General features: G+C 47.2%; 14 protein-coding genes and 1 long non-coding RNA gene across 24 annotated transcripts; 4 read left to right on the top strand and 11 right to left on the bottom strand.

Annotated features, from left to right (window-relative positions):
* Positions 1-23642: 23642 nt before the first annotated feature.
* Positions 23643-31972, bottom strand: JHBP-1 (take-out-like carrier protein). The gene is made up of 6 exons (XM_033477141.2): positions 31795-31972; positions 29706-29804; positions 27088-27238; positions 25995-26128; positions 25762-25911; positions 23643-24464 (listed from the first exon to the last, which is right to left on the bottom strand). Exons 1-6 carry the CDS (start codon positions 31862-31864, stop codon positions 24310-24312), a joined length of 759 nt encoding a protein of 252 aa, XP_033333032.2. The 5' UTR covers positions 31865-31972; the 3' UTR covers positions 23643-24309.
* Positions 31973-37757: 5785 nt separating this feature from the next.
* On the bottom strand, positions 37758-39785 carry LOC117224320 (uncharacterized). The gene is made up of 3 exons (XM_033477140.2): positions 39625-39785; positions 39217-39359; positions 37758-39152 (listed from the first exon to the last, which is right to left on the bottom strand). The coding sequence occupies exons 2-3, from the start codon at positions 39339-39341 to the stop codon at positions 37865-37867; spliced, it is 1413 nt and encodes a 470-aa protein (XP_033333031.1). The 5' UTR covers positions 39342-39359; positions 39625-39785; the 3' UTR covers positions 37758-37864.
* Positions 39786-39957: 172 nt separating this feature from the next.
* LOC117224319 (uncharacterized) lies at positions 39958-44870 on the top strand. The gene is made up of 4 exons (XM_033477138.2): positions 39958-40619; positions 40810-41070; positions 41144-41653; positions 41729-44870. The coding sequence occupies exons 1-4, from the start codon at positions 40443-40445 to the stop codon at positions 42281-42283; spliced, it is 1503 nt and encodes a 500-aa protein (XP_033333029.1). The 5' UTR covers positions 39958-40442; the 3' UTR covers positions 42284-44870.
* A 1053-nt stretch (positions 44871-45923) lies between these two features.
* On the bottom strand, positions 45924-48744 carry LOC117224317 (uncharacterized). Of its 2 annotated transcripts, none has more exons than XM_033477135.2 (2): positions 48223-48744; positions 45924-46577 (listed from the first exon to the last, which is right to left on the bottom strand). In XM_033477135.2, the coding sequence occupies exons 1-2, from the start codon at positions 48337-48339 to the stop codon at positions 46002-46004; spliced, it is 693 nt and encodes a 230-aa protein (XP_033333026.2). In that variant the 5' UTR covers positions 48340-48744; the 3' UTR covers positions 45924-46001. The 2 variants fall into 2 exon arrangements, with proteins under 2 accessions (XP_033333026.2, XP_033333027.2); XM_033477136.2 differs by having other exon boundaries at positions 45924-46574.
* Positions 48745-48838: 94 nt separating this feature from the next.
* On the bottom strand, positions 48839-51516 carry ImpE3 (Ecdysone-inducible gene E3). Its single transcript, XM_076526007.1, has 4 exons — positions 51088-51516; positions 50748-50828; positions 49513-50222; positions 48839-49355 (listed from the first exon to the last, which is right to left on the bottom strand). Exons 1-4 carry the CDS (start codon positions 51130-51132, stop codon positions 48974-48976), a joined length of 1218 nt encoding a protein of 405 aa, XP_076382122.1. The 5' UTR covers positions 51133-51516; the 3' UTR covers positions 48839-48973.
* A 1424-nt stretch (positions 51517-52940) lies between these two features.
* Positions 52941-55334, top strand: LOC117224318 (uncharacterized). The gene is made up of 3 exons (XM_033477137.2): positions 52941-54029; positions 54111-54260; positions 54756-55334. Exons 1-3 carry the CDS (start codon positions 53994-53996, stop codon positions 55125-55127), a joined length of 558 nt encoding a protein of 185 aa, XP_033333028.1. The 5' UTR covers positions 52941-53993; the 3' UTR covers positions 55128-55334.
* Positions 55335-60578: 5244 nt separating this feature from the next.
* Positions 60579-135952, top strand: LOC117224316 (uncharacterized). 4 transcript variants are annotated; one of them, XM_033477131.2, is made up of 11 exons: positions 60579-60979; positions 80239-80752; positions 91673-91739; positions 120486-121381; positions 121698-122062; positions 122700-123176; positions 124015-124378; positions 125538-125734; positions 128441-128836; positions 130223-130422; positions 130885-135952. In XM_033477131.2, the coding sequence occupies exons 2-11, from the start codon at positions 80722-80724 to the stop codon at positions 131153-131155; spliced, it is 3264 nt and encodes a 1087-aa protein (XP_033333022.2). In that variant the 5' UTR covers positions 60579-60979; positions 80239-80721; the 3' UTR covers positions 131156-135952. The 4 variants fall into 4 exon arrangements, with proteins under 4 accessions (XP_033333022.2, XP_033333023.2, XP_033333025.2 ...); XM_033477132.2 differs by having other exon boundaries at positions 60579-60993; XM_033477134.2 differs by having other exon boundaries at positions 130881-131093.
* Naglu (N-acetyl-alpha-glucosaminidase) lies at positions 134391-144930 on the bottom strand. The gene is made up of 14 exons (XM_033476892.2): positions 144621-144930; positions 143009-143172; positions 141032-141210; positions 140738-140956; positions 139323-139550; positions 139188-139251; positions 138967-139112; positions 138808-138892; positions 138340-138489; positions 137860-138002; positions 137631-137790; positions 137379-137569; positions 136635-137020; positions 134391-136060 (listed from the first exon to the last, which is right to left on the bottom strand). The coding sequence occupies exons 1-14, from the start codon at positions 144700-144702 to the stop codon at positions 135948-135950; spliced, it is 2310 nt and encodes a 769-aa protein (XP_033332783.2). The 5' UTR covers positions 144703-144930; the 3' UTR covers positions 134391-135947.
* Positions 144931-144974: 44 nt separating this feature from the next.
* On the bottom strand, positions 144975-147773 carry LOC117224159 (chronophin). The gene is made up of 6 exons (XM_033476893.2): positions 147573-147773; positions 147332-147492; positions 146778-146915; positions 145981-146191; positions 145754-145898; positions 144975-145244 (listed from the first exon to the last, which is right to left on the bottom strand). The coding sequence occupies exons 1-6, from the start codon at positions 147697-147699 to the stop codon at positions 145049-145051; spliced, it is 978 nt and encodes a 325-aa protein (XP_033332784.2). The 5' UTR covers positions 147700-147773; the 3' UTR covers positions 144975-145048.
* A 1628-nt stretch (positions 147774-149401) lies between these two features.
* On the bottom strand, positions 149402-155167 carry LOC117224281 (mitochondrial amidoxime-reducing component 1). Its single transcript, XM_033477078.2, has 7 exons — positions 153915-155167; positions 151985-152343; positions 151220-151471; positions 150898-151015; positions 150603-150808; positions 149890-149961; positions 149402-149817 (listed from the first exon to the last, which is right to left on the bottom strand). The coding sequence occupies exons 1-7, from the start codon at positions 153927-153929 to the stop codon at positions 149649-149651; spliced, it is 1191 nt and encodes a 396-aa protein (XP_033332969.1). The 5' UTR covers positions 153930-155167; the 3' UTR covers positions 149402-149648.
* Positions 155168-155308: 141 nt separating this feature from the next.
* Positions 155309-159421, bottom strand: LOC117224153 (uncharacterized). Of its 2 annotated transcripts, none has more exons than XM_033476869.2 (6): positions 159186-159419; positions 158921-159075; positions 157862-157999; positions 157205-157421; positions 156989-157130; positions 155309-155660 (listed from the first exon to the last, which is right to left on the bottom strand). In XM_033476869.2, the coding sequence occupies exons 1-6, from the start codon at positions 159307-159309 to the stop codon at positions 155468-155470; spliced, it is 969 nt and encodes a 322-aa protein (XP_033332760.2). In that variant the 5' UTR covers positions 159310-159419; the 3' UTR covers positions 155309-155467. The 2 variants fall into 2 exon arrangements, with proteins under 2 accessions (XP_033332760.2, XP_033332761.2); XM_033476870.2 differs by having other exon boundaries at positions 155460-155660; positions 156970-157130; positions 159186-159421.
* Positions 159422-159992: 571 nt separating this feature from the next.
* LOC117224154 (protein kinase C-binding protein NELL1) lies at positions 159993-250558 on the bottom strand. 5 transcript variants are annotated; one of them, XM_076526124.1, is made up of 14 exons: positions 247859-250554; positions 195327-195545; positions 187309-187459; positions 184742-185024; positions 184512-184667; positions 183407-183629; positions 183140-183331; positions 181661-181780; positions 180938-181198; positions 179856-180233; positions 179520-179779; positions 178883-179125; positions 175532-175581; positions 159993-169967 (listed from the first exon to the last, which is right to left on the bottom strand). In XM_076526124.1, exons 1-14 carry the CDS (start codon positions 248232-248234, stop codon positions 169124-169126), a joined length of 3756 nt encoding a protein of 1251 aa, XP_076382239.1. In that variant the 5' UTR covers positions 248235-250554; the 3' UTR covers positions 159993-169123. The 5 variants fall into 5 exon arrangements, with proteins under 5 accessions (XP_076382239.1, XP_076382241.1, XP_076382244.1 ...); XM_076526126.1 differs by having other exon boundaries at positions 175561-175581; positions 247859-250553; XM_076526129.1 differs by lacking the exon at positions 247859-250554 and adding an exon at positions 202751-202924.
* A 764-nt stretch (positions 250559-251322) lies between these two features.
* Positions 251323-255036, bottom strand: LOC117224315 (uncharacterized). The gene is made up of 2 exons (XR_013034725.1): positions 254810-255036; positions 251323-253992 (listed from the first exon to the last, which is right to left on the bottom strand). It is a non-coding gene; the product is annotated as an uncharacterized LOC117224315 (long non-coding RNA).
* A 3947-nt stretch (positions 255037-258983) lies between these two features.
* Positions 258984-261645, bottom strand: LOC117224206 (uncharacterized). The gene is made up of 6 exons (XM_033476973.2): positions 261390-261645; positions 261160-261325; positions 260862-261079; positions 260620-260787; positions 260373-260551; positions 258984-260303 (listed from the first exon to the last, which is right to left on the bottom strand). Exons 1-6 carry the CDS (start codon positions 261497-261499, stop codon positions 260164-260166), a joined length of 981 nt encoding a protein of 326 aa, XP_033332864.1. The 5' UTR covers positions 261500-261645; the 3' UTR covers positions 258984-260163.
* A 348-nt stretch (positions 261646-261993) lies between these two features.
* On the top strand, positions 261994-263585 carry LOC117224205 (WD repeat-containing protein 18). Its single transcript, XM_033476972.2, has one exon. It carries the CDS (start codon positions 262221-262223, stop codon positions 263538-263540), a length of 1320 nt encoding a protein of 439 aa, XP_033332863.2. The 5' UTR covers positions 261994-262220; the 3' UTR covers positions 263541-263585.
* The last annotated feature ends 7884 nt before the right edge of the window (positions 263586-271469 follow it).

The raw sequence follows: 271469 nt of genomic DNA, 5'->3' as shown, positions 1-271469 counted from the left end.
CGACACCCAAACAGACCATTTTGCATCGTCTTCCCGAATCTCCGCCAACCCTTATAATCGACGTGGCAACAAATCACATAGGCGCAGGAAATTCTTGAATTTCTCAGTCCCCCAAAAATATTCCATTTCCGAGAGAAATTACTGTACACCTCTCTCTAACGTATACACCGACGTCCATTCCGAAAGAATATCAGTGCACCGAGTCCCGCGAAATTTTCCGTCGACGGAGCATAAGAGGCGCGTAAAGTTCCTCGGCTCGATTACGACCCTTCGACTTCGCATCCTCGCAGCCGGCATCCTCCAGAGCTTAACCGGCAACGCGTAGCCGCGAGAAGGCGGGCACGATATATATTAGCCAGTTAAGGGTTAAGATGTTCGTTTCCCGTATAATATCGGCGCGGCCTCCGGCGTCTGGGCCTTCGGTCCCCGGGGCGCTGTTCTCGTGGGCGGCGCGCAGGTGCCTCCGGTTCCTCTTACAACTCGTCCGGAGTGCGTAACAACTGCCTACGCCCTCGCCGCGGCTGGCCGCGCAGTTTACCGGCCCGTACTCGGCACCTTCGGGAACAGGCCCCGAACGGGGCCGGGCTTTATGATCGAACGTCGTTCCGTTGCCTCGAGTTTTATGCGCCTTTGTTCCGCCGTGCGGACCCGTTCGCCGGGGCCGTCCTGGTAGCCGAGGATGGTAACCGGACCCCCTCGTTTCGGATCGGAAAGCTCCGTAGAAACCGATGGGACCGTAGAAAGAAAGAGCGAAAAGAGGGTCCGGTCCGGTGCTCGAGGAATCGCGAGCGAGCGATTCCGGAGCGACGACGCGCGTAGTTGGCCTGTCGTCCCTAAATCATCGTCGCCCGGAATCCCGGGTTAATTACGTCTCTCGCGGCGCGAACGGGCATCTCGCCGGCGTCCGAGTCGGGCCCGCCGAGAAATCGCTTCCCGCGGGCCCCATTCCGCTCGGCCGGGGCCCGGTGAACAATGTCGATACGCCGCGAACAGATACGGCGGCTCGTAGACCCAACGCTGCGACACATTGAGCGATTTTCTGGCGGCGTTTCTCGCACCTGGCCGCGGTTTCCATCGCGGAGATTGCGATATTGGCTTGCCAGGGAAGTAAGTTACACGCGTTTAAGCCTTTTGTGATGTTTCGTAGAGTTTATACGACGATTCCAGTTGATCGTGGCTTCGATTTTGTCGTCGTTGACTTCGGAACGTCGACCGGAACGTTGGTCATTTGTAAGTGAAAGATCTTCAGATTCGTTTATACTAAAATTATGGTATTTCCAGGAAATGAGAGGTTCCCGAGGTGATTCGAAGCAACTTTTTCCTTTACAAAATTGTTCTCCGAGGCATCGTTAAGGAATTATTAACGAAAAACGCTGACCAATGAGGTCAGCGAGGCGGGGCGAGCTCGCTTGGCGCTAGACGACCGAGCCAATAAGCGGAACTGGGCTTGGCTTGGCCGCCTAACGCCAGTCGAGTGCTCGCACCTCATTGGTCAGTGTTTTTCGTTAATAACTCGTTAACGATGCATCGGGGAACATTTTTGTAAAGAAGAAAGTTGCTTCGAATCACCTCAGGAATCTCTAATTTCCTGGGAGTACTATAATTTTGGGACATTCTCTATAGTAACCTGAACCTGTCAGCTACTAAAGCCGATGACAAAAAAAATGATAACAAAAGACCTCGATAATGCAAACTGTCTGTCGGTGCAATCCGAAATTACTTTCTTGCCAAAGCCAATAAAATCTTTACTAAAAAAAACAAATTACAACCTCAACAAAAGAACGACGATGCAACCATAACGCTCTCTCTATCGACGCAAACCGAAATTACTTTCTTGCCAAAGCCGAATGCTCGCCTCGAGACCGTCGGCCAGATGTGGTACGCGGGCCCGGACAGATATTGAAATGCATGGGATATGCAAATAATCGTTGGGAACACTGGTTGATGACTGGACGGGGACACTCGGGCTCGGCTAGAGACAGGCGATATCGCGTGGAACGCGCGATCGTTCGCGGGAGATTGTTCAGAGAATGTAAGAGAGAAAGAAAGATTGAGAGAGAGAGAGAGAGAGAGAAAGATAAAAAGAGAGAGGGAGACAAGGAGAAAGAGAGCGCTTCTCCCACGACACGGCGGAAAACACGGTGCCGTTTTATATCATAATATGTTATCGGTGTTTACTGCGGCTCGCGCGCCGAGACAGCCAGTAAACTGTCCCGATTGCGGTACACCGATCTTTCTCGTCGCGATTTTTCCCCCGGGGAATTCGTTTAGAATCGGCGGGCCCCGCTTCCGGGTGACGTGGGTCGCTAGAAAGCCCCCCTCTGTCCCCTCGATCAAAGATCGCCGGAAAGTTGCGGCGAGATTTCGGCGAGATTTCGTCGCGATTTTTCGCTTAGAAATTCGCTTAGAATCGGCGGGCCCCGCTTCCAGGTGACGTGGGTTGCTAGAAAGCCTCCCCCCCTGTCCCCTCGATCAAAGATCGCCGGAAAGTCGCAGCGAGATTTCGGTGAGATTTCGGCGAGATTTCGGCGAGATTTCGTCGCGATTTTTCGCTTAGAAATTCGCTTAGAATCGGCGGTCCCCGCTACCCAGGTGACGGGGGTCACTATAAAGCCCCCCTCTCCCTGACCCCTCGATCAAAGATCGCCGGAAAGTCGCAGCGAGATTTCGGCGAGATTTCGGCGAGATTTCGGCGAGATTTCGTCGCGATTTTCCCCCCGAGAAATTCGCTTAGAATCGACGGGCCCCGCTTCCGGGTGACGTGGGTCACTAGAAAACTCCCCCCTCTGCCCCCTCGATCAAAGATCGCCGGAAAGTCGCGCGAGATTCCATCTCGAGATTTCGGCGAGATTTCGTCGCGAATGAAAAGCGACTAAAAAACAGAGCCTTCGGTTTCCGCGAAATTGGGCCCGTTTCGTGGTTCCTCGCATAGTCCTCCTGCTAAGAAAGAGCGTCAGGGCCGCTTGGCTGACAGCTCGTAAAGGATGAGGCTCTCGGAGTAGGTTACGTGCTTGCCATATCAGTCGGAGGAACAGGTGACCTTGGGGGTCCTTGCTCGACCGAAGGCCCACGAAATCGCAGAAGACAGCCGGCGATCGTGTTGCCCGGCGAGCCGTTTCTCTCGCGTTCGAACATTTACGATTCGAGCAGCGACGTTCTCAAACGGCCAGAAGAGACGCGGCGAAAAAGGCGGTGGAGAGGGGGCAGGGGGGGCGACCGTCATGCGGGATCCGCGCGGCGTGTAGAAAGCGCGGGACCGGCGGAAAATTAGCGGAGACGACAGCGCGATGGATCGAGCTGTAATTAATTTAACCGGTGGAAAGCGGAGATGTTCCTGGGAGCGCGCGCGCTTTAGCGGGGACCCGGGGGTCACGACCTTCCAATTAAAATGTTGACCCGAGCCTATCCGCGCGCGGGGCCCCACGGTGGCGGTGTCGTTGAGCGCCGGCCGTCGTCGTCGGGGCGGCTGGCGCGTTTCGTGGAAAAAAAAGAAACGCGCCCGGGCTGCCTGGCGTCGCGACGCTAATGAGAAGTTAATGGCGCGGTTCGCGACTCTGTCTGGACCGGGCTGAACGCACGAGTGGCGTTAGTTCTTCAGACTTCGGCGACGGGATGCTGGATGGCGGAGGGGCACTCGCGACGAATCCTGTCCGCGAAAGTGCTCGTCGCGCGAGACGCTTTCTCACACTTTTCTTTTTTTGTGTTTTACTGAACGTTATGTTTTTCATATATACGTATGTAGGATACGATAATCTTAACCCTTTGCAGTCGAGTGGCACCACTAAAATTCCCTACGTCACGTTTCAACCCTTAACGGTCCAATGCCGCCATACACGCGGCAGAGATCAATAAAACAGGTAAAATCTGGCAGGAAACATTGGAAGAATAGGCACGATTGTTTCGATGAAAATATATCAACGAAGTTTTATTTTCAAGAAATGAATATCTCTTCTCTATATTCGATAGAAAAATTTTCAGTAAAAAATTTCTCCTCGTCTGCAAAAACAGCCTGGACTTGGCAGTGGGTAAACTGGAAATAAATAGTTTTGGTCCTCTAAGGGTTAAGATAATTTTTATGTTAACAGAGTCTAGATTTAATGAATTGTTAAGAGTGTAACTGTTGCGCGAGTCCCAACAGTCAATTTTATATGCGTAAAATGCGTTTAATCGTATGAAATGATATAAAATCATCGCATGGCCAGTCGAGTCCCGACGAAAAGTCGACCGCCGATCGAGGCAATCGAAATCGAAAATGCTCGTCTCGGAACTGGAACCCGCCGCGATCGGCTCGCGCGAGCAAATAAATTACAATCGAATGGAGGTCAGAGTCGCGATGGTGATTAATCGTGATCTCCCTTGCGAGCGAGTCGCTTTCAATATCCTAAATTATTGCGCGAGCGCGAGCGTGCGTTCCGAGGGGAAAGAAAAAAAAATGTCGGGATTTTAATTGCAAATGACAAGATACGCGACTCGTCGTCGCGCGCGGCAGAGAAAAAGAAACGCGCGTCGCTCGGCGCGAGGACGATGATTAATAACGATCGCATGATTACAAACGTCGACACATGTTTGTAATGAGCCATTATGCGCGTTTATCGATGACTCGGAGAATCGCTGGATGGAAGCTTTACGCGTCACGCGCGCCTAAGGCTGCACCAGGGCGTGTAAAAAAAAGCATCGAAGTTACACGGCTCGCGATCGTGCTCGAGATTTACGCGCGCGATCGCTCGAATTCGGCGGCCTCGAAAATCGCGCTTCGCGCCGCGGCGAATTCGATTTCGCGCGATCCACGTTCGATCGGCGTCGAATTTCGGTCGCCGATTTCGGCGAGCCGCGATTAAAGGCGCGAAGGAAATCTCGAAAGAACTGATTCGAGGATTCGAGGATTTCGATCTCGAACGGATCTCGCACGCCGCGCGGCAGAGAGGAAAAGGAATCGGCCGAACGAGGAAACGAAAATCGCAAAGCGCCGGGGGAGAACACGTTTTCGTAGCCCGACCTACGGCAAATCGATGTCAACGAACCCGGTGTTAATCGACTTTGCATGATAATAAGCCGCGGAACCGTGCCACGCTTGCCTCCACGAGAAAGTTCGATTCGTGTGCAAGAAAGTCGATTACCCGAAGAACCAAGAAGACTCTGCCTCGAAGACCTACGACCGACCGTAGTCCCTTCTAAGCCGGACTGGACACGACTTTTCCACGAGCCTAAGCATCTTTCTACCACTCATAATACCGAGCGCGCGCTAATTATTCGAAGGTAATCAACCGGGTTCCGCGATGTAGTCCGTGTTTTCTGTCGTCCGCGGTTTTTAATGAACGTGGTCGGACCAGGATTGGTTATTTCACGTGTCGATGCTATAATTTAATCATTGTAACGTTGATGTATATGCTATATTAACTATAAATTATAGTTATTAATTATAAGTTATAATTAAGACAGTTAATATATAATATAATAGTTATATCATATTATATTATAATATAATAGTTATATTATATTATATTATATAATAGTTATACTATTACATTATAATATAATAGTTATACTATTACATTGTAATATAATAGTTATACTATTACATTGTAATATAATAGTTATACTATTACATTGTAATATAATAGTTATACTATTACATTGTAATATAATAGTTATATTATATTATATTATAGTTATACTATTACATTATAATATAATAGTTATACTATTACATTGTAATATAATAGTTATATTATATTATATTATATTATAGTTATTCTATTATATTATAATATAATAGTTATATTATATTATATTAAATAATATTTATATTATAACTATATTAATATAGTCACAATATATAATATAATAGTTATAATTAAATAATTGCAACATTGCTATAAAACCTGAACTTTCTTTTAAAAATAATAAAATTCAAGCATGTTCCCCTTCGGATGGACGAAGAATCTCGACAGAGATGTTTTCAATCAAGAAAGAATGCAGAAGAGAAAACAGAAACGAAGAGAAATTGCGGAGAGAGAGGGCAGTGGAACCAGTTACTGTGTGTAGGCCCTCCGCTTTCGCTATCTTCGACCGCTTCTCAACCCTTGTCCCAACCTCCTCGAAGCTTCCATCGCATAAAAATCGTCGAGATCGGCTTAATCATCCTCGCGAATGTCTCGAAAACGGTCGAACTCCATTCCGCTGCGGTCCACATTCTCTCGATTTCCTCTGGAAAATTGAAAAGTTCGGTCGCTCGTTTCGTTTATTCATCGACGAACACGCGCTCGGACGCAGTGCGCGGTTGGCTTCTAACGACTGCTAAAACCAGAGTAAACAAGCAACGACACCGGTTCTGATCTCTTTCCGGACAGGCGACTCCGACAGGAGCGGAGACCTGCCGGCAAAACGCTAAGTCTTGTAATTTAATTGTCGGGCCTCGCATAAAATCGGAAACCAAACAAAGTTTCCGTTCGCGCCGCGCGCGGAATAACCGTCGGAAAACTCATGGCTGAGACACACCGAGAGGTTTGTCACGGTGTTCACGCGGGGCTGGCTGCTTGGAAATTCATCCGAGAGAGATAGCCCGGTGGTTCGCGATTCGATCTGCGTCCCGACGGCCGCCGCGAACGGCGACTGTAAAATCGAGAACGTCTGCGGATCCAGGATTCCATAAACTCGTCGGATTGAGTGCTCTCAGGGTCTCCCGTTGTCGGCGTAAAGTCCGGCCACGTAGGACTCAATGACTCGTGACTACCGTGGCGGGTAAGTTACGAGGTAATCGCGATTGGAAGAGGCGAGGGACGAGGCGAGGGGCGAGCTCGGCGCGGCCGAGTGTCGTTCGCGAGCGAAATTCGTCCGGCGGACGCGCGCGATCTCCGCGGGATTTCTTTCATATTTGCCCGCCGGTTGCCTGGAAATGATTGATACACCGTCGGCGGAGGCAGCGAGAGCTCGATTTCCAATCGTTGGCGTCGCTCGGGCAATTAGAATTGACGGACGGAACAATGGGCGAGCGGCGCGGGCCCGGGGGGGACCGGCGCGCCGCGGCGGGCCGGCCCACGCGGCCGGGGATTTCGAATTTTTAGGCCGAAACGATGCCTAAGTGTATCGTAATCTAGTTACCCGGGTATGCCACCGAGCCCGAGCCCGGTTTTATGCGCTGATAACAGGTTCCCCGACGATCGTAGGAAGCTGATTCCGATTGATCTCGCGCGGTTTTTAGCCGCGACCCGGAACACTGGCCGACGAGGATTAAAGGGAACGTACAGTGGCACGCAAAAGTGTTCGCGCATTGCTTCTTGTAAGAGGTAACAATCTTTTCCCAAAAATGGACAAAATTTAACTTACCGAACCGATATGCTTTCTTTTGTAATTTTGCTAATGCTTGGGACGACGTGAACAAAGAAAAGACTCTCGGTTTTCAACTTTGTTTATCGGGACCTGTAATAAAAATGTAATGCAATGGAATATAGTATGTAATGTAATGCAATATAATGCAATGTAATATGTAATGCAATGCAATCTAATGCAATGTAATGCAATGTAATATGCAATGTAAAGCAATGCAATATGCAATGTAAAGTAATCTAATATGTAATGCAATGCAATGTATTATGAAATATAATGCAATGTAATATGTATTGTAATGCAATCTAATGCAATGTAATGCAATGTAATATGTAATGCAATTCAATGTAATATGTAATGTAATGCAATGTAAATGTAATGCAATGTAAATGTAAATGTAATATAAATGTAATGTAAATGTAATATAAATGTAATATAAATGTAATATAAATGTAATATAAATGTAATGTAAATGTAATATAAATGTAATATAAATGTAATATAAATGTAATATAAATGTAATATAAATGTAATATAAATGTAATATAAATGTAATATAAATGTAATATAAATGTAATATAAATGTAATATAAATGTAATGTAAATGTAATGCAATGTAAATATACAACATAAAATCGTAACAAACATAAAAATATAACAAATACAACAAATCGTATCTCCTCCTCCCAAATTGTCCATTCTTGTGCGCGATCTGAGCGCGAATTACGGAGAAATGACCGCACTGCCTTTAAAAAACTGTTACGAACACTTCAGCATGCCACTGCAGGTACAAACGGTAGCGAAACGCGTGGCATCGAATACGCCCTGGGAACTCGAAATTACGAATCGGAGGCTGCGAGACGCTTGAAGTCGAACCGAGACAAGGGACTTCCTCGGCTGAGCGAAAACTGCGTGACGGGTTCCCGTGGGAACGAGACGGCTCGCAGCTGTCGCGATCGCGTCGGTCCGATCGCGAGGCCGAGGATAGGATCCGCGTATATCTTCCATCAGGATTTCGGACAGGTCGGACCAATTAGTCGGCCGGCGAACGGTTCCTGCCAGTTGGCCGCCGCTTCTGCGGCGAACCGACGCGGCGCGCGGCTGAGTCATTTGTCCGGGGCGAGACTGGTTGCACGCGACGGATTTGCGTGCGCGACACCGAAGCGGTCTTCGGCGCGGGAACACCTCCGCTTGGCTCGTTCTCCGGCCGCGTATTTATTATCCGCGCGATCCGCGGAATAAATATCGTCGGGCGTGCGCGTGATATCTCGGGGCGCGTCGCTCGCCACCGCATACATCATCGACGTCAATCAACGCGTCGGCCGTCGCGCGTACCGCGCGTAGCACGGCAGCCGCGATCGAACGCATGCCAACTAATCGGCCGGTATCGGCGGCGGTTAATTAACAAACACGATACGGAGCGGACGTGCCGTGGAAATTAATTTTTCGAGACGGCGCGGTGTCGCGGTCGACGGATCTTCTCGGTAAGATACCGGGTTCTGATGTTTTCTTTTCCTTTTTTTTTTCTTTTGTTCTTTTTTGCAATCGGAAATTGCGCCGCGGAATTGGACCGTGGATCGTGCGCGTTTCTGGTTGACGCGGCGATTAGTATACCCGCAGTCACGATCGAAGGTGTGTAGGTATAACGCGCGTCTCGTCGAAATGAAGACGACGCTGGAAATGATGTCCCTTTCGCGCTCTTTGTTTGTTGTTCTTGAGAATAAATTGGTATCCGGTGGTATTTTAGTATTTATAGCTCTTTTATGGAAATTTTACTTGTAATTGGAAATTTTAGTTGTAATTGGAAATGTTGCTTGTAATTGGAAATGTAACTTGCAACTGGAAATTTTACTTGCAACTGGAAATGTTACTTGAAATTAGAAGTGTTACTTGTAACTGGAAATGTTACTTGCAACTGGAAATTTTACTTGAAACTGGAAATGTAACTTGCAACTGGAAATGTACTTGCAACTGGAAATGTAACTTGCAACTGGAAATTTTACTTGAAACTGGAAATGTAATTTGCAACTGGAAATGTACTTGCAACTGGAAATGTAACTTGCAACTGGAAATTTTACTTGAAACTGGAAATGTTACTTGTAACTGGAAGTTCTACTTCTAACTGGAAATATTACTTGTAACTGGAAATGTTACTTGAAACTGGAAGTGTACTTGAAACTGGAAATGTTACTTACAACTGGAAATTTTACTTGTAACTGGAAATTTTACTTGTAACTGGAAACGTTACTTGCAACTGGAAATGTACTTGCAACTGGAAATGTTACTTGTAACTGGAAAGGTTACTTGCAACTGGAAATTTTACTTGAAACTGGAAATGTAACTTGCAACTGGAAATGTACTTCCAACTGGAAATATTACTTGTAACTGGAAATATTACTTGCAGCTGGAATTTCCAAAGATCAAAATAATTATAAACGATGACATAAATCCAGTAGAATTTGACATTCGGTACAAAAGATAAAAAAAGATCATAGCAAATAATAAACCACCTATTCAATCGACTCCTAGCAAATAAATCATGCGTTACAGAAATATTTCATAGAACCGACTCTCTTCCGCTTTTTTTTTCACGGAAACCGACCACCGCTTTGTCGTCGTTCAGCTGTTTCCGTCCCGAGGGACATTCTCGATCGGAGAGCACGAGGCGATTTAAATCGAGCTTAATCGCGAGCACGACGCGGCGCGGCGTAACGATGACACGGAGGCTCGAAGGTGTCTTGGTCGTATTGGCGCCGGTAAGCTCGTATATGGCAGTCGAAGGTCCGCGTGTCTCAGCGAGGCGGCTTCGCGCGCGATGACGGGCGCGAGAACGCGAGAAACGCGCCGTGTTCTCCGTGCCGCTGTGCCGCGTTCTGCCGCGACGATATCGGGAACGGTGGAACGGAAAAAAATGAGAGGAAGAAGAAAGAAGGAAGGGACACGCGGAAGTGTGTAACCTTGGGCTCGCCATTTCGGGAGGCAGGCCTCGTGTCGCGCCGTATTAAGCCTCCGACGGCTCACCTGACGCCGCGATCTCGCCTAGAATTAGTTCTCGCGAGGGTCAGCCGTGCCTTCTTTTCTCCTTTGGAAAGAGACGGAGAGAACCGAAGAAGCCTCCTCGACCGACGTCCAGAAACGCGCGGCGTCCAGCTTACGAACGATAGAGCGGATTACGATCGTTGTTCGATCCACGTGTGTTCTCATGAACGCGCGATATTTAGACCGCGACAGGGTGCCGTGGACCGCGTCGTGTCGTCCAGCCGATTTCCAGGATCTCGTCTACCTGGCATACCTCAAATATATGATGTAATATGTAATGTAATGCAATTTAATATGTGATGCAATGCAATGTAATGCAATGCAATCTAATGCAATGTAATATGCAATGCAATGTAATGCAATGTAATATGCAATGTAATATGTAATGTAATGCAATGCAATGTAGTGCAATGTAATATGTAATGTAATGCAATGCAATGTAATATGTAATATAATACAACGCAATATGTAATGTAATGCAATGTAAATGTAATGTAAATGTAAATGTAGTGTGAATGTAATGTGAATGTAATGTGAATGTAATGTAAATGTAAATGTAATGTGAATGTAATGTGAATGTAATGTAATATAATGTAAATGTTGCATTACATTTACATTGCAATGTAAATGTAATATAATGTAATGTAATGTAAAGTAAGATAATGTAACGTAATGTAACACAATATGATGTAATAAAGTAAAAATATCATATAATATAAACAATCTAATCTAATGATATCATATAAATATAATAATACAAATAAATCTTTACATAGTGGCTTAAATGCAAGGGCCCACTAAACGATTTCTCGATCGTTCGCGCCTGAAAACAAGCGATTCCTGTCTCCCATCGAGTTTCCTATTCCCCGAAACCCAGCTTTTCCCCATATTCACCGTGAATTCCACGGCGGTCCCGAACGAAACAATCCGCGAGCGTCGACCGCCGCGATTCCATGCCGACTTTCATCCGGCGAAAGGAGACGGGAAGACGTCGCGCGTCGACGCGAAATACCAGGGGATGTTATCCAAGAGGAAGTTCTCGTGCTCTTACTCGATTGTAAACCGATGAAAGGAATGATATTTCGTTTGGTTTTTTCGATACCGCGGAGGAGACCGTCGACCGTGGACATTACGTGCGCGATGACATTCTGGCCCCGTCCGATAATCGATTCGTTCGACCGGCAAATCGAAGCCGCGCTTTCATCGTTGGCGGCGTCGGCGACGGCGACGGCTTCGCCGGCATTTGCGTGCCGAGGCGAAAGAACTCTCTTCGATGCACTTCCGGCACGCTGCGACGCGGCCGACCACCGGCGGGTATGCGAAGTCGCACTTTGCACTCCTTTTCGTCGTTCTCCTTTTGGCGCGCCGCGTTGCATACGCCGCAGGTCGAAAGTTCGTGCGACCGTGCTCGATTATTTTCAACCCGGAACGGCCGAGCCCGTAGAATACGGCGAGGCGAGGCGAGGCGAGGCAAGGCGAGGCGGGTCGAGGCGACGCGCCACGTCTCGTCAGCCGCGATACCATCTTCCGCTCATCTCCGCGGCCCTAGACACGGCGAAGACGCTCTCGGACTGTCCCGTGACCCCATGGGAACCTACGTGGCCCGGTCGAATGGGAATCCGTTCGATCGCCTCGCAATTCCATGGCGCTATGGGGCTTAAAGCGCCCAGAACCGGTAACAGATATTTTCTAAGCTGGGACTTACCTGAGTCTCACCCTATAACAACAAATCGAATTGAATTATTACTATTTTTATGTTTTTATATCACGCGATTCCTCTGTTAATACAAACATACCGAGTTTGTTTAATTTAAAACGCAATAAAATTACTTGTAATATTGATCTATTTTATAAAGCATCCATTTTTATCATACCAATCCTTATAATTTCCAAAACTCCCATCATTCGAGTAAAAACGTTCCTGAAGTCATTTGAAGTAACTTTTTCCTTTACAAAAATTTTGTCCAAGGCTTCGTTTACGAGTTATCAACGAAACACACTGACCAATGAGAGACCGTGTACGGCTGACGCCCCGCCCGAGCGGCCACTGCCGCTGCGTCACGTGACGCGACATTGACCGCGAGGGCGGAGCGCCGGTCGTGGGAGTCTCTCGTTGGTCACTGTTTCTCGCTAATAACTCGTAAACGAAGCCTCGTAGAAAATTTTCGCAAAGGAAAAAGTTGCTCCAAATGACCTCAGGAACCCCGTGAGATCATTTCCCGCTCGTATATTAATTTCGGGACGCTCTGTACGCAGACACCTGTACAAAATGGAAGAAAATCAACGAAGAGCAAGAACACGCATCGCAACAACATTTCACCAACGTCCTCGCACACGTAATTCTACCTCGCACAGCCGATGCACACGCCACGAGAGCATAGTAATAACTCCAACGGACGCGTAGAACGACGTCGGGGCCCTATGTGCCACCTTGTTGCGGTCGTTCAATTAAAATCTACGCGCAGCGGCGAAAGTTAACGACGTAATAATAATTTCCCGCGGCTCGTCGCGGAACGTGATACTTTTCCAGCCGGTGTCCCTACGATCATCGTCGCGGTGTTAATCGTACGCGCATCGTTTCCCACGTTTCCCGCGTGCCCGCCGTTCCGCGGGCCCCCTTAACCGTGCAGCAATGAAGTCACCGCGGGGAGAACCGATGAAAAAGAAGCGACGACGACGACGACGAAGTAGACGACGGAGACGACGGCGGCCGGAGCCGGCCTAATTAACATACTGCCGATTTAATATCTTCTTTCAACCGTGGTCCAGGTGTCACGAGGCTGCGGGGACCGGTCCGTGTCTCCGCTTGTCGCCGCGCCGGCAACAAATCAACGACAAAGTAAAAACGTCAATGGTCGCCGGCCAACAGACCGTGTGATCCTGTTTGCAAACAAGTTTTTCCACGTCGCCGGGCCGTTTGCCACGGGGCTGGCTCCCGGGGCCCTGCGGACCGTCGGGCCCCACCGCCCCCTCCCCGGCCCAACGTTCCCGTTGCCCACTGCTGCGCCTCGTCGAAGTCCGAAATTTTCGGCCGCGCGATCGCTACCAAAAAGAGCGCGCGCAAGTCTCCCCCTGTCGGCTTCGCGCGCGCGCGAAATAAAGCAAAACCGAGAGCGAGGCGGTTTCGCAAGTCGGACACGCGAGAGCTCTCCGGATATTTCGGAAGTGACCTTCGACGCCCGCGGAGCGCCGCCGGCTCGCAAACAAGCGGCGAACGAGGCTCGTCGGCTCGTTGCGACCGGTTGACCCGCGAGAATACGCCTTAAGCCATATACGGGCCGGCCACGGTGGCGCTAATAGGAAGTGTATCCTTGCCAGGTGATCCGTTCTCGGCCTCCGGAGCTGATCCAGCTGAAAAAAATCCTGCCTTCTAGGGTAGTCCTAAGGACCCGCGCTGCCCCTCCCCCTCCCCCTCACTGCCCCGCTCGCTCCGGTTCGCGGCACCGAAGAGAGACCGGGTTCACCGTGTCCTCCAGCCAGGTCGAAAGAATCGCGAGCGATTCTTAAAATTAGTCACGCGGACAACGCGGCGCGAAGGACGGCTTCGATGACTTGCGCCGGCTGTTTACGCTAACATAACTCTGCCGCCGCGGCCGCTGTCCGACCACGCCGGTGCGAGACCATGCTCTTTCTAACCCTTATCGCTGCGACGCTCGCCAAGGACGATGGCGAACATGTTTGCTGCGTCCTGCTGCATTACTCTTTCATTCTAATTTGATTTCTTCTTCTTCTTCTTCTTCTTCTTATTATTATTATTATTATATATTATATATCATAATATTATAATAATATATATAATATATTATTATATTATTATATTATAATATTATATTATAACTATATATTACTGTTGTGGTATTAGGTATTTATATTGTTATATAATATTATATATAATATATAATTATATTATAATACTATAATAATAATATATATAATATATGACTATATCATAACATTATATTATAATTATATATTACTATTATAATATTATAATAATAATATATATAATATATAACTATATCATAATATTATATTATAACTATATATTACTGTTGTGATATTATGTATTTATATTGTGATATAATATTATATATAATATATAATTATATTATAATACTATAATAATAATATATATAATATATGACTATATCATAACATTATATTATAATTGTATATTACTATTATAATATTATAATAATAATATATATAATATATAACTATATCATAATATTATATTATAACTATATATTACTGTTGTGATATTATGTATTTATATTGTGATATAATATTATATATAATATATAATTATATTATAATATTATAATAATAATATATATAATACATGACTATATCATAATATTATATTATAATTATATATTACTATTGCAATATTATGTATTTATAATATCGTATATATTACTACAATATTATATCATAATATTATAATATATATTATAATTATTACTGTTATTATTACTATTATCGTTGCAGCATCGCTCGAAAACATAGAATATCAAAAAAAAAACGTTCATCGTCGCTTCTCTATTAGCAAGAAGAACGCGTCGTTCCGTAAATCAGAAAATTCTCGTCGTCATCCCCGCGGATCGCCGACAGAGTTTCCTCGCAGCAAGGTCGCCGGAAGGTCACCGCGGACGCCACAGTTAAAGTTAAACAAGGTAACACTGTCGCGTTAATACTAAACAAGCGCGTCGAGGATCCCGCGCCGCGCGTCGCGGAAAAACAAATTACTCATTATCGCTCGCTGTCGCTCGTTATCTGGACAGCGGTCGCGGACGAAAAAAAAAAAAGAATAAGAAAAAAAGATACTTGTCCGCGATCGATCGGCTCATGCAATTCGATGAGAGATTTCTTTATTCCGCGACGCAACGCGGCTGTAACAGCGAACCAGTCCGGTCGGGATCGTTGGGTGATCACGGCTGGCTTGTCCTTACATAGGTGTCCCGAGCACTGTCCGCCGCTACCGCCTCGGTAGCTGCCACTTTGTTAGGTGTTCGCACCCACAGATCTTCTAGTTACACTATTTATATCGTTCCCGGGACGTTTTTTCACTCGCTCGGCCGTATTAGGCGACGCGGCCGCCTGCGGCGCGTTTTGCGGCGCGCTCTAATGCATCTGCGAAATCGTCGCCGTGGATCCATCGGATCCATCGCGATCTGGATCCAAGGGGGGCCCTAATTTTTTCCTGCATTCTCTTTCTAATAATTGATTAAAGAATGACCAGCGTTTGAACGAACCCGATGCTTCTCTTGTTTAAATGAAGGCTTCACGCTGAGTTCTTGTATTTCTAAGTCCGTGGTTGGCACCCTCTCGAGGGGGATGGCACCCTTGAAGCTTCCATCGTCGGCCTCTCCCGGACGCAGGGTATTTAGAAATAATCTCAGGAAAATGACTGGAAATAATAATAATATAATAATATAATAGTATAATAATATAATAATATAATAATATAATAGTATAATAGTATAATAGTATAATAATATAATAGTATAATAGTATAATATAATAATATAATAATATAATAGAATGATATTATAATAGTATAATAGTATAACAATATAACAATATAATAATAGTATAATAATATAATAATATAATAGTATAATAGTACAATAATATAATAATATGATAATATAATAGTATAATAGTATAAGAATATAATAATATAATAGTATAGTAATATACTATTATATTATTATTATACTAAGTATAATAATATAATAATTTAATAATATAATAATAATATAATAAAAATAATTAAATTTATAAAAACTATTACAATACTATAATATTATGAATCGCTCTCGAATAATCGTATCTCCTCTTCCCAAATCGTCCATATTTTTATCGTTGTCCATTACTAGGGCGTTTCCTAGATGTTGAGGGTTGCTTCCCCGTTTTCTTTTTTAATCGTTCACGTGCGAATATAGACCACGTAGCATAATTCACGATTATATTATAAACAATAAAAAAGACACTGATTTCTGATTTTATTCCATTGCTCGCATCATTATCCGACGTCTCGCCTAATTCGACGCGATGCTCCCAAGGGTCGCGTTTGTAATGGCACTCGACCCGGCCCGGGACGGGGACAGGGTGCAAGAGGGCGCAAGGCCAGGGTGCAGGGATTTTCAAGCAAGCGCCAATTATCGCTCCTTCGTCCTGACGAACTTCTTCTCTCTTCGTCGCCCCTCCTTCGACTCTCCCCCCGCGCGCGTCCCTCTGTTCCTTTTTCCGCGGCGGGGTTCGTTCGGCCGTTGCTCCTTTTTATTTCGATTTAACGGGACGAGGCTGCGCGAGCGTCCGCCGTCGAGCTACCTTCGGCTCCTTAGCCTCGTGTATCCATTAATCCGGAGCGGAATGCGAAAAGTCACGGTCCGGGAAAAGGGGGGTGACGCGGCACACGGCGCGGTCTCTCTTAAAATACACCCGAGGGGTAATTGAAGGGCACCGATATCGCAAGAAACGCCGACTGCTCTCGGTGACTGCTTCCCCGCGGCCCCTCTCGGCCCGCCCGTCCCCCCTCGGGCCCCTCAACGTCCCCTGGTACCCACCCTACCCCTCGGCACCCACCCTACCCCTCGGTACCCTCCCTGCTCCTCCCAGAGCAGAAGTCTGCTCTCTTAACCCGCGAGGATCGCGATCGTTAGCCAGCCGGAAAAACCGAACCGCGCGGACCCTCCGCCGCGATTTCTCCGGCTGATCTGTTCCGCCGATACCGCGGCGCGCCGAGGAATGAATGGCGATCCGGGGCGATCGAGGTTTTTGCGCGGGCCGCGCGTGGCTTCGAATGATCTCTTGATTCGAGCGCGACAACGGCCTCCTCCTCTCCGCTCGCGTCCGTGTTCTCGGATACGCGGGGCCACTTTTTGCCGCTTGTAAAGGATACCAGCGGAACCGTGTAACCATGCCCGCGGTAATGAGCGTCTTACCAGAGTGATCCGCGCCGCGCCGCGGCTTCCGCGAACGCTTTCCGCCGGCGAGGTCGCCTCGATCTTCGATACTGTTGCTCGTTGCGGATTCCTAGCTTCCGTCGAAAGCTGGATTCCGTCGACGGGACGCGAGGAGAGGATCGATTTAGGCTGTCGGAGGTACTGCAGTAAATGTCTCCCATACTGACGCCGAAATTGTGCACAAGAATGGACGATTCGGGAAGAGGAGATACGATTGTTCGATAAAGCCTCGCGGCTCGTTTTTACAGTTGTTGACAATCGGTAACTAATAATCGTATCTTCTATTCCCAAATTGTCCATTTTTTGTGCACAATTTCGGCGTCAGTATGGGAGACATTACTGTATTTCGGACCAGGCTCGTCGCAACGGCCGTCTAGGGTACAGTGGTTTATTGGCGATCGAACGATTTTGGACACGGTTTGCTGAGAAAGGGAGAAAGAGAAAGAGAAAAAGAGAGATGGGAAACGAGAAAGAGGAAAGAGTAAAGAAAAAAGAGAAAAAGAAAAGAGAAGAGAAGAAGAGCAAAGTGAAAGAGGAAAGAGAAAGAGAAAGGAGAAAGGGAAGAGAGAAAGGGGAAAGAGAAAGGGAAAATATAAAGAGAGAAGAGAAGGAAAAATGAGAAAGAGAAAAGAGAAAGAGAATGCGAGAGCAAAGGAGAGAAAGGGAAAGGGAGAGAGAAACAGAGAGGAGACAGAAAGAGTGATGATGAGAGAAAGACAAAAAAAAGAGGAAGGGCGAGAGAGAACGTGACAGGGAGAAGGAGTGCGAAAGAGAGAAAAAAAGAGCGAAAGAGAGAGACTGAGAGAGAAAAAAGAGAGAAAGAGAAAGAGGGAGGAAAAGAGAGACTGAGAGAGAAAAAGAGTGAAAAACAAAGAAAAATAGAGAAAGAGAAAGAAAGAGGAAGAGCGCGAAGGAGAGAGGAAGAGCGCAAAAGAGAGAGGAAAAGTGAGCAGAATAGAAAAGTAGAGAGAGCAAGAGAAAAAGAGAAAGAGAGCAAAAGAGAAAGTGAGAGAAAAAGAGAGACAGAAAGAGAGAAAAAGAGAGAGAAAGAAAAAGGAAGAGCGCGAAGGAGAGAGAAAGAGTAAGCAAGAGAGAACAGTAGAGAGAGCAAGAGAAAGAGAGGAAAAGAGAGCAAAAAAGAGAGTGAGAGCGCGCGAAGGAGTGCGAAAGAGAGCGAAAAAGCGCGAAGGAGATCGAAAGAGATAGCGAAGATGAAAAAGAAAGGACAGCGAAAGATAGCGAAAGAGATCGAAAGAGAACCGCTCGCATCATGACAACGATCGAAACGATCCACGGACCCGCGCCGATATTACGAACAGTTTCGCGGCATCAAGGCCGCCTCCTTACCCGAGATCTTGTCTCTCGCGATGACTCACGCCTAGGCTCCTGCCTCCTGCCTCCGCAGGTTCGCTCTCTGCCTTCCTTCCTTCGTTTCCTCGACGGGTTCTCCTCTCCTCGAGAGGAGGCCGAGAGGCGAGCCGACGACGGATAAATAGAGGCCGATGCCGGAGCAACCGGGAGACAGGAAAAAGTGAGAGCGGTTCCCTCGGCGAAGCTTACACGTTTAACATAGTTTATAGACACGTCGTGCCTCGCCGTTCCTCCGAACCGGCGCGCCGATCCCGAGGAGAGGAGAGGAGAGCCCCCCGATCGATTATGAAACCGAGAGAGACCCTCTCGACCCGTGACAGAAGAAAGCACCACCACCGCTGGATCGATGAAAATCGCCCCGGGCGACGGAAGTCGGGTTCAAGAAGGATCGAGAGTTCTCGCGGCGAAATTCTGGGTCGGCTGGCCCGATGACGACGCCGATCATCAGGGACAAGCGATCCTGTTGTTTCCTGATTCGAATAGCGCCGAGACTTCGCGGCGCGACTTCGCCGAACCAGGAAGTTAACGTTTGCCCGATCGGCGGACGCGTCGCGATCCGAATTCGGTGACGGAGCCTCGAACATTGAGACTCGAGGAGTTCTGCTCGAAGAGTTGAGTTTTGCTTGAAGAGTTCTGCTCGAAGAGGAGTTCTGCTTGAAGAGTTCTGCTCGAAGAGGAGTTCTGCTCGAACAGGAGATCTGCTTGAAAAGTTCTGCTCGAAGAGTTCTGCTCGAAGAGTTCTGCTCGAGGAGTTCTGCTCGAAGAATTCTGCTCGAGGATTTCTGCTCGCAGAGGAGTTCTGCACTAAGAGTTCTGCTCGAAAAGTTCTGCTCAAAGGGGAATTCTGCTTGAAGAGTTCTGCTCGAAGAGTTCTGCTCGAAAAGTTCTGCTCGAAGAGTTCTGCTCGAGGATTTCTGCTCGCAGAGGAGTTCTGCTCCAAGAGTTCTGCTCGAGGAGTTCTGCTCGAAAAGTTCTGCTCGAAGAGTTCTGCTCGAAGGGAGTACAGCTCGAACAGGAGTTCTGCTTAAAAAGTTCTGCTCGAACAAGAGTTCTGCTTGAAAAGTTCTGCTCGAAGAGAAGTTCTGCTCCAGACCTATCCCAACGCGACGCGTCCATGCCGCTCGGACCCTCCGTTGCTCGCGGCTGTTGCGTCAGGCTTAACGAATGTCCCCGTCCCCGTAGACCGTGCACCGTGTAGACAACGCGTTTCCGCGGCGAGCGTCCGCGGGGGAGGTGATGGACCGGCGGACGCGCTTCTCCGCGGGTGTTGGCGCGGTTGGGGGCTCGCCGCGGTTCGCGGAAGGTCGCCTAAATGATTGCCCCCGGGCTCCGGTTCCCGTCGAAACGCAGGTGTTTTCCGACATGGACCCGTCGCGGGTTCGCTGCCCACAGACCCGTATCCGGCTGTCCGCGTGCACGGCCGAGCAGATTTGTCTTTCGCAAGGCCGTCTCTAGCGAGCAGTCGGACGCGGCTCCGCGCCCGCGCGACGATAGAAAGCGACAGCTCTCGGAACGCGTGCGCGCGTGCACCTTCCAGAGAGACACGACGCGTTCCCCGGGTATCCGACGACCGGGGACAACGGTTCGCTAAGCCACGACTGACGGAAGTCCCTGAGAAATGGATCGCTCCGTGCCTCGCGAGCGTTTCTAACAGCCTTCGGAACGCTCCTGGCTCGCGGAAACGCCGGAGACTGCGGATCTGACGCAGACGATTTATTTTTTTGTATTTTATATATAGCTTGTAATATTTTATAATAATTTTGTGATGTAATGTGTTCAGATTGTTTTATATTTGTCTTTTGTAGTTGTCGATCGTTCGATAGATAAGAATAAAATATTATAACACATAAATATTATATATAATATATATTATTTTATGTTATATTTATATTATATCTATAAAATATATTATATATAATATGTAATATACACTATTTTATGTTAAATGATATTATATCTATAATATTATATATATTAATTTATGTTATATTATATTATATCTCTATAAAATATGTTACATATAATATGTAATATATACTATTTTATATGTTAAATGATATTATATCTATAAAATATATTATATATAATATACAATAAATATATGAATACATATAAAATATATTATATACAATATATAATAAATAAGTATATAAACTGTATTATATATAACATATAATAAATTTATATATAAATATAATATACAAAATATATTATTACATAAATACAATGAAGAATAGAATATCATTATTAAGCATTAATAGAATTAATACTACATAAATTCATAAAATTCACAAAATCTTTCCATTTTCAATCATCTTCTACAATATTCCATCTCTTTCGATCGTCGTGGCAACGAACAACACAGTCGCAGGAGACCATTTCAAGAGAAACAATTCCCAGCAACCCGAAATTCGGCATTTCCAAGAGAAATAACTATACCTAGCTCGAATACTCTTCTCTCCGCAGCGGTCTTCGCGGCGGATTCCGTAGTCCGCGTGCCTCGGATTCTCGGCGTTCCCCTCTTTCCGAGGAATCGGGCCGCTTCTCACGGTAAACGGGACAGAAAAGTTCGCGTCCGACGGCGACGCGCACGAATGCGGGATCGATGACATAATCGGTCCCGGCGAGCCTCCACCGTGGTCGCACCCCGACGAGGATCGTCGAGGTTAAACGGCGATTCGTATGCGGGATCACGTCGCCGCGACGACGTTTCGTCCGGCGCGGCGTGCACGCGCGTTCCCCGCGCGTCCCGTCGCCGCTCCGGGCCCCACCTGTCCCGCGGTCCCGGCGCGGCCGGACGCCGCAGCCGCGGCGAAATTTCGCGGGCGAAGGCTGTCCGCGTACTTTCTCACCTTTTTGCCGCAATCCACGCGCGCCCTCCCCCCCTGTTCCCCGTCCGGCGAGAAATTCGGGACCGCGCGCGTACTCCTTTCTCGCAGATTTGCGTGGCCACCAGCCTGTTTCCGAAACCGCTCGCGCGACGAGACCGGTGTCGATTGCGGAACTCGCGACGTTTCTAGGAAAGTTCGAGCGGACGGGAAACCGGCGCGACTTCGCGGCGGTAGCTTCGGGGGCCCGATGAAGAGATACGTTTCACCGACGACACCGTTCGCCTCGTTGGAACGTTGCGGCCCGGCAAAAAGCAATGTAGGTCCAGGCTGGCCGCTGCAAATTGAGCAATTCCGATGCCGAATCGCTAACGAGCCTATCCGAGGCCCGCTCCGTTTCCCTCCGCCGCCCCCTTTTTTCGCCGGCGACCGCTTTTTCGTCCCCCGGCCCCGACCCGCCGTCGGCCGCGGCGTCGCGTTTTTCGGCACGGAACGCGCCGCGGGTGGCTGCCGCCCGATAAAATGCGCCCCGCCGCACCGCCACCCATAAATCCTCATCGGGGGAAAATTGAAAACTGCTGGATACCTCGTTGCACCCTCCCACCCTCCCTCCCCCTATCCGCACCTTCTCCTTCCTTCCTCGAGAAGGAGCGTTTTCCGGGCTGGCCGACGTCGTTGCCGCGCCGCTGAAACAGAAAGCGGTCGTAGCTTCGAGTATAAATTGAATCCGTAATTTCGGGCCGGGACGATCCCGTTGGATCACGTCGGGATATTATGTCGCACCCTTCGGAACGTTCGGAAAGTTCTGGCGACGTTTTCTAAGCGAACTCCCTTCGGGAGCAAACGCGCCGGGCGATACGGCTTGATTAACCGGTTCGGACCAATTACTGTGAGCTGGCGACCGATTACTGTGAGGTGACGAAATATTATTGTGGAGTAGCGATCGATTACTGGGCGGTGGCAATTGATTATTGCAGGGTGGAGACCGATTACTGTGGGGTGAGGACCGATTATTGTGGGATGAGGACCGATTACTGTGAGCTGGCGAAAGATTATTGTGGGATGGCGACCGATTACTGTGAGGTGACGACCGATTACTGTGCAGTGGCGACCGATTACTGTGAGGTGACGAAAGATTATTGTGGAATAGCGATCGATTACTGTGTGGTAGCAATTGATTATTGCAGGATGGAGACCGATTACTGTGGGATGGAGACCGATTACTGTGGAATCGAGACCGATTACTGTGGGCTGGCGAAAGATTATTGTGGGATGGCGACCGATTACTGTGAAGTGACGACCGATTATTGTGAGCTGGCGACCGATTATTGTGGGATAGCGACCGATTACTGTGAGCTGGCGACCGACTACTGTGAGCTAACGACTGATTATTGTGGGATGGCGACCGATTACTGTGAGGTGACGAAAGATTATTGTGGAGTAACGATCGATTACTGTGGGATGGAGACCGATTACTGTGGAATGAGCTGACGACTGATTATTGTGGGATGGCGACCGATTACTGTAGGATGACGACCGATTACTGTGGGATGGCGACCGATTACGGTGCGGTGGCAACCGATTACTGCGAGCTGACGAAAGATTATTGAGGGATAAGACCGATTACTGTGCGGTGACGAAAGATTATTGTGGAGTAGCGGTCGATTACTGGACACCGATTACTGTGGGCTGGCGACCGATTACTGTGCTCCGACGTCCAATTACTGTGCGGTGGCGACCGATTGCAGTGCCTTCGGTTCGTTGTCGGGCATAATTAACTTAATATTTATCAAACAAGACATATCCGCTCGTTCAATACTTATTTAATTCGTTTGACTTTCGAATAAAAATATTTCATATGTCACACGCGATATGTATTATTCCTTTATTCTCTTTGTAACTAGTTAACAATGCCCGGCCACGATTCTCGCCACCTGAAACTTAGACTCTACCGATATAACTTGCCGTTGGCTGGTGCCCTAGTTGCTGTTCCGTACGCGGGGAAGCCAGAGATTAGTTGTTCGGAACATCTCGCAAACTCGATTCCGCTGATCTTTATCGGAATTGCTCGGAGTGTCTGGGCGCACCGTTTCGAACCATCGTGTGATCGGTTTTAGAAACTTGCTTTGTATTTCGCCTGAATTTTTACAGACTCATATCTTGGCACGCTGTGTCGCAATGCGAGGCGAACTATTACGAAAGAGCGTTGTACATTAAATTACAAAACAGTAAAGCAGGAGTGTCAAACTCGCGGCCCGAGATGATGAACGTTTTTTATGTCAAGTATCAGGACGTAAACAATAATTTAATTTGATATATGTTTATTACAATGTACTAGTCGAAATAAAAATATCTGTTTCTATGAACATTGATCTTTTTTTGCGGCCCGAGATGAACATTTTTGATGTCAAGTATCAGGACGTAAACAATAATTTAACTTTATACATGTTTATTACAATGTACTAGTCGAAATAAAAATATTTGTTTCTATGAACATTGATCTTTCTTTTGCGGCCCACCTAAAGTTAAGCATTGTTTATTTATTATTATGGCGCAAGTTAGCTTTTGAGTTTGACACCCCTGCAGTAAAGTGTCAAAGAGAAAGAGAGAGAGAGAGAGAGAGGGAGAGAATAGGATAATTCGCTCGGCAACTTTTCGCGTAATACTTCGACGGAAATGTACGTACAATTTTTTGGCACGCGGGAAACGGTTGCTCGCATTTTCTAAATCGGGGGGCGGGGGTAGTGTACTATCGGGGAGGGTGGAGCCGGGTTTTACGTTCCGGGGAAGATTTTGTTGAACGGAATGCGACTGAAGAAATTGTTGGCCACTTTCGTGAAAACAAGACCGAACGTCTCCTCGTAGGGCGACTGGAGTTCTTTGAACAGCAAGTCCGAGTTCTCGTTGATGAATCGGTTCATCTGTTCGCCTGCGGACAAAGAAACAAACGTTAAAACCAAGTGGGAAGTGTTATACCGTGAACGAACGTGTTTGCGGGGAAAAAAATGGTATATTTGGACAGTCCGTCGCTCCGTAACGCTGCTCCGGCGACGATAATTCGCTTTCGTTCTTTATTTCATATCAATGCGGGAAGAAATCGTGGTGGCGCCATCCGTGGCGAAAGCTCCAAGCTACTAGCCAAATGGTTTCGCGTTTTGAGTGCTAGATAGCGCATTGGAATCGTACAGTGGCGCCATGCGTGGCAAAACCTCCAAGCTAGTAGCCAAATGTTTCGCATTTGTGATATTAAATGACAGATTACAAAAGTAGTGTGGCGCCATCCGTGGCAAAACCTCCAAGCTAGTAGTCAAATGGTTTCGCATTTGTAATATTAGATGACAGATTACAAAAGTAATGTGGCTCCATCCGTGGCAAAACCTCCAAGCTAGTAGCCAAATGGTTTCGCACTTTTAACGCTATGTGGCGCCATCCGTGGCAAAACCTCCAAGCTACTAGCCGAATGGTTTCGCACTTTTAACGCTAGATGGCGCCATCCGTGGCGAAACCACCAAACTAGTAGCCAAATGGTTTCGCACTTTTAACGCTAGATGGCGAATCAGATTAATAAAGTGGCACCTTCCGCAGTAAAAAAACGAAGCTACTAGCCAAATAATCTTACGTTTCAAATACTAAATGGCGACGAAATAAAAATCAGATTCATAGTATGACGTCATCTGCAAAGGAACCCCTAAACTAACAACAAAATTGTTTCGAGTTGCCAGATGGCTTTGAGAACAATGCTCTCGCACCATCTAGCGGTAAAAAATTCCAATTAATCGGCTAATAGCTTGAGCGTATCCCCACGGATGGTGCTGTACCGAGCCCGACAATGTCACGCGAAATTAATTCTATCAATTTAATCAGTAAAAATACTGTATAATGAATAAAAAAAAACCACTGTATATTCCCTGGAAAATATGTGACCGTCGCTAATGAAATTCTAATACGATCTTTTTGTTCCGGTGTTTATGCGTAGCGCAATGCCGCCGAGTGATTTGAATGCGCGGCCGCGGGCTCCCCTTCGACGGCTATAAATAACTGCACGAATTCGAGGTAAACGAATGATCGGAGCACCGAACGGTGATTCGACCATCGTTCCAAGTTCAAGAGCAACGGACAATAACCTCTGCCCGATGTTTTACAAAAATCTCGGTTATCCGAGCGAACCCAACTGTAATTAACTTTCTAGTCAATTATGGTAGTCGTGCGATAGGATCGTCACGTACCCAGGATAGAGTCACCGTTGAAAAGGTTGCCGAACTGCAACGTTACCCGTCCAGGTGTGAATTTCACGTTGTACTTCGTGATCCTGAGGTACGGCACACCGTTCTTCTCGTATTTCTCGCAGTAAATGTCGTTCTGCGTTTTCAGGTCATCTAAAAAAAAAAAAAAATAGCAGCATTGCAACGAAACCGATAAGAGTCCGCCACCCTCGATCGCCCGGGAAAGAAATACTTACACATGGTGATATTGGATTTTCCGGATCCCTTGACCGGCAACAATAATATCTTCCCGTCGAGCTTGTAGTCGGCCACAAAGTCCACCTGAGGATTGTACGACTCGGACGTCAGCAGGCACTTGTCCCAGTCAATGCTGGAAATGGGAGAGATCATATATATTATATTATAATATTATTATATTATATTATATTATATTATATATTATATATAATATTAATGTAACATATAATATATCATATATTATATTAATTTATAACGTATATCATATGTTATATTAATATAGAATATATAACATATATGTTATATTAATATAGAACATATAATATCTGTTATATTAATATAGAACATACTATATATATTATAAGCACATAAAATATATAACATACTATATATATTATAAACATATGAAATATATAACACCAAAAAAGTAAATAAAATTTTTCTAGACCAACTCAGAAAGAGCATAACAATATGAAGTGTTGTATATTAATATAACATATATAATGTTACATATATTATATGTTAAATGATTTATGCATAGAAGAATGAACCAACTGGCATTCACAATACTCTCGTTTTACCAGTTTTCTAAACGCAAACAAATCTAAGGTCGCGACAATTATTTCGCGAAATGTCACAGAGCAATTTCCAGCGGCACCTCGCGCGAGTGTAAAAGGGCTCAAACGTTTCCGTTCGCATCGACGCATGCGACGCTTTTTATCATTTGTTTTGCGTCACCGGGGCCCCGCGATGCATATAATCGCCGCGCGGAAGATTTACGGCGACGACGGCGTCGACGACGACGCATCCCGGCGAATCCCGAGCGTCTTTCGCAAATCGTAAGCGATTGTGCAACCGCGAGGCGCGACTGCATCGCGAATGCCGATGCTCCGCGACTTTTCCGTTCGCTCCGCCGCCACTACACGAGCCATTAATTACTGGACCAACGCGCGAACTTGTCCGTAAAGCGAAGCACGTCTCGCATAATGAATCGTAACTCAAATTACGCCGCCTCGCCTCGCCTCGCCGTGCCTCGCAGCGCGAAAAATATTCGCGACGGAGACAAATCGGTATTTCCCGCGGCGTACTCACTGGTAATTCTTCACGACGAGCTGCTTCGTGAGGCCGTACAGCTTGATGTTTTTGTACTCCTGCCTCAACGAGACCGAGCCCTGCGACTCGCCGATCTTCACGCTGTCCACCGCCAACGGCTCGATCGGCAGGATCTTGAAGGCCTTCATACCTGAAGCAGAGAGAGAAGCATTTTTATCAGTCATATTTAGTCGGTGTTTAACTTGTGACGAGGGTGAAGCCTGCGCCCCGGGTCGCCGGGAGCATTTTCGCGGCACGCGAAACATTGGAACGTCGAGGAAACGCGTGTCGGCTTTCCGCGGCGCCTCGGCAAGCGAAGGGAGGCTAAACGCGACCGCGTCGAGTCAAGGAGAACCTCTGCAAGAATTGCCGCGACCGATTATGTCGGAGAAACCGAGCCGCCGTTCCGAGGAATCCGCCGTTGCTCCGACGAAATCGGCGGAGAAGCCGAAAGTTCTTCGCGAGAAATTCAGACGAGGCGTTTCGAAGGAAAATCGGAAGATTTCCGGGCAATTTGTTCATCTTCTTCTTATTATTATTACTATTATTATTATTAATATTACTGTTATTACTATTACTATTATTACTATTATTATTATTAATATTACTGTTATTACTATTACTATTATTACTATTATTATTATTAATATTACTATTATTACTATTATTATTATTAATATTACTGTTATTACTATTACTATTATTACTATTATTATTATTATTAATATTACTATTATTACTATTATTATTATTAATATTACTATTATTACTATTATTATTATTACTACGATTGTTACTGTATCGCTTATTATTATTAACGTTAATTTCCAAGAAACTTTACTTATTTATTTATTTATTTTTAACCCCCGCCACTCGCGTATATATACGGGGTGTCCCGAAAATGGGAGCGAGGAATTCCCCAGGTCATTTGGAGTAACTTTTTCCTCAGCGAAAATGCAATCCGCGGCTTGGTTTACGAGTTATCAACAAAAAACGCTGACCAATAAGAGGCGAGCGCGACTGGCGCGAGGCGGGAGCTTGCGAAGCCTAGTTCCGCTCATTGGCTCGACCTTCTCGCGTTAGCTGCGCTCGCCTCTCATTCGTCACCGTTTTTCGCTAATAACTCGTAAACAAAGCATCGGAGAAAATTTTTATGAAGGAAAAAGTTGCTTCAAATGGCCTCAGGAATCCCTTGAGCCCACTCAGATCATTTTACATCGTCGACACGCTCGGAAATCGTTATTGAAAAATAAAAGGAGTTTAAAGCGAGGCGAGTCTTGCTAAAATCTCCGATCGGAACAGGAAACGAAACTCTTCCGTTTTATCGCGGCGATGGAACATTGTTTCCCGAGCGATTTAGGAAATGATTCGCTGATCTCTCCGAGTTCGTCCGTCGACGCGGTTCTCTCCTAGCGCGGAAAAAAGTGGAAATGACGGTGAAATCGCGCCGCCGCGTTTCCCCGGCAATTAGTTCGATTGTTCGGATAATTTGCAGAGAACTGCGGTCGAGCGAAATCTCGACGGTGAAACAAAATGTCGGCGGCGCCGCGTACCCTCTGTTTAACAAAGAAGTTTCTCTTTACTTTCCCCTAGGATATCGGCGAGAGACCGACGTTACAGACTAATCAAGATTCGACAAAGAATCTTGGAAGCAAATCGAAGCAAACGGAGAACATCGGCGAGCGTTTCGGCAACGCGCGCGAACGGGCGCGGCGGAAAGGCGCGACGACGAGTCGTAGGAGAAGAAATTCTCGTTTCTCAATGAAAAGCGCGTTGCGATCGCGAGAGGGACGGGGATCGGTTAGGTGAACGGTTGCGCAACGCGTTAACGAGCCAAATAATGTGGTCTCGTTAGCTTTGTAATCGCGTGATTCCGATCACAATTCGCGCGAACGCTGGCTAAGTCGTACAGTGGCTCGCAAAAGTGACCGTACACCTTTTCAAAAAGAAGTGACTTTCTTAAAAAATATACTAATTAAATTATTTTTAGATGAGAGTGAGAACTAGTCTACTAGACGATGACTAAAATGCTTTCTTTTTTCAAATTTTTCTACTACTTGGAATGACAAGAAAGAAAACTTTCATTTCTTAACTTTTTCATCCGAGTTTGTTGTTTGGAAAATAGAAAATTTAAAAATTGCTTCTCATAGATCTCGGTGACTTAAATTATTATAACAAGTAATATAATATAATATAATATAATATAATATAATATAATATAATATAATATAATATAATATAATATAATATAATATAATATAATATAATATAATATAATATAATATAATATAATATAATATATTATATATTATAATATAATATAATATAATATAATATAATATATTATATATTATAATATAATATAATATAATATAATATAATATAATATATTTTGTCACGACTTTTAGCAAAAGAATTATGTTTCCTCTTTATATTTATTTTGTATAGTTTTATAGTTTATAGTTTATAATTTTTATATAGCCGTTGGCAAAGACCATAAAAACGAACCCCAAGAATCGGGGAGAAATTAGCGTAGCTAATGAAGGCCGAATCAAATTAAAATAATTAAATTAAATTAATTATAAGGCCCAAAGCAGAAAAATCGGCGGGGCTCTTACCATTGGCCAGAGAGACGATTGCGTCCCTCGCCGAATTCGCGATGCACTGGTAGTACTCGGGGTCCGGCAGCGCTCTGTTGCACACCTTGAAGCTGTCCGCTGAAAAAGGCGAAACGAAAAGGTTAGGAAAAGGAGACGAATAAAAGGGAAAAAGTCGCGCGGCGCGCGGTTACGCAATCCGGCCGCGTTGCAGCATTTTGCAGCCGCGGATCCTGCGAGAACCGCGGCCGCGTGCAAGCCGCGACACCGAGCCCGAAGACTAGGACAATATTGACTTTCTCTTTCGCGTGAGCGCGCGCGCGCGCGCCGTCTAATAATTATAGTTTCCGATGGATCGGGAGCGCGACGCGATTCTCATCCGCGGACGGTTTATCCCCGTTGACATTGACCTTAATGGTCCCGTAAATCGATCGGGCCCTACCCGGGGCCCGGGCCTCGCGCAGACCCGGCCCAAAAAAGGATTCGAGGGGTCGCGATGGCGCATGCCTGGGCCCGCCGGACCGGTCGCCTTTCACGCCCGTCTCATTGAAGCCGAAAAGCGTGCGGATAATGGGCCCAACTTGAAAAAAAAGAACGCGCGATCGCTCATGGGTAACGAGTTTTCCGCTTTCCTGTCGTGTCGGGCCCCGTGATCGACGCCACCCCAGGAATTCTGTTCGACGATGGGACGAAACGGTCTGTCTTCCCCCCGTCGGCCTCGCCGAGTCAGATTCCGAACCGCGCGGAAATGTCAAGGGTCGTTTTCCTAATTGCGGAGGATCGCTGAATCAGTGAATTTCAAGCTGACGCGCGGACAACTTTGACGATAGTGGCGAGCCCTGAACGCGACTAATATGGATTGTTTTGTAAGAATGGCGAGACTGAATTTATTTAAACTTTCTATGATTTATATTATAATTGATAAATATTTTTATGTATAAATATTATATTTTAATATACAGTATAATATTAGTATGTTAATATTATAATAATAATAATATATATTATAATAATATTTAATAATATATTAAAATATAATATAGTATTTATATATTACTGTTTATGTATGGTAAAATGTAACATAATATTTATATATTAATATTATAATGTATGTTAAGATATAATATAATATTTTAATATATTATATTATATATTGTATACATATAAATATTTAAATAGCATAATATCAATCACGAAGTTTAAATAAATCCAATCTTGGCACTGTTATAAAACAATCTGTATTATTAGTCGCTATATTATATTTTAATATATACAATATTAATAAAAAAATATTGTATTATATTTTAGCATATATAATATTAATATATAAATATTGTATTACATATTAATATATACAACACTTTTATAACATCAGGAACGGTGTAAGAAAAAATCAGGAGCCAGTCATTTCGACTGGTTCGGTAGTTCCAGCGTCAACCCCTCTTCCGTATTTCGACAAGTGCGACACGTCGCGAAAATTTTTACCAATAATTTATCGAGTACAGGCGTTACTCTGTCCTTTAAAATTGGAATAAAATTCGAATCACCTGTCATCAATATTTAAGCATTCGAGTACATTTGGGCACGCGACAGGCATCAACTTTCTCACCCCTCTAAGATATTATTGCAATCGAAAAATTCCTCTCGAGGAATATTCTGCTTTTAAAGAAGTGTCAAAAGAACGCGGTACAGTAAATACTTCTCGATTGTCCCTCAGCTTGTAAACGAAAATGGACAATTTGAGAAGAGGTGACACGATTATTGGAGCATCGCGGCAACTATAAAAATGAGCCGCGAGGCTCGACTAATCGTGCCTCCTCTAACAAAAAATAATAATAAATAAGACTAGTAATAATGAGAATAATAAATAATGATAATAATACACGAGTCTAATAATAATAATAATAAATAAGAAATAATAATAAGAAGAAGAAATAAATCCAATAAGAAGAAGAATAAGATAAATTGTCCATTTCCGTGCACAATCCGAGCGCGAATTCGGTAGAATTTACAATATTCGGTGCGACCGATTGCATTTCAAAGTATCGCCGGATTTCAGAAAAATCGGTAAAAGTAAAGTGAACGGAACGAAAGAAAGCAGAGTACTCACGCAATTCGGGGACGGCTGCGCCGGAAATGGCGACGGCGAATGCCACCGTTAGAACTGCGACGGTCTTCATCGTGGCAAGGATGAATAGAATCGGAGCAGGGATCGCTGGTAGCCGGACAGAGGAGCACGGCCGATGAAGAAATAACTTGGGACAGCTGAATGTGAACTGGAAGAAACGGTCATTGATGCAGTCTATTTAAGCGGCGCGACCGCCCCACCATCCGCCGTGTGGGTCTCTTGTGAGTAAACACGCGTGTCCCTTCACACACAGCATTACGCGGGGGAACGACAAAAATCATAAAACAATATGCTAAGCGAGGGCAGCCAGAGCCGCCGCGTGTGAATCACTCGTCTCTCCCGGTTTACCGCTCGAACGGACCGCGGTGGGAAACTCTTCCTTTTCTCGGCTCCGTTCACGGCCGACTGCGAAAAAGTTCACCGTACCCCTTTTGTTCCAACTCGAATTCCTCGATAAAGCATCGACGATCGATGGTCCCCGCGTTCGGCTTCTTTTTCCCGCTCCCGGGGCACTCCGCGGACAACAACAGGCATTATCGTTTATTTTCGTCGGGCACGTTCGTTTCGCGGCGCTCCGTTTGCTCTTTTATTCGCCGCCTTTTATTTGCCGCTTTCGCCACGAAAGTTGTATCAGCTTGGCGTCTACGAAATGCCCGATTTTTAAGCGAATATAGAATTGCGTATCTTTTTTACAAAGCTGTTTGTTTAATCAGAATAGGCTCCATTCGCTTAGATATAGTTTTTCCAACGAGATCCGAATAAGCTGCAGAACTTCATACTTTAATTCATTTAATTTCGCAATCGTTTTGAAATGCAACTCTATCAATGGACAGTGCGACTATAAACGAGCTTACGCCAAAAACAAACAATAAATCCGACATTTCATATGCGCCAATCTAATAAAAGTATTTTGCACGACGCCGACGTGGCGACGTTCCCTCCGCGCGCCCCCTTTTTCTCAGTTTTTCTCCCCTTTCCTCGGTTTTTCGTCGAGCCAAGCTCCGGCGAACGAGCGTTCGCCGCTTCCTCGCCGATTCCCCGCCGCCGAGACGAGCTCGTTGCAATTATTCCGTAGAAAATCGACCGTAGAACGCGATGAAAGCGACTCGTAAAAGAAGTTCGCTGCCGCTGTCCCGCGAGGAAATTTCCAAACGCCGGCAGAGAAAAGATCGACGAACCTCGGCGGAGGACCAAGGCCGGCGACCTCGAGATAAATCGTTTTCGGTAACGAGATTCCGCGCCGGTTCCGACCTTTCGTCAGCGAAAGATCTCGCTCGATCCGCGGATAGATCGTCGATCTTCCGCGATCTGCTCTTCAATGTCGCCTCGAACGATCCTCGACGAGAGATTCGCGTCGAAACGTGGTCCGTTTTATGAATGCCAGGGACGGATCCAGTCGACGGATGTTTCCACTGTTTTTTGAAACAGGTTCGGACCCGCTGACGGCCACAAAATGTTCCGCTTTTTTATGCGATGCTTCTTCGTTCGGGATTGAAGATTCTCCAGGCGCAGTCGGTTCTCTCCAATTGTCCCCCGGCTTGTACAAAAAACGGACAATTTGGGAAGAGGGGATACGATTATTCAACTCCTGCGGCTCGTTTTTTTTATAGCTGCTCATGATCGGCGATTCTAGGAACAAGCTCCGAAGATGCGGACTCTCGGACTGCGCGAAAGATTTTCCGCCGGGGCGATCGCTGTCGTGCCAGCAACCTGAAAAATGGGTTTTGAGAAGTCAAAGTAGCAGTTTATTCAAGTAAAATTGAAGCAGTTTATTAAATATATATCTTTATTATTATTTATATCTTTTATATTTATATATTTAGATATATTTATATTTTAGTGTTTTATACTGATTTTATAATATAATATATTTATATTTTTGTTTATATTTATCTTTTATAGTTTTTACAATTGTTTACAATCGATAAATATAAATATAAAATATATAAATATAAAATAGGCCGCAAAGCTCAAATACATTTTGAGATACTTTACTGTGTAAAGCAGAAAGTGCTTAATATTTTGTGATAATATAATAATAATAATATTGTGATAATAGTAATATAATAATAAAATGACTGGTTCCTAATATTTTTCTTTTACAGTTCCTAATGTTATGAACATATTTCTAGCAGAAATGTTTAGGCACACTTACAGAAGCATACTTGAAGAAATGTACCTAAAAATTTCTCCTAGAAATCTGTTCACAACGCTTACTAACAGTAAAAGGAAAACATCGGAAACCACTCATTGTATTATTACATTATCGCAATACTATTGTTATTGCTGCTGTTTACGAGAGGCTAAGCGCCTTTTTGCCTCTCTTTTTTTTTGCGCTTACGTTGCAAAGGAAAAAGACGGCTGCACGTAGTACGAGGACGCTTTATGCGAGGTACGAACGCGTTTGCTACTTTTTCCGTCGTGTTCAATTTTTGACGGTCAGGGACAACGCTAACTGCGTCGACGCGACGCGTTCAGGAACGACCGAGGTTGGCTCGGGGCGTGAATTTTTCTCTAAAGAATTCTTTAATAATTAACGGCAGCGTTTGCTCACAATTTACAACTTTTTTATCTAGCTTCGGGACACTATTTGCACTAACGAGAATTCTGACGTCACCGCGGTGATTGGAATACTAATGAACGGCCATTAGGCACTCTTACCTAATTCTCCGAATTTGTAAATAAAACATGAAGCGCTGGTTTTTCCATCAAAATTTCATTCGCCGCTCTCGCGACGGGGCACATGCGAGGCGATGCGCACGTGGTGATACGCTTTTCCAGGTACTCGAAATATTTTTTAAACGTTGAAGAGTGTACAGGGTGTCCCTGAAAATGAACAAAAAAGATATGAGGAAAATACAGAACTGTTTTCGTCGAGACCTGGTTTTCGAGAAAATCGAGTTTGAAAACTCGCTGTTTTCAAGCTCTTTTTTCTTGGAAACTGGAAAAAAAAGTCACTGCATGTTTTATTCATGTTCTCTTACGAGGGATCACCCGATTCCCGCTTCTATATACCTTTCAGGGTCACCCGGTATGGTCTTTAACTCGCGCGAATTCTCTTTTGTAATTCCATCGGCTCGAGACGCCTCCTCCAACTTGTAATTTTAGTTTATGATATAGGGAGAAGTTATACAAGGCCGTATTATGATACATTCGCGATACATTCCGCTCGATCGCCGAGTTTTCGGCCAAAAATCCGTGCGCTACCGCGGTGGAAAATCCAAGAATTGTTTTTGCACAAATCTGGGCCGCTTCAGACGAATATTTCCATACCTTATGACGCTCGAATACTATTCTTTATTGGCCGTTCGCCAACGTCACGGTATAATCGAAAAAAAAAACGGCGCGTGACCTTGATCTTAGAGCGACTTTGACGCGACGTCCGGGTTTTTGCATCAGAAATGCAGACATTCGGGCGAATTCTGTGCCGGACAGCTTCTTTCGTTGTACGAAACGCAGGAAACGCTTGAGACCGATTGACATAAGCGGTCGGAATCGAAGCCTCGCAACCGAATACAGTAAATTCTCCCTAATTGACACTCGGATTGTGCATACAAATGGACAATTTTGGAAGAGGAGGTACGATTTGTTATATTTTTTATAATTTTATATTGTACAATGTGAATTTATATTTATATTATATTTTACATTTGTTATGTATATAAAATTATACTATAATATGCTATATGATATACTGTTTTCATAGCTATAAAAATAATTTAACTATAATAGTGTAATAATAGTGCATCATATAATAATATATAATATAATATAATATAATGTAATATAATATATAATATATAATAATAATAGTACGAGTTTGAATAATAGTATCTCCTCTTCCCAAATTGTCCATTGTTGTCTGAGCCTCAATTAAGGAGAATTTACTGCATTATATGTTGCAAACTTGCATACAAAAAATTGTTCCAACACATGCACCGCGGGTCTTTAGAATGAGAAATTCCACGTACCCTTTTTTTACATAATAACATTAATAAATTTGTTACATAATCGAAACGTGTCACCGGTCATCGACACGAAGGACCATTGAATCGCAGGAGGTCAATGTAGGTCAACGCTTTCCTCTCTCTCTCTCTCTCTTGGAAGGCGAGAAGCGAATCGCGAAAATGGTAACTGGGAAATTACCTGGGACGATTACGGTTTCTCTAGATCCAGTTCGAGCAACGACCGTCTCCGTTTTCCAAAATGGAGATGTCGCATTATCTCCGAAGAGGATCGCGCGTGCTGGTTTCAGATGAGCAAGCGATTCGTGGTCTTGGCACGAGATAGAGCGAAACGCGATCCATCACAGAAGCTTCTCTTAATTGTTAACATTTCCTGCTGGAAGTCGAAAAACAGGTTTATTTATCGCGAGCAATGTAACGCGTTGAAATGTAAAGTGCTTCCCGCGTACGTGTTGACAAGGGCACCTATCAACCTCCAAGATCTTAACAGCGTCCGAGTAAAAGTGACAAAATTCAGGTTGAACGTCGCCGACGACCAGTCCTCAGCCTTGGTCCTACGGTCTTCTTGGTCCGTTGCCCTCCTGGGTCCCTTCTCTTCGCCTTTGCCCGCGGTACCCTTCCGCGGTAACAATTCGTCACCGAGATCCTCCACGCACAATTAACAGGCACGATCCGGAAGCCTTCGTTTAACAAAATAACAGACAATCATGTATTCTCGGGTAATTATTCGCAACGACTCGCCGATCTTTCGGCCTATCGACTCGCTCGTCAATGAAAGATTAACACTCGATTGATTGAACACTCGATGTCGGCGAAATCGCCTGACACGTTAATGGTTTTCTTAAATGAAAAATACTGCTATCGAGCATTGAATCTGACAAGAATGATTCACAGGGAAGTAAACACTTGCACGCTTAATTTATGCAACGGCGCATGTTCGCGGACATCGTTGGGTCCGACTATTTCTTGTCGGCATAAAATTAAACCGGAAGCTGCAGGCGATCCTCGTCACTCGCTCGGCTCCGTGGTTTTCCCAGGTTCCAAAGTATGTATTTCTCCATTGTCGAAGCAACTCCTATCGCCGCGGTTTCTCAATTCATTCTCCACCGCCGTGGCAACGACAGTTTCATCGACGCCACGATCGATTTTTAACGAGCCAATGCCGACGAGGTTCGATGATCCGTCGGCGATCGCTTAATTGTCCGTGATGCCATCGCCGCTCATTGAAATGACCGCCGTGTCGTTGCGCAAGAACCGACCGGCGATCAACGTTTCAACAATGTCTCTCTGTTTACGCCTGTTGAAACGCTTCGCGGTCTTGTCGTGCCTCGCGGCCCGAGAAAATCGCCGAAAGAAATGACGCACGGAACTCGCAGCGACAGCCGTGTATTTAATTAACGCTTCTCGATGCACGGTGATATGCAAATTGCAGTCTTCTGCCTCTTTTATTTATAGATCCGAGCTTGATTTCGTTGGAGATCGCGGGACCATCAGGGCCGCGGCGAACGGTCCCGTAATCGTCGATGACATCGATTGGACTAGGCAGACAGACATTCGAATCATTGCCGGCATTTTTTTACGGTGCGAGGGGTTTAACCCTTTCACGGGCACAGTATGAATTTTCAAGAATATTTCGATTCGGTAGGAGCTTTCATCGGTGGGAATGCTTGAGCCCGGTTGGTCCATATGTGGGGCGCTAAAAGTGGGTGGGGAGCATAGTTCTCAGTGCCTATGAAAGGGTTGAATACGTTTTAGTCGATCAAGAGAAACCAGTTACCCTGCGTCGATTCAGAGAGGAGCACGGAAGGACAGCCGTTTTATGCAACATAGACCCGTTTTCCTTGGTTCCATGTCGAGTAGCCTATTCAAACAAAAACTAAACCATTAAATTCGCAATCGAGACACTTAAGATCCTTGGCAGCGAGCATGCCGATCTTTGTTCGCCGTTTTTTAAGTCGCGTAGAAAATCGAACACACCTGTTCATTGATTCGTCTATACACGATTTTATTTCAATCATTATCCAGGATTTAAAGTGCTATAAATGTGTGTGTGTGAAGTCCGTAATTATTTGATTAATCATGCTTCATCAAGGCAGTCGTTTTTGGTACTTCAAAGCCAGGCTGTTCAACGGCGGTCTCATCCTCGTGACGCCAAGGTCGATGGCGTGGCCAGTCAAAGGACAAGACTGGCAGCGCTTCTTCTTGTTGCCGTTGGTCTTGTCCTGGCGGACGATGTAGCGTGGAAAATAATGGATTCGTTTCCTCTGTAGCGTCGCGCAGGCCGGCATTGTCACGACTAGGTCCTTCTTGTGGATAGTCTTGCATGGTTCGGGAAACAGCCGATCGTTCAGCAGGTACTGTTCCAAGGAGCCCGAGGATTTTGACGAATGCAGCGTGTGGCTGGAGCCGTGTGTGTCGAAGTAGTTCTGTTCGCGGAATTTCCTCAGCTCCCTTAGTTCGTTGTCCGAGATGTTCTTTTCATTGCTTCCAACCTGATCCAAATTGCTGACGCATACGGTGTGCTGATAATCTTCGGAGTCAATATCGTTTTTGCTCCTAATACTCTTGTCTCGCTGATGCGCTTGGCAGTTGTGGCAACAGTGACACACCTTGCCAAGCGACTGGGCCAACGATTTGCACCTCGCTGAATCTTTTGGACTAGATTTCGTTTTACTCGAGTCAGGTACAGGCTTCTTAGAAGTTAACGTCTTTTTGGTTATATGTTCCCTCGACTGCTTCGGGGTCTTTTGTTCTTCGCCGCTGGTGTCTATCGACCTTGCCAAGGTTGTCTCAATTTGTGATTTCTTAGCTTCAGGCTGGTCTCTGCGGTGACAGGACGACCTGGTACACGTCCCAGGACCGTCTCCCGATTGTAGCAGGCAGACCTTGCTCTGCACATTGCGCAGAAACTGCGACTTAGGAGCATAGTCTATCCTCTGCACCCTTCTCAAGGTCTCGCAACTGATCGGAGGACTCGCGAGCGATCTTCTCGGGCTGTCTCTGACAATTGCTGGCTTGAATTCTATATGGCTTTTACAATATTTGCAGCCTGGGTCTGGTTTCCGCTGAGTCCTCGTGGACCTCGGCTGGATCTTCTTCACCTCATGATTGCAGTAACATTCTCTCACAGGCTTTCTGTGCACATTTTTCAGGCAATGTTGCGACTCGGAATGTTTCTTCGATGATATCACTACTCTTCTAGTTACTGCTAAATTAGGCATCGATGCAGATGATTGATCAGAGCTGTCTGTGCTATAGTCTAGACACAAAGCTCCACCAACGCCGCTTGAATCATTTCTCAGTTGCCACGATTTGATATTTTGTTTGACACACGAGGACCTTCTGTTGCCTGTGCAATGATCTTCTCTTGATGCTCTATAAATGAAGAAGATACGGTGCTACAAGTGCTTAGTATTCACCGAGTACTCATAGTACTCACAATGCCTGTGAGTACAATTTTTTATATTCTTCTTTAACCCTCTTTGAGTCCTGTTCTACCCGAGCCAGCAGAAGTCTGCTTCTTTTACGCAATTGATCTATGCATTCGTTGAAGCTTTGCTCCATACGACCATGTACATTCACCTATTGATAAAAAGATCTTTCAGCAAGGAGACTTAAAGGTTGAATTTAATCTGAGATAGATGATTCAGTTTGGATCAGGAAATGAGATCTGTATCAACCTTGGATTGCCTCCGGGAGTACCTGTTTAATTAATCATACAACCAGACGCTGATTAATTAATCAGGTCATTTGTAGTATCAATCTGGACTATGGATAATGGGTGCAGAATAATAGGTGTTGGATTCAGAACTAGGAAACTATGAAATAAATCAATAAAGTTGAATACCCTTGTTAACAATGCTCGATGTCATTCACTGACAATTCTTCGAATATTATTAACCATTCTTTAATTGCTCCCAAACATCGGACTTTCTTCAAACGGCTCCAAAAATCTCCCAGCGGAATGTTTATTTTTCTACCAGCGTCTACAGTCTACATAGAGATGCTTCCTCAGTGCTTACAGTGACACCCCTTGTAGTTCCATTCTTTACCACTACAAATTAACGACAATCGATAAGATAGGACACAGCAACAAAAATACATAGACCGCCTAATCTATGTCCAAATTTAATCTATGCTGCAACGAGCGCCCGCTACAATTCATAAACAGAAAGACGTTAATCAGGCTGGCCACCATGATGGAACGACCTTTTTCTCTCTCGAGTGTTTTTTCAAATTAATTAAAAGAAAATCGTTGTCTTTTCAATAACGAGATCGAAATAACGAACACCGTTCTACAAAGGAAGCATATAGAAGTAGTTTAAGAGAATTTTGAAAGGGTTATTCACCAGCATTTCGTGGAAGGTAAATGCAATACATCTAAGATGGTGTTTTAGCGCGGTCATGTTGGAGTAATACGTAGGACGCGGCGTTCGTTACGATGTTCTATCGGCGGAGAAGTGTTTTTTAATTTGATTAACGGTCTCGTGGGTTTCGTGCCTATACTTCGTTGGAAAAGCAACTTGCAGTTTCGAGCGTCGAGAAAATTATGAATCGGAACACGTGATTGTGGAAGGTCGGTCTGCACCACTCGGTGGACGATTGCAAGAGGTTATAAACGCTCGCATGTTTTAATCCCGGAGACGCTCACCATTCCGCGGCGAAATGGATTTCTCCGGGAACAACGTCCTCCAGGGAATTCTCCCCCAATTTGCAGAATTAACGTCTGGCTCGAATCCGGATTCCGCTCCGAAATTCACCGGCGGCGATAACATTCACGACGAGCAAATCACTATTTACACCACCACTGCCGGACAGAGTCATCAAAAGCAGAATTTATTGGTGAGGGTTGCCCGAAATTACTCTGATTTCTTGTCTCTTTTATCAAACCCCCAAAGCTTTATTTGTTTCTTATAAAATTGAGGATTAACAATTTTAGAGGTTCCCAGCCTGACACTCTGATTGTTAATTTTAGAAATTTTTTTTAAAGGAGCCTAGTTATAGGTTTCTATGTTATGTCTTTAAATTTTAGGTAAACTCGACGAACAAGTACAGTGGACCAATAATAGCATGGCCGGACCCTAATAGTCTGATGCAGTTCTGCGAAAAGCAAGGCATTCAGACGATCAATATTCCTAATTATAATCAAAACAATTCGATTATAGGAGTTCAGTCCAATAGTCTGCCTGTGAGAATCATACCTAACTTGTATTTACCTTCTACCTCTCAGCCAGAGAATATTAAAACGGAACTACAGACGAGGATTGAAACAGAGATCAAGAACTCTACCATGGTACTATATTATTTGCCAGATATGTATGGTACATTTGCAACTTTGTATTAAACAAGCGATGTGATGATTTCAGCAAGAATCTCAAGTTCAACTTCAGCAACAAAACACCATGGCCGAGTATTTTCAGAAGTTACAGGCTACCACTCTTCCACTCACGTTGCAACAGTTAATTAAATTGCAAACGGAGCAGACTAAAAAAGAAAAGCTTGAGGAGGAAAAAACGGAGCACACGCAGAATAATATTTTGAATATTCCCAGCGTTCCAGTTTTCAGGAACAATCAGCTGCAGAATGGTAATAACTTTATGAGCTCTGATCAGATCATATCAATCAGTCCGAACGATCTGAACGTGCACGTGGATAACCATCAGGAGAATGAGAACACCGTGCAGTGCCTAAAAGTGGAGCAACAGGTTCAGACGGATTCTCCTAAGACCGAGAAGAAGATGAAGTTCAGAGCCAAAACCGGAGAGATCAAGATCAGCGTCGGGCTTGATGGATCGACCTTTTATTGTTGTCCCGAGTGCAACCTTGCATTTCAGGACAAGGCGGAAATAGAACAACATATCCAGGCTCATATACAAGTGTGTGCCATATTTTTCTTTCTTCGACTTTCTTGAAATAACTACAGTTTTTTGATACAAGCTATTCGTTTACAGGAACGCAAGTATCAATGCAAAGAGTGCGGCGCAATGTTGAAGAGAAAAGAGCACCTCGACCAACACATGCGCGGCCACTCGGACGAAAGGCCATTTAAATGTCCTGTTTGCCAAAAAGCGTTCAAAAGGAACGAACACCTGACGCGACATTACGTTATCCACTCGGGCGATAAGAATTTCACCTGCTCGGTGTGCCAGAAGGCGTTCTCGCGGAAGGATCACCTGAACAAACATACTCAAACGCATTTAGGGATGAGAAAAAATCGAACGAAGAAGGATTCCTTCTTCGTGGAACAGAAGGAGGCTTTCGAGAAATCGAACGATGCCAGCATGATGCCTAAGCAGGAGGTGACCTTGGTTCTAAAGGATGGACTCATGAAGCAGGAGCCAAACTTCCTGCAGTACATTCAGAACTTGCAGAAGGATCAACATCTGATACACACGTTCTCCTCGTTTAAAGAACAGGCGATGAAAGAGGCGAATGGCCTGCAGCAACAGGCGGTCAATATGAATGATATCCTGCCTCAGAACACAAGGTACTTAATGCCATCCTAGTCGTAAGTCGAACCGATTTAAGTCCAAAGCAATAAAGGCTGTTTACGAAGTGTGTCGAGAAATTAGCACAAATAGAAAATTCGTTAGACACATTAGGAATTGAAGAATACCCTAGGACTCGGAAAAGAAACATTTTTTTTTAGGGACTGCAGCACCGAGACTGGTGCGGTTAAAAGAATTCACATTGGCGTAGGTTGACGGAAAATTTGTAAATAGAAATGGCGTTTGGTCCATTTTTACCCCCGCGGGGAGAAACTATTGCCATGATATTTTACAATTCTTCGGACAATTAGTATTCCGTGAACAGTACCTAAAAATTTGTATTCTTAGACGGATGCACGCTGAAGTAACAGCTATAAACTGTGTAGCTAAGTTCCATTACTTGCATGAGATTCACACTCGACCGCTTAATACTTTACTTACCGGCAGTTATCGAATAAGTTCTGAACGATTCTTTTATAAACCGTTCGAGAACCATCAAAATTTAATTCGTAAAACAACGAATTATCCGAGAAGAATCTCGACGGGATTCCGGTAGTTAAAGTGTTAAGTCGGACCCGGTACTTGCGCGAAAGGGGAATGAGATCATCTTGTATAAATGCACATCCTCCGTTTTATTTAAACTAGCGTTAAAGAAAATAGTTTCTTTGCTGATTCTAGTCTACGGTCGCAACAACTATGATCAAACATAGGGGTCTCCAGCCGGATTCGCGAATCCGTCGTGGACCGCGTTCACTTCGAACGAAAAAACACTTAAAGCCAATCTGCCATTAGGATAACAACATTCTCGAACCGAGTACCAATAGCAAATAATAGCATACTGCCGATTATCGTCGTTATACAGTTTGTAGAGAGTAATTATGTATATAAATAAGATACAAATTTTACCTGAAAGAGACTCGGTAGGTACGTTGTTTGAACTTGATCTCTGATTCGTCCGTGTTCATCAATTAGCAAGAGAAGCGTTAGCGCGTGTTTTTAGCGAAAGCGTTCGCCCTCGCTCGTCGTATTTTTAAATTATTAATATAGCGTTCTCTCCTTGTTCGTTTTCAGTATTTCCACTCCCTCGTACACTTCCTCTTTCTTTTTTTCTCTTCCATTATTTTTTGTTTCATTCCTTCGCCGTTCCCCTTTTAAGGCAAAAGCAATAGGAGTCTTTCCAATTGCCAAAGCGAGTTTCTCGATCATTGTTCTCACCAGCAATTTTCATCCACTCGTAATCTTATCATTTGTAACCAAAGTTTGACGAAACGTGATTGCTCGCGGTGCTCGAGGTTTAACCAAAGAATATTTGACAAGCTTCTTCGTTTCGAATATGTTTGGTTAAATAATCCTTTTATAATATATTTCCCTTTTTTATATAGTTAGGTCTCCCTTCGCCAAGAGTTCCCATTACTTTTGCAATCCCTCTTCTTTCGTGTCCTAGCTTCTCTAGATTTATGCATGAAGCAGTTCGACTTATCGTTGGCCTTTGCGAATCAGTCTCAAACATTCTATGAATATTATTTATATATATATATATATATATATATATATATATATATATATATATTCATATATGTACAATATAATATTATGATATAACATGTGATATAATATACAATGTAATGTACATCATGATATTATATGTATATATTATTTATAGATAGATAGATATGTACACTTCCCTCGAAAAGTACACCTACAGAAAATTAAACTTGGTTCCATGCATTTTGTACTATGTTCCACGTATTAAGAGAACATATTAGGAATCGATGCGTAACGTAGCGAGCGAAGGGCGTATGAAACGTGTCCTGGATTTAATTTTAAGGGACAGGATGCGATAAGCAAAGTAAGCTAATTGCCATAATATCCTAATACTTTTAGCGGGGTGTGTATCTGGAACGATGAAATTTGCTCAAAATTCATTTTAGTAGTGAAATCGGTGATCCTTTTCGTTGATGGAAACGCGAAGCGGCGTTCGGATCACGAGAGAGGACCGACAGAGCCGTAGAATAAAGTGGCTTCGCCGTTAGCTTTACTGAAGAATCTTTAAAAAAGAAAAAACGCTGTAGACTCTAACACTATTAGGTGAACTTTAGAACAAATGGCGCTAAAACGAGACACGAGGGCCACGTTTTAATAGAACCAAAGACTTTGAATTTACGAGGCATAGCAGTATTTTATCTCTTCCTAAAACTTCTTTCGATTTCTCGGTTCCCGTAACCCAGGCCACAACGAATCTCGTTTCTTCCCTCTTCTTTCCCTCCTCTTCTCTTCTCTTCTCTCTCTTTCTCTCCGTCACCTGGGTTAAGGGAACGGCATTTACCTTCTCGATAATGTTAATGAATTACAGTTGTAAGATTTCGATGCTCACCGCGGTGGCCATCACATGTAATGCGATACAATGATAAAAGTATTTTAACAATGAACTTGCATTTACAATAAGGTGTTACTCGACGACGGAACGATTGTTATTGTATGATAAACAATGATTGCCAAAAAAGAAAATGAAAAATAAGAGAAAAAACGTGATGATGATTAAAGAAAATGGTAACACATGTATTTTTCAGACCAAGATATTTTTGAATAAAATAAGTGTAAAGAATCGGTGTGCTTCTCTCTACTTCGACGACCAATTTAGACTGCGGATTTTATGCGTTTCTCGAGAAGAGCACGATCGCAATCTCGCACGGAACAGGAATTTGATTCGGCGTTGTTCCCTCCCTTCTTTCGCAATCGACGCAGAAAATCGTTTCCTTGCGTAAAGATCCGCAGTCTGGCGAAACACTCGATCCCCCCTGATCCTTAGGAAGATAAGATTCGCTCTGAAATCCTAGATATATCCTGGCAAAGAAACACGGTCTTCGAAATATACCCAAAGGGTTGTCAAGTCAACGTGACTTGTTCGCAATTTCTTATAATCGTTGCTCATTTTCAGTACATTTTGTTTCCTAATATTTTGTGCGACTTTTTCTAAAATATGCAAATAATTTTGTGGAATAGTTCTCTTTTTTTCTTTGTCGTTTTGATGTAAAAGTTTATGCGGTATACCTCTGTATACCGAGATGAGTCATTTCAATCCCCGCGGAGCCTAGGCGAACTTGTGATTTTACAAGTTTCTCATATTACTTTTTGTACTTTTGTACAGTTTGAATACATTTCTAGAACTCCAAATATATTTTCGTACATCTATATTGTACAAAATCACCATAAGAGACGCGTTATATTTGCTTAGATTTTTCATTCTTCTTTTACTTTCTTTACATCTGTCTCGCGTGTTCATAAAAGCACGGATGTGCTCTTACCACGTACAAAAGTAAGCACTGTATAATAATAAAAATATATAAATAAAAAAAGCGCTGTTATCGAGACACAAGTCTGTTAAAGACTGCGTTTATAGTCGTCGTCGGCAAAGGTTCGGTTTAAGAGATGATAAAGCATATTTGCTCAGATTTTTCATTCTTCTTTTGCTTTATATCTGTCTCGCGTGTTCATAAAGCCACGGATGTGCTCTTACCACGTACAAAAGTAAGCACTGTATGACAATAATAAAAACAAATATAAATAAAAGCGCTGTTATCGAGACGCAAGTCTGTTAAAGACTGCGTTTATAGTCGTCGTCGGCAAAGGTTCGGTTCAAAAGTCGATAAAGCATCGGTCAAGGTGTACATTGTATATTTCCCGTAGAAAATCCGCGACTGTTCCGGCCGTCCTCCCACTCGTTGGCAAATTACAATCAATTATTCGGTGTCGTGGCGTTGCTATAAATAGCTCGGGCGAGCTTCGAATAGACTCCATAAGTAATACCCAGGAGCGATCCGAGCCAATCGACGAGGTGTCTGCTAATCGTGGCGGGGAATTGTAGACCGGGTCTCGGGGTGATGAATTCCACCTCGGTCTTCTTGTCCCCTTCCTCATCGTCCAATTCGAGCGGTCCCAGAGGTTCCAGCTGGTCCAGGGGTTGAATATCGTTCGCCCAATCGTCCATCAAACGGAAAACGTGCTCGGTCTGCCGATGCTTCTCGGGCATTTCGGGCTTCTTCGTTCGCTCCTCCTCGGACATCCGGTTCGACCAGATCGCTTTCAACGCGTCCACGTCAGGGTCTTGCCCGTTCTTCGCTAAGATCCTCTCCACGTTACCGGTGTCCTCCGGCTTTCGGAACACGAAGTCGTACGTGGCCCGCAATTTTCCCAAAAACCGATCCAACGGCTTCGTCTCGTTGCCGGATGGTTGACGCTGATCCGCCGGCTCCTGGACCGGAAACAGCTTTGTTATCTGCGGCTTCGATCGCACGGTGTCCACGGAGAGCTGCTGAAACACGCGGATTTCCGTTCGTTATAGAAATTGGCGTCGTCGGGCTTCGTTCGTGGATAATGCGAGAGCCGAAGGGCGGCCGCTCGACGTCAGAAATTAGGTCGCGTGGCTCGTCGAGCCAACCCTTTGCCTCCGGGGAACCGACTTCAACGTTTGATAGATTAATTACGGTCCCCGAGAGCCCGGTTCATCACCGGCTGTTTTGCGTACGCGTGTATGTTCGGAGGGAGTAGGGTTAGCGGAGCCGGTTACTGTGCCTTCGGTTCGTTTTCCGGCGTGATTAATCTCATATTTATCGAAAGAGACGTATTGCATTTTCTTCGTTGAAAGATGAAACAGATTTATAACATGTTTCTGTTAGAAAATAAACAATGTTAATACGTTTCGATTGAAAAATACATTCAGGGTGCTCTTGTTGAAAAGATAAATAAATGTAGTATGTTTTTATTCGAAAAGTATTCTTGCCTGCTAAAATGTTATTCTTTTGGTTTGTTTATCTGGAAGTGAAATAAATCTCGCGATAACTGCCTCGACTTTGCTGCGACAATTTTGTATGCGGCTGTGTGAGAGAGAACGACAAAACGACGACACTTCGACAGTGAGTTAGCCGATTTCAATAGTTTCGAGATGCAGTGTCTGGAGGCTCGTCATCCGATGTCTTCTGATGTTCTCCCCGGAGAGCTCCGTTCCGGGTAAGTGTCCCAGATACATTCTCTATTAATCGGCGACCATTTGACACCGCGTCGATCGGGCTATGCATTAAATTCAACCAAATTATATCGCGATCAGGGAAGTCTAACGGCGCTGCGGCGATGCCACAAACGACGATATAATTAATTAAACGGCCGCGAGAGACGCTTCGAAATCCCTCGCTTGCCTATCCTAATACAGGTAACCCTATTACGACACGGTAAATAGGTTCCTAGAAAATGCCGTGTTGTGTGGAACCGTGTCACAGGAGAGCCAGCTTTTAATTTACTAGATTACAGATTTACAGCTAGATAATTTACCATGTTCAGATTAAATATGTGACAAACATGTGACACCAAATGTGTTGTGTAAAAACGACGACTGAATTTGTATGTGTTCTCACATCGTTAAAGAAATTGTGTGTACAGTCTATAAGATTAAATAACTCTTGTAAAATTCGACCGTACGACTTGCACATTTTTTTCCGGCGTTAGAAAGACTAGCTTACAATAAATAAAAAAGTTCTTCAAAAGTAGCAATTGTTTGTCGTGACCAAAAAAAAAGAAAAATAGAAAAATGATGTATTTTAGCTTTTTAATTCGAGCTTGCAACAAACATTTATTCATTTACTTAGCATAAACAGGTGAATCGAACGAACAAATAAACACATAAACATTGCGATGTGTAGATCTCCCTAATCTTTACGCACGAAAGATGCCGAAAATCGTGTCTCTGTTTCATATTAATCGCAATTTCCGCAAAAATTGTTGCCCGATCTTTCTAAAACCACCCCCCAAAAACATCCAAGCCGTCCGGTCCACTTTCGAAAGAGTTGTTTCGCTTTAAATATTGTACCCAGATTTTCCTATTAATCTGTACATCGTTGGACGCGCGTATCGCGTGTTTCGATCGGAATCGGAGAAAGAAATAATTAACGGTCGCCGGCACTTACGCATAGAAGCCATATCGCCAGAAAACGGGCGTCCATGTGAGACAGATCGGCGTCGCTTATTCCTTTCGATCGCGGCAGAAACGAACGACTGAAGGACCGATTGATTTCAAAATCCATTTATACCATGGCCGTTCAGCGGCGTAAAACCGCGACGCGGTCCGTCCGACTGTCCGCGCATCCCCATTGTTTTTGGTCTACGGGCTACGCCTTTGGCCCCCACACCGTATCGGCGAACCATTGACACAGAATTGCTCAACGATATCGCTATTCCGGGCACGTAGCGTTGCTCCGTGGCCAGCAGTGTCCACCGGTGACGTCCCAGCAATAAACAATATCGCCTCCGGTTCGGTCGACGGGTCAAGGCGGATCGCTGAAATTCGCGGAATTTCGGTGAACGCGCGCGCGCGCGCGAGCGGAAACCCTTTGCGACCGATATATTCGGAGTCTGCTCGCAATATCCGTCTCGTTCGACCGTAATCGATGGTCGGCACACGATCCGAACGATCCCGTATTCGACGTTCGAACGCGCGCGCGCCTCTCGTGAATCAGCCTCTCTCTCCCATTGTATTCGTAATCGATGCTCGAGGCTCGAGTTGCGGTTAAATGAATCAACCGGTTGATCGCAGGAATCATTTTATTAGGCGGTAATCGTACATGCACGGCGTCCGTCGCACGCATTGGCGTGGGTCGGCACTCGGTTCGGCAGCCACTCCGTCGACGTTTCTCCCGGGGTCGGGAGACCGTCGATCGGTTAGGGGGAGTATCTGAGGGGTAACAGAGGCCTGAGCTCCCTGCTGAGGGTGCTAGACGGGTCGTCCAAGTCCCTGATGGCCTGCCTGGTCCTCGTTCTCGCGTCATCTCGCGTGAGCTCGTTCCGCTCCAAGACCTTGTCCAAGATCTTCTTCAATTGCGGCGCCACGCCGCCCTCCGCGAACGTCTCCAGGGTGTTCAGCACCTCGTCCGAGTAGCCGGTGTACTTGCCGAACCCTTGTTTCCTCGCGTCCTTGCTCAACGAGTCGTAGAGGTTCGCCAGCTGCTGAAGAGTCGCGCTCGGCGGCACTTTCGCGCGCCTTAAGTAGCTGGTTAGGCTCGGCCTTGGCACTTGCGTCACCCTCTCGCCCAGCCGCGTGAACCTACAAAAGAATCTCGTCTTTACGAACGAACCTTGCCGCCTGCCCGATCGATCCTGCTCGCGTATCCTTCTCGGAAACGAGCATTCTTTCGGCCCGCGTCGCGGTTTCGACGGCCGTTTTCCAGCGGAAGACCAGTTTTCGTTCGCCCCCCTCTCACCTGTTCTCGTCATCCTCGTCCTCCAAGATCTCCAGCTTCTCCGCGGAGGCAGGCAGGAAGCCCTTCGACTCCCCGATCGGCAGATCCAGCAGGCCCGAAGCCGTGGGCTTCACGATCTCGTACACTTCTTGCACCACGCTGTCGATCGTTGGCACTTTCTTCGTCTGCTCGATGGACCCCGGCTTCGAGGACGTTCCAGAGACGTCGATCGACCCTTTGCCAGCTTCCGGAACGATCGGGGACGAGCCGGGCGCCTCCTGGTCCACCTCGGGAATTTCCTCGTTCGTTTCCTGCACGGCGTGTTCCGTTTCCGGCGACTCGTAATTCGTTTCTGGCGTCGCGTAATTCAGCTCGGGCGTCTCCGCGTTCATCTCCGACGGCTCCTGATAGATCGAGCTAGCCTCTGTCGGCACTCGATAGCTCGGGCCAGCCTCTGATAGCTTCTGGTGACCCGAATTAGTCGTATTTTCCTTGGTTTGCAACAGCTTCGTCGTAGTCTCCACGCGATTCGAAGTCGCCGACGCTTCTTTCGATCCTCCATCTTTCTCCTTGCCCTCTTCGGCTTGTCCGGTGGTCGTTTTCATGGTCGTCGAAGACGATGATTGCGTCTGCGTGTCCGATTCAAGGCAGATCGGCGTGGTACTGCTTACGACTTCTCGTCTCTCGTCCGATTGGGCGAGCTTCAGCTGCTCCACCGCGTGGAATATCACCTGCATCGCGTGGTTTTTTTGAATCGTTAATCCTAGCTGAGACGATGGATTCCTTGGGTCATTTGAAGTAACTTTTTCCTTAGCGAAAATCTTCTACGAGACTTCGTTTACGAGTTATCAACGAAAAACGGTGGTCAATGAGAGCACGGCCGACGCCCCGCCCTCGCGACCACTGCCTCCGCGTCAGACCAATCGGAGAGCGAGTGCGGCCGGCGCTCCGCCCACGCGGTCAATGCAGTGCAGCGCCGGCTGCACTAGTTCTCCGATTGGTCAGCGTTTTTCGTCGATAACTCGTAAACCATGCCGCGGAGAAAATTTGTGTAAAGGAAAAAGTTGCTTCAAATCGCGTCGGGAACCCCTCATTTCCATACCATAATTTTCGGACACCCTGTAGAGTGACTTTAAACACGAAAAAGAAGCGGGATTCGCGACGAAATCGTTCTCGCGCATGAACCGCGATAAGTCTCCGCGATGCGTGCGGTGGCCGGTGCGTGATTAAGGCTCGTTTAATTAAGCGTGGCTTACCTGCATGGCAGCGGGCAGATAGGAATCCGAGTACACGGGCTTCGAAAAAGCTGGCGGACTCCTGACTGTGCCGGCGATAGCCTGCAGGAACATCGTGCGTTAAACGTGGAACACAATTTATTCGATGCTGTCGGATCGCTGACGCGATTCTACAAAAATTCTGCACTTTCACCTTTCGGCTCGAAAACGACGTTTTTATTCGAATGAATAGTCAGCGATATTCGGCGATATTCGGCGCCGATTACGAGGAATTCGACTCTCCAGCGAATCGAACGCGGAATCCGGCGATAAATAAGGACTCGGCGATCTGATTGACGAAGAATAACGAGCCGTGGCTCACCTGATGGGCCAGTAGAACCACGAAGAGCCGGCCGACGACGTTCATGTCGACGTTCGCGGCGACGTTCCTCGACCCCGATGTTCCTCGGACACTCGAAACCGCCGAAGAAGCCTCGTTGCTCTCGAAATCGGCTAGACCACCTTCCACGCGAGTCTTCTCCGTCTCCTCTAAGCTCGAAAATTTTCTGGTAGAAAATCGAGGCTCGGTTCGCACTGATCACGAGTCGTTTCGATCCTCGGCTGTGCGGCTAGAGCGGTCCGTTCGAACTCCGATCGGCAACTGGCCGGCGAGGCCGGTCGAAAACACGCGAGAAACCCTGGGATTCCTCGGGTTTTCCTTGACCGGATCGAGATATCCGCGACCGAGCGTTCGCACGGGACTGGACGGAAGGTAGGGTCGTAACGGTTCCAGAGTCGTCGCCGGCCGCCGCAGCACCTATATTCTGCCTACGCGATCGCGCGCGGAGCACGCGGCGGAAGACGCAGCAGATCGTGACACTTATTGTTCTGCCGAGCCGCGATCGGTATGCCGGCCGTGTCCCTGAACCCGGACGGAGCATCGTTTCCCGGTGAGCGCGAGGTTTCGCGGATGTGCGACGCCATTCGCGGCGCCTCCGATCGTCCGAATCGAAGACGAACGATCGCGGAACGATCCGTAATTATCTCGCAGCTACGTGATCCACGGGCCGGACACGTGCCCGCGCTTCTCGAGCATGATTGGAGAGAACGCACTACGTTTGGCGCACGGTTAAATTTACATGAGCCGGCCGGATCGTGACGCGACAGTGGACGAGGACGACTGCGGCGGAGAGAAAGAAGATGGCCAGACACAGTGGCCCGCAAAAATATTTGTTCATCTTTTTAAAATATAATTGAGCTGACAACTCGAATAATGCTTAAAATTATTTTCAATCTGAACTAAATGACTCGGAAATGATTTGGTTCGGTTTGAGAATAGTTATCGCGTGTTGAAAGGTGTGCGAACACTTTTGTGGGCCACTGTACATCGATGGAGTACAGTTAAATTCTCCCTAATTGACCTGGAAACAAACATGGACGATTTGGGATGATACGATTATTCGATTTATATATATTTTTTATAAATTTAATTATTTTTATTGTATTATTGTATAATAATAATACTGTTCATAATATTGTTATACTGTTTATTATATTACATTTATATTATTCAATTATTTTATATTATTTAAAAACGTGACATGTCTCCTAACAATAATCGCATCTCCTCTCCCCAAAGGGGTGAGATGGGTGCGCAAGGGGTGAAATGCCGAACTTGTTGCTCGACGACACCGCGTCCATCTGGTTCGCGCCTTCGTGCCGATGATCGAAACGGTTCCCGGAATGAAAAATTGGTCCCTCGCCGTTGAAATTTTCACGCCTCGGATCGACGAACGGCGCCAAACCGTGCGCCATTGTATCGTTCGTATCGCACGTTCGTCCGCGTAAACGACAACGAGGATCGTTCGCTGAAGTGTAACACGATTTCATCGGCGCGCCTCGAATATCACGTCTCCAATATCTCGAACGTATTAGAAGTATGTAGACGCGCGCGCGCGCACGCGGAATACGAATTGCAGTTTTTACGAGAGACGAAGGATCAAAGGTCGCGCGCGGAGGATACGGTTTCGATGTTCTCTCGGTGGTAGAGAGGGAGATTCGTCGAAAGCGAAACGGCTCGAACGGAAAAGGGAAAAATAAGATGGCGCCGGTGGCACGTGATCGGGGACTTTCGTTTTCGAAAGACCTGCGACCTTGCCCAAGGCCACCGGTAACGATTCCACGGAGAGAGGAAAAGGAAGGCGGGACTGCATCCTCAAGGCGGTTCAGTTATGGAACCCGATCGAACACAATGAAGGGGAAAAAGGCGGACCGGTTCTCCCCAGATCGTTTCGTTCCTCTTGTGATACGGTTTATGGCACTCTCTCGTTCGTTCTGTGTTCTTTTTTCTTCTTCTCTTATTCACGGACGAAGCGAATCAATTGCTTGGTCCAGTTCCGTTCGAAGTTGACGCGTTTGGCTCGACGGAAGAGCGCCAACGATACGTTTTTGCCGATCGGCGAAAAGCGGTCGGCTTATATTGTTACGTAATCATCTAATGAAAATAATTAAATTTATACAAAATGTTATAGTACTATGATACTGTAAATCTCGTATAATCGTGTCTTCTGTTCGAAATAATTGTCCGTTTTCGATTACGAACCGAGGGACAATTGGGGAGAATTTATTGCACTGCGTTTCTCATATTCGCCAAGACATTTCACGTTGCCACTCGGCTAAACCAATTAATAAACTGCAAAACAATTGGGCAAATGTGTTCTACGATAGTGAACAATCGGTTTTATTTTTAAACCGCGTCTGATAAAACTTGAATTCTGAAGATAAGAAAGAATTTTTGAAGATAACGAGTTTGACTCGTTGACTGATTAACAACCCCTTAATTGTGAATGTTATTCCGTTCACTCAAATTGGAATAAAACTCTGTCCCCGTGTCACGAATATTTAAGTATTGAAATAAATCTAGCTACAAACTTTCTACGATCTTCGAAGAAACGATCGCGATCGAAACAGTTCCAATCATCGTGACACATCAAGGAAATGGTGCGTCGAGTCTCTTTAACGGGTTAAAAGTGAAACGAGAATAGTTGCGCGACCGTATCCAAGGCTCTCGTTGTTGTCCGCGCGGATGCCTGTACAATTTGGCAATTTCGTCGGTATCTACGGAGACATGTGGGTGCCCCCATACGATAAACAGCAGACCAGGAAGCGCTATATATCGCGCACGACTCGCGCGACTGCACTCACGTCCCGCGGAAATTCCGTGGAGCTTCGGTGAACGCGTTTCTCTCAGAACCCGCCGAGTGTTTTCAAGAGGACAAGCTCGTCGCGATGCCGTTCACGTTGTTTTCCTTGCTCGTCCTGATGGTAACGTTTCGCCGTGCAACCGCCGACCCCGATCCGAGAACCGGTGCGCCAAGATCGTGAATCTTTTGCTCGAATTTCCAGGCTGCCGGGGTGTCATCGAAACCTGTGGATCCGCCCATCGACGGCCACGCCGACGTGATCGACGACGGGACCTACCCGATTGGAAAAAATGAGGATCGGGACGCTTTGTCCGCCACCACCACCGTCACCACCGATTCCATCGCCGAGAACGTGAGTGTTGAATTTTTATTGCTGGGAATTAGGGACACCGGTTTAATCGCACGCGCGACTAATGTACCGGGTGCGACAAGGATTATTCGACCGCAAGATTCTACGAGCGAAAATGCCCGAGGATGCTTTGTTAAACAATTATAAGAAATAATGGGAAACGACGAACTCTGGCTGGGAATTGGAAACGGTCGAAGCGTCGATGGTTTTTGAAAATACGGCTTTGGCGTCTATGAGAAATTGAACGAGTTAGAAAATCTAGCTTGAATAAATATAAAAATATAAATATAATCGTATTTTCTCTTCATAAATTGTCTATTTGTGCTTACAAGTTGAAGGAAAATTACGGAGAATTTATTATATTCGTTTGATCGCTGTCTTCAACAGGCCGAAGAGACCGAAAGAATTCCTCGTAGCGATAGAATGGCCCAAATTATGATCCTCTAAGCTTCTCGAAAGTTTTCAAATGTCGTTTCTCGATTTTGGCGGGATTTGCAGGCAAACGGATCGAGCACGTCGAAGCCGAGCCTGCTCACCTGGTTCCTGGCTCCGCTCTCCCAGAACTTGCAGTTCTCGCCGCAGTCGTTCCTGCGAGACCGCGTGGTCCAGTTGAAGGAGACTCTGGAGAACCTGAGGGGACCGCAAGTGGAGCGTGGGCCCGATCGTGGGAAGCAGCTCGGGACTGGAAGCGGTTTGCTGCAGGTTGCGGGCGCGAACGACGGATTTTACACGAACCGACTGGAACCTGTCGGCTTTTTCGGAGGCAACGGCTGGCTGGCGAACAAGGGTGGCATCGTGGGTGGTCCGGGTGCCATTCTTTCGACCGGCAGCATCCTCACGGACTATCCTTCGCCCTACAGGAGGAAGTAGAAACACGGAGTTCGGTGTGCGAAGCGAGCGTCGTCGGCGAAGAGATACACCGATGACTCTCAGAAATGTTCGGAAGTCGGAACTGAAACCGGCAGATCCGAGAATACTAAGTCGCGATTCTTCGGACCTCGCGGCTCGTTTTTATACAAACTCAGGCCAGTCGGCGAAAAAGGCGGCGGCGATGCTGCAATAAAAACGATGACTTAATTTTTTTGTTTCTGATTTTTTTTCCACGATTCGAAGGCAATTCGGAGGCCACGTGACACTATTATGCCGCATATACGGTTCGGTTATGTCATTTTTACTGCGTGGAATGATATCGTGTCGTAGGTCATTGTATTCGCGTCGTATTCTGTTTCTTACAAACGGCTTTGAACATTTTTATTTTACATAAAGATCCGCGGTTTGTTAATAACTTTAGTCCACTTAAAGTCCACTTAAACGGATCACCCTATACATCTATCTCGCTTCTGCTCCTTGCATCTATTTTCTTGCTTCGTCGAGCCGTGTTCGTGCGAGTTCCTGATAGAACGAAATGTCTTGTACGCGAGAATTTACATGTCGCTCCAGAATCGATGTAAATTTAACCGTGCACTCCGTACCGACTCTGTAGGAGCGTCGCCAGGAAATTCGTGGTTATGTCAAGGTTATTTCTTGATAGGAAAAGATGTCCTGTACGCGAGAATTTACGTGTCGCTCCAGAATCGATGTAAATTTAACCGTGCACCACCGTACAGGCTCTGTAAAAGCGTCGGCAAGAAATTCGTGGTTATGTCAAGATTACTTCCTGATAGGAAAAGATGTCTTGTACACGAGAATTTACATGTCGCTCCAGAATCGATGTAAATTTAACCGTGCACTCCGTACAGGCTCTGTAAGAGCGTCGCCAGGAAATTCGTGGTTTTGACAAGGTTATTTCCTGATAGAAGAAGATCGACTCCATCAACTCTTAGCATTGACGTAGCAACAAATTACGTAGGCGTAGAACTAGCACAGAGAAATTCGCAGCAACCCGAAATTTGGCATTTCCGGGAGAAATTACTATACATGTATCGAGAAGAATTTCGTTCATCCGCGGCGAAACGGCGAAGGGAGCGGTGCAAATGGATCCGCCCGGGCGAATGGGGAGCGTGTAACGTCGATATTAGATTCCCTCTCCTTTTTTTCCTCTCGTCCTCTCGTTTCGTTCTTATTGGACCGCGCAGAAAATGTCGACGGCCGCGCTTAAACGCGTAAACCGCCGCGACACTGTGCTATCGCTGGACGAATTTCGGCGGCTAGCAGCTCCGGGAATCCTTTGTCCCATTCGCGAGCCAATGAAACGCTCGTTTCACCGGTCGCGTTTCGGTTTAACAGAATTCGACGGTCGCGTAAGTGTCCGCGAGCTCGGCGCTGGAAATTCCTCGCCGCTCTCCATTGTTTTCGACGCTGGCCTTTTTTTCACGATCAAAAACGTTTTCGCGCGAGATGGCCTCCCCCGCGCGATCTTCCCGCTGCTCGCTCGCGCAGTGATAGCACCTTATCGGAGAATTAATGTAAAAAAAGCGCAATTCTTTGTTTTCGAGAAATCTTCGATTTTCCGATATTTGTTTGGTTTTCCATTTTTGATAGCCACAGCAGGCAACCGAAAAATCTGAAAAAAATCTACAACGTGCGGCTTGATGCCAGAAATAAACCACATTTTTTTCAAAACTTGAACAAGCCACCGAGGGGGAGGAAATTGGCGGAGAAGCGCGCAATCTAATTTACCCTCCAACTACCCTCGCGGACAGGGTTTTTTCTGTCGCATCGTACCCACCGTAGAATAAAACCCGATGCCGAAGAGATAGATGGATAGATAGGAGATATGAGAAGCGAACGACCCCGTCCGTTGAAAGTAACAGCCGCGGGCGTGGACGGGAGATCGATATCTATCTATCGTTTTAAATGGAATCGTTGGGGAGGAATTGTTCGGAGGAAGCGATTCGCGCGGAGGAAAGGAGCAATTCTCGTGGCGGAAAATTTTCGGTTATTTTCGTCGAATATACTCAGCCTCGACGTAGAAGTTTCAACGAGTCCCCTCGGTTCTAAAACGCACGGCGCAATGTGCACGCACCTCTCTCGGCTCGGCCGCGATTTTCACCGACACGAGGCTCCGTGGGCCGCGATGCACCGCGGGGATCAATTTCGGGCAAGTTCTCATTAAACCGTGTAAGTTTCTCGCGAGCTTCCCGGAACAACGGGTAAATTCAAAATTAAAACAAAGCCGCGGTGCGCGCCGCGCGCGAATTAATTTCTATCGTATTTCGCGGACCGCTGTTTTTTAAACATTTCCGCGCGCGCGTTGCGAGCGTGCCCCGCGGTATAATTATCGCGAGCGTGATAATGGGCGAGCGAGGGAAAATACGGGCTTAACGAACCCCGGGAACTTCTTCCCCGTGCTTCGATTAATACTTCGATAATGAACCTAGCGAACGATTCTTTACTCGTCCGGCGAATATAATAATTCTGCACAGCCCGGTGCACGTTTTACGCGCGATTCCGTCCACGTACTTCCTCTGACAGTTTTTAAACTCGCCGCGGGAAGGAACGTTTTATCGGTTACGTCTTCCGTTGCGTTTTGCCGTGCCACGTGCCTTGGGAACGCTGTCCCAATTCTATGCGCTCGAAATTCGATGCGACGACCGCAGCAATGTGCTCGGAAAAACTAACAATAATATATATAATAATGTATATAATAATATGAAATATTATATTATATTATATTATATTATATTATATTATATTATATCATAATATAATATTAATATTATATACAATATATATAATAATAATATTATATACAATATATATAATAATAATATAAAAATGGTAAACGGCATTTATTTGCACTGACCGTCGAACATCCGATATTTTTTAGTCGCAGGCTTCGCAACGGGCGACGCCGTGATTATGCGAAGTTTACCTTGCGCCGCGCCGCGACAAACAGCGGCGACTTAATGACGTACGCTTGAATCGATAGGACAGATCACGTTTGTTTTCCAACGGTTCCAAGCGCACCGACGCCGAAACGACGTAATTTCCTAGGAAACGATAATAAATGGGAAATTGTTCTAGGACGATTGTGTTCGACCGTGCCGCGATAAAATTGCTCGGCGAGCTAGCACGAGCGACCCGATAGCTGATTCGAAAGCGGCGGTCCTTTCAATTAGACCGAGCACGCAAAAATGGAAACGTCGAGTGGTCTTAATTCATCGGCCCCGCTCGTTGCACAATGCGCTCCATTCGTAATGGCCTCGGAAGTTCCGCCGAGTCAGGACTCTGTCCCGCTGCTTAGCATCGCGAGTGCGTCGACGGATTAGCCGTGTTACGTACAGAAACGAAGACGATCCCGTCTGTCATTATCGCGTGGAATTAGCAGGGAATTAGACAGGGAATTAGTCGACTATTTTTAGAATATTGTACTAAATTTGCTTCTTGTTGTTTCACGTAGAATCACTCTCTGTTCGCTTGTACCACGAATTCCGGCCCACTACGTTTATACAGGGTGTCCCAAAATTATTGTACGGGCGGGAGAAGAGAGGTTCCTTAGGTGATTTGGAGAAACTTTCTCCTTAGCGAAAATGCGATCCGCGGCTTCGTTTACGAGTTATTAACGAAAAACAGTGACCAACGAGAGATCGCGTACGGCTGTCGCCCCGCCCTCGCGACCACTGCCGCTGCGTCAGACGGCCGGCGCGACGTGGCATTGGCCGCAGGGCGGAGCGCTGGTTATACTCGCTCACCGATTGGTCAGCGTTTTTCGTTGATAACTCGTAAACGAAGCCGCGGATTGCATTTTCGCAAAGGAAAAAGTTTCTCCAAATCACCTCAGGAACCCTTTCATTAATTCTGTATGCAGCATTTTGCTCGAAAACGTAAAGATTCTCCGCAATGATTTTTCACATCGTCCAAAGAGCCGACGTTCCTGTCGTTGAGGAAATTTTGCGAAGACGCGGATAAGTGGAAATCAGAGGGTGCAATGTCTGTCGAATATGACAGGGTGGGTTAGAACATCCCGGCCAAACGCGAACAGCTTTTGTCGCGTGGCCAAAGAGACACGAGGCCCTGGCATTGCCGTGATGGAAGACGATATCCACCCGATTCGCTAATACCGAACGTTTCTCTCGAATCGCGGTTTTCAATTTATCCGGTTGCGAGCAGCATTTATCCGAATTTATCGTCTGATTGTGTGATAGAAGCTCGTAATGCAGGATTCCTTTCCAATCTCACCGGACAAAGAACGTAACTTTCTTCGGATGAAGACTGGCTTTTGGGCTGGGTAATGGTTGTTCATTTCGCTCGCACCGGGATCTTCTTCGCTCGACATTATTGTAAATTCTCCATTTTTCGATAGACATGGCTATCTGCGACAAAAAGGGTAAATTTTTGTTCTGTAAAGCTGCGCGTAACGCATTCGTTGTAACGTTTTATGCGGACGCAAGGTTTACGTGGATTAATGGGTGTTATATTAATATAAATAATAAATTAATTATGAGGATCGGGGCCACAGAATATTCTAAACATCGTGAAATTTGAGAATATGTTTTTCTTTTCACTAAAATTACAATTTAATGCCGCTACTTTTTACGCGCGACGAGTATACTCGTCGTGATAGAAGATACTGTCGCTTCTCCGTGACGAGTATACTCGTCAAACACAGCTAACCGGTTAACACTCGGTGAGAACGAGACAGGTTTACGGAAATTTTCGCCTATTTTTATCCGGGGGAAAATCGAGCCCCGTACGTCAGTACATCTTTAAAGAGAAAAGCCTCCCTGCTTAGGGGCTGCAAGACACCTTATCCCTTGAAGCAGCGGTGTTAACAAATTCTGAGGTGTCGCCTTCTACAGGCGATTCCGCAACATCTGGCCCTAAGCTTTCTATTGACATTCTATTACAACGTTCTATTATATTTATATATAATATATGTTATATTATATTATATTAATTCAACCCTAACCTTTTCATTGACATTCTATTACAACGTGCTATTAAATTTATATATAATGTATGTTATATTATATTATATTGTAATATATTATAATATATATAATATATTATATTATATTACAATATATTCTAATATATATTATATATTACATTATATATATTATATTTGTCTATAATTTTCTTATTATTTTCTTCTCGCTTTTCTCCACCCTTTGTACAACAATAAACACTGTCATATCCTCGAAAGAAACGATGAACGACAAGCAACGTCGAAGCAACGCGGCTTCTTTAAAAGCGAATCGTAGGTCAAAGGGTTAAAGCAGCATTCGCGGGATTCCGGAATGCCGGGGGATTTTCGGGATGACGCGTGCCCTGCATTATGGATCCCCCTGTAGATCGCAGCCCTATATCATGTCGGGGGTGGGAGAGCGTGCTGGTGGGGGTTGGAATAAAACGATTCAGCGTTCGGGGAGCGGAGACTCAGTCGATCGAGTGACGCGGCCGCGGATGGTCGCGGTCGTTGGTCCTTCCTCCAGGAACACGCGACGAACGTGATCGCGACGATAATAAACGAACGTGCGAGAACTGCGAAATTGAAAAAAAAAAACAGACAGAGAAAAGGAGAAACGGAGAAACATCGCGGACATATTCGGCCCGGCGAGGTTCAGCTTCGGCGAAGTTGGACGCAGTTTTTTCGGCCGCGTTCCATTTTCCGTTTGTGACTGGCGAAACTGGGTTGATCGACCGGCCCGCTGCGACGAACCCTTTCCCTTTCGACTGGTAAAGGGTCTGGACTCGATCCCGACTTCGCGGGAACTTGCGGGATGATCGAGACTCGGGGGTGAAGCAGCGACGCCTCCGGCCGCCCTCGTCTTCCACCGGTAGGCCGAGCCCTGTATGTTATTGTTTTTGTGGGCCACGTGCGTTCCCTGCAGCCATCCCTTAATTTATATTTCGCACAGAATTAGACGGTTGTTGTTAAAATCTCACGAGCCATCTCCGCTGTTTTGTCTCGTCTCGCGTCTTTGAAACAACGCTGGGAAAACAATAGATCGTCTTTGCTCGACAGTCAATTTCCATTTTTTAGAACCCTCTAAAATTAGGGAGAATCCACTCGTGTAACGAATAACCCCTATTTTAGATCCCTCGCAAAACTGACGTGTTAATTATCGTCGAAACGGAATTCCTCGCGAAGAGATCGCGCATTTTCGTCGCGAAGAGATCTCGCGTTCTCGTCGGAGACAGCTCCATAAACCCTTTAAAGGGACACTTCCCTCGCCGCGTAAACATAAGCGTCGATTATTTCGAGGCAACGTAACGTCTTCGCAGACAGAATTCACGCGAATTTCGTCGCGCGAGCCGAAAGTTTCGTCGAAATGTTTCGCAAGCAATTTCGTATTGCTTTTGTTTCGAGCTGCTCGAAAAAGGAAACACTTTTTCCAGTGAGACTCTGCGAAATTTTTATCTTGTTTGCAAAACGTGATTCGACGTTTTGGCTCGACGGTGGAACAGCGTTTGCGAAATAATGAATCACCGTTTTACTCGAGATGGGCGGGTACCCGAGCCTCGGGTTGAGCGCGACTCGGGCCGGGTCGGGACCCGAAAGCTTGCGATCCTCGGGTACCCGACGTCGAGGGCTGGCCAGGTAGGGCTTAGGTCGAGAACCCTAAAATATACAGGGTGTCCCGTAATTATCGTGTTTCCGAGGAAGGGAAGATTCATGGGGTGATTTGAAGCTGTCTATAGGGTGTTCCAAAATTATCGTGTTGCTTTCGGGAAATGGGGTGTTGCCGAGGTCATTTGAAGTAGTGTATGGGGTGTCAAGGTTATGTCAAGGTTGTTCGTTTACGAGCTTTTAACGAAAAACAGCGAACGATGAAAAAGTACCCGGGTATCGCGAACTTTCGACCCGAACCTGAAATGTCGGGTGTCCGCCCATCGTTGCTGTTTGCAAAAATAACGACGCACTAGTTAAAATTCCGTGTAGCGTTCCGGAAGATATTACAATAACACTCCATCGCCGAGGAGGCGCGTGGAATGCTGAACAAAGCTGAACAAATATAATATAAATATAATACAAATTAATATATATAATATTTGTATATATATTTTATAAATTATACTTCAATTTGACATATATTATATTTGTATATATATTTTATATATTATACTTCAATTTGACATATATTATATTTGGATATATATCATATATATTATAACAAATGCTGAGTGCTAATCAAAGCTGAACAAATATAATATAAATTATAATATATATATATATTATATTTGTATATAATATATATAATATATGTATTTATATTTTATATATTATATATTTCAATTTGACATATATTATAATTGTATATATATCAAAAATATTATAACAAATGCTGAATGCTGAACAAAGTTAAACAAATATAATATAAATTAATATATATTATATTTGTATATAATATGTATAATATTTGTATATATATTATATATATTATATCAAATTAAAATATGATACAAATAGAATATTCCATGAAAAGTTGATCAGCATGGAGAAGCCCGTCGTTCCCCGATAAAAGAGTTGGCGGAACGAAATACAATGCGACCCGACAGCGGTGTAAATTTTTACGGGCCGCCGTCGACGCTCGTCCGTGAGTCATATCACTCCATCGACACCCCGTTTCTTCATCCCGGCCTGGATCAGACGCATTTGTCGCCGGGGATGCGTTTATTGCTCGCGCATCGTCACTTTCGCGGGCTCCATGGAATTTCATGGCGAACCGACGACGCGTCGCGCCGCGCCGCGGTCGAACGGCGTCTAGAAAATGCCGCGGCGCGCCGTAAAAACGCGTCCCAGGGATGATAACATTATTTCGTAGCGCGATCCGATCGCCCCATTCTTCTTCGTTGCGTTCCGACGCTTTTTCACGGATGTGCGGATTTTTCTGGGACGCCCAACCCTTCTCGGATCGCGGCGTAAATCGAAGCTTTTCCCTCGTTGGACGTTGCATTTCGGACAGCTATGAGTTATCGCGTCGACATTTCTGGATCCCGAAGTTTCAACGCCCGCGAAATTGATGTTATAAAATGCGAATTTTCGAACGAAAATTACGGAAGTTGTGTTTGTTGCGCGAAACCGGAATTGTGACGACAAGTTTCGGTCTTTTGTCGCACGTTGATTGATTTACTTAAAAAATGAGACGAAAAGTATAATTGTTCTGTAAGCGAAGAGTTGTTATGTAGTTTAATTTATTAGTGTTTAATACGTACAGTTGGTAGGATTTACGCGTTTATTTCTAAACATTAAAATCGCAAATTATTTATATTTTGATAATCACGTTCCTCTTCTATCGAAATGGCGAGCTTCTAATTTTTTCAAAATCAAATTATGGTTATTAACATTGCTTGAGAGAAATGGCAAGTGCATTTACGAAGATGTACAATGCGTGTTTCATTTTGTTAGCTGCCGATGAGGCAAGTTATCAAGTCATAATGATTTTTGTCCCATCTTTAGAAAGACTCAACCGCAGCGCGTCGCGTCGTTCTGTCGCGAGAAGATAAGCGGAGAAATTTAAATTGGAGAATAATCTGGAAGTTTATGGGCGCGTTGTTAAAAATCCTCGTAAACGCCGCGACTCTGTTAACAGTCGGAAGATAAAAGTTAGCCCGAAGATGTGCTCCGTGGCGTCGTAACGAACGCCTAACGATAAGACTTCTACTAAAAAGTTTATCATTATTGCGATGCCCCGAGGGGGCCGGCGAGGCACAAGCTCGAAATACAGGCTGTCCCAAAATTATTGTACAAGCGAGAAATAAGAGGTTCCTGAGATCATTCGAAGTAACTTTTTCCTTAGCAAAAATGCAGTCCGCGGCTTCGTTTGCGAGTTATTGACGAAAAACAGTGACCAATGAGAGATCGCGTACGGCTGATGCCCCGCCCTCGCGGTCAGTGCCATTGCGTCAGATGGCCGGCGCGACGCAGCATTGGCCAGCGTTTTTCGTTGATAACTCGTAAACGACGCCTCGGAGAAAATTTTTGTAAAGGAAAAATTTACTTGAAATCATCTCAGGAACCTCTCATTTCCCGGAATTATCATAATTTTGGAACAGCCTGTAGAATCCGTTGGTTAACGAACGTCGTTGCGGCGAACGAATATCGCGTTTTTGTCGTTTCGCCGAATGAAATTCAAAATTCTTTGAAGCCGCGTAAATTGAAGGAGACTGAAGGAGAGAGCCTGGCGCTGCGAACTTTAATATTGCGTTAGAAGTTCCATCGGGGGAACAAAGTGGAACCGTAATCCATTCAGAAACGCAATTTCGCGATAACTCCCCGGTCTTTCTTCTGTTTTCTCTCTCTCTCTCTCTCTCCCTCTCTCTCTCTCTCGAAACGGAAGGAAGAATTCTTCCGGCACATTGAAGTCAGAACTTCGAAACGTCGTGCTCGAAACCCGCGGAACCGTCCCTGGCCGCGGAATCGTAACGAACGCGCGAGCTCGGCAACTTTTGCGGATTAAATTTTATAATTCCGATGCAAATGTAATTTCCGGCGGGAAAAGTTTCGACACCGAAACTCCGGATGGGAATCGAATATTTAAATCTTGTACGTCCGAACGTCGCCGATCGCTCGTTCGAAAATCACGACGTCGCGACGGCCGGGGGCTCTGCGCTGATCGAGCACTTCGAGTACCAGTCGCTTCGAACTTCGAATTGGCTTCTAAAAAAATTCCAGATTTATTTATGCATCCAGATTCCATTTATTCGCAGTCTTGTTTGGACGGCGGAAGCCGAAAGGTCATTCTCGCGAGACGACTTCTCAGAGATCCGTCGGTAGGCTCGGGTTTAACGGGTTCAACCGTGTCTTCGAGCAGGCAAATCTCCCGGGCAAACTGTTCCAGAGCCCGCGGTATGTTTGAAGGCTTCGCTCTCTGCTAAACAGAATCTTTATACGTACAGGAGGGGCGGCGTGGGTGGCCACTCGACGCGGGGGTGAGTATTTGCACGGTCGCGCGACGTCTGAATGCCGTGTCGAGACATTCGTCGATGGTTGAACAGAGAGCGTCATCGGGAACGAGTGACCCGTTTGTTAATTCGTCGAGAGCGGCTTTTACTTTTTTTTTCTTTCGCAAACGGATCCGGCGACGATCCGTTCTTCCCGCGGCCGCGACCTTTCCTGAGCGGCTAATAATTCTCTTTCGGAAATATCCCCGTTTTTCAATCAACCCCGCCGTTACACCCGCGGCCTCCGCGCTCACCGAAGCGAAAAGAGTCTCATTAACGCGAGCTAATTGCCCGCGCCTCGCTCGTTTCTGCCGTCGGCGAGCGGGGAATACGAGAACGGTCTTCTAAAGACGCGAAAGCGTCGCGAAAATTCAACAACAGTGCGCGGCTATTATTTAAAAATCTGCCGATTCGGGGCTCGCTACGGTTTTCTTTCTTGTGTGAGCGCTTCTTTTCAAGATGGCGACCGGCCATTCTTGGTTTTCGCGAACACTTTGAGTACTACGGATACTGATAGTGTTAGAAGACAAAGGATACAGAACGATTAAATTTTTATATTGTAAAATACAATTGTGAAATGACAGGAACGAATGATTTAAATATTAATATCTGTGACGAAAATTTGGGGGCGCCACGTTCAACCAGATCTCTGGAGAGTGCAGGTCCAGAATATAGGATAACCGGTGTGGATTGAATATTCTTAATGTAAGATGAGAATTTGTATTGTGTCATTTATTCTATTTTATTCTATTCTATTTTATTTTATTCTATTTTATTTTATTTTATTTTATTTTATTTTATTCCATTTTATTCTATTCTATTCTATTTTATTTTATGCTACTCTATTTTATTTTATTCTATTTTATTTTATTTTATTTCACATTATTTTGTTTTATTTTATTCTATTCAATGTCCCTTTCTTTTCTCTCCGTATAAATAAAATAAATGAATCAAATATTCCGTCCTCCCGAAGTCAATTTTCTGACAATTCAAGAAAGCCTCGCTCAACAAAAATTTCTCGAAAATAATCGGGCGATGTCAGCCGCGACAACGAAGTAGAAAGTTTTCGTAACGTTGCAAGAACACCGCGATTACGTCTCTAAGCGTTTCAACCAACAGTTTCAAGCAGCGTGGTCATTCGAAAGTTCCCCGAGTGGTGTGTTCATCGTTCGTAAGATCGGATGGCGTGCTCGAAAACAAAAAAAAAGAAAGAAATCCTTTGTCGACCAAACTTTTGAAGTGTAGCAGCAGCTTACTCGATTCGGTCACGCGACGCCGCCGTCGGCCGCACAGAAAAATAGTAGCTCGGTGGCCGAAGGCGAAGCTTAATTCACTGTAAATTGATAAAGTTAGCATTTACGGAGTTATCCGGTTTCCGGCAACAGCCGGCCGATAGCCACGCTTTCGAACACTACTCGAAAATATGCCGGTAACCGAGATACACGTTGCGAGCTCGCGCGCGCGCGCGCACCCCTAATCTATCCCGTTTCCGGTAAAAACGATAACCTTTGCGAAACCGCGGCAGAAGACTTTTCTCACGGACTGGACAACGGTTCTTTTTCCACCGAGAATATTTCCAGTTCGAATATTCCAGTTGCGTTTATAATACATTGCGTTTATACATATAATATATCTATAATATAGATAAAATAATAAAAAAATAAATAGAATAATAGATGGAATAGATAATATAATAATATAATATAATATATAATATATAATAATAAATAGATAGAGAGAGAGAATAATATAGACAGAATAATGAAAACAAAATGCAGTGTTTTAATTGTTTCTGAACAAATCTTTGAGGAATACAATTTTTGTTTTCAATTCGATTCAATTCAATCGAACATGCTCTTCATTTTCACGTTGCTTTCATGGTGTTAATCGACTACTAGCGAATAAATTATGCATCATGGGAATATTTGTTACCACCGACTTTTCTCTTTTCCATTTTACAACAAAACTATTTCGCCGACGATTTCGGTGAAACCATTTCGATTAGATTAAAATAAAATTCGCCTATTTTAGAACAACTCCGGAACACCTTGCCGCAAGAAACTGCACGCAGCGCGATCGATAAAAAGCACGCGAAGCGGTTAAAATTTGGGCGCGTCTGTCCGACGACCAAGTCCGAATATTCGCATTTTAACGTCGACGTTTGTTATTCAAGAGCCGGCGGACAGACGCCAAGTTGAAATCGCGATCTCGTTAAGTTCGACCGCTGCAACACTAACGACCGGGTTCGATGCTTTTCCGGGGCGAAAATTCCGTCGGCTCGGCTCCGAAAGTCTCGATCCCGACGGCCTGATCATAACTACTTGGGTCCCGGCTCCTAGATTCGACCGTTCGTATCTCGATATTGAAATTCTCTGCCTTAAAATTCGCGCGAAACGATCCGATCCAAACCTTTGAAACGCGAGTCAGCCAGGAACCGCGGAATCTGCGCTGAAATTTTCAAGTTCCCGTCGAAACATTGAAATCGGCGGCGTACAGGGGCCGCTGAAAAATCGCGTGTTCGTGACCGGCGATTCCCGGCCGGGTCTATTCAATTATAAAAGAAGGTCCTTAAATACTTGACCTTCGGGCCTGCATATCCGGTGGGCTTATCGAGTCGCGGCCGACCTTGCACGGACGAAACTACTTGCTTGAAGGATCCTCGAGCACTCGACCCACGCTCTCCTCCACGGTTCCACACCGTCTGCTATTTTGTGTTTTCTTTTCTTCCTTTCTTTTCATTTCCTTTCTTTTCCCTTTTCAACGCCGTCTTCCTTTCTGCTCCCGCGCACGGACAGTCACCTTTCGCTCGACGATGCTCGACGGTCGCGTGCTCGATACACGCTTGCGTCACCGTGCCGGCCTCTCATCTTCCGTTTTGACATTTGCCACGGCAAATAAAGAGCCCGTGTTCTGACGTAATTCATTGATAATTGAACGCCGTTCGATCGGCCGCCCCCCGCGGCGAGCCGCGTCGCGTCGCCTCGCCTCGCGTCGCGCCGTTTCGATTGCCTCTTTCGTTATTTGTTATTTTGTGTCTCGCTGCGTCGATGCCAACACGCCGTCGCCTCGACGATTCCCTTTGTCCGATGTGCGACGCGTCTGCGAACGATGATCGCCGGTTCTAGCGACGAATCGCGCCGCGAACGAGCCGAACGCGACCGCTGGACGCGAGGCAAACTCTCTCTCACTCTCTCTCTCTCTAGAATCACTGAAATTATGTGAACGTTCTCATACTGATTTTGAAAAGAGACCACCATCGCGAATGATAGTGGTCGCGGAGAAATCCGGAGATCCATGATCGCGGAGAATCAGGCTTAATTTGACGTTAATTTGACGTCTCGCGGCGCTCTCCGGCGACAAAGGCCGCCAGTTTTCCTCTAATTCACGGCGCGGCCGTTCCGCCGCGAACTGAACGTTTATTTGGGATTAACGTTAATTGAAAAAATCCAGACGTCGCTGATAGCGGCGCTCGCGCACACCGCCGGTTGTTAATGTAATTGAACCGGCCCGGGGAGTCGTCCGCGCTCTCGTCCGGCTCGCCGGGAAGAAATATCCGAAGAATTCGGAGGAACGGAACTAACGCGTATTCCGATAATGAAACCGCCTTAATTGCTAAATTAACAATGCAGTAAATTCATGGCGGTCGGCTGTTACGGCGCGCGGCGCACCGAGAGAAATCACGTTGATCTTTCGTTTCTACCGCGTTTCGCGCGGCAACGATATGAAACAGATTGGCGGCTGGCCTTTTTCATCGAACGAAACAATTCGTTTAATTTACAGTCGCTTTTTTTCTTCCGTTTTTATACACTCGTTCTGTTCTTTTTCTGTTTTTTTTCCGCCGTTTCTTTCCCTGTTGTGTGCGAACAGGCCGAACGATTCTATTTCTACGGATTAGAAAAGTTATATTCATCCAAGATTCCGCTAAAATATAATAATATAAATAATAAATATAAAATGATGTATGTATGTATGTCGTCTGTGTATACGTCTGTATATATATATTCGTTCGTTCAAATTTCCCCGACACGCAGCGATCATTCGAAGCTCACCGCGAGCGATCGCGAGCCGTTGAGCAGCTTCCAGGCATTTCCCGAAAGGTCGGCCCGGGAAGCCAAGGAATCGGGATGCAGGGAGGTCGATAAAAGTGCACAGATGTTGTCCCGTTCGGTTGTGAAAAAGGCGGGGACGAGCAGCGTTGTCCGACGTAAGTGCATTATCGCGGCATCGCGCGCACCGCCGGGTGCAACGTGGGTGAAAAGGTTCAAGGATATGTCGCGCGACGAGGAACCGCGGCAAAATTCCGACCACGTTGCCGAGCTGTCTGCGTCGATTCGCCGGCTGTCGCGTCTGTCGTCGGACACTCCGGCTATTACGAGCTGATGCAAATCACGCAAGCCGAGAGTGAGAGATATATCCTTGCGACGAGAAACGGCGGCTGTAACTCCGTAGCGCCCCACGCACCCTGTTCGACCGTGTCCACGCGAGATAAGGATCGCGAGCCACGCTCCTTTCCTTTCGCCGTGCATCCTGGACCAGGGGGGGACCTCGAGGATTCTCAGAGGCGCATTGTAACTTCTTCGGCAGTTAAGTAACTTCTTCAGGACCGCACGTTTGCGGCCGAGAAATGGCGACACCGAGGGAGCATTCCGCCATCAAGATGTCTCGCTCTTTAGTTTCCCTTAATCTAGATATCTTGTTTCGTTTCTCCCGGATTCTTTGGGACAGACATGGGTCCTCCCCCCTCCCTCCTGGCGGATTTGTGTTTAGATTAACCGATCGTCCGATCGTCCGATCGATACGCTCTGTCGAACAAATGCCATTGCTCGTTTGAACCTTACGAGGGCAACTGGGTACAGTAATGTCTCTCTAATTGACGCTAAGATTGTCCACGAAAATTGACAGTTTGAGAAGAGGAGATACGATTATTCGAGCCTTGCGGCTCGTTTTTTACAGTCACCGACATTCGGCAAGTATAAAAACGAGGTACAAGCCTCGAATAATCGCATCTCCTCTTCCAGAATTGTCCATTTCTGTGGACAATGCGAGCGTCAATTAGAGAGACATTACTGTACATGGGTAATCGCTTCTACGTTAGCTTGTAAGTAGAGCGCGGATTTTTATGCAAAATAAGGTGTTCTTACGTCGACTGTAAGGAACAGAGGTTGGATAAATTTTAAATAAATAGTCGTATCGTTCAACGATGTCGATACTTCGAAGACAATGCGAAAGGATTTTTCGAGTAAAGTCTTTTAGAGCTTGTGATTCGCGTACTTATTTTTACTGCAAATGCATAAAATCCGCGGTCTATTTATAAGATTAGATTGTTTATTTTTACTAGAACGATGTTGCAAATTGTCGAAAAAATAGGAACTCTCAAGGGGAAGTTTAGCCCGATCAGGGACTAACTCAAGACTAAAAATGATTAATATCATATAATTTAATGGTATAAAGTTTCTTGTTCTAAATAATAACAATTGAAATATTTAATACAATTACTACAAATATTTCAATTAATATTTCATTTGTTGGAGTTATCATATTCAAGATTCATTAAATGTTTTAGCATCTGATAGAATTTGAATGGTTGGACTCTTAAACTGAGTAGTATGGGATGACACGATTTTTTTTATCTATTATGATAATAACAGAATTTCTTGAAATTTTTTCTGCTGCACTTTGCCCTCTGCAAGATATTCGTTAATTTCTATCGCAAACAATTTCTTGCCGGATTAGTGCGAATGCCACTAAAAATCGGCGCGACAGTCGAAATAGCAATTCGAACATTTCGAGCCGAAGTTTAATTAGAGCGGTCGGCCGATTGCTGTATCGGATTTCGTCAATTGCTCGCGGTTTGTTTCGACTCGTTGCGAAGCTATTAATAGACAGCCGGCTCGCCGTTGGAATTATGCATTATATTACATTCTCCTTGGTTCCCACGTACCGTCGCAATTTAATAACACATTCCAGCGCAATTATGTAAAGATTGCTGGTAGCCAGCGCCGTTACTCGAATAAATCGAGGTTAGGCGACGACGAGGCACGCCGAGCGTTCGTTCGGACGCTTCCTGGTGAAACAATAGTATTCGAATTATCAGTGAAATCAGTAATTACGAACGGTCATTTCTGCTAGAAATGTTCGGAGGTCGGAAATTGAAACCGACAAATCCGAGAATACTGAGTCGCGATTCTTCAAGCCGGGCGGCTCGTTTTTGGAGAAACTGCTTTTTTGTACAAGGAACAGCATTCTTTCACAATGAGAGGTAATATTTGCATTAATAATTACTGTTTACGGTGTGTAGAAAGAATAATGCGGAATGAAACGAAGAAAATTTACAATGAACAAATTTGCAGACCCTTAGCATCGACGTGGCGATAAATTACACAGGCGTAGGGGTAGCACAGGGAAATTCGCGGCAACCCGAAATATGGCAATTCCGGGAGAAGTTACTGTAATTGAGAGAAAAAGAGCAATCCGAAATATGGCATTTCCGGAGAAGTTATTGTGATTGAGAGAAAAAGAGAGATATATTTATCTCTCTCTTTTTCTCTCAATTGCAATAACTTCTCTCGGAAATACCATATTTCGGGTTGCTGCGAATTTCCCTGTGCTAGTCCTATATAAATATGGCAAACCCGAAATATGGCATTTCCGGGAGAAGTTACTGTAATTGAGAGAAAAAGAGAGATATATTTTTCTCTCTCTCTCTCTCTCTCTTTTTCTCTCTATTGCAGTAACTTCTCCCGGAAATGCCATATTTCGGGTTGCTGCGAATTTCGCTGTGCTAGTCCTATATAAATATATACTCTCTCTCTCTCCCCCTCTCTCTCTCTTTTTCTCTCTCTCTCTCTCTCAACAAAACCAAAGCGTGTCAAGTAAAGAATTTTCGCAGCCGGGAAAATCGCGCACAGTTCATCCAACGAATAAGATGTCTTAAGAAAATCGATAGGCTCGGCTCGTCAAGGACGGCGCGCGTACTTTCATCTTCCATCCCCCTGCCGCCGCTCTCGATGTTTGCTTCTACTCGGAACAATTCCCTCCAATTAATTATACAGAACCAACAATCCCGGCGCCGAACGTCGAAAACGTTCATGTTCCAGCTGGCGCAATAACGTCGAAATGTTTTCTCAGGGAGGATCGCGTCTGAATATGCATACCGGAACTGTCGGACTTATAAGCGTTCAAGCGGGATCCTTAAAATTAGAGCAGCGAAACTGGAACGCGTCGGAATTGAAATATCTCAACGGGATCGGTGGAATTGTAACAGGTCGGTTGACGCAAGTCGGGTGCGGTTTTCATTTCGATTCTCCCTAACTTTCCTTCAGCTTGTAAACAAAAATGGACGATTTTTGGGAGTTCTATCGTTATTGGGATTCATCGAGCCTCGCACCTCGTTTTTATGATCGTTGGGTAATAATTGTTGGTTGATAATCGTATCACCTCTTCCCAAATTGTTCACATTTTTATTCACAAGCTGGAAGAGAATTGGGGAAAATTTACTGTAACTGTCTGTCGCGTGCGATTGTTTACTTATACGTTGCGCGTTGTTTTCTGAAAATATTTCGAATAAATTGTAGCCCCCTGATTTTATTATAAACGCAATTATTAGGCAATTATTATTCGAATCGGAATATTGGCATTAAAAAATTCCGATCGACGCGTTAGCGCATTTAAACTTTTGGTACGACGCGTTGGATTTCGAATGAATCGATTCGGACGAACGAGAAAATCTGTCTTGGAACAAACGCCGAAGAGCGGGAACTTCGCGCTCCAGTTTCGCGCGCGAGCTCGCAGGATATTGTTTCCCGGGAAAGGGTTCGCCGGCGGAGAAGAATCGCGTTGGCGCAACGCGCGTGGCGAACGCCGCTCGAGATTTTCATGAATTTTAATGACGCCGGATGTGCAAATCGGAGAGAGCAGTCACGGCTACGCGTGTATGTACCCCGTTGCAGAAATGAAATTAGATTAGAAGTCGGGTGTCTCCGTTGGCCGGGGAACCGCGGCGCGGCGGCGCGTTTCTCTATCGCCGCCCTCGCTTCGCCCGCGATGAGAAACCGGCGGGCATTCCTCGCTTTTCAAAGCGAGACTTTCCCTGCGGCGGCGCCTTCCCCGTTTTCCCTTCGCGTTCCCTTCCGCGCTGTTTACACAGGACCAGCTTGAAATTAAAATGCGGTCTTGCTCGTACCGGCCCGGACGAGATAATTGAAACGAACACGCGGCCGTGGTTCTCCCAGTCCAGCGCCTGGGCTTTCAGTTCTTCTGCAAATTCTTTTATTCCCGTTTCGTATTGCGGCGATACGGTTGCGGCTGCTGCAAGTCGAATTGTTGAGAAAGGGAGAAAGAAAGATATTTATGTGTATAAATATTTCTCTAGGTAAATATTATGAATATAAATAGTTTAAATATTTATCTCTATTTATTTCTCTCTTTCTCTACCTCCGTCTCTCTCTCTCGCTCTCTCTAATATTATAAATATAAATATTTATACTATAATTTACTTATTTCTCTCTTTACTATATACTATTTATATATATGTATAAATATTTCCCTAGTGATAAATATTTATACTATTTATATTTATAATATTAGAGAGAGAGAGAGAGAGAGAGAGAGAGAGAGAAAGAGAGAGGGAGACAGAGAGAGAGAAAGAGAGAAATAAGTAAATTTAGAGAGTGAGAGAGAAATAAATAGGGAGAGAAAGAGAAATAGAGTGAAAGAAAGGGATAAATAAATAGGGAGGGAGAGATAAATAGACAGATAAAGAGCAGGGAGGGGGAGAGAATTACACGATCACGATATTTTGCAGAACGTTCGGCCGTCGCGATTTTCAGCAACGATGTAAACGAAGCTTATATAATAACATTTGCGATGCGGTCGAAGCTCGTCCGACAACCCGATATTCGCTGAACAAGGTTGATAAACGCCAATGAAATATTATTAGAATGACAAATCAGCGAACTCGGCTGCGAACTGCAAACATTGGTAATAAACTCGATTGCCATGAGCCGCTCGCTCATAAACGTACAGCGAAACGTCCGAAAGATCTTAATTCACCGGAGGTTTTTCGCTCCGACCGATTCGATTATGCGAACCGGTTCGAATACTCGAATCGCGTCCGAGCGATTCGACTATGCGAGTTCGAATAGTCCGTGAATACAATCGAAGTCCACCGGGCCAATTGCAACTGGCAAATGTTTAATATGTAACATATAAATCGTATATAAAATCGTATAATGCGATTGATACTGTAACCAAAATAATTAAATAATATAAATGTGATATAATAAATAATATAATAATATTAATATTAATAATAATATTATTATTATATAATATAATAAAAATAATTGAATTTATAAAAATATTATAGTACAATAATACCATAAATCTCGGATAATCGTATCTCCTCTCCGAAAATTCTCCAATTTTGTGCATTCTCAGGGCGAATTAGGGTGAAATTACTATACCTCCGTCTACACGATACTTTTCTATGCTAAGTTTGCACTCTCGTGCGTCACCAGAACTCCACGAGCTTCGGTTCTTTAAAGTAATTATTTAGATTATACATACTTGAAATATTATGACTATACATACTTTATTATACTGATAAGCCTTCGACCGACCGAGCCTTCGATTTTCCATGTGCAGCCAGTTAGAACAGAATTTAATTCTAACTTCCACAGCGATATACAATATTCAGGCTTCACTAAGAAAGTCTGATTTTTACGTATTTAATAGCATTAAGCTTAATAGGATGTGTCTTTCGACACGCTTGTAACGCGATTTAACTTTCTCGATAATTTTTATATTCGTCGAACGCGAAAGATTTCTCGAATTTATATTTCACGCCTTCTATGGACTGTTACATGTATGAAATGTAAATAAAAAAGACATAGTTGGGACGTATAAAATAGTTTGCGATATTTAAAGAATCTAAAGAAGTTAATTGAACATTATTCTTCAACGAATACAACAAATATATTGTCCATAGTTAAATTATAATTATGGATATATAACATATTATTGTCCATAGTTAAATGTGACTATACATCGAATATTAGTAGCGAAAATATCGTGAAAATATCGTCGCGATATCTCGAACGATACAAAAGTAATAACAACTCGCCACTGAATTTCTCGATCCGGATCAGCGTGCGGCGCCATGATATGGAATAGGCCGGCTCGTGGGCACGTGGACTCGCCGCTGAAAATGATAACGCTCCGGGAACGTTAGCCGGTGACCTCGACCTCTTCGTTGCCATTCCTTGCGTTTGACAGTATTGTACGCAATTAAAGATACGAGGGGATGGAAGAGCGCGCGCGCGACGACAAGGACGCCGCGAGTGGAGCCGTTGCGAGCGAGAGAGAAAGAGAGAGATAGAGAGGGGAGGATGGGGGTTGGATCGCATGAAAAGGGATGAAAGAGATGTTTGGAAACGGAGCATGGAGACAAAAGCCGAAGAACTCGTCGGTCATACGATAAAGGACACGAGACACAGGGAAACGCCGGGATATAAAAAGGGTTAGGGGCGGGAAGGGAGAGGGTGGTGTTACATCGGCGGGCAGCTTTTGTTTTCCGGCCTCGCGATTGGCCTGTCGGCTCCGCGCCAGGATCTATCGCGTTTTTTTTTCTGCCAGCGAAATAATTCTTCTCGAGCAACGAATCCGCCATCGAGCACCGAGAATTTTTCGTTTCGAGGTGTGGTCGCGCAGGATCAAAGGAAAAACTGGATTGTAAAAGCCGAATTCACGCCAGTTCGTAACATACGAAGCTTTTATTTCGGAAGCTGACGCACTGTGGTCTGCGTTACCTAAGAAAGAGTGCAATGAATTCTCAATAATTGACGCTCGGCTTGGAAACGAAAGTGGACAATCTGGGAAGAGCTGATTTAGCGACAACTAGGGAGAATTTACTGTGGCTGGAATTTGGTAAATAGAACGGAAAGGAAGCACTCGTTTACTTGCTAATATTCGTTCGAAAATTTTGCACTTGAATATACGAGAGCTTTTTTGGTATCTTTGGCGTTACAAGTAATAGGAAAATTTATGAAAAAATTGTTTTAATTATTGTACAATAGAACAGTCGTTTAGTCCAGTTCGGAAAAAGTAATCGCGTTTTAAAAGATGTTCAAGTAGTTTCTGCCCGTTAATAAATAAACAAATAAATTAATTAATTAATAAATACATAAATAGATGAATAAATAAATGTTTAAATAAATAAATAAATAAATAAGTAGATAAATGAATAAATAAATGAATGGATGAATGAATGAATAAATTAATAAATAAATAGATGAATGAATAAATAAATCAGTGACAGTTGTAAAGAGTATAGAACCAGAAAGATGAGCAACGATCGCTTCGTCCATTTAATCGATTTTCCCGGATCACGATTCGCTTTCGTATTAAAAGGCGGTCTCCGAAATGTTCCGAACAGGAAAAATCACAGTTCGCCGAGGCGACCCCGTTGTGTCCCGGATCTAATTTCTCAGAGAGGAACACTTTTAGGGACACTCAACCGAGTTCCCTCGAATGGACATAACGCGTCGGCAGCGGTCGCTCCGCTCCGCGCGCCGTGTCAAGTGTACTGCGACGTTCGACGTGCTCCCCGAGCTTTTTGCGGTTTACCTTAAGCTCGGCGAATATACGAGACCGCTGCCAGGAATACGAAATGCGAGACCGCGTCGCGATACCGTCATCCGGGTGCGTGGTCTGCGCGAAAATGCGGAGGCGTGGCTGAATTGTCATCTCGTGGGACGCTTCCCGCCCCCGCCGCGGAAACGCCTTGAAGGGCACGGTAAATTCTCCACGATTGTCCGTCGGCTTCTAAACGTAAATAGAAAATTTCGGAGGAGGTGACGAGATTTTTCTGTTATTTACGCGACGTTGCATTTACCAAAATGTTTAAATATCGACGAGAACAAATCAGAATTTCATTCAGGTTACTTTATTTAGGGTATTACTAAACGTCTCCGCCACTTGTCAGACTCGTTAAAGTATGACAAGGGGTTAATTAGTTTGCGTTAGTTAGTTGTTGCATCGTTGTCGCTTTATTTATAATTACTTACTCGATCAGTTTGCATCAGTTCAGCATCGGATCATCGTGAAATAACCTTAAGGAAATAACCTTATAACAGCTAGAAATTCTCATTGTAAAAAGATGAACAAATTCGGCATAAATATGCGATAGCAAACAGAAAATAAATTTTACCTCCGTTGGGTGCTCTCTGCTCCGTGGTGCGGCGATAGGAGAGCGTGCTCCGCGACGGATAAACGCGTCCTCGGTCCTCGCCGATAGTTTCTGCCGGACTCGACGGTGCTCCAGGAGCTAATCCTGACAGATACCCTTATCCCACGTAAAACGCAGCGCGCGTAGAATGGGAACAGCCGCGAATCGTCACGGATATGGATCGCGAGATTGCCTTCCACGGAAATCCTTTCTTCCCTTTCGCCGTTCGCATCGGATTAAGCGATCCGGTTCGATCAGCGGTATAAGTCGCAGCTACTCCGCCGCCAAACGTCGATTTTCCCTCGATGCGACAAGATGGTGGCCCATTTTGCCACGATTCCGAGGCAATTCGGAGGCCACGCGACGCGATTCGAAAGCAATTCGAAAGCAATTCGGAGGAAATTCAAAGGCAATTCGAAAGCAATTCGAAGGCCACGTGACACAATCTGAATGCAATTCGGAGGAAATTCGAAGGCAATTCGAGCGCAATTCGAAGGCAATTCAAAGGCAATTCGAAGGCCACAAGCCACGATTCGAAGGCAATTCGGAGACCACAAGCCACGATTCGAAGGGAATTCGGAGGCCACGTTACGCGATTTGATGGTCACAGTACAGTAATTTCTCCCTTGTCTTTGAAAAGGGTTTAATTATCCGATTTAAAAGTTTCGTTTTGCTGTTTCGTACAAGGAAGAGCATTCTGTCGCAACAAGAAGTAATATTTGCATTAATAATTACTGTGTACAGTGTGTACGAAGAAGAATGCGGCACGAAACGAAGAGAATTTAGACAAATTTTTACATTTATAGACCTCTGCTTTTCGCGCGATAGTTTCTGTGCGGTAAAAGTGAAAGAGAAAGAGAGAAAGAAAGAGAGAGAGAGAGAGAGAGAGAGAGCACCCGTAAAACTATTTTCGAGTCCCGCCGGGAAACGAACCGCGCTCAAAGGATTCCGAGGGCGTTTTGAAGCATGTATTTGCAAATTTTATGCTCCGCGCGTCACGTTCGCGATGCTGTTTCCGAGGGCCGGATACAAAATCGTGTAATGCCTCCTCCGACGGTATTGCCTGTTCCGCTCGTGGAATATTCATCCCCTCGGAGCTTCCGGGAATTCCGAATTTCGCGTGGCGGCGGCGTCTCTAATGGAAACTGAAACACGCTGAACCGTCCATACGGCAGATCGGCGCGAGCAAACGTTAAGAGGGCCAACGAACGCCTGATTTCGTTGATAATATATATTGACGTAACCTTGACACAAGCTTGACATAACCGTACGATCACCGTTATCGCGATCGAGCAGCGAAATCGTTGATTAAAACGTGCTGCAAGACGTTCGAACGGAAAACTTCGCGCGCTTCCGGGCGCAGGATGTTCGCAGCCCCGAGAGATTCCCATGCGAGTTTCAAACAACGAGACGGTATTTTCTTTGGTCGCTACAGGTCCCGATGTTGTCGTGCACGGTAATGAAACAGATATCCCGGCTACACCGGATTTACTTTGCCAGCTGAACCCGGAAGCTTCTTCGGTTTCACCGGAGCGCACGGTGTCCACTCGCGGAAATGCAGCTCGAACGCTGTGAAACGTCGCGATAAATGCTCGCCGTTCCATCGGACAGAGACGGATTCTTTATTTTCCTACCGTGTATTTTCGACGGATTTCGTGCACGCGATTTATTTTACAATCGGTCGCGGAAAATCAGCTGCTGCCGTCATTCGAATTCCGTTGACGAATTGCGAATTCGAAGTTGAATTCTATTTGATCGAATTGCGAATTCGCTGTTGAGTTCTGTTTGATTGAATTGTGAATTCGTTGTTAAGTTTCGTTTGATCGAATTCGGAATTCGTTGTTGAGTTCTATTTGATCGAATTGCGAGTTCGTTGTTGAATTCTATTTGATCGAATTGCGAGTTCGTTGTTGAATTCTATTTTGTCGAATTACGAATTCGTTGTTGAATTCTAGTTTATCGAATTGCGAATTCGTTGTTGAGTTCTATTTGATCGAATTGCGAATTCGTTGTCCAATTCTATTCGATCGAATTGCGAATTTGTTATTGAATTCCGGCCAAAATACAAATGTTTTAAATATAGGTAAATAACCGGTACGATAGTCTTACTGTTACATTAGCATTAAAATCGTTGAAAATTACGAATTGTAGCCAACAACAGTAAAAGCACCCTCGAAAGACGAAATCGCCGAATCGCAGTTGTTCCTCGACTCGCAGCACGCATTTCCTCTCGTTCGCGTAAATCCTCTGTCAGCGGTCCCTTATTAATAGCTACGTAGATCGATTCTCGTCGATCGACCCTGTATTTATCGCAGTCGAACGAATGCTCGCAGACAGCCATACGGAAATCTGTTCCGCGTCGAGTATCCGGTGACGCAAAACCCGATCAGATCTCCCTTGCATCGTTACCCCGATGCGAACCGAACGCACGAAATTCCGGGGTAGATCGGAGTTCCGCGATTCCGCGACCGTTCCATTGAATTATGCTCACCGGATATCCGTGATTCATCAATTCGCGTTAGACCGGGACGTTAATTCGACGAGCTCGGTGCGCGAACTCCCGGGGATCCCTCGCCTCGTTCGCTCGCCGCTCCGCGGATTTAGGGCCTTCGAAGTTAGCCTTGCGCGGCTTTTGTTCACCGGAGGAGAGATCTTACTACCCCGGATCCTCTTGTTTGTTGTTCTCGAAGACTTCGCGAGGACTTCGCCGGTTTATTCCGGAACGTTCGAGCGCCGCGGATGTTCGAGCGAGCACGTAGAGAAACGCCGCGAAGGAAAGAACCTTCCGAGCGATTCGGATTGACTTTGTTCGAACTTGTTCGTTAGAACGTCTAACTTTGGATCCGTAGAAACGTTCTTAATAGTTGCCAGGAAGAACGTCGCGGGATTCGAGGCGTGCACACTGACGTTAGACTCTCGTTTCAGTGGAAAACCCGTGGAACCCGGAAAGGAGGGAATCTCACCGGAAGAAAGAGAGAGAGAGAGAGAGAGAGAGAGAGAGCGAGAGAGAGCCAATTTCCGATAGGATGACCGCGCGGTGCTCAAAGGCGCCGCGTCCCGAGCCGATCGAGGGGGATCGTGATTTATTGGCTGCCGGGTCTCGGCTGGCCGGCCGATAATTCGATTCGCGGGACGACGTTAATCATGGCCTGGAGCGGACGTCCGCGAGCCGCGCGTCTAACGAGCGCGATCACCGCCGGTCAACAGCAGCAGCAGGCTATCCAGCGAAAGGAGACCGCGTAGATGTCGAAAACGAGCCCGACAGTGATCCGCCGGCAACGAGGCGCGACGCTCGCGATGATCGAGCCTCGATCCTGACTGAACGAACGAAGTGCCTGCGATCGGCGACCGGCGAACGGCCGACGCGTGCTCGAACAACGAGGGACCACCCGAAACACGTACATCGAAATGAAGCTGGGCGATAACATGACTATGGAAGGTAAGATCTTGTCGTCGAGTATCAGCGAAAGAACAGATTTTTGATTTTTATGATATTTATTTGACGGATTTGTTTATGTGACATTTATGTTATAGATTTCTTTTAGGTAATATTTATATAATAGATTTGTTTATATAATATTTACATAACAGATTTATTTATTTATATTATTTGCGGGAAAATTCTTTAAGAGAATGTTAAATATCAGTACTGTAAGAGTCGAGATACAGTAAATTCTTCCTAATTTTTCTCTAGATTGCAAATGAAAATGGATAATGTGTAATTAAAAAAGCATAAATCTCTCGTTTTTTAACGTTCTTATCTGAGCCATTCGTTAAATTTTCCTTATAGACTCATATAAAAAAAGTTAAACATCGAGAGTTTTTAATACTTCCATTTAATTCCAAGTAACAGCAAAATCAACGAAAAAGAAAGCTTTTTAATCATCGTCTAGTAAACTAGTTCCTGTATTATCCAAAAAAAAAGAAAAATTCGAGTCATTTAGTTTAGTCTTGAAAAAAGCTATTGCGTTTCAAAAGGCGTACGAACACTTTTTGCCACTGTACGTCCCATCTTGAGAAACGCCGGATTAATTAAGCATTATCCCATCGTACAATGCTTTTGGAAAGCGATCCAATCGACGGATCCAATTGACACGAAATATTAGAAGTTCGAGAAGATCTCTAGGATCCGTGTTCGCGTTGCGTCTCGCCGCAAACACGGCGAACAGTTAATCGCTTCCACCTTGAAGCCGCGTAATCCGTCTAACCCGGCTGCGAAGCTAATAACGCATCTTCTTCGTTTACAATTCCATCAATATTCATCGGTTTGTCGAACGGGTTGCAGACCTTCCAGGCTTATCCGACTATGCATCCGCGAGGTTAATCTATCCAGAGGACTGCGATGATGTCATCGGAGGAGAAAAATGCGACGGAAAAACGCGCGTTCGCGAATTGTTGGCGGAATCGGGATCTAACTAGTCTTAGCCAGTATTAATTGCACACGTACACGCGACCGTCCCCCTCGTCGCGACGCCGACAATTCGATCCTTCGCTCCGCGGAGCATAATCTTCCATTTGACGTAAGTTGGATCGCTTGTTAATTCGCCGATATCCACCCGAACAAGATACCCGTGAGCGTCGCTCCGGCTGCGAACGTAATCAAACGTGGGCCACGGTTTATTCTAAACTCCGCGTAATCAACTCTGAACGCCGGGAACCGCGTGCCTCCGCATCCATCCGTTCGAGTGTAATTCAATCGCATTCGCAAACAGAATCGGGGATGCGTTAGACGCCCGAACTAATTCGGCGACTGTGATTTTAGCCGGCCAGACGTTGCGCAATCAAACTCGCGAGATGCTGTAATTTCTCCCGGAAATGCCGAATCTCGGGTTACCGGCAATTTCACTCGGCTAGTCCGACGCCTACGTGATTTATTGCTACCTCGATGCCGAGGTTATGACGAGGTTATTTGAATAACATGAATAATTAGCTATGTGCAATGTTACATGGTTGTTTATCCGGTGCATTTTACAATTGAAAGAATTATGTGCAAATAGAAAAATAATAAAAACATATGCGCCGACTGGTTTTATATAGAAAAGTTGGAATAGTAGAAAGAATGACCAAAATCTATTCAAAAACCAATTACAGTAATTTCTCCGAGAAATGCCGAATCTAGGGTTACCGTGAATTTCACTTGGCTAGTCCGACGCCTACGTAATTTATTGCTACGTCGATGCTAAGGGATGAAATTCCAGGGGAACAACACAAAATGGTTGGGTGTGAGTTTCTCCCTAATTCGCTTTCTTCTCCCTAATTCCTTTGCGCGCAAAAATGAACAAATTTGAAAAGAAAAGATACGATTATTCGAGCCTTGCGTCTCGTTTTTATAGCTGTTAACAATCGGTGACTATAAAAACGAGACGCAAGGCTCGAATAATCGCATCTCCTCTTCCCATAATGCACGCCGACGTGCTCTTTTCCCCCATACCGCTGCCTTTTCTCTATAAAAAAACGAGCCGCGAGGCCCGAAGAATGGCGACTTAGTATTCTCTCTTAGTATTCTCGGATCAGCCGGTTTCAATTTCGCTCTCCGAACATTTCCGCGAGAAATCACCGTACCAAAGTCTCTCTAGAATAACCTTTGTTCACGATCCATCGTTCCGATTGGTTCCCGTCTCGCGCAGCAATTGTTCGGGAGTCGATCGAGCGCGCTGGTCGAAGTTCAAAGCTGGGAACAACAAAAGTAATGGGCATCGGAGATTCTTTGGAGTGTCTCGGGTTTCATGCTTGCTCTCTACCTTTATCATCGGTGAATGCAACGAGCCAGCTCCGGTCCCGAAGGAGCTTTGATCCCGCGTCTCCGAGCGAAGATGCTCGCGATTCTTTTCCGAGCTCGAAACGTTCCGCCGAGACGCGGCGGGCCGTAAAAGGTGCAAAAGGGGTTTTAAGGGGCTCGGGAGAGCAGGAGGCTGGCTGATCAAATTAGAGGCCGAAGAGTCGCGTCAAAGCACCGGGCGATCGTGTAATCGTCGTTCGTGCTCGACTTGCTCTCTCTCTCTCTCTCTCTCTCTCTCTCTCTCTCTCTCTGGCACGATCGCGGCGAAATTATCGCAAGATAATCAATCGCGACCGGCTCCCTCCTTGAACGGGTGCTCCGTCGGATCGACGCGTGTGCGTCCCTGCACCCCGCGCACCCTTGCACGCCGATACGTAATGGAACGACGACATTGATTATCGGCAATCCAATCAGACGCGCGTATCGCTCGCCGGCCAATCGATTCGGTAATATTAATTGATTCTCGCGACCGGATCGCTCGACTTTCTCAAAGCGGAAGCGTTCTCGTCCAATCTCCGACGATCCTCGATCTCGAACGGCCGATTTCCGATCCGACAGACTGTGTTAGAAACACGTTAATTGCTCCGGGAAACGTCGCCGACTCCTCTTTCGAAGCAGTCTCTCTCTCTCTCTCTCTCTCTCTCTCTCTCTCTCTGATCGGACACGTTCTCGCGTATCTGCTCGCGACAAGAGCGACGCGTTTTATCGCGGGAGGACGTCCTCGAAGCCCGAACGCCGTCGCGCAATCGAATCCCGGATTTGTTCGAGCTTTTACGGTCAACGGAAAAGTAGATAGATTTATCCGGAGGCTGAACAATTTTCCATTATCAGATCAAACAACGTCGGTGCGCAAACAACGCCGGCTGCCCGGCCGCCGAAGGGCGGCTTCCGGCTCGTTGCAGCGAGCCGAAACACGGCGGCGCTTCCGTTTCCGAATCTGGAATTCTGCTTCCGCTTTTCCGGCACTCGGCTCCCAATTTTCCGCGGGATCCCGTAAACACCGACTTCGTCGGCCAGTGTATTTGGACGACCGAGTCGAGGACCGCCCGCGTCGAGCCGCGTCGATTGCACTGTTTGCAGAAAGTCGCTCGCCGGACGTTTTCCGGAAATCGATGCGACCGACTGTCACGGCCGAACAATCGGGACAATTATTTCTTGCGCCGCTTGCACCCTTCCTTGGGGTGCAGCCCCGCCCACCCCTTAAATTCGTTCGTCTCGACTGAACCGACGAGCAGAAGCTTCGAGTAAGCTTCTCCTTGAACTCTGCGATGAGAACCGGGATAAAACGGAGCCCCGGATAAGAAGACGTTATACCGAATTTTTCTTCATATTTCCTTTTTTCAGGCAGAGCTTTTTTTATGCTCGGTTGAACGGTTATAATAATAAATAAGATGATAATAATAATAGTAAATAAAATCATAATAAAATAAATAAAGTAATAATAATAATAAAATACCTAAATACTTCTGTTAACGTTAATTAATTATTATTATGTTAACACCATTATACCTAATAATAATAATAATAAAATAATACTAATAATAAAATACCTAAATACCTTTCTTAACATTAATTACATATCTCGAGATGTTCAACAACGTTACAACCGCCCCGTGCCACAACAATCGTCGGCCTCCCCCCCTCAAATTATAAATCCTGTTTTTACTGCGTCCCCGACGAGGCGAGCAAAGTGCTGCACTCCGGCATCGTCAGCTCCCGTAACAGGTACGTCTGGAGATCGATCGACCAATCGATCAATTAATCTTGTCAATGTTGAGATTTTCCCCCGGCCGGGTGTTGGAACAGCCTCTCTCCTTGTATGATAATTAGACCATCGACACCGCGCACTCGTAACGAGAAGCGTTCGCCGGTGATCGATGCAAGGGTTAATTGGTTCGATCGGCGAGGGGGGGAGGGGGGGATAGGGACATCGGAGATCTTCGCCGCGATTCGCCGTGGATGGGAAAGACGGCCGAGAGGAGGGTGGTTTCCGAGCAGCGTGGATATCAAGGAACCCATTAGCGCGGGACTGCGTCGCCGACGCAGCGTCGTCGACGACGACGACGACGGCGGGCACCGTAGTCGGCCGCAATTACGCTCTGCAGACGACGTTCTGGCCGCGCAAGTCAATTGTTAAATCGCCAAGGGACCACGAATCGTTTTAGCGCCGGTCCCGTGTCCGCGTTATCTCGGTCATATCCTCTTTTCAGTCGCGCACCCGTTGCCGGCTAACTTCGGCCGACCGCCGCTGGACTCGTTCCAGTGACACACGCGATATCGATCGCGACCGTGATAGCAAAATAATCGTTCGGACACCGATCGCTCCACATAACCAGCGGAGAAGACGACCACGACACCGCGACCACGTTCCGATTCATCCTTTCGACCCGCTTCTCTTAACACGTCGAATGCCACGCCGGTTTTACAGAAATCGTCCGTGGCGCCACGTTGAATTTTCTTTTATGCGATACGTATAATGTTGGAATATTATCTGCAATAGATAAGTTACAGTGTATAATATATATTATTATAGTATTATATAGTATTATAGTATTATAGTATTATAGTATTATAGTATATTATATAGTATTATAGTATATTATAGTATTATAGTATATTTTATAGTGTTATAGTATATTATATAGTATTATAGTATTATATAGTATGATAGTATATTATAGTATTATAGTATTTTATAGTATTATATAGTATTATAGTATTATAGTATATTATATAGTATTATAGTATATTATATAGTATTATAGTATTATAGTATTATATAGTATTATAGTATATTATAGTATTATATAGTATTATAGTATTTTATAGTATTATAGTATTATAGTATATTATAGTATTATAGTATTATATATATATTTGACATGCTAATTGCGACGGGAGTCACTGTTTGAATTGACGATGCTAATAATACCAAATTTTAGATATTGACATTTCTTTGAAATTATATATATTTCTATCAATTTGGGCGCGCCGGTCACCGGTGGCCCCCATGGCGTCACCGCCAAGTTAAGTGCCGGTCACCGGTGACCCCTTGTCGCATTCAACGTGTTAACCCTCTCCACGCTGCCACGTTGCTCGACGGACAATGTCGTTTTATATGCAAGCCTGGATGCACCGAACGCGCGCGCGACCTCTTTACATTTTTAACAATTTCCAGCGAAGCGGGAGACTGCGATCTCGCGATTGCACGGTACCAAGCAGATAGCTGTGAATCCTCGATACGCTACCCGTTCGTTGATTAAGTATTAATTACTGTTCTGTGGAGCGGATTTTTACAGAAATATATTTTACGACGAATATAAATCTGTATGCATTTCACTCGCAATTTTTTCGCGAATTTCCGTTCCACGTGGATTTCTATCGCGCGAATAAAGAGAGAATTTCGAGATCGCATTTAGAGATTAATGTTTTTAATTGAACAAGAATTTAGAGATTAATTGTTTGTTTGAATATGTTTACTTTTACTAAGTTTTCATAAATTTGCTGATATTCGCTGCAACGATTCCGTAAAGTTTGTCGAGATTTGAAGATCTAACGTTGGATGTTCTGATCAATGTTTATGCATAAAACGGCCCTTTCCAATTATTCGACTAATAAAAAAGCTTCACGAAGATTTAATGGCTGCGTGAATTCAGATCGCGTGAACTGATATCGATGTCCCAAAAATGTCTCGCAAACCGAAAATGGGGAGTTCCTGAGGTGATTTGCAGTAACTTTTTCCTTAGCGAAAATGCAATCCGCGGCTTCGTTTACGAGTTATTAACGAAAAACAGTGACCAATGAGAGACGAGCTCGGCTGGCACGTTGGCGACCGAACCAATCAGCGGAACTGGGCTCCGACCGCTCGTTGGCTTGGTCGTTCCGCGCTAGCCGAGCTCGCTTCTCATTGGTCAGTGTTTTTCGTTAATAACTCGTTAACGGTGTCTCGGAGAACATTTTTGTAAAGGAAGAAGTTGCTTCAAATGATCTGAGGAACCCGCGAGACATTTTTGAGAGACCCTGTATATATAGCGTTATCTTAATAATATAATTTGGTCGAAAAAATTTGTTTTTTTAGCACAAGCTTCTCTCTTAAGTTTCTTCGGAACAATAAAATTCGTAGATCGACGTGCTGGCGAACGCGACGAAAATTGGAAGAAAGTGGATGAATCGAAAATGGCGGTCGTATCACCGCTTCCCCCCGCGGCCGAGTCGTTCGCCGTCCATTTTGTCGGAACACGCGACGAACTTCCATGGTCGGCGATCCTCTCCGGGTTTAATTATCGCTTAATTAACGCCGGTCGGCTGCTTCGCCGACGCGTTAACAAAATTTCGACGCGGCGCGGCGCGGCGAACACTGCAACAGGTACACGTTTCCGGGCTGGGAACGCGCTGCAACTTTTTTCTATGCGATTAGCCGACGGAGTCCGACGAACGGAAAAACGAATGGAATCTCTCTGGCTGAGAATTCAATCAGCGGAAATCGTTCGGGATTTCCTGCGCTCGTCGTCGAATTCTTTCTCTTCTTTTCTTGGTCTTTCTCTCTTCCACTCTCTCTCTGGAAGAGAGAACTCTCACTCTCACTTTTTCTTTTTTTCTCGCAACCCCTTGCTGCGCATCGCGCCACGAAAATACCAATCCGGGAGAAATCTCGAGCAAGCGGAGGAAGCGAAACGTTTCCCGTTTCAGAAAAATTGTCTCGCAATTTCAGGGAAGCTCCCACGCGTCGTCGACGGATACCGTGGAAACAATTAGACCGTCGCCGATGAAAGCGTGTCAACGAAAGTTCACACCGTCGATCGATCGTCCGCAATTAGGAATTATGAGGCTCGCGGAAGCCCGGCGCGACGTCGTTGCGCTTTTAATTAATCGCCGCGAAACACGGCACGCGCGCGCGCGCCAAGAATCGTGCAACGAGCCGCGCGCCGAAGCCGAATAAATAATTTTTTTCGTTTCCGGCCTTCCTCGAATCGGAATATTAAAACCATCCGTCTCCCTCGCCGCCACCCTTTGCAAATTAAACGCAGCTTCTTCCGGGAATTTCCTAGCTCCGTCGTCGCGGGCAATTATTTCGGTTCATTTGCACACAAAAAAAAGAAGAAAAGAGAAAAGAAAATACGTTCATGCGAGAGATTTTAATTGCAAAAGTAAACGTTGTTTACGATCGAACGGTCCGCAGAGCCACAGTCGAAAGCCGTTTCTCTCTAATTAACCGTTTTTAAACGAGGATCGGCGCGCCGCGTTTCCATCGGAGGATTCGCGAAAAATACGCCACGCACGGAGATTGCGTTTCAACCGGAACTTCGTTTCGAAGCTGACAAGTTTTCGAGCTCGGTTTTCGCAACGAGTTTCAGCTTTTAACCGCCCCACGCCCCTCGCCGCGCCCCCCTCGTTCGCAGAACTTCGTTTCGCACGATCTGCACACGTTGCATTATCGCGGATCCGCAATCGTCGGCGATTCAACGGTTCGCCTGGTTTCGCAAGCGATTCTTCGGCGTCGATCGCCGGACGAATTATAATATACAGGGTGTCCCAAAAATGTCTCGCAATCCGAAAGTAGGGGATTCCTGAGGTCATTTGAAGCAACTTTTTCCTTAGCGAAAATGCGATCCGCGGCTTCGTTTACGAGTTATTAACGAAAAACAGTGACCAATCAGAGACGAGATCATTTGGCGCGAGACGACCGAGCCAATGAGCGGAACTGGGCTCCGTGCACTCGTTGGCTGGGCCGCCGCGCGCCAGTCGAGCTCGCCTCTTATTGGTCACTGTTTTTCGTTAATAACTCGTAAACGAAGCCTCGGAGAAAATTTTCGCAAAGGAAAATGTTGCTTCAAATGACCTCAGGAACCTCACATTTCCGGATTGCGAGACATTTTCGGGACACACTGTATGTCTTGTCGGCTACGGCGACGATGTTTATCGGCAACGACGCGTAAATTGTCTGCTCTCCGAATCGGCATAATCGATCCGACTCGCTCTCGTTGGCTGCGAAGCTTGAAAGGGGAAGTCGGGGCTCGATTCGCGACTGGTTCACCGACTCCCGGCTGCTTTCGCCTTCGCAGACCCGTTTTAATCGCGAGGCTGATCTCGTTGATGATTTAATTACTTCCAATCAAATGGCGCGTCGCGACTCGACGGAGCAACTCTTGACCTTTCGCAGCCGCGCCGTTGCGTCGACGATACTATCGATCCGCCGATCGATCGTCGCACCTGAAAGAGAAATTTTATGGAATCTTCGACCTGGTGCACTGTGATGCGATCTTAGGGGGGTTCGGGACGATAATCGTGGTTTTTAAGCTAATTAATTTTCGATCCAAGTGCGTCTTTTTTGGTTTAAAGGGAATGCAAAGACGAATCGGTTTGTAGGCAAGTAATATACAATTTTGTGTTAAACAAAACTGCAAGATCTACTGAATCTACTAAATCGACATTTAGTATTGCAATTTTTTGGAAACTACGTAGCGAGTACTTTTTGTTCGAAACATTTTTTATTTAAGAATTATAACTGGGTATCGTTTGTTTCTTGGGATTCGAGGGTGTACGTTTTTATTATTTCTTTTTAATTGTTTACGTATGAATGAAGACACTAGATTATAATTATAATATATAGAAAAGAAATATGGATTTTTGATTTTCTTCCTTGCATCAGCGCGCTGCAGAAAATTCTCTCCAATTGTCCCTCAGCTTGTAAACGAAAACGGATAATTTGAGAAGAGGAGACACGATTATTAATTTTTGATCCTATTTATCGATGCATTTATTGATACAATTCGAGAGAACTCGCCGTACAAGGCAAAAAGTGCTCCAAAACGCTAACAAATATTTTCAGAATATTTTTCGAAGTTTCCTCAAACAAGTAAAAACCATTCGAATGAAAAAGATACGATCTCTAGGCCGGAACATTCGCAGGAATCGTGGCTTATTGTCGCCTCGCCGCGTCGTTGCCGGTGCATCTTCCGTTCACCGCATCGATCGCGCGGCTTCGCAGGCATTTACTAATTATAAAGTTCGCTCTTTGAACGGTTCCGGTGTATGTACGAGTGCTCTCGGCCACTTAGCCCTCGGTTGAATCGAGTTTGCACTTGTGCGCGCCAGCGCGTTCGTACTCTTCGCGAAGACAGCGCAGAATTCGCCGCTCTCTGTACAGTAATGTCTCTCCAATTGACGCTCAGATTGTCCACAAAAATGGACAATTTTCGAAGGGAAGATACGATTGTTCGAACCTTGTTGCTCGTTTTTTTATGGCTATCGATTGTCAACAACTGTAAAAACGAGTCGTAAGGCTCGAATAATCGTATCTCCTCTTCCCAAATTGTCCATTTTAGTGGACAATCTGAGCGTCAGTAAGGGAGACATTACTGTAATTGGTTTCTAAACACGATGACCACTAAAATGGACAATTGGAGAAGAGGGGATACGATTATTCGAGCCTTACGGCTCATTTTTATACTTGTTGACAACCGATAACTATAAAAAACGAGCCGCCACTCTCCCGCTCTCTCGCTCTTTGTCTTGCTCTCTCCCGCTCTCTCTCGCTCTGTCTTGCTCTCTCCCGCTCTCTTCCGCTCTCTCTCTCTCTCTCGCTCTGTCTTGCTCTCTCCCGCTCTCTCTCTCTCTCGCTCTCTCTCGCTCGAACAATCGTATCTCCTCTTCCCAAATTATCCATTCTAGTGGACAATCTGAGCGTCAGTAAGGGAGACATTACTGTACCCGGTGTCCAGAGATTCCCGCAGCGATTCGAGCACAGAGAAAACCGATCTCTTCGATTCCGACCGAAGCGTAGCCTTTCGAACAACGATGGCTTCTCGTTCAGAGGACAGGATAACCGTTCGCATGTGTGCAGAGGTTTCGGGAGAGCCGGTTCACGTGTAACGATCTAATAATTGTATCGTTGCTGCTTCCGTATCCGCCGAAGACCGGGCTACCTCTGTTATTGCATTATCGCCCACGCTAAGAGATAATTGATTAAAAGGTCCGACGGTGGAAGTGCCGCGTCCTCCTAATCCTATTACAACTGTTACGTACGGCGAAAGTAATCGGGTCGGAACGCGATGACGATGCGTCCACGGACGGCCGCCGTTTCGAATTGTTCGACGCGTAAAAAAGCGCCGGGCCGGGCCAGGTGTTCAGACGTCGACAGATCTCGAGAGAATTAAGAGGAATTCTTTTTAATTGTTTACGTACGAATGAAGACACTAGATTGTAATTATAATATATAGACAAGAAATATTGATTTTTGATTTTTTTTCCCTTGCATCAGCGCGCTACAGAAAATTCTCTCCAATCGTCCCTCAGCTTGTACACGAAAATGAACAATTTTCGGAGGAGAAAATTCTCCTCTTATGGAGAAGAGGAGACGCGATTATTCAACTTTCACAGATCGTTTCTACAGTCGTCGACAACCGAAAACTATATAAATCCATATATTGATGCAATTTTTAATCCAATTTTCGATCCATACAGGAATTCGACAGAATTAAGAGGAATTAAGTAAATTAAGTAAAAAGTGTCGATAGGGATAATGTAGGAATGGTCGTGTGAGAACGGTGGCGAATGATCTTCTGTTTGATTATTTTTCAGCGTACAACATATGGGGAGACGTTCCGCCGCGAAAATGTCGGCCACCGAAGATCGGCGATATACCAAAGTGAGTACACACGTAGTACATTCATAGCACATTCATCCTGCGGGATTGATTAGCGGCTCCTTGGCGTTTTTTATCGCCGACTTTTAAAAGACCATGAAAGTCGTCGCGGCTGATTAAAGCGTCGATTACTCATCCCCGAGGAAGCTTACCCCGCCTTCTTCTCTGCCCCGTTCCGAACGTCTCGTCGGTTCGCCGGCGTTCCTTGCGGAAAAGGGCGAGGGAAAAAAAGGGAAAGATAAATGAGGAAAAATGGAACACGCAACCGCGAAGAGGTAAAAACCATCGGCCCCGATACGCTCGATGGATAACGGATCGCGGGGGTGGAGACGCGGACGTGGAAAAAACGGGGAATCCCTTCTGGTGAGGGCGACGCGTGCGAGGGAACACGACCAAACGCTCTCTCTCTCTCTTTCTCTAGCTCTCTTTTTTTCTTTCTCTCACTCGAGAGAGACTCTCTCGTTCACTTTCTCTTTCTTTCTCTCGCTCTCTTTTGCTCTCTCCCGCTTTCTCTCACTCTGTCTTGCTCTCTCCCGCTCTCTCTCGCTCTGTCTTGCTCTCTCCCGCTCTCTCTCGCTCTGTCTTGCTCTCTTTCGCTCTCTCGCTCTCTGTCTTGCTCTCTGTCTTGCTCTCTCCCGCTCTCTCGCTCTCTGTCTTGCTTTCTCCCGCTCTCTCTCGCTCTGTCTTACTCTCTCCCGCTCTCTCTCGCTCCCTATCTTGCTCTCTCCCGCTCTCTCGCTCTCTCTTGGACTCTTTCACTCTCCCTTTCTCGCTGTCTTTCTCTTACTCTCTCTTTCTCTGCCTTTTTTCTACTCCTTTTTTTTCTTTCTCTTACTCACTCTCACTATCTCTCTCGCTGTGCGTCTGACGTCGGGGGTGTAGAAGAGCAATTATTTAGACGAGCTCCGTGCCGCCTTCGCGGCTATCGATCGCCTCCGAGACAAGGTTAAAAATATCTATTTGCATGTCGGGCTGCATTATGGCAGATTAGACCGTGGTTCTTGCCTCCGCTCGTCAGTCCTGGCACCCTCCCGCCCCGGGCTTTCTACCCCGTCGCACGGGTTTTCTCGCGTCGGATGAAATCGACTACGGCAGCGAAGGTCGGGGTTAATCGAACCCCGAGAGCTGCCATCCGACCGACGACGCGTAGCGAGCGCATCGTTCAATAAACGAAATTCGAGAAATCAACTTTCTATTTTATAAGATTCCGGCGTAGGCTCGCGAACGGAGTTATTATGAAACGTCGTCGTAAAATAAACGGAAATTCTGCTTACTTAAATTCGCACTGTTTTGGGTAACGCTTCGATGTCGAGGAAATACATTTTCCAGGTGATAATGTGTAATTAAAAGCGAAATATTTGTTGCAACAGCAGCGCTATTTGGAAGCGAGAGCATTGTTTCGCTGAATAATTAAGTATTTCACCCATGGACAATCACAGAATAATAGCGCGTCGAAAGTTTTCCAATTACGGCGAGAATTTTAAATACGTTTTTCACTGAACAGCTGAAACTGTTTATGGACGGGCAACGAATTCGGGTACCAGACGCGTCTGTTCACGATATTATTCGAACAACTTCCGCGCCAATGTACCCTCGCAGTTCTTTTTTTAACAGTTTTAGTTTCGTATTATTTTTCGTTGCTTGTGCAACGCAACGAAAGTTGCAAGAAGCAAATACGAGGAAACTTTTCAATTTATACGAAAGAGGAGGAGACCATCCCCCCACCACACCTCCGTAATTCATCGTTCCATTGAAAAATCCATCATCGGTGCCCGTTCGGGGAAGCACCGCGAGTCCCCGTTTAATCGAGATCTCTTTGCTATTATCTTCTTTCGCGCGTGCCGCCGACGGCAATAAACCGCTGGGAATCAGGGTGGGTCTGGGATCGCTTCGGATAATCCGTGATCAATAATCGCGCGGGGTGGGACATGGGAATCGCTCGCAGGGTCCTGCCGGCCTGCGACGAGTCGTCGCCGGACTGTGCAAAAATGCCCAAACGTTGGCCACCACGCGTTAAAAAACACCCTAATAACATTAGAAAACCGTACCGTTACTTCGTAAACGTACCGTCACCTAAAATCATCGAGGTCGTCGATTTAACGTAATTTAACGTTGGATTAACATTTTGATATTGACCGTTCGCGAAGAAAAAGCGAGACGTCTAAAGAAAAATTATTTGTCGATTATGTAGTTCGCTTAAATCGTCGAAACCTGCAAAACACGTTTTAAAAATTTTATAGATACTCTTTTTTCATCTTTCTCGAGAACGATGTATAAAAAAGTTACGGTAATGTCTCCCTAACTGACGCTTAGATTGTGCAGAAAAATGGACAATTTGGGAACAGGAGATACGATTATTCCGGCTTTGCACCATGTTTTTATAATCGTTGACAATCGGTAATTATAAGAACAAGTCTCGCAAGGCTCGAATTCGCAAGGCTCCTCTTCCCAAATTTTTGTGGACAATCCGAGCGTCAGTAAGGGAGACATTACTGTATTCCATTTTAGAAGGCGATCGAAACGCGTCGAAAATTGCCCCATTTTTTTGGAAGAAGTTGCCATTGGGGATGGCAGAGTCCCTGGATTCTCGGTCCTCGGAATTCGTGGTTCTCGAAGGCGGCGGCCGAGGGGACGCAGGTGGCAACGGCCATTTTGTCTAGACGCGTGAATTATCGCATCGCAGCCGTTGTCCCGGCGGCTGTAAAACGCGCGCGGAACTCGGCCCGCGCGAACGCAGCGGCCCGGCGGATTCTGGTCGATCGCCAGGAGAGTCCTCGGGAGCTCCTTGGCCATTAAAACTTGGCTCCCCCCAGGATAACGCGGTCGCTACCGATTTATGTCCCGCTGCATCTGGGATGTCCCGATAGCGGGCGCAGGCCGCTAACTCCGTTAAGCATCGTTAAACCCCAGGGGAACTTTCAAATTTAATTTGAAAAGCGCAACAATCCGCTCGACTCGAGATTCGTCGAGTGAAAGTTGGCCGGCCACGGTCGATTAGGGGGCTACACACCCTCGGACCACGAAACCTCGCTGCATCCGCTGTGCTCTTGAGCTAGGAGCTACGAGAGCATGTAGCGCGATGATCGATACTGTCGTCGAAGGAAATTTCATTTCGAGAACGGCGCCTCGGAAGCCTATTTTAGAAAACCGGCCGGACTCTCGACCGATCCCCTATCTCGCAGACTCAATTTTCAGCTATCAGTCACGAAGTCCTGTGATGTCGTGAGAGAAAATTGGTTCCGGTGGTCGGGCGGGGTATCTGGGACACGAATCGGCCGCTTAGAATGCAAGACGAGCCGGTTTTATGGAACGGGGAGAGCTCTAAACAACCCTCTCGCTCGCAGACTCGGCGCGAGACGGGCGAAGCCGTGGCGTACAACCAGGGTAGATCGAGGGAAAATTCGGTTACAACGAAAGATGGGCTGCTTGGAATTCAAATGGGATGCTCGGAAAGCGAGGCGGTCCTGCTTTACACAGGGTGTCCCGAAATTGTCTCGCGAGCAGGAAATGGGTCCCCGAGATCATTTCAAGCAACTTTTTCCTTTACAAAAATGCGATCCGAGGCTTCGTTCGCGAGTTATTGACGAAAAACGGTGACCACTGAGAGATAGCGCACGGCTGACGCCCTCGCGACCACTGCCGCTGCGACTGGAGGCGGAGCGACTCAGCGGAGGGCGGAGCGCCGGGCGCATTCGACGGGCGATTGGTCTGCGTTTTTCGTTAATAACTCGTAAACGAGGCCACGGATTGCATTTTCGTAAAGGAAAAAGTTACTTCGAATGATCTTAGGAACCCCTCGCTTCCAGGAGATACCATAATTTTGAGATACCCTGTAGTTATGACCTATAGTTGACATCCTATAGTTGAATGAACTAGAATAAATTCGCAAAATTGAAATTAAAATTACCCCCTTCATAGCTGCAATGATTGGAGATTTTTCAATTGTAATAATTATTTAGAAAAAAGAAGACTATAATGAGCATGAATAATATTCATACCTTTAACAGGCTCTTCCTGGAAATCTCCAGCACCGTGATCTACAAAATGCATTTTCCAAATGTTCGTCATGGGCTCAGATAAAAAAGTTTAAACAACGTTATATTCAATCTTTTTGTTATTCCAATTAACTGCAATCTAAAACAGCTTTCTGTATACTCGTTCCAGAGGAAATTAATCAATCTACGGTCTCAAAGATATTGAATTCCTTCGAGTCAAATCTAAAAAAGTTATTCCATTTGCAAAGTCGTCAACGTACTTTCCGCTGCGACTGTACTTCGAACGACCTCAGGGCGGACGCCCCCATTTCCGGAGACATTTTTGGGCCACCCGGTAGAGCCGGGACTCTTCTTTAGCCTAGTTTTTAGTTCCGATAGCGGACGAGCCAGCAGATCCTCGATTCCTGGGACATCGATTCTCCGTTCCGGGCATCTTAGATTTCGCGGATCTCGACGAATTCCGTCGAAAACGACGATTCCATCGTTCCGGCGAACGGCGCCGCGTCCATTCGACATCCAGGCCGAAAGTCGCTCGACCGTGGGAGAAGAAGTAAAAGGACCCGGGGTGCCGGATCTGTGGCGGAGGGCGGGTTAAGTGTGGGTTAGGTGCGGGTCGATGAAAAGCTCGGTTTAACGCGGTCCATCGAGCCAGAAGCTCCGCGGGCCGCTGCAAGCTGGCCGGTTGTGCAGGGTGCACGCGGTTAACCACGATGCATTTCGTCTCCTCTTTTCTATTTGCCCGGCTCGGCGCGCACCTGTGCGCCCGTTCTCGCGATTACATAAAACCGTCGGACCCGCGATCCGTCAACGACGGGCGAGCGGAACGCCTTTCGGACGACCGTCGGCACGCTCGATTTGCCGTACAGAATTTTCCGCGCTTCGAGCCTTTTTGTCAAGGGTTGCATCGCAGTTAATCGCGCGTTCGATAGCTTGCGAAGCGGGCTCCGTCGATTCCTCAAAGGGAACGTTTCGAGGACGCCGCGATAGCCCGATTGCGTCGAACAGGCTTACGTTGTTAACGTAGCTCGCGATCGGCGGAAAACGCGCGTTGCGACGCGGAATTTCGCGGCGCGACGGATCGCGAGCTCGACCGCGGCTCGACCGAAATTAATTCGGCCGTGCTTCGCGAACGGATCGCGCGAGCCCGCGCCGCTCTTAATTAAAAACAGCCGGCGAAACGGTCGCTGTTTTTCAACCGGTCTCGCTGATTAATCGCGAGAACCCGTGCAAACATCGGGCGCCGTGTTTTCGCGAACACCGGAAAATTCGCGCAGGAATTCGCGAGATTCGTCCCCTCTGTCTTGGTCTCTAACGCGGCGGCGTGGACGTCTCGTAAATTTTCATGAATTACAAGGATCATTTGCATCGTTGCTGGCTCGGCGCACGAACGCTATGGAAATTTATCGCATAATCGTTCTTCCCTAACAGCTGCACTCGAGAAAACAGCTACAATTGCTCTTAATTCCTGGTTCCCCGAGCCGAACCTCCAGTAATTTACGTTCGTTACGAATCTGCTTTATGCAGACGCCGTGGCGACGATCGTGTCAATCGCATCTTCTCTCTCTCTCTCTCTCTCTCTCGCTCTCTCTCTGTCTGTTTTCCTTTTTCTTTCAATAATTCAATAATATTCCTTGGAAAATGTAGAAGGCAGCAAAGCTAGTTCTGCAGCTTTAGTTCCATGTCGAGCCGTTCTCGCTCGATTTTCCGCTCACATAATTTGGTGTTTTAATTGTTAATTATTGTAGTAACTCCTTGTATTAACCCCCACGATTTAAGTTTCAAGAACGTGTGCTACGAACAACAAGATCGATCACGCGTCGAGTCCTTTCACGGGCCCGATTTTATGGCCACGTCTCTCAGACGTGATAATCATTTCTAACCCCAAAGGGTTAAAAAGGAGTCTTCCCTCTTTCGGCCCCTAGGTCAGGCTCTCATAGTTTGTCGGGAAAATCCCGGAACACTCTGCGCAATCTATGATAATACAGTAATGTCTCCCTAATTGACGCACAGATTGCGCACAAAAACGGACAATTTGGGAATAGAAGACACGATTATTCGAGCCTCGCGGCTCGTTTTTATAGTTGCCGACAATTTATAACTATAAAAATAAACCGCAACGATCGAATAATCTCTTATCTTCCTAAATTGTCCATTTTTGTCGACAATCTGAGCGTCAATTAGAGAGACATTGCTGTATCTCCGAAAACCGTAAGAAATACCTCGCTTTTCCGTTCCGTATAAATGGCCTGCGATCGTCGAGAAGAACGGAGAGAAACCAACCATCGACCGGCGCGACTATAATTCGCACTCGGTTCCGCGCGAATATCTCACGTTTTCGCACGGGTATCTGGTTTTAGACGTGGGAATGGCGAACTCTGAGAATAGTATTCCGGGCGAAGTGGCGCGGTAAACAAAAATGCTTGGAAAACGGCGTTGATTCTCGAAAAAGCGGCTCATATCTGGGAGGCCCGCGCGGCCCGGGGCGCAGAGGCACGCTGCTCAATTTGCTTAATGGAAAGAGCTTCCAGTAATTTACAATCCGCGGCTCGCGCGAGACGGTAATTCACGTTCCGCAATTTTGCCGGCGTTTCATCAAGGCCAGGTGGCTGCTCTTCGAGACAACAGCTATCCCGTTGTCGAAAGAGGCGCGGGGAGAGATTGTGCGCGCGATAGAATCGAGGCTGCCTGGAGTAGCCTGGAAGCTGGGTTGGTCCTGTGTAACCGAGAGATTTACAAAGGCAAAGTTGTCCCGCGGAGCTCCTTCGATTATTCGGACTCGCCTCTGCTCCGGATTCGCATCGATTCGGCTTCTGCCTACGGTTTTCGAGTGCGCAGAATTTCACGCGTCCCGTGCCGCCTGCACCGCTCGATGCTGCCGCACGATTACGTGTTTATTTAACGCTCCGAAAAGATGCGGCTCGTGGAGACGTTGCACCAAAATGCGATATAGAACGAAGCGAATAAACCTGTTTGAACCTTTGCCCTGCGACGACGTGGTCAGATGATCGGGTCAGAAGTGATTATCACGTCCGAGAGACCTGGTAAGAATCGGGCCAGAAGTGATTATCACGTACGAGAGACGTGGTCAAATAATCGAGTCAGATGTGATCAGACAATCGTATCAGAAGCGATTGTCACGTCCGAGAGACGTGGTAAAAATCGTGCCAGAAGCGATTATCACGTCCGAGAGACGTGGTCAGACAATCGTATCAGAAGTGATTATCACGTCTAAGAGACGTGGTCAGATAATCAGGCCAGAAGTGGTTATCACATCCGAGAAACGTGATCAGATAATCGAGCCAGAAGCGATTATCACGTCCGAGAGACGTGATCAGACAATCGTACCAGAAGTGATCATCACGTCTAAGAGACGTGGTCAGACAATCGAGCCAGAAGTGATTATCTCGTCTGAGAGACGTAGCGCGGTCACCAAAACCGCGTTCAACATTAAAATGCGAGCAACGCCCGTCGCCTAATTTTCATGAAATGGAACCGCTCGAAGCAAAAATATTTCGGCAGAGGAGGGCCCGGGGGAGGGGAAGGGTGGTTCACGGTGCGCGTAATTAAAGTAAGTGATTGGTTCGACCAGCAGGGGATTCAGGGGGCCACAAAAGCGGACGGCGATCCCTCGCTGATTATGATTAGCCCGTCGATACTTTCGCCGCCGGTAAATGGAAACAGAATTCTACATTGGTTCCGCCGATGGCGCAGGGACAGGGGAGGGCGGGACAGCGATCCGAAACGAAACGTATTAATTTGAATAACGAGCAGCCGGTAATTAGTTCCGCCCCGGGTGAGTGTTATTGTGTTCGCCGTCGTGCCGCGCGATCTCCTCGTGTAGCAGCGAAACGGTAAACACGCGAGGAGCCACCTAATTTCTCGCAGCGGCAACGAACGCGGGATTACCATTAAAATGAAACGAGTAACAATCGGGACAATGGCTTGCGCCTCGAGCGTCTTTCGAGCCACACGGAGAACACGGCGACGACGGCGGCGGTCGTTTCGCGCGACACGTGTGCCATTTATTAGAGGCGGTCGGTCGCCGAGACAGATGCGCGCGAGCCTGGTCGACCCGAACCTGCTAGACAAAGCCGCTCCATATTTCATTCCCCGGATGATTGATCGCCGAACGGGGAAAACAATGCACGATAGACCGTTCTGCGGGATCGGGATGAAAGGTGGCGGTCGCGTGGTGCACGGTCGAGTAGATTTCCCGGTGCCTCTATCGCTCGCCGAAAAACCAATGGCGCCCGGCCAAGCGGGTCGCAGTTGTAAATCGCACAGTTTTTTTGTTTGTTTCTTTTTCTCGTCGCGTTGCTCTGCTCGCGCGGCACATTCCCACGCGGCGTGCTGCTGCTGGTTCTCCTGTAAATCTTTGCTCGATCTAACGCGGAACGCAATTACACGAGAGCGACCGAACCCGCAGCCGCGGGATTTACGCGAAGATAAATTAGTCCGCGAAGATAAACGCCGCCGGGACTTTTACGAGCGGTTTATTAATTTACAGCGGGTCACGTCGATTGGCCGATTAAGAGGGTGGGCCCCGATCGTGACCGGAACCGATAGGAAGCCGAAGGGACCCGTCCCATCGCGCATAAACGAGGATTATGCGAGGCGAAAACCGCTTCGACTTTAAAGACTGTTTCCTGCGGCGCGAGAGCTAATAGTCCGCGATCGTTTCACGAACGGATTTTCCACCGGCTTTTATTAACCTCCAGATGCTGCTAGCTTTCAAGACGCTTCCGGTCTTCCGCGGTCGCAAGGAAGTGCACGTACTCTACGCCAATGCGGGCTCCGCGAGACAACAGTTGTCGCGTGTCGCGTTAGGATGCACCAGATGTTATATTGGAACGTGGAAGATTCGGCCTGTGTGTCGGTAATGACGATAAATATATGTGGAAATGCGAAGACTGCAAGATACATATATGCGATAGACGTGTGATAAAAGAAATAGCATTTTATGAATTGCCTTTGTAAGGATAGGGAATACGGTAATGTCTCTCTAATTGACGCTCAAGTTGACCACGAAAATGGACAATTTGGGAAGAAGAGATACGATTTGTTATATTTTCATATTTGCTATCATTTTATATTGTATATTATAATATTATATTATATATTATATTATATATTGTATAAAATATAATATAATATTATATATTATATCATATATTGTATGAAATATAATATAATATTATATATTATATCATATATTGTATGAAATATAATATAATATTATATCATATATTGTGTAAAATATAAATTTATATTATATTTTATATTTGTTATACTTTTCTATAATATTTGTCATATATGTATATACTATTTTCATAGTTGTTAACAACCGGTAACTATAAAAACGAGCCGCAAGAAACAGGAGCATTACCTCTACCAAATAAAAAACCCAGATTTGGGTCAGCACGGACCCAGTGTCCGTCGCTCGCGTCACAAACACTCCTCCATACGCTGATTAAAAAATCAAACGGACTTCAATTTCCCATCGAAGTCGCTTTCGACTCGCGCGCGGTTCACCTCGGCGAAAGAGAGCTCGCGCTCGCGTCTGCGTTCGCGGCGCGCCGCGCCGTTTCCTTCGGTTACGCAACCGAGCCTCTAGGATAGGCCGTGGCCAGCGATCCACGACGGACAACACAGGCTGTGCGATGATCGAGAGCGGCGGTGGTGGGAAGAGGACTCCGTGGCAAAGACACCGGCGATGGGAACGGGCGAACGGCGAACGACAACGCGACGCCACGAGTCTGCCTCCGGTGCGGCTGCTGGCCGGAAGCGGCCGCCGAAGATCCGGTGTCGAAACCCGACGGATCTATATTCGCCGGGGATCCTCGGCGTCCCGTTCAGTAGATCATGCTGCTTGGCCGCGGACGATCCGCGCCGATCGACGACGCGCGTGGATCCGGACAGCACCGACGCCGTGGACGTTGAACTTGGACCTGGCCACGTGTCCCGCACGGCTCCGATCTTCGGACAATTGGCTCCGGCCAGATGGGACTTTCTCTCGAACGGTGTTAGTGCTTCGGGTGCTCCTGGACTGTGACGTCGGCCGAAATACGAGTGGCTGGTTCCGTTTCAATAGAACCGTCGGTCGAGAGTGCGCGCGCGGCGCTGGAGATTTATCGCGAGCCGACTCGGCGAAAGCAGCAAAAGTCGGCGAGGATTTTTAATGTTAATTTAACGTTATCGATTACGAATTCGAGTGTCTACGAATCGAAGCGTGTTCCTCGCTGCTGGCAGAGACGCGTCGGCCGCGTTTAACGAACACGAGAGGCCCAAGGCTGGTCCTGTTTCAAGGGACGAGCGATTTCAACGAGCAATCGGGGCGTCTGCGCTCGAGGGTAGCGATTAGGGTGAGTTGCAGCGGACTTGGCAGAGCTCGTGGTGCATTCTGGGAGCTTCGGTTTTCGGGGGATTAATATCGGCGACGCGGGGAAAATTGTTAACGAATTGTTGTCGCGCGATCGAGCCGGCGAGGTGCCGCGTTTCGTTATTCTTTTTACGGCGGAGTCCCGGATCCAGGGATTTCCAGGATTTCCAGGATTTTTCCCGGTCCCGGCCGGCCGCGTTATCCCCGTCCGCCAAGGCGGATCGCGTAAAACACAGTTTCACATAATGTTTCCCGCGGAATATTTCGACCGTTGCTTGTTTTCGCTTGGAAACCGCGCGTCCGGTAGTGTAAACACGCGCTATTTACATTGAATATCCGTTCGCGCGCCGGTTTTCGCGGATCCCCGACGGTTCGCGAAATATTTTCGTTGAACCGGGTCCTCTTTGTCGAGGCCGCGCGATTAACAAATCCGCGGCGAATGCTCGCGGCGGACAATGGGGAAAAAACGTGGGGACCGGCGCGCGCGATGAATATCGAGAGTGAGAGAGAGAGTGTTTGCGTGCATCGGCGATGGAAAGATTACGATCGAAATAACTGGATTTAATGACGATTATACCGTCGATCAACGGGATCCGATATTTGCGTTCGACGGCCGCGTAAACACGACGAGATTACGCTCGTTTCGAGTCGCGACAAATCGACGAATTCCGGGCCGCCTTCGCGTTCGTCGACGTCTCGCGCGGCCGCGCTCGCGGAACGACCTTTGACACCGCGGCCGCGCGCGATTAGGAAGCCGATCGTCGAACGATCGTCGCTTTCTTCGATCTGAACGCGAGCCGCGCCGCTTCGGTATCGAATCGATATCGCCGCGTTGACTGGTTGGTCGAAACGTCGATGCGGCCGGCGCATCGATGAAACGCGCGAGAAATTGAAAACTATGCGTCCGTCGCTTTTGCAAAAGAATAGACAGTTTTGTATTATTCGCTTAAAAAATCTGATGTTTCATACGCGTCAACCTAATAGTTTGTTCAGCCTTCGCAGCTGTGTCGAACGCGTCACGTGGCCGCGGGCACATGTGCCGCGGATATTGGACGCGCGGCGACGCGTATTCGCCGCGGCCCGGGCCGGGTCCGGGCAAGGAACCGCTCGAGAACGATCCGGCGAATGAAACGTTAATTATCTGCGGGCTAATTAGCTGCGACGGAGCGCGCGTGTCTACGACGTCGTCGTTCGAGTCGAGCTCTGAAAAGCGCGCGGCGAGGCTCGCGTTTTCCCTCGGTTCGCTCGGCTTTTTACGGGAGATTCGCCATTAAAGCGGCATATTTCGAGCCGCGACGGAAAGTGGAGTCGATAATTGGATTTGATCGTGCCTGAAACCCGACAGCCTCGATCCCGCGGCTCCGTCTTGCTCCGGGGCGAGCGCCGCGGCGATCGTAATTCTGTTCGAGCGCGGCCCTTCGCCGCGTCCGAGAAAAATAATTAACAAAGCACCGGGGACACGGCGATGATCGCGTTCCGCGAATAAATAGAAAATGCGCAGGAACGATGAGAACGAGATTGGCCGAATAATAATAAATCGAATCGACGAATGCGCGACAAATAGAGCGAGACGATTCTTTTCATCCGATTCTTTTTTCGGATGCGTCGCCGACCTTTCGCACTCTGATATCGTTCTATTCGATGACGACGAGACGCTGCTTGCGAAACGACCGACGAAAACACCAAGCCGCTGGATTATTTCGTAAAGATATGCTCGTTATCTCGCGATTACGGTCGAAGCGCCGCGAAACGCGTGAACGGCTGGTACGGAAATCATAAATTCTGAGCTAAATTAAAGCTGATCTATTTCTAGTTCTATATAATTTAAACTGAAGCGAATTTTCGATCGAAATGCCTTAATAATTTGTCGAAGAAAATACGGAGATGCGTTGATTCTGCATATAAATATCATATGATTTCATGAAAAGAAAATTCTCGTTTATTTCTCATTGAATAATCAAATGTTATGTCAAGGTTATGCCTCCAATTACAACTAACAACGCTCAATTCAATTAATATATAATTAATATATTAATTATGCGGCGGTTTTGAATGATTTTGGAGCGTTGTAGAATAGTCATTCATTGACAACATGCGACGAATGCTTCGGATCGTTGTCCTGTTGGAAATCAGCTAAATTCGAAAAAACAGCTAAATCCCAGAAACCAGCTAAAGCCAAGAAATCAGCTAAATCCAAGAAATCAGCTAAATCCGAAAAAACAGCCAAATCCCAGAAATCAGCTAAATCCAAGAAATCAGCTAAATCCGAAAAGACAGCTAAATCCAAGAAAACAACTAGAGATCGAGTACTCGCCTCGCATTGGCCACTGTTTTTCGTGAATAGCTCGTAAACGAAGTCTCGTAGAACATTTTCTCGGTATCGCACCGTCGAGCTAGAAGTACAATTTCGACGAATAAAAACCATTGCTCGATCGGAGACGACAGCGTTCTCTGTTCTCGTTCCTAGCGAAGACATAGAGTTGTTTCTGCCGGACGAAAGTTCCTTTGTGGATATCCGCGAGGAATGAAATTCCGCGAGGTGATTCATCAGGCCGGTAAACGACGAGAGCATCGCTATCAATTTAATCGGCGCACCGACAGAACGGTTATTAAATCTGTCAAGGGTCGGGAACGTTGCCACGGGAAAAAGGCAGCCGGTCCCGATTCGTAATCGATTCGTGTCATTTCCGTCGAATGAGAGACGCCTAATCCCGGCCGCCGGGTGTCTCAACGGTAATCAAACGTTTCCATAGGAATGCCGACGCTTCGAAACAATTGGATTCGAAAGATATTTGAACCCGAAGCGCGCCGATTCTGTGCGAACGGCGCGTCTGACCCCGGCTGTCCGTTTCTACTTTAACCTGTTAACCGGGGAATTAACTTCTGCTCGATAGAAGTTCTGTTTCACAACGGCCACTTTTTTTCTCCGCGACGTATTGTCACGTTTAAAGTAATAACAAATGTCGCTGTGTGTTCGCTTGTTCGATATTTATATTTCGACAAAATATTGAATATGCTAACACATATACAAACGAGATAATTTTTTTAAAAATTGGTCCAAACAAGTAGGAATTTTTTGAGCTGTTTGGCCAATTGGATTTATAGAGGATGAGTGAGGGGATGAGGCAATGGCATTGAGGCAACGAGGATCAGCATTGTCATTGCGAACCGGTACAGGAATGTCTCCCTAATAGACGCTCAGATTCTCCACAAAAATGGACAATTTGGGAAGAGGAGATACGATTATCCGAGCTTTGCAGCTCGTTTTTATAACGGTTGAAAATCGATAACTATAGAAACGAGTCGCAAGGCTTCCCTTCCCCCCAATTAGGGACATTACTGTACTTCTAAAAATCGCCACATTTTTTGTAACGTCACCAAATTTATTTACACGTCCCTTCGCGTCTAAAAGGGATAACCAACACCAATAAAATCAACACATCTTGTTATCAGCATCTACAAATATAAAAAAGAAACTTCACCTCAGATATAACGCTAAATTAACGTAAAATAAATCCAACACCGAAGGGTTAAGGAATTCAACGCCGTTAAATCAATTCCGACCGAATTATACGGGGAAATTGAATAAAGATTGATGACGTTTGCCTAGATTCAGCGGAAACGATCGCTACGGAGCACACACACACACACACACACACACACACATACACATACGCGTTTCTGATATTAGTTCTTTGTTTGCACTGACAATTGCACGATGCCGCTGGTGCATCGAGGCGACGCCGATGGACGCCGAAGATTGATCGATTAGCAGAGGCCAATGAATCGCCGGCGATCCCATTGGAATTCAATCGAGATCGCGAGCGAGCACTTCGGAAACACCTCTCGAACGGCACCCCGAGAAAGCAGCCTGGACAGGAATTCGTTCGTTCCACCCACGTGAAAATCAATATTTATGTTTGTCAGAGATATCCGACCGCGCGCGGTGAGTAATTGCCTCGCAACCCTTTCTCCGTTGCCCTCGCGATTTAATCTCTAATCATCGTTCCGAGGTCTCCGCCGCGCCACGACAGATCCGAATTCGTAGATCAGGCTCCGACGGGACCAAACGCCTCGATCATTCTTTTTGTTTGTTCGTTTGTTTTCCGGCCGGTGATCAGAGAACGAGTCGCGACGGACGCGACGTTCCGAGACGCGGCCGATTTCCGGGCTAATCGAGGGCTCGATTAATTTAACGAAACCAATTAACAACCGGATCGATACGTCGCGAACAAGCCGCGCAAGGAAAGCGCAAACGCGGCGACGTCGCGCCGCCGTCCCGCTTTTCATCCGCGATATTTTCACCTTCGGGGTTATCACGCGACCGGATCAATTAACGAGGCTAATTAACGTCCGTGCTCGCGCGCCCGTTTCGCTCGATCGTCGACGGGTGCTCGCATCGAAAGTCGGACAGCGATTGACGTGCCCGCCGATTTTTCGTTCCCTTCGCTTCGCCGAGGATCGATCTGGATCCGTGGAAACGTCCGATCGAATTAAAAAGTGACTGATCGAATTAAAAAATGTCTAATCTCGCAATGTCTGGGAATTTTAGGATTTTTCGTTTCCATTTCTCTACGCGCAACCTGTCCGCGAATTGGGGAGAAATTACTGCGAATATAAGAATTGTAGAATTGTAAGACAGAGTATTTGCTATCACCGCCGAATCATTTCACTGATTTCTAATTGAATTACTAGTGTGTGCCGATTACTGTGGGGTCGCTAATTGCCGTGCCTTTGTTTCATTTTTCTGTTAGAGTCAGGGAGAAATTACTGCAAATATAAGAATTGTAGAATTATAGAACAGAGTGTTTGCTATCATCGATCATATCAGTTCACTGATTCCCCCAATTGAATTACTAGTATGTGCGGATTACTGTGGGGTCGCTAATTGCCGCGCCTCTGTTTCATTTTTCTGTTAGAGTCAGGGAGAAATTACTGCAAATATAAGAATTGTAGAATTATAGAACAGAGTGTTTGCTATCATCGATCATATCAGTTCACTGATTCCCAATTGAATTACTAGTATGTGCCGATTACTGTGGGGTCGCTAATTGCCGCGCCTCTGTTTCATTTTTCTGTTAGAGTCAGGGAGAAATTACTGCAAATATAAGAATTGTAGAATCGTTGGACAGAGTGTTTGCTATCATCGATCATATCAGTTCACTGATTCCCAATTGAATTACTAGTATGTGCCGATTACTGTGGGGTCGCTAATTGCCGCGCCTCTGTTTCATTTTTCTGTTAGAGTCAGGGAGAAATTACTGCAAATATAAGAATTGTAGAATTATAGAACAGAGTGTTTGCTATCATCGATCATATCAGTTCACTGATTTCCAATTGAATTACTAGTGCGTGCCGATTACTGTGCGGTCGCTAATTGCCGCGCCTTTGTTTAATTTTTCGGTCAGAGCTAGGCGCCGGGTTCGAATCACTCGAATCGATTCACCGGCAAAGTTCAGAGTTCGGCAAACTCGTTTTCGAAGACCATCAACCGTCGAGAGCAGGATGATTCGGCTCGTCTAAAGGGAAATATTTTTCGCGCGGAGAAGCCGCTGCGGCCTCGAGTGTTCGCGGGCTCGGCCGGCGTGCGTCATTTAAATTTCATATTTTCGTCATTCTAACCGGCGCGATCTCAATTGCAAATCACCGCTCTCCTCCAGGAGGAGGCATACGCTTTGCTCGCCCGCCCCCTTCCTGCCCCGCTTCGTCGAGGATTTAATGAGCTCCGGCTCCCCGGAGGCTGAAACTTCCGTTCGTATCGCTTGCGAAACTCGTCGGATCTCTGGCGGCCTGGCCGGCTGCATCCTAAATGCGATTCGAATGGCTGGTCGCTTCCTCATCTTTTCGAGCGTGATCCCTTGACATTTTTCTTTCTTTTTTTTCGTTTGGACTCGATGGACTCGCCGCGATAATAATTCGTGGCCGACGAGAAAGTCCGCGGGATGTCACTTCGATGTAATCCAAGGGCCTTGACACGCCGATTCGGCGGCACGGATCGCCGCCAGAGATGGGCGACGTTGAACGTGATTGTGCAATTAAAACACGCAATGAAGTATGGGAGACTTCTGTCGAATACGTAAATCGATTGGCGAATAGTACTTCGGCGATTTGTATTTAATCGCGTCGCGGAATGCTAAATGGCTCTGTAGTTTGTGTTCTGAGGTCGAATAGAATGTAACAACCCTTTGCACTCGAATAGCGAGTCCGAGGCGCCGCTAAAAATTGCTATATAATATTTTATTATATATATGTATAATAAAATATTATACAGCAATTTTTATATATATATATATATATATATATATATAATATAATGTAATATAATATAATATAATATATAATAAAATATTATATAGCAATTTTTAGCGGCGCCTCGGACTCGCCATTCGAGTGCAAAGGGTTATTATATGTAAATAGGGTTATTAAATAATATAGGGTTATTACATATAAATATTATATAACAATTTTTAGCGGCGCCTTAGAGTACCTATTGTCGTAAAAAACAGAACGGAAGTTATCGAATTCCCTCCCGAAAACGAGCACTACGTTGCACCGCCCGTTTCAGCGGCATCGTCTCGTCTCGCGTTTTTTGCGACGCGCCGGCACGCACGAAGAAACCGGTGAGTCGAATCGAATGAAAATCGCGAGCGAGAAACGGCTGTTGCGCGACTCGCCGCAAAAAAGCGGCCGTTACCCGGCGACAAATTGCTTGAATAATTTTTTAGCTAGAATCCAGGCGACTCTCCGTTTCGCAGGCGCGCCGCGAGCCGGCGGCATTCCCCGCATTTCGTTCGCGCGGTTCATCTTTTTTCATATTTCCTAGACGTCGGGAGCAGAGCCGCTCGTTCGAAAGTCGGCTTCGGCGAAAATTGGAATTACGAGTGGAACTCGCGACGATCTCTGCGATCTCTCTGCGAGCGAGTACGTGTACATGTACAAATACATGTCTCTCTAATTGACGCTTAGATTGTCCGCAAAAGTGGCGAATCTGGGTGGAGGAGATACGATTATTTATTTCGGATTTATTTAAACGGCCCGTTCTTATAGTTATTGACAATTCGAAAGTATAAAAATCGTACCGCAAGGATCGAATAATCGTGCTTTATCTTCCCAGATTGTCCATATTTCTGTGGACAATCTGAGCGTCATTTAAGGAGACATTGCTGTATTTCGTCGCACAGCGACGATAATAATAATAATAATAATAATAATAATAATAATAGTAATAACAACGATTACTACCGTGTCCACAAGAGAAAACTTGCGAAAAGGATGATCGAATGTGAAGCACGAGAGCTCGATGGACGGGAAATGGACTTTACAAAGGGAGTGGTTACTTTTTGCTGGATCCAACGGAATTGAATTCGACGTTAAAGCTTGTATGAAGGAGAGACGGAGAAGGGAAAAGAGAGAAAGAAAGAAAGAAAGAAAGGATGACAGAGACGAAGAAAGAGAGAGAAAAAGAAAGGGAGGGAAAGGGAAAGATGGAGACGAACAAAGAAAGAGAGAGAAAAATAAATGGAGAGAAAAAGACAAAGGAAAGAGAGAGAGGAAAAGAAAGAAAGAGAGAGGGAGAGAAAGAAAAACAGGGAAGAAAAGAGAGAGAGAGGAAAAGAAAGGAAGAGAGAGGGAGAGAAAGAAAAACAGAGAAGAAAAGAGAGAGAGAGAGAAAGGAAGAAAGAGGGAACGAGAGAGAGAAAGGAAGAAAGAGAGAACGAGAGAGAGAAAGGAAGAAAGAGAGAACGAGAGAGAGAAAGGAAGAAAGAGAGAACGAGAGAGAGAAAGGAAGAAAGAGAGAACGAGAGAGAGAAAGGAAGAGAATGAAAGAAAGAAAGAGGGAAAAAGGGAATGCAAGAAAGAGAGAGAAATAGAATGAAAGAAAGAAAAAGAGAGAAATAGAATGAAAGAAAGAAGAAGAGAGAGACAGAATGAATAAAAGAGAAAGAGGACACCATCATTCGCGTTTGAAGAGCAGCTAAGCGCATTACGAGGTAACCGTAGCTGCAGTATCAACTGGAGTCAGAGAGTAGTTTTCTTCTCGAGGCGTTGTCGTCGAGGGAAAAAGGAGCCGTAGGATCGCGGAACGAAAGCGTGTCGGAAAAGCGACGCGTCAACGTGACTGTGTCGCGTTTAGGTATGACGAGCACGTAACGGAGCGGAATGCGCGACGGGGAACGCGTCTCGCGTCCCTCTTGATCAGCACCTGTTCGACTCGCGTACGACTGCACACACACGCACGCGCACAGGCACACAGACGTGTGTGCGAGCGTAACGCAGAAATGATCAGCCTCGTTTCGATCAACGTCATCAGCCTAATGAACTCTGTTTAGAACAATCGAACCGACCAGTCACGTTCGCCGGGATCTAGCCTCCTTTATGGATCGATCGCCCAGCCGGGAAACCAAAGGGCAGAACGCCGCGCGTCGCTTTCGTCGTCGAAGGCGAACTAATCGTCGTCTTCTAGTTTTTCTTCGTCTAATCGTCGTCGTCGTCTTCTAGTTTTTCAGAGAGGTTTCCCTCTGTCCTCTCTATCTGTCTGTCTATCTCTCTCTCTCTCTCTCTCTCTCTCTCTCTCTCTCTCTCGCTGTCTGTTAAAACGAACGATAATTCGCGTTAACGTTAACGGTAATGTTTTCGCAGGCGTCGGGGCTCGACCTCGAGCACGACGAGCCAGATAGCCGGATAGCCGGGCAAAACAAGACACCGGGTGACATCACGCGCGCGTGGGATATATTGCATGAACGCGTCGAAACAAATATCTTTGTGGCCTCGTCTGCCCGACGTCTGTGATACTCGCCGTCTAATTAGCCGACGTGGGCGTGAGTGGGCCGCGCGGCATGGCCTGCGGAAAGAGAAAAAGAGAGCTCGTCGTCGTCCAGCAGAACGCGCGGTGGGCGAAAATGTCAAAAAGCCAGCCGGACTGCGATTCTTTTTTTATCGAGGCAATTAATATCGTTCGACCGAAGCGCGCGGTGTCGTTAAAACGACACTGCGAAGTGTAAGAAACGATGGAATGAATGAAAGGACGATCTAATTAACTGTCGAACGGTTAACTTGATTTTCAACGCGTTTACGGATGCGTTAAGGTGCATCGTTTCGTTGATACGTCTATAATTATGGTAATTTAATTTTTATTAGTTTGAGATCTGTTTCTTTTTTTTTCTTTTTGTTATTTTCTAGTGAAAATGGCACTTCTGCGATTCGATGATAGAATGACAGCGTTAATATTGCTCTTAGAATGATATGTGGACAGGTTGGATAAGTTAGGAGGCGAAGATGCGAAGCTTTTGCATGAAAAACTGTGACAGGAATGCGAGAGAAATGCGACACGCTATTCCCACGTTAGAGAGACGGGGATGGACGACAACCCTTGCCCCTGTGCCGTCCCGCGGGACATCGAGTCAACGGAGCACGGTACATGTAGCACAAAATGTGAATATTCCACTGAAAATATAATAATACGCTCTCTTTCATGATTCTCCCCATTTGTGACTTAATATACAGTATTACCTATTCAATTAAAATTATGATTAGTAGCTTTGCCATTTTATATGAGAAACAGAATTTCTTCAAAGTAAATAGCCATTTTCTATTCAACAATTTAATTTCGTTTTTCTTTGACATGCTCAGACAAGCTGATATTATATTTATACTTTATTTACGAATTTATTATAATTTATAAATATAATATCAGCTTGTTTGAGCATGTCAACAGAAAATGAAACTAAATTATTGAATATAAAATGGCTATTTATTTAAAACGAAATCTTTTATACAGGGTTTTTCAGGTTATGTCACCAGTTACGAATTTAATGTCAGATTAATGCTTCGATTAATCGTTTAACAAGTAAACATCAATTGTATATTAAAAAAAAGCATCTTTTTGGAAATTCTATACATTGATAACCATATTATAAGTTCGCAAATAAAATTATAATATGATTATAATTTATTATATTATTATATATATATTATATATTATATTATATTATTATATCATTATATTTATTATATTATAATCATAAGAACTTCTTTTTCAAAATAAATAGTCATTTTCCATTCAACAATGTAGCTCTTTCTCTTGACATGCTAAAAACAATTTGATATCACATTTACAAATCACAATAATTTTATCTACGACCTCCTAACAATTTATGAATAATAAATATACGAATTACAAGTGTCCAAAAAGAAAAAAGAACGGCCACTCCGTTTTCGGTCGACAGAAGCTCGCTCCAGTTTCCCGACTAAACGAGCAATTTTTTTTTTTAGAAAATTTGACGGGCCGCGGGACAAACAACATTTAACCAGTTGATCTGCGATAACATCCGCGCTCGGCCGCGCATGTAAATTACATCGCGAGAGCGTGCCGGTCACGATCGATATACGTTCGTTCCGCGGAACGTAACGTCGGAAAGTATTTGCCTGATCCGGGGATCCCGGGTCTGGAGCCCGTGTTCCGTCGTTCTTTCCTCTTGGAACCGCTTTTATGCCATTTCCCATCGAACGCAATTTCCTTTCAACGTGTGCTGAATCGGTTACGAGGCGAACGCGCGCAGTTACGGTTTAACGCGGCCGCGGGGACTCGACGGTTCCGCGAACGTTTTAAGGGCTGGCCGGTTCGTTTCGTTTCTAAGAAACGCGACGCGGCGATTCCGGCGGGAAAATTCGCCGATATCCCCGCGAACGAAGCGCATACAGTAATGTATCTCTAATTAACGCTCAGATTGTGCACAAAAATGAACAATTTGGGAAGAGGTGATGCGATTAATCGAGCCTTGCGGTTCGTTTTTACAGCTGTCGACAGTTTGTAACTATAAAAACGAGTCGCAAGGCTCGAATAATCGTATCTCCTCTCCACAAATTGTCCATTTTCGTGGACAATCTAAGCGTCAATTAGAGAGACATTACTGTACAGGTTGTCCCAAAAAAGTCTCGCAATCAGGAAATGACGGATTCCTCGGATCATTCGAAGCAACTTCTTCCTTTACGAAAATGTTCTCCGAGGCACCGTTGACGAGTTATTAACGAAAAACAGTGACCAATAAGAATCGAGTACGGCTGACGCGAGGCGGCCCAGCCAACCAGCGCACGAAGCCCAGTTCCGCTCATTGGCTCGGTCGCCGCGCGCCAGCCGAGCTCGCCTCTCATTGGTCACTGTTTTTCGTTGATAACTCGTTAACGGTGCCTCGGAGAACATTTTTGTAAAGGAAAAAGTTGCTTCGAATGACCCGAGGATCCCGCCACATTCGGGACACCCTGTATAATTGTTCCGACGTCGGGAGAAAAGTTCGACGCCGACAACGCCGTCCTTGTCCGCGGCGTCTTCGAGCAGCCGCCTGCTTTCAGGCACGTTCCGAGCGTTATCGTCCGCCCGCGTTTTAATGCGACCGTTACGGCTCTCATTATTCCGATTAATGGCGTCGATATTAATCCGCCCGAGTCGCGCGAAGGCCGCCGATGACGCAACCCCGTCCAAAAAGCGCTCCGACGAGGACAGGTGATGGTTGATACGCGGCCGGGTTTCTGCGTCAGCAGGCGACGCTCTCCCGTTTCGCACCGGCGACACCAAGAAATATTTATACGTTCGATATCGACGTTTAATGGACTGACTCGCCGGAGACCGTGTGCCGTCATCGTTTACACGCCGGCAGCGTGGCCGAGCCCTCCTAAAAGTAGAACTGCCCCCGCTGTCCCTATATTCGCGCAACCCGCGCTTTTCTCTGTCTACCACGGAAAACGCTCGCCACCGAAAAACCATGAAACAGCTGATGCAGAAATTGCCCGCGATTCTGCAGATGGGAATCGCATCGATAGGGATTTTTCTGGAGATTGTAGGGATTCCCGAGATTCTAGAGATCGGGGATCCGACTTTGCCCATTAAAAGATCACCGCGGCGACCGCAGGGGTGCCCCTGAAATGGCGATACGATCTTGTTGTTCCCATAAATTTTCAACGAGCCTGCCGCCGGGGCCTGGTTTCTAGATCAGGACGGCCAGCTGACGCAACCGGTCGCCCCATGGGACCCATCGTTACGCGAGGTTTCGCGGCAGGCGACGTAAATTAGCACGTTTTCACTCGAGACGTATCGCGAACCGACGCTGCCAAGAACCGAACCCTGTTGATCCTTCTCGATAGTGAAGCTTCAATCGGTTTATAAGGACAGGTAATCCGTTTGGAACAAGATAGATAGGTTCTTAAAAAATGCTGTGTTATGTGAAAGCAATTGTTGCAGCAATTTCTCCCTAATTCGCGCTCAGATTGCGCACGAAAAGAGACAATTTTAGAAGAGGAGGTGCGATTATAATTTTCAATTATAATTATATACTATAGTAATTAATATATGTGTAATTTTAATGTGTGATTAATAATATAATCAATATATATTCATTTTTATAATTAATAATGAATTATATAATATTGATATATTAATAATTAATGTATAATTAATATAAATATAAATTTATATGTAATAATATAATATAAAATTATAGCAAATATAAAAATACAACTAATAACAAATATCATAAAAAATATAACAAATTAAATAATATAATATAACATAGTATAATGCATAATATAATATTACAGTATACAATATAAAATTATAACATATACAAAAATATATCTTGCGAAATATACCACCTTCGAGACACCGTCTTCGTGCCTGATCTTCGGCAAGGTCTACCCGAAGTTCCCAAGCCCTAATTCACGAGGCACTTTGCATGCCGAAGAATTTACGTCGCGAACTTGCGTCTGCCGCCATTAAGGAAATTCACTGGCGCGGTATCGCCTCGCCGAAAACTTTCGGACAAGCTGGGAAAAGGGCGTCGGGTCGTTATCCCGCTACTTCTGCCGGCCATTGTTAGGAGAACTTGATGCACGGCCACACGGCGAGGACCCGGGACCACCTCGATCCCGCATCCTCGAACTCCGAACGATTAAGGTCAGCCAGACGTTACAACTATTTAGGAAACTGGTCCCCGAACTTTGATGAACCTCGCTCGTTCGGAACCTTGTCTCGGGCTAATGGGATCGCGCGCCGAGTCTCCCGAGGCTCTAAACGCGAGCTTGTTGGCCGTGCGCGGCCCCGATTCGTTTGAATTTGTGTCGCCGATCGAGGAGACCGAGTGCGAAGTGCTTCGGGGACTTCGAGTCCCTGGGATCCTGGGATTATCGAGTTCCGAGCTTTCGGGTCGCTGGAGTTTTGGAAGATCGAGCTTTTCAAATTCTAGAACATTCTTTCTAGGTATCCTGAGATTCTCTAGGGAGTTTTTATATGGATTTTGGAGCTTTGGAAGTCGAGCTTTCTGTGATTCCAGATCTCTGAGAACCTTGGCTTTTTCAATTCTGAGCTGTCGGGACTCTGAGACTTTTGGAAGCCCAGGCTTCTGGGATTCCAGATCTCCGAGAGCCTTGGCTTTTTCAATTCTGAGCTTTCGGAACTCTAGAATTTTAGAACTCCAGGCTTCTGGGATTCCAGATCTCCGAGAGTCTTGGCTTTTTCAATTCTGAGCTGTCGGGACTCTGAGACTTTTGGAGAGAAGCCCAGGCTTCTGAGATTCCAGTTCTCCGAGAGCCTTGGCTTTTTCAATTCTGAGCTTTCGGAACTCTAGAGTTTTGGAAGCCTAAGCTTCTGGGATTCAAGATCTCCGAGAACCTAGGCTTTTTCAATTCTGAGCTTTAGGAACTCTAGAGTTTTGGAAGCCTAAGCTTCTGGGATTCAAGATCTCCGAGAACCTAGGCTTTTTCAATTCTGAGCTTTAGGAACTCTAGAGTTTTGGAACTCCAGGCTTCTGGGATTCCAGATCTCCGAAAGCCTTGGCTTTTTCAATTCTGAGCTGTCGAGACTCTGGGGCTTTTGGAAGCTTAGGCTTCTGGGGCTCTAGGACTCTACAGACTGCTGATCTCTAAAACCATAGGTCTCTAGGACCATGTGTCCGGTGTCCTACACTTCTGGAAGCCTGGTCAAGCCTCAGGTCAGAGGAAGAAAGCCCCGGCACACATGCTCGACAACATAAATGCCAAATGCCAAATATCAGAATCTCGTATGCTAAAGTCTGTCGTAAGAAGATCGCCGGAAGTGTTCGAGTTTGGAGAGTGCGGAGGCCCTAATTGGATCCTCCATCCGCCGGCTAATTAGAGCTTTCGCGGTAATGTCTTCGGATAGGCGGTCGGCAGCCCCGCGTTCTAAGACCCGATGGATTCCAATTGCGGCAACCGGGCCCCAATTAGTAATTCAAGTGGCTGCGCTAACAACGAGATATCAGTCCGTGAATACGATGCGGTGATCCGCGAGCGGTTCGCGACGAGAGCTAAGTGTCCGCCCCGTATTCTCGTTTCGGCCGACTCGATTCCCGCGTGCGCTCGCTTATCGGCGTTACAGTAACCGCGGCCGGATTAAGTCGGATCGCAGAACGCTTATCGTTCCCTCAACTCTTGTCTGAGATTTACCGACGGCGCGTGGCCGCCACTCGAGCCGCATCCGTCCCGAGTGCGGTGCGTATTCGGCTGGAAATAGAACGGCGACCGGTTCCGTGGAATTCAGCGAAAATCTCGAGATCGTCGTGGGACCAGAAAAATCGAGGCGTCTTCGGGATTCGGGAACGTCAAGGCGAACCGCATTCAACAAGTTCGCCGGTGAAAACTAATCCCGCGGTCGGTGTTCCTCCCGGCAGAGCACGGCCGCCTCGTTTCGTGCGCAATATTCGCTTAATTAGCCACGAATTTAAATTCTCTGGCTCTCTCCGGTGGCGCCCGGCCGGCGATTCGTAATTGAATTTCTTCACGCAACATCCGCGGAGATTTATGGCAACGCCGACGCGGCCACGCGAGACCACCGCCGCGTTTCTACGCTCGAACGCCGGCGAAGTTCGACGCGATTTATCTCTCTTAACGACGTACGTACGTACGTACGATCCGGCGATTCTTCAATGCTGCGGAGAAAGTTCTACCGTGTCGGGATTAACAAGTTCTGGGATCCTAAGGGCCGCGAAACACTATCGCGCCGTTTCCGGTTCGGGTTTCGACGCGGTTCAATCCTATCGCGTTTGCATCGCTTTCAATTCTGAGCTGCCGGGATTCTGCAGTTCTGGAACTTTAGGTCTCTGTGATTCAAGATCTCCGAGAGTCTTGGCTTTTTCAATTCTGAGCTGCCGGGATTCCGGAGTTCTGGAACTCTAGGCCTCTGTGATTCAAAATCTCCGGGAGCCTTGGCGTTTTCAATTCTGAGCTTTCAGAACTCTAGAGTTTTGGAATTCTAAGCTTCTGGGATTCAAGGTCTCCGAGAGCCTTGGCTTTTTCAATTCTAAGCTTTCGGAACTCTAGAGTTTTGGAATTCTAATCTTCTGGGATTCAAGGTCTCCGAGAGCCTTGGCTTTTTCAATTCTAAGCTTTCGGAACTCTAGAGTTTTGGAATCCTAAGCTTCTGGGATTCAAGATCTCCGAGAGCCTTGGCTTTTTCAATTCTGAGCTGCCGGGATTCCGGAGTTCTGGAACTCTAGGCCTCTGTGATTCAAAATCTCCGGGAGCCTTGGCTTTTTCAATTCTAAGCTTTCGGAACTCTAGAGTTTTGGAATTCTAATCTTCTGGGATTCAAGGTCTCCGAGAGCCTTGGCTTTTTCAATTCTAAGCTTTCGGAACTCTAGAGTTTTGGAATTCTAATCTTCTGGGATTCAAGGTCTCCGAGAGCCTTGGCTTTTTCAATTCTAAGCTTTCGGAACTCTAGAGTTTTGGAATACTAAGCTTCTGGGATTCAAGATCTCCGAGAGCCTTGGCTTTTTCAATTCTGAGCTTTTGGAACTTCAGGCTTCTGGGATTCCAGATCTCCGAAAGCCTTGGCTTTGTCAATTCTGAGCCGTCGGGGCTCTGAGACTTCTGGAACCCTAGGCTTCTGGGGTTCCAGATCTCCAAGAGCCTTGGCTTTTTCAATTCTGAGCGTTTGGAACTCTAGAATTTTGGAACCTCGGGCTTCTAGGATTCCAGATCTCCGAAAGCCTTGGCTTTTTCAATTCTGAGCTTTCAGAACTCTACAGTTTTAGAATCCTAGGCTTTTTCAATTCCAAGCTACCTGGATACTGGCACTTTTGAAAGGCTATGCTTCTGGGACTCTCTAATAGCCTTGGCTTTCTCAATTATTCTGCCTATTTGTTGGAATAATTTTTACTTCTATATTCGAATAATAATGCGAATAATCGTTGACTGTTCTTATTTTTAAGTAACTGTGTAATAATATAACACACATGCATTGTGCATAAATAATGTGTATAAATACGCTTCGTACCGTTTCAGTATTCGCTGCTCTGTTGACGATACTGCATTTGATTACAGACTCGTTATTTTTACAACGACAACACGCGACGGCGACACTAATCGCATAAACGCGCGTCCTTATAGACATGAATCGTCGAATCTACGGCGGCTACCTTTGCACCCGTAGAACGATTATTTAGCTATGCAAGGATAATCATCTTATTCGAAAGTAACAAAAACTTGCCGATACATCATCTGAAAGAAAAAACAGTTAAATGGTAAAATTAACATGAAAGGAACTAGTCAATAAACTATGAGAAAAAGAACACTTTATCATTCAAATTGCTATCGTTATTGAAATCGATTGTTTTTCTGAATTAAAATACTGTGCAAATAAATGTTCATTCCAGCAATAGATTGCTTCTTATTCGAATATATTATATATAATATTATATATAGTATCTATTATTTATATTATATAAATATGTAATATTGTTATAATATTATATATATATATATATATATATATATATATATATATATATATATACTATTTATTATTCATATGATATGATATGATATAAATTATATGATAAAAATATATAATAATATGTTTCTGTTTTCACTAAAATTACAATTTAAATAGTCAATCCTCGCTACTTTTTTACTCGTCGTGACACAAAATACTGCCACTTCTCCATAACGAGTATACTCGTCGAAATAAACTCGTCAGCTAAAACTGATTAAAGACGTTTTTCCTCCAGAGATTCGTTCGACCTAATATTCAACGAACGCGCGGAACGCGGGGACGTCGAAATTTCCAGCTGGAAAATTTTAATCCATTCGATCGAAGCTCGAACCGGACCGACGACGGTTTAGTCGGCGCGGAAATGAGGAGGACGCGACCGACTTTCAGGGGCGATTTCGGCGCTCGACGGAGATCGTTCTCGTTAAATGTCCCCCGTTCGAACGGGGGAGCCCCATCAATCAGCCGCGCCGGGAACGAGCGAAATCTCGAAACAATAGAATCGACGGGAAACGCATCGATGATTTCCGTGACGCAGAGGATATCGCGACGAGATTGTGCGCGAAGCATCGTTCAAACGTCCGGGACGCAAATTGGATCGTTGTTCCGCTCCCCTGTCAAGGATTTCGTGTCCTACCGCCGAAAAACAACTGGAATTTGTTTTCCAGAGGGATTGATTCGTCGCTCGAGTGCGACTCGTACCGCGACCGATACCGAAATTTAAACCAGTCTTAATCCGCAACCGGATACCACGTGATTCTCTGTTGACTTAGCAATTTTGCAACGTGTCCGCGTAAAACTTGCACCTTACTTTCGAAGGTATTACTCAGATTGTCCGCAAAAATGGACAATTTGGGGAGACAAGATACGATTGTTCGAGCCTTGTTGCTCGTTTTTATACTCGTTGACAACCGGTAACTATAAAAAACGAGCCGCAAGGCTCGAACAATCGCTAAACAAAAATGGACAATTAGAGAAGAAGAGATACGATTATTCGAGCCTCGCGGCTCATTTTTATACTTGTTGACAACCGGTAACTATAAAAAACGAGCCGCAAGGCTCGAACAATCGCGTCTCCTCTCCCCAAATTGCCAACTTTCGCGCCCAATCCGAGCGTCAATTAGGAAGAATTTACTATACTCATCGGCTCTCGAATCGACGCAAATTGCGCTCTCCGCTGCACCAAAAAACTCTCCCGCGTTCCGATCTAATTTTATGGAAGCTCTCGAGACAACATCTCCCGCCCTTCTCATCATCGCAGCATCGTTTTCACCTTCGTCGTAGACGCCGCTCAATTTTTCCCTCGGGCGGAACGCGCGCGGTTCGGCGACGGCCGCTAACGCTTCGCGGCATCCGCCACAAAACAGCAAAGATTCAGCTCCGTAGACGCAAGTACAAGCCAGCCCATGAATTATTCATCCGGCATCCTTCACGCTCTACATAACCCGGCGGCGTCGTAAACACTCTTGTCAGCCTCTCGTAAGCTGAAAAACATCGGCGAACCGTTTCCGCGGCTCGCGAACAATGAACCTTGACCGAAGCCGCGCGAACATCTCTCGATCAAGGCGACGTTCTCAACGAGATCTCCGTTGTTACAGGCACACGGCGGTGGACGAGGGGTCGCCGGGGTCGGTGTCGAGAACTCTGCCGGCTCCTCAGGACCTGAGGGACCCTCTGGACGCGTCGCTGGACGCCCCGAGGAACATCGTTTTCCCATTAGACTCCGGCGAGCGCTTCTCCGGCATCCGCAGGTTCGATCTGCGAAGGCCGGACGCCGCTTTCCAATACTCGGAGAAAGCCGTGGGACCTTTGACCTTCGAGGTCCGCGACTCGTCGGCTGATCCCGCGATCTCCAGAAAACTCGCGCGGGACTCGCCCGACAGCTTGAAGCCGAAGCTCCGAGCCTCGGAGCGATCGAGCGACGCCGACGGCAAGGTGACCATCAAGCTCCCCCGCGAGGGGTCTAAGGCCGGGACGAGGGACCAAGGGGATTCTTCAGGGTCCTCTTCGAGCCCCGAGGACGCGACCGACCGCGAGATCGTCGAGGTCCGCAAGGACAGCGCCCTGTTCCTCGAGGAGCCCGAAGGCTTGCCGACGCTCCGCGAGATCCTCAAGTCGAGGGGCCCCAGGGTGATCAGGCCCAGGCGGGAGAGCAGCGGGTACGCCAGCAACCTGGGCACCTTCGACGAGGAGCGGCGCAGCTCGACGGCGGACGCGCTGCAGGATCTGTCCTTGTTCGTGAAGGATAGGCGCAGGTCCTCCGCCGGGCCGAAGCGCTTGAACTCGAAGTTGCTGGTCGGCAGGGCCGGGGACAGCCTCACCGAGGAAGCGGACGCGCTGCTGGACAGGATGCCGACTACGGAGCTGCACCGGAAGCTGTCCAGCGCGGGTCTAGACATGCCGAACATCGAGGAGGCGAAGGAGCTGAGGGACGAGCCGGCACCCAAGGACACCCCGAGCACCCTCTGCAGCCTGCTGGAGCGCGTCGGCGTCGGTGAGCTGAGATATTCGAGCCGCGCGTTTCCTGTTCTCGCGTTTCGAGCTTATTGGAAGCTTCTCGCGGAGCTTGCAACGAGCGAGCGAGAGAGAGAGAGAGAGAGAGAGAGAGAGAGAGAGGTTCCTCCAGCTTCGCCGGTCTCCGAAGCACCCCGATTCGCAATGTCCATTCAACCGAGTTTCCTCTCTTTTCTCAAGGCCTCTCTTTTCTCAAGTTTCCTCTCTTTCCGAGAACTTGTCTCGATGCCTCGTCGATGCCTTCGTCGTCGCTGAAAGTTCCGCGGACGATTTTATAGCGACGGTTCTGCCCGCAGAGGAGGCGCGATGCCCGCCGGAACGCGGCCCGGATCCCCGAGTGCCACCAAAATCGGACACCGAAACCCTCCAGGCGTCAAAGGGTTGCGTCACTCCTGAATACCGAGATCCATTCGTGGGCGGCAGCGTGGGATCGATCGATCCCGCCACGACCTGCCCTCAAACGAAGCCCACGAACCCGGCTCCTCAAAACCCGATAGTCTGCCTGGAGATTCCATCGAGCGATCGGGACATGGCGGCGGGGACCGGACTGACCCGGGATCGAACCGGGCTGAGCATCGACATCGAGAAGCTTCGGATCGACGGAACGTCGCCGGCGGCCGCCAAGGACGAGGAGTCGAAGAATCTTCCGCGAACGGTGAAGGTGTGCTAGAAATTATACAGGGAATTTTGGAAGATTCTTCTTCGGCTTGTAAAGAAGTATGGACAATTTGGGGAGAGGAGGAGATGGGATTATTGGAGCCATTTTTTTGTAGTTGACGATTGTCAACGATTGGGAAGACGAGGTGCAAGGCTCGAGTAATCGTATCTTTTCTCCCGAAATTGTCCATTTTTGTGTGCAATCTGAGCGAGAACTAGGGAGAATTTATTATTAACTTATTATTAACTTCTTCTTTGTTAATATTCGGAATTGATACTGGTAAATTATTTGACATAGATTGCGATTACATACCTTGAAATACGTCCTCAGGAACACCTATATATACATATACATATATACAACATATATACATTTATTATATGATAAAAGAGAGAACAGTAAAAAATATTTAAAAAATATATATATATATATACCTTTTTTTATATTTTTGATTGTCCGTTCTCTCTTTCGCGATACAAAAAATAGCTCTATAAAAATCAACGCGTGGGTCATTTAGAAACCTGCGTGGGTCAGCATTTGACCCGCGGGTCATAGGTTCGCCATCGCTGGTACACTCGGAGCTAAAAACCCCTGGCCCCTTCGACTTCTTTCAAGCAATAACCTTGACATGACCCAACAGGTGTACCAGCTGCTGTCCACCCAGTCGGAAGACAGGACCGACAGAGAATTGTACTTAGCGGACAGGAGGATATCCCTGCAGATATCGAAGCACGATGACCCGCAGCAGTCCATATTGTTGACAGACGAGTCCAAGGACGACTCGTCCGCGCAGCCAGGAAGCACGCTGACCCTCAGCACCAGCGTCTCCAGTGACATGAACACTGGTCTCTTCGCCGATATCACCGACGATTCGATAGCGAAGAAAGGGTCCGGGCCCTTGCTCGGGGAGCCAGCGACCGGACAAAGGTTCCTCGGCGACGCCGGCATCACGGTCAGGCCCATCTACCCTTACTGTCCCTATTCTCCGTATGGAAGTCCTCAAGGATCGCCCAGGAACCGGCGGAGACCGCTCAGGGAGAGCAGAAGGGTGTCCATCGACAACAGGCAGGGCGCTTTGCAGCTGAATCAATACAAGCTCTTGGACAACATTGGCCAGGTGCTTAGATATTTGGATACTTGGGACTGATTTTTTGGGCCCGGATGGGCTCGAACATCTTTTCAAACTTTTGCCGAAAAGGAGGATGTTTTGTAGATGTTTGAGGGACTAGAGTAATTTCTCTCAGAAATGTTTGAAGTTGGAATCGAAACGCGCAGATCTGAGAATACTTAATCTCTTTATTTTTTATTTTGTGTCATGATTGGGAGACGATTTGGTGGCCACGTGACACTATTCGGAGGCAATTCGTGGGCCACTTGTCACTATTCGAAGGCAGTCCGCCGAATCTTGGCACCCACGTAGCAATAAATTACATAGGCGCAGCACCAGCACCGCGAAATTCACGGGAACCCGAGATTTGGCATTTCCCGGAGAATCGCGATTGCTCAGAATAACGAAAGAAGTAAAATGTCGAAATTTTTAAACTAACAAAAAGTTTTCCAGCTCTTATAGAGCTGCTAATAATAATAACAGTTGTTTCATATCAGTTTGTAAAAGTAACAATAAGACATTTACTCTGATATTTATCAACAACGATTGTTATTGTAACAATTGCTGAAAGTAACACACAAATTAATGATCCGCCATTTTGTCGGACTCCGTAAATCTAGCGTTAACAAACCTAATAAGCTGAAACTGGTACACCAACGTTTTTATCTCTCTCCAATCTTCTCACTGCTTTCAGTTCCACTTACCCGCGTTGCCATAAAACCATAAAATCCGTGGTCCAGATAGTTTCAGTTCCTCGATCGCTCGAAAGATTTGCTCTCCGTTTCGTGGAACGGTTCCAGCAAAATTAGCAGTTGTCCGATCGCCTTAATTTCATTGTCGCCGGCAGGGCTCCTACGGCATCGTGAAATTGGCTTACAACGAGGAGGACGACACTCACTACGCGATGAAGATCCTCAGCAAGAAGAAGCTGATGAAGAAGGCGGGGATCTTCGGTAGAATGGCGCCGGGTAGGAAGGGCGCCGCGGACCCCCTGGCGAAGGTCTACAGGGAAATCGCGTTGCTGAAAAAATTGGATCACCCTAACGTCGTGAAGCTGGTCGAGGTTCTCGACGATCCGGACGAGGACAATCTCTATCTTGTTTTCGAGCTGGTTCAGAGGGGCGAGATACTTCAGATTCCCACCGAGAAGCCCCTGGACGAGGAGACTGCCAGGAAACACTTCAGGGACGTGGTGATGGGCGTCGAATATCGTAAGTCGTAAGCGATATCCCATCGTATCCCCCCTACGAAGCCTACGTTTTCTCATATTTTTCTTCGCGAAACCAATGTACTTTGATCCAATCCAATTTACCAGAATATTTCGAAGTCGAGCGGATACAATAATTTCTCCCAGGATTGCTCGGAGGTCGCGTGACGGAATTCGGTGGCAATTCGAAGGTAATTCGAAGGTAATTCGAAGTCAATTTGAAGGCCACGTGACACAATTCGAAGGTAATTCGAAAGCAATTCGGAGGAAATTCGGAGGAAATTCGGAGGCAATTCGAAAGCAATTCGAGGGCAATTCGAAGCCAATTCGAAGACAATTCAAAGGAAATTCGAAAGCAATTCGAAGGTAATTCGAAGGCAATTCGAAAGTAATTCGATAGTAATTCGAGGGCAATTCGAAGGCAATTCGAAGACAATTCGAAAGTAATTCGAAAGTAATTCGAGGGCAATTCGAAAGCAATTCGAAGGCAATTGAAAGGACATTCGAAGGCAATTCGAAAGCAATTCGAAAGGAATTCAAAGGGAATTCGAAGGCAATTCAAAGGCAATTCGAAAGCAATTCGGAGGAAATTCGAGGGCAATTAGAAGGCAATTCTAAGGCCACATGACACAATTCGGAGGCCATGTGACACGATTCGAAGGCAATTCGGAGGCCACATACCATGATTCGACAGACACGTATCTAGTACAGTAATTTCTCTCTAATTCGCGCCCGTCTATTCGATTATACGAACCGGTCCGAACATTCCAATCGCGTCGGACCAATTCGACTATGCGAATTCAAACGTTCGAATTCTAACAATCCAAATCGCACGATCAAAGTCCACCAGGCCAATTGCAATGTTCAATTCACAAACATTTTAAAATTATCATACCCTTAGCATCGAGTTAGCACTAAACTACACAGGCGTCGATCTAGCACAGCGAAATTCCCAGCAACCCGATATATGGCATTTCCGGGAGAAATTAGTGCGCCGCGCGCTAGCAGTACAATCTCGCATCTGTCCATCCGTCTCTCTTGTCGTTCGCTCCCATTTCACCTCTTCCATCACGCCGCGACTCGCGTCCTCTCATCGCCCAGCCGTGAACTATTCGCGCAGCCCGCGTTAATTAACTTTTCCGTTCCGGCGTTCGACGTTTCAGTGCACTACCAGCGGATAGTGCATCGCGACATAAAGCCTAGCAACCTGCTGGTGGACAGCGACGACCGGATCAAGATCGCCGATCTGGGAGTCAGCGCGGAATTGAGGGCGTCCGGAGAATTATTGTCTGGGCCAGCTGGTACACCGGCGTTCGCGGCACCCGAAACAACCACACCTGGCGCCCATTATTCCGGAACCGTGAGTACCATATTAAAACGGTCCTACGATCGATTCGTCGTCGGCCGACCGGCGCGCATTCGATTACGAAGAGCCGAATCGATCGGAAACCCGTCGGCATAACTTTCCGCGATTCGCGAATCGCTGATCCAGTACGACCGGTAATGGATCGAGAATTACAATAGTACACGCGCGGATTTCACGCGGTCGCGGCGAATCAGAAAATTCCCGGCGCGATTCGATGAAATCGTTTTATCATATGTGGGTGTACCGTTGTTCGCAAAATTCAGCGTACGCTCGAGCTGGCTACGGACGATTAGCGGGAAAATAAAGGAAAAAGGAAACATAAAATATTCGCAAAAATATCCGAATCGACTCGGGTGTACGCTGATTTTGCGAGCAACTGTACGCGGTTCGACGATCTCTCCTCGATAAAGGAAACGTGCCGGTGATCAACCGGAGGCACTCGAAAACTGATTACCAGAAATTTCGGCTGTTCGCGGAAGAGGTAACGCGAGGGGATCAATAAAATCGGCCACGCAACGCAAACTCATTTTATTCGACTGCGTGCGTCGCGCTTCGCTTTCATAGTAAATAACTCTGCAATTTACGCGAGCCGAGGCCGCGGGAAGAACGGTCCCGCGGGAAACGGGTTAATGCAGCGACGAGCTACGGGATCGGAATGTGAATTATTTATCAGCAAATTAACTTTCCGTTAGAGCGTCCATTATCGATGATTAATCAGAGAGCCGGATTGGCGCGATTGTGCGCGGTCGTGCTGGATTGTGGGAACGCCAACGAAATGCGTATTGTACAGGATGTCCCGAAATTATTGTTCTAGCGGGGATTGAGAGGTTCCAGAGATCATTTCAAGCAACTTTTTCCTTTACAAAAATTCTCTCCGCGGCTTCGTTTACGAGTTATTAAAGAAAAACACTGCCCAATGAGACATCGCGTACGGCCGACGCTCCGCCCTCGCGGTCAATGCAACGTCGCGCCGGCCATCTGACGCAGCGACAGTGGTCGCGCGGGCGGAGCGTCGACCGCGCTCGCCTCTCATTGGTCGCTGGTTTTTCGTTAATAACTCGCAAACGAAGCGACGGATTGAATTTTCGCTGAGGAAAAAGTTGCTCTAAATGACCTCGGGAACCCCTCGGTTCTCGGAAGTATCACAAATTTGGGGCTCGCCTCTCGAGTTGCCGCGTCGAATGCAGCGCTCCAGTGCATTAATAATAATAATATCGTCGGCGAAATTAACGTCGGCCGTAAACGTGCCTGCGCCGTTTCAAGTTTCATCTATCGCCGGTTTCCAGCGACCCGTCCACGTAGATAAAATCGTCTCGTCGATCTCGGAGAACGAGGGACAATCTTCGGGGCCCCGCGAAAGTTCGCGACATCGTCGACAGTTTCTTACAGCCGATCGAACGACGGCCGGGCTCTCCGCGTCGAAAAGTTTTCTGAGGACGTTTAACGTTCTCGCGCACGTACGCGGGCCGCAACGGGAAAACTTTATGGAACGAGTCGCACACCTCGGGAAACGCGGCATCGATTTCTTCGCGGTATCGTGAAATATGCAGGTGAACTTGAAGTACGGAAAGTTGCCACTCAAGAAATTAGGTTGCGGCCGCCGCGCTCCCCTCGTTAAAATGTAGTAGCGGCCGCGTCGCGGGTTTATCTTCGTCGCGTAACTCGCCGGTTTCCAGCGGCGAGCCGGCTTATAAATCCTGCGGAATACTCGCGAGCCGGGAGACGACGCGAATTTCTCTCGAAACGGTCGTCGTAGATCGCGAGAATCGGCGCCGAAGTCGCGACGAACCGACGCTTCGGACCGAATCGACCAGATATTTCAGCGGTCGCGACGTTCTCGGCGAGATCCGCCGAGACGAACGGTAATTACCCGCGATGGATCTTGCTCGGAATTGAACGGGCGTGCCCCGAATATGGCAATCTGAGCGCGCGATCAGAAGCCGCGGCGAGTATCTTTCCGCTGGCCGAGCGTACGTACAACGGAATTAACACCGGCAGCGTGTTGTTACACCCCCGTCGGATCGGCAAGCGTGTAATTTGCGGTGGACTAACGTTATTCTCGGCCACTGATTATCTATATCTCGCAGATTATAGTCTAGACTTTAGACTTATCGCGCGACCTTATCGACTACGCCGTTCTCTCGCCCAGTTTAGCCCATCTGTGGGCAGGGACTAGACGATGACTTGATTATTTGTTTCTAATTTTTTGCCACGATTCGGAGGCGATTCCGAGGCCACGTGATGCGATTCGGAGGCAATTCTAAGGCAATTCGAAGGAAATTCGAAGAAAATTCGAGGGCAATTCGAAGGAAATTCGAAGGCAATTTGAAGACAATTCGAAGGAAATTCGAAGGCAATTCGAGGGCAATTCAAAGAAAATTCGAAGGCAATTCGGAAGCAATTCAAAGGCAATTCGAGGGAAATTCGAAAACAATTCGAAAGCAATTCGAAGGAAATTCGAAGGCACTTCGAGGGCAATTCGAAGGAAATTCGAAGGCAATTCGAAGGCAATTCGAGGGTAATTCGAAAGCCACATGACACGTTTTCGAATGCAATTCCTGGGCCACATGATCGACACAATGATCGACACGGTGATCGACACACTTTCCCCAATACATAAAAAATCCCCAAAAGACGCCATTCGCGTCTAACCAACAATTACCAAGAGATTCGATTCCAGAGCGTTTCGAATTGTTTCAGTTGTGCGACGTCTGGTCGATGGGCGTGACTCTCTACTCGTTGGTGACCGGCAGAGTGCCATGGTACGGTTCCGGTAGCATAATCGGCGTGCAAGCCGCGGTCCGAACCGAGCCCCTGCGATTCCCCGATGAACCAATCCTGTCGGACGACCTCCGGGAACTGATCTCGCGGATGCTGGAGAAGAATCCGGCGGAGAGGGTGACGTTGTCCGCCATCAAGGAGCACCCCTGGCTGACGAATCGCAGCGCCGAACCACTGCCAAGCGAGGCCGACAATTGCCGGCTTCCGGTGACCGTCACGGACGAGGAGGTGCGCGAGGGGAGCGTGGTCACCAGGATACCAAAGCTGGACACTCTGATCCTGATCAAGACGATGCTGAAGCAGCACAGCTTCCAGGTAACCGAGTCGATCTTTGTATCGCGACGTCGACGATTTCGATGTCGTCGACGGGGTCTAATTGGGCGCCGGTAACAATGCGAACGGAGCCGTGCCGAGGGCTGACAGTCCTACTCTCCGGACTTCGGCTTTCTCCCGCCGAGGAGGAAGTTCGCGCAGAGCACACAACAATTATCGGAATTCGATGATTAGTTTCTGCCCCTCGCAAAATTCCCCGCTGCCCTTTGTTCCCGCGGACCAACGCGCCGCTGTGCTGTTAGACAGACCCGTCGATGGATCGCCTTCTTCTCGATGCTACTTTGATCCGGAATCTGGTCCGCGATCCAACGAGACCCTCCGTTTGGGCGCTGCCAGTCGTCTTGGACCGATAGGGTGCTTTCTTTTTGGACAGTACAGTACTGTCTCCCAAACTGACGCTCAGATTGTGGAGAAGAATGGACAATTTGAGAAGAGGAGATACGATTGTTCGATCCTTGCAGCTTGTTTTTTTTTATAATCGTTGACAATTGGTAACTATAACGATGAGTTGCAAGGCTCGAACAATCGTGTCTCCTTTCCCCAAATTGTCCATTTCTCTGGACAATCCGAGCGTCAATTAGAGAGACATTACTGTAGGGACTGAAAGCGAATGGGAAAAGCATGGACCTCGGAACTTTCGGTGCCGATTTTCCAGGCTTTTCCACTGACTTCACAAGACCGGCATTATTTTTTAGCCTTGACACTGTCAGTCCCATGATTTTCCCATTCGCTTTCAGTCCCTGAGAACTACAGTAATGTCTCTCCAATTGACGCTCGGATTGTCCAGAAAAATGGACACGATCGCGGAGAAAAATGGACAATTTTGGAAGAGGAGATACCGCTTTGATACCGTCGGTCGCATGACTTTTCCCATTCGCTTCCAGTCGCTGGGAATTGACGCCACCTAAAAAGAAAGCACCCTTCGGTCCAAGACGACTGGCAGCGCCCAAACAAAGGTTCCAAAAGTGTATAGAATAGTCTTGTGAAGAATAGAAAATACTGAGTTCTATTTAACATTGAAATACCGAAAAATTACCTACCCGCCAACGCAACAATCTCGCAGGCAGCGCGGCGCATCGAAGCCCCTCGCGTCAAATAACGTCCGTCGATTTCGCCGCGACGACGGCGCGTCGACTGCTGAATTTCAATTACCATCGCCATTTGATCCGTTCCAGCGGGAGGCCAAGCGTCCTCGCGCTTTTCTGCCGGGAAAGCTATCCGTCGCCCGGAGCGATCGGCCGCGGCTCTCGTTATTTGACGCGCGGCAATCGATATCACTCGAACGGAGCTTCGCGACCCCGCGAAGGGCTTTCCGTTCTGTCTTCGGTGTCTCTACCCAGCCGCGGAATGATTTATCCTCGGTTACAGAACCCGTTCCTGCCGAGGAAGAGCGGCAAGGCCGCCTGCTCCGACGCCGCGGTCGGCAGCCTCGAGATCTCGTCGTCCCCCAGGACCGAGGAGCCTCTGCTCCCGAGGAAACCGGCCAGGAACGCCAAGTCGGAGAGGTTCCAGCGGACCGGAAGAAGCAATTCTGCCCCGGACTCCTACGACTGGCAAACTAATGGCAGGTTGGTTGCCCGGCGCGCTTTGCCGGGGTCGGCGATAGGGGTTGTTAACCCTTTGCGCTCGAGCGGTGACTCCGAGGCGCCGCTAAAAAAATGTTTGTATCGCGTTCCAAAATAATTCTTACATCAAGAAGATTTAGATTTGAAGAATTGTTAACAGTATAACTGTTGTATAAGTCGCAAGACAGAATTTCACGCGCATAAAACGCGCCCTGTAATATAAAATAGAGACAGCGTAGTTCAGAGACATTATTTTAGGTTCACAGTTAAAATGGCTTCGAGTGCAAAGGGTTAATCTATTAGGTTGCTGCATGCGAAATGTCGGATTTTCTTTACACGAGAACGTTCGTCTCCCTGTTATGCTTTTGTTTTCGGCGTAATCTCGTTCATAGTCGCACAGTTTCGTCGCCAGAGTCGCGTTTCGACGAAGAAGATTGTCTCGAAAGTGTCCCATTTTTCAGGCAGATGTCCATCGACAGCCCCCTGCCACCGGTCACAGAAGCGTCCAGTCAGGAATCCGAGACGGACCGACGGTGATATCACCGACGATTCCGATATCTCGACCGGGTCGAGAGAACTAGCCATCGAGCCGGCCGCCGATGAAAAGGGTGCGAGAAGCTCCGAGCCGCGGTGCTCCTTTCGTCGGAGTTCCCCGAAGACCCTGACGATTTTTCAGACCAGGAAGAGACCGAAGAGCCTCCGAAGACGCGCAGCGGCAGCTACGAACTCGCCTTAAACGCTTTGAGAACGTACTTATCCGATCGTCGAGCTTCGTCGATGCCGGAGCTTCGTCCGAAAGGGGTCAAGGTTCACCACCAAGATTCGGGCATTTCTCTTCCGCGATGCCTGAAGAGCAAGTTGCGAGGCTCCAGATAAATCATGGCTCGAGATGAGAGCGAACACGGCGCGAACTGTCCGCGAATCGTGTCGCCCAAGTCCCAAAAGCAGAGAGATATTTCCGTTGTTGGTTCTTCTAGGCCGTCGAGGCTCGATCGACTATTGTCGCATTCTTCGAATGGAGAGCGAAGAAGCCGAAGAGAGGTCGAAGAGGCCGAAGGAGACGCGGCGAAAGTCGCCGGAAGAATCGATTTATTAACCCCGCGAGGCAACCCGGCGTTTTACTTACCGAAGTTTAGCTAGGCGTCGTCCCCTGAATAGGCGGAGAGAAGAAACTTAGCCGTATTTTGTATGCACGTTTAGCTGTATTTTGTAAGAGAGGCTCAGACCAAGCAGCCGCACGAAACAACGACATTGTTTGTATCGTAGCTCGTATTGTTAGCACCGCGCATGAGCGAGAAATGATTTCGATGCTTTGTTCGCGCGTTTTTCCGATGATGCCGGATACCGAGCATATATAGAACTTCCCCCGTCATTTTACATTCGGCGAGACACTTTTTGTACGTTCGATTCACCGTTCAGGCTTGTGTTTCGTCCGAATACTTTTGTCGTTTCGTACGCGCTGGGTCCGGCGAAACGACCGGCTCGAACCGTTCCGTGTTCGTTCATAGAGAAATGCATCTTGTTATAAAGCGTCCGGCGAAGGTTTCGCGCTCTGTGCGCGGAGAATGCCGCGAGATATCGCGAAATGGCGAACCGCGAGCGATTTTGTAGAGCGCAGAAGCGTTCGGGGACTTTGTTGCGACGATAACGTGCGCAAAGATTACATTTGTCGTCGTTTACTTGTTACTTATCGCGGTCCGCGCAGCGGCAGAGCAACAGTTAGCAACAACGGCTTCGCCCGCGACACGCTGAAAATTGAAATATAAATATAATACTTTAGCGAACAGTTTCTCTGCGTTCCGGCACTGCGAGATACAGTGATGTCTCTCTAATTTGTGCACAATCATAGCGTCAGTTAGGGAGACATCGCTGTATGCGGTGCTATTCGGAGAAACAGTTCGAAAGCAGCAGAAAATTCGTGCCGGATTTTACGTTGCCTCTTACGCGAAAATCGGCACGAATCATTCGTTCGGATATATTTTCGACATTCTCGCGGATGAAATAGAATATCGTTTGTAACTTTTTGCAATTTGTGTCGTTCATTTGCAATTCATTCTGTTGTAAAACGATGACGGAATAATGCGCGCAGGTTCGTGCAAACCTTTCCCATCGCGAAAGCGCGCCGACTAAATTTCGTTTGTAAATATTAAAAGCGCGCGTTTCGTTCGGGCTTTGGCCGAGATCGGAGATTCTCGGGATTACAATAGGAACGTCGAGGAAGGACTATTCTTATGGGGGGATCGAAATCGATTCGGAATCGTCGTCGTTCCTGGACCCGGCGCAACGAGAACGCGCGCGGCGATTGTAAATAATTAACTCCTCTTTTATAGTACGATTTATAGTCCTAAGTCCTATTTGGTAAGCACGCGACCAAGTTACAGCAACCAAAGTCAGATTCGTGATTTCGTCGGACCTTACAGATATCCGGGGGACCATAAGAAACGTATATGAATAGGATCGGTAGCTTCTCAAGTTTACTACCGGATGCTAATCGATGATCATATCTCGTCCCGACCTCACGAACTCTGCCCCAAGGATTCCCGCGCGAGAATAATCGAGGGACTCGGCTCGATGCCGACGCGGGCCAACCGATTTCCAGTCTTGTTTATCCAGTCTTTTACATCGCTAGTGTTTACTGTAGCCGTGCGAACGCTCTTTAGAGACGCTACCGATGCACAGTGGCCATCGACGATCGAAACTTGACGCCTTCGTAGCTGGCCGATCGTCAGCTCAACTGCGCGATCGAACGTTGCCATTCATTGATCTAGTAATTCAGTAATTTTATTTGATTTTATTAACCATTTTATAACTATATTTTGATAACTGTTTTGTAACGATATTTTAATAACTGTTTTATAAAATAGTTGCTCTGTTAACTATAGTTGTTCTAATAACTATTTTATAAAATAGCCGTGTAAAATAACTATTTTATAAAATAGTTGCTCTATTAACTACAGTCGTTCTAATAATTATTTTGTAAAATAGCCGTGTAAAATAACTATTTTATAAAATAGCTGTTTAACTAAATGTAATTCTATGAAATGGATTTTGTCGTGTTTCTTTTTGTGTCTGATAGAAAAACAAACGTGTAAGCGATGCAAAATCGATGTCGAAGCAGTCTTTTTCGTAGATTTCGCGCGGCGATGAAATCGCGTCGGTGGGCCACTTGCGTCAACCTTATTACGGGTACATGTATCGTTCGGAAACCTAGAATCTTACATTTATGGCAATTCTGACGGTACGCGACACCGTCGAGCAAGGTTTGACTCAAACGTTCTCAAGAATTTGGCGGCGAAACAGCGTGTCATTTCGAGATAGAATTTACAACATTTTCGTGTTCGTTTGCATGCCGAGATAACAGGAGCAACGAGAGAACAATCGATGCACCAAAGTAGGTACCTAGGGATCGATTACGAAGATCGGATCGCAATCTCGAAGAAATGGTGTCGCGTGCCGCCGGAAGTCCTCCTCAAGGCGCGTTGCCTTCGGCTTTACGAGCCGTTTGGCATCGACCGAGTCGTTCGGCTTTTCGAGTCGTTTGGCTTGTCGAGCCGTTTGGCATCGACTGAGCCATTCGACTTTTTGAGCCGTTTAGCATCGACTGAGCTATTCGGCTTTCCGAGCCGTTTGACTTTGCGAGCCGTTCAGCTTTGCGAGCCGTTTGACTTTGCGAGCCGTTCGGCTTTTCGAGCCATTTGGCATCGACTGAACTATTGGGCTTTTCGAGCCATTCGGCTTTTCAAGCCGATTGGCTTTGCGAGCCGATTGGCTTTGCGAGCCGTTCGGCTTTGCGAGCCATTAGGCTTTCCGAGCCGCTCGGCATCGATCGAAGCCAACCGCTTCGCCAACTGCTGCCTTGGCATGCCGCGCGGCACGGCCGATCGGCAAAAGCCAAGCCAGTGGCAACGCGCCTTTACACGGCGTCGCGGATAGACGCGCGCCGCGTCCATCTCCACTGTTCTCTCTTGAAATTATAGGTGTTACTCACATGATATATTCTTACAAAGTGCACAAGATATTTTGTACCTTACATTACCTTCTAGTACCTTACATTACATTAGATGCACACTATGTTCCTCAATCTATCCGAGACAACATCGTAAAGCGCCCATCGCAGCTAGAACTCCGGCCCTCGATTGACAACCGTACCGTAATATCGACGTTCATTTTCTATTCCCATAGAAATTTCGTAGCCGCGAGCGAGTCGAGATGCGGCCTCGCCAACGGCGTCGACATGTTCTTTAGAACGGGCCCTGATCTTCGCTCGAACGAAATCCATTCACCGATGCAACTGTCGTGAGCAATAAAACAGCGTGCACAAATGCTCTTCGATCGCGATTCGTGTAGAACGCGAACCGAAATGCGGCCAATCGAGGGTCCGACTCAGTGACGGCGAACCTTTTTGAGAAGCGGGTCCAATTTTGCTCATTATTTTCTTTGGTATCGGCTACTTCTTTTGGTTCTCACTTTTAAAGTCCTCTAAAAGGTTTGCGTTTCATTTTGCAACTTTTGCTTTCGCAAGTGTAGAGCGAAGAATAAAATTATGGCATTTCCGAGACACGAGGGGTTCCTGAGGTGATTTCAAGCAACTTTTTCCTTTACAAAAATTTTCTCCGCGGCTTCGTTTACGAGTTATTAATGAAAAACAGTGACCAATCGGCGAGCGAGCGCGGCCTGCGCTCCGCCCTCGCCGCCAATGCCGCGCGGCGCCGGCCAGTTGACGCAGCGGCAGTGGTGTAGCGAGGGCGGAGCGTCAGCCGTACGCGATCTTGCATTGGTCACTGTTTTTCGCTAATAACTCGTAAACGAAGCCTCGTAGAACATTTTCGCTAAGGAGAAAGTTACTTCAAATGACCTCAGGAACACTCTGGGATACCATGGGACACCCTGTACATTATTAGACATTAGATATACGTACTTTATTTTTCTAATATTTCTGATTTCCCGTTCTCTCTTTCATGATATAAAAAAATAAGTTTACGAGTATCATCGCGCGGGTTATTTGAGTAGCCCGCGTGGGTCAGTGTCTGACCCGCGGGTCATAGGTTCGCCATCGCTGGTCCAACTTGCCGAAGACCGTCAGGACACAAGTCGCGAGAGAACGTCGGCCGGATTGGCGACCAACAGCGACAGATCTTCCGGGCCGTACGTTGATTTCCCTCGACAATCAATCTCTCACCGATGATTTCTCTTTGAATTGCATCACGCAGCGAACAGGCGGTCGGTCAGTCGAAGACGGTTCCATTGATCATCTACTGCCACACCGCCGTTTAAACCAAACGAAAGACGATGTCACCGGCGAACGGAAAAGCACTTTCGCGACTCTCTTACGTCTAGATACTTTACCGTGCCCGATGTACCTGTATTTAGTTAGACACTCGATCGTTAACGATAATTCCTTTTTACCGTCTCTTTAGATATCTACGATTAACCCTACGCCCCCCTCGAATTTATCTTCGCCGTTTCAATCTGTAATTCTATCCGATGGTAGAATGCTCTTTTAACAATATTAACGATCTTTACAAAGTTTAAACGTCTTGGTTGATGTACGATCGTCTTCCATCAAGATTCCTTCCTTCTGTCCCGTAACTTGTCCTCGTCCACCTCGACGAAATTCTGGTCGCCGTCTCGACAGCGTCGCCTGCGAACAATTTCTATTCGGGGGGCCGTTCCAAAGGAGCAGAAAATTCGTGCCGGATTTTACATTGTCTCTTACGGGAAAATCGGCACGAATCATTCGTTCGGATATCCGACGTTCGTTGATGAAATAGAAAATCGTTTGAAATTAATTCTGTCGTTAAATGATAAGATTCGTGCTAACTTTCGATTACAAAAATGCACTAGTTAAATGTTGACGTCGTCATAAATATTGAAAGCAATCAATCTTTGAAGAGGAGATACGATTATGCGAGCCATGTGGCTCGTTTTTATAGTTACCGATTGTCAACAACTATAAAAACGTATAATATTACTAATTAATAATAATATTATTACTAATAATACTAATAATAATAATATAATAATATTTAATATTATTATTAATAATAATATTATTAATCATCTATTACTTATATCATATATATTAATATTATATATATAAATAACAATTATTATACTATACAATTACAATTAAAACTTATAATCGTATCCCCTGTTCCCAACTTGTCCATTTCGGTGCGCCATCTGGGCCCGAATTAGGGAGAAATATAACTTACCTCGCGGCACGGTCGGATAGATCTTCCGCGAGAATGTGAACGGCTTCTCGACCTCCCTGAAGATCCTCTCGTTGATCTTGGTGATGTTCAGCCTCTCGCCCTTGGCCAGAACATCGTCCAAGGACTCCAAGAAAATAGCCCAGCGCGGCTTGAAGTAATCGGCAACGACTCCGGCCCACTGTTTGTTCGCGTAGTCCCGAATCTCGCCGCGTGGGCCCCACAGGGTGATCTGATTCCTGGCGTCGTATTCGTACAGCATCTCCTCGAGGTCGTCGTCCGCGTGGCTTTTAGCATCTCGCAGCCAAGTACCGAGCAAGAAGTCCTCGCTGCTGGCCAACACATCCTCCAAATGGTCGAACACTTCCAACAACGATTTAGCGGACGCTCTGCGGACCGGATCGAGACGATGGCTGATCGCTCTTTGGCGGCTGTAATGGCGGAGGAAGGGGAAGGGAGAGCGCTTCGTCCGGAAGCCGCTAGAGCGCTCGTCGGTGAGGCTTCTGGCGGTACTGGAATGGCGGCGGTTTCGATGGAAGGAGGAGTGGGGGAAGCGCTGCGCCCGCGAGCCGCTAGAGCGCTCGTCGGTGAGGCTTTTCTGGCGGGCCCTTGTCTTGCAGGTTGGGACACCGGAAGGAGGACGAAGCCTGGAGGTAGCCGCCACAATCCTATCCTATTTCACATCCCCTGCTCGCTCTCGATGGACAAGAGGTAGGAATGAGCTACGAAGCGAGCAAAAATGCTTACCTAAACGCAACAATATTGGCCCCGTTGAAGGACCTCACCAAGTCCAGGTAAATCGCGTCGGCTCTCAATTGCAAGGCCTGTCGGGTAACATCGACGACGTCGTGCTTGTAAAGAGTATTGTTCCCCATTTCACGCGCCGCCGTCATGAAGTTCAACCACGCTTTAGCGAACATGTCCGGGTTGTACCAGGTCTAATGAAAAATATAAGTCGAGACGGTGACAGAGCTCGAAATCGTGTCGGATCCGACGTACCCACGGCTCGAGCTTCAAACTTGGTCGGCTCGTGATCACGTAGCGCCCTCTCACTCTTCTATTGCCGGTGAAACTGTACACCGTTCTGCCCAAAAGCTTCCAGGAGTCGGAGACGTTCTCGTCCGTCCCGCCGTATCTTCGAGCGGCGTAGTCTTCGAACCTGGGGCAACAGTGTCAGAGGCAAGTTCAACGGTAAACGGTGTGTACTTTATCGTCTATTTATCTTTACCATTTATCCAGGTCGACGCGTGTCCGCCGGTAGGCCATCTCGTTCATCAGGTCGTAGATCACGTAGTTCTGATTTATCCCTTCCGGCGTCAGACCGGTGCCGATCATCGTGCTGTTTGGCATCTCTCTCGCTTGGAAAACGCGCTGAGGAGAGGGAAACATGTTGAAACTGTAGCGACCAGTCGTGCGCACAATAGGAACTTCAGTCCTCGTGCAAACGGCCAGCGTAATATATGATTCTCTTCGAAGAAGCTATTTTTGAGATGACAAGTCCCAAATCTTGACAGCACATGTTTGCAATAGAGTTTTTTAAGAAATACCTCAATAGCTAAAGAGACCGTCATAAATTAGGAGAGTTTCCGAATGGTACTCGAAGCGGATCCAGCGACCCAAGGGCCATGTGGTCCGACGCGGGTGTGACTCGGAGGAAAAGTTCCACACGTTGTCACGTACAACTCATTTTTGGTCGCAATATACTTACGCGATTAATGATGCCCGCGGACCCGAACATGCCCAGTGTACCACCGAAGTTGTGCAACATGCACCAGATGAAGGGTTGACCGTAGTAGGAGTCGAATTTGTTGTATTGAGGGAACTGTTCCGATTGGAGGTCCAACACGATCATTCTGCCCTGAAAAGAGTGAGCGATGGTCGGATTGGAGAATGATGGTGTGAGAGAGAGAGAGAGAGAGAGAAAGGGAGAGAGTGAAAGAGAGCGCGCGAGAGGGAGAGCACGAGAGAGAGAAAGCGCGAGAGTAGAGCGCGCTAGATAGAGAGCGCTAGAGAGAGGGAGCGCTAGATAGAGAGCGAGAGAGAGAGAGCGCGAGAGAGAGAAAGCGCTTGATAGAGAGCGCGAGAGAGAAAGCGCTTGATAGAGAGCGTGAGAGAGAGGAAGCGCTAGATAGAGAGCGTGAGAGACAGAGAGAGAAAGAGAGTGACAATTACTTACAATTGGCACAGAAGTCACAAAGGCTTCGACTCTGGGCGCGGTCCAGAAGATCTGGTCGTGGTAGAACAGCCATCCCTGCATCAGCCTATTGGAATAAACGCACGATCCTTTTTCATCGAATAATCGCCGGTGTGATCAAAGCATTGTCAACGTGATTACCATATTGCTTCAGGATCGACCCGCACCATAGCATCGAAGACGGAGCGTCCCATGTTTCTCAGATACGCCAGCTCCCCTGTTTCTGGCTCGTTCTCGTTGAAAGTGTCGCAGTTGTACACGTGGTCTGTCCCAAACTCCTCGATGTACTAGCAAACGAACAAATAAAATTGCTTAGAAATGAAAGAACTCGACTTATATCCGGTGCTAGAAACAACGTGTACCACTCTCAGAAACATTGCTCCGACGGTCTGGAACAGCGGATCCGTGGGAGCCAGGAGATAAGGGCTGAAATATAAGGGTTCGTTCTTTTCAGTACGGAATCTATGGACGGAAGTTATGGGATCACGTTGGCTTACCAACAATACTGATCCGCGAAACGATTCCATACGCCGGACTTGGTCATGTTCGCCTCGGGAAACAGTCTCTTGAAGGCTCTGGGAACGTGGCCAGCGAAGGCTGGAAGCACAGGAATGATCCCTAGATCTCTCATCCTGTCGAGGATACGGTGCTGCAAGCGGATCGAATTTTCGTGCCAGTTCACGGTCAGACCGCCCCCGAAGCCACGAATGTTTCCCATTCTGGACCTGCGTGGAGATTAAATTAGTACAGTAATGTCTCTCTAATTGACGCTCGGATTGTCGCTCAGATTGACGCACAGAAATAGACAATTTGGGAAGAGGAGATACGATTATCCGAGGCTTGCGGCTCGTTTTTATAATTGTTGAGAATCGGTAACTATGAAAACGAGTCGCAAGGCTCGAATAATCGTATCTCCTCTTTCCAAATTGGCCATTTTTGTGGACAATCTTAGCGTCGATTAGAGAGACATTACTGTAGATGGATAAAACTTGGAAACACGAGGATGCTTCTTTCGCGACGCGAGTACGATAAAAAGATGTTAATTTAATAATATTAATTTCGTAAATTTAATATGCTATATCACGTATTAATTAATTTTACATATTTATTAATTAATATTTACATATTTAATTAATTTACACATCGATGCATATCATTCCATCGCATGATATATTTCTTAATGTAGCAAAATTGGTTTAACGTAGCAAAGAAATTTTGTTCAGAACATTTCAACAAGATTTTTCGTTCGTACGAAAATTTTTGACAAAGAACATTTTCATAGTACAATCGAGAATTGTAAAATAAAATAACTCAGGTACCAGTCATTTCGACTGTCGGCAAGTTGACGCCATCTAGCAGATGATCTTGGAACCAATCGGCGAACATTTTTATCATCGGCTAAGATTTTTAGCGACTAATGGTTATATTACTGTCAACAATATGACACACACACAGAGTTTGAAAGCAACAAAAAGAAGCGACAGATTTTGCATTGTCTCTTACGAAAAATGCGATACGAATTAATTGCTACAAAATTCAATATTTCGATATAAAACTAAATAAAGTTTATAACTTCTTTTCTGTGCTCATATGGGGTAGCTGTGCCAATTACTGTTCCCTAAAACTAAGCTTAAACTAAGCTACTTCAGCAAGTTTTGTTAATTAAAACAATTTCTTCGACTTCCTCTAATAATTCAGATTGATGATTAGATTGTTTAGATTTTATAAGATATTTAGACTAATCAGATTTAGATACTTTTATTAATAATTCATTTTAATTATTTTAATATTAAGCAATAATTTAGTTTAATTACTTTAATTTTCAAGCGATAGTTTATTTTAATTACTTTAATTTTAAGTGATAATTTATCTTACTTACTTCAATCGAAAATGTAAGAATAGGTTAATTTACCAAGGCAGGAAAGCTGGTCCCGTAAAGTGTTCGTTGATCTCGGTCAGGCTCAGGTTGAGCTTTAGATAGACACGCTTCCAGATAGCTTCTTGCCCATTGAAGGCGAGCGCTAAATTGATTCCATTAAGAGCCATCCAGTCGATGTTCCTTTCCCACTGGTCCCAGTGCCACCAGACTGAACTATAGCCGAAGGTACACACGTTTTGGTAGTACCGGAACCTGCACCAGAATTTTCACATTCGTTACACACGATATATCGATGGTGTCGACGATGACTTTTGAACGGTTCATCACCTGTCGTTCGACGTAACATTCACGCGAACGTCCGGCAACGTGGCCGGTAACTCCAATTGAGCCCCTTCCCACGACACGTGGGCGTTGCAATAATGTTTCAGATAGTAATGCAACCCCCATGCTGCGGCCACCCCGGAAGTGCCGGTGACCTCGATTTTTCCAGCGGAATTCTTTTCGATCTGGTCAACAAAGCACACACAAAGCTTGGGATTATAACTTCTAAGCTAATTAATTTTCCACCTAAGCGCGTCGATCGTTTCGTTGTTGAAGGGAGCACAAAGATGAATCGATTTGCACGCAATTCTGTGTTCTGAATGAAACGAAACGCGTCCGTTTTTTATGTCACTGGGCGTTTTTTATGTCCCATTTCTCGAGAATGTTCCGATCCGTTATCGGACGCGTTACTAAAAACCACGATTACAATTACAAATGTGACACAAATGCAAGAAAATGTTGTATAATAATGTAGAGGACAGTTCGAGGAATAGTTCTCCGTTGAGGATCCAAGGACATGTTTTACCATCGTGGAGGAAAGTTAAGGTTAAAGATAATCAAACGTTTATGGTAGGCCTTCGACGGATGGACAACGGACTTCGAGACAATAAAACTCAGTATACGATAACTAATTAAACCATTTCGCGATCAAAGTAACAAGCGTTTAGCAGCTTCGATTGAATAACCGATTTTTATTCATATTTATTGCCGTGTGCTTTGACCGTATTTGACCACAAAAATGGACAATTCGGGAAGAGGAGATACAATTATTCGACCCTTGTTATAGTTATAAATTGTCCACAATTATAAAAACGAGCTGCAAGGCTCGAACAATCGTATCTCCTTCTCCAAAATTGTCCATTTTTGTGGACGATCTGAGCGTCAATTAGAGAGACATATCGATTCGTTGATTTGTTTCCATTGCTCGCGCGATATTCTCGCTGGTTGGGATTTTAACACTAAACCCACCAATCGCTAATACTAACTGGCATGTACTGCTTCGCAAAAGTGAGAAGACCGAATTTATTTGGAATTCGTAAAGTTTTTATTATAAAACTTGCTCCAATAATATATAACTTATTCAAGCGTTTTCGACGAAAGAGTGTGTGGCGTCGCATCCCTCTACCTGAGCGCGGCCGCTAGCAATAAAACAAGTACCGTTCCTAATCCTCAAAATTCCCTAAAAATCACGCACCCCTAATAAAACAATTCTCCTCACATCTGGACACCTCGACCCGCACGGGACCTTCCCAACTTTCTCCTTTCCTACGAAAATCCGTCTATTCTTCTCTTCCACTATAAAAGAGACAAATGCGCAACTCAAAAAGCTCAGTCTGTCCTAAGTTGCTAGTCCTACGACACCACGCTAGTCGCGCCCGCGCTCGTCGATAGCAATTCAATAAACTGCATTAATAGTAACCTTAACCCTTTCGCTACTACGGGCCACTATAGTGGCCCTCCATAAGATGTCACTGAGGTACTACGGGCCACTATAGTGGCCTTTCATAAGATGCCACTGAGGTACTATGGGCCACTATAGTGGCTTTTCGTATGATGCCACTGAGGTACTATGGGCCACTATAGTGGCCTTCCATAAGATGCATTATATTGCATAATGTTATTTCCTCTCATACTGTAAATAAAAGAGCGCATGCTAAGACGTTATAAATACCCTGGAATACCCTTTATTTATAAATAGCCTTTGGAGAGAAATTTTTTCGTACGAAAACATTCAAGCAGCTTGGGTTCTCCGCCGCGGTACTCCCGCTGACGATCGGCGTCGCGTAGCGTGCAGTGATGTCGCGGCGCTCCGTTCAGCGGAAGTACCGCGGTGGAGAACCCGCCCGTAGCGAAAGGGTTAAACGCGCTCTCCGATTCGCTAACCTTCCCTTCAGTGCTAAAAGTGCTCGGAACTTTGCAGAATTGCAAAATTAGAAAACGGTCACTTCGACCGCGGTAGGTTTAGCGTTAACGAATAATTACCGTAAACGTGTCTTTTCCAACTGGCCCAATCGACGGGTCCACGTTCAGTAGAAACAATCGAGCCCGATCCGCGCCCAGCAGCCTCTCGGCAACGCCTCCAGCAGCCTTCGCCTGCACTTCCGGTCGCGATTGTGGAATTAAATGGCCCAGCGTGCTCTGAAAGGCTGCAAGATTTTTTACGTTTTACCTTCGCACGAAGAAATTCAAGACGAAGAAATTCGTATTGCAACGTATTCGATTATATTTATAAAATTCACGCGTTGTTATTTTTTAAAACAATTAGATCGCGGTTGTTTATGCGAATGCATATTCGTTCGGCATATCACACCAATGGTACATGGACAGAAATTAATGACAGGATCAGGCCACAGGCAGTTTCTATTTTGCATATTGTGCATACCGCATATTTTGCATACCGCATACGTTTTGCATATTTATGTTTATATACAATGATACATTGCATACGTTATTTCACGTGTGTCCACGCATACGTCGTGCTCATCTGAATCATACATTTTGCTAAATTCATTTTATCCGTTTGCGATCATTATCTGATAATGTTGCTATCGATTATACAGGGTGGGCAGGAATATCGCAGCACGATCTAGCATGGGGGTGATTCTATGTGAAAAATAAGAAGAAAATTTGCTATAACAGTTTTTTGATCCGGGGCTCCGTTAACGAGAAAATCGACCTTAAAGTTTCTTTACTTTCGCAAAGGATTTTCTTTCTTTTTTTTATTGATATACTGGGTGGACAGGATAATCTAGCATGGGGGTGGTTCTACGTGTTAAAGAAAAGTAAGAAGAATATTTGCTACAATAGTTTTTTGATCCGGTGCTCCGTTATCGAGAAAATCGACTCTAAAGTTCGTTCACTTTCGCAAAGAATTTTCTTTCTTTTTTTATTGATATACAGGGTGGGCAAGAATTCGCAACATAATCTAGCATGGGGGTGGTTCTACGTGTTAAAGAAAAATAAGAAGAAAATTTGCTATAACAATTTTTTAACATCGAGAAAATCGACTTTAAAGTTCGTACACTTTCGCAAAGGATTTTCTTTTTTCTTATTGATATACAGGGTGAGCCGGAATTCATAGTAAATCCTCCCCAATTGTCCTGCATCTTGTAAAAACATAGGATAAATTTGGAGAAGAGAGAATGCGATTATTCGAGCCTCGCGGCTCGTTTCTATAGTTATCGAGTAAATGCGGCTATTAAAAAAAGAAACAAGAATAATCGTATCGAAATCGGATTAAAAATCACAGATAGCCCGATACATGCGCCACGACACTGTCGTGCGTAAATTCGAATGTTCATCGTTAACAACATGCGACGTGGAACGGTCATTATCGGCGTGCAAGATTACCGTCGAGTTTAGAAGGAAAAAAATGCGTGCAATACAGCATAATTAATATTAATAACAATACAGTATAATGCATCGGGCAGTTAATATCGTGCGTACATCGCATATTTCCGTAGATATCTCGCGTACACATTTATTGCACGTTTTGCATATCTGCCGTTCATAAATGTCGCATGCACTTAGCATATTTATCGCGCATATACAACCGAGGCCTCGTAACAACACACAATTACTTTCTTACACTTACATCGCTGTCTCGCATGCTGTTGTTCGCCGCAACAACATGCCAGCAGCCCAATAATCACGAACAACGGCTGCCACGTGGACATTTTTCGGCGGTAGTCTCGCGGCGACTGACACCGCACGATTGTCCGCAAGGTTATGCTGGTGCCCCTCTCGCCCCTTCCCCCTGCTAGGCGTTTATTTTTAACTCGTGCAGTTTCCTGTCTCTCTCTATCGCGGTGTACAACTCGCGGCGACCGCTGTTACAGCGAGCTCTGTCAGCGAGAGTCCGAAAGAAGCGCCGGGTCCACCGCGAATTTCGTTGGTCAAAGATAACGCGCGGCGATCGTGTTTCGGAAAGAAAGGAGAGTCTCGCAGGTTTGGAAAATTTCAGAGCGAATTTATTTCAGTAATCGGCGTTACAATCGTCGCTGCTCTAATCGAATTGGACGGTCATCGACTATTCTCGCGGCCCGCGGTCTCGTTGGACAGCTGATCGATGCCGTCGAGCAGCGATCTTAGACTCGAGGCATAGTAATCGGGCCGCGTCTTAACATCCCCCAACGCGTCTTCGATTTTATCGACGCCCGTCTCCACGAGCAGCTTCTGGAATCCGCATTCTGCCGCGAAAATCATGTCCGTGGAGATCCTGGAACCACGGGAGAACAGATTGTACGCGTTGTAACATGTTCTCAGAGTAGAATTCTCGACAGTTGCTCTGTACAGGATGTCCGAAAAATGTCTCGCAACTTGGAGATGGGTTCCCGAGGTCATTTCGAGCAACTTTTTCCTTTACAAAAATTCTCTCCGCGGCTTCGTTCACGAGTTATTAACGAAAAACACTGACTAATCGGAGAGCGGTCGGCGCTCCGCCCTCGCGGTCAGTGCCGCGCCGCGCCGACTGGCTGACGCAGCGACAGCGGTCGCGAGGGCGGAGCGTCAGTCGTGCGCGGTCACTCATTGGTCACTGTTTTTCGCTAATATCTCGCGAACGGAGCCGCGGATTGAATTTTCGCTAAGGAAAAAGTTGCTGCAAATGACCTCAGGATCCCTCCATTCCAATGTCCCAGATTTTTGGAATATTTTTGACACTGCGAAGCAATTGCCGAGAGTTTCACTCGCAGATAGACGTCCACCTTTACGAAGGAATCTACTCACATGTCCCCGATGAACAGGCATCGCTTAGGGTCGTTTATCTGGCAGGTCTCCCGGACGCAGTCCCCGAGGACGCTGCTCGGTTTCGCGCACACTATCGGAGTTCTTCCGCTATAATGGGATATCAGGTCGTTCAGGTGTTTGCAGCCTGAAAATCACCGGACATCGGGAATAATTCGTCTGGATACCAAATTACAATTCTTTCAGGGCCGAACAAAGATTTCGCGCACCTAGGATTTTCTTGTCGTTGCTCAAGGGCAGCCACTCGTCCGACGCCCCGGACAGATATAGGACGTCCTCCTTGGCTAGACAGTTGATCGCGTGAACGAGCTTCGTCCATCCGTCGGTTATCGAGAAATCAACGATCACCGCTTTCGTTGATCCGACGTTGAATAAGTTCCTTATCGAATCCTCCACGTTGTCTTCGTTGGTCGGTGGAAACTGGAAACATTGATCATTCCGTCGTTCAACCGTCGCGAAACGATAGCAAACGACGAAATCGTTGCCGGACCCTCCGAAACGAAGCGGGGAACAGTTACCGTTATTACAGTTATTACAGTTAGTTATTACAGTTATATTATTTGCAATTATTTCCAAAAAATCGAGCGTATTCCTTTCAAAACGCAGTAACTTTTTTCAAAACTTTGCCGAGCGATTCGAATGTTTTTTCAAACGATAGCGGGATTCTGCAGACGATCGAAATGATATCCGACGATCGAAATGATCGAAATGATAGCGATTAATATGCGCTATAAATATCCGCAACGTCTCTGCGAATTATCCAGAGAACAGTGCGATTTCCAGCACGGAAAAATGTGAATTTCAACGCGAGAGAAATTTCAATTCGAATCCCGTCCGTTCGGTTCGCTGTTCTAGGACACGCATTCGCATAATCTCTAGCGATCATCGGGCCCGAAAAACAGATCTCCGTTCGAGCCGAAGGTCGTCCAGGATTTTGGCAACAATTCCGCCGTTTGTGTACATCGTGTCGTACGCGAGTGCGACGATGTCGAAGCGGTAACCTCACCGATTCCGGCAACATGTCGATGCCGTGTTCGGCCAGAACCTGACGGAACGCCTTGCTAGCGATCACGAAAGCCTTGCCGTGGAAATGAACCTTCTTCAGGTACCAGGCGATCACTTTCGACGGGTTTATCAGTTGATCCTGCAACGACGACAATGTACGGATACATTCTGAACGATGTAAACGCCGACGCCTTTCGAGCGAGATGAATAAAGTATGAGCTCGATCGCAGGTGGCTAGAACTCGAAACAATGTATAATAAATGAATGTGTAATGGTGTGTAACAACGTAAGCATCGATTATACGCTTCCGGATTTGCACATTCAGCAAACGCGAGATACGGCGGCACGTGTCGCGATTCCAAAATCGCGGCTCGTAAACCACAACGCTCGCTGATAGCGTTATCTCTCTTTCTCTGTCTGCAAAAAAACTAGCGCGCGATCGGCGTCTCCGTCGATTCCTGCAGCCGGCAGATGTTCTTTCTCCTCCGATTCGATCGGTCGAACCAGTGCGAATCGGTCTAGATTAATTCGGCTGTTGCGTCGAGAAGGGCGCACCTTTTTCAGATCCATGCCGCCGGACTTCGTCTTCTGCTCGTAGCGGCTGTATGGCACCAGGCTGTTGTTCGACACCAAGTACACCCTCTTGCCGATGTCCTGGAGTCGGTTCAGCGCCTGGACGGCTCCCGGGATCAGCACGTTCAAGTTCCAGAGGACACCTGTTCGAAGAAACGAAACGACTCTTTCAGTCCTCCTCTTCGGATTCGCGCGCCACGGGAACACTCTCGGAAGCACTCGCCGTCGCAGTCGGAGAGGACGACGTCGAACGAGTTCAGGAACTCCCGCAGCTGGTCCGCGGACATGCCCGACAGGTCCTTCGGGCCGGGCACCGTGCTGTTTCCCATCGCCGTCTTAGCCGCCGCCATTTGCCGCGGAACAGTTCGAACTTGGTCGAACGGCGGAACCGAACTGAGCCGATTTCTGGCAGCGGAGCGGCCCGTCAATGGGAGACATAGGCAGCGCGCCCCTCTTAGATAACACCGATTGATAAACCCTAACACCTCCGTTTGTCACCGGCGAGACTCTTCGCGGCGAACCAATAAACGTCATCTGCCAGAGGAAGACGGAACGAGAGACCAGGAAGCCTGCGGCTTCTTGTACGGCCAGATTTTTAACGATGGAGTTGACGGAGCTGCGAGCCAATTTCACTCATTTACGATTTTTTTATATATTTTATACATATATGGAGAGACTTAAATTATTTGGTTTTTTTAAAATGCATTGGTGGAAAGAATAATTTAAGTTTATCCCTCACTCTCTTTCTCTCTCTCTCTCTCTCTCTCTCTCTCTCTCTCTCTCTTTCTATGTATATAGTAATAAAATTAAATGTATAAAAATAATAATAATAAAGCTTAAGCTTCTCTATATATATATATATATATATATATATATATAGAGAGAGAGAGAGAGAGATATAAATATTCTATATATAGAGAGAGAAAAAGAGAAAAGAGAGAGGGAGGGAGAAGCTTAAGTTTTATTATTATTATTTCTAATAAAAAAATAAGAGAGATATATAAATATTCTATATATATAGAAAAAGAGGAAATAGAGAGAGAGAGAGAGAGAGGGGGAGGGAGAAGCTTAAGTTTTATTATTAAGCCTAAGCTTATTATTATTTTTAAATACCTAATTTTATTATATATATATACGAATGAATTACACCACCAAGTATGTAAATTATTATGTTTTAATCTTGATTACTTTAGCTTCGAAACGCGATAGGAAATTCATTGCTTACATAACGAGTCCCGAACTTATTAAAAGCCCAGACAGAAGCCTGTACTGTAAATTGACACATGTATTGATTGTTCGATAAGATAAATAATTTCACAATTTACATCAATGCTCTCGCGCGATATAATCGTAACGAGATTTCGTACGTCACGCGTTAATCAAGCCGGAATAATCCGCATTCGGGAACCGAAAATACGCACAGCTTTCTCTTCGAAAATGTTGAACACCGTCAGAATTAATAGGATACGTAACTAAAATCGACGATGTAATTGCTTACAAATTCTTTCATTCGTGTGTTTCTCTCTGTAACACACATTTTGTTTTTTCTTAAAGATTTACGAAATGCTGCCTGAAAGAATTCTAAAAAATTAACGTTGATAAATGATCGGTAACGAATAATACGAGGTCGAATTCGTCCCAGACATCAGATTTTATAATCTGCTACATTAGATTATAGATTAGATTATGAATTAGATTATAAATTAGATTATAGGTTATTGATTAAGTTAATTCTTAATTATATAAGACTATTATTTAGATTATTCATAATTATTCTTATTTATAGTCTTTATTATATTGTAATTAGTATTTATAATTATTCTTAATTATTCTCAATTATATCTTATTTATATAAGATATAACTATATAATTGATTATAATATTATAATATTATATAGTAATTATTATATAATAATAAATTATGATATTATAATATTATATAGCAATTATTATATAAGTAATTATAACATTATACAATTCAACTCGGACGAGGGGGACAACAAAACATGAGATCAATGTTTCCCAACTCGAATGAAAAACCACTGCCACAGCTTGTACAAAATTACACTTTATTCTACAACGAGTCGAACAGAATTCGACCATCATACCCGCAGCAACTGTTCTCGTTCGTATTCAACGGCAACGATTTATTATCAAATACAGTCTATATGGTATTGTCAACCGAGGTGCCGTTCCCATTGTCAGGGAAACGTGACCAGTACAACGATCGGTAAGATTATCTATTTTCGGAAGCGAAGGCAGTGTGAGTGAAGAGTTCTTCTGAGATAGCTCGTAAACTCTAGCTCGAGGCGTCTTGACGATTCTGTTTGACCGAGTCCTCGGCACCGTGAACGTACACGCCGTCGCCGACCTTCACTTTTCCGGGAATGTAGGCGCCACAAAGTATTCCTATGAGCGGGGCCTGTCCCTCCACCGCGATCCTGCTCGAATCGGTCGGTTGGCGGAAACTAAAACGTTAAAACCGACGAGATTAATTTCGCGATAAAGAACAGTGCGCGCAGGCTTTTTTTATTATATACCTCTTCAAGGTTCTAAGAGGCTCGTCTGCATCCGCGTCGCCGGTTTCTGGATTCACGAGAATGAACTTGCACCTGCAATTAATTTATTATAGATATTTATTAAATAACCTGTGACAGTCACGATGTTTAACAGACTTTCGCGAAGCTGACAATACAGCAAATGCAGTAAATTCTCCCTAATTGACAACTTATATTCGAGGCCTGCACCTCGCTTTTTATAGTTCTTCCTGAGGTCATTTGAAGCAACTTTTTCCTTAGCGAAAATGTTCTACGAGGCTTCGTTTACGAGTTATTAGCGAAAAACCGTGACCAATGCGAGATCGCATACGGCTGACGCTCCACCCTCGCGGGGCCCACCGGCGCTGCGTCGGTCATCCGGCGCGACGCGGCATTGGCCGCGAGGGCGGAGCGTCGGCCGCACTCGCTTCTGATTGGTCACCGTTTTTCGCTGATAACTCGTAAACGAAGCCTCGTAGAACATTTTCGCTAAGGAAAAAGTTGCTTCAAATGACCTCCGGAATCCCCTTTCCTGGATCGCGAGGCATTTTTGGAACACCCTGTATTAAAACGAGCCGCAAGGCTCGAATAATCGTATCTCCTCTTCCCAAATTGTTCCTAAATTGCAACAAGCAGAGCGCAGCGCGCGCCAAGGCGGAAAGGAAGGATTATTTTAAAATAGTTAAATCTGCAATTCAGAATTCTGGCTTGACCACCTCGTGCAAGGCTTCACGTTCCTAATAACAGCCTTGTTGCCGATCTTGATCCATTCCCAGTTGTCCTCGGCGAACGCCTCCGTCGTCGACACCACGATATTCGGACGGAACTGTAGCGCGGGCACCGGTCGCTCAAGTTTCTCGTTCAGTGCCTCGACAGACTTCGTGGACATCAGCATGTAGCTGGCCAAGTCGCTGAACAAACCCTGAAGAGAAATGATCCGGTTAATCATCCTCCGATCGCGGGTACATCGAGAAGTGATAAAAATCATATCGTTATCCGTCGCGTCGTTACAGTGTCCTCGGCGTGGAGATTGCTGTACACCTCGGTGAATTTCGACCAGATGCTCAAGTCCCGTTTGTCCATCGTCGAGTAGCCTAATCGCAGCCCGGAACTCGTACCGGTTAAAAATCTGAAATAAAATATCTCTTTTCGCCGTCTCTTTTAGCGTCTCTTCGGGGCCGGTGGGCGTGGCAAAGAGGTCGGCGTCGGCGAAATGGGCGGAGCGATGCGACGGGAAAACGTAATTGTCAAGGTAATGACGGTGATTTCAAAAGGAGAATTATGTTCGTGGTTCGAACGAAGTTCGCGAAGTTCCCGGCAAACTTGCGCGTACCTTGACAGCCACTCGGCTGGCTCCGGTCCACAATCGATACATTTCACCGGTTCCCCCCACCACATGGTGCACTGCACGGCTTCGACGTTCTCCTCGGCGTTTTTAGGCACGCCGAAGACCACGCTGGGCATCCCCACGGCTTCCAGCTTGACTTTCTGCTCATCCACCGCGGACAGGGTCACTAGGATCATGGTCGGGTACTTCCTGCCGGTGACGAAGCGGCCGGTTTCCTCGCTGTACACTAGAAACATTCTGGTGAACATCGAACGTTCGCCGTCAGTTCCTTCGGGAACGGGTTCCACGGGACTTGCCGGCGGGAAGCGATACCGAAGATCGTTCTATCGAATACAATAAATCGTTTGAAACGATTTAAAAAAAGCTTGGCAACCAAATGTCTCGAAAGACGCGCGCGCAACGAGCGTCTAAAACCGTCGCGTTAACGAGCGCTAAGCGGCGTTAATCGCCGATAAGGCTACGAAACGAGGCGCGCAGAGCGTACAGGTGAGAATTGCTGTAAATTCTACCTAATTTTCCTACAGCTTGTAGAACAGAAATGGACGCTTCGACAAGAGAAGAGCCTCGTACCTCGTTTTTATGATTCTCGACCTATGAATCGGCGAACGTAAAAATGAGTAGCGAAGCTCTGATAATCGCATCTCCTCTTTCCAAATTGTCCATTCTCGTTCACAAGTGGGAGGACAATTGTGGAGAATTTACCGTGCTTCCGAAAGTGGCGGTTTCCCGAATGCGAGCATGATTCCTTACCGATCCCGAAGAGCGAACTTCCCCTGGCTCTCGATGCAGATGCCGAACTCGGTGAACTCGCACTCGCCGAGGCTCCTCCCGCGGCCAGATTTCATCGGGTAGACGTACAGCTCTTCGACCTCACCTACCTTCGTCCATTTCGGGTCCGGTAATTCGGGAATGTCGTCGCTCCTGCGATGGGTATCGTCGACGTTCTTATTTGCGACGACGCCGTTACCGTTCTCCTGGACCGTCGACGACTTCTCGCAGCTCTCCACCGGTTTCTTCTTCTTCGACGAACAGTTCCGTCGCATGTTCCAGACGACAGCCGCTGCGATCACCGCCAGAGAGCATGTTATTGCCGCGGAACTCCGCCAGTCCTGAAAAGCAACGATTATAAAAGGATAATTAAGGTCTTCGTTGAGCTTCGGCGAGTCTTTCTCGTTCGGCTCGACGATCTCCGGCTGCTAAAAAAATAAAATTGTGATAATTTAACTAATAAGTGTACTCGAAACTCGTCGCTTTTACACGCTCGCGATTTTTGCTAAATTCCGGCTAACTGGATTAACCGGTGTTCGACGAGTATACTCGTCATTTATTATGTATGCGGTGTGTGTTAATGTTAAGCGTAAATATTAGCGATGAAATTGTTAATTTCATGATATAGAACTGTCTTTTCGATCCGATATTTTAGTGGCGATGCTTACGTCATGGAGACGAGTATACCCGTCGCGCAAACAAAGTAGCCATCGGCTATTTAAATTGCAATTTTCGTGGAAACAGAAATATATTCCGAAATTTCAAAATCTTTAGAATATTTTTCGACCAACGACGCTTGCTCTGTGTTCGACGAGTATACTCGTCACAGTGACGTAGCAATATTTGCCACGACGAGTATACTCGTCGAACAAAGTAGCCATTTAAATTGCAATTTTCGTGGAAACAAAAACATATTCTGAAATTTCAAGATCTTTAGAATACTTTTAGGCCAACGACACTTGCTCTGTGTTCACGACGAGTATACTCGTCGCGCGAGAAAGGTAGCCATCGGCTATTCAAATTGCAATTTTCGTGGAAACAGAAACATATTCTCAAATTTCAAGATCTTTAGAATATTTTTAGGCCAACGACGCTTGCTCTGCGACGAGTATACTCGTCGCCGCTTAATTCTCGCGACACATACGAGATGCGCGCTCCGAAAAAGAGGCGCCGCAGCTAGCTGCTCGACGAAGAACGATCTCCTAACTCTCGCTCCTTTTTAGCTGCCGACCAATAACGTTCCACAGTGACAAATAGTTGATAAGACAATTAATTAAGAAGCAATTGAACGGACAGCAGCGGCCGTTCACAGTCCCTATAACGTAAAAGCGCCGATATTCGAGTACACGCTCGAGTTGCACCATTGTTTATACAAACAGCGGGACGCCTAGCGGCCCCCTATCTCTCGCGTATCACCCGTATCGCGCCACAATTTTTTGGAATGCGAACACTTGGATCTATTTCCAGCCTGTCTCTATGCAAACACAGCGGAAGATAATAAAGCCAACGCGTGCACTATTGTCTTCGAACGTCGCGAGAACAGCGTCGTCCCGGCTCCGCGGCTCGTGTCGGAGGCGCGAGCGCTCGCACGTGACGGCCTCCTAATCGAATTCTCGCCGTTCAAAGCGGCTCAAAGAGCATTATTTGGTTCGCCGAAGCTCGAAAAACTCGTCGGCACGTCGTTGGTTCGCGAAACGATTCGAAATACCTCTGGGAACCGCGGTTTGTTCAGCCGCGGGCCGAACGACTCGGCTCGCGGATTTCTTTCTTTCGCTTCGCGTGCACGGTTTTTCGAGCGAACGGGCTCGCCGGAAATCGTTTTTCGAGCACACTGAAATGTATTCGCGAGAAAGAAGCACGCGTCCCTCGAAATGTCGAAGCCCGCGAGCGGAAAAAACACAGCGCAACGTACCGGGTGTCCGTGCATGGTGTGCTCTGGTCGCCGCGCCTTCCTCGCTCGTACGACGGTTCCTCTCCGCGGAATCGCCGACTTCTCTCTATCATTCGCAGTCAATATCCGCAAGCATTATGCAACGTTCTCGGTCCCCGCCAAGTCGATCCGTCCTACGCAGGTCTTCTTGGTTGTCGACCTTGCGCGCTGTTCGCCGCCCGACGCTGTCTCGGAGCGGACTGGTTCGAGCGGCGCCGAGCGGTCGCTCGCAGCCTCTCCGTTATCTCCGGCCAGCTGTTAACCCTTTCTCCATTCGGATTGTCCTCGTCCCATTAACCGAGACTCGCCGAAAAACAAAATATAGGCATCCGGTTCGCGAACTAGCCGACGCGAGGCGCGAAATCGCCGGCTAATCCCGCCCACTTCTCGGATTCTGTGGCGTTATTGGCTGTGCTGCGCGCTGCAAAGAAGCTGAGATTAGGGGGAGCGGTCGACCGATTCCCTTTGGCCCTTCGCGACGATTAGTTTGTCGAGAGAGAGAGAGAGAGAGAGAGAGAGAGAGCCATTTTTTTGGTCCGCGAACTGCGCTCGATTCGGAGACTGTTCTATTTTGATTTGCTCGCATCGTGGAATCGAGGCAACACTTCGATCTCCGACTGTTCCTCGCGTTATCGCAGTCGATTCTGATAGGAAGACGCTCGATACAGATACAGATTAACTCTTTTGGTACAGTCGACGACTGAGACTCGTCGCGCGCTTGCATCGCCTAAGTTACGGACGCGACGAGTCTAATTAGTCGTTTCAATTAGTTAGTTAAACTTTTAATCAGTGTGAATATTGTATCGGGAAAATGAACGAATTTTCACAGAAAATCTACTATTCTACTATACTACTATACTATTCTACTCTACTACTATTCTACTCTACTATACTACTACTATACTACTCTACTATACTACTACTATACTACTCTACTATACTACTCTACTATACTACTACTATACTACTATACTATACTACTACTATACTACTAATATACTATACTACTACACTACTCCACTATACTACTCTACTATTCTACTATACTACTATACTATTCTACTACTACTATTCTACTCTACTCTACTACTACTATACTACTCTACTATTCTACTATACTACTATACTACTATACTAAATCTACTATACTACTACACTTAATATATTACTATATTAAATCTACAAATCTAATCTATTATATAATCTTACTATTCCAATAAAATACTATTGCAATATACTATTCATACTAAATGAAATCCGTTCCAAGCGCGGCAACTTCTTCGAATAAATCTGTACCGAAGTTGTAATCGTTTCTCAAACGATTCGTTCGTTCGTTGGCTGCGAACTCTCGATAATAATAAAATGACAAGACGTAATTCGATGCAAGTGTCCTTTTTTTTGTTGCTGGTTATTTGCCGCTCGAGGCAAAGTTCGGCAGTTCCAGGCAATCGTATACAAATTTATTTGCAAATATTTTTTCGTTGTCCATTAACAGGGCCGCAAAAAAACACTGTCCGGCGAAACGGATAAAAAAACTAATTCGTTTCCAGCTTCCACGAGCTCCCCAACCGCGTGTCCATGATCTTCGATAGGAATGCTAGACAAGGGGCATAGTAATCCGGCCGCGTTTGGTCGCTCTGCAACGTTTCTTCCAGCGAGTCGATCCCCCCCCCTACGAAAAGTTTCTGGAAGCCGCACTTCGATGCGAACACCATGTCCGTATTGATTCTAGAACAATCATTCGAAGAACGCGTGACACTCTGATAACCGGTTACAATAATTTTTCCCTGATTCGCGGTCGGATTGCGCATGAAAATGGGCGAGATAACCTCCACCGAAGGTGGAGGAGACAACCATGCAGCTTGCTATTATAGTTATCGATTGTCAACGACTATGAAAACATATAATTAACAAAATTATTATTATTAATAATAACCTTGCAGCTTGCTATTATAGTTATCGATTGTCAACAACTATGAGAACGTATAATTAACAAAATTATTATTATTAATAATAACCTTGCAGCTTGCTATTATAGTTATCGTATGTCAACAACTATGAGAACGTATAATTAACAAAATTATTATTATTAATAATAACCTTGCAACTTGCTGTTATAGTTATCGATTGTCAACAACTATGAGAACGTATAATTAACAAAATTATTATTATTATTATTAATATATTAATGTTATATAATTAATTAGTGATTATATATTAATTATATTATATATTGATTGTATTATATATACAAGTCGTCCTAAAATAATAGTACTTCCGGGAAATGAAGGGTTCCTGAGGTGATTTGAAGAAACTTTTTCCTTTACAAAAATGTTCTCCGCGGCTTCGTTTACGAGATATTAACGAAAAAGCACTGGCCAATCGGAGAGCGAGGGTGGGGCGTCAGTCGTATCTGTCATTGGTCACTGTTTTTCGCTGATAACTCGTAAACGAAGCCTCGTAGAACATTTTCGCTAAGGAAAAAGTTGCTTCAAATCATCTCAGGAATTTCCTCATTTCCCGGAAGTACCATAATTTTGGGACGCCCTGTAGTTACCGATTGTCAACAATTTTAAAAAGTCGGAAATGACATTTCGCGGTCCATGTGGATCAACAAGCTGCCTGAAGATGGCAACGAGTGGTTGCAAATAATGGATATTATATTACCGAGATTGAAATGTAAATAAACGTTATTAAAAAGCTGATTCAAATGTATTTAAAATACGACAGAACTTTCCTGCCAACCCAATATGTTAATTATTTATTAATTATGTTATTAATTATATATTAATGTCAATATATTGTGTATATTAATTATGCTATTAATTATATATTAATATTAATATTATATATATTAAAATAACTTATTAATTATATTATCAATTATATATTAATATTATATATATTAATTATTATAATATATAGCTATAATTAAAAATTATAATCGTATTTCGTCTTCCCAAATTGTCCATTTTTGTGCGCAATCTGAGGGGGAATTAGGAAGAATTCGCTGTAATTTCGAGTAGAAAAAAAGTACCTAACAGCTGTCTACTCACGAGTCACCGATGAACAGGCACCGTTTCGGATCCACCTTGCACAGCTCTAGAATATACTCTTTGAGAACGTCGCTGGGCTTGCCGCAGGCGATCGGTTTTCTTCCGGTGTAGTGGCTGATCAAATTGGCCAGACTTCCGGCCCCTGAATAACATCGGAAATTAATTAACGAGCCGATCGAGCCGACGCTAATCGAACCGATCGTTTCGATCGACAACCTAGGACTCTCCTGTCCTGGTCCACGGGGATCAATTCGCTGGTCGACCCGATCAAGAACAGGATGTCCTTGTCTTTCAATGTTTGGCAAACGTAGCTCAGTTTCGCCAAGGTGCATTTCATATCGAAATCAACGACGACCGCGTCGACAGCCTTGATTTTTGTCGCGGAGTCGATCGATCTGCTCATGTCCTCTTCGTCGTCGTAGATTATCGGCACCTGAAACATCACCGTTCGACGCTATTTTCACCGCGAAATTATATAAATAAATCCCTCGTGTAATTTGAAGTAACTTTTCCCTCAGCGAAAATGCCATACGCGGCTTCGTTTACGAGTTATTAACGAAAAACGTGGACCAATTGGAAGCGCGTACGGCCGACGCTCCGCCCTCGCGGCCAATGCCGCGTCGCGCTGACCGCCTGACGCAGCGCCAGCGGGCGCCGCGAGGGCGGGGCGTTACATTGGTCAGTGTTTTTCGCTTATAACTCGTAAACGAAGCCTCGGATCGCATTTTCGCTAAGGAAAAAGTTGCTTCAAATCACCCGAGGAATTTATTTATATAATTTATATGTAATTTATTTAATAACCCTTTCCAAATAACTTCTAATTCGTTTTCACGACGCACGAAGGAATGGAAATCTTGTCTAGAAAGCACTCACGTCGTTCGACGACATTTTAACGCCGCAATCTGCCAGCATCTTTCGAAACGGCGGGCTGCCGACGACGTACGCTTCGCCATGAAAATCGATCTTCTTCAGATACCAGGCCATCACAATCACCGGCGTCACCAGATGTTCCTGCGCGACAATTTTATCACAAGATATTAGAATCTTTAGCACTCCGGTGCTGATTCCGTCAACAATTGTTATCTCCTGTCCGAAAACAATGTTCACAATATTTAGTTTGTTTACGTTTCAGAAACTGTGCTTGAAATTTAACCGACGCGATCAACTTGTGATCAACTGTTAGATCAGCCATAAGACTCAGAGTTTCGCGTGCATAAATTGCCCTAACAAAGGAACCACGGTGACTCATACACGCGTTTTGGATTTCGAGTTGAAACGGCTTCAAGAGCAAAGGATCAATAACTAAATCCACGTGCCGGTCGAAACGATCGATTTCACATGAATATATAATTAATAATATAATCAGTAAGTAATTGATAATATGTTAAATATTGATACAAATATATATTGATAATATATTAATGCATAAAATATAATTAATATATACTAATATATAATATAATTAATATATACATTAATATCTACACAATATAATTAATTATATAATACTAATATATTAGTAATCATCACAATTCTTATATTATATGTTTATTACTTATATTTATTATACGTTTTTATAGTCATTGACAATCAGTAACTGCAAAAACGAGCCGCAAGGCTCCAATAGCCTTATCTCCGCCTCCATTTTCCTAGCCTATCCGACATTGTCTATGTTTATTTTAAATTTAAACTAATTATCGACTTCAAATTCCTACTTTTCTCATGGATCACTCAATAAATGCTGGCAGACCGCCGCCTACAATATAAAAATAAGGAAAAGAGAAACATAATCGCTCGTAGCGCGATTAAAAAGTTTAACCACCCCTGTTCCAGATCAACGAGACACAGCTCTCGATCACAGAGATTCGCACATTGGATTTAAGTATTGACCCCGATTACTCGACAGGATTACGTGAACGCGGGGATATCCACCATTTTTATATCCAGGCCGCGAATCTTTTCTTTGTATCGGTTGACAGACACCGCGGTGTTGTTGCTCACTAGGTAGATCGTCTTGCCGAGGTCCTGGAGCCTCTTCAGGGTCGCGATCGCCCCGGGGATCGGCGTGTCCGAGTTCCACAAAACACCTGCACGAAACAATCGAAACGCCGTTTCACTTTTCTGAACAGTAAACTAAGATAGAACGCGCGCGCGCGCGCTGCGGGATCTTCAGGAAGAAGAAGAAGAAGACACTCGCCATCGCAATCCGAAAAGACGACGTCGAAGGAGTTCAACAGGTCCTGCAGCTGACCGGCGGTCATGTCGTCGAGGCTTCTCGGGCCGTCGATCGTCGCCCGTTCGTTCGTCGACGGTCCCTCCATTAGCACGAATCGATCGCCGTTCGGTCCGCTGGAGATCGGCCTGGAGATCGGCCGGGAAAAACTGACACCGACGACCGTACGGTTGTCGCACGTTTGCGGAAGCTTGCACCGAACGAGCACATGAGCCGTGCGAATTTTTTGCCGTACGAACAAACAAGAAACGCAATCCGTCCTCGCCGAAGCGATAAATCATCGGTCGCTTCGCCGCTAGGCGGAAGCGCGCCGCTTATCTGCGCATCGGACTTTGACCGGTCGTAACTCGCGCGAATTGTTAATCGATGTTAATGGGATGTTAATGGATGTATCGTTTGGACCGCGAAATTATTCGAGGATATTTGGGTCGGGTGCGAGTGCCGGGCCCCGGGCTCCGATGCGGGGACAAGGACGATAGAACAAGGACAATCAACCCTTTGCACTCGAGACTATTTCAACTGCAAAATGAAGACATTTGTTTCAACCTACAGTATTTTCAATTTGCCACGATTCTTCTTATTTGATACATATGAATTTGTATGCTTATTAGAAGGCTTCTATTATTCGACAATTTATCGAATATAGACAAATTTAACAATGTGCAAAATTCTCTTAAATAGCGTTTGTAATTGCGTTGCAATTTTTAGCGTCGCCTCGGAGTCGCCACTCGAGTGGAAAGGGTTAATAGACGGAATAAACGATGTAACGCATTTGGGTTAATAGAATTTCAATTTATTAAGTTTTTTCCCTAGCCGTCAGTGTCTTGATTCTCATTTACAAAGGTATTATGTATGACTCTAGTGATAGTTAACTAATAATCGACGATGGTAGTAATTAATAATAAACATAATAATAATAATAATAATAATAATAATAATCGTAATGGTCTCGCCGTAATCATAGTAATCGTAGCAATGATAATAAGAATAAGAATAAGAATAATAATAATAAGAAGAATTAATTCGTAATTAATATATTAATCGAAAGTCGTATCTTATAACCGTGTCGCCTCTGCCGCGAATCGGCGCGCGCGCGCGCGCTTACGTATCCGTGAGAACACGTTCGTGTGTCCGGCGCGGCGCGCGTCGTATATGTATAGTATAATATACGCGTTTGTAGAATTCGCACTCTCTCTCTCTCTCTCTCTCTCTCTCTCTCTCTGCGACGACGTCGACGCGCGGTCCGCGTCGAAACGGATCGAAAACGTAACGGACACTCGAACCGAACGGGAAAAGAAAAAACTCATCTTACATATTCACAGCGATGTAAAAACTACGCTGGCTGCCCGAAACGCAAATATTTAAGACCTCGTAACTCGGTACCTGACTAGAAAATCAACTCCCCGTACACTCTTACAACACGGCGTTACCGTACAATAATTCGTAGGTGAAGGGCGGGCCCGGCGGGCGCGCCGGCCGGGGGGAAGGCGGGGACTCGCGTGGGCCGCGCGAGAGAAATCGGCGGGACGAGGGAGGGGAGACGGGCCGGCCGGCGAAACGGCCCCGAACGGGGGCCGCGGCGGGGTCCCGTCGGTCGAGGGGGCCCGACCGGCGTCTAGCGCCGGCGCCCGATCCGCGGGCAAACCGCTCCCGATTGTCCCGGCGCCGATTCTCTTCCCGCGCAGCCGCCGGTCCCTTCCCCCCCGCCGTCGCCGGCCCCGAAACCGCGGGCCCGTCCCCGTAGGCTATCAAGTTATACACGTTGTACACGTACATAGAAACATTCGTCGCACAACAAGCATGGAAACGCGATGGACGTCGCCGTGGAATTCCCTCGGATCGATCGTTAATTTAGCGCCGGCTACGATATATTTTACCAATCGGAGCCTCGTCGCCGAGCGAATCTGATCGGGCTGGCTTGCGACTTGCGACTGCGAGACTTCTTCGACCAACGGGAGCACCGAATCGAGACGGCCCTGCGAGCTGTTCACGCGCGAACACTTCGACGTTCGCACGGTTCCACCGATGGCCCTTTGCGCCGCGAATCTCCGATAACGAAAATGACCTTGGCCGAATGACCTTGGCTCGATGAAAAAATCGAGACACCGTCCTCGGCTGGGCCCGCGCGAACTGGAAGCGCCTGCACCGTACAGTGCCCCGGAAACCATAAGTAAGGGTTACATTCTCTCGGAGGGGGAGGGGGTGGGCTGTTCCCTGCCGATCGTTCGAGGTCGCTGGAAAATGCCCGGAAGGGGCAAAGTACGCTTGCGGGAGCGAGCTTCCGTAAAGCTGAGCAAGCTGTCTCGTTGTCATTCGCGATAATCGAAACGGCCGCGAGCGTCCGCCGCCTGTACCCTGATCGGATGACCGAATGAACGAAGATGAGGATGATATAGAGTCCCGGCAGTGACGATTAGCGCCAGCCACTAGCGAGTATGTTCGACGATAAACGCTAGCGGCGCGTCGCTGGATTCCCGTTCGTTATTTTTATTATGGCCTCGATTGGCGGTCGATCGCGAATTTTTGCCCGAGAAATCCGTTCCAACCGAACCGGATAATCTTGATTTAGAATAACCCGGGGTCTCGGCAAGGACGGGGGGTCGCGGGTCGAGCCGGGGACACCGGCGATTCGCGATCGAACAGTGTCTATGATAGTAACATTATTAGTAGATAGTAACGGTGGTAACTTCTACGGTTAGCATTAAACTGGGACTAGGCTTCTTTAGGAGATCCGTCGTACTCTCTTGTACTCTCTTTCATTCTTTCTCTCTCGCTCTCTTTCATTCTCTCACTCTCACTCTTTCTCACTTACTAACGTACACAAATTTCACTCTGACTCGCTTTTGTTTTTTTCGAAGTTTTCTTTTCCTCTTTAATAAGCGCTTACTAGTAGTCGTTGTGGTAGTTACTTCGGTACAGTTATTAGGCGTACTAGTAATAGTAATAGTAGTAGTAATAGTAGTGGTAATAGTAGTAGTAGTAGTAGCAGTAGTAGTAGTAGTAGTAGTAGTAATAGTAATAGTAATAGTAGTAGTAATAGTAGTAGTAGCAGTAGTAATAGTAATAGTAGCAGTAGTGTAGTAATAGTAGTGTAGCAGTAGTAGTAGTAGTAGTAGTAGTATTTTTTGTTGTTGTAGTAGTTGTAATAATACTAGTAGAGTAGTAGTAGAGTATAGTAGAAGTAATAGTTGTAGAGTAGTGGAGGTAGTTGTAGAGTAGTAGTATTTTTTGTTGTTGTAGTTGTATCTAGTAGTAGTAGAGTAGTAGTAGTAGTATAGTAGTAGAGGTAGTTGTAGAGTAGTAGTATTTTTTGTTGTTGCTGTTGTTGTTGTAATAGTAGTACTAGTGTAGTAGTAGTATAATAGGAGTAATCAGTTGTAGAGTAGTAGAGGTAGTTGTAGAGCAGTAGTAGTAGTAAAATAGTAATACTAGAGTAGTAGTTGTTGTTATAGCAGTAGTAGTAGTAGTGTAGTAGAAGAGTAATAGAGTGGTATAGTAGTGTCGTAGTAGAGTGGTAGAATAGCAGTATAGAGTAGTAGTAGAGTAGTAGAGAGTAGAATAGCAGTAGAGTAGTAGTGTAGTAATAGAGTAATAGAATAGTAGTAGAGTAGCAGAGCAACAGAACAGTAGTAGAATAGTAGTAGAGTAGTAGTGTAGTGATAGAGTAAAAGGATAGTAGTAGAGTAGCAGAGTAGCAGAATAGTAGTAGAGTACTAGAACAGTAGTAGAATAGTAGTAGAGTAGTAGTGTAGTAGTAGAGTAATAGAATAGTAGTAGAGTAGTAGAGCAGCAGAACAGTAGTAAAGCAGTAGAGTGGTAGAGTAGCAGAACGGTAGTAGAGTAGTAGAATAGCAATAGAATAGTAACGTAGTAGTAGAGTAGTAGTATAGTAGCGTGGTAGTAGAACAGTAATAGAGTAGTAACGTAGTAGTAGAGTAGTAGTATAGTAGCGTAGTAGTACTAGTAGTAGTCTGTAGTAACGTTAAACTGTTACAAACGCTAGGTAACACTATAAAAGAAGTCCTCAGGTGTTCCTTAACTACAGTTCAACAGTCCGTTTCGCGTCCACTTTAGTTCTCGAACGATCCGGAGGTCTCGCTGCGATTACACTGGGACCAGCCGAGGGTCGCCCACAGTTCGGTTCGGGGCCCGGTTGTCGCATTCGTATCCGCAGGTAGCCCTATTCTCCGCACGCTGTTCCGCGACGCGTCGAGCGAAACGAGGCTCGACGGCAAACTCGATTCAGCGAAGCAACCAAAATCGATCGTTCTCGCGGCATTCTCGCGGCTTCCAGTCGACACTTCGCGGCCTCAAACCGCGGCAGTTTCGAAGCATGCGCGCGGCCTATCGACGACTCGCAAAGCCGCGTCGCAAAGCCGAGGCGTTCTCTCGCAAACGCGACCATCGTTTCTCGCCGGGTCCGATTCGCTGCTCCCATCGTTCGAGCAATTCGTCGCGGAAGACCTACCTAGCCTACCTACCTGATTAAGAGATCTGTCTTGCCTAGCTTCCTAAACGGGACAGAGAGAGCGAGCGGAATGGCCCGTTGCCCGGCGTTCCGGGAGCACAGCATCGTGGGGCAACACGATCGACGAGGTGGGGGCGGGTGGGGTTCTGTAGGGGCGATGCTTCTAAAAAAACAGAGGATCGTCCCCAAGGGAAGCCGGCGGGGAAACTTTCTCGTTTTCGTTGCAAAGGTTCGGCGCGTCCCTAGGAACAGTCTTATCAGTCTACGCTCGTATCAAAGTGCGAAACGGCAACGGGCCATTCACGGCTGCCCTCCGGTGCCCACGGAGAGGGAGAGACGCGTCTTAAGTTCGTCTCCGATCTATCGTTTTCTAATCGACTCTCGACGATCTTCGCTGTTTTCCGGATCCGCTCGAACCTGAAGAGGAGAACCTGCCCCGTCGTGGATGTCCTGGCTCCGCCCGGTCTCCACCCTCTCGATCCTCGAGATTAGTCGTCGTAAATGCTTAACACGATATCGATAATACAATAATTAATACGATCTATCATTCGTAGTTTAATTGTATACTAGTTTGCGGCGCGCGCGATGGCGCCGGCCTCTTCGCGCCGTTCTCGGGACGCGGGGAGGAGCGATTATCGCGGGAGAGCAAAAGAGAGAGAGAGCGAGGAGATAATTTTCTATTTCGTTGAAACGAGGAGCCGTCGACTAATTTCGAAAACTTTAATCTCTCTCTCTCTCTCTCTCACCCTTTCTCTTTCTCCCGATGCCATTCCCTCGCCCTCTCCCTCCCTCCCCCGGCCCCGGCGTTCATCGTCATCCACATCAGCGGCATCATCCATCCGTTCTTTAGTAAATTCGTGTAACACGTTGCTGGTTTACGTTTATTCGTTCGTTTATGCAGTCAATAATTCGCACGGCCGTGATAGCCCCGAGTCGCGATTAATAATATGTTCTGTTGTTGTCGTTATGTATAATATGTATAATCGTACGCCCCGCTAATGGCTGTTACTAGAACATTACACGTCTATATACAGTTTTACCAGGAGCAACACAGCGTTATTAGTCGTTATTAAGATTAATTAATATGATTTATTTCGGGCTGTCGCGCGCCCAACGGCGTCGTCGTCGTCGCGTCGTCGCGGCGCGCCCGGCGAATATTCGATTGCGCCCCCCGTGCTCGTCTCGAGCACGCGAGGGGCTTCTTAAGGCGACCGCCCCGTTGATTACCGGGGTGAACGGAACCGCGAACGAAAGTCTCGCGGAAACGAGAGAAACCGTCGGTCGACGTTCCTCCGCGAACGAAAGAACCGGGAAAAACGAGCCGAAACAATGGCGAACCGCGTGTCCGCCGCTTCGCACTTGTTCGGGTCCCGACGGGCCGTTTTCTTGGTCGCGCGACTGTTCGCGCCGGCCGATCTCGTTGGCCTTCGAACTGTCCCGGAATCACGGCTCCTTCGAGTTGTCCCAGAAATTACAGCTCTTTTGAGCGGTTCTTCGAGAGCGGGAGAACCGCGCGGCGGAAAACGACTTCGGCGGCGATCGCTTCGATCGTCGAGCATCGAGGCGAATAGGTCGTACAATTTTCGTTCTTTAGGCCTGACCTTGGGTCGGACGACCTCGGAAAAGTCGTCGAAAAGTACACTGAAAGTACACTGAAAGTACAGCCGTCGCGGGGACACGCCGGAAGCTTCGAACGCCCCGAGATCGCGCGCCGGATTTACTCCGATCCTTCGTTCGCTGCTTTGCGACCGGACTGCGACTCGCGCGCGCGCGAGAAAGGTGCGAGATTCGAGCGAACGGGGAATAATGAAGCGTTCTCCTGGATATTCGTTGGGAGCGCGATCTCGGATTCACAGTCCGGTGGCAACGGGGTCCGTGTAAGGCGCGGCGATCGACAGCCACGCGATCCAAACCTAAATCCAAATCCGGTGTCCAATCGAACAATCCGGGATCCACTTTTGTCGACGGGCGTGTGCCGGCATTTATTCTCGCAAATAAATGCGACACCGTACCATTAAGTTATTGCACATTGAACAAACGTTTACCGATCGACTCTCGAATCCATGTTTTACGCGCAACGTTCTCCGAGCACTCCGTTTGCTTCCGGTCGGCAGGTCGATCATTATAATATCTATAACTCATTCCAGCACGTCACCCTTACTTCCCTTCCATCTTCAATATGTATACATACACGTGATATATGTATATATGTATATACTCGTGCTCCCTTCCTCGTCGCACATATATATGTGTACATACATACATACATACATATATAAATATGTATGTTTGCATGCATGTATATGTATATATATATTCGTACATACATATATATAGATTTACGCATTTATTTAGTCGTTCATTTGTTTAATTTTATTTATTAGTTTCTTTCTTTCTCGGCTCCCTCCTTTCGTTACTTGTATATACATGCATATATATACACATATATATGTATATATGTATGTATGTATGTATGTATGCATGTATGTACGTACGTACGTATGTATGTATATATATTTATATATTTATATGTTTCTCTCATTAGTGCCTACTTATCGTTAATCAAGGAGGAATGTAGTCATAGTGGTCGCGTTCGGTTGAGCGAGATAAAGAATCGTTCGAGCGAGCCGGCACGTTCATCGTCCGGTGTACAACTAATAATTGAACAGGAGACCTAAATCGGCATGGTGAACAATCGGACGTGTCCGCGACCTGAACGTCCCCAGCGTTTTCGTTCGTTCTCGCATCCTTTTCGCGGTCGTTGTATTGTCGAGGATTTATCCCGTGGTCCTCCCCCCCTCCCCCTTCGGTACCGAGCGAATCCAGCATCCAATAACGCGTCTATCTCGAACATCCGTCCACGCGATCGTAGTAATTTAACCTTGAAACCGTCTCGAACTCGAATAGAGCCGTCTTGAACTCGAGTAGAACTCGAATATAACCGTCTTGAACTCGAATAGAACTCGAATAGAACCGTCTCAAATTCGAATAGAACCGTCTCGAACTCGAATAGAGCCGTCTCGAACTCGAATAGAGCCGTCTCAAACTTGAATAGAACCGCCACGAACTCCAATAGTCTCGCACTCGAATAGAACCGTCTCGAACTCGAATAGAGCCGTCTCGAACTCGAATAGAGCCGTCTCAAACTTGAATAGAACCGCCACGAACTCCAATAGTCTCGCACTCGAATAGAACCGTCTCGAACTCGAACAGAATCGTCTCGAACTCGAATAGAACTCGAATAAAACCGTCTCAAATTCGAATAGAACCGTCTCGAACTCGAATAGAACCGCCTCGAACTCGAATAGAACTCGAATAGAACCGTCTCAAACTCGAATAAAACTCGAACATAACCGTCTTGAATTCGAATAGAATCGTCTCGCAGTCGAATAGAGCCGTCTCGAACTCGAATAGTCTCGCACTCGAATAGAACCGTCTCGCACTCGAATAGAACCGTCTCGCACTCGATTAGAACCGTCTCGAACTCGATTAGAACCGTCGCGATTCGAGCGGCGATTAACCCCGCGAGCAGCTCGCGTTCATAGGCCAGAGTTCACGGTCGTAGAACCGTCTTTCTTCCTCCCGAGAAGAAAAAGAGCGGCACGAGAAAATAAATGCCGGACGATCGTCGTCGGCGGACACGTCCGACTGGGCTGGCCCCGTGAAACCGGGGGCCATGCACCTCGTCCAAGGCCCCGTGAAACCGTGGAGGCACAGGTTGCGCGTTCGATGATTAATTCGACACCCTGGATCAAGGCATAAACCAGGCCAGCGTCCGGAACCAGAGAAACTGAACCAGCACGGGCCGCGGCCTGTGCTTCTTTTTCGCGATCATCGACTTAAACCGACCGAGCGAGAATACCCTAATGATCCTTAAACGTTTACTTTCCAAGCGTAAGACTATATTTTCGCCAGAGAAAAACGCGAGAGAGCTATCGTTGATTGTGTATAGCCGTTGTTGTCGTTCTCTTTCGTCGTTCTTTCCCCCGATAAAGATTTACCGCGCGCCGTCTATATTGTCACGAGATATGATCATCCATAATTACAATAACCTTCTTTGTTTTTCTTCTTTTTTTTATATAGTCGTTTAGTCGTCGTCGATCCGATTTACATACTCTCAACATCGATAGGGGTTCTTCGTTTCGTCCACCCGAGTCCTCGGCGAATATACATTATGTATATAAATATATATACTATATATATGTATATGCATATATATATATATATATATATATATATATATAGATTTTCGTTTGCTTCGCTCATAAATATACATACATACAAATATAAATATATACATACACGCACGTATACATAGCGTGGCTACATGGTATACGATATATACGTATATTTGTACATATTACAGTATATATTTATACACGTGACGGAGCTCTCCTATGTTTAAACAACATCGTCCGCGTCGGGGATATAATATTCAATTCCTTACGATAAATTATACACCGCTTTTTTTTTTTTACAATCGCAGCCTCGCTCGCCGAGAGCGCGAGGCTCGCCGCTAGCGGAACATCGAACAATTTATATACTTTATAAGGCCCAAATATTGTGCGCTACCTGTTCAATGAAACACGCCAAGAAGGAATTTGCGGAAAGCATGAAACGAGCGCCTCGCGTCGCGCTCGTTCCGGGGCATACGCGCCTCTGTGGAGGGAGCGCGGGGGTATCGTTAGGAGGGCCGGAGGTAACGGAGGCGGGGAGAGGGTGGGGGGCTCAGTTTCTCGATTCTGGTGCCTGCGGTATCGAAACCTTTATGCTTGACCCGTCGAAGAGGTCCGCGCCGATCGTTGGCAGCGGCGCGCCGCTGTCCCCGTCGTCCCTTTCGAGCGGCGAACCAGCGAACAAAAGGAGAAACGAGGTCCGCCGTGTATTTTGGGCCGGCTCGGCAGGCCCGCGTTTGGCACCAAAATCCCCGCGAACGGTGCGCGATCGATCGAACGAAGCGCCCGCCGAAAAAACACCGGGCCCCGGGGAGCCGTCGTCCGCGGCGGGGCGCGACGCGGCTCTAAAACAGACTAGAAATGGGGGAGGAAGGTGTGGGGGGATGGGTCCGACACGGAGGATCGTCCTCCGATCGCTGATCGGCGCCATCTTGTCGGCTGGGCCCCGTGAAAGAAACACAGTCTCTCTCTTCAGCGGCGTGCTGGACCATGGAAGCTGGAGCGTGTCGAGAAGACGCGGCAACGAGGCGCCGGAGTCCTCCTCTCTTCGTAGCCTCGAAGGCCCCGCTCTGGGCCCGCCGTCCTCTCTCTCTCTCTCTCTCTCTCTTTCCCCGCGTTTCCCTCGGCGACGCGACGAACAACCGAGGCGGCGGCCGCGGAGGACGCGACTCCGCTCGCTCTCCTAACTCGTCCGGCTACCCCGCGTAGCCTCCTCTACACCCCCTGGAATGCCTTGCCAATGCTGATTGCTGTCTCTTCTAGCTGTCGACGGCGTCGCCGCGCTCAAGTGGCGGTGTCCTGGTGTCCCGCGGGCTCGGCGTCGTTGCTGCGACGATGGCGGCTCGGGGCCGTTTGACGGTAGTCGCCGCGTGCGGCGCCGTTCGCGGGGGTGCTGCTGGCCTCCTGCGGGCCCAGCCGAGCGCCGGAGGGCGCCGGCAGGGCCGGCGAGGAGGACGGTGGCGAGGACGAGGACGCGTTCGCTCGATGAACCGCGAGGCTGCCGGGCTGCTTTCCTCGTTGCTGGCGACGCGGCGGCGATGCTTCGGGCTCTTGCTGGCTGGCCGGAATCTTGGTCGTCGCCGTCGTCGGCGACGACGCCGGCGTCGCTGCGGCTGACGGCCGCTGGACCGTCGACGACGTCGCCGCGCCTCCGACGGCCATCTGGTACCTCGCCGTGGCCGCGGCTTGTTGCTGCTGCTGTTGTTGCTGTTGTTGTTGCTGTTGCTGCGGTCGGAGACGTCGCTCGTCTCTTTGCTGTTGCTGCTGTTGCTGCTGTTGCTGCTGCTGCTGCGGTGGCGGCGGCTGCACCGTGTTCCGCTGCAGGGTCCAGTGAGCTTTTCTGGCCGGGCCGGGGCCTGCGCCGACGGACGAGGAAGAAGACGGGCCCGGCAGAAGGTGGTTGCTGGCGGCTGTCGGGACACCGCCGGCACCGGTAACCGCTGGTACAGCTGCTTCCGGTGCACCGTCTGCCATCGGTGACCCCGCAGGGCCCGGTAGACCGCGTACGACAGGCTCAGGAACAACGACTGGAGGACGTTGCTGCTCGTCGTCACCCAGATCGCCAGCGCAGCCGTAATCGTAGCTGCAGCATAGCTGCCCGTCCTACGGAGATGGTCGTTCGACACTGCGTTAGCCACGGCCCATTCAACAAGACCCGCTTTCGTCTCTCGTCTTTCGTCCTCCCTTCGCGGTCGGTCACCTCGAATCGTTTCGCGGCACACCGCGAAAAGTCTTGGACGCGGTCTTCGCGGGCCTTGGCCGCATTCGCGGCCTGCACCGGTCGGGCCCCGAGTGGACTCTCATTGAGCATACGGCGGATTATCGTCGATATCAGCCGCAGATATTAGATTATCGTCGGTATCAGCCGCGGATATCAGATTACCGCCGATATCAGCCGCCGATATCAGCCGCGGATATCAGATTACCGCCGATATCAGCCGCGGATATCAGATTACCGCCGACATCAGCCGCCGATATCAGCCGCGGATATCAGATTACCGCCGATATCAGCCGCGGATATCAGATTACCGCCGATATCAGCCGCGGATATCAGATTACCGCCGATATCAGCCGCCGATATCAGCCGCGGATATCAGATTACCGCCGATATCAGCCGCGGATATCAGATTATCGTCGAAGGAACCGATGTTAATGTTCCGCTTGGAACACTTGGACACCGTCCACTCGAGGCCGACCATCGCGGAAAAGAGCAACGGCTGGGCCAGACATGTCCCCCGGCTGATCAAGGTTATTCTACTGGGCCCACTTTGGGACTCTGACACTGGGAGACTCGCTTAAGCGCGTCGCCGTTGGTTTCCTACCATGCAGAAATGAGCGCTGATCGGTGTCATGATTGCACAGTAGTTCCCAACAGCTGGTGCTCGTCGGTCCCTGAAGCATAGTAGACGGTCCCAAGGTTATTTTAGAGGGGGGCGGTCTACTTTGCTCGATGAGATCGTGCGAGCACGGTGATTGGACATGTCTGGGCCAGCGAGTTCCGGTGGAGCGGTGAAACTACGTCGTGTACACCCCTGGCGAACAGTATTCGATCGGAACAGGGTTTAATTGGATGATTGTTTTATCTCGTGGCGGACTCGGGGTCAAATCGGACCCATGGGACGAATTGGTTGTAGGTTGCTGTTCTATGGTTTCTGATTTTTCTTTCTGTGATATATTGTTGTTACTGACGTTATGTGTTAACTGATCTTATGATCAGTTTTTAGAACGTTTTTTGTTAGTCAAGAAATCATTCGAAAGATCATTTTTCTTTTGTCGTTATAAGCAATAGCAAAATTAATAAAAATGCTTTATAGTCATCGTCTACTAGACTAGCCCCTCTATCACCTAAAAAAGACTTCAAGTCGCTTAGCTCAGTTTAAAAATAGTTATCGCACTTTAAAAAGTGTCCGAACAAAATAAAAATGTCGTACGAATCTCAAATATACCCAACTTCTCCATTGCTATAAAACGATATAAATTAATATCAATTTAGAAAGCTCTATAATTCTCGATAATTCAAATCCCCGTGTCGAAGGACACCCTGTGACGTCCGACCGTCCAAAAGAACAGGCCCAAAGGACCCAGAGTCCGCCGAACATGGATAAAACAACGAACCCATGCGACGCTGCATCGAGAATCAGCCTTAAACGCTCCGAGTTCAAGAAAGTTCCGATCGAATACTCTCCGACAGGAAGCCTCGTGGCACCGAGTTCTCGTATTGCGAAAGCTTCTACTGGACTTTGGAAAAGTCCCTGCGTCCGGATAGGCCGGGGTCAGCGAACAGGTGAGAGGGTGACGGCTGCTGTCAGCGGTGCCATTTCTAGGAGAGCGAAGCTCTCTCTCGGCGGCCCAAGACTTTTCGCGTCGCGGAAGGGAGACTAGGTAATCCTCCACATAGTATGCAATTCATTGTTTCGTTCGGCGTCTCGGGGGTCCCGTTGCGGAGAGATCGGGGACCGATCCTGGAATACGATCCTGGCCCACGTCTCTGCGTGCATCGTCCCAGCAGTGGCGACGCCTTTTGCCCCCAAGTTAGGTGTTCCCGGCGGCGTTCTCCCTCGGAAATTCTTTGCTTCACGATCACAGTTACAAGGAACTCTTAACGACAATCATGCTTACAGTCTGGGGGGTGGGGGCAGGGGGGAGGGCGGGACAAAACAATGAATTTCCATAGTATGTATCTGACACCCGACGACAACGTGTCTAGGCTTTCACTACGGCCGCGGCGATTCTGGCAACGCGGAGCACGAGCGATTCTGTCCGACGAGGCCAGACACCATAATCCTCCACCATGGCTCAAGCATTCGAGAGAAAAAGAGTGAGAGAGAGGGAGAGAAAGAGAGAGTGTTCCGACACCGTCTTTGGCCTTGTATCAGGTCGGTGCGTATGAAATGTCGGATTTGATTTACACGAGGACGTTCGTCTCCCTGTTTTCGTTGTGCTTTTGTTTCTGGCGTAAGCTCGTTTATACAGTAATGTCTCTCTAACTGACGCTCGGATTGTCCACGAAAATGGACAATTTGGGAAGAGGAGACGCGATTATTCGAGCCTTGCAGCTCGTTTCTTATAATTACCGATTCTCAATGACTATAAAGAACGAGCTACAAGGCTCGAACAATCGTATCTCCTCTCCCCGAATTGTCCATTTTAGTGGACAATCCGAGCGTCAGTTAGGGAGACATTACTGTAGTCGCACCGTCCATCGCCGGAGTCGCGTTTCAACGAAGAAGATTTCCTCGAAAGTGTTCCGTTTTGTTATTCGTCTTGGATTTCGCGAGGACGCGAATTCGACCGATATTCGTGTAACTTTTTTAGACGAGTACAAACTCGGTAACAATGCTGCGAAAGGCTGCGCGCGATACAAACCAGGCGTTCGAGGGGAATACTGTTAACGATCGAGAAGCGCGGCGTCGGTTCGAAAACGTTCGGTCCGCTGATTTTTCCCTAGAAAATGAACCGCGTGGGAGGCCCGAAACGTCCGCGAAAAACGATGCTCCGAAAGCGTCGGCGGAAACGAATGCGACCGGAGTAATTCGCTGCTCGTTCTTTCGAACCGGGGAGACGATTACATCCGAGAAGCGCTGCCGGTGCGTCGATGAAACGCGTGAAAAATTGAAAATTATACGGCCGTCGCTTGTTAATCGGCGCGGCCCGATACTTCTCCGCGACAATGAATTAAAAACGAATATATGAAAATGAAATGAAAATTAAAATACGAAATTCTGCAGCGACCAGCTTGTTCGCCGGATCTTTCGCCGAGCGACTTTCATTCGTTTTAAACGTTTAGAATAGTTCTCACGGGCTAAACGGCACGAAAACGAAGATTTCCATGTAAAAAGAATTTCATATGCAGAGTTCATTGATTCGAAAGATCGGAATTTCTTTATGACAGGCATCTGTGCGTTGAAGTCTCGTTGGGGAAAGTGTGTCGAAGCAAATGCAGCATATTTCGATTAAATAGACAGCTTTTGAAACAAGATACGTAGTTTTATATATTCACTTAAAAATCCGACATTTCATACGCAATCAGGCTAATTAGATCGTGGCGGAGTGGCTCCGTGCGTTTCTCCAGCCCGCGAATATCGCAGGTACTGCTCCGTCGAAACTGTTCGATCGTCTCGTTTCTAAATCAAGATCGATCATTTCGTTCGACTCGTTGCCAGAATCGTCGCTGGACAACACTCGATAGAGAGAGAAAGAGAGAGAGAGAGAGAGATAGAGAGAAATAGAGAGAGACAGAGAAAGAGACTCTTGGTGCTTCTATCGAATCTCGAATGCAGATCAGAGGAGGGTGCAAAAGAGGCTCAAGTGTAACGAAAACAACATAATCAACGAAATAATATAAACAAATGAACGAATCAAAAATGCAGTCCGTGTGTTCCTTCTTTCTCTCCTTTGTGTGTGTCTGTCACCAACGTGCGCCGTGCGCCCCCCGCAAAAACCGTTGTATAATACCAAAGGAACAAAAAGAAAAAGAAGAACCGGCCAGCAGAGTGATAATACTAATTAATCAGTTTCAAAACTAATAGTTTGCGATCTAGCGGCGGACGACTGTGCGTCTCGAAGAGAAGTACGTGCGTGTGCGCGCATACAGTAATGTCTCTCTAATTGACGCACAGATTGTCCACGAAAATGGACAATTTAGGGAGAACAGAGACGATTGTTCGATCCTTGCGGTTCACTTTTATAGTCACGAATTGTCAACAACTATAAAAAAACGAGCTACAAGGCTCGAACAATGGTATCTCCTCTCCCCAAATTGTCCATTTCTGTGGTCAATCTGGGCGTCAATTAAAGAGACATTACTGTACAGTAATGTCTCCCTAACTAACGCTCAGATTGTGCGCCTCGACCATAGCCTTGCGGTTTATTTTTATAGTTATAAATTGTCCACTATTATAAAAATGAGTCGCAAGGCTCGAATAATCGTATCTTAGGGAGACATTACTGTATCTGTGCGCGCGTGTGCTTATATGTGACTGCGTGTGTGTGTGTGCGCGCGCGTGTGTGACTGCGTGCGATCGTGTGCTCGCGTGTATATGCGCGCGAGCGTGTCCATTGGAATCGTTCCTTTCGTGAATCGAATCGAGTCGAGTGAGTCGGTTACATATTTAGTCGTGATAGTGTGGGTGAGTCGGCGCATGCGAGATTTAATAAACGTGCAGTCAGCCATAACCATACTACGGGGACCCATACGTCCCTCGACCGATCGATCGACGATTCCCCGCGATAATTCTGAATTATCGTTCATAATTCGTTCGTCGAAGTAACTTTCTCTCCGCTAACTGAGATCTCGCGGCTTCGAAGAAATCACTCGCCGATCGATCGATCAAGATCTCTGACAAGGCGTCAGCGTATGAAGCATGCGACGTGCTCGCGCGTTCGCCCTAAACGGGCCCTTGGGCCCAACGGCGGACACCGTCTGCGCCACGTGTTCTCCGTTCGCTCCGTTCGCTCGAGTTCGTTCTGAACTCGATTGAACCTCGACGTTCAGGAAACGGCTCGATCTTGCTCCGCGCGCGAAGCTCTCCATCGGATCCGACAAAATGGCGAGCGGAGACCCCGGGGCCACGTGGCATAGGCAGCGAACGAGCCGCATAGGGCCCAGGAGATCGTCGAGAGGAGGCGCCGTGACCAGCGTGCGGAGATCGTACGCGACCGAAACAAGAGCTCTAAAAAGGGAGCCGCGGGTATCTATGGTTCCAAAGCAGAGCCGAGCGGGTACAGCGACGCCTGGCGCTCGCTCGAGCCGCCCTCTCGCTGGGAGATCGCAGGCTGCTGGGCCCAGCGGACGCTGTTTCTCGCGGCGGGGGCCGGGGCCCGGGCGAGCAGCAGGTGTTCGCGGCGCTCGGTCGGCCAGCTCGGAATCAAATAAAAATGATCGAACGGAAAGATCGTAGAAGCGGCGGTTCGGTACCGGTGCTAGCTACCCAAGCAGGCGGGGATCGAAAACGTAAGCACTCGAGAGCTTGGCGCTGGTAACGAGCTAAAAAGTATAACAAAACGATAGTAAAGTACGGTATCGGTAGAAAGGCATTAATCGGCGTTAACGGAACAGAGAAGAAACAGACAAACCAAAAGAAAACGAGAACTAAACGTAACGAAACGAAAGAGACAGCAGAAGAGGCGGGCAGAGATTATAGGTGAGGTAGAAGTGACGTGATTACCGATGCACACAACACGCGCTATTGCTCACCAATTGGGCGCAGTACGGCACCTGCAAGGATACCCATCGTTAGGCTATCTGGTTAGTTGTCTCACGGGCAATGTGGCGGGGTTAAAATTTCACAAGAAATGGTTAACGATCATTGGCATTCGGTTTCTCGCTGTCTCTGTGTTGATCAGCGGTGCTCAGCACATCAGCCTGAACCCGCGCGGCGTCGATCCGTTCGCTCGACGACAAACCCCCTGTTGTCCCCTCCCTCCCTCCCTTTCTTCCTTTTTTGCACAGTTGGTCGGTTCTTTTTTTCATCGTGATCGCGGGACTCGACGCGAAGCCGAACGGATCGACGGATCGATCGAGGTCGCGTGACACACGATCGATCGATCGCTGAAAGAAATCGGGCCAGCTGTGTACTGAACACGATCCATGCAGGGCCGACCCGAAGCAACGAAACTACTCTCTCGATCGTAGAGGATGCGAGACTCTAGACTCCGAGGATCCGGGCTTCGGAGATCTAGACGCGCGTCGATCGACTGGTTCTCCGATCGCGGCAGTGTTCGATCGTTTTATCGAGATCGTGATCGAGGTTCGATTAAGAGACCGGGATTAAGGAGAGTGATCGAACTATAATTGTTAGTTTCAGCACCTGGTCACGTGCAGCGAGGATCAAACAAAAATGTATTACGATCGATGAATCAATTGTTGCTACGAACATAATCATAACGATGTTTACTCTCTGTTCGATCTTTCTTTGCTACTTGTTGCAACGTGTATTATGTACTTCGATCGCTGGCTAGACATGCAGAATAAATGTACAGGTGTCCCGAAATTATGGCACCGCCGAGGGGCTCCTGAGATTATTTGCGGCAACTTTTTCCTTTGCAGAAATGTTCTACGAGGCTTCGTTTACGAGTTATTAACGGAAAACCCTGGCCAATTGAAGAGCAAGCGCGGCCGGCGCTCCGCCCTCGCGGCCAATACCGCGCCGCGCTGGTCGTCTGACGCAGCGGCAGTGGTAGCGAGGGCGGGGCGTCAGGCGCGCACTCATCGGCCACTGTTTTTCCTCAATAACTCGCGAACGAAGGCGCGGATCGCATTTCCGCAAAGGAAAAAGTTGTTTGAAATCACCTCAGAAACCCTAATTTCCCGGAAATATCATAATTTTCGGACATCCTGCGTACAAATATTTATATACGGTGTCGACTCGAGCTACCTTTGTCTTTCCTCGTTGCAAGACTAAGAGTTGAACGAACACTGCCGCGTGCGAGGCAGCCAATCGACAAAGAAACAGTACACATATCTAATCGAAGGCTAACTTAGGGACGCCCCTGGACGGGTCTTGGACGCTGGTGTCGCGCGACAGAGATCTTGGAGTAATTTACAAGTGATGGTTACAGCTTAAGGTCGCATAATGACAAGACTAGCACGACGCAACGGTAGCTAGCGCCGAGAGAACCGGGCCTCGAACGATCAACCGCGCGCCTTGGCCGACGCGAGTTCATTGTTCGGGGCCCGACGATACTTCTTTTGAATTACTTTTGGAACATCCACCGATCCGCTACGGACTCGGGTCTAAGCCGCGGATCCTGTTCGTCTACGAAAGAAAACGTATCTCTGCTTTTGCAGTGCTAAAAAAATGAGAGCGCGCGCTAGGATCCGCAGTCGACAGAGAGGTCTGTTCGAAGTGGATCTGCACTGAATCAAGATTCCATGGATCGAATGGATTTCTCTCGGCGCGTTTTATAGATCAGATCATAGCGTTTAGCTTTGCACAGTTGACTCGAGAGTTGTACACATCGCAGAAATGAATGGCATACTAGAAACAAAGTACAATCAGTATATAGGTACCTTGTATTATACGAGGGTTGCCTACTGACACGGCAAATTAAACGAGAGCGATAAAAATGGATAGACAGAGAGATAGAGAGATAGAGATAAAGAGACAAAGAGAGAGAGAGAGAGAGAGAGAGAGAGAGGAAAGAAACGAAAAGGTATATATGCTAGTGTGTGTGACTTTTAGACACGTGGCAGACCAAAACGACTTATCCTGTTTCGCAAGGTATCCGAGAGATTTCTCGGAAACTTTCTCCGAAAGCTGTGAACGTGATTCCCGGCTGTTCAAAAAATAAACGTACAACAGCAGCGGCACATGCCTGCACTTTAACAAGCGACTCTCTCGAATAAGATTAGTACATATTTGCGCAAACGATCACTGTACATCGACGAAGCGTAGAGAGTCCGTTCCGGGAGCTTTCACGCCGTGAACGGCGTCGACGGGTCTTCGTTAAATATTTTTGGCACGTAAGTAGACACCAAAATATTTACACAGAGATAATATAATACTTAGGACTGTACATGCATCGAAGGTAAAGCGATATTAAACTGAGCGATCTTGTATTAATTGCGATTGGGTAAGCATGTAACATTGGAGGAGAGAGAGAGAGAGAGAGAGAGAGAGAGAGAGAGAGAGAGAGAGAGTACATTGGAGAAGAAAAGGCGTAGAGAGAGAGAGAGAGAGAGAGAGTGAGAAAATACAATGAACACGCAATTGTTAATCTGCCACGTGTGTGGTGTATATAATAATGTATTTCGAATGGACGCCTGCCGCACAGCAACTTGGTCGTTTAATCTCGACAGAATCAACAGTGAGCGCAACTGATTAGAGACACATGACAGATCCACGTCTAAACTTAAAGGCGACATTTACGTTTCATTTACTGACCTTGAGCTCTTGACTTCGCGCGAAAAGAGGGCGGGCTCGAGGAAAATCCTGGCCGAGACGCTACCCGAGGGAGAACCACCCCGTGTTCTACACCCTTTTCGGATCATAGTTTCCCAACGCGAACGCTTACAAGATTAATAGTCTATAATTTGTCTTCGTATGAAACCGAATTATTACTCGCAGGGGTCGCTACAGAAGAGAGGGGTTCTACGGGAAACTATGATCGAAGGGGATGCAAAGGAGCCCGGAGCGGATCTGGCACAGAAAGCCGGCAGAGGCAGCAAGCGCAACCTAGCGGAAGCTGAACGATAGGCGCTGGTTTAACACTGTAAGTCGCTAGATGACGCGCGAGAGCTGTCATGGCGGCGTCCATCGCGGACTGCGACCCTCCGGCTGCGCCCCCTAAGCGGCTACCGCTCGTTTCCGAGCGAACCGTCTACACGGTGGCTCGGTTAGAAGTGGACGCGCCTCTCTTGGGCGTGCTCCGCGTTCGTCCGGGCCATCGATTTTCCTCGATTGCTCGCCCCTCTTCTCACACGAACCCCCCTATCCTATCCTGCGGGCCTTGTACGGTTAAAGGACCGACGATTTCCTCGGTCCTTCGCTGTGTTCGTGGCCGGACATCTTCCTTACCTTGCACTCGCACGTCGTGCATTTGTCATGGGGGTCCTGCCAGGAGCTGCCGCTGTCGTGGATGATCCCCGAGTAGCTGCAGGGCCTGGGTCGCGTCAGGGTCGAAAGGGTGGTGCCGTTCCCGGAGGGTTCACGCGCGCAAGGGTCGTCCTCGCAGCGGGGACAACAGTCGCCGTCTTCGGTGACCGGGTTCGAACAGGTCACCGGCGGACATTCCATTTGCCAACAGTCTATTTCGCCGTACTGCGAACAATTCGTCCATTAACAAGGACGATTCAACTTCATTTCTTTTATAGAAAAAAAATCGAGTTTCCTTTCACATTGAAATACCGAAATTACTTTTCTGCGCACCCGATACAGTAATGTCTCCCTTACCGACGCTCAGATTGTCCACAAAAATGGACACTTCGGGAAGAGGAGATACGATTAGTTTGAGTTTTGCGCCTCGTTTTTATAATTACCGATTGTCAACAATTATAAAGAACGAGCTTCAAGACTCGAATAATCGTATCTCCTCTTCCCGAATTGTCCACTTCTGTGGACAATCTGAGCGTCATTTAGAGCGTCGATCAGAGAGACATTACTGTACTAGGAATTAGGCGATCGGCAACCACGCCGACCCGACCGTCGTCATTACCAGGCATTCGCAGGTCTGGCATTGGTATATCCATCGCTCGCCGCTCCTGAAGACCAGATGATGGAGCTCCTGATGCCTGCAAGAGGCTGCTGGGTCGCACTGGGGACAGCATTTGTCCCTGCGGCTTCCGGGGGCGCTGCAGTCGCAGACGGGGTCTCTGCACGCGATCACGCCGTCCTTGCACGTGCACCTTCTGCAAGGGTTCCCGGCTGGCGCCAGGGTCTCCCCGTTCTCCACCTCCCTCTCCTCGAACCAGCAACCTGCGGGATTTCGGAAAAATCTCGTGAAATTCATTCGCGATCGAAGATCGTCGAAGTAACAATCGGACACGCGTACTCAGCCTGCACTCCTCCGCGGTGCGATTGTCCTCCTGCAGCGGGCAGATGCACTGGTAGCCACCCTCGGTGTTCGCGCACTTCGCGCTCGGATGGCACGTGTGCCTCCTCTCGATCGTCTGGTCGTTGCACTCGTCGATGTCCAGGCACTGGGTGCCTTGGGTGCTGTCGTGGAGGGCGCTCCTGTAGCCGGGCTTGCAGCGACAGTAGTACCAGCCGGGCATGTTGAAGCAGGTCGAGGACTGGTGGCACCGGTGAAGGTCGCTCGCGCACTCGTCGAGGTCCAGCTCGCAGCTGTTCCCGATGTAGCCGCGGCGACAGGAACACCGGCCCGGCGCCACGCACTCGCCGCCGTTCTGGCAGGTCTGATTGCAGACGGCTGGACCACGAAAGAACCGAGCAGAGATCAGTAGGAGGGTCTCGCGAGGCTGATTTCGTCGACTCGATATAGCACTGTCGACCGTTTCGCCTGAAATACTGGCTAAAAATTGGTTCAGTGGGTAAACCGAGCATCGAAGGTATCTGTGACCAGTTTTTGAGGCGAAGGGTGCTACACTGTGCGAGGCTCAAGACGACGGTAATTACGCTCTAATTTAAGCTGAAATTGGGCAATTTGCGAGCAGGAGAGCAGCATGTTTTTTATGGCTATCGAGTGGCAATAATTATAAAAATGTATAATGAAAGAAAAATTATAATTATTAGTAAGATATTAATATTAATATTATATATATATTAATTATGTTATCAATTGTTCATTGACTATATTTATTAATTATATATTCATATTAATATTATATATATAAAATATATTATCAATTATTCACTGATCACATTATCATATATATATATATATATATATATATATATATATATATATATATATATATATATATATATATATACATATTAATTATAACAATATATAATTACAATTAAAACTTAAAATCGTATCTGCTCCTCCCAAATTGTCCATTTTGACTCGATTCAAAGAACTCCTCGAGCGTTCGTCGACGTTCAAATCGCTCTCGAAAACGCCGCGTAGCGAACCGCGGTTCGCTCTCGCCATAAAATCGGGTACTCTACGTTTGCAGGTGTATCCGTCGCCGGTGTATCCCTCCTTGCACACGCAATAATAGCTGCCGGCCGTGTTGACGCAGGTCGCGTGCTCGTCGCAGGCGTGATGGCCGGTCGCGCACTCGTCCAGCTCGGCGCAGTTGAACTTGTCGACTCTGTGGTAACCCGGAAGACACTCGCACGTGTACGAGCCGATCACGTTCACGCACTTGGTGTTCGCGTTGCAGTGATGGCCCTCGGAGCCGCCTTGCTGCGCGCACTCGTCCACATCTGCTGATGCAGAAACGTCGGTCATATCTCGGCCGGCCGGGGACCCGTCGGCGACGACGACGGGCGATACGACGTCGGCAACGATTCTAGGAATCGTCGGGAACGACTCCAGGAATCGTCGGCTATCGACGCGAGTCGTTAACAACGGGGAGATCGTTGTGAACCGGGAGCCGCGCGGTCCTCCCGGCCGCTCGACGAACCGGCGATCATCCGCGACCGGTCGACGGTTATGGTTCCGCAATCGAAGAACGGTGGAACGGCGCGGCTCACGTTCTCCACGTGTTAACACGTCGTCCTTTAAATATTTCACGCGGCCGGGTCGATCGGAAATTGCACGTGTCCGGGGCAGGAATTTCCCATCGACCCGATCCGACCCGACGCGGCGCGGCGCGGCGAAGCTCGCGCTTCCAGCAGGACAACGAAGGTTAATACGGTTTAAAAGTTAGGAAAAGCATTAGATACCGTGACAGTTATGACCATCCCCCTGGAAACCGATATCGCAGTGGCAGGCGTAGGTGGTCTGGAGGTTCAGGCAGGACGCGTTAGCATGACACTTGTGGCCCTTCGCGCAGTAGTCCACCCCTGGTGTTAAGTTTGGTTAGCCAGGCAGATGAAGAGACGGTTAGAACATTCGATTAGCGTGCTAGGTCCGGTCGGGACTACGCCCGCCGGCCGATTGGATCGTTCATGGTTGATTTCGCGTTAATCGGACATGCTAATGTTTATTAAATCGCAGACGCGACGAGTCGCGTCGCGACGGTGCGAGTGAATCGCGAGACGATTTTACAGCGGTACAGTAATGTCTCCCTGACTGACGCTCAGATTGTGCAGAGAAATGGACAATTTGGGAAGTGGAGTTACGATTATTCGAGCCTTGCAACTTTCTTTTCTTGCAGCAATTCTTTACCGATTCTCAACAACTATAAAAACGAGGCGCGATAATCGTGTCTCCTCTTCCTAGATTGTTCATTTTTCTGGACAATCTGTGCGTCAATTAGGGAGACATTACTGTGCTTGTTCGCGTACTTGCACGTTGTTTGCGATGGCAGCTGGAGCAATCGTTAACGACGGAACCTCGGCGAACGTTTGAACGTTCGGGGGAGGCCGTCGGCGACGGTTGCTCGGCGGGTTAATTGATACAGTGGGTAATTAAAGTATTCGATCGTTGGTATAACTTTGACTTTCTACGGCATATATTTAAATAAATATATATATTGAAGGGAAATAATGCTTTATGGTATATTAAAGTAGTGTATACAAATGTGAAAATGCAAGGGACTTTCGATTTTGGGTAAAATGGTCTCTACGTAATTGAAGAAGTTTCACAAAATCGAAAATTTGTTGTATTTTCTCATTTATACACATTAATTTAATATACCGTAAAGTATTATTTCCCTTCAATGTACATTTATTCAACTATATAAACAGAGTATCCCAAAATTATGGTATTCCCGGAAAATTAGAGATTCCTGAAGTCATTCGAAGCAACTTTTTCCTTTACAAAAATGTTCTCCTATGTATCGTTAACGAATTATCAACGAAGAACGCTGACCAATGAGGTCAGCGAGGCGTGGCGAGCTCGCTTGGCGCTAGAGGGCCGAGCCAATGAGCGGAACTGGGCCTCGCGCGCTCGTGGACCTAGCCGCCGCGCGGCTGCCGAGCTCGCCTCTCATTGGCCAGTGGTTTTTCGTCGATAACTCGTAAACGATACCTCGTAGAAAATTTTTGTAAAGGAAAAAGTTGCTCCAAATGACCTCAGGAACCCATCATCTCCCGGAAATACCATAATTTTGGTACATCCTGTATATATTCAAAGTTATACTAGCGTTCGAATACTCTCGTTGCCCACTCTATTTACATGCGAGTTAAGATGATTTAGCAAAGGCGACTATTACAGCAGCGATCGGAGGATCCCGGGCCGGTCCTGTGCGTCGAACATACCTGGACAGAACTTGCAACACTCCTCGGCCACGCTAATCTGTTCGCTAGGCGGACAAGGCAGTGGTGGACATCTGGTCTCCGTGTCGAACCTCTGACAGGTGAAACTGCCGTCGAAACAGTCGCACTCGACGCACTGTTTCGGCGAGACTTTTTCACCGTGGTCATAGATCACACCGCGCAAGTAACATTGCTCTGCGGAGAAACGCGTTAAGACGGATGATCTGCGAATGACCGTGGGCTAGCTGGATGGAGATCGAAGGGTCTTACTCAAGCAGATGGGACAGCACTGTCCCTGAGGAAGGACGGGATGCTTGCAAGTGACCGGGGCGCAGGGCGTCGGCCTGCACTCGATTTCGCCGTGGACGCAGGAACACTGCTGGCAGCCCTTCTCCCACGTGGCGCCGTCTTCGTGGACGGTGCCGTTGGCCCTGCAAGACTTTTGGCACTCGCACTCCTCCACTTTGCTTATCCTGCCCTCTGCAGCGGCTAGCTAAAAGGAAGGACGTCAATGAGCCCCGAGATCGTTTAATCAGAAATTTATTATAATTTTATTCGTCTTTCAAATTAATGGTCTAGTCAATTAATCTAAATTAAATATATATTTCAAAAATAGACGAAACTACTGTAATTCTGACACAGAATTTTGTTATATTGCTTACTCTGTTTCTTTTAGCTAAATAAAGTATAAATTATCAGTATAGCTAAATTAAATTAAGCTAAATTATCAGTATAAATAAACACGGTATAATTTGTATCGAAAATATAAAATAAATATCTCAAAATTTTCCTTTAAACATTCTGTTCTTACAAAAATTAACGAAACTCACAAATTTCAATAATATAAACAAAATCTTCGATTCTAAAGTGTATTTATCTCGAAAATAATGTAATGCCTATTCACGAGCCGAGCCAAGCTCGATTGCCCGAGTACTCGAGCGCTCATGAAAGTTCCAAGTACTTGAAGATGAAAATTTTTAGCTGAAAAATATTCCTGTACTCGAAGTGCTCGACTATTCGCATAATGTATTGTATAAATTACCGTCAAGTACTATATCGGACCGTTTATTTTGGCGCATTACCATTTCTCTGTAATTACAAATAAAAACATTACCCTAAAATTAATCGCAAACCATGTGATATCTCATTAAAAAAAAATGGACTTACATCGCTTTCAAAATAAATAAACGATCCAACACGACGCTCCAATTGAATCGAGGCGTTTCATTCACGAAATTAAAGTAAAATAAAATTACCCCGACGATTCGATTCGCCTTAAAAGATCGATCGCAACCCGACCCGAATAAATCGACTGCTACTCGAGACTCGAATAAACGCTAAAAAAAAAACGCATCCGCGAAACGCGTCCACTCACCCTCCGCGTCAGCTCGTTCAGGTTATCCATCAGCTGTTCCACCGTGTTTTGTAATATAGAAAATTGACCGCAGGTGGGACAGGACGAGTCGAGCTGGGGGCACTGCGATAGATAGCCATGGGGGCCGGGGATCAGCTTCACGTCCTGCAAAGCACCCTGCGGCGCGAAAACCATGTCAATACTAGTCCCGCTCGAACGCTACGCGGGCCGGTGAAACGCGATCGCCGTACCTTGAAGAGAAAGTGTCTGGCGTTTCTCTGCCCCACCCAGAGCTGTAGCTGCGGCAGGGTGAAGTTGGTGTCCGGCGGTCCAGGCCTGAGCAGCCGCCTGTACAACGGGTGACAGTCGACCAGCAGCTCGACCTGCGAGCCGCTAACGCTCAGGGCGACCCTGTGCCAGGCCCCGTCCGCCAAACGGAAAGGAAACGCCTCCACGTGGACTGTGCCGTCACGGCGTGACACGTAGTGAAGTCGAAGCTCGTCTTTGCGACCGCTGCTCTGCAGCTCCAAATATCTGTCGGACGCAAACGAACGGTTCAGTCGGAAGCACTCTGGCTAATCTCGTCGTATAATATACTATGATATATTATTATATTATAATAAAATATTAATATTACTATATAAAGATATTAATAATTAATTACGCAATATTAATATATATATATATATATATATATATATATATATATATATATATATATATATATATATATATATATTAATTTTATATTAATATCAATATTATCTATATTAATTGTATATTAATATTATATATATTAGTAATATAGTACCATTAATATTATGTACATTAATTATATATTAATATTAGTATTATATATACATTAATTACTATAATATATAACTCCAATTAATAATTATAATCGCAACTCCTCTTCCCAAATCATCCACTTTCGCGCAGAATCTGCGCGCGAATTAGGGAGAATTTTCTGCATCCCTAAGAATCCGTCGACGAACATAACCGATCCAAAGGACACGAGAGTGTCAACCTTGACGTTCCAGCGTCGAAGGTCACTGTCCGAACGCGCGAAGCCACGCCCATCGGACCGCCCACTGCACCGTGAGTGCGCGGAGAGGGGGGCAGCGGGCGTGGCAGTCGCCGCGCCGCCCAATAAGACCGAGGTGGGCGTGGCATCGCGACGTCGAACGCGATCGTTTCGCACGTTTCGCCTCGACGTTTTCAATCAGCTCGATGCCGTTCGATCGAACGATTAAAATCACGGCCGTAAGTCGAACAACGAGGATCGATGGGCATCGGTGTTAATTGAAACACGCGAGCGCAATAAATAGATGACAGGATCGAATCGGGTGTGTATGTGGCGGGGGGGATGGAGGGAGAAATGGGTGGTCGCGTGTGCGACTAACGATTTTCGTTTCCCGGTTCGCCGATCGATCGCGAGGCGGAGTCGCGCGGACGTTCTCAATCGGCGACATTGAGGCATCGTTCTGGAATTCGTTTAGCCGGCTCGCGCGAAAGGTCGTGATCGATTCCGTTCCGCGGAATTCCACGGGATCTCGTCGGATCCGGCCGGCCGGTCCCCGTTGCCGAATGCAAACGCCAAAATTCCGGCTTATCCGGTCCGCGATTTCCGCTCCGCGGAGCGTGTTAATTACCGTGTAACGCGGACGGACACGTAGGCGCCGCGCGTCCAATTTGTGTCAGGCCAGGTCAAAACGACTAGACTGCGCGCCTCGCGTGCTGCCAACAGAGGCTGCGGCTACTTTCAGGTTAAGAGCACTCCACCACCGTCACGGCTCAACAATTGACACAGTAACTTCTTTAAGACCGGCTTTTCTACCATTTTCAGTCCGCCGCCGTTGCGGCCGGTTGCCGCGGCGGCCATCTACAACACACGCCGGAATCGACCTCACCCTCCATTTCTGCACGGCTGGAAGACGTCCGATCGAGGGCGAAACAGTCGTCGTCAAGGTTGACATTGACCCGAGCCACGTTGACCCTCGAATTGTATAGAAAATGATTGTACACGAAACTGCACTATTTTTGGGAAGAGGTGATGCGATTGTTATGCGGCGCGTTTTTTATGGTTATCGATTGTCGACAAGTATACAAATGTGGAATAAAATGAAATTGTAATTATTATCAATGTATTAATATTATATTATAATAAAATGATATAATATAAATGTAATAATAAATATAATAATATAATATAATATAATATAATAATAATATTATATATATAATATTAACATGTAATTAATATATATATAAATTATATTATTAATTATATATTAATATTATAATATTTTATTATAATAATATATTATAATACGTTATTATATTATAATATAATACTAATACTTAATTATGTAATATTCCTATTATATATATTAATATTAATATACATATATAATATAACATAATATTATGTATATTAATATTAATATTGATACGATATATATTAATTACTATAATATATTATAATTAATAATAATTATAATAATATTATAATAAAATATTAATTAATTATAATAATATTATAATAAAATATTAATTAATTATAATAATATATATAATTAATAATTATTATTATAGTTAAAAATTATAATCGCATCCCCTCTTCCAAAATAATCGATTTTAGCGGAGAATCCGAGCATCAATGATCGAGAACGAGCATTTTCCGAGAATCCATTGTCTTTGGATCGCCGTTTTCGTGGCCGCGGCGCGGACACAGCTTCGAATTCCAGCGAGCTGGGGCGCAAGGGTTGATCGTGTGGGAGGGGAGGGTGGGATCGTGTGATGAAATAACAGGTCCTACCTATTGTTCCCATGTGAAAAGGCGACGATCGTCCCGGAATTGGCCTCCTCCTGTCGCAGAGCGGCGGCTATAGTGAATTCCGGAACCCGCCGGAGTAGTGTGGCCGCTCGTTCGAAGCTCGCCTCGTTCAGTCGGAGCTCCCTCTCCTCGCCTGCAGTAGTAAAACTCGATCATTTCTGCGTTCCGCTCGATCCTGGCGCGCTAATAATCATATTACGCCGGAACTATCCGGCTGCCGCGGATTGTTCGACCGTGTTCCGAGCGGCTCGCTGCGAATAGCATCGATTGTTCCGGGGGTGGCATAGCTCGCCGGTGGCTCCGACGCGGAAAATCGACGGCGGAACCACCGTCGGCTACGATCGGGGTATTCGTCGTCGACGGTTTTACGCGGAGACCTTCGCTTTTAACGCGTCCGGCGCCGGCGATCGACCGCTGAAATTCCCGCGAAGTCGATGCAATTTCGTCGATCGAAGCGAAACTCGAGAGCCAAAAATTTGTCACGGCGAGACATCCTAGTTAAATTCGGTTCTTTGGAATATACTATAGTGAAAATGAATGTTCAGAATTGATGAAAAAATTAGTGTCATTCATGTGTGACCGACGCGGCGCCTCCGCTGCGGCGGCTTTCGACTCGCCGCCGACGACGGCGAGCTTCCGCGCTTTTTTTCGGGAACGTTTGCGAGCGAAAAAGGGGCTCGGCGATCTGGGTCAGCCGAAATTTTTCTCGGCTCGCATCGATCTTCGCAGTCGCCCGCTCTCCCGGCTACGCAATCACGTTCACATGGAAATTCGATTGGCCGTGGTCGCCGACTCGTCCGCTCGAATTCGATCCAACGAACCGAGAGCTCTTTTTTGCATCGGAGGCTCCGCAATCCCGGCCCGTCGAATTTGGATCGTGAACAGGCGATCGTGCGCGTACGGTGCTCTCTGACAAACGTTCCAATGATTATGCTAAGCCAGAGAATGGCGGTAATTCGGGGAATTCGTTCGGATTTTGGGGCGGAATTTTCACCGCTGTGCATATCGTACCGCGCCGAATGTATTATCTTGGCAAGAAAGTAGCATCGTCGTTCTTTTGTTAAGGTGTTATTATTCTTTTTTGTGTTCAGTTTTGGTGGTCGACACGTTTGCGCTGCTATAGAAATATATTCCCTGTACAGTAATGTCTCCCTAACTGACTACATTAATGTCTCTCCAACTGACGCTCAGATTGTGCAGAAAAATGGACAATTTGGGAAGAGGAGATACGATTATGCTCGATCCATACAGTTCATTTTTATGGACACGAATTGTCAATAACTATAAAAACGAGCTACAAGGCTCGAACAATCGTATCTCTTCTTCCCAAATTGTCCATTTCTGTGAACAATCTTAGCGTCAGTTAGGGAGACATAACTATATCTGTCTGGAGATTCCCCCTCTACCCTCGAGATTCAATTTCGCGAGGAAATGGAACGAGATTACCAAAATTGAATGCTAAATCGCCCGGAACCCAGGAGAGCAGACATTTTCCATCGGAGCGGACATTTTCTTTCGCCAAGAAGCGGTGTTCTCTTTTGCCGTCGCGGTTTCGGCGTTCCAGAAATTGGGAACCGTTCCAAAAGAGAGGGGAACAACTGGAATCCCGAAAAATAGCATAAGGTCGCCGTTTTCCCTCGTTCTCGACGAAAGCGTGAACCGTCCCGTTCCCTGTAAACCGAGCCTGAAGAGCCCCCTCGACCACGGGCAACCCCATCGGCACTCGACAAATTGCGACAAACCATCGACGCCTCGATATTTGCTCTCGGTTTCGATTCGCCGCGTAATATCGCGTGTCCAATTACTCTTGGCGCTGCGTAAACGTTCGTAGCCACTCGTGCGGCAACCAGCAGCGGCTCGTCGTCCCCCATATGCGTCGCCTCGGCATGCCTCTTCGTCTCGCCTCTAGAGCGACGGATCGGTATTAGAGAACCGCGCAGCCGGTCGGGGCTGAAAGCGTGGGCGACGACGAGGACGGTGCAACGTCCGCGAAAAGCGAGCGCGAGCCGCCGTGCCGGGGGTTGCTCGGGCCAAGGGTGGCCTTCCCCGAAAGAAATTTCAATTACCGGGGCTCGCCACCCTCGCCTCGCGCTGCTGCACCCTCCCCACGCGCGCCACGAATTCGCGGAACCGTCTTCCGCGGTTTGCAACCACGTTGCCCGCGGGCAACGTTTTTTTCTCTCTCCCCCGCCGCTTCGTCCGGTTCCCCTGTCTCTCCGGAATCGTTTTTGGTATTGTTCCAGCGAACTGTTACGCCGGTTTCTCCTGGCAAACCGCGGCGGCGCCGTTTCCGAGACCGAATTCGGGCCCCGTTTTATCGCTTCCCGGCGACCGGCTGAGCCAAAGTTCACAGGTTGAACTGCATTTAACGCGAGCGGTGACTCCGAGGCACCGCTAAAATTGTTACGTCACGTTCCAGGATAATTTTTATATTATCGAAGCTTGGATATGAACAAAATTATTAACAGTCTGAGTGTTGTATGCGTCGCAAGATTCAATTTCATACGCATGAAACGCGCTTTGTCGTATAAAATGGGAATACTATGAGTCAGAAATGTTCATTTAGATTTACAGTTAAATTGGCTTCGAGTGCAAAGGGTTAACTGCATTTAACGCGAGCCCCGAAGCACTTTTCGAAGAAGAAGAACGTTTCGAAAACTGACCAAACAACGACAAAAGAAGCGAGAGGTTTCCGTCGTCTTTTATTCCTGATTTCCCAATTGTACAACAACCCATCCGCCATTTTGCTTTTGGAATTTTTCAATTCAGATTCGTAATCAGCGACCATGAAAACCCTTGCACACAAATTTTCGAATAAATCCGTCGCTATTTCTTATTCTGACCACGATTTCGAGCATTTATACCGCTGTGCGGCGTGACGCGGCGAAGGGAAACTCGATTCGGATTGGGAGAAGAGCCGCGGACGAGGGGACCCCCATTGTAATCGGCGAACAAAGCCGGCGAACGCTGGAGAGCCGCCACGTGTCCGAGTTTTCTCGGGAACACGGAAAACAAGATTCCGCGATCCCCCTTTTGTCGGGCAGCCGGGGAACGCCGGTCCCGGAATTGGGTGACCCCCTTGGGCGCTGTCTCCCCAGCCCCAGGGGTGACCCCCAGGGGTCGTGGCTGATTTAATCTCCGCGTTATTTATTTCTGAAGCGGGCCAACTTTCGCCTCGGCCTCGTCTTCCCGGATGCTAAATTAATGCCGAGGGTGGCTCATGGAAAACTTTCCTCCGTTCCGAAACTTCCAACCGTTTCCCCATTGATGTTCCCGCCGGCGAACTTTCACTTCGCGTGCGTCGCTTCGCTAACCTTTGAATTATAGATCGCCGCAGACCGCGGCGCTTACTGGACCCGTTCGAAGCCGGTTTTCTTTCTTCGAACCAGTTCGAAGCTACGGTAATGTCTCCCTTACTGACGCTCATATTGTCCACAAAAGTGGACAATTCGGGAAGAGGAGATATGATTATCCGAGCCTTTCGGTTTGTTTCTATAGCTATAAATTATTATTAATAATATAAAGTATCTCCTCTTCCCAAATTCTCCATTTTTTACACATTTTAGGCGACAGTTAGGGAGACATTACTGTATTGCGAACGCCGTGTCGCGTGGTCGGATTTTTGTGTCGGAGAACGGATCGTTTGCGGGAGAATAGGTCACGTGCGTCCATTTTTCTCCATTTGTCCACTTTTGTGGACAATCTGAGCGTCAGTATGGGAGACATTACAAATGGACTATTTGGGCAGAAGAGATACGATTAGTCGAACCTTTCGGTTTATTTTTATAGTTATAAATTCTCCACAATTATAAAAACGAGCCGCCAGGCTCGGATAATCATATCTCCTCTCCCCAAATTGTCAACTCTTCTGCACATTTTATGCGACAATTAGGGAGACATTACTGTATTACGAAAGCCGTGTCGCGTGGTCGGATTTTTGTGTCGGAGAACGGAGCGTTTGCGGGAGAATAGGTCACGTGCGTCCATTTGTCCATTTTTGTGGACAACCTGAGCGTCAGTATGGGAGACATTATCGCACGTCGCCGTTCGCGGACGAGTCTCTCCCTCGGGCTTCGGGATTTCGATGAAAGAGGAAGCTACTCCAGCACGTACGGCTGGAAGCGTTCCGCCTAAACGGCGACCTCGTTCATTGAATAAACAGCAGCAACGCGGCATCGATTTTTCGCAGAAACGGCCGGCCGGCTCGAGTTAATTTCGTCGTTAGCGATGGTAAAAGCGAGCCGCTTTCACCGGTGTTCGTTGGCTGGCAAACTCATATGCGAACCGCGTCCGATTGATCGGACTCGGGGACTGGCGGGTCCTCGCGCGCGTTTATTACGCGCCGAACGCCGGTCTCCGGTTACTTTATTAAGTTCCCGTGGCGCGTCTGAAACTGAAACTCGAGGCGGGCGCAGCCGGCAGGCCCGCGCGCGCGAAGCCAACCAATCGAGCGGCATGTGCTCGCTCGCCGCTGCACTTTAGCTGCAAGCGGCGCGCGAGGAGGGTGCAGCGGGCGGCAGGCCGCCGATCGTTTGCACGGGACCGGATCACACGGCTCGCTGGGCGATCGACACGCACCGAACACCGTGTCGGGCCGAACCGAAAAATTCATTTCCCTTAGCCGGGGCACGTCGGCTAATTGAACAACAAATGACGCCGGGGCTGCAGCACGGGCCCCGGTTATCATGCGACGAAACTCTATCGGCCGTGCTCGAACGCTAATCGAGCATGTTTCCACCGATATATACCGGGTGTCGCGTTACGAACGAGCGCGCCACGGCACTCCACAGGTGATTCCGCGGGGGACTTAATGATCTCAGGGGCGCGCGGTGTAAGAATACTGAAAGCGAGCAACGAAAGCTTTTAAATAAGGTATTGTAATTACTAAAAATATAATTTATCGAAGTATGTTAATTGTTTATAGTTTTCGTTGCGGACTGTTATCGAGGCTCGGTATTCGGGAGGGGAGCACGGTAATTGGGGCACAGTGATCAAAGCATAGCGATTGGAGAACAGTGATCGGAGCAGTGTAATTGGGGTACAATAATTGAAGCATGGTACTTGGAGCAGAGTAATTGATGCACAGTAATTTGAGCACAGTAATTGAAGTATAGCAATTGGAGTGCAGTAATTGAATCATGGTATTTGGAGCACTGTGATTAGAGTTCAGTAATTGAAGCATAGCAATTGGAGTGCAGTAATTGAATCATGGCATTTGGAGCACTGTGATTGGAGCCCAGTAATTAGAGTACAATAATTGAAGCATAGTATTTGGAGCACAGTGATTGGAGCACAGTGATTGGAGCTCAGTAATTGGAATACAATAATTGAAACATAGTAATTGGAGCACAGTAATTGAAGGATAATAATTAAAGCATCGTATTTGGAGCACAGTGATTAGAGAACAGTAATTAGAGTACAATAATTGAAGCATAGTAATTGGAGCACAGTAACCGAAGCACAGTAACTGAAGCCTGGTATTTGGAGCACAATGATTGGAGCCCAGTAATTGGAGTACAATAATTGAAGCATAGTAATTGGAGCACAGTAATTGAAGCGCAGTATTCGTGATCATTGTCGCCACTCGTCGTCGCATGATACTCGCGACACGTACCAGGGGGAATTCCCGCCGGAGTTCCGCGGACGAAGAAACGCCGTCGGGCTGCGAAACTGACCTTTCGCAATATCGATTAATCGCTCGTTACGTAACCATCGGACACCGACTGATAAGCGCCCATTGTTTTTCCAGTTTATCGCTCCCGTTCGTCCGCTCCGCGGGCCGGCGCTGATAACGGTTATCAAGATCGCGGTCAATGGTTCAATTCTGCTGCACTCGGGAGGTCGCAGAGCGTCCCAAAAATTTAATCGCTGCATTATCCGCCGCCGTAAAACCGAGGCAATCCTGCCGCCGTTCTCGCTCCAGTTCTTTTCGGAATTGATCGAAAAATCCATTTATTGGACAACGAATTCTTTAACTCTCGGCCTATCACTCTGGATTGCATTTGATTCCTAAGCTGTGTAAACGATGTTACGCATGTTAAATGCAGTTCCCGTCAGTAGTTAGTATTATTTTTATATTATTTTAATATTAATTATAAACATCGTGAAAATGAAGAATGAAAGATAATGTTTCTGTATTTTGCGTTCATTTTATTATCTTGCCAGTCCTTTAGTACAGGATACCCGAAAATTATGGTGCTTCCGGGAAATTAGGGTTTCCTGAGATCATTTTAAGTAACTTTTTCCTTTACGAAAATGCAATCCGTGGCTTCGTTTAAGAGTTATTAACGAAAAACATTGGCCAATCGGTGAGCGAGTGCAGCGACAGTGGACGCGAAGGCGGGGCGTCAGGCGCGCTCGCCTCTCATTGGTCGCTGTTTTTCGTTAATAACTCGCAAACGAAGCTGCGGATCGTATTTTCGCAAAGGAGAAAGTTGCTTCGAATGATCTCAGGAATCCCTCACTTCCTGGAAGTATCGTAATTTTTGGACCCTCTGTAGGGTTGGCACTCCGTGTTCTTTCGATGGTTAATACGTTGATTAATTAATTAATCGGCAATTACTTGCAACTGATAAATGGCGATGCCGAATCGAGAACAAACGAACATTTTTGAAAGAACGAGGATCTTTGCCGCCGCAAATAAATCTCTATCCGGAGAGCGGACGACTTGTCAGAATATTCAGCTTTTCGGCGTTTCCATCGGCACTTTAATTTCTAGCGAGAAGAGACAGGAAGCATGGCCGTGATTTACGAAAAGCAATAATCGACTTTACGGCTTGCAGTGATTGCCGGAGGGGGGAGATTGCCTCGACGCGCTACGAAACGACCCTCCGCTATGCAAATCAGCCAGTATTCGGGTTAAGAGAAGCCAGTGCCGAAGTGGTTTCGACTCGGCTCCTCGACCGTGGATTTACCGCATCGCGTACAACGAGCACGCAACCGGCACGCGGGGGCGTACGTCCGCGAATGATTTAGCTCCCTAGTCCGGTAAAAAACGCCGAATTTCATTCTGGACACCATATTTGATAAATATTTTTATCACGGAAATACGAGGCACGGAAATACGGGGCACGGAAATACGAGGCATGGAAATATAGAGCACGAAAATATAGAGTACGGAAATATAGAGCACGGAAATGCGGGCACAGAAATATAGAGCACATAATCGCGTGCAAAGCTCCTAAAGGGGCACGGAAATACGGGGCACGGAAATACGAGGCACGGAAATATAAAGCACGGAAATGTGGGGCACGGAAATATAGAGCACGAAAATGTGGGGCACGGAAATATAGAGCACGGAAATACGGGGCACGGAAATATAGAGCACAGAAATACGGGGCACGGAAATATAGAGCACGAAAATGTGGGGCACGGAAATATAGAGCACATAATCGCGTGCAAAGCTCCTAAAGGGGCACAGAATTATGTTCAGAAACACATTATTTAGCTTTCATCAAAAACCTTAATAAGTTACTAATTTTTTATCATTCAAAGCAATAATATTTAAGATGAAAAATGCCTGAATACTCTAAACATATGTTCGGCGCATCGAATGAAAATTATTATATTTAACGACAGTTTCAGCAAAGCAAAAATTGTCCGAAAGGCGAGGCCTGTGAATCGGACTATAGCGCCCCGTGTTATACCCTTGTTACATGTGCACGGTGCTGAATAAAAGATAAGATGATCCTCCGCGGGCTCACGTGCGTGTCACGTGCGAGTCACGTGAGCCACCGCGACCATTGTTGCGTCTTGGGGAACGACACGATTTTCCGGAATTCTCGGGAGAACGGGATAAATATTCGAAAGAGGCTGGATAACGATATTTACGAGATCCCGTCGACGGTGACTCATGGGGAGCTCTGTATTTTCCCATGGGGGTGCGGCCGCACGAAAAGTTCTCGAACGCGAAAATAATTGTCTTCGTCGTCGAACGAAATTCTCCGTCGCGGTGAACTCGGCTCGTTCGATTCTTGGGCGCGTAAAAAAACACGACTCACCCTGAAGATAGTAAGCTGGCTTTAATCTAACCAGCCCCGGCACCTGTGTAACACCCTGCCGCGTGGTGTTGTGCAGCTGTAACGCCGCCAAGAGATCTATACCGCCGCCAGGATCGCTGCCCGTCCTAGATCTCGTCGACAGGACACCGGTGGTCTCTTCCGTGACGTCGGCTGCGGCCACCGCCGTCTCTTCCTCTTTCTTGTTTGCCGTGCCGGACACTGTGAAACCAAACGGAAAACGCTTGTTAAGAGCAAACACCAATTACAACCTGTCAAAATCTCAGTCACGAACGCTTGCTGGCAACCGGCCTGCTCGCGGACAACCATTAGAAAACTATCATATACAGTGATTTCTCCCAGAAACCTTCGGAGGTTCTCCCCCTCCCAAATCGTCCATTTTTGCCAGCATGCCGGTGTATGTTAATATAAATACATATTATTTCTATTTATTTTATTTCTAATTCTTTGCCACGATTCGGAGGCAATTCGGAAGCAACGTGACACTATTCGAAGGCAATTCGGAGACCACGTGACACGATTCGAAGGCAATTCGGAGACCATACGACAATTTGGAGGCCACCTGACACGATTCGAAGGCAATTCGGAGGCCATATGACATCAAAGGCAATTCGGAGGTCACGTGACACGATTCGAACGCAATTCGAAGACCACATGACACGATTCGAAAGCAATTCGGAAGCCATATGACAATTTGGAGGCCACCTGACACGATTCGAAGGCAATTCGGAGGCCACAAGCCACGATTCGAAGGCAATTCAGAGGCCTCAAGCCTCGATTCGAAAGCAATTCAGAGGCCACGTGACACGATTCGAAGGCAATTCGGAGGCCATATGCCACGATTCGACGTTCACAATATACCATTAAATTCTCCCTAATTTTCCCGAGCCTTGCGGCTCGTTTTTATAGTTATTGTATATAGTTCTATATTATCTTCTCTTCCCAAATCGTCCACTTAGGACGGTCGCAGAGAAATTCACAGCAACCCTTAATTCGGCATTTTCCAGAGAAATCACTGCATCCATATTTCAGCAACGTCCTCGACGACCCCGAAATCAGGTCCCATTCCCCTGTCTCCCGGATTCGCGCGAGGAAATCATAGGCGTGCACCTCGATTAGCATCTCATCGAGTCTGCAGACGAGCCATTAGCATCGTCCGCCCCCGTTTCCCCCGAAACAGCGGCTACTCGAACAGCAATAAAGTTCAATGGCGGTATTTCCACTCTGTTCGCGGTGGAAAAAAAATGCTAAGAGCCGTTCAAGGAGCATCCATCATCGACGCGTCCATCGAGTGAATAGCAAGACGATGTAGAAAGCGGGGACGGCGGCAGTGGCGGCGGCTGCGGGAAACAGAGGGGGCTTTAAGGGAGAGGGCACTGAAAGGGGGGGAGCAGGGTGCGGAAAGAAGCGATAAGGAAAGAAGGGACAAGGTAGTCCTCTCGAAACGGTGGTGGTATCGATCGGCTCTTCACAGTTGACGGTCGTTATCGGCCTTTCCGCGCTTTTCCTCGTTTCCGCGAACCCTTCAACCCCTTCCTCGCCGAGCGACACCCCCGCCCGTCCCGCGGCAAAAGCTCGCCGCACAGCCCCGTAAACACCGCTCCGGGTTTATCGGATCGGTCTCCTCCTCCTCCACCTCCTCCTCCTCCTCCTCTGTATATGAAAAATCCATTTCGCCTCTGTCGCGTCGGGATCACGTAACGATGATTGGACCCGCCCCCCTCCCGTGCCACTTCGCCGGCCTTTTGTCGCGCGGAAAAAGGCTTTTCTTCTCCAACCCTCGTCAACAACCGTCGTCGGCCGCGTCCAACCTACTGCCAATATCCTTCTGTCCGATCGCCGCCAATGGGCTATCGCGAGTCGACAGCAGTTGACCGAGCTAATAAAAATGTTTGATGCTTCGTCTCTGCCGCCCTCTTGCTCCGAACCCCTCCCTCTTGCTCTCGCTCTCGGTCTCTAGTTCTTCTCCGCGCTATATAGAAACCGACCGTGGAAATGGGAAAAACATCGAGGACCAGCGACAGTCGTTTCGGTGGCGGGATCAATCGGGCCCGCGTTCCGCCAGTGTCATAAAGACGCGATTGATTCCGCCACTCAGGGTTGACGAACCCTGGGTGGTCTTGTTTAAGAAGCACGGTGTTCGGATTCCGCGTGAATCGAAGGACATTCGATTAACGCAACGAATCGGTGTTTGCCACACGCGTTTTAAACATGATACTTTTCTCGACACTTTTTTGAAACGAGTTGTCATCGGTGATGACAAATGAATCGTTTACAATAACATTAATCGAAAAAAGTTTTACATCAGAATTGATACGAGGAATTGCAGAAGAATTGACGCAAGGAAATGCATCGGAATTGATGCAAGGAATTGCAGAAGAATTGATGCAAAGAACTGCAGAAGAATTGATGCAAGGAATTGAAGAAGAATTGATGCAAGGAATTGCATCGGATTTGATGCAAGGAATTGAAGAAGAATCGATGCAAGAAATTGCAGAAGAATTGATGCAAGGAATTGCATCGGAATTGATGCAAGGAATTGCAGAAGAATTGATGCAAGGTATTGCATCGGAATTGACGCAAGGAATTGCAGAAGAATTGATGCAAGGAATTGCATCGGAATTGATGCAAGCAGTTGCGTTAGAAAAATATCATACTGTCAATTTGGTGCGACTATAAAAGCGTTGCTTATTTCGAGCTTTTCCCAAGCAACCGAATGAAACACGCGCGTTCCACGCGCGATCGCGTCGCACCGGTCGCCGCGCTCCCCGATTTCGCGGTTTAATTCCCCGCTTTTCTCGATCAACATTCGTCGGTCCGACGCGGGGACGAGCCCTGGTAACCAAAGAGAACGAATTGAAAAGTGGAGGCTCGCCGAAATCTCTCATTACGGAGATTCCGGGATGGAAAATCGGATCGGCAGCGGGCACTCGTTAACTCGAGCTCCCATTCCAGGCGATGCGAATCGAGAGAGGCTCCAATGTTGTGCATCTCGCCGCTTAAATCCCGGCTGGCCATTGAATTTCAGCAATCCTAATCTATGTAATTCCGCATCGTGGACGAGCTTAATTGTCAATTAACGGCGGCTCAGTGGCTGGTTGCTCGGGCATCTTCGAACCGGACCGACGCGGCCGAGCGAAACGCGCCGCGCGAGCGGATCGCCGGCGGTTTTTCTTCATTATCGCGCAAAGCGGATGCCGCGGGTCGATTCGTTCGCCGAAAATCCATCCGGGATTCCGTCTCTCTATGGGCTTTGGGAGCATCAATCGAGCCAAATCGGCCGGTAAATTAATGGCGCGCGGCTCAACGTTCGGCGCTCGAAGCGGCGCGTTGTGCCAAACGCATACCTGCTGCGCCTTTGATCCATTGGCGTGGAGTTCGTTTCGTCCTCCTGCTCTGTCATTTATAATCGTCGATACCGATTCATCGACGATTAAAAATAACAATTATCTGTTACGTTGAAACAGTCTGGTACGTCGAAGAACTCGAAGAAGAAGAACGCCGACGCTTCCTTTTTCCCGGCAACGAAATATGCGAGCTTTCGATCGGATCTAATCTCGAGCGGAGCGAAGATTTCTCGAAGGGCGCGGAAGGCTCGGCTCGGCGGAATCGCGAGGAAACGGGGCGAAAAATCGTGGCGCCGACCCCGCGAGATTATCTAACTGCTAAATCTAGGGGGGGGGGGACTGGTCCCTCCCCTCGCGCGCGGGGTCGGAAAAGTGGCACACGCCTGATCGATTCGGCGTTGTCGGGTTAACGAACCTTCGGAAATTTGGAAAAGGCGGCGCCTATGGGCCGTCTTAGGAGCACGCGCGCAGACACGCCGTGGATAGAAAGAGCCCCGAGTCCGAAAACGGTCGCCGGGGCTCTGGCAGCGTGGAACGGGACGGAATGGAACGGTGGCAGACTGCCGGGCGTCGCGACGCCCGCTATCGAACCGTACGAAGCATTATCGTTTAGACCGAGAGACCCGCCGAGGAAGAGGGACGGAGACGGAGATAGAGAGAGAGAGAGAGAGAGAGAGAAAGAGAGAGAGGGTGGAGAAGCAGAGATGGGCGAGCCCGCGAGAGGAATAACTCGCAAACAAGGAGGAACAACTGGGTGTCCAAGTAGGACAGAGCCAATTTATCGATAACGCCGAGGAAAATTACAAAAGTCCGTGCTCCTATTTCTTCTGCGAACACTGTAGCTCCTGCAAAAAGGGCACAATTTATTCTTCCGAGCTTTCCGCTTTCTTTTCCTCTTCCTTCGTCCCAGCTGGATATCAACGCTACGGATAATTAACGCCTCGGGTACTTTCGACGACGTCTTCGCGCTTGTTTTGCCTAAGTTATGGGTGACGAGGGTTATTTGTTATTGGAACTGGGACGAAGTTGAGTGTTCGAAGTCGAGTGGCGACTCTGAGTAGAATTGTTGTAGAATGGTTATTATAAGTATGATAGAATAGTTGTTATAAGTATAGCAGAATAGTTATAGTAAGTATAATAGAGTAGTCATAATAAGTATAGCAGAATAGTTATAATAAATATAATAGAACAGTTATAATTAGTATAGCAGAATAGTTGTAATAAGTATAATAGAACAGTTATAATTAGTATAGCAGAATAGTTGTAATAAGTATAATAGAACAGTTATAATTAGTATAGCAGAATAGTTGTAATAAGTATAATAGAACAGTTATAATAAGTATAACAGAATAGTTATACTAAATATAATAGAATAGATATAATAAGCATAACAGAATAGTTGTAATAAATATAACAAAATAGTTATAATAAGTACAGCAGAACAGTTATAATAACTATAACAGAATAGTTATAATAAGTATAACAGAATAGTGACAATAACTATTATTTGCAAAATTTCACTAGTTAAATGTTACAATAACTACTGACAATATTATCTCATTCACCATAGAATCGCGAGACGAAAATATCGAAGGAAATTGCAACGCGCATTTTTCGAGCGCAACAATTTTTTCGAATAAATCTGCACCCAAAGGTATCTGCACCCCGCGCGAAACAAAAACGTTGATCGGGTGTTCATATTTTCACGGAGACTTCGCTTTTCCGAACGACGCTGGTTCACGTGTCTGACCGAGGCTGGAACGTACCACTTTCGAAGTTTGAGAACACGGCGCGGCGGCGTATCGCTGAAACGGCGGAGCAACACGGAGCCCAATTAAACCGAACAACTGATTTACAATGCGCGCGAACAACTGTTGGCGAATCCGATAACGATAAACGAGCGTCGCGCCCGCGGATAATATTCCGTGGGCGCATTATGAATGATACATGCCCGGTTCACGCGCGAGAACGCGAAAGGTCGTCATCCTCGCGTGTAGAGCGTGTTCATTAAAGAGCTTCGCCGTGCCGCGGTGAATGAATCCGGCGATTCTAACTTCGTCGATTCCCGTCTCTGACATCAATATTACATCCCCCGCGATTCGAAACGCCGGGCCAGGCCGGTTGATTGAACAGTTCGAGCTGTTCAATCAACCGCGATCGACCGCGCCGAATTCGATCCCTCGAAAATAGAGGGCTCGCAAATAATGAATAAAGCTCTCGATTCCCGATCGTTCCTGGCTAAACACGTACCGCGAACTCTGTCCACTTCATCGCCAGCAAATTTGGAAAACAACGCGATTCTCTAAACGTCTAATTAGACGTTTCGCGAATCGATTCGCGAGGGACGATCGCTGAAAAGTCGATTTCTCCGGGAACGTTTCGATCGAATGGCGCGCGCCTCGGGGCAGCGTCCGGCAAATCCACCGGCCTGTTCACGAAAACCCAATCGCCGGCTGCTAATGAAGATAATTAGCGGCGTGTCGCGTGATGCAGGACGGGACACGGGTCTGTTTCCACGAAAAAACCGGCCTAAACAACGAGAGGGGGCTTCGATCGAAGGAGAAGGCGGTCCGCGCGCGTATCTGGCCAAATTCATCGGGCTGTTACGGGGGCTGCGACCCCCATGGACAGTCGGCACGATCGCTCGAAAGCTCGAAAGCTTGTGGAACGCGAGCCGGCATCGATCCACGAGGAGTCGTGCACCACGAGGACGGCCCTCCTTGCCGGACACGGAGAACCGCCTGACCGTCGTCGTCGTCGCCGCGTGATATCGATTGCGAGAGCAGTCCCTGGCATTCGTAGCAAGCGGATTTTCTTGCGTTTCGAGCGGTGAATGAAAAACCCCGGAGCCTCGCGTGTCCGATTTACAACGCCACCCTTGCCTCGGCGCACAGCGTCGCGCTGTCTTCGCACTCGCGACGAGTCGTCGCCCGGCCAATTCAGCGTCGGCAAATTCGCAAGCTCGATGGTTTCCGAAGAACTAGTTTCGCGTGACCGAATTTTCCTGCGAGGCGCTGATTCGACTGCAAGATGGACGGAGGGCCCGATTACCGATTATCGGGCCCAAATATTCGCTCGATAGTTTTTTAAGTTTTTAGCACGTGTCGCGAGTCGCGACGATAATTTCGATTGAAATAGGGCTTTGGCAGGTTGATAGAAGCGCGGAGACGGATTATCGGGCCCAAATATTCGTCCGATAGTTTGTTAAACAGTTTCAGCAGCCAGCGATGCTCGCGATCGAATATTCCTGCGAAGTGTTGAAGCGACTGGCCACATGATTTCGCGAGTCGCGACGCTAATTTCGATTAGAATATGGCTTTAGCAGGTTGAAAGAAGCGCGGAGATGGATAATTAGGCCCAACAAATTCGTCTGCTAGTTTCCTAAACAGTTCCAGCAGCCAGCACTGCTCGTGATCGAATATTTCTGCGAAGTGTTGAAGCGACTGGCCACATGATTTCGCGAGTCGCGACGCTAATTTCGATTAGAATATGGCTTTAGCAGGTTGAAAGAAGCGCGGAGACGGATTATTAGGCCCAAAAAGTTCGTCCACTACTTTCCTAAACCAGTTCCATAAACCACGGATACTCGCGACCGAATATTAGAGAACTTTCAAGCCCAATAATCCCTTATTGTTCTCGGCCATAGCAATTTAGCGACCTCGGCAGCGTTTTCCACGGACTGCGTCGCGTTTCGCGGAATCGCCAGATTCCTCGCTAATATCTATATTTCCACGGGGCCGGGAATACGGCCGAGGGTGCCGTTCTGCATTATTTGGAACTCGGGCCGGACACGTAACTTCCCGGAACGGCCGGTCAATCGTAATCAGTATCGCCGCGGCCAGATATTGATTCGTCGGCGCGGCACGCGATTCCGTTAAACCGTTACGCTTTGTCAGCCCCGGTAATTAGGTGACAACGCACACCCCTCGGAATGAATCACTCGCCGCCGCGGAACGGATTGTTCGCGATCGACCGAGAGAAAAAGCTGCTTCGAAAAAATCGGGGCAGAGGAGCAAAACCTTCGGAGGGATCGTCGAAGATAGGCGGATCGGTACTCACGATTTCGGGGCATGTCTCGCGAGCCTCCCGGACGATCTTGGAACCCATGGGCGAGCGGCGGCACCATCAGCCAGCAGAACGCGAGTCCGGCCAGCGCCGTGGACACGGGCGACATAACCGGAAACCGGGGAGAGCTGCGAGCACCGGGCAGAACTGTGCGAGCACTATCGGGAACGCCGCTCCCAGATCGACTGAGACAAGAGGCCCGCGTCTCCGTATTCGCGCGCCGAAACCACTCGCGATCGGATTTCCACGAATGGCGAGACGCGGAGCACACGAGAGCGTGGCGTGAGCGATCGCGTGGCGCCGAATTTCGCGCGATCATTGAAATATTCCGAGCTGTGCGAAACGTGAGAACGCGCGAGCTCGCTATCCTCACCGGATGTAAATCGCGGCGCCGGCCGCCTCTCCCCGCGTTCCCGGAATTCCGCCGTGCCGACGAAAAAAAAGAGCCTCCTCGTGCGCCGCGAGGCCGCGGTTCGATCATCGTTTCCCGAAGGGTCAAGGTCGCCATAGTTACGCCTATCGAGCGATCGCCCGCCGGCGGACCGCGCGTACCTTCGACGCTCGTCCGCCGAATTCCGCCGTTCCGGGCGCCGTTTTCCAGCCGATCTCCGTTTCGACACACTTTCCGAGCTCTCGCGGAGCTCCGAGAGCAGCTTAATTTCTTGAGAATCGCGGCGGCGGTTCGAGGACGCCGCGCGGAACGCGTTCCACCGCGTCTCGAGGCTCGTCCGCGGTCTGCGAAACGTGGGCGCGAGGGTCGCGCGGGGCGGCGTCGATCGCGCGAAAATCGCGTTTCTCGCGCGATCGATCGCCGTCGCCGGGACAAAGGCGTCCTGATTGAGGAAGGGATTAGCCCGAGGGCGGCTTTTTCGGGCCGCCGGCGCGATTTAACGAGGCTGCCTCGGACGCGACCTTGGCCGCCGCGCGATCGAACCGCGCGGGCCGAGCGGAACGCCGGGTTAAATTTTTCCCATGGAACGAAGGAAAAACGGGCACAGGAAGCAGTCGGCGTTGTTCGAGTCAGCCGATAAGCGGCACCCACGCGATAAGGATCTTGATCAAAGATCACGGTCCTCGGAGCGGCCCCGAGATAAGCAGGAATGCAGCGGCGTCGGGCCCCGAAACCGCCGCACCGACGCCGCGTTAACCTGAACGGTCAATATTTGGCCGGAGGCCGGGTTATTGTACACACGGCCGACGGGAGATTAGGCTATTTTACCCCGGCGCGCGTTCCGTCAGGTGCCTCGCGACCGACCACGGCCCCCACGGATATTTCAATCCACCTTGGGCTATTCTTGATGGAGGTGTTGCCTGATCGGTCGCGCGCGCGACGGAATTCGCCCAATGGCGCCCAGGCGCATCCCAGGGCGCCCATTGCTCGCCGATTTCGCCGGCGAAGGGACCGCGTCCGCTCGATCGGGAGACGACGATCGACTATCGTCGCTATCGTCGACGCTTTCGACGCTATCAACGCTTTAGACGCTTTCGACGCTCTGTCTTGTCGGATCATCGATTTACTGTAATTAGGAGATCGCCGTCGACGACGAAGGAATCGTCGAATCGACTCGAATCGGCTCGACGGACATGGACAGCTCGCGGATACTTTCTTATCGCGCAATCCACTTCGGTGTCGCGTGCCACGATTACGTTACCGGCGGGCATAAAAAGCGCTCCTGAAATATTTATGGTGTCCCGTTACACGAAACCGAGCGCGCCGTGTATTTTTACTTGTGTGATCGATTTCGGCGGCCATGCGCCGTCTGCGGCACACCGCCGCGGCGAGTGCCGGCGAACGCGTGTCTCTCCGCGATCTTGGCGAAACAGAGAAACGATATCGCGAAACAGAGAGGAGAATCGTAACGGAGGGGAGGAAGGAGGCTCGCGAATTAATTGGCCGTTTTCAGCGCGGTGAAACGTCGCCGCGGGACGCGGGCTCCGCGGACAACGGCGCGCGGTCATCGCGCGGTTCGACGGACCTCCAGGAGAATATAGATCAAAGGTTGCAGGGGATTACAAACTGCCTTATTGTGCCATTAATAGGACAAAACGGAACCTAGAAGGGGCGGCGTTTTCTCAGCCGGAACGCGCGCGGGAACGTTCATTTTGGAGGAGCGCCGCGTCTCGTAAAACAGGCCGCGCCGTTCGTGAGGACCCGCTCGCGAACGTCTCAAAAATAGTCGTCGGCTCGTAAAGTCTTTTGTTGCCCGGTGAAACGCATTCTCACCGTGTCGTCTCTCTCGCCGTCACGTCGTTTCTTTTCTGTCTGTCGCGTCCACCGCGACGACACGTTCGCTCGGCCCTCTGGCATCGGCGCCTCCGAAATCGACTTTGACCTTTCGCCTGCCGACCAGAAAATCCGACTACTAGTCCCTCTTTAGCGTTTCCTCGAAAACCTGCCGCGAAAACGCGTTCGCTACTCCTCGAGCGTCGCGCGACGATCGAATGCGAAAAACAAAGGCCACCGGGTGGCACGCGTGCACTGCCACTGCGCGGCGAATCGAAGGATCTTGGTTTGATCCTTTGGAATCAAGATTTTTTCTATCGCTGTTTTAGTCATTTTTCAGTGGGAATCGATCATGCTAACCTGGGGATAGTTAGATATCGATTTTGGAAGCGATGCGACGATTTTGAAAATTGCGACTATTTTAGAAGCAATTTTACATTATTTCGTTATTCGCTGCAAGCGCGTATAATATATCAGTGTTTTAGTGCTTTACGATGAAAAATAACTGGATTATTAGTTATTATAACTGGATAATTTGGATACAAAGAAACAGAAGGAAAAATCACAAAAATTTCTGAACAACAGTATATATCTTAGATATTAATGACCATAACAAGCGACAAACACTTAATCATTTACTATGGCTGGACCTATCGTATTCTGTCACCTATTAATAACCTCGACAACAACGTTAAAAGCCGTTAAAAATTTCGCTCGCAATTACTATTCGCGATTTTTCTCCCCTAATGTCCGGTCGGGCGCATCAGATTAGGGCGAAGCAACGCATCTGCGAGACAAGCATTGTCCTCCCGGCGATCTTCCCCGATCACATGTGTCCCGCTGGGGTCGACAGGATTAACGTGGAAGATCGTTGTACAGCTAAACGTATAATTCGATGTTGCAGGCCGCCGATAAACCGGGATTTATGTTGCACGCCGCGAGCAGATAAAACAAGGAATGATCGGAGTTCCTTGGGAAAATAGTCGCGACCCCGCCCCGGCGATGCCGTATTTTCCAGTAACCGGTGTCGACCGAAGGAAATTGAAGTGCGCCAGAGTCCGTGGATGACGAAGGAGACTATGCGATTCGAATCGGTCGCGAAGCGTCCCGGCGCGGCGCCGCGGCGCCGAGCGCAATCATGGCTGGCCTTTTCCGCATAAACGTGTTCGCGATGCCGCTCGTAACTTGAATCGGGAAACACGCGGAATGATAACAGCGATTGTTCGCGCGGAGAAGCGCGAATAATTCGTTGGAACGATGACAGCGCGTAAAATCGTACGCGAGATTCTCGAAAACGCAACGACCGATGTTCGATCGCGCGACGAATGCACCGGGATGCATCCGCGAGGATAGAGAATTCTCTCTAAGCGACCTTAAAATTATTGGATCAACAAGGTCATGCCGTCGATTGCTTGACGGAACACGCGTGGCAGAATTGATTCGAAGAATCTCGTTTCGAAGATTTCTCGCTTGAAGATGAGCGACGTTTTGGTCGGCCTTCTGAAGTTGACGACGACAAAATCGAAGTCATGATTGAATCCAATCGTCGTATAACTGCACGAGAGACGGCAAAGGGTTAAATGCATCGCAGGCAACTATTGAATATCGCATAAGATCCGTACAGTCCCGACAGTCCATACAGTCTCGAATCGCGCTTGATCGAGTTTTTTACCTATAAGGACCAGAAGTTTTAAGGGCGCGGAATCGTGACAATTACCAGAAAGATGGCGAAAGTTCGTCGAACAGAACGGGAGATATTTGAAGATACTTAAAGTTCATTTCTCGTACAGAAAAAATTGAGTTTCATTTCACATCGAAACACCGAAATTACTTTGCTGCCAACACAGTATTTGGTAACCGATCGATCGGCGTCTATTTTAACGTGTCCGTAACACGGCGTTTTCGCGATCGAACTTCATAATCTCTGTAACGGGCTATTAATAAATGGAATAACCTTTGTTATTAGGGACCCACGAACTCGCCTTACGACCTCGATACACGTTTCCTCTTGTCGCGTGGGACGAGACGTATGTCGGCCGCGGCGATTATTAAATTTCCCTGGGCGTTCTCGATCCGGCTGACATTTCAATTACTCCGGTTTTTTTTATGTCGCCAACAAACAGATCGTTCCCCGACGGTGTAAAGGGCCGCGGGGTCGATCTTATTAGGCTTTCTGATCGCGTGCCCCATGAAATGTAGGAGGGAACGGAGGTCGAACGGAGCCGAACGACCGGCGCGCTCCGAGGGTCCAAGAAAATTTAGGACCGCAAGATAATCGTCGGCCGACCTCCCGTAAAGTGCCGTAAGTGCCCAGGATACGACTCCATGAATCATCGGGGGCGAGAATTTTCGCGGCGAAATAATTGCCGAGCTACGGTCATTTCTCCGGGAAATACAGAGTTTCGGGGCGCTGCGAATTTCCATGTGCTGGTGCTACGCCTGTGTGATTTATCGCTACGTCGATGCGAAGGTCTTTCAGCTTGTAATAAAAATAGGCAATTTGGGAAGAAAAGATAATATAAAGCTACAACGACTATTAAAACGAGTCGCAAGACTCCGGGGAAATTAGGGAGAATTTACTATTGCATTGCGAACGTCGAATCGTGGCACGTGGTCTCCGAATTGCCGTCGAATCGTGGCATATGGTCTCCGAATTGTCTTCGAATCGTGTCACGTGGTCTCTGAATTGCTTTTTAATCGTGTCACGTGGCCTCCGAATTGTTTTCGAATTGCCTTCGAATCGCGTCAAGTTTTCTCCGAATTGCTTTCTAATCGTATCACGTGCCCTCCGAATTGCCTTCGAATCGTGGCAAAGAATTAGAAATAAAATAAATATAAATAAATATAAATGCTGCCTTTTTCCGCGAGTTACTATAAAAACGAGCCGGCGAGGCCCGAAGAATCGCGTCTCGGTATTCTCGGATCTGCCGGTTTCAATTCCGAATATTTCTCGGAGAAACAACTATGCTTTGCCGCGCCGCGGACTCTGGCATTCATCGATCGACAGGAACGAAGTAGCCGTCGGATCGACGCGAAACGAAACGAAACGAAACGGTGCGAAACGAGGCGAAAGAAGTCAGCCCTCTTGCCCCGCCGGTAAGATGGCGGAAAGCAACGACCGGGGAACGGCTCGCGAATACAGAACGAAACGGTGGCTCGTTGCCGGTGACACTTTCGAATTTACGATATCGCTTTGCTCGTGACAGAGCCGGGTTCCTGCAGCCGGGGCGAGCCAATTACAACGGCGCGTGCACCTGACGCGAATTATAGATCACCGGCGCACGGATCGTTGGGATCCGTCTGATCCTGACGGACCGCAACGCGCGACACAACGACTCGATCGTTCACCCGAACTCCGCGAAGCTACGAAGATACATTAATGGAAGAACGATCTTTTTTCTGTGCCAACGAGCACCGCTGTGCCCGCTCTCGTCACGCTGTGCTCGATCACCGATCCATTGATCTGCGTTCGGAGCAGCTGCTCGTTGCGTCCTGTCGATCGCAAGCGCGACCTCTGCGATTTTACAATGGAAGGAAATATTTCGTTGAAAATATCGTGCTATCTTCGTGCACGACGATGAAATCGTAATAATCAAAGTAAATAAAAATCGTTCGAGTCGATTGGAGAAATCGGGAATTAGGGTGAAAATTTATAGTGACGGACTGAAGCATTCGTGCGTCTTCTATCTGAGTCGGTGACTCTCTTTTAAGCTGGACGCATCGAGGTGAATTGTTGGTTAAAGTTCGAGGGGCCAGTTCACTGTGCAACGACTGAAACATATTTTTTGTTTTGAAATCGAATTTGAACAGGTTTTTTTAGTGTTATTATTTGTTATTTTGCTCTGAATAAAAATGTCTCATTCGTGGCAGTGCAACTCTATTTTCTTCACCCTTTGAAAAATATTTGACTGTGAGAATTTCGAAGCCGACAAAATCGATTTGGATGACTATTTTTCAATGAAGATGACTAATTTCTATACTAACAGTTTCTATTTTATTTATAAATTCCGGATAGTTTTATCACCGGTCGAAATCATCCCCTTCGAATATTAATCCGAATGCCGTCACGTTTCCGGTTCCTCGGAGAAACATTTCGCAGAATTCGGAGGATCATTTCCCGAAATGAAGCGAGAGAACGTTTCCGATCAGGAGCCCAATGGAGAGAAAAAAAAAAGGTTAAGTTTCGTGAATGAACGAAGACGACGGAAACGACTGCGACGGCGACGGCGTTGGCGTCGGCGTCGGCGTCGGCGACGCTGAAGAACACCTCGGAAACAAGAGGACAAACAGGGTGACTCGGATGAAATTACCCGACGACGACGACGACGGACTCGTCTTGTCGCGACGCAGTCGCGAGGAAACTCGAGAGTTACAGTTGAAAAGAAGAAGAAAGGGAAATAACAGAAAGGCGACGGTGGTGAAATGGCTCTGCTAAACGGGGGAAAAAACTGGCGGCCTGGCGAACTGAAAGAGAAACCCCGCGTGAACCCCGAACCCCGGACCCCGGTCCCCGGACGCGAGAACTTTCGTTTGAACGTGACTCGAGGTAATCGCCTGCCCTGCTGATCGATTCCGAATTTACTCCCCGAGAAGCGATAGGAAAAGTTCGACCGTTGGGAAAATGTTGCAATCGTGGAAGCCATTGGAATTTCAACGGAAGATCTTCCAGGAATTTTCGAGCGTAGATGCATTTTCGAGCGAGGACATTGTAAATTCTCCCTAATTTAACGATCGGATTCTGTATAATAATAGACAATTTGGGAGTAGGAGATGCGAATACTAAAACTGCAAGGCTCGAATAATCGTTTAATTTTTATTTCATTTTTATTTCATTATTATTTCATTCTTTTTCATCATTTAAAATTGTGGACATTCTGTAGAACAGAAAATATAATACTGATGCATATTGAATGACCAGTGAAGCTAAAAGTATTAAGCTTATGTGATACAAAGGAGAATAATTTATTATTAAATAACAGAAAGGGTTATTAGAGGCTCTTAACGTTGAGGTAAATGTTCTTAGAAGAAGAAGAAGAAAGTAAGTAAGTAAACTGATTTATGATTACAAATATAATAAAAATAATTTTCGAATAATCGTAAAGGCGTGATTCCTGAGATGATTTCAAGTAACTTTTTCCTTTGCAAAAATGCAATCCGCGGCTTCGTTTACGAGTTATCAACGAGAAACACTGACCAATGAGATGCAAGCTCGGTTGACGCGAGGCGGCCGAGTCAACGAGCGGTCGACGCCCAGTTCAGCCGATTGGCTCGGCCGCCTAGCTCCGCCTCGCGCCAGGCGAGCTCGCCTCACATTGGTCACTGTTTTTCGTTGATATCTCGTAAACGAAGCCGCGGATTGCATTTTCGCTGAGGAGAAAGTTGCTTCAAATTACCTCGGAAACCCTTTCCGAGTGTCAATATAATTATCAACATAATTATTACTATCTTATTAATTTTAGGACACTTTGATTCGGTCATTGGCGGGCATTTTTGCTTGAATTTCGAGGTTATGCCTAAACCCGCAATCGAAGCCTTCTTCTGCTGTTCCCGCATTCGGAAAATTGTGCAGAGTAAACGATAACGAGATCTCCGCGCCGACAGATCGATTATCGCAGCGGAGAATGCGGCCGGTAAAGCGAATAATAACCGGCTAGAATGATAGTTAGCCGCGGTCGAATTCGAGGGTGGCCTCTTGAACGCGAAACGTAACCCCGAGGAGATTTGAGAAAAGAATTCCACGCTTCAATTTCCAAGCAGGCTTTTAGCTCGCTTCCGGATTGACTCCTTCCCCGGAAGTGCTTTCCTTTTACGTACGAACGCGCTCCAAATGGCCGGTACTCGAGGCGAACCGCTTTAAAGCACGCGCGCGGCGGGGGTGCTTTTGATACCCGAGCACGCTCCCCGGCGAAGTATCGCAATAGTGTAGCCACTGCTCGCGGAAAAAGTAATTCGTCATTGTCCGGCGTGCCGTGCGAGCGCCGATCCTCCGATCCGATAAGCCGCCGATCCGATACGTCATACTCGATCGCCTCTCCCTTCGTGCTCGCGATCGTTTCACGAATTTAACACTGGCTAAAAATATTCATTCGACGTTCCTTTAAAGTCTTCGAAGCTTCGTATCGCGAAGTTGGCCGCCGAATCGCGCGGAAAAGCGGAGCAACGTGGAGTAGAAAAATGGCGGAAGGAAGCGGCCGGGAGTCGTTTTCTCGCCGGTCAAGCGTGCGAAGCGTCCAGGATATTTTTAGACCCGGCCATTAACCAGGCCGCGCTGATTAATGGCCGACCAGCGGCAGAATTTTATCCGAAACCGTGCAATTAACATGAGAATGCCGGACGCGCGCGCGCGGTCTCCTCTGCAAGGCCGCCGTATAAATCGGCGCGCAACCGTCGGATCTGCGTGAATATTCGCGACACGCTTCAATCATTCAGCGTGCAGCATCGATCGCCTTTCCAGCAACTGTGCTGGGAAATTGGAAAGCAAACGAAGCCGGTCCGGCGACGTTTCCCCCGCGCGCGCGCGACCACGCGGTCGCTACATCGACAAAGGAGAATGAAACGAAAGTTTAGCCAAGAGTGACGGGCGAGGGCGGACCGGGGGGGTCTAGGGGGGCCCGTGCACTTTCGTGAAATCGTACGAATCACTTCCGTTGTTCGCTCGCCACCCTCCCTCGTATTTACCGGCGGCGAGGGGTTGGGGCCCCGGGATTCGATTGATCCTCCCTGACGAACAAAGACACTGGAGCCTGTCCTAAACGACTGTTCAGGCTCCACGCGAAACGTGAAACGCGAAAGTCCCCGGAGAGGACTCGAGAGAGCCCGGGGGCGAGGGAGACAGAGAGGGGGTGGTCGAGGGAGACAATTTTCACGCGATTCATCCCCCGCCGCGAATCCAGGATTCCGGGAGCCCTTCCCGGATCCTCCGATTCTCTTCGTCGCCCACCGCCCCCCTATATTGGTTAGCGAAGTCTTTTTATCCCCGAGAGCGACCGTGAAATCCCTCACCCCCTCGTGCGCCCCCTCGCGCGCCCTGACCACTCGATAATGAGCAATTCGCTCTCCATTTCCCAGCCTTTTGTGCGGCCCTTTGTCGACGCGCGTGCCGGTCCCCCATACGCCCCCGCGTCCTCCGAGCTGCTCCTACGGGACACCGTATGTTCGTTAGGTTTTCCGACGGGGGTGGCGAATGTCGGGTCCACGGCCAACCCCGAAACTGCGGGCTTCTCCCCGATCGGTAATGGCCGACGTGTTTCTGCGGCAAATGCGTTCCGATCGAATCGCAGCGTCGATACGAAACGAACGGAAATTCTTGGGCCGCGGTTAATTATTGAAGCCGGCCGGCTGGTTAATCATTCAAAGGGCGGACCGGGACGGCGACGTCCTCGAAACGCTCGTCCACCGTCCCCGATCGACTCGATATCGCGGAACTCTGACAATGATTGACAGTTAATCGGACGAACGTCGATAGAGACTCGTATCGAGGACTTTATTGTGTCGCGATCACCGTTGTTTCCAGGAAGTTCTCCGTGATTTCCTTTCCGTTTTTAAGATCTGAAACGAGGACTGGCGAGTTCAGCTGGGACCGGCTAATTCGGGACGGCCGCTTTGCACAACAATTTCCAATTCTTGAACAATTCCCGGCGACCTCGCGTCAAGATCGAAACATAATCGCCTGAAACGACGTTTCGTGCTTCCAGAAGAATGCGAATATCGTTCGCCGCGATAATTGCTCTCGCCGACTACAGTAATGTCTCCCTAACTGACGCTCAGATTATGCACAGCAATTTCCAATTTTTGAACAATTTCCGGCGACCTCGCGGCAAGATCGAAGCGCGATCGCCTGAGAGAGAGAGAGAGAGAGAGAGAGAGAAACGGCGTTTCGTGCTTCCAGAAGAATGCGAATATCGTTCGCCGCGATAATTGCTCTCGCCGACTACAGTAATGTCTCCCTAATTGACGCTCAGATTGTCCACAAAAATGGACAATTTCGGAAGAGGAGATACGATTATTCGAGCCTTGCAGTTGCAATTACACGAGCCGCAAGGCACGGATTATCGTATCTCCTCTTTCCAAATTGTCCATCTTTGTGAACAATCTCTGCGTCAATTAGGGAGACATTACTGTATTGCGAACGCTTCGTCGCGTGGGCGGATTTTGGTGTCGGAGAACGGAGCGTTCGCGGGAGAATAGGTCGCGTGCGTTCCGGCGAACGGCAATTTCGACGGCGGCGAATGGATTTCGAGTAAAAGCACCCGTTAAATGTGCTCCGTTGCCGAAATTGTTTCGGTGAACGTTGCCGGGACACGCGAAAAAGCGAAAAAAGGGTTTCGACGAGCCCGACGAGTTTCAGCGAACCGTCGAATGGGACTCACAATGGCACGCCGTTGAACGAACATTTAGCTACGTTCGAGTGCAGCGTTGCAGAGAGCTGCAGAACGCGGGACAACGAGCCCCCCGCCTCCCCCCCTCTATAAACGATTGTTGTACAGGCGCGTAACACCTGTTCCGAATTATTTCACCGCGTCACGATGAAAGAGGATTCGTGAGGGGAAGAGGCCCGCACCGGCCACGTGCCAAGGAAAAAAAGGTACTTTAAAGGTAGCGGTGCGTGAACCTCGGTCCCCCCACGTGCCTCGCTGCGAACGTGCTTCGAACGACCTAACCTAACCGCTTGGATCGCGAAAATTTTCAATGGACAAAACGACTCTCGACGAACCAATTGACAGACGCGGTCGCTGGAACGGAAGCCGAAGGAATCCTTAACAACTGCGAGTACGGTCATTTTTTACAGGAAGTGCCGAATTTCGGGTTGCTGTGAATTTCAATGTGACAGTACTACGCCTATGTTATTTATTGCTACGTCGATGCTAAGGGTCGACAACGCAAAAAAGAACGCGAAGCTACGAGGTACGGTATAATTCTTCTGAATTTTCCTTCAGCTTGGAATAAAAAATGGACAATTTGGGGTGAATTATAAAAACGAGGCGCGTAGGTATAGTAAATTCTCCCTAATTCGCGCTCAGATTGTCCGCAAAAGTGGACAATTTTGGAAGAGGAACGATTTGTTGTATTTGTTATATTTTTATATTTGTTATAATTTTAGATTATATGTTATATATTATATTATATATTATAGTATTATATTACATTATATAATATTATATTATATTATATAAATTTATATTTATATTATATTTTATGTTTGTTATCATTTTTATAATTATATTACTATAACATAATATATATATAATATAAACATAATATATTACAATTATATTTACAATATAATATACTGTCCGTATAGTTTCTGACAACCAATAACCATAAAAATAATCTAACTATAAGAATAATCGCAATTCCTCCCCCAAATTGTCCATTTTCGTGCACAATCTGATCGCGAAAAGTATCGAACGAACGGCCATTCGATTCGCCAGTTCCGCGAGCAACTTTTCGGCGACTCGTCGTCGAGAGAGTCGTGGGAATAAAAAGAGTGATGATATCTGTACGCGTGCGAATCAGCTTACAGAGGAGCTGTGTGCGCCATGTTGTCTGGCCGCCCCGCATTGCGCCAGTGAACTCGCGAAATCCCGGACGCAACCCGGCCACCCGCATTTTATGCCGCCTGTTTTTTCGCAAGAATGTCCCTTCCTTCTCTCCTTTCCTTCTACGTGCACTTCTACACACGCTGCATGCACTGCTTCCACGTTGCAGCCCCGACCAACCCTCCTCCCCCCGCCCGCCGGCCTACGTCCAATAATGCTGTTTCGCATGGCCGATCGTTATCGGATTTCGGGCCGGCCTCGCGCGACCTCGCGCGACCGATTTGCGGCCGATTCGCGGCCGATTCGTGCGGAAAGCTCCGCGCGAAATCCCCGGCCGGGCAAGTATGCGCGACAGATGCAAACGGACCGGGCCGAATTTTCGAAACGGGTCAAAGATACGCCGACGAAGCAGAGGTAACATATGTAGCCGCCGGTTTCGTTGTCGCTGACGGTCGATAACGCGGCCAATTGGCCAGCGCGATTTTCCGCTCAGACCTGTAAAACTCGCCAAGCTGTGGGCAAGTGTGACGACCGAAAGCGAAATTTGGACCTTTTTCAAAAATATCCTCGAAATCTAGCGATAATTATACACGGACAATTTATCGACCATCTTGGATCACAATGTTAAATAATTTCTGTTTCATTTTTATGAATTATTAACACGTCTCTATAAATATATATATATATATATACACCTAAATTATACACGGACAATTAATCGACCATTTGGATCAGAATGTGGAATAATTTCTGTTTCATTTTTATGAATTATTAACACGTCTACACCTAAATTATACACGTACAATTAATCGACCATTTGGATCAGAATGTGAAATAATTTCTGTTCCATTTTTATTAATTATTAACACGCCTACACCTAAATTATACACGGACAATTAATCGACCATTTGGATCACAATATTAAATAATTTCTGTTTCATTTTTATTATTTTTGTCCATTTCTGTACACAAGCTGAGCGTCAGTAAGGAAGACATTACAAATGGACAATGTGGGAAGAGGAGTTACGAATATTCGAGCCTTTCGGTTTGTTTCTATAGCTACAAATTGTCAACAATTATAAAAACGAGCCGCAAGGCTCGGATAATCGTATCTCATCTTCCCAAATTGTCCATTTCAGTGGACAACCTGAGCGTCAGTAAGGGAGACATTGCTGTATTAAGAAATTGAACACGAAATATTTTTCCCTGCTTTCGGGCCTGCCTTCCGGCTTGCATCGTTTCTCCTCGATAACGCGCGTGCCCCCCTAGCGCACTCCAGCACGAGCAAAAGAAAACCGTCTTCGTAATGAATGACCTAACGAGGCAGGAATTGCAGTTCCTGTTATATATCTGGCTGTAAAGGGGGGCCGGGCGTTGTCATATGGGGAATGTGCGGGGCACCAGGTGTGCCGACGCAATTTCCTCGCGTAACACCTGCCTCGCGGGAGGGCAGCACTTCTGGAATTCCCATAAATTATACGTTCGTTTATTCGAGCCGATAAACAATTTTCGATGGTGTGTTCCCGCGGTCCAAAACGGTGATATCGAACAATGGAAGTCGATGCGGCTGAAATCGTCGGGGACGATTAATCAACGATCGATTTGCATAGCGGCGAGGGGGCGGGGGAGGGGGGCGACAATAGCGAAAGAAACGATTTTTCCCCTCGAATTTATTATTCGACGGCGGTCTCTCGGATGGGTGCCGGTGCGAAAGGGGGGCGGCGGAAGGGTCGTCGAAGCGAGCAACAAGGCGAACGTCGGCCACCGGAGACGACGTTCAGGAACGTGGAGAGCCTACGAATGTGGAAGAGCAAATCGAAGTAGGTCATAGCTGGCAGGTTCTCTTTACTTCGCGGGCCGGAATAATCACAGCTTCCCGCTCCGCGCCCGTTCGGCCCCGGATCGCAACCCCGCGTCTGTAATCCCTCGGGAGCACGAGAGAAACGGGGCTTGAATTCATTATTTCCCGTTTCCACGACCCCCGTAATTGCGCTCGCTTTCGTTCGACCGTAATCTCGACGCCGGCCATCTTTCTGTCGCACAGCGACGCGAGGCTCGCACTCACCTTGAAGAACTTAGCAGCCTTTCTCAGCCTTCGGTTCGCATCCCTGCGAAATCGGGACGATTGCCACCCCCCTCCTTCGCCGTTAACCCTTTGCTCTGCGATTTAAGTTTCAAGACAACGACAAGAGACAATAAAATAAACGACAACAAGTGCCACGAAACACGCATTCCCTGGTCTAACAGAAGCCTAACTGTAATAGTTACGTTTATATTTTTTTATCACGTATCTCAGATGTGACAATCACTTCTGGACCGAGTTTTTGTCCACGTCTCTCAAACGTGGTAATTATTTCTGACTCGATCTTTTTACAATATCTCTCAGATGTAATAATCATTTCTAGCATGATTATCTGATTACGTGTCATAGACGTGCTAATCATTTCTGGCCTAATTATCCTACTACATTTCTTAGAGGTGATAATCATTTCTGGTCCCACTTTCGACCACGTCTTTCGGACGTGATAATCATTTCCGTTCCGATCTTTTGACTACGTCTCTGAGACGTAATAATCACTTCTGGCCCGATTGTTTTACCACATCTCTCAGACGTGAGAATCATTTCGAGCCCAGTTATCCTACCACGTCTCTCAGACGTATAATCATATCTGGCCCCATTTCTTACCACGTCTCTGAAACATGATAATCACTTCTGACCCCATTTTTAACCACGCCTCTCACACGTGATAATCACATCTGACCCGTGTCATCCGACCACGTCTCTCGGACGTGGTTGTAGTGCAAAGGGCCGCGGAAAACCCGGAGAAATTGCGATCGAAGGGGGAAACGCGACGGAACGGACCCGTTAAAAGATTGAGCCTCGTAATTGACTGTTTGCCTCGGAAGAAAATGAACCGGCAGTTCTTCCCTCGTTACCGCTTCTGAATCACCGCGCGCGATCGCAGGACAGAGGGACCTCCTTTTTTCCAATCTGCTTCTGTCCCTTCGGAAGAAATTGTCCGCCGGGCGGTCCGGATCCCGGTCACAATGCCCGGCAATCACACCATCTGACAATCTCGGGAACCTTGACAGCAACGCAGGGACTCGCGGGGTGAACGCGGGAGAATCGCCGCTGACGAGAGAGCTTTATCTTATTTGCCGGGGACGACTAGGGGCGAGGGGGCTGCTAGGGCGGCGGGGGAGGGGGCTGTTTTCGCGTATTCTCACGAAAATCCTTCGCGGCCGTATTATCGCGATAGGGATCGTCCTTGGCGGGTCGCCGCGAGGTCGTCCTTGCTTTTTTTTGAAACGAGATCGTCGGCCACCCGGGGCGCTGACTGCCGGCATCAATCATGGCCACTTCACGGAAAGGATTCGAAGGAGCCGGAATGGATTCCCGCGGTTCGTTCTTGCAATAGAGACGACGCCGACCGGTACAACGACAGAGAGAGATATATACACCGATGATGACAGGACGAATGTCAAGGCTGGCGTGTATCGCTATTGACATTTCCAAAGCTCCCCGAGTCCCTAATCCCCGGAGGACCTCCTCCCGGTTCGCCGTGACTTTATCCGGAACGTTCGAACGTTTCGAACACGTTTTTGCAACGGCACCGGCTTCGCGTCGGCTCGAAACCCCGACGAAACTCGATGTCCCCGCGGATTCGTCTCCGACGGAGACAATTCGGGCCGAACCGTCCTTGATGCGTCGCGTCGCGACGCGGCGGACGCGTTCGCACGTTCGAAGGCAAGAGAAAAACGGCACCTGCCATCGATCGTCATGCGTTCGCAGACGGCGGCCGGAGAAAATGTGCGCGTTCTGTTCTGTCTTGCCATCGCGCGCAGCCGGGAAAACAAAAGCAACCGCGGGCCGCGGCGATCCGGTAACCTCGACGGAAATAACAATCCGAGGAGCGTGTCCCGGTGTCGAAGTGTCTATTTAGAAGAGGAGACACGCCGGGGCCCGGCCTCTACTTAGCCGTCGGTGTGAATGAACGTCTCGTCTCGTCTCGTCTCGTCTCGTCTCGTCTCGTCTCGTCTCGTCTCGTCTCGTCTCGTCTCGTCTCGTCTCGTCTCGTCTCGTTTCGTCTCGTCTCGTTTCGCTCATGCCTGACCGATCAACCGCCCGACACTCCCACCCGACTTTTGCATCCTCCGCCTCATCGAAGCCACCGTGGATTTTTAACCCCTAAACGGATTATGGTGGCCGCGGCCACCCCACGTTACTTTAATCCCTCGGCGACCGGTGTACGCGCGAAATGCGGGCCTGGATTTTTCGTGGTCTCGTGCGAAAATTACGTTTTAATCTTGGTAACGTTCATGTGCATTGTGATATTCGTGTTGCAACGTTGATGTAATCTTAGTAGTATACAAATGAGGCGCCGTTGAAAATTGTTATGTCGAGGTTATGTCAAAATAACTTTGACATTAAGAAATTGGCCGTATTTATACATGGGTAACATAATGTATGTAATATAATATGTTAATAAATGTGGTGTAATATAATGTATGTAATATAATATATTTGTAAAAAAATATAAGATAATATATATAGTGTTCTTTATAAATTCACTCACACGAATACTGTCAGCTATAAAAAAATAGGTGTTCCATAGTAGATATTCTACTATTTTATTCGTATTAAATAAATTTTCTCAAAGTTCATCGTGTTATCTAGAAACATTAATCCATTGAACAGTAGTACAAATATTCAGAAATAACGATTGCAATTGTAATGAAATGAACGATAATATTGCAGCCACTGAAAAGCGTTTCATAATAGGTACTTCTGCCTTGTAAATATTCTTTAATTATAAGACATTGTAAATATTTGTATAAATTGTAAAAATTGTAAGAATTGTAGAATTGTAGAATTATAGAAATTGTAAAAATTGTAGTAACTGTAAAATTGTAAGAATTGTAAAATTGTAAAAATTGTAAGAATTGTAAAACTAGTAAAATTATAAAATCGTAAAAACTGTAAGATCGTAAAAATTGCAACAATTCCTCGATCGCAATAAAATCCGACGAGCGTTCCGCAATAAGTGCTTTTTCCTCGACAAGCTTCGATTCGAGAAAAAAAGCGGTTCGGGCCGCGGCGCCTCGTCGAGAATTTTCGGGAGGGTGCGAAGGTTGCTGGAAGTTTGGGAACGTGCCTCGCGCGACTAATAATTTCCCAGCCGCGGCGACAGGAGAGCCGGTTGTCGCGGGAGGGCCGTAAAAAGCAGAGAGAAGTAGAAGCTCGCCGGGATGGATCTGTTTATTGCCAGCCGGAATAAAAATCGGCGTCGCCGGCGCGGCGGTTTCGCGCTGAGAGAGAGCGAGAGAAAGAGAAAAAGAGAGAGAGAGAGAGGAGAGCGCAACGTAGTAATGTCAACGGCACTCGTATCGGCCCGAGTGGCTCTCGTCCTCATCCACTGTCTTCTTCCTTTCAGCCTCCTCTTCAAGGTTCTCCTCTCCACTCGCGGAACACGCAATCAATTATGACGACTTTACAGTGTTCCCTTCTAGTCGCTCCGTCTCTCGGCTCTCTTCCTTTTTCTCGGCCTCTTCCTCCGTCGGTATCGACCTGCAGCTTTCCTTTCCCCGCGTTTCAACGACGAGACCGCCGATTCGAATTCGGCGACCACGCAAACGAATTACAGTAATGTCTCTCTAATTGACGCTTAGATTGTCCACGAAAATGGAAAAGCCTCGCGGCTCGTTTTTATAATTGTGGACAATTTATAACTATAAAAATAAACCGCAAGGCTCGAATAATCGCATCTCCTCTTCCCAAATTGTCCACAAAAATGGACGCACGTGACCTATTCTCCCGCGAACGCTAATCGAACGCTAATCGTGTTACTGACTCAATTTTTTGACCACGTCTCTATGACGTGATAATCGTTTCTGACCCAATTTTTGGACCACGTCTCTAAGACGTGATAATCGTTTCTGACCCGATTTGTTGACCACGTCTCTCAGACGCGATAATCGTCTCTAACCCGATTATCGGACCACGTCTCTGAGACTTGGGTTAGACGAAGGGTTAACATCGAGACTCCGGCGTCGTCTTATTTTGGCAGCCGAGATCAAAGAAGAGGCTGCGTGATTTTCGTAGGCGATAAACAATTGTCGCGCGTCTATTTCTCGTCGAAAATAAATATAGAACCGAGGGAATCGAATGGTCCACGGTGCGGGCATAAATCCCTCGCTGGAGGCAGTAAACCCGGTAACAGTGTACATGAACCATAATTAGAAGGTTTAATATTGTCGAATTACACGCGCCAGGAGCCACCGGGTGGTCCAACGGGGCGCGGCGCGCTTTCGAACGCTCGGATCGTCTCGTATTTTTAAATAAAAACGGTCTAAGAGCTGGCGAGGGGGGCCGGAGGGTGTCTAGTAGCAGCAAATCATTTCTCGCCTGTTCTACGAGAAGCGGCGCCGAGCGTTTCAACGAGCGTAGGCGAGCTGGATTTATCCCCGTTGTACCACTCGCGTCTGGTCGGCGTCTGGAGCCGCGTCCCGCTCGTAAAATCACCGGCAAATAATCAACCCGCCCTCCCCGGCCCTTCGTCCGATCATCCCGTACAATGATTATGATTGTTCTCCAGCTCTGCCATAATTTCGGACGCCGCAGATTTCGCGATTTCCATCAGCTTCAAACGTTCGCCACGCGGCCGATCTTGAAAGTTTAATCGCAGGGCAAAGGATCAATGGTGAAGTACCTCCTCGCCCTTTCGCCACCGGTCTAAAGCCCACGGACATCGCATCGTCCCATCGAATTCGTGGCTCAGATCGCTGATTTATGCGGACAAAAGAAAAATATCGCACGCTTTCGATCGCGACACCGCGCGCTCGTTCATCCTTGACAACGTCCCCCTGGGATCGATAGCACCCCGCTCCTCGTCGCCGCGTCCAAATCCTCGCAAAATGCCACGGGATTCTCCTTCTACGTGGATCGCACAGGCCCAAGTTTCAAGCCGTCGAAATGACAGCTGATTTCCTTTCGGTTCCGCCGCCGCTGTCCACGGGGAAAGTGACGAAACCGTTCGATAGAGACACAAAAAGCAACTTCGACGTCGCGTCACGCTGAAATATCGCGAGATCGACGTTCGGAGAGTCCTTCGTATTTCTATTGTTTCAAATCTGTTCGAAACAGATCAGAATCGCGTCGCGTTGTTCGCGCGCGCGAACGGATTTCGATTTCTATGATTTCACGCGATCTCCCGCGACAGCTGTATTTTTCTATCTTTTTATCACTTGGCGGATAATGAGACGCATGAATTCGCGTTTAAAAGGTGCCATTAGAAGCCACGAGATTTAATAATAAATACAGTGGAGTCGGTAAAATGATCGGTATGCTTCCGAAGAGCTCGTTTCGTCGCACTCGTTTACAGTTGCTCTTGCAACGCGACTTCGAGAACTCGACGAAGCTCTTGTCATAACCAACGCGAGAACGTTCGAAGTTCCGTGGATTTCTAGGCGGAGCATTCAAGCTTAACCCTTTGCACTCGAGCGGTGACTCTGAGGCACCACTAAAATTGTTGGTTCACGTTCCAAGATAATTTCTATATTAACGAAGTTCAAATTTAAGAAATCGTGAAAAGTGTAACTGTCATCACAAGTCATCGCAAGACACAATTTCATATGCATAAAATACATAAAATGCACTTTGTCGTATAAAATGGAAATACCTTAAGTCAGAAAAATTATTTTAGATTTACTGTTAAAATGACTTCGAGTGCAAAGGGTCAATAACTCGCGAATAGATAGAACAGACCGCACACAAAAATTGAATATCGCACAAGATCCACACAGCCCCGACCTTGCGCCATCGGATTTTATCATTTATTTCGAAGTTCACGAAACTTTTTAAGCGGTAAAAATACCAATAACAACGATAGCCTCGAATCGATAGCCCTTGATCGAGTTATTTTACCGTCAAGGACCAGAAATTCTACGAGCGCGGAATCGCGAAGTTACCAAAAAGCCGGCAAAAGATAATCGAACGGAACGAAAACTATTCGACCGATTAAAGTTCGTTTCTCGTACAGAAAAAATTGGCTTTCATTTCGCATCGAAATACCGAAATTACTTTCCTGCGAACCCGATGCTAAAAGACAGAACGGCAGCCTTGACAAAAATACGGCACGTTCGCGCGAAGGGGATCTCAGGTCGCGTCGTCAATGTGATACAACATTTGCGGATCCCGTATCTGGCCGCAAGTGATCCGGAATGACAGCGTTCTGTTCCACGTAGCTGTCAGCGGCGAGAACGAAGGGAGCCGTCTGATAAGTTGCAGGCGCGGGGCAGAATTACGCGAGACTATGCAACCGGGCAGATAAAACGGTCGCGCTGGGACCCGTGTAATCGAGGGTCCGCTCGAATTCCTGCCGCTTTTGGAACGCCTTCGTCACGGAACGAACGTTCGTTCGGCCGTCGAGCAGAGAGAGAGAGAGAGAGAGAGAGAGAGAGAGAGAGAGAGAGAGAGAGAGAGAGAGAGAGAGAGAGAGATTGTCGTTCCGGCCGGCTGTCGACCTTTTTACGATGGAAATCCAGGCGAGCGGAGCGACGCTGCGAGATCCTAGCCGGGGCGGCCGGTTAGAAGAAGACATCGACGCCTCGATGGGACGAGGTTCTCGGGCCTGGTGTGTGCGTGCGTGTAACATAGTGGTCTATCAATTTCGCGGGCCTGGACGTTTACGAGGAGATCGTAAAGGCGACGTAATAGACGCGCACAGCCGCCGGGAGACCCGTCGCCGGGTGGTCAGGAAATTCGATCGAGCGACGCCGCGCGAATTTACGTAATCCGGCATCCTTCGATCCCCGCGAGCCCGCTTCTCCTCCGTCGAACCGCCGCGCTCCTTTTCGGTCGCAATCGCGGCTGCAAAAAAAATCGCGAGGAAAAACCGCGGCGAAAAGTCGCCCGCGAGAATGATCGCGCGGCGGCGTTCGGCGAACGCGCCGGGTCAGAAGAATCGCGACGAACAAATGTACGCGGAATAATACAATTTCGCAACGGGAGACGTAACGAGAGAGTTTCATGGGAAGTTTATTAGACCGGCTGCGGGGCCACGTGGGCCGAAACAACGCCGTTTCGAACGCGTTTTTTCCGCGGTTCGAGCCTAAGTTATGCGAGCGCGAGCGCCCGCCGCCGCGCCGCAGCGTTTTCGAACGAAATGCTGCAACAGCGCGAGCCCGTTGGGTTACGGTCGACGTTTCCGGTAGAACCGCGCCGCCGTAACTCATACTTCAACAAAGAGCACGGTGTAAATTTAGAGGAAATACGAGAAGAGAAGGATCGCGTGCGCGCGGAGCGCGAAACTTCGCTCCTTCTTTCCTCGGTCGCTTCGAGCCGCTTCGGAAGATCGAAAGCTTCGCGAGCGGAAGAAAGAAACGCGGCGGGGAAATCCGCGCTCCGAAACCTTCGAGTGTTTGCCTGGAGCCCTGAAGAGGAGTCCAGGAACCTCAGGCGCGATCGAGAGAATCAAGGACCCTCGGAGTCCTGCGATTCCTCTTTCCGCAGGATTTTCGCTGTTTTCGGGGGAATCGAGGCGGAACGCTCGAAACCAGAAGACGTGGACTCGAGATTCGACGATAACACGGTCTAATAAAATAACGAGGTCTCGTTAGCACGCTTGCACCCTTCGCTTCCCCCGAGATCCAGCAGAGATCCTCGCTTCCGAGCCGACGATCCAGCAAAATCCGACGCAGTCGTCTTCGAAAGCGTTCGTTCCGTAGACGATCAGCGATCAGTATGATGCATCATCGGATGTACAGTAATGTCTCTCTAATTGACGCTCAGATAACGGAGAAAAATGGACAATTCGGGAAGAGGAGATACGATTAATTTGAGTGTTGCGCCTTGTTGTTATAATTACCGATCCTCAACAACTATAAAAACGAGGCGCAATGATCGTGTCTCCTCTCCACAGATTGTCCATTTTTCTGCGCAATCTGATGCGTCAGTAAGGGAGACATTATTGTATCGCGTTCCGGCCGAATTCGGTTCAAGGTGTCTAGCGTTTCTCGGAAACTGAAGAGCTTCGATCGCGACGACGCCGCAAATCAAAGTCAGCCGCGCGTCTTTGGACGCGATCCGCGGCTGCTCGGCCCTCTATTTTCGCGGCATCCGGCCACCTGCGGAGTCTCAGCACGCTCGGCTCGGCGTGGGCTGAAGCTGAAGCCGATGCTGATGCCGATGCCGTCGAGGAAGGGGATAGAGCCGGTGCTTTCTAGCCGGAGCCGGGGAAACGGGAGCAGAATGCGGCGAGGCGCGCGTCAACGCGCATGGAACCGAGCTAATGTCAATAAACCGGCCGACTACTTTTCCTGGAAGGTGTGCCGCGCTCGTGATACGCACGTGGACGCGATCAGAGTCCATCTGGCAAATATTTACGAATTCCGACGCGACTTCCGCGCGAAGGACTCCGCGGCTCTGGCGGCCGGCCGGCCGAGATCGACGCCAGTCGATCATCATCTGGCAGCCCCGAACGCTTCGCTGACTGTAATGAATAACCTTGGCACAGCCTGGAGACCGAATTCGGTCGAATTCCTCCTCCTGGGAGCTTAATTCGAATCTCGGCGCGGTCGATTAATCGGAGCTACAGGCCGATGGCTCCGCGCCCAACACCTGGAGAACGAGGTGCGCGCCCGGACTGGATTAAACGCGGTTTAAGGATCTAATTCTAGGATCCATTGGCGCACGGAGGACACGGGATCAATGATCGCGAGCTGATTAATAGCCGGCTTAGGGACCGGAGAACAGGAGCCGGACTGGATTAGATCCGAAACCTAGACCTAGCTAGGGTCGACCGAGAGGCGCCCGTTGATTCGTGCGAGTCTCCCAGGTATTTTTAGATGAAAAGTCGAGGCGAGTCGCTTCGGATAAGGCCCCGCGATCCCGAGATACTTATTTACGCCGCTGTTGGGGGTTCGGAGCGATTTAGCGGATCCGTTGACGAATCGAACGAAGAAGAAGAAGCCGGAGAGGGACGCGGACGCGACGTCGCTCGGTGTGTCTCTCTTTCTCTCGCTCTTTTTCTCTCTCTCTCTTTCCAGCGAGCAACGAGGCGCTCCGTGGAAATTCGCTAATTATAGATCGACTAGCGACGAAGTGAACGCGTTTGCCGTCGACGCCGACGGCCACGACGATCGCTCGCTTGGACTTGAACCAATCCTGACCTTCCCTGCTGCGCCGCGTCGACCTAGAAAATTGCGTGCGTCGTATCCGTCGCAGCGTGACGGACGAGAGCCATATATAGTATTACGACCCGCCGAATACCGCGACCGGAAGTGCTCGACGCCATTCCGATTGCATCCGGACGTACAACTTCCAAATCTTTTCGGTTCGAGCGACGGATCTGCGGAGGGACAATATACTAACGAGACTCTGACGAGCTGAAGAGAATGTTATTTTTGGCGATTTGTAACCGTGGTTTGCATAGTCCTATGGGAATGTGTTGGTAATTGCAGTAATTTCGCCTTAATTCGCGCTTGGATCGTGTAGATAAATAGATAATTTGGGAAGAGGACAACAACATTCCTACATTCCAACATTCCAACATTCCTACATTACTACATTACTACATTCCAACATTTCTACATTCCAACATTTCTACATTCTTACATTCTTACATTCTCTTACATTCTCTTAGGAATGTAAGAATATAGGAATGTTGGAATGTAGGTATGTAAGAATGTAGGAATATAAGAATGTAAGAAAAAAAAAATGTAAGAATATAAGAATATAAGAATTTTAAGTATATGAGAATATAAGAATATAAGAATATGAGAATATGAGAATATAAGAATATGAGAATATATGAGAATATAAGAATATAAGAATATGAGAATATGAGAATATAAGAATATGAGAATATATGAGAATATAAGAATATAAAAATATAAAAGTATAAGAATATAAGGATATGAAAATATAAAAATATAAGAATATAAGAATATAAGAATATAAAAATATAAGAATACAAGAATATAAGAATATAATCACTTAAGAACACAAGAAAAGAGCTGCAAGGCAATCGAGCACAAATTAGGAAAAAATTACCCTATTTCCGACAAAATGAACTCTTTCGGTCCACCGATTCCCACGAACGTGCCAGCCGTCTAGCCGTTTTCAGTGCTCATTGTACGCTCGTAATTGCGTTTGTAGCTCGACAGAGGTATGACTTCCGCAAGCCGTACACACCGATTGCAGGCCGAGTTTACAAATCGCACGGCCCCGTTCGATCGTGACCCCCAAGCCGGCGTATAACCAGGCGACTTTTAAGGAAAACTTTCGTGCATATCTAAACAGCGCGATACCGAAAGAAGGCACCGGAGCGAGTGTTATCGCATGGAAAAAATGTAAATCTGCTACCCCCATCGGCAAATGGGACTGTGCGAAACACCGTGACACCGACCAGGAGAAGCATTAACGCTTATCACGGCCCCGTGACGTTTCCGTTTCGCTTCCCCTCCCCTCACCACCGTGATCGCATATCAATACCGATCGCGGTCTAGCGTTGCTCTAGCGTCGCCGATTTCTATGCCGCGCATTGCATAATTGTTCGTCGGGTCTGGTCGCGATGATTTAATTTTCCTTCGTCATCGGCACGCTCGTTGAATCGCAATCGAAGACGAGTCGTTCTCTTGGGAACGGGACCCGGTGTGTACAAACGCGGTCCTCCCGACTGCTAAATGCTTTTTTCAATCTCTCTCTTTCTCTCTCTTTCTCTCTTTCTCTCTCGCTTTCTTTCGCGCGCTCGTCGACCGTCCTCGTCCCGGGAACGAACGACGTTCTGCATATTTCACATGCAAAGTCGATCACCAGTTCCTTCCTGCGATAATTAATTCAATTCGAGCTATGCAAACACCTGGCTCTAGGCGTTCCCGACAAAACAACCACGTGAAACGAGATATGTCTCCCTAACTGACGCTCAGATTGTGCAGACAAATGGATAATTTGGAGAAGAGGAGAGATACGATCATTCGATCCTTGCGGTCCATTTTCATAGCCACGAATTGTCAACAACTATAAAAACGAGCCGCTACGGCACGAATAATCGTATCTCCTCCTCCCCAAATTGTCCATTTTTCTGCACAATCCAAGCGTCAATTAGGGAGACATTACTGTAACAAGCTGGAAATTTTCGCTTCTCCACTGCTCCCAAAAAAAAATTTATTTTCCAATCGGGGCTATCGGGACGCGACGCATCGGCGCGATGAAAAATAACGAAGCTGTTCAACCGTTCCTAGAAAATCCGAAAGGGGTGGTGGGGAGGGGGGAAACAGTCTATTCGACTGGTCACTTCCATTTCCGTATTTTTAAGGGGCCGAGAGCCGCCCCTCCGTGAAAATGAATTTCCGTCGAGCCAGTTGGAAATCGTCCAGGGTCTGCGTTGCAGGGGGTGGGGGCTCGTGAAAGAAAAGGAATTGGGTTGGAATGGAGTGGCGCGGCCGTATAGGCACAGAGTCAGCCGCAGACTGAAATTTCTGAAGCTCGGTCGTGCTGCTGCTGCTGCTGCCACTGCTGCTGCCACTGTCGATGCTGCCGCTGCTGTGACCGTGACCTTACCAAATGCGTGTGCTTCGGAGCGAAGTGTGTTGGAGAGCGCGGTGGCACGGTGGCGAACTCGAAGGGTGGCGCAGAAACGAGCCTCAATTGCCGAGGATGCGTGCCCGAGTAATTAACGGCAATTGCTGTTCGCAGCCGCGACAACCATTAATAGTCCCCGCCGCCACCTACGGCCGGCGATCGGTCGACTTCGATTTCGGCAATCGTCGTCGATCGTCTCCAATCTGTCGAACGTTACCACCTATGGCTCGGAACTTGTTTTCGGGAAGATGTGATTTTTGGGATTTATGAGATATTGATAGCCTTTTTCACTGGCAACGAATAGGAGGTAAGGATTTCGCTCCGATCTTTTCGTTTTCGCATACAGTGACTCCTATTACAGTATCTTTTCCCTAATTGACTCTTAGATTGTACACAAAAGTGGAATGTAAGATGTATAAGTATGTAAGAATGTAAGAATATAAGAATGTAGGAATGTAAGAATGTAAGAATGTAAGAATGTAAGAATGTAAGAATGTTAGAATGTAAGAATGCAGAAATGTAGAAATGTAAGAATGTACGAATATAAGAATGTAAGAATGCAGGAATGTAGGAATGTAAGAATGCAGAAATGTAGGAATACAAGAATGTAAGAATGCAAGAATGTAGGAATTTAAGAATGCAGATATGTAGGAATGTAAGAATATAAGAATATAAGAATATAAGAATGTAAAAATGTAAAAATGTAAGAACATAAGAATATAAAAATATAAGAATATAAGAGAGGACATAAGAATCCCCTGTCTCCCAAACACAAGAAACTAAGCGAAACGTGCTTTTTCTCTCTTAAATCGGCGATAATTCAATTTACCACGGCTATAAAAAAGAAAATCGAAGGAGGACATATACCCAGTGTTCTTTGCGAGGATGATGGCAGTGAGAATGAATGAAAGTATGTAATCGGCGCAGCCAGAAAGACAATTTGCAGCGCGATTCTTCTCGAAACGGTGTAGGGAGGGAAACTAATTTCGATGGAAAGTGAGGTGGAATTACGGTCGACTGATCCGGGAATGGAATAAGGGATGAAGAGAACAAAGCCGTGAAATGAAAGTTTGTGTTTGCGGAAGATAAAGAGACTAGAACCGAGGCCGAGATGGTGCTCGAGAAACTGAAAGAATGTGAAAAACGGTGAGAGAGAGAGAGAGAGAGAGAGAGAGAGAGGGAGAGGCAGAGGGAAACGGGAAAGCGTGCAGCCTACACGAGTCAAAGTTCAAACACCGATTGTTTCCCTAGTGCAAACAGAGCAACGGCTAAAAATACCTGGCAACAATTAAAAGAAATTTTCTTGCGTTAACGAGCACCATTAATCCGAACGCGAGAACTCTTTTACCATGAGAAACTTCTCTCCGATAAAGAGCTTTAAACGGAAAGATCAAATTCAACGGAACCCAAGTAATTGCCGCTGCAAAGCAAATTTTTCATTAATCCTCCGCTATCACATTTTCTATGCGGAACGCGTACAGTCGCCCGCAAAAGTGTTCGTACAGCTTTTAAAACGTGATAACTTTTTTAAGACTCAACTAAATGACTTGAATTTTTTTTTAGGTGCCAGAGGAACTGGTATACTAGACGATGACTGGACTGCCTTTTTTATCTATTACTTGGGATGACGAAAAAGAAATAATAAACTCTCGTTTTTTAACTTTCTTATCCGAGCCTACAACGATTATTTAAAAAATGCCTTTCGTAATCGTGATGTTCGAATTCAAAATGCTAAAAATTGATTTAAAAAAGTAGGACATTTTTGTCGACAACCCCTATAAAATGAGATCCGTTTATTCTTAATAAGTAGACGATAAAATAAAGTAATATATAATCTTTGTTGCACTCGAATGATACATAATATAATATATTAAAACCTAGATTACTATCTCACTTGCTTTTGTTACCAAGATGCTCTAAAAATGACCTCCCTTTTAGCTTCGTAGTCCGTAACCTCCCTTTAATTATTAATTTCACCCTTCCCACGACAACATCATTTTCTCTAAAAAAAAAATGTGAAACATTTCGACCCAGGGTGTCAGGGAAGGGTTGAACAGATCGAGGTCGTCGTACAAAAGAATTCGTACCGTTTGGGCCCGAAGAAGTGAACGGACCCGATCGACCTTTCCTGCGAGAAGAAATCAACCCCTCGCAGATCGTCCGAAAAATTCGAAATTCTAGATGTGGCTGACGCGATGCGGGGGTGGCGGTTGGCCACAGCCCCGCGAGCAACCGATAAAGCGGTCGGAGGTGGCGGAGCATCGACGAGAAAAAGCGAATCGAGAAAAAGAAAACGAGGAGTCGAGGAGGTAAGAAAGCTTTCGGGCTTTTAAGGGGATAGAGAGAGGCAAGATGGCAGGTGTGGGTGATTGGGGGCGATCGATGAACCCCCGAGAAAAAGCTGGGCTCGCGGGGGCCGGGGCCGGGGACGGCGACGGGACGGGGACGTGGCAGCAGCGGCGGTGGCAAGCCGGAGAGGGGCGTGTGCCACGAGGGTGCCACGAGGAGAACGGTGGATATAAGGGGCGATAGGCCGGGGGCAGGAGGTCACTCGACTCTCTAGCTGCCTCACCTATGCAATTTCTTTTCGTTCAAATATTATTCGCCCCTCGAGGGACCGTCTCCGAGGGATGAAGCAATTAGGCTTCGGCCTCCGCCGATCGCCGACCCGGAAGACCACCATTTTCCTCCGGTATTTCCGCCGCGGAGCACTTCTCGATCGATCGAACGAAATTTTCTCCGCTTCGCGAACATGTGTAGCAACGTGCCGGAAGTGTTTTGTGAAAATTGCCGAAGATCATCCCCCTTGGAGCCACCCACCTATTTCTGTCGTTGAAGCCGGCAAATGACGTTTCGTTCTCTTCGGAAAATATGTGGCATTATTTTAGAAAAGCTTCTTGGAAATACTGTAAGTAAAATTGCTGAGAATAATCCTGTCTGCATTATCGTATCGATTAAGGGAAATTATGTTCTTTTTTAAAAATATATAGCAACAGAGTAGTGGAACAACTACTTATTAAGAATAAACGGATCTCATTTTATAGGGGTTGCCGGAAAGAATGTCCCGTTTTCTTAATTAATTTTTATCACTTCGAATTCAAACATCACGGAACCGGTTCCTGTGGAGTGACCAATTACTGTGGTGCCTTTGGCTTCGGGTACAACTAACTTTATATTTATCGAATAAGAAATATTAAATTTCTTTCTGTTAAAAAGTGAATGAAACGATAGAAAAAAGCGTACGCAATAAATTTAATTTGATTTTCGCCTTGAAACGCACGGATTGTATATTTTCGTGCGCAATCGGGAGACATTTTCGTGCGCGAATTCGGGAGACATTTCTGTACCTTTGGGACGCGCCGCGCCGCGTCGGGTCAATTGTATCGTGGCGGCGCTAAGGGCCGAGATTATGGTCGTGGCTCGGTTTCGTAGTTCTCACGGCCGCGGATCTCCTCGCCAATCGAAATCGTGACATCACCATCGGGGAATTCGGATTCGAATCGTGGCGCGGCGCGGCGCTTCGGAGCGAGCACAAAGGACCGCCGGTTGATTCACCGCCCAGCTTGATCCACTGCCAAATCAGCCGGCCAATATTGCCTCCATTTAAGAGGGTCGGCGCATTCTGTAATATATCAGCCACGCATCGGATTCCGTCGGTATCAATAAGTAATATGACATCCAGGCGAGGACATATATATACGGAGGTCATCGAGGCGTATAAAGGTCGATTGTGCCTCGCCCGTAAGAGAGGAGCGCGAGAGGAGACGGTTCCCGGGACCCGACTTTTTGCCCCCGGGACCACCGAAGTTAGGCACTCCTGTTCAATGGGGCCCACACACACAGCCGATTCATGATCGTTTCTGCGACACCGGGACCCGCCGCGGATCCGAGCGAGCGCTTTTTCACTGCCGCTACAGAAATTAATGGAACGTTAACGACACACCGCCAGTTTGTCCTCGGCATGATCGGACGATTCGAGAGAGAGATCGTCGGCGTTTAGGCTACCGTGGAAAGCCGCGGAACCGTAGAATTGCAGATGTAACGGAGCACTGCACCATGAATGGAACAGTTTTGTTTAGGATCAGATAAGAAATGAAATAACGATCTATCCGATTTTAGTTTGAAGCAGTCGAAAGATCGGTACTTTTGTTATGAGAATGCATAATGTCGACGAGGTTTTTGCTACATTTAATTGCTTTATTTTCAATTTCGTTCTGAAAGTGCATTTAGTCCCATTCATCAATTCGTTGCGTTGAATGAGTCGGACGTGTTCGTGAATGGGACAGACAGTGTAACAAAATACGGTGATCTTGTTATTATTAATCTTATAAGTACTGATTTTTTATTCTGTTTAAATACTAATATAATAATGTACTAATAAAAATATACTAATATTATTAATATAATAATAATTAATATTACATTAATATAGTAAATAAAATATGTAAATAAATATTATTATAATAATTAATATTATATGATTGATATATATATTATTATTTAATATTATATTATATTATATTATATTATTAATATTAAATAATCGAATAATCGTATCTCCTCCTCCCAAATCGTCAAATTATCATTTCTGTGTACAATTTGAGCGCGAATTAGGGAGAAATTACTTTATTCGCCTATTAATTGATACCAGCTTCAAATTACGCGCGATTAGATACACGTAACATAGCTAAAAAATAATTTCCGAGATAACGTCAACGTCCCATTCATTATGCTTCACCCCCATTCGATATAAGTAGAAATTCTTCAGCTATCGGGAAGAGATCTTCGACCAAGATAGCACGCCGCGGGTCACTTTTTTCTCCAGAATGAACGTAATCGAGGGGGGGCATTGACTTCGCGGAGCTTGCGAATCGCCTTCGAGCTTGCAAATCGACCGTGCGATATCACGTTTCGCGGCCCGTGACAGAACCAGTTCGCCCTCGAACGGATGTGGCGGGCTTAGGGGATCGATTCGCCGCCTGGCCGCCGCGTTTTCGCCGTCGCGAAAACGCGTCGAGCGTCCTCGTCGTCGGTCGGCTTCGAAATTCGGCTATCGGAGACAGATTTCCGCCGAAGGGGCTCTGAGATCCGCACAACAGAGCCGCGAGAGAACTTCAAAGGGACCGCGGTCCTCAGCGAATCGAACCGGGCCAAATTTCGGAACGCGATCTGCGCAAAACCTGGCCTTCGCCGCGAATCCTCGCCGAAGATTTCCGCATCCAAGCCGAGAAGAAGGCTTCTAATTTGCTAATTGACGCAGCTCGACGCGATTTAGATTTAGGCGAGTCGAACCGGGCCAACGATGAGCTTTAAATCAGCGTGATCCGGCTCGAAAAATTTCGGGACGCGTTTCGCGCGAAACCTGGCCTTCGCCGCGAATCCTCGCCGAAGATTTCCGCATCCGGAAATCGAGACGAAGGCTTCTAACTTGCTAATTGACGCGGCTCGTCGCGATTTAGGCGAATCTAGACCAACGGGACCGGTTTCATCCCCGTCGCGGAGGGCCGCGAGACGAAGCGGAGCCGAGGGTCACGCGAGGTCACGCGAGGATTCCGCGTCCGTGGCCAGGGAAATCGAGTCCCGTCTCGCGGCAGCATGCTGTTAAAGAAACCGCACCGTCATCCCGAATCGATAAGCCTGAATTTAGGATCGCTCGCGCGGCACCCGCGCCGTTGCAACCCCCCGCTTCTTCCGCCTCGAGGGCGCGACGACTCCGGCACACGAATAATACCGCGGTCCGATTGTTCTGCCCGTACGCGCTCGTAATTCGTCGCTCGGCAGAATTATAGAACCGAGTGTTTTCGCATCGGCTAAGTGCATTAAGGGTGTGCAAACAGGAGCAACGACACCGTCGGCCGAGGGAGGGGCGGCGGACGGACGGACGCGCGGGCGGGAACGCGTTGCAGATATTCAACGCCCTGAAAGCTTATTGCTCATCAGGTTATACAACCCTTATTCGACAAACAGCGGCGTTACTCACTGTCCGACGGTGTTGTAACTCCGTTGAAATTGAAAGTAGCTCCCTCCCCTCCTTCCCTCTCTCTCTTTCTCTTTTTGCTTAGACAACGCGCCAGCTCCAGAGCCGATAAAGAGGGACGAAAAATAGGGGAACATATAAGAAAACAGGGGAAACTTTGTTTCGAGCGAAGCAAGAAGGGGAAGGGGAGGGTCGCGGTAACTCAGTCGAAATAAAGAAATTTCGCCGGACGAGACGAGGGGATGGAGGACGAAGGATACGAGCGGAGGGGGGAGGAGGGACAAATTGCCGGACTGTCTGAGCGAGGCTGGGATGGTAATGGTGACGGTGGTAATCAAAGGAAAAGCACGGTCGGCCGAGCCCCGGTGCTGTAATCCGGGGGCTCGAGCGAAAAAGACGAGCAGCAGCGGGACCGATATTAGCAATGGGGGAGAAGCAAAGCGTAAGAAACGTAATGCCGTGCAAAGTCAACGCCCTGGCAGCTCGATGCTCGGTGTATTATGCAACCCTCCCAGAACGACCAGTCGGAGCGCCCTCCGCCGCCGCCGCCACCTCCGCCTCCGCCGCCACCACCACCACCGGAAGCATTGCCATCATCGCCGCGCTACCGCCGCTGGCAACTTCAACTACGCCGCGATCGCATGGCCACCTAGAATCGCGACCGCATCTGGATTGTGCCGGTACTGCGACGACCATAAGCTGTGCGCGCTCGACCAACCCTCCCGCCCCGCCGATGTCAAATCGTAGAGAGCCGCCATCGGTTCCACGCGAATTTTTGCCAAGGTCGACGCAGACCCTCGGTATAATTCGCTTCAGCGTTTTTCGCTGGAAAACGTAGAGAACCCGGCTGCCGAGAGAGAGCAAATTGAATTTCTCTAGGTGAAACGCGGTGAGTAGGCGTGGCCTCGTTCCTCTCGCTTTCAACGAGGCCAGGCCAGTGCCCCGGAGGGCAACCGGCGAATTTCGGTCGACGCTGCGGCAGATTCTCTCCCTTAATTCATGCTCTGCCCTGCGGATCGCTTTTATTGTTGTTGACAATCGGTTAGGTGGGTTTATATCGATAATATTGTTTGTAATTATTTGTATTATTTACTATCATTTTATTATTATTTTCATTATATTTGCTATATTTATTATTATATTGTATTATATTATTTTCATTATATTTATTATATTTATTATTATATTGTATTATATTATTTTCATTATATTTACTATATTTATTATTATTACTTATTATTATTTATTTCCTAAAATTATTTATAATTATTAATATTACAATCGGATATATAATATTATATATATATATAACAGCAACGACTGCCCGAAATTCGCTCAAGGTCAACTGGAGTTCGCCATCATTTTTTCGCGAAATGATCGCAACCCCCCGCGCAGAAATAATCGCCGATTTTCGAGGCGCGCGCGACACGACCCGGAGAATTTAAAATCGGGCGTGATTCACGGGCCGGTGGCCATTGGCGGCGCTGTAGAATAAATTCCGATCGCCGGTATGGCGGCAGGAAAGCAGGAGGGACGAACGTCCGATATCTATGCGCATAACGCGCGACCGAGAACGCTCGGCAAATTACGGAATGGACGTCGACGTCTCCGTCCGTCTCCTTTCACGTGCGGGTCGCGATTATCCGTCCGAAAGTCGACGCCCTTGCTCCTCGAGGAGAGTAAAAAATGAAAGAAAGAAACGAGCATCCGGTAATCTCTGTCGTTGCGAGGCGAATTTAATCGCGAGATCAATAACCAACGTGGCCAATAGCCGCGCGAATCGTCGCCTATTCCAGCGTATAAGCCACGGAAGAGGGTGCAGAGACGGCGAGAAACGGGGAGAAAGAGGGAAGGAGAGAAAGGTAGCGTGCACCGAGAGCACATGGTCGGGCCACCACCCGTGACACCAGCTGTCATACACCGTCCACGTCGTCGTCGACCATTTTTTTCGACCATTTCTCGTGGTCTCCGGCTCGCAGGTGTCTACCCTGGTACTCCCCTCCCCCGACACCCCTCGGCGAACCCTCGCGCGACGCGGCCGCTGCTTCTTTCCCCTCGAAACTCGCGTCATTTAATTAATGGACAAGGTTCAAGGCTACCCCGCGTGAATCACTACCGCCTAATTGGGATCGAGGAGCACCGTGCCGGGGATTAGCGACCTAACGCACTAGCTAATGGGGTGGCGGGCCTTTTTCGGCCTCCGGGAAACAGGGAGAATTCGCTTTTTGCTCGACGCCCCCTGAAATTATTGTAAGGGACCAATGGGACCGAGTTATCTTCGCGGAATTCTTTGGGGATTCGCGATTATTGTATTATCTATGTTTGCAGATAGAGAGACGAGTTCGCTGGACTTGTACAGTAATTTCTCCCTAATTTGCGCTCTCTAATTTTTATAATTATTGGGGATGGGTATCTATTAAAAGGAGCCGCAAGAATCGAATATAAGAATATAAGAATATAAGAATATAATAGTGTAAGAATGCAGGAATGTAGGAATGTAAGGATGTAAGAATGTAGTAGGAATGCAGGAATGTAGGAATGTAAGGATGTAAGAATGTAGTAGGAATGTAAGGATGTAAGAATGTAGTAGGAATGCAGGAATGTAAGAATGTAGTAGGAATGCAGGAATGTAGGAATGTAAGAAAGTAAGAATGTAAGAATGTAGGAATGTAAGAATGCAAGAATGTACGAATGTAAGAATGTAGGAATGCAAGAATATAAGAATATAAGAATATAATAATGTAAGAATGTAAGAACATAAGAATACAATAATATAAGAATATAAAAATATGAAAATAGAGCTGCAAAGCTCGAACGATCGTATCTCCACCCCCAAAATCGTTCATATTTGTGCAAAATTAATGCGCGAATTAGAGAAAAATGACTGTACAAGTCCAGCATCGCGCGAGTACGCGGTCGTTCGTCGTCGAGCGCATCGTGCGGCCGGGTTTCGAGGTCGCGCGAACGCCGGCGACGAATCCGGGTCCTGAATTTGGGTCGCTGTCTTTTGTAAGGGGAGGGAAAGGGTTGCCCTTCAGTATTTTCAAACCAGTTCAGAGAGGAGGCCCGACAATGGAAAAGAACGGATCCCTTCGGACGGGAATGGAAACCGCCGGTGACAGGTACGATAATGCCTCCTTTCAGAGAAAGTGGTTCCCTCCCCCCGCTGTGCGCTCGCCACGGGAAAAGTTACGCGCCCCCGTTCCGCCCCGCGACGCCGGCAGAAATTTTATAATCGCTCGTTCGGCGCCGACCGAGTCGTTTCAACCACTTCAGAAGACCGGGACCCTTGAAATCCTCGATAATCAATTTCCCGATCGTGATCGGCGGTTCCTTTCACGCCTTCGCAACCCTCTTTCGCGACACTTTCCGCGTCGAAACGTTCCAGATTTGTAGGAGCGAGAGAATTCTCCGGAGATTCGAGTCGCGATCGCGACGATATCGAAGGCGCTTCGGTTGCTCGGATTATAGCCGCGAGAACACACACGTGAGCCGGTCACGGAAACGGCGACGAGCCGCTGAAAAGTTAAGTAATTCGAAGTGACGGCTGCTGACGCGACGACAAAAAAACCGAATGGCGTGCGCGCGCTCGCGACGCGGATCGAATCGGAACGAATTCGATTGCATAACCGTCGCGGAATACGTTTCGCCGGCGAAACGCGAGCGCGGGAAACTCCCGGCTGGAAACGAGAGACCGATCCGAGACGAACACGACGCCGCCTCGAGGTCGTCCGCGATCGAATTCGATTTGAATATCTGTCGAACGTGCGCGGCCTCCGCTTCTGTACCGTCGACGGTACCGTTCTATTCTAATCCGGAGAAGCCGCGGCCCGATCGATCTTCCTCTCGAAGACCATTGTTTCTCGGCTCGTCGCATCGGCGAGATCGAAAACGCGAAAATTTCGCGCAATTTCGCAGGCGTCGTCGCTCCGAGAAAATTGCGGACCGCGCGAAAATAGTACAGTAATGTCTCCCTAATTGACGCTCGGATTTTGTAGAAGAATGAACAGTTTGGGGTGAGGTGATACGATTATTCGAGCCTCGCAGCGCGTTTTTATAGTTGCTGACGATCGATAACCACGAAAAAACGAGCAACGAGGCTCGAACAATCGTATCTCTTCTTCCAAAATTGACCATTTTCGTGGACAATCTGAGCGTCAATTAGAGAGACATTACTGTATTCTACAGGGTGTCCCAAAAAGGGTGTCCTCAGTGTCCTCAGGTCATTTGGAGCAACTTCTTCCTTTACAAAAATGTTCTCCGAGGCACCGTTAACGAGTTATTAACGAAAAACGGTGATCAATGAGAGGCGAGCTCAGTTGGCGCGAGGCGACCGAGCCAATGAGCGGAACTGGGCTTCGTGCGCTGGTTGGCTGGGCCGCCTCGCGTCAGCCGTACTCGATTCTCATTGGGCACTGTTTTTCGTTAATAACTCGTTAACGGTGCCTCGGAGAACATTTTTGTAAAGGAAGAAGTTGCTTCAAGTGATCCGAGGAACCCACCATTTCCGGATTGCGAGACATTTTTGGGACACCCTGTATTTAGTAGCGAAATTGCGTTCGCGAGAAGCACGACACCGAGTGTCTTTAAGCCCGAAATTTTAAGTCGAAATTAAGCCCCGTTAACACCGTATCTAATCGCGCCTATTACGACACGCCGATTTATGCCGGTTCGATTATTCCACGGCCGGTCGTTCCGCGCTTGAACGGATGATGCTGGTCGACGGAACAGTACAATGATCATACTGTAAATGTGCGAAACCATTACAATAAACCAGTCCCGCTGGCTGGTCTGGCGCCGGGTCGCGCACAAAGCCGGCCCTTAAACGTGTCGTGAAAAGTTCCAGAACAAGGAACATTTGTGGCTCTTGGCGTCGAATGGCACGCCGGCCGTACCAACAATAAATGACGAGAGAACGACGTACTGGGGGGTGGCTTTCGACTCCGAGATATTAAACTGTCGCTAATGATCCAGATATGGGCGCGTAAAAACTTCTCGTATCCGTGTCAACCGGCATTAAAGTTCCTCCTTATTCCGCAAGGTACTTCCCTTCGCGTTGCCTTCGATGCATTTTATAGAAACCATCGGTTTTCTTGAAAACAAGCCGTTAGGATTGTCGACAGATTTGATCGTCGCTTCATAGTAAATTCTTCCTAATCGACGCTCTGCTTTGAAACAAAAATTTAATATTTATTATTTGTACTATTTATTATTCGTAATTTGTATTACTGTATTATTTATTATATTATATTACTACTATATTATTTATTATATTATATTATTACTATATTACTATATTATTTATTATATTGTTTATTATTATTTTATTATTTATTATTATTATTTATTACAGCCTTTTCGTGCGTAATCTTTCTTTTTTGTAGCGCGAATTAGGGAGAATTTATTGTATTCGTTAATTTGCAACGCGTTTCTCCTATTTCTCTCTGCTGTTACGATGCTACACGTTTAATAGATTCGATCGCAACCATATTGATCGGTGGAATATTCGATTAAGCGCAACGTGTTCCTCGTATTTTCCTGTTGTTACAATACCGGGTTTAATATATTCGATGACAACCGTATCGATCGGTGGAATATTTGATTAAGCGCAACGTGTTCCTACTATCTGCCGTTGCAATGCCTAGAATTGTTACTCGCGATCGCATCGAGCTAGCTAATTGTGGCATTTAATCGAACCGGCTGGTTTACGATCGCGACAATATTGATCAATGCGATATTTGATCGAGTGCAAGGCGTTTCTACGAATTTCTTGCTGCACTTTGAATGCCACGTCACCCATGCGCGAGCGTCGGAATGATTTGAATCGTAATTTCTTCCACGATATCTCCCCAATTTAATTTCATTTATTTTCAATTTAATGTAATTTGTTTTTTAAATTTGATTTAAAGTATTTTTGTTAATTTTATTTCATTTATTCTTTTCAATTTAATTTCATTTATTATTTTTAATTCAATTTAATTTATCACCCTAAACTAATCGACGCGATGCAACTCGATCTTAATTCGATTAAATCAAACACCACAATTTCGCGAGTTTCGAGACTTTTTATGCGGCGATCGACGCGCCAATTAAATAGAACGCGTTCCACTTATTTCCATCTTCCCGATTCGACGCTGGAATTCTTATTTGCAATCAGAGCTCGGCTCGATCGCTGCGATAATTCATCGAACATCCCGCGGTGTCAAGTCGGAGCGGGGGAAACCACCCTCGCGCAGGCCGCCGAGGAGCTTATATTTAGCGAAATGAGGAAAGCTCGCGTGAAAACAAAGGAGAAAATAGTCGTGGTGTGTTTGTGCAGCGTGCTGCTCCGCGACTTCTCGGGGATCGGGGGCCCGTGATCGATCGTTAACGAGGGCGACGGACGGAACGGGCCTCGAGCGACGATTTAATGCTCCCCGCGGCCGAAACGGAGAAAACAATTTCGGATTTTTTGGCGCCCAGAAAAAGAGAGAGAGAGAGAGAGAAAGAGAGAGGCCGCTTGCGAGAAACTTTTCAGAATGATGGACGCAAAACAACTGCGGAGTATACCCTGCGGCGACGAGCCACCGCGTAAACTTCGTCCCATTTTAAAGTTACACCGCGGTGGCGCCGCCGCTTCGCTCTCCAAAACGAGAAACGTCTGCGGCCTCATTGGCAGTATTAATTAAAGCCGCGGCGACGCGTTAGCCGATAAACGAGCGGCCATCGCGAGCCGCGGAAAAATAAACCCTCTGTGAGATTTCCCTTCTTGGCACCGGCGATCGTCGTTACCGATCTCCTACAGCGGGCAGAAAATTTCCTGTGCTCCTGGATTTCCTCTGAAGAGGGGTGGAAAAACTTCTCGTCGCTACGGGCGACCTGTTTTTCTAAATTATATATTTTCTTAAACTATGTAGATTTTAAGTTTAAATATTAAATATTTTAAATACATATTTCTAACTAAATTATGTATAAAATAAATATATATAAATTATATATATTAAAAATATATGTATTTAAATTATTATTAAAATTATATCTTAAATTATATCTACCCTGTATGTGTCGAGTGATCGTAAAAAGTATTTTAAAATATTTTCAATATATATTTTTAATTAAATTATGTATAAAATAAATATATAAATTATATATATTAAAAATATATATTTAAACTATTATTAAAATTGTATCTTAAATTATATCTACCCTGTATGTGTTGAGTGATCGTAAAAAAAGTTGTACTTCAAGGCGAAAAATAAACGTAAATTTGAAATGAACATAGATAACGAAGGGTGGGTTCGACCACCCCTGCTCTAAATTATCGTCGACGAAGAAATGAAATAAGACGAGCGACGTCAGCATATTCAGCTGACGACTCCGTTCGTTCGTCGCAAGCGTGGATTGACGTCGCGAGGGGGTGAACCCAGGCCGAGATCTTGCTTTCGTTCAGCCGAGAATACAGAACTAATTATTGCTTACATAATCCGATCAACCGTGTTACCACAGACTCTGCCTGCCTTGCCGAACATGCCTTATTTTGTTCTATAAAACTGGAACGTCCTTCACGACGGATGCGCGCGTATTGTGTAATGCGTTCTCATATGCATTCTCAATGCATTCTCGCGTCGCCGTGCTATCGCAGTTAGCGTGCACCGAGGGCAACGTGCCCGTTGATAAATAAATAATGCTAAATAATGCTTTACGTAATAATGCTACGAGATAATGCTAATCAATAATGCTATTGCTCTAATAATAACAAGAGCGAAAAATGAATTTTCGAGATCCGGGCGAATTTAACGCGTTGTCGTACTTTGACGAGTCCGAATCGGGACGAAAATTGCTAGTATTAACTTTTTTTATTCCTAAGTGTTAGAAATATATTTGATTTCTAAACATTAGAAATATATTTGATTTCTAAGCATCAGAAATATTTTTTATTCCCAATTATCGGAGTTTTAAAGAACATAATAACATCCACACTTAATATTTCTGTTATTAACTTACTAAATATGTATGTTATTCTGTTCTTTAAAAATCGACTAAAATTCCAATCTCTTCTCGCCAATATTTAAGCGCTCGAGTAAATTTCATCCTACAACTTTCGCCGACAAATTTCGGATCGCAGTAACCCCGAAGAAAATGGTACATCAAAGGGTTAACGTCACGCCCGACCAACGTTATACGGCATATCGTTTTGTCCACGAGAAATGAGATTCCGATCTAAGGAGCGAGCACTCGACCGAAGTCGGAATTTCTCCCTCGAAATGGCTTAATTAAGGTTGCCGCAACGAGACAGAGAAATCGAGAGAGGAAAGAGATCGAGGCGCCGCGACAAGGAACGGTGACGAATAGGTATCGATCTAGCGGCCAGGCGGCAGGATCTAATTTACGATAAAGTAAAATCGGCCGAGAGGCTCGTGTCTCCAGAGAGAGAGAGAGAGAGAGAGAGAGAGAGAGAGAGAGAGAGAGAAAGAGACGAGGAACTGGGGAACGTTGTGTGACGGTCTCTGACTCACCCTCCGCGGGAAAAGAATTATGGCCGTCGAATGCGAGGCGGCCGCTCATAGAAATCCGAGGTTTTTCTTAGAAGTCCGCATTTACTCGAAGGCGGCGAAGGGAATACTCATGCTCGCCGATCGGCTCCGGTATAATCGAGATCGTTCGATTACGCAATGCTAATGTCGAACATGACCGACAAGAAGGGATTCGGGGCTATTCATAGTACGCGGGCGCACGCACAGCATTTATTTCGTTATTTTCCTCGTGGGTATAATACGATCTCGTGGACCCCTGTGAAATATTGTTTTCCGACCAGACATAACAACGCTCGGCTAATCCGTGGCGAACGATTCCGCAGAGATTATATGATGGAGAGAATCTGCCCGAGAGACGAGACTGGAGCCAATGCGACGACGAACGTTTCCGCCGGAATGGAGACGGAGAAACGGCAACCGTTAACAGACCGCGCTATCTTGAAGAGTTAAAAAATAGCTAAAGTTTTAAGGGAATTTTTTTGAAGGCTTAGATCGCGAGTGAGGTGCGTTTATGGTTAAATTGAGCAGCTGCGATTTGACGCAGTGGAAAGTTTGGGGGAATTGAGAAGTGTCAGATGCATTTAATTAATTTAATTTAGCTATAATAATTGAATAATAATAATCATAATTTATTATCCTTCTCGTAGAACATTGATTGCTCAATCAATCAATCACCAATCACCATTGGTAGCTTCCGGGATGTCCGAGTGTAAAACATCATGTCAATTTGCATAATTGCGGAAACAGTCGCGGTTCGAAGAAAAGACAGCTGCTTTTGTCCCCGAAAGGTCAACTTTAAACGCTTCTATAAAATTAAATAAGAGATTGAGAAACGTGGTTTTCGAGAAAACGAAGGAAGTTTTGAGCTAGCGAAGCGCGAAATTTCTCTCTGGATCGGCCAGCCAAACGTTCAACTTCCGAAATATCGACGCGCTTGCAACTTCAAGAAAATCGACGAGGAAAAATCGTTCTTTTTTCAAGCAGTTACCGCGGCGAACCTTGATCACGGAAAGCTGAACTTTCCCGGAATCATTTCACTCGCGTTATCGCGACAGAGCGTGGCCCGACACGTGCTGTTCAACGTTCGCGGAACTACTGAACAGTCCCCTAGATCGTACCGGCGCGATTCCGAGCTCCACGTTTTCCAGATAAAATCGTGGAAACGCTCCCTAATTGGGCCCTTTGTCCTCCGTCGGGTTTCCCGCCGCGGCGAGCTTCACGTGTCGATGCTTCCGAACTGGTACAGACCTCTAAAAATTCGTCGCAACCCTTACATTACATTCTATTCGCCGCTGGGCATCGGCCGATCGAGAAATCCCTCGGCTCTGCAAAAATCCCTCGCGAGCGAAAAAAAAAATCGAAACGGTGGAATCGCGAGAAAGATTGTCGGCTCGCGGGGACTCATTGGGACGGAAGATTCCGCGTCCAAGGCCACGCGCCGATCCGAAAGAGAGCGAGTGAGGAGCTTTATTATCACGCTTTCATCCCTGCGCTCCTAAATCGCGCGCGGGGGGTAGGGCGGGGGGATGGAGGCAAGGAGTTCCTGCTCGAAAATATCTAAATTTAAGAAGTGCCGTGTCGGCAGCACCGTTTCCTTCGACACTATTTCGTCTGGCCCGTGTTTCCTTGTAAATCACGGAAAAAGGCGCGCCGACGCCGAGGGGGGCTGAGGCGGCGAAGGGGGGTCGGCGAGATGGAAAGTGGATAGAGAGACCGAACGGAAATAGACGGATAGACGAATAGAAGAAGAATGAACGCGGTTGGACAGGGAGAGGCGAGACAAGACGCGAGGGAAAAGCGAGAGAGAGAGGGAGAGAGAGCACGAGAGAGACGGCTCGAGGCATCGCGAGACGGGAGGGCCGGGAAGGGGGGCACGGTATGCGAAAAAATACACTCTTGGCACTTGGCTTCGGCAGACGACGAGATAAATAGCGCGCGTGGGTGCGGCTCGGCGATGTCTACGGGCCACACGCCACGTTTCGACCGGAACGAGTCACAGACGAATCCGGCCGGGGCGGGGAGAGGGCCAAGGAAAACACGGGCCCCGCGATACCGGCCAGCCTGTTTCCACGGGAAATACCACACGGAGAACCGGACACTGATCCATGTTCCACGGGTTATAGGCTACATTAACGCTGGAACCGCCGAGGGGGGCAAAATCTCATTTGCAATTGCGGGGCCCCCCTCCCCCCCACCTCATAACGCGTGAGAGAATGCGTTGTTCGAACGACTCGGTGCGGACAATTTTGACCTCGAAATATCGAGTTGTTTCTAAGTATTAGAAATATTTTTTCCGTTTCCAGGTATCTATTTCCAAGTACAGTAATGTCTCTCTAATTGACGCCCTCAGATTGACCACAAAAATGGACAATTTGGGAAGAGGAGATACGATTTTTCGAGCCTTGCGACTCGTTTCTATAATTGCGGACAATTTATGACTATAAAAATAAACCAAATTAGCCGTTTTAGTGGACAATCTAAGCGTCTAACTGACGCTCAGATCGTGCACGAAAATGGACAATTTTGGAAGAGGAGATACGATTATTCGAGCCTTGCAGCACTTCTTTTTTATAATTGTTGACAATCGATAACCATAAAAAACAAGTCACAAGGCTCGAACAATCGCATCTTCTCTTCCCAAATTGTCCATTTTTAATGGACAATCTGAGCGTCAATTAGAGAGACATTACTGTACATTAGTTTCTTTAACAGCTCGGTAAGTTGCAGTGTTGAAGAATATACGCGTATTCCCGTAGCGACGACTGTGTAAAACCTTCTATATACGTCCTCCCTTTGTCTTCTTTCCAGAATATATCGCTTCCGTTTTCGCGTGTACGTGTCGCGCAACGCGTACCGTTCTTTATCCGCTGCGATTCCCGTATTAGTTTAAGTGCGCGGACCCGTATCCAACGGAACGAGACGACGCCACGTTTCCCTTATTCCTCCGTTCCTCCTTCTATACGAATAAAACAAATCGACCACACCGTATCCGATAAAGCTAGAAATTAATCGCGCCCCGAAACAAAGCCAAAGGCGCAGCAATTCGGTCGGCCCACGATAACCGGCTCGGCAACTCGATCGAAACCGAGCACAGCCATCGTGTTTGCTCCGATTATTATCGCGCATATATGGATCGCAGCGTGTCCCGTTCGAAGCTTTCCGATTGTGCACGATCAATGAAACGGAGCCGCGAATCTTCCCCTGGATCATCGAATAAAAGCATCGTCGGAAGGTCAGTTTCGACAATCGACCGGGATTTTTTCCGTTCGAATTTCCGCGGACAGAAGAGGGAAGCGTTGATTTTCCCTCGAGACGCGATTCGAGCGGCACAACGAGCGTGCACACTCTTGTGTGCATCGATCCACAGACCGACTCCGTGGCTTCCAGGTGCACAAAATCGAACGCAGGAACGAGGAGCGCCGAACGAGTCCGCGAAGCCGCCTGCCGGAGCGAAATATTTTGCCGTTTCGGGTAATGCACGAGCAGAATGCCACGCGACCATCAGAAGATCGATTCCTCGTCGGGCATTCGTTCGAAACAAAACCGTGGGCGGACGTATTCGGAAGGGACTGACGCGAAAAAAGAGACAGAGAGAGAGAGAGAGAGAAGAGAGAGAGAGAGAGAGAGAGAGAGAGACGAAAGAGACAGAGAAACGAAAGGAACAGAGAGGCGAGAGAGAGAGAGAAATAAGGCGGATAGACAGCTAGATACATAGATAAAGCGAGCGAGCGAGGGAGAGAGCGAGGGGGGAGAGGAGAAAAAGAAAAGGAATCGATCGGAAGGCTTACAGAACGGGCAAACGGAGCGGATCTCGCGCAACAGTTACCTCGGCACTGGATTTTGACGCAATGCGTCATATGGTCACTGTCAGACCAGCTTGAGTGGTTCTTCGAGTAAGAAGCCGACCTAAAAAGCCGAGCGTACACGCCTAGGCTGCGAGCGCTGGCAGCGGATCATCCGCAATTAGTGGGCCGTTCCGTCTCGCTTCCTCCTAATGAATTTCACCCAATTTGCCAGGGAGGATCCAGCGTTCTCGCGAGAGGACAGAGACCGCGCGCGAGGCTTGGGGCTCTCTTCCGCGAACCAGCCGGCAAACGGCAGGACGAGAGAGAGAGAGGATCGCGTCGAGGAGCCGCGAAACGGAGCAGCATTTTAATAATACGCGTATCTGCATGCCCGGGTGGACACGCAGCCAGGCGCCAACATGCCGCGAATATTTGTCTCGTCTTTTTTTCGCGAGCCCCGGCCCCCGCTGTTTACTTTCCGCGTGCGGCCACTTAGACCAGCGCGAGGAACATCATCCTTCCAGATGTCCGACGCGAAGGCTCGCCGCCGAAACGAGAGAACCGATAGACGTAATCGACGCTGCAATCTTTCGGTCCTTTCAACCCTTTGCCTCCGACGTTTCTCGACAAGACTGAGGGAACCGAAACTTCGGTCCTCGCGATCGAGATCGCGGCGATACAAGACCCTTACTGACGCTCAGATTGTCCACGAAACTGGACAATTCGGGAAGAGGAGATACGATTATTTGTGCCTCGTTGACAATTCGTAACTATAAAAACGAATAATCGTGTCTCCCCTTCTCGAATCGTCCATTCTCGAAGACAATCCGAGCGTCAATTAGAGAGACATTACCGTAACAAGCTCCGTCGAGCGACGCGAACTTCCGCGTGACAAACGTTCGGCCCGGAGAACGCGGTCTAGAATCGATTCGCATGCCGTTGCTGGACGCAAGGCGAGATATGTAGCTCGCCGGATGCAAAAGCGCTGACAAATATGGAAATTTACGAGTGTCTCGCGGGACGATCGACCGGTCCGATGACTTACACGGAGTGCACCGGCATCGACGCGCAACCTTTGCAATCAAATGCAGACCTCCGCGTCTGCTGGATCGTCGTCGACAATCGAGCAACGCGATCGCACGAGAAACAGGCCTTGGACCGAAGTCGAGCAACGGTACAGTAATGTCTCTCTAATTGACGCACAAAATGGACAATTTTGGAAGAGGAGATACGATTGTTCGAACCTTGTGGCTCGCTTTTTATGGTTATCGATTGTAAAAACGAGCTGCAAGGCTTGAACAATCGTGTCTCCTCTTCCAAAATTGTCCACTTTCGTGCACAATCCGAGCGTCAATTAGGGAGACATTACTGTACATCGCTTCGGGACTTGTCTCGATGTATTTCGGCGAGATTAAGAGATCGATCCCGATCGGATCGCGACAAGATCGTTCGTGTAACAAGAAGAGGGTGCTCTGTACTCACCCGGCGAGACGGCGAGTGCGAGGAAGGCAGCGGCCGCGGCGAGCACGAGTATCCTGACCGCGTACCCGCCGGGCCGTCTTCTGCCTGGCCTTTGACCGGCACGGGATGGTCCGCCGCCGCGTGAAACATGACGGTGGTCGTCGGCCGGTCCGGTTCGGCACGCTGCCGTTTGAACGTCGAGGACGACGTACGCCGGCTCCTCGACCCTCCTCTGGAACAGACGATGGAACAGACGCTGCTCCTCCTCGGAGTCGGCGTCCTCGGGCGGGACGACGCCGGTCGTCGCGGCGCCGCGGCGACGTGGTGATCGCGGCTGCTGAAGGTCGCTGGCACTGCAGCTGCTGCCGGTACGGTCGATTACCGGACCGTAATACATGGCCTGCAGGAGCGACGACTGCCGTGCCACCGGGGGCTGCACTCGTCAGCGTATCCTCCTCGGAACACCCTGGTACGTGACCGGGACTGCACCCAAGCCGTCCGAACCTACGACACCCAGCGATCTAGCCGATCCGCGAGGCATCACCACGACCTGGCTCCACCGAGTACCAGCACCACCAGCACACCAAAATAATAATCACAACTTCTTCTTCTTCTTCTTCTTCCCCCCTTCGTCGTCTTCGTCTTCGTTTTCTTCCTTCTCCCCCCACTCCTCCGCCGATTTCTCTTTATCTTCCCTCTCTCCCCGTCAGGCCCTCTTTTCCCCAAAGATTCGCGACGCGTGTCTCCTCGTCTTCGTTTTACCTGTCCCGTGTCAACCGCACTGCTCTCCCCTCCCCTCCCTCCCCCCTTCGCGCGGGGAGACAATCACGTAACAGTTACGCGGACCGTTCGAATTTCAAACCAACCCGCTCGAGGCCCGACCCGTCCGTCCGTCGTCCGCCGTGCGCGTCCGCGGCTTGTTTATGGTCGGCCAGCACGCGAGCGCGTCGCCTTCTCTCCTTCGCGACTCACTGAGCCACCCTATAGATTTCCAGTGTTTTCATGTCGCTTTCCAGCCCCGAAAAAATATTCGCGTCCGTCTCTTTCCCTTCTCTCTCGTTCTCTCTCGTTCTATCTCTCTGTCGCTCCCTGTCTGTCTGTCACTGTGTCCCCCAGCGCACCGGTGGCGATGCGTCGCTGGTCGGAGCGGAAGGCGCACGAAATTCCACCCCGTGCGTCGACGGAGAAAAAGAACCTCGACGGCGACGAGAGGAGACAGCCGCGTGTGCGCTCCCGGCACGTTTCTCTTCTTCCTCGATCACGGCGATCACGACCACGACGACCACGACGACGATGACGACGACGACGAGGACGACGTTGTCGGAGGGAAGAAACCCTCTAAACGAAAGCGCGCACGCTATATTACCGGCGACACGTCGCGCGTCAGTATGCGAGAGTGGTGCGCCTCGTGAAGGGAGGAAGGGTTCGTCGCACTCTTTCCTTCCAACCCCGAGGAAACCCCTTTCCTCGGCCCTTTCCGGCTCCCGTTCGGCCCTGCGTCCTCGAGAAATCCAACCACCAAAGTAACTCGGACCAAGCGGAACGGTCACGATGCTCGCGGCGAGTTCCCGCAGACGAGACGACACACCGACACGACGACGACGACGACGACGTCGACGACAACGACGATCGACGACGACGACGACGATCGACGACGGCGACGACGACGATAACGATAACAACGAAACGTGACGATAACGGGTTACGTGTTACGAATAACGGAGTTACGAAGTATAACGGAGACGACACGGAGACCCGCACCGTCCTAGTTGTGTGCCACCTTCTTCTTCCTCCTTCTCTTTCGTCCCCTGCTCGTGCCTCTCTTAATCCTTACGCTCGATGAGCAACGACAGCAGCAGCAGCAGCGACCGGCTGCAGCTCGTGTGTCCAGCGCGCCTGGACACTACCACCGTCCGGTAGGAAGTGTCGACTGCCACGAGGTGGACACCTCTGCGAGGCTCTGCCAGCGGCAGCAGCACCAGCGGTGGCAGCGGCAGAGACAGAGGCAGCGGCGGCGACAGCAGCAGCACCGGCGGTCTGCTGGTAGCAGTGGCGGTAGTAGCGGCAGTGGCAGCTGCAGCTGCTGGTGCACCGGCGCATCCGCTTGCACCTCGCATTCGGAGCCGCACGCCGTCCAGAGAGACCGTTCACGCTTCCCGTTCGCGTTCTCTTTATTCCGTCGTCCGTCTATCGCGATTTCTTTCCGACGACACGAACGGAGAGGGAAAGAGAGACAGAGACGCGCCGAAGAGAGGAGCAGGCGGTGAAGAAACGTCGCGCCGAAGAATCGCTCGTCGGGTGGGCTTTGGGGATCCGTCGTCGCGGGCACTTGAACGTATACTGACCGGACACACGCTGAAAAGCCTCCGTACCCCTGCGAAACGTGAACGCCGCCAGCGTTCGAGCTGACAGAGGGACGCGGCGACGCGGCAGTGTCTATCGTCGTCGGGTCTGCTAGGTTCGGCTACCTCCGTGCCGAGTTCGTGCCGGCCGCAAACTTCGCTCCGCTCTGCGCGCACGCGAGCTCTTTCTCTCTCCTCGGGCTCTCTTCTTGTCGGGCTCTCGTGTCGAGCCCTCGCCTAACGCAGGAGAATGTGTCCCGAGTCCCGAACGATACAAGCGGCTCTCGCTCGCCCGCCTCGCTTGCCTCGCCTCGCCTCGCCTCGCTCCGCTCGCTCGCTCGGATTCCTGCTTGCCGCCAGTGGCAGCAGCAGCGCCGCGACGCGCTCACCACGTCGTGGCACCCCCTCGATGCCCCGCCGATGCCATCGGCCTGGCCCGAAATCGATGCCCCGCAACGCGACGTCTCGAAACCACCCCCGCGACCTGTGCCATCAACCGTCCCACCCTCTCTCTCGCTCCACTTCTCCGTAACGTCCCACCCTCTCGCTCACGCGCCCTGCCTCCCTCCCACCGACCGGCCGTTTCTCCTCTTCTACCCTCGCCCCTCCTTGCTCGAGCCCCCTACCACGTCCCACCGCTCTCTCTCTCTCTCTCTCTCTCTCTCTCTCTCTCGTTCTCTCCCTCGCTCTCCCGGCTCTCCGTCGAACCCCCTCCCCAACGAGTTCTGCCCCGCACGTAACACTCGCTGTCTGTCTGTCTTTTCTACGCGTAGGGGAGAGGCGGCGTGAAGGGGACGGTTTTGTTTAGGCCCGATAGATAAATAACCGGAGAATCGTTTTTCGTCTAATTGCGCGGTTATTGCGACGATACGTTTCCGTTGCACCCCTTGTCCCGGCTCGCTGGACCGTCGGGCATGTTTTTAAGATTGACTGGAACACCGCGGGGAGAAGAGGTGTTCGATTTGTTCAACGGAATATCCACTCCCTTTGCAGCGACGATTTTAACGCGTTAAGCGCAGAATATTCGCTCGGAAATGTTCGCGCAATGTCGAGGTCGTTTAATTGATCACGCCGAAACTAGAAAGCGGGAATTTACTGTAGGAGATGTTGCTTCAGATATTTTGTAAGAATGGTTAATCTTAGTAAATCCTAGTAACGTTTAATTTGTTCAATGTATTAGAATAAAAATGAATTTCAGAAACTAGTTAAGAATTAGTGTCACCCTTACTGATACTACCCTAATGCGTGACCTTACTGTATACTTTTTACATATACCTCACTGTATACCTAATTGTATAGCTTATACATATGTATATCTTGCTATATACCTTGCTATATACCTATACTATATACCTTAGTGTAGATTATAAATTAACAGACGCGTAAATCGGAGAAGTCACCCGTCAGAGCAACGATATCAATAAAATATTCCTATATATAATATATTAAATATCTCTATATTGAATATATTAAGTATCTCTATATTTAATATATTAAATATTTCTATATTTAATATATTGAGTATCTCTATATTTAATATATTAAATATCTCCGTATTTAATAAATTAAATATCCCTATGTTAAATCGAATGGCAACGGCGAGAGGGTTAGCCCCATCGAAAGAAATAATTTCGATGTCCCGTTGAACGGGCGTCCCTTTCGTTCTTCCTCGCCGATGAACGGATACGCGTTCTCTTTTTACAGTTCGCTGGGTGCATGGTGCCCCGTAGACGACGGTGTCGGGTGACGCCGTCATCGATCTCGGAAATGAATACCTGTCGGCGCTGCAATTCGCCGATCGGCTTGCGCTAATTGTCCGCCGCCGCGCTCCAATTCGTGAGACGCCTCGATTTCGGCATCAGGGCGAACGCCCTCTGCGTGCCGGAGAATTTCGTTCGCGCAGACTTTCCGGTCTTGCCGCAGGAATCGTTCGCCGAAGGATCGAGGCGACGGCTTTACATAGCAAACGCATCAACATGATAACAACGCGCACGGTCGACGGAATTATCGCTGCGGTGCACTTACAATCCTACGGCAGTCTGCGTCCCATAAAAATTCACTGCGAACTTTTTGCTCGCCGCTTCGACCCGTTGGCACCGCTCGCGCGCTCGCTCCGCGGCAAGATGCTCCGCGAATCTTCGCGGAGGAAAGCTTGACCGCCGCAAAACAACCCCGACGGGGGATGCGAAACGTCCGTCCGAATACCGAAGCAAACCGCAGAGTTCAAGAATATCTTTCCGACCAGCATTCTGGTTGCGTTAACGCTTAGGCTACCGCGGATTTTTAAACATTCCTCGTGCACACGGCGTACGACGGTTCGATCGCAGCCTACGCTGCGAGCAACGTGCGAGTATTTCACGGATTTTCTCTATAATAATAACAATAAATTCTAGCGAAATTTATAGGGCGCCTATGGGTGCTAACGGCGCATCGGAAGCAAATTTTTGAAGCTCCCATAGGCGCCCTCGGTCGTCTCGGAGCTAGAAGGACACGCTTCTCTGTGCAGACTAGCTAGCATTCAATTTAGAAAGCCAGGTGTCCATTCCATTCCGGCCCTCCGAGAATTATTTAGTAAAACTATCGCCTATTTCTGCATCGTATCGGCGTCTTTGACGCTGGGCGACCCCTCCCATTCGGAGCAATATCGCTAGAGGTTGCGTAACAGAAGGCCGCGGGGAACCAGCGTCCACGTTGGTGTCCACTAATTTCGGTAACTACCGGCGAATGCCGCGGAAATGGCCCGATCCGGCCGTTAAACCGTACGACGCCGATAAAACGAGGCGTGCACGGGGCTTAACCAGCAGGGCTGGTCCCCCGCCCCCGTCTCCCTATCAAATCTCGTGGAAAGCAGGACGCCGCGTTCCGTCCTCTCCGAGTCGCCTTGGAGATGCCTCGGAGCAGCGGCGAGAGGAGTCAATAGACTCTACGTTGCGGCAGATGTACGTATCGATTTTGGAACGTTGATTCGCGCGTGTTCCAGAACGATACCGTTGCCCTCTCTGCCACGGCGAGAGAGAGAAGGATACGGAGCCGCTGCGGAGGAAAAGAGAAGCGGCTGGCCCGCGTTTCTCGCTTCTTCAAGATCAGTACGGCTCCTGGTCGGATCGTCTTCGCTGGCCTATCCCGACTTCGCTGGTCTTCGTTGGTCTTCGCTGGTGTTTACTGGCCTTTGCCGATGTCCCCTGGTGTTCCCTGGCGTTTCTGGGCCTAGCTGGGCTGTGACGCGTCCGCGTTGCCATTACCAGCAGGCATGCGGGACGAGGCAGGGGGTTTCCAGAGCACCTGGAGGCCACTGGGTGGCCGGCATTACCCTCGCCAGGTGGTTGCAACTTGTTGTTGCGGCTCCCCGCTTCTTGGGCCTTGCCGCCTAAGCTTCATTGCGCGGCCCGATGCAGTTGCGCGACACCCTACACCGCACCCCCGAATGGACCATTAATGAGCGTTCGACGTCGCCGTCTATTCACGTCGAATCGACTAATTTATTTCACGGCTCTCGCATCGGGAAGCCCCGGAGGCTGTCGGCCGAGTAACAGCTTCCCGGTCATCCGGAATATCGCAACTTACCGTCCAGACCGGCTGCGGGATCTTACCGGGCCAATGAAAATGCAGGAATGCGTTGCGGTCACTTGTTCCATTTGCATTATCCTGCCTATCTGCATTATCCTGCCTATTTGCATTATCCTGGCTATTTGCATTATCTTCCTGGACAAAGGAGTTGGAATCTCTTTGATTGAAATCTGTTAATTCCCTTTATCGATTTGCAGTACCTACGACTAGTATTCCTGACACCTGAACTTCCTGATACTTGCTCATCTAAAAAATGTTAAGCCCAATTTAACCGTCTAAGGTAATTCTAAGATCATTTTTATAAATGTAAATATTACATAAATTATATATTTATTATTGTTGGTTATATTATGTAAATAACTATAATGTCTCGTATATCAGACAAAAAGAGAGTTAAAGAGTAATTGCGATTGATAAATTTCAAAAGAAATTATTTGCAATGCAGTATGCTGCAACATTTGGGAACGAATGTTCAGGGAGAATGGTTAGAGAGAAGGTATTTTTAGTATTAGTATATTATATATATAGTAATATATGTATTTAGTATTTGTATATTTATATATATGTATAATATAGTAATATTAGTATATTAATATATCAATATAGTAATATTAGTATATTTTATTATATCAATATAGCAATATTAGTATATTATTATATCAATATAGTAATATTAGTATATTATTATATCAATATATCAAATATATATTTATATCATATTTCAATGGATTGTGAACAGATTGCTTGATTCGTGGCGCTAATAGTTTATTTTCGTCGTACGATTCCATCTGTCCGTAATCGATTTCTCGAGCTAATAATACACCGATATCGCGCATTATATTATTTTCTATTCTAAGCATTCGATTGGCATTCGATTTGTCATACTACGTACACGATAACCGTAAGTTCTGTCAAGGTTATGTGGAATTTTTCTACCCCGAACTATACTTGTACGATTTCTTTTACATTGTATATAAACAATAAGAAAATCAGCGTTGAATAACAGTTAAACATAAAAGTAATTGACAATTAATTCGTATTTATCGACTGTCGAAAGACTTACCGGTACGTTGTAGTGTTCTCCGACCGATAGTATAATGTCGACGTGGAATTGGCCTTTGTTCTTCGTCGAAGAGTAATTGTTGACTTCTGTTTCTTAGTACATCTTGTAGAGGAGAATTTTCTGAATCCGTTCGGTCCATTTTAGCACTAAATTCGCGGTTCTTCCCAATTAAAACACCAATTATCTCGACAGCGATAACACCTTCTGCCTAAGAAGCGCGCGGATTTTCGCGATGCGATCGCAGCGCCGCGCGCGGGAAAATCCAAACGCTCTGCGAGTTCGAAAGTGGTAAGTTCAAATTATCCGGTTGTACAATCCTCGATAACTGTCGAGCCCGTGCAACCTTGACTCTACGATGATAAACATATTCATTTGAACAATGAACTGCACCGAAGGAGAACGTTTCTGTGCAGGATGTACTTACAATTGTCTTTGTAACAATAAATAGGATAATGGAGGTAATTATTATGGTGTAGCCAATTAGTGTCAAATCGTCTCTGACATAGTTTTAAGTAGAAGAAGCGAAAATATGAAAAAATTGATTAAAGCCATCGTCTCTAATGTGAGCTTTTAAACAACTTATTATGATATTACATTTTATTATCGAAAATAAAATTTATTAAAGCATATTACATGCTAAATTTTGTGACGTTTCTTATTTTTCTTCGTCGCTCCACTCAATTGCTATTTCTGCAAAAACTTGATCGAGCTAAAACTAGTCCTTCTGACGTCTCAGAAAAATTCAATTCGTCCGGTCCAATTTCAGAAAAGTTATTCCAGCTTCAAATTTCTATATTTCCGCATATATTTTTGTCGACGACTGTATATTATCGATGGCGCGCGGCTGCAGCTGTTAAAAGAAACGAGGCCCAAGTAAAAATGTATTTCATCTGCGAAGTAATTCAACAAACTGAAAACAATAAAACACTATTATAAAACAACCCTGAATTCTCCTAATATTTTTACAAATTCCGTGTTTCATCCTTCCAATTTTGTCAGAAATGCATCAAATCCGCGGTCTAATCATCGATCGCGAAGAAAACGGTAGAAAATATATTTCTCTTGGACACGTCGACTATAATGTCGCCGAGCCACAGTATATTTATTCAGTTGCATTTATTGTATCTGTTACACCAACCTATACAGAGCCAGAGTATATTGTTGTTTAATCGGGCCCACGTGAATGGACCGAGAGTCAGCGGAACCGTCGCTTTAAGGAAGAAAGTTTCGCGGAAAGACACACGCAGCTGCGTTCACGGATCATTTACCGGTGCCGGTTACCCTTGGCTGTGAGGTGATACGTCCTTCGGACACGACCCCATTGTTCCCGGTGAAAGGAATACGTGGACGCGCGCTCGTGTCACGCGCCCGGCCGATCTTCCGCAAAATAAAAGGATCCTCCGGTGTGGTGACCCCTCGCGTGGCACGCGCCACCGTCCACCTTTCTTTCCTTCCTCGGCAGGCCCAGCCGTCGCCTTTCAGATCCCCAGGATAAGGAATCGCTCCCTGGAAGCCTGGAGGGGACTCGGCATATTGCTCTTTGGAAAGCCCACCTTCTCGCGAAACTGAATGGTCGGCTGGTTCCGGCGTGCCGGCACCTTTGATGTGCCTCCACGGCGGCCACCCTGGCCGCATTCGACTCGCTATCCTTGACCATGGGGATGATTCACCCCTCCGCAACCCGTTTCTCCCTTCTTCCTCGCAAGAAGCTTCGCCGGATCGCTCTTCGAAAAAAAAGAAAAGAAAATGAACTAGTAGACGCGGCAACGTGCGACCTTGAAACTGGAGCGGGCTAAAAATCGCCTGGACAATGCGTGCCGGCTGAACTCCGGATCGGAAGAAGAAAACAAAAAACCAAAAAAAAAAAGAAACAATGCGTACATTATTCGGCCCGGTTGCACCCCGCTGGCTAAACACGGAGCCAGCGGTGTGCTTCGATTCCGATATCGCCGGGGGTTGTTTTCCAAGGCCGCCCTTGAGGATTTAAAGAAAGCCGGGGATAAATGGCGGCCCGCGCGGCTTCTGGCTGCGCGCAGCCCGGATCGCGTGATTCGAACGCCGATGATTGAGCGCACAAAGGAGGCCAAACAATGGCCTCTCGAGGGCGCAGGTGAAAAAACCGACGTTTTCCGAGCCCGCTCGCGATTCTCGCGGCCGATCCTCCTCCTGGAAAACGTTCCGAACGATCACTCGAGCTTCTCGATTCTGGGACAGTGGATCGCCGCGTCTTCATTCATCGGGGAAGGACCTGTACGGCGAAAAGGGGCTGGTCAGCTCGGGCTGGAACGAAACGCAACGTCGCGGGAAGGGGTTCCCGGGCATTGGGGGATGACCGATACAAGTGGGACGTTCAAGAAAGGGGTTAGGTCCCATGCCGGTGACAACGGCAAAACTCGAAACGACGTCGCCGGACTTGGCTTCCGGCCATTTCCCGGCTATCGATCCATGGAAGCGTTACGACGAGGCTGCCCTACGTGCAATTATAGGTGTATCGTATGTATAATCCGACCCTGGTACGTGGAGAACGCGGGACGCGCGGGGGGAAGAGAAGGAGGAGGAGGAGGGCCCCCGGATCGGCGCACAAGGACGATCCCGAAAAATTTTTGGCCGACTGCACGGGATCCGCGGATTCGAGGCACGCCGGGCACGCTATTCGGGGCAACTGGTTTATCGCTTAGGCGTTCAGCTCAGGATTTAGTGTTTCCTGCGGGGAGAAACGGGTCAAACAGGGGGTCCTCGATGCGATAACAAGAACGTTTCCGCGTGGAACGTCCAGGAAAAGGGGCTCGCGCTCTTTCTCTTTCTTTCACTCTTTTTCTAGAGCGCCCAGGCTCGCGGATGGACGGCCGAATTGATGGGTCTGGTCACCTATAGCGATCGTTATCGGCGGCCGCACAGGTCGCGTTTGCTCTCCGACACGCCTAGAACCGAATGTAAATAGCATCGCGATTAGTTCCAGCCAGGCTGGAAGTAAGTTAGCATTTGCGCTCGAGATTAGGTCAGGCTGGACGACGCAGTACCTTCGGCCAACCTAGATCCCACCCCCGTCCGCCCTCCGTGATCTCTTTTCATCCTATTAGCGTGTTTTAATTATCAAAATGCTTCGGCTGGTTGATAAACCAGCTTTTACTAGAATATACAACGGAGCTAGAATTTCGGAATCGCGGTGACATCGTCCACGGAGGATCGCTCTGACCGCTTCCTATAACGCGTTTCGAGGAACTGGCCGTGTAAGAAGCACGTACTTTACCCGCCCCCCACGGACATGCAACACAACGGTGCGTTTCCACGTATGCGTGGAATCGATAACTGGGAATTAGTCTGACAGGCTGTCTGCCGGAGCCGAGCACGTGTGTATACGCGAAGAACTCCGCCGGCCGTGTTAAAGTAATTAGACGGCTCGGTTAATCGAGCCGGACGCGCTCGGACACGGCGTTCGAAACGATCGTCGGATCGATCGCGCGATTTCTACGATCGGGGTTTTCAAGATTCTACGGCGGCGTCGCGAAGCGTCTTCGGAAATTTGAACGTTCGAACGTTCGCCGCGCTGGAATCTCCGGTCGAAAATTCGGCTGAAAATTCAGCTAACATGACGAACTTATGTGCAATTCTTCGAAAGAATATTGTTCGTAAATTCGGCTGTTTTATTGCGGGATTTTTTTTCAAATTAATCGCGGTCTAGATTTGTACGGGGTGATGCATGGTTCGCGCTGCGTCGAAGCTCGTAGAACGATGTCGCGTCGCGGAAAGACAAACCGAGGGGATGAATGAAAATATGTTCGCAGAAATGGCAGTGCGCGAGCTAGCACAGGACCGAGATAAATAGAGGATCGCCGTAGTCGGTAGCGGGGATCAATATGTCACAACCACGGTCACAAATACATGCGGCAATGAACGAATATACATGTACGTATATGTATATGTACATACATATAGAGTCAGCTGGATAAATGTGCCAGCTTTGCGAAGTTATAATTAATATTTCAAAGAGGAACACTCTGCGCCGACGATTTGTATTCTTCGTTATCGATAACGCGGAATGTATCTCGCTTAAAAATTTAAATACGCAAAGATCGTTATCTACGAAATATTTTTCTAATTATCACTAATGTCGTAAGTTTGTTTCAAACAGGACAGATATATCGATCGTAGCAACAAATTAGACGCGCCGAGCTTGTCTCCATCAAATATATTTATTGTTACAAAGAAAGTCGTAAGTACATTCCGCACAACAATGTTAAAGTGTAACAAATATTTGTTGAGAACACTGTTCTCCAATGAGGTTTTTTGTATAAATGAATTCGTTAATGATCGTACGGTTAAAGTTGCCCAGTCGCCCGATAGTTATCCATGATTTTGTCGCCAACGACGAGATATTACGAATTTAACGTTTTTCGGGCGCTTCGAGCGTTTTTGAAGTTTCCCGCGCGCGGCGCTGCGGTCGACTGATCGATCACGCACAACATTTCGCGGGCTACTCCAGGCAGAAGAGGGTACAAGTTCCCCAAGTGATTAGTGTTTTAATTGAAGAAAGAAATCATGAATTTAGCGTTGCGACAGACTGGGCAGCTTCGGAAAATACTCCTCTACGAGATGCACCAAAAGACGCGACTCAACAATTGTTGTTCAACGAAGAATAAAGACGAATCCAATGTCGACTTGATCCTAACGGTCCGAGGACACCTAAACGTACCGGTGAGTCCCTCGACATTCGAGATAAATATGCATGAATTATCAGTTATTTTTATTTTTTAACTGCGATCCAACATTGATTTTCAAACCACACCTTATCTTGTATATATAGATATATAGAATATAAAAGAAATCGTAGAAGTACTTCGAGGTACAAATTCAGATACAAAAACTTATCGTGTACGCTTATGTTTCTTTCGCGAAGTTGCTCCGATTGTACAACGCTATAAAAACTTAGTTACCGTATTACGCAAGTTCGACAAATCAATCGAATCAATGCTTACAATAGAAATGAATATAATATGCGGTATTGTTGTTATTAGTATTATTAGCTCGAAAAATCGATTTCGGACAGGTGAATCAAACGACGAATATAAACTGTTTTATATTAGCACCACGAATCAAGCAATCCTGTTCATAATCCATTGAAACATGATATAAATATAATCGATATAATATACTTTATGGTATTAAAAATACCTTCTCTCTGACTGGCCTATGAACATTCATTTTCGAATGTTGCAACATACTGTATTACAAGTAATTTCTTTTTTTTTTAAATTTATTCATTGTAATTACTCCTTGCTCGACCTCTCAGGGGCAATCGCGTTTGTGGCAGAACTTGTGCCAGTTTCTGTGATTAAGTTCAATTGAAACATGTTTCAATTAAAGAAATCAGCTACTTCTGCTAACTCCCTTGCTCTGGCTTGCTGGTGGGCCCAACGATCCTCCGCAAGCTTGTCGCTTATTGCCCACTTGTCATGGTAAATGCGCTTTCCACAAGTTGGACATTTCTTACCCCCTGTAAAAACAACAACAGAATTGCTTATTTAGAAGACACGGATCGCACATATAACATATATTTAATTACCATGGAATGGAGGAGTCTTCATGAATGTCACAAGACAATGCAAGTGGAACAAGTGACCACAGTACAATCTCTCTATATGCATGTTCGCATTCTCGTTGGTTTCTGCTTCCTCTGGATTTGTTGGCAAACATTTCTGTTTGCAAGACTGACAATGCTCTTGTGGCAATTTCTTCACAGACCTAAATGAGAAAGAAGAAACAAAATGAAGACTCGTCGTAACTTCGTGAGACATTTCCAATCGAAATACCTTATAAGAAAGGAGGCAACAATGTTCAACGAAGGTGACGGTGCAAATGGAGTTTTCTGCGACTGTTTGTTCAACGGTGGCTCCACGCACTGCCTGCCTAACTCTCGACCTTGGCCCAAGAAATATCGGGTAAACAGTGGAGGGAAATTCGTGTCAGCATCTTCCAATCTAGGACAAAGGTAAGAAAACTTTAGCTGCTGTCTCTGCACCCGCATATAAAACTGCCCATTAATTACACATACTTCACACAATCGACTGGATAATCGTCTGGTATTTCAATCTTGGCCTTGAGATAGTACAATCCTTGCTGAATCTTCAAGTAGATGCAAGAATGCTTCTGTCTCAACTTTAGTTCGTCGTCACTCTCCAGGGTTTTTTTTAGGGTAGAGATTTCATCGTAGCAACAGATCAGTGGATTCTCGTCTATGAAATTACGGATCAGCTTCAGCATGGGAAGCACCTGCGAAGAGAGGAACCGCAGAATTAAATAGGAAATTCAAGAGGCTGTACAGTCAAGACGAAAAGTGACAATAATTTCACCTGTGCTTTCCCCAAGAGTTTCTTGCATTCCTTCTCGCAAACTTCTGTTAATCCGTCGAGCAGCTTCGACGACAGAGTTTTGCTCTTCAGCTCGACCAACAGCGGATTGTCAGGATAGTCCTTCGAGAACTGGATGCACGCAACGATCGTCTTGAACTTTGTTTTCCTGCGGACGAAAGGGGCATACGTAAAGAACGGTTCACAAAATCGTCAATCGTCCTCGAACTTACGCTATTTCCACTCGCACCATTGTGTGCACACAGGAGACGAGGCGACTACCTTCGACAACATTTTGACAGAGTTTTGACACTTCTTGCAATTCATCGTCGATAAAGCCCATGAGAAAATTGAAACAACTTTATGCCACGCTATCGACACACCTTCCCGCTGTTTTTTGTTAGCGAATCACGTCGAATACCTCGGGAGGAATCAACATAACATAACCAAACAACCGGAGGTGCACGGAGTCGCTAGGATCTACGTTCCCCAAAAATTAGAATTACGTCATCCGATCACGATCAAGGTCAGACGAGAAATATAAACGACCGTTCGCGTCACGACGTGACGAACGTGTACGTGGTGAAATTTATCAAACGATCGGAAGAATAACCGTCGAGCAACGAAATCGAAATCAATAAATAAAGGGAAACGAAGTGTCCATGCTAAATACTTTATTTCCTACAATGGATACAGTAATACAAAAACAAAAACAACCACAAGGTTGCTTTTCAGCGGAGCACGGCCGCCATTTTACGTTCGCAGCTCGACCCGCGTATCAAAAATCATTGCTCTGCTCTTAGGAAAATAAAGTTCAGCAATTTCCACGCGATTGTCACAGGATTAATTATTGTTCGCAACACGGGAGCCACGTGTTAAACAAAAACACAGGATTATTTTCTCGTCAGCTGATTGGCGGTTCGGACAAGGTGGAAAAACGGTACGCGACGGCGGTTCTTGTATGCCGGTAGTTCATGGCGGCGACCTAACCTTTGCGGCACGTGCACACGGGAAATTTGAAATTGCCATGTGAAAGTCTGCGATTGAAGAACAACGAGGGAAAAATGTCGCAGATCGCCAACACGAGGGAAGTGATCCTGACGAGCGACAGCACCGGCGAACATTGGAGCGCAGCGACGTGGGACCCACGCACAGGGTCCACCTTGTCGACGTACAAACACGCGGGAGCATTGGCGCAGGGCACTCTGCAGCTGCTGGGCGACAGCTATATAATCGGCGCAGACCTCACGAAACCTAGGATCCACGTATGGCCCCTGAACAACCCTAATCCGGTGTCTAATCTTCGTTTGACCACGCCGGGTAAAGTGACCGCCCTGGCTTGCACGCCGAATGGCGCCTTTATGGTCGCAGCCATCTCGGAGAAGCTGTTCCTCTGGCAAGTGTGCAACGGCAAACTGCTGGGCCATCTGTCGCAGCATTACCAAACGGTGAACTGTCTGTCCTTCAGCAGCGACGGTTCTCTGTTTGCCAGCGGGGCCGAGGACGGCCTCGTCTTCGTGTGGTCCCTCTTCAGCGTCGCCAACGACGAACGATCTACGCCTCTCCACGGATTCTCCCACCATTCCCTGCCGGTGAAGGACCTGCGGTTCGGCCACCCTGGCCCCAGAGGAAGACTGTGCACCGTGTCCCTGGACCGCACCTGCAACGTCTACGAGCCAGGAAGCGGTATCCTGCTGTTGACCCTGGTCTTCGACGTGCCTCTGACCTCGGTCTGCCTCAGCAACCGCGACAGCGACCTCTTCGTCGGGTGCACCGACGGCAGCGTCTACAAGTTCAACCTGCACGAGCCGCCCCGCGGTATAGAGCATCACGTGACGGTGCGAGACGGCTCGGATTCCGAGGGCACCGTCGTCTTCAGGGGCCACAAGTCCACGATCGTGGCCCTGTCGACCTCGATCGACGCCAGGTACTTCCTTTCCGGATCAACGACCGGCGAGGTGCACCTCTGGGACGTCGCCAGCCGCCAGGTCCTCAGGACCATCGAGCACAAGGGGCCCATCACCGCGGCATTCTTCGCGAAGAACTACGAGAACTTCAAGGTCGCCGATCTTCGGCCGAACCTGGTCGTCGCCAATCTGCAGAGGATATCGGACGACGTCGACGGCAAGCAAAGCGTCGTCCAGGTGGTTTCCAGGGATAAAATCGATCCGGATTTCCTCCGGTTTGAGTCCTTTGTTGGCGACGCCGTGGAGGACGCGGCTGCGGGGGACTCGCAGTCCGGCAAGCTGCTCGAGATGAGGGAGGAGATCGAGAGGCTGAGGAGAATCAACGCCGCGATTTATCAGTACAGCGTGAAACAGATTCTGGGAAGGGATTTTGAACGGTCGGACGGAAACGGTGCGGCCGAGGAACAACGGCCTTGAACTTTTATACGGAGCATCCGAGTTGAATAAACAGTTCCCGTTGCATCGTTCGTTATACTCTTTCGCAACAACCCCCCCTCTTTGCCTTGTAGAATATTCCAGGGAACGTCGGTTCTTCGAGACGAGATATAACGGTAGAATCGCTGTTTCTGCTCGAACAAGTTATTAACCGGGGTGCAGTGCGCGCGCGCGACAAGGCTGTAAAGCAGAGCGTTGCAGAAAATTTCTATTCTCGAGCAAACAGTGTTCCCTTCGCGATAGATTTCGCCGAACTTCCGGCACAGTTGCGATAAGAATTTTGATTACGAGGGAGATTGATAATTCTGTTGCCTCCGCCGTGTTGCAAAATCGCTGTGTTCCGCTTTAGAGAGGTCTTGAGAAACTTGCCGGGCGCATCGTGACTCGTAAACTCTATGCAAACGCGTATTTTTACGGATAATATTATACAGATTCATGTATTAATTATTCATTTAGACATTATATTATACAGACTTTCTTGCAGATTTAACCCTTGGCACTCGATGCCGTTTCAACGGTAAATCTGAGATCATTATTCCGACTTATGGTATTTCCTTTTTGCATGACAAAGTGCATTTTGTGCATATGAAGTTTAGTTTGGTGATTCATGCAATGGTTACACTTTTAATTTAGATTTCTCGCATCTGTACTTTGATAATGTAAAAATGATAAAATTGTACATAAATTATATAGAAATTATATAAAAATTATAATTATTATTATTACGCGATACAACAATTTCAGTGGCGCCGCCACGCGAGCGCGAAGGGGCAATATTGTACAAGCTGTTCAGATTTGTGTAAGCAACGGATTTAACTACAAATCCGTGCGTTGGAAAATTGAGGAGCCGTCCTGCAAAGACTATCAGGGGCTGCGGAACAGTCCCTAAGGGTGATCAATGAATCATGTTCTTTGCCGGGGTTGGAAAGGAGGTCCAAGGGAGCTTACGGGCGACGTGGACCAAGTAGTGCGAGCCCCGCAAGCTCTGTTGATGTTATTTCAAGGGAAACAAAGGGTCCCTACCCTTTCTTCTCGGTACGTAAGGCACAGCGGTTGATATTACAGTGCATTCGATCAATTCAGTCGATCAAGAACAGTTGGTCACGGGGAGTATTTGCGCCGCGGATTGCACAGGCGATCGGTCAACCCCTCCGCTCCACGCGGATGATTAGAAACTATTATTTCTAAACGCGAGGTGCCAGCCGATTTTTTTTCTACGAAAAACTTACTCTGCGATATATTAAGTTTGAGTTGAATTAATCGCAAATTATGAATTTGTATTAATTCGAATTACTTGCTGGTTGAATTTATTTGAATTACTTGCTATTTGAATTAATTTGAATTACTTACTATTTGAATTGATTTGAGTTACTTGCTACTTGAATTAATTTGAATTATTTACTACTTGAATTAATTTGAATTACTTGCTACTTGAATTAATTTGAATTACTTACCACTTGAATTGATTTGAGTTACTTGCTGCTTGAATTAATTTGAATTACTTTACTACTTGAATTGATTTGAATTACCACTTGAATTAATTTCAAGCCGAATAAATTTAACAATAAATTACTTAGAAACGAAAGAGTTAACCGCATTATTTCTCAGTCAATTTTTACGTTTCCTCAAAATCAGAATCTCTAGCCCCGTTCTCCCCCCACGAAACTATTTTAAGTATCGAACATCGTTATAACTGCGAAGAAAACGGTACGGCAAGGGGTTAATGAGGCAGCGTTACGTTGGGCGGGAGTTACAATTTCATTCGCCCGGTTGTCAAGTGCCATTAGGAAGGGCTGCGATTTTCGGTCGGCGCGTCAAATGAACCGGGCATAATTATTCGACCGGCATCAGTCACGATCACGATGTTCAGGTCGCGCCATTTTCCATCGGCGGATCGCGGGAACCCGGCGTCGCGTTCCCGCAGCTTTACAAACAGCCGGCCGTATTTTACCGGGGAAATGTAATCGCGTTACAAAAATGAAATTCGCCCACGGTAATTGGAAGAACGACCGATTCACTTCGCCGGATCGAACGTACCGCCGCGGAGCGACGCTCGCGGGGGTTGAAATAATGTTCGCGGCGCGATAATAACATCGGGAACGGCGCATAAAACGCGTGAAATTGAAATGTGGGGGCGGCGGTCGATGTGTGCCGCACTCCGCACAGATTTTCGTCGCTCGAAACTCGCGCTGAGAAGCGAAAGATTCGCTTTCGAAACTTATCTGGAATACGCGGCGTGCGGACAGCGAACGCGCGCAGCGTTCCGGAAAGCGTTTTTTCGTGGCCGAGAGTCGATTTTTCAAGCTTGATGTAGTCGACAAAATTCTTTCGCTACGAAGTGACAACCCTTTCAAGCTGCCAAACTCTAAATATTCGTTTTAGACGATTCCGTGCTGAGGTACGACGTTCTAAATACAACATCGTGAAAGTCAAAAGTAAAATTGAACCTTTTTCACACCAATTATTGAATATTAATATTAAAAATATATATAATATATATTTAAATGCATAATATAATATATATTATTATTAATGTATATATTTATATCATAATAATAATATAATTAATATTAAATAAATTATATATTATTATATTACTATTAATATATAATATATATATTTTATATATATTAATATATAAAATATTGAATATTAGAAAACAAGTTTTAATGATGACTTTGTACAAATTAGCTGATGCATACACAAATAGCGTCAAATTTATGACGATTGAAACTTCGAAAAGAGTTTAAAAAAAATTCTGAATTTGAAATTTTCAATTTATCCCCTTGCAACCCTTGCGTGTACAATAATTTTCACAAATAAAATACCAACAGTAATTCGACGCCTTGGCAAAAGACAACCAACACAACGAATCTCCTTAAACTTGTACATTTTTTCGTTAAAAAAATCTGTCTCTCGTGCGAGTTGCCAGAAACCGTCGCGACGAAGATCGCGTCGGGACAGCGAACGACGCAGCCGTTCTTTCGACGAGGTTAAATTAACCCTCCAGCATTTTTTCCGCCGGTCGGACAGGAAACGTTGTTTCGCCGGAGGAATGGAATTCCGCGGGGAGGTAGAGCCGTGGGGTGGAGAGGCATAAGTTTAGCATCTCGTAAATTTGTTTCGTTATGTGCTCGCAAGCTCCGGTTATGGGATACTTCGCCGGCGTCAGGCGAAACTTTTCATTGTGCCTAACACAATGATTTGCGAGCTCGTCGCGTACTTTTCGCGGGGAAGAGGAAAAAAGAAACGAAAAAGACGCCGTTTAAATGGCGCGCGCCGACTGGTTCCGCGGAAGCGGCGAGGAACGGGTCGTGAACAGAGGGGTTGGAGGACGAGGGGAAAGCAAGCAAAGCAAGTTGCCTCTTTGCTCTGTCTCCCCCTGGGAAACGGTCCTCTTGGCTGCCGGATTCGATAATAATATTTGCGAAAATTCCCGGCCGCCATGAGCCGGAAAACTCTTGTCTAAACAATGTTAATGAAGCGCGTGCACCGAGAGGCAATATTATTCGCGACGGACACGCCGGATCCGGCTTTAAATACCATTCCTCCGGAGAGCTCGTTTCTCGCTGGTTCTACGCCCGTGCTACCCGCACACCCCCGCCGGCCTGGCTCACTTAATTAAAACGTAACGGGGCGATGATCGATCTTAAACGTTAAATATGGCGGTGTATCACAGTGTGTCCCTGGCTCCTTTGTATTTAAATGAGACACGCCGCGCCTCTGGCCGGCTCGTGAATGAATGCAAATGAGCCGTTTACGAAACCGTCCCGTACGTTGGAAATTAAATTAGGCCCGGACCCGTTCGCCTCTCCGATAGAAAAGTTTGCATGGGAATTGCACCGGGCTGAGAGAAATTGATGACACCGCTGAATCTGTCGTCTCTCTTCGCTCTTCGAAGATAGGGAGATACGGACGGAAAGAGAGGGAAAGAGAAAGAGAGAGAGAGAGGAGGGCCTCGTTACATATTGATCGTCCGTTTTTATATTTTTATTATACGGTGCTCGAGGAATCCGCGGGCATCGATGGGTCTGCTGCCGAATCGGAGAAGTATTATTACAAGAAACCGGATACATACACACACACATATATACATACATACATTTATACAGCGAAGAGGATGTCCGCGGTCGGATCGATAGCGTTTGCTACTCGGCGCTCTCTTTGTATCGCGCGAAATAAGCGCGGCTTCTGTTCCCATGCGGAACACCGGGGCCACCCTAAGTAATGTCTCCCTAACTGACGCTCAGATTGTGCAGAAAAATGGACAATTTGAGAAGAAGAGATACGATTATTCGAGTCTCGCGCCTCGTTTTTATAGCTGTCGAGAATCGGTGATTATAAAAACAAGGCGCAACATTCTAATCAATCGTATCTCCTCTTCCCAAATTGTTAATTTTTGTGCGCAATCTAAGCGTCAGTTAGGGAGACATTACTGGTACATCCACGCACGTAACCGGCGTTCGATTTTTCAATTTCGAGCGGTCGAAAATGCCGTCAAGAACGTTCGTATAAAAATATTCCGTCGTTCGGCGCGTCGCGAGAAAATGTCTCCCTTATTGACGCTTAGATTGCGCAGAAAAATGGACAATTCGGGAAGCGGAGATACGATTGAATTGAGTCTTGCGCCTCGTTTTACAGTTACGAATTATCAACAGCTATAAAAACGAGATTTAAGGATCGAACAATCGTCTCTGTTCTCCCTAAATTGCCCAATTTTCGTGCGCAATCCGAGCGTCAATTAGAGAGACATTATTGCAACCGGAAATCGTTCGTTCCCCGTTAATGACAACGGAGCGGGCGAGCTTTCGGAATCGTTCTATTTTTCTCGGCGCTTCGACGAGCCGCGAAAAAAGTATAAAAAGTTGACGCAACATTTACGAACGGTCGAAAAAATCCATTTTGTTTTTTCACGAAAAATCGCTCGCGCCACAATGCGCCGGCGGTTCTGCGTATTCGAGATCGAGCCCGGCGGGATTCCAGAGACTCATCGTTCGCGAAACTTTACACCGACACTTGTTTCGGATCCGATTGATAAGGGTATCGAGGAGTCGCGTTCGTCCGGGGTAGAAAAAAAATGAGCAACGCGACGCCGTGTTTCGACGGATTAAAGTATCGGCCGCGTGTCGCGCGCACGGCATCGCGGACGGCCGAGTAAATGCCGCATAATCTGTACCGTTATGATCGCATCACGTATTCAGACATCTGCATACGCCGCTCGGTCGTAGAACACGCGCCTCCGCCGGCCCGGATTACGATGATTAATCATTACAATTGCGCGTAATAGCGCGTGCCTTTTCCGCTCGAAAAATCCTGGCGGATCGATGCGCCGCGAGCACGTGCCCGACGCGGTTACCTCGCGGGGAAAAAATGTTGCGCGACTCGAGGAGGACGCTCGAACGTAGTCGCGGCGTTTCGATTTACCTAAGGGGTTGCTTTTCGTAATCTTTAACCCTTTGCCCTACGATTTTTTTTTCTTTTTCGCGATAACAAGATCGCGCGTCGAACCCTTTCACGGTTGAGCCCGATTTTATGATCGCGTCTCTCGTGGACGTGGTAATCGTTTCCGGCCCCATTACCCGACCACGTCTGAGAGACGTGGTAGCCGGGCAAAGGGTTGATGCAGATTGAACGCGGCAACGAGCCGTGTTTGCCCAAAAAGTGACCGTGCGAACGTGCCACGTGCGAGCCGCGGTTTCGTTGCTCCCTGTAAAGCGATCTTAATCTCGGCGGTGGAAAAATTAATTTCCCGAGCTGTGTAACAATGCAAGCGGAACCCAGGAATAGATTTGCCAACCTGATTACCAGATCTCTGCCGGCGATAGTGTTTGACGTTTCGCCTTCGCTAATGAAAGGGCCAAGCTGTCGCGCGCAAACAACTGGGACAGCAATTAATGTTTACCGAAATTGTTCGACCCTCCCTATAAATCGTATTTTGCAATTAACAGAAACCGCCCTGGCTTCTCTCTCTCTCTCTCTCTCTCTCTCTCTCTCTCTGTATTTAATGCAATGACACGGAACCGCGGGAATGAGTTTCGTTCCCGATATAAATTGCGAGTTAGGGCCGAATTGATTTCTCGGTCGATATTCTGTTTCGCGGCGCGACGATTCCATTCCCTCTGTATGCGTGTGTGTGTTTGTGTACGTGTGTGTGATTCTTACATTTATATGTGTATAGAACGATTAAAGAAACGTCCCACAAAGTGTTTGGAATGTAATGGAAAACATTTTGTAACGTCTTCCTTGGAAGGTAGACATTTAACAAAAAATATGTCAATGACCTTCGTGTGACCACTGTCCCATCCAGCTAGGGTAAAATGATCGACGTCGAATTCAACAGGGTATTACCCTATGACCATCAAATTACCTTAAACGTGAAAGTTTCGTGAAAGAAGTAATTGCAATGAAACATTATTTTCTTAAAAAACAGATCAGGTTATGTTAGACCTTTTACTTTCGCTATAATTATATTATAAAATATATTATTATTATATTATATTTTCATGTATTATATTATTACTAATATATGATATTATACATATCATATATTATATTATCATATTATTATATTATATTATCATATTATTATGTATATTATCATATTATTATGTATATTGTATAACGTAATTATAAATATATAAATATATATATATTGTAGGTTCATGCTTAAAATGAAATATTCTCTCGATCTGCGACGAGCAAAGTATAACTTTCCGTTTAGAAATGGGAAGTTGACCCTGAAATTTCGAGAACTACACTGTGCACGAAAATACAGCGAACACGACATCACTCCTGGCCCTTAAAACTCCACGAAATTGTTGATTTAACAATTTTTAATTAGACGTATGATTTGAAAGTTATCTGGTACGCGCAAGTTAGACGGCTCGCGCTCCACGCACATAATGAAACGGGTTTCGGCGTTCCCGACAAGGACGAAATTATAATTATTGTGCTACGTTAAAAAGTTCCGCGGCCGGGACAGAACGCTGGAAAACTGTTGCTATCGTTAACTTTGTCGAGCTTCGTTGCCGCTGGAAACGGCCGGGAACGCAATCATTTTAATTTGCGAGCGTAACCCGATACTATTCGCCGATCGTAATGAATAATTAAACTGGTGTATCGCGTTCCCAAAGCGTACGCAGTCGGATGACGTTAAAAAAAATTTCGGATCTCGGAGTCGCTGCGATGCTCGAGGAACTCGAAACAACAGTGGTAATTTGAGAAATGTTCGGAGATCGGAATTGAAACCGGCAGATACGAGAATACTATGACGCGATTCTTCGAGCCTCGTGGTTCGTTTTTATAGAAACTTGGGGCGCTTTTTTGTTTCTAATTTTTTGGCGCGATTCGAAGGCGATTCGGGTACCATGTGACATGATTCGAAGGCAATTCGAAGGCTATATGACAATTTGGAGGCCACGTGACACGATTCGAAGGCAACTCGAGGACCACATGCCACTATTTGAAGGAAATTTGGAGGCCACGTGATACGATTCGAAGGCAATTCGGAGGCCATATGACAATTTGGAGGCAACGTGATGCGATTCGAAGGCAATTCGGAGGCCACATGACAATTTGGAGACTACATGACACGATTCGAAGGCGATTCGTAGGCCACGTGCCACGATAATAAATAGACACGTAGCAATAAATTACATAGGTGTAGGACTAGCGCATGGAAATTCCCAGCAACCCGAAATTCGGCATTTCCGGGAGAAATATTCCGATTTCAGCGAGCGGTCGAAATCCGATCGAAACTATCAAAGATTCTTAATTCCCGCGGAAGTTTCGCGGCGAAGGAGTACCCGTTAAAGCCGAAATGACACATTACCGCCGGCATTCCGTCCGGCAGGATCCCCGGAACCGTGAAACTTTCGCCGATACAATTATTTCACAGGGCCACGACCATAA

This window comes from Megalopta genalis, chromosome 13 (assembly GCF_051020955.1).
Source record: "Megalopta genalis isolate 19385.01 chromosome 13, iyMegGena1_principal, whole genome shotgun sequence".
Classification (NCBI taxonomy): domain Eukaryota; kingdom Metazoa; phylum Arthropoda; class Insecta; order Hymenoptera; family Halictidae; genus Megalopta; species Megalopta genalis.
Note: the sequence above shows the minus strand (reverse complement) of the source record. Positions and strands in the feature narration are given on the sequence as shown.

Coding starts and splice junctions, on each gene's coding strand:
- LOC117224318 (XM_033477137.2), top strand. CDS start 53,994: ATGCCGTTCACGTTGTTTTCCTTGCTCGTCCTGATG. Junction 54,030..54,110: donor TTTCCTTGCTCGTCCTGATG/GTAACGTTTCGC, acceptor TCGAATTTCCAG/GCTGCCGGGGTGTCATCGAA. Junction 54,261..54,755: donor CCGATTCCATCGCCGAGAAC/GTGAGTGTTGAA, acceptor CGGGATTTGCAG/GCAAACGGATCGAGCACGTC.
- LOC117224281 (XM_033477078.2), bottom strand. Junction 151,016..151,219: donor CCAGCCGAGTGGCTGTCAAG/GTACGCGCAAGT, acceptor ATTTTATTTCAG/ATTTTTAACCGGTACGAGTT. Junction 149,962..150,602: donor AACGTGAAGCCTTGCACGAG/GTGGTCAAGCCA, acceptor AATTAATTGCAG/GTGCAAGTTCATTCTCGTGA.
- Naglu (XM_033476892.2), bottom strand. CDS start 144,702: ATGTCCACGTGGCAGCCGTTGTTCGTGATTATTGGGCTGCTGGCATGT. Junction 139,551..140,737: donor GGACCAGCTTTCCTGCCTTG/GTAAATTAACCT, acceptor ATCTCCACGCAG/GTCCAGAATGGGAAACATTC. Junction 139,252..139,322: donor TTCGCGGATCAGTATTGTTG/GTAAGCCAACGT, acceptor CTTATATTTCAG/CCCTTATCTCCTGGCTCCCA.
- LOC117224316 (XM_033477131.2), top strand. CDS start 80,722: ATGAAGCTGGGCGATAACATGACTATGGAAG. Junction 128,837..130,222: donor TGAAGCAGCACAGCTTCCAG/GTAACCGAGTCG, acceptor CCTCGGTTACAG/AACCCGTTCCTGCCGAGGAA. Junction 130,423..130,884: donor GACTGGCAAACTAATGGCAG/GTTGGTTGCCCG, acceptor TTTTTCAGGCAG/ATGTCCATCGACAGCCCCCT.
- LOC117224320 (XM_033477140.2), bottom strand. CDS start 39,341: ATGGAGCAAAGCTTCAACGAATGCATAGATCAATTGCGTAAAAGAAGC. Junction 39,153..39,216: donor AAATTGTACTCACAGGCATT/GTGAGTACTATG, acceptor CTTCATTTATAG/AGCATCAAGAGAAGATCATT.
- LOC117224153 (XM_033476869.2), bottom strand. CDS start 159,309: ATGGAGGGACCGTCGACGAACGAACGGGCGACGATCGACGGCCCGAGA. Junction 157,131..157,204: donor CCAGGACAGGAGAGTCCTAG/GTTGTCGATCGA, acceptor GATGTTATTCAG/GGGCCGGAAGTCTGGCCAAT. Junction 155,661..156,988: donor TGCCTGTTCATCGGTGACTC/GTGAGTAGACAG, acceptor TGATTGTTCTAG/AATCAATACGGACATGGTGT.
- LOC117224159 (XM_033476893.2), bottom strand. CDS start 147,699: ATGGCGGCGGCTAAGACGGCGATGGGAAACAGCACGGTGCCCGGCCCG. Junction 146,916..147,331: donor GCGGCATGGATCTGAAAAAG/GTGCGCCCTTCT, acceptor TCGTCGTTGCAG/GATCAACTGATAAACCCGTC. Junction 145,899..145,980: donor CAACGACAAGAAAATCCTAG/GTGCGCGAAATC, acceptor GGTGATTTTCAG/GCTGCAAACACCTGAACGAC.
- LOC117224317 (XM_033477135.2), bottom strand. CDS start 48,339: ATGGATTTTGAAATCAATCGGTCCTTCAGTCGTTCGTTTCTGCCGCGA. Junction 46,578..48,222: donor TGGCGATATGGCTTCTATGC/GTAAGTGCCGGC, acceptor CGCGTGTTTCAG/CAGCTCTCCGTGGACACCGT.
- JHBP-1 (XM_033477141.2), bottom strand. CDS start 31,864: ATGAAGACCGTCGCAGTTCTAACGGTGGCATTCGCCGTCGCCATTTCC. Junction 29,805..31,794: donor CGCAGCCGTCCCCGAATTGC/GTGAGTACTCTG, acceptor CGCCTTTTTCAG/CGGACAGCTTCAAGGTGTGC. Junction 26,129..27,087: donor CTCGTCGTGAAGAATTACCA/GTGAGTACGCCG, acceptor TCCCATTTCCAG/CATTGACTGGGACAAGTGCC.
- ImpE3 (XM_076526007.1), bottom strand. CDS start 51,132: ATGAACGTCGTCGGCCGGCTCTTCGTGGTTCTACTGGCCCATCAG. Junction 50,223..50,747: donor ATCTGCCCGCTGCCATGCAG/GTAAGCCACGCT, acceptor CACGCGATGCAG/GTGATATTCCACGCGGTGGA. Junction 49,356..49,512: donor GACGAGGATGACGAGAACAG/GTGAGAGGGGGG, acceptor ATTCTTTTGTAG/GTTCACGCGGCTGGGCGAGA.
- LOC117224206 (XM_033476973.2), bottom strand. CDS start 261,499: ATGGGCTTTATCGACGATGAATTGCAAGAAGTGTCAAAACTCTGTCAA. Junction 260,788..260,861: donor TATCCAGTCGATTGTGTGAA/GTATGTGTAATT, acceptor CCTTTGTCCTAG/ATTGGAAGATGCTGACACGA. Junction 260,552..260,619: donor GTTGCCTCCTTTCTTATAAG/GTATTTCGATTG, acceptor TTTCTCATTTAG/GTCTGTGAAGAAATTGCCAC.
- LOC117224154 (XM_076526124.1), bottom strand. CDS start 248,234: ATGTATTACGGTCCGGTAATCGACCGTACCGGCAGCAGCTGCAGTGCC. Junction 183,332..183,406: donor GTGCTGTCCCATCTGCTTGA/GTAAGACCCTTC, acceptor GTTTCTCCGCAG/AGCAATGTTACTTGCGCGGT. Junction 181,199..181,660: donor GGATGGTCATAACTGTCACG/GTATCTAATGCT, acceptor CTGCATCAGCAG/ATGTGGACGAGTGCGCGCAG.
- LOC117224205 (XM_033476972.2), top strand. CDS start 262,221: ATGTCGCAGATCGCCAACACGAGGGAAGTGATCCTGACGAGCGACAGC.
- LOC117224319 (XM_033477138.2), top strand. CDS start 40,443: ATGGATTTCTCCGGGAACAACGTCCTCCAGGGAATTCTCCCCCAATTT. Junction 41,071..41,143: donor AGATCAAGAACTCTACCATG/GTACTATATTAT, acceptor TGATGATTTCAG/CAAGAATCTCAAGTTCAACT. Junction 41,654..41,728: donor ATATCCAGGCTCATATACAA/GTGTGTGCCATA, acceptor ATTCGTTTACAG/GAACGCAAGTATCAATGCAA.